The sequence below is a fragment of the Eumetopias jubatus genome, unplaced genomic scaffold (assembly GCF_037043125.1).
Source record: "Eumetopias jubatus isolate StellerSeaLion01/CBP00866 unplaced genomic scaffold, mEumJub1_p1.0 scaffold_17, whole genome shotgun sequence".
In the NCBI taxonomy this organism is placed as follows: Eukaryota; Metazoa; Chordata; class Mammalia; order Carnivora; family Otariidae; genus Eumetopias; species Eumetopias jubatus.
This window is the reverse complement of record NW_028274823.1, coordinates 36905300-37193657: the sequence shown is the minus strand read 5'-3', so window position 1 is coordinate 37193657 and position 288358 is coordinate 36905300. Positions and strand designations below refer to the sequence as shown.

Sequence of the window (288358 nt, the reverse complement as noted above, 5' to 3'; positions counted from 1 at the left end):
GGGGAAAATTAGCTGAGGGAAAAACGTGGTGGCCTACATGTGTCAGTCACCATGAAGCTGCTAGAAAACCTGAATTCTACCCCCAGGGAAGACAAAAAATTGTCTGGAGAACACATCAGAGCCCAATGACAGATACTAAGATATCTGAAGTTATGAAAAGTTGATTTAAAAAATAGTCCCAATTTTACTCCTTATTGTACCCATGCTTCTTGAAAATATAACTTTGCAGTTTGTCCTATCAAAATGATGAGCCTCGGGGTGCCTGGGTGGCTCAGTCGTTAGGCGGCTGCCTTCGGCTCGGGTCATGATCCCGGGGTCCTGGGATCAAGTCCCGCATCCGGCTCCCTGCTCAGTGGGAAGCCTGTTTCTCCCTCCCCTGCTCCCCCTGCTTGTGTTCCCTCTCTCGCCGTGTCTCTCTCTGTCCAACAAATAAAATCTTTAAAAAAATGATGAGCCTCTTGGGGCACCTGGGTGGTACAGTTGGTTGAATGGACTCTTGGTTTTGGCTCAAGTCATGATCTCAGGGTCATGAGATTGAGCCTGGCCTTGGCTCTGCACTCAGCATGGAGTCTGTTTGCGATTCTCTCTCCCTCTCCTTCTGCCCCTCCTGCTCATGTTTTCTCTCTCTCTCAAATAAATAAATAAGTCTTAAAAAAAAAAATGAGCCTCTTTTTTCACCTCCTTGCATCTAGGCCAGTCCTGTGACTTGCTTAGGTTAATAGAATATGGAGAAAATGATGTTGTGCTAGTTCTGAGCCTAAGTCTCAAGAGGTATGTGTGCTTCCCCTTTCTTTCCTAGAATCCTGCCACTCCTGAACAAACCCTAGCTAGTCGCTTGAAGAGAATTCAGTTGTAGTAGCCAAAATCTTCCTAGACCAGCCTATAACCAGCTGATCCTCATACCATAAGAGCTTACTCAAGATCAGCAGAGTTGCTTGTCCAACCCACAGCTGATCATAGACACAGAATGAGCTGAGAGGAGTCCAGAACCGCCTAACTGACAGACTGACAAACCCGATGTATTTGTATTATTGAGGCACTAAAGCTTGGGATGGTTTGCTATGTGAATAGTTAGGCAACAAATAGCTAAAACAGAAATCTGAGGGTATCTATATTACCATCATCAGAGATGTAGATCTTTGGGAAGAGTCTCTGGTCTAATTTTCCTCATTTTATGAATATAAGTAAAGGTAAACATAAAGGACATGAACTAAGAGTCGGAAATACCAGCCTTTTTTTTAACTCTATTATAGCTAATATTACAAAATTTGTTTGAACAGTTTCATTATAATAACCATATTAATAGCTACTGGCATTTAGGCACTTAATATAGACAGAAGTATTCTGAACATTTTACATCAATTTTTTCCCTATAATCTGAGGAAATGGATTGTTCAGAATCACACATGGAACTAGTAGAGGAATGGAAAACCTTCTGACACCACAGCCCCTGTCCTACAGTTTAATAAACTCTATTCTACCGCCTCCCACAATGGTAAGGCATGGAACTACACCTTGCACGGGCCTGAAATTCTAAAGTCAGTACATCAAGCAAATAATAACTACAGTCAAAATTATCCTGGAAAATGTCTTTGTCTATAAATTGTAACACCAGCTGTCAGGAAGTCCACCAGACTCAGTTTTATTCTCCAATATTGTAGAGACAGCTACAGTTTGGGAGGGACAGAAGTCAGTCTACATAGCTGGACTGTATTTCAGAGTCCATGTTGAACAAAAAAGATCCATGCATACATGGCCATGTATTTTATACATGGTTAGATGCTCACACTATGAAAGATGCAGGAGACCTGAAACCCACTGAATGATCATCATACTCACTCATCTCATTTTTCTTTTGGCTCATAATCCAGACTGACAGATGGAATCACTTGAGGTGTTAAAATTTGCTCTTTCTCTATTCCTGTCTCTTCTCACTGCCAAGTGTTCAAACACTTAAATTCACAAAAGTTAAATGTGTATCTGGTGCAACTCCATTATACTGTTTTGGGAAAGGATAACCTGCCATGAGTTCCAGAGGTCAAGGAGGTTGGAGCTATGTGGAGAACTGGAAAGGGTACTACCCCACGGTCAGGAAGCCCTGGTCTTGATCCCTGATCTGGCACTAACTTGCTCTGTGATTTTGTTACATGTCAACATGCAGTCGACATCCCTGAAGCTCAGTTTCCTTGCCTGTAACACGTTTTTTGACTCTGTGAAACAAGCCTGAACGCTTTCATACCAAAGATAAGATCTACCAGGTAAAATCTGACTGCTTCCAGGAAATCAAAAAGGGTAGGGGAGGGGCAGGATCGATGTTAGGCTCCTGGGCCTTAGGGTGCAATTGGCTTCCCTGAAACTCTCCCAGATGCTTCCGGAGATGCAGGCTTCCCACGCCTTCCATCAGCTGCACGCTGCACTCATGAGCTCTATGATATCATGGACCCAGGATCTGACAGTCCTGAGCTCCAACCTTAGCTTTTTCCCTTATTACCAGCATAAACCTTGGCAATGTACCTAAGCTCTTTCTAATTTTAATTTATTCATGCATGCAACGAACTAATAATGCATACCTAACCTATCTATATAATAGATGGTGTTTTTGTAAAATATGTAAGATAACATATCTTAGGCCCAGTTATTTTGTGTCCCTTGATATCATTTAAACATTCCATAAGCAATAAAAACAGAAAACTAACTTAAGAAAAAAAATTACCACAGTGGAATGATACTGAGTGAGCTCAAAAAACTGAAGAGACAAAACCAAACCTGGGAAGGACTAGGCCCTGGGGCAATTTGGGCGTTTCCACAATAGAGTGAGCATTCCTAGCTGGGTCTCTGCCCCACCCACCTTCTGTGTTCAGGATGCGAATTGCTGGGAGAGATAACCCAACTGGCCTAGTTTGGATCCTCTGACTACACTGGATCAAAGGTAAAGAGCCCTGTGGTGGAAAACCCCATTCGAGCCACATGGAGTGAAAAGGGTGAGCTCCGTAGAGGAAGGAAGTACTGTTTCCAGAACAACAGAAGGGAGGCTGGGCAGAGAGAAAACAGGTTCCATGCCCAGTCCTGAGAGTTATCACCAACATCACACAAAGTTTAGATCCCAAAGTCATTGTTGCTGTTTTTTAAATGGCCTATCCAATGATATTTTCCCCTAGCTATGTCCTTGCCATGACCTTTCCTGCTACCCTACCTGCCTTCCAGTTGGCTCTTTCTTGTGGTGGTTCTAGATAGTTTCCTGTTGAGAGCCTTGCCAAGTTTAATTACTTTTAGGGGAAAAACTCTTCATTCTGGTGAACTCAGCCATAAAACACCATTAATCCAATGAGTAGGCCTAGTTTCCCCCTAACACAAGACTTTTGTTTTTGTCTTTGTTTTTTTCACTTACAGAACAATACAAACAAACTCCACATAACTGATGAATCAGTAAATCTTAAAACTTTGATCTTCACCCGGAGACAACACAAAGAAACGTAGTGTGTCCTCCATGAACTCCTCCCTCCACAAACTCACTCATTGCTATTTGAATAGCTGTCACAGGCTTGGTCTGATCTCTTGAGCCCTCCATAACATTGGGTCAGACAGTAACATCAACACTATGTTTAGCCATGAGGGAAATCAAGGTCAAAAACAGACCCATGAATAGTGCAAGCTATTTTTTGGTTTGTAATTTTTCTTAGGAAAACAAGGAGATGCTTGGTCTATATATTTAGGCCTGAGAGCTCCAGATCCTAATGTGAACTTTCTGGGTAATGTCTTGTGATTCATTTCGTCTCTCTGTGACCTTTTCAGACCCAGCACAAAACACATGGATGGAAATTCACACCAGCAATTCACAGGTGGGGAACTGGAATTCAGTCCAATTCAGTTTTTAGTGTAGCAGAACCACTATAAGTCAGGATACCCGGGCTGTGATCGAACTGCCAATTGCTTCCTAACTTGAGGGGAGTTGCTTTCCTTCCATGGGTCTTGGTTTTCTCCTCCCTCATGTGAGGATGCTGAGCAACTTATTTCTAAGTTGCTTTCCTTCCTGTGTTGATGTTCAATGAAGCTAGGGCCAGAGGGACTCATAGGAATAAGTGCTTCCAGTACTCAGAGGACCCAACTTCCTCCGGGGGAGGAAACATGGAAATTAAAGGGCCCCATTTGCTCACCTTGACTTAGCTGGGGGTGAAAAGCTGAAAAAGGCACCTGCTGATGTTATTTAAGAACTCCAGAATATCATTCTTTGTGGGCACTGATTCTATAATATTTGGGATGGCAATAAAAGTTGGAGTCAGCAAACTTTTTCTGTAAAAGGTCAGATAATAAATATTTTAGGCTTCATAGGGCTAGTCTCTGTTGCAATCACTTAACCCCCACCATTGTCATGTGAAAGCAGATGTAGACACAATCCTTAAACACAGGAGCAGGTTGTGTTCTATTACAAAACAGGTGGTGGGGACTTGACCGATGGGCTGTAGTTCGCTGACCCATGATGTAAATGGCAGCCTTTGGAAGATCACTGAAATAGGAGCCACAAAATGTAGGTCGAAGCCAAAGTTCACCATTGAAGTAACTGGCGATTTGTTTAACTTCTGGAAATCTCAGTTCCTTCATTTTCAAATGAGAAACAGAATGAAAGAAAAGGAAATGGTATGCACTGTGCCTCAAAGGAATAAGAATGCTAACAGTTAACACTGGAATATTATAAAATTTAAAATATTCCTTTCACATTTATCATCACATTTAATTCTAAAAAACAAAAACCCTTAGTATCCACCTAAACTGGTAGTTGTTACCTAACTCCTAACATTCTGGCTTGTAGATAGCATTATTCCCATTTTATGGAAAAGACACTGAAGGTCATGTGAGGGGGGGAAATGACGTGAAAACTGTCGGGTGCTACATTCGCACAAGGTGCCATAATTATTCAAGACGAGGAAAATAAGGTCTCCCAAGTCTTCCCTTCACAGGTTCAAGGAGTGGATTTTCATCCTGGTATTTAAAATCCAATTCAACGTACATGTTCTAACATCCACTGTCGTGTGTAATCAGCCTCCACCCTCAAGGAGCTTCTGATCCTCATGAAGAGCCCTAATTTACCCCCAAGGAGAGGCTGGAGAATCCTTCCTATGTCCTTGTCCTCTCTCAGAGCATATCCAGGAAAAGAGCTGTGGCTATTTGCATGGACATGGTAGTTACATGGCAAGAGAGAACCAGGCATGTTTCCTACCTCTGCCAATAAGACACATGGAGGAATGGGGAGGGGGAAATACTCCGAGAAATCTGGAATCTTCCAACTGCCAACAGCCCTGCAGGTGAGAAGGCTTTGAGAATTCTCCTTTGCCTGAGGCTATGCAAAGACAAGGGTGACAGGTACACAGGTAGTGTCTTCCCAGGCTTGAAAGGGGATGATCAGACTAAAAGACACACATGGAGATCACCACTTTCAAGGGTTGAAATCATCCCAGACATCACTTTAAAACATTTTACAATTTTAAAGAGCAAAGATCACAGCTGTTGAATTTCATTTGCACAGTATAATTTGATACATGACTTTTTTGGGTGTTTTTGACATATATTTTTCTACCATTAAAGGGAGCATTGTACTAATATGGAAAACCAGGAAAACACAGGAAAAAAAAAGATTGATGAAATAAGAGTAATCCATAATTCCATAAGGCAAAATAACTATTAATATGGCAGATTGTTTTCAAAGATTGTTTTCAAAGATGGCCACAACCATTCCTTCCTTTGTGCATGCCCTTTGGCTATTGACCTTGCCATCTCATCCAGAAGTGGAGTTTGATTTTCCCTTCCATTGACTCTGGGTGGACACTGCAGCTTGTTTTGCCAATAGAATGTCACAGAGTGATGTTTTATAAATAATGATGCTAGGCTTTAAGAGAACTTAGAGCTTTTGTTTTTGTCTGCTTGGAGCCCTGAGTCTCCATATTTAAAAAAAAAAAAGTTTAGGGGCTCCTGTGTGGCTCAGCGGATTAAGTGTCTGACTCTTGATCTCAGCTCAGGTCTTGATCTCAGGGTCATGAGTTCAAGCCCAGCATGGGGCTCCTTTAAAAAAAAAAAATGTCTTCTAGGGCGCCTGGGTGGCTCAGATAGTTAAGCATCTGCCTTTGGCTCAGGTCATGATCCCAGGGTCCTGGGATTGAGTGCCACATTGGGCTCCCTGCTCCTTGGGAGCCTGCTTCTCCCTCTGCCTCTCTCTCTCTCTCTGTGTGTCTCTCATGAATAAATAAATAAAATCTTTAAAAAAAAATGTCTTCTAAAACGAACTACTTAAATAAGATCCAGAGTCTTGTAACACTGCACAGGCCCAATTTTCAATGGAAAATCAGGCACACCAAGAACACAGAAGATCTCAAATCAAATAAGAAAAGAAAATCAACAGACCCCGACACCAAAATGACACAAATGTTGGAATTATCTGACAAGGATTTTAGAGCAGTCATCATCAAAGCGCTTCAATGAGCCTATGAACATGCTTGAACCAAAGGGAAATATAGGAAGTCAAAGAAGAGAAACAGAGGATATAAAGGAGAACCAAATGGAAATTTTAGAACTAAAACATACCATAAATAAAATAAACAACTCAGCAGCTGGGCTTAACAGCAGAATGGAGAGGACAAAGGGAGAATCGGTAAAGTTGAAAATGAAACAATAGAAATTACCCAATCTGAACAACAGAGAGAAAACAAATAGAAAAAAAAAAGATGAATAGAGCCTTTGGGACATGGAAAACTATAACAAAAGATTAACATTCATGTCACTGAAGTCTAGAAAAAGAGGAGAAAGAGGGCAGGCTGAAAAAAGTATTCTAAGAAATCATGGTTGAACAGTTCCCACATTTGGCAAGACATAAACCTACAGATACAAGAAGCTGAAAGAAACCCACACATTATAAACCCAAAGAAATCTATGTCAAAATATATCATGGTTAAACTTCTGAAAACTAAAGACAAAGAAAGAAAAAAAAAAAAAAACCTTGAAAGTCACCTGAGAGAAATGATGCACACCTATAGGGAAAAAACAATTGGACAGAGTTGGACTTCTCATCAGAATCCATGAAGGCCAGAAGGAATTGGCACCACATTTTTCAAATGCTGAATGACAAGCGTCAATCCAGAATGTTATAATTAGCAAAAACATCCTTCACAAATGGAGGAGAAATGAAGATATTTTCAGATGAAGAGTAACTAGAATTGGCTGCCAGCAGAGCAACTCTATAAGAATGACAAATGGAAGCTCTCTAACCAGAAAGAAGATGATAAGGGAAGGAACCTTTGAAAATCAGGATGGAAGAAAGAACACAGGAAAATAAAAAGCATGGGTAAATGCAGTAATATTTCCTCCTTAAGTTTTCTAAATTATGTTTGATGGTGGAAGCAAAAATTATAACAACATGTGCTGTGGTTCTCAATGTATATGAAGGAAAGATTTAAAACAAGTGTAGTGGGAGAGACAAAAGGGAGGTAAGGTTTCTACGCTTCAGTCCAGCTGGTAAATGTTGACACCCATTGCCTGCGGTAAGCCGTGTGCGTATACACTGTAATACCCAGAGCAATCACTATAAAAACCATATAAGAAGAAAAACACTCAAAAACACTATTGATATATCAAAATTGGATTTAAGTAATTCACAAGAACCCAAGAAAAAAGGAAACAGAAAAATGAAAAAGAAAACAAACAGAAAGCAAAATTCCTCAAAAAAAACACTCACAATTATAGTGGCTTCCAAGCATTCAGGGGCAAAGTGGTTAAAGCCAGTCCTCTGCAGGCAGCCTACGGGGCCAAATTCCTGGCTCTGTCCCACTGGACAAATTTCCTAATCTACCTGTACCTCAGGTACTAAATCTGTAAACTAAAGATAATGATATCCACTTCACAGGATTTTGTTGAGGTTTAAACAAACCAATATTTACTTATAACAATGCCTGACAAATGGTAAATATGATACACCTATTTTCCAATTAAATAAATTAAATTGAGTCCAATAAATTAAGTTGATTTCCTAACACTCAATTATTCCTCTTTTTTACCCTCATAAATTTTTTATAAAGATTCTTTCTTTCTTTATTTATTCACAAGGAAGCAAGCCCGCGAGCAGGGGAGGGGGTGAGGAGCAGAGGGGGAAGGAGAGAGAGAATCTCCCGCAGACCTCCCGCTGAGTGCAGAGCCAGCTGCATGAGATCGTGACCTGAGCCGAAATCAAGAGGCCGGGGCTCAACCAGCTGAGCCACCTAGGCGCCCTGACCCTCATAAATTAACACTGTGAAAAACATCCTTATACTTTAGTCTTATTCCACATTTCTGGCTATTTTTAGGATACAGGAATCCTCTGAAATGTTTTGATGTTCATGTGCAGCCCCACTCCTTTTTCCTGGCGGGATAAACTTTACAGACTTCTAGAAGAACTTGATAACTAAAGCAGCTGCTGTTTTCACCAAATTTGTTTTGCCAGCACACAAACTAGAGAGCAGAGGTCTTTATGGCAGATGATGTAAGGAAAGCCTAATAGCTTATGACTTTACACTAATGATTTCACTAAACCAGCCTAATATCTTGGTTAAGAGCATGGGCTCTGAAGTTTGATTGCCTCGGTTCAAACTCCAGTTCTATCATTTATTAGCCGTGCCACCTTAGGCACATTGCTTAACCTGTCTGTGCTTTTGTGTTGGTTTTTTTTAATCTATAAAAAGGGGGAGGGATGTCTGGGTGGCTCAGTCGTTAGGCGTCTGCCTTCGACTCAGGTCATGATCCCTGGGTCCTGGAATCGAGCCCCACATCGGGCTCCCTGCTCAGCAGGAAGCCTGCTTCTCCCTCTCCCACTCCCCCTGCTCGTGTTCTCTCTCTCACTGTCTTGCTCTCTGTCAAATAAATAAATAAATAAAATCTTTAAAAAAAAGGGGGGAATAATAGTATCACAGGGATGTCATGAGGATGAAAAGAGTTAATACACCTGAAGTGCTCAGAGTAGTGCCTGCCATTAGAAAGAATAGAAAAGTTAAGTGAAGCCTCCTTCCTGATGGCCTAAATCCATCCTGCAAGCAGGCCGATAAGAAACTGATCGTGACCCTCCATGTGCGATGGTGGTTCTCATTATTGAGCAACGTTGGCTGCCAGGAGTGTTGTGGTGGAGCGACTGGTTATATGCCACCACCGCGTTAGCCTACTGAACATCACCTCCGCAAGAAATCATGAGTGAAACAAGTAATTTTCATAAAGCATTTTTTTCATCTGAGCTGACTCTAGCTGCTGGCACATGTGGGACTTAGCACGTTTATTGGATGACAAACAGATTGACCTGGTCCATCCGGGTATCTGAAAGGCTCAACATGTGGTTTGAAATCTTTGCAATTCTTGGTCTACAGGAACTCCGTGACTCAAAGGGAGCATTCTTAGATTTCTTATGGCTATAAATCAAAGTATAAGATCATGCTTTGGGAGATGTTGTTTATTGTGTTTTTAAATGGAGTAAAAAATAAACTACTCTGGGCTTAGAACAGATTCTATTCTGAGGTATTATTACTCAGTATATAAACAGACTCTACAGAGACAAATTGTACAAAATCCCATAATTCCTTTCTACCAAAGAAGAGCAGCTGTTTGCTGGGGAAAAAAAAAATAGCTTCCTATCTTTCCTTTCTCCTTTCCTCATCTTTGATGGCTGACTTTACTCTGGAATCCAGACAAGGGACAGACTACAAAAGCACTAATCCATCCATTGTATTCAACTTTGCAGCAGGATATTCAAGACCCAAAGGAATCACTCTCAGATTTCATGCATCATAGAAAAGAGATGTTTGAGGCTGATATATACGTCCTCAACTCAACCTAATGTTGATCATAGATCCTGATTTCCTATCACAGTTCCAATGTGCAATATTCTGACCTATTCTTAGCATAGATTACCAAATTATCCTGAAATCCCAATAGCTAAGCATTCTTGTTACACCTCCTCTATGACCCTGAGGAGCCATGTGTCCTATTTTAAAGTATGAAAAATATTAGGACCATGAACCCAGGCAGTTCCTCCCATTCGTAACTGCTGAGTATGGTATGCCCATTTCCAGGGTACAATGTTGGGGTCTGGACTCCATAATTTGGAGAACATGATCAGTGTTCCAAAGAAAGCCTCAAAAGGGACACCTCTTAAAATTTCTTAAGAATTTCTGCCCCAGGGCGCCTGGGTGGCTCAGTTGGTTAAGCGACTGCCTTCAGCTCAGGTCATGATCCTGGAGTCCCGGGATCGAGTCCCACATCGGGCTCCCTGCTCAGCAGGGAGTCTGCTTCTCCCTCTGACCCTCTCTCCTCTCATGCTCTCTCTCTCACTCTCTCTCTCTCAAATAAATAAATAAAATATTTAAAAAAAAAAAGAATTTCTGCCCCAGTATGTTTCACAGGTCTCACAGACTTATTATTTTTTTAAAGATTTTATTTATTTATTTGAGAGGGAGAGCACCAGTGGGGAGGGGCAGAGGGAGAGGCAGACTCCCCACTGAGCAGGGAGCCCATCCCAGGACCCTGCAGTCATGACCTGAGTCAAAGGCAGACACTTAACCAACTGAGTCACCCAGGTGCCCCAGGCTTCACAGATTTGAAGGAGAATTTGGTATAAACAAGAAGGCTCTGCTAGAGGATTTCCAGCTGGGGACTATTTGCATATTGAACCCTGTTCTCATAGGAGATAAGCTCAACAGAGCAAGACCAAGGTAATTGGAACAGAAACCAAAGAGGCACTCCAGCCTCTGTTGCTTTTAAGAGTGTGCACTCTGGAATTAGACAGCATGGGTCTGAATCTTGTCTCTACCACTTATTAGCTGTGTGACCTTAGATAAGCTAAACAAATTCTCTTTGGTCATAATAGTGTCATCCTGACAGGATTGTTGTGAGGAGTAAATGAGCTAAAACAGACTAGTGCTTCTAAAACAACATTTCCTGTTTTAAGGTTCTTATCATTGAAGTTATTAGCATTGTTATGTCCATATTGAGAGAGATTTACAATGGTTGCTTAGAAAACCAGAACCAATAAAGTGTATTAAGCACCTACAATTCACTCAATCCTGAGCTAAGCACTCAGTCTTCAAGGATATAAAAACATATGAGTAGGGGCGCCTGGGTGGCTCAGTCCTTAAGCGTCTACCTTCAGCTCAGGTCATGATCCCAGGGTCCTGACTGAGCCCCGCATCGGGCTCCCTGCTCCGCGGGAAGCCTGCTTCTCCCTCTCCCACTCCCCCTGCTTGTGTTCCCTCTCTCGCTGTGTCTCTCTCTGTCAAATAAATAAAATCTTAAAAAACAAAACAACAAACATATGAGTAAATGGGGGAGAAGAGAAAAATCTACTGTGTAGAAGTATTTCAAATAATTTATATACTCAGTAGAACCTATTCCTTGAGTGTGGGCCGCACACAGTGACTCTTTCTAAAGAGCCATAAACGGTATGGGAAGGGGTGGGAGGCCTGCAACTTTACAGTGAAGAAACCTGACAAACACTAACTCAGCCAAACAATCAATCTCATCGTAACAATGATAAATCATGTTAATTATATGTGCCCCAGCACCAGTCAACTCATGGGAAAAACCTGAGACAAATCGCAACTGAGGGTCATTCAATACCTGGCCAGTTCTCCTCAAAACTGCCAAGGTCGGAAACAAGGGACATCTGAGAAGCTGTCACAGCCAGGAGGAGTCTGAGGAGATAGGAACTACTAAACATAGTGTGGTTGGTCCTGGAACCAAAAAGGACATTAGGTAAAAACCAAAGAAATCTAAATAAAGTATGGATCTAGTCAATAATGTATCATAGTGGTTCAACCATTATAACAAATGTAAGATGTTAGTCAAAGGAGAAACTGCTGCGCAGTATGAGAACTCTCCGCACTGTCTTTGCAATTTTTCTAAAAATATAGAACTGTTCTAAAAATTAAAGTTTAGGGCACCTGGGTGGCTTAGTCGGTTAAGCGTCTGCCTTCGGCTCAGATCATGATCTCTGGGTCCTGGGATCAAGTCCTGCATCAGGCTCTCTCTCTCTCTCACACACACACACAAAAATAAATAAAATCTTTTTAAAAAATTAAAATTAAAATTTATTTAAAATAAAAAAGATATGGATTTGGCTCATAAGGATGTCCCGGAGTAATGGGGAGACACGTGATTAAGTCATAAATTACAAGGCAGCGTGATGGGTGTGGCAATGGAAGCACGTTTGTACAGAGCCTACACACAGCTCGGAGAGGTTAATTCCAATGTTGAGGGTGGTGGGTGGTTAAGCATGGTGTGAGGAGGAAGGCATTGTCTGAGCTGCAGTTTTCAGGAACCAATCAGGAGGTGGGGAGGGCAGCCTCCTAAGCAGAGGGAATGCCTGAGTAAAGATTTGGAAACTACTGAGACTTTTGGAGTTGTCAGGGCACTAAGCATAAAGGGCAGGAGTCACAAAACAGGAGACTGACAAGGGAAGAGTCAGATCAGAAAGAACCTGGCAGTTAGACTATGGACTGGACCTCACTTAGCCAGAGGGAGGTCGGCTCACCAAAACCATTCCAAAAGGGGATGACTGGAAGAGCACAGCAGAGGGAAACTGCTGACAGGCACCCCATTCTCTTCAAATTAGAATGTCTATCAAACCCTCCACTGCCAGAAATAACGGCTGGAAAGTACTGGGCTTGATCTGTTTTAATTCCATTTGTCATTGGGTTCAATTTATTGATGGCTAATAGGCTCTTTCCAGAGCAAGATTCATGACTCAAGAAAAAGAACTCACCATTATTAGTCGGAAGGCTTCTCCTGGGATGGACAGAAAAAATATCAAATGAGGCTTGGCCTGGATGACCAGTTTTGGCCATCTGAGCCTGTGTAGGGGTCCATGTGAGCCAGCACCATGTCAGCGAGGGCAGGAAGGTGGCAGACATTGGACGGGGGATAAGAATGGGAGTGGAAATGCCCCTTTATAATGGGCTAGAATTCAAGGAAGTGCCCTGGGGATTGAGCTCCAACCTGAGCACAGACCAGCAGACTAGGAAGGCTATTAAAATAAAAATACAATTCTCCATCACTTTTTGCAGAAGGACAAGCACACTGCCACATTATTAAGAACAGGCAGTGTGGGTTATGGGTTTAATGGTGCCAATTTAATTTCTAACTTATGAAATCCATGAAGAGCAGAATTTGTCCAATCAACCATCCTGGTTGCCCCAATTATGGGAAGGGGCAGAAATTCCAGATGTTCTACAACACCTGGGACAGTCCCACCCAACAAAGAACTGTCCTGCATTCCACATACTTCACACATGTCACTCCAGAGGGCCATGAGGAACAAAACCTATGAATAATTATCAGAGCCAAGAACATAACTCTATCTTACCCATAAATACAAAGTATCTTTTGCAAGATACTAATTTTGCAGAAACCCAACCACCATGTAAATCAAAGAGTTTCTGTTGTTTGAAACTTCCAAGAGTTGTTCACCATTTTGGATGGTACCATGACTTACCTAATAGCAGCACTAATGGTAGTTTTGGATCCAAGACTCTGGGAGCCCATTTTTCACAGTCTCTGCATTCACAGAGTTTCCAAATATAAATGCAAGTATGCAACACCTTCATTGTGGCCCTGTTTGAAAATTTACATATTGAAACATATCTCCTTTTAGTAGAAATTTCTTTCTTTTTATTTCTCCTCTATATTATCGCTAAGATGTTACATTGTTTTAATTGTGTGAATAGGGATTTCATTTTAGGATAGTAAAGAGTACATTATAAGATGTTTGCTATAAGTAGGTGGTGGGTCTGATAGGGTTAAGAATCATAGTATTAGATTCAAGGGGGCTAAGAAATGGGGAGAAAGCCCCTCCCAGCCGCCTGCCCCTTCATTATCTCTAAGATGAAGTTAAATGACTCTGGTGGGCTTTGTTAGTCCACTACAAGGGATTCTGCTTAAGGAAATTCCTGGGGGCAGAAGCCCAAATGAGCTCCAGGAGTGTCTCAGAAGTTTGGGGCTGCTCTGAGACCCAGTTTAACGCAATTAAACTCCAAACAAGCTTCAGAAATGTCAGGGGAAGTCTAGTTTCCTTAGTGCTGAGACCAAGCCATGAATGGGTTCTGCTTTAAAAGGGAGTATCTCATACCAGAGACAGAAGGAAGCCCTATTAAACTGTTTTCTACAAGAGGGCAGGGTGACCATGTACCAGCTTTTCCTACATCGGGCATCAGCACCTTAGCTGAAATCATTAAGCAGATTTCCTTTGTTCCAATAAGGTTTTGTATTATTGTGTTTTGTTTTCACCTGTAGGAGGATTTGGTGAAAAGTACGGTGCCAGTAAAGACAAAGATGCTTTCTATGACGCAAGCTAGCACACGGTGGAAAGAGAGACCCTTAGGGTTCTGATGTCGGTCTCGAGGTCCTCCTCAGCAAGCAGCACGGAGATAGCCTTTAAGCAGTAGAACCAGGGGACCGGTTCTGACCCAGCCAGGCTCCTTTTTTGCACACTGCATAGCATTCTTGATCCACACAGCCTCAGGTCTTTGATTCCTGCATCAGGGTGAGGTGCACAGTGCTCAGGAAAGAAAACCTGGACAGACATCCAAATCAATGGTGTCTACCACAGTGCCCCACCCGAGTTGCAGGAACAAGCTTCCTTGGCATGCAATGCCTGTTTCGGAAGATTCTAGACATTAACACTGGATGGGAATTGGTACCCTAAACAGAACTTCTCAGGGTACTCATGATTTTACTAAATTGTCAGCAACAATATTACCCTTTCCAATCTCCCAGGGCTTTATCTGACTCAAATCCTGTTATTTGTCTCCATTTCCCTTGGTGAAAATATTAAAAGGTCAGTGCTTGAAACTAGCTGAGGAAATCCATGTTGTACCCAAACAGTGGCATACTTAACCCAATCTGAGGGACAACTTTTAATTGAAGTGTTTCCCACCAAACCCACATGGCTTATACGATCAGCACCAAAAGTCACTTGCAGAAAGCTGTAGGTCAGGTGTTGATCTCTTTTTAGGGCAGTTTCCAAGAAATTTTCCTCTGAAGGCATTATAAATAATAGCAAAAATAACAAAACGCTGGCACCAATCAAGTGCTATTTATTGGGTCCTAACTATATTTCAGATATCACACTAAGGGCATGTGGCCTCTGCCATCTCCTTGCTCACAACTACTCCACTGTAGAAGTATTACCATCCCTAATTTCTAGATAGCAAACTGAAGTTCATGTATGCTAATTAGCTTTTCCAAGCAGTGTAGAAATAGATGTGAGCCCAGGACTGAATACAACACTCTCATCCTCATCACGGCAGGAGAGGCAGCATGGACCATGGATAGAATATGAACTCCAGCATGAAATACATCCCCAGTCACTGGCTGTGTGATCTGGAATAAATCTCTCAATCCTGGGCTTCTGTTTCTCCAAAATTCAATGGGCTGTATAAACTGATCAAAGGAGAGAATAGATGGGTGTAGACCATTGCCTGAGGCTGGGCTGGCTTGTTTATTCTCTGAACCGAGTCAACTGAAAGGTTGTGCAGAGGATACTCCCAGGTGCACACTGACGGCGAGGGCAGGATGTCCACTTGAAGAAGAATGACTGCAGCTAATGTATGGATTTACATTTGCAAGGTCAGTGCTCTTAAAGCCGTTCATGGGTCAGTCCCTCTGCACACGGTGAAGAGTAGAGACTGCTGTCCTCAGTTTTCTGCTGTCTTGAGCGTTTGTAGTCATTGCTATCTGAATACCCCTCAGATTTCTTCATCCTTCTGGATTTTGCTGCTATTGGGTGCTGGAAACTGCTGAGAGCTAAATCCAAGGGAAAAAAATATAGACTTAAAATCCATATGGTATATAATATATAGGACTATATATATAACATATATCATACAATTTATAATAAATAATATATATTTGATATATGTGTGTATGTGTATATATATATATATTATATATATATATATATATATATCAGAGCCCAATTACTAGCTGCATGTAGGCAAAAGTACACAAAAGTTAAAACTACTTATATAGGGGGGCGCCTGGGTGGCTCAGTCGGTTAAGCGACTGCTTTCGGCTCAGGTCATGATCCTGGAGTCCCGGGATCGAGTCCCACATCGGGCTCCCTGCTCAGCGAGGGGCCTGCTTCTCCCTCCAACCCTCCCCCCTCTCATGTACTCTCTCCCTCTCTCATTCTCACTCTCTCAAAATAAATAAATAAATCTTTAAAAAAAAAAACTAATATAGGAAATGAAGTGCACTGTACCACATGACGGAACTAATACATGAAATGGACATAAAATTCTCCAAAGCATAAATTTAAAAGGAATATAGATTTTGTTTAATCATGAGGGGAAACATGATAACAAGAGCTTTGTTCTTGTCCAGCTCTGCCATTGGCTAGCTCTGTGAACTCTGTAAGACACAGTGAGGTCTATAACAAGCTTATGGGTCACACAATTTAAAATATGGTGTGGCAGGGCATTGATTTGCACAATACAATACAATTCAGATGTGCAATAGCAACAAAACAAACGAAAGTCCTGTTTGTCCCACAACTAATCACATCGTTGTGAGGCTCTCTTTCCCATGGTGGAAAGACCATAGGGGAAAATGAAATACTTAAATTTGACAAGTCAATATGATTTGATCTCAAGTTTTAAAAAGTCTCCTTCAGCGCAACAATTTTATTTGGACAAATAGTCAATTCAAACTCACACTCAGAGCTAAGTTCTTCCCTCTTTCTTGAATTTCAATATTCTCCCTTTCCTTCCTTCTTCACAGTATAGTATCCGAGTAGAGGGCAAGTCTACTGTATATCTGCTTCTTGGTAGGGCTGAGCCATCTGGTCTACCTGCTTTCCTTCCCTCACTGCTCTCCAGTATACATGTCATTGGTGCAGACAGGCTCCTGGGCACTTTCTACCAGTGTCTCTGGAAGTATAGCTAATCCTAGTGATTTAGGGTGTTATGCTCACCCCTGCTCCTTAGTGTCCTGAATATAGCGGTCAAAACAAATCAAGACGTAAATGTCTCAGAAAGTATGGGAACAACCATCTTATTCCAACTCCACCCACAACATCAATAGCCATCTATAGTAGATGACTCAACATGTTTTATCTCCAGTCCTATTCCTTGAGCAGCTGACATATGTGACTAACTACTACTTCATATCTCCGTCTGGTGCCTGAAAGACACCTCAAATTGAATATATTCAACCAAATTCATCATCTTAATCCCCCCCCAAATCTGGCCTTATTTTAGTTTTCCTTACAACTGTAAGTACATCTACCATCTACCAGCTATTTGAGCTAGGAATTTAGAGTTCATTCTTAAAAGCCTCTCTACCTCATCAGGTGCAATTATTTTAACCTCCTAATTACCTCACAGATCTGACCCCTTCCTCTCTGTCTTCACTGCCCCATGTCTCTCAACTGGGCTTCCTCAACGGCCTCCTGACTGCTTTACCTGTATCCATTCTGGCCTTTTAATCTGCTTTCCACCTCAGCCAGAGGGATATTTGCTAAGTAAACACAGTGCCCGCAGCACACATGTGCACGCACACGCACATGCGCACATGCACACACACACACATACTTCTTAAAACTCTAGTTGGCATTCTCTTATTCTAAGAGAAAGACCAAAATATTTCACACACATCTCAGAATCCTGTGTCATCTGACCCCCACTTGCCTCTGCAGCTCCCCTCACACACTTGCCTTCACTCCCTGAGTTCCCGTGACACTGGCCCAATTTCAACCTCTCAATCTGAAAGGCTCCTTCCTGACACAGAGCCTCTGTCTCTGCTATTCCCTCTGTCTGGAAGGCTCCTCTCTCCACTTAACCCTCCTTTTCCTGGCTAATAGTAACGCTTCCTTTGAACCTCACCTTAGCATCATTTTCTCAGGGAGCCTTTCTAACCTTCCTGATGATGATGAAGTGATCCCCTTGTGAAATGTACTTTCTCTCAGCTCTCAGTTTACATGTATTCATATGATTCTTTGATTAATGGACATCCCCTTTTACTAGATTATAAGCTTCCTGAGAGGAGGAACTGTATCTACTCTACTCACCACTTTATCTTTGGCATTCTGAACCATGCATGGTACATAGTAAGGTAATGTCATACATATTTTTTATTTCCACTCATTGAGTGCATAACTGATTGAATGAAATCCATCCAGAAACTCTTTGATGATTATATTTTTTAAAATATAATAAGTTATTGATATTTGTGGAATTGACTGTCAATGGGAGAAATGTTTTTAGGTTGGAGATTTTGACAGCTGTTTATGCCACCTATTAGCTTGGTATGCTTTGGAAAATCATTTAACTCAGCAGCAGCATTAAAATAATAATACCTGTTTTCTGTTTTCAATCACAAAGCTACAGATAAATAGTCAAGTATTACACAAATGTAAAGCATTATGATTTTATTAGCAAAGTTTAAAAGCTTTCTATGCAAAAGCCACAAAAAAATACATAAGAACACATAATTAATGTTGAAAAAAGCCTATGATTTCCCCCACAGACTTTAATTTTATATTAGTCAATACTATGTTTAATCAAATGTTACGCTAAATATTTATGGAACATTCTTTAGGTAACGAATACCTTGCAAAAAATATCTATTTCCTATCATGTAATCATTATTACAGTTCAGTTCCATGGGTGGTAGCAGCTCCTTCCCCATAGATGAGGAAACTGAGCTTTAAGCAGGTAACTGCCTTGTCCAAGGTCATGAGCTAGTAAGGGATGAGCGAGGGTTCCAACACCTGGTGTCTGTGACTTCAAAACCATCCATGCTTCTGGAAATTTGGGCTAATTTAAAGGAGAAATTTTATCAAACAAAAGTAGCATTTCACTTTTTTTGGTGGTGGGGGAGAAGATCATTATTAAAACCCAAATTAGTAGCCTAGAAAATGGCCGTCAAGAAATATCTCAAAGACCTGAGAAGAAAGTATAGAGATAGAAATCATGAAGGAAAAGTTTAGAGACTTAGAATCTCTATGTCCAGAAGACCTAACAAATGAATAACAGATACTTTAGAAGGACAAAGGGACATAGATAAGAGGAGGTAGCAGTTAGACAAATAAATGGAGAAAATGTTTGTGAGATAATGAAAGACTTAAGTCTACAAGATTGAAAGAGCTCTCTGATTTCAAGCCTGGAATATTCTTAGGCATGCCCCAATAAAATTTCTAATCTCTTAAGTAAGGATAAAGAGAAAAAAATCTTAAACACCCCACCAAGAAAAAAAAAAAAAAAGCTACCTACATGGGAAGAAAAGAAATCAGACTGGCTCTCAGAACATTGGAAGTTAAACAATAGAATGAAATCTATAGATAAGAGCAAAGACTGCAACTGAATTCTATACCGTATGGAAGTAGGATCACCCTTCCATGAAGGATGTGCAAGACTTCAGAGAGTGAATCATGCAAGGAGTCCATCTAAGGAAAATAACTCAAGAACATTCACTTAAATAAAAAGTGAAACCAAAAAGAAACCTCAAGATGAAAAAAAAAAATAAAATAAAAGAGCAGTGAGCAAATAAACCTGATTGACTTGTACATAAATCTTGGTGCAGATACATGTAGAGCTGAAGATATAGGTATAAAAAAATAAGGACAAATGATCTGATATTGCCCAACAGAGGGTTAAAGAGGGATGCTTGAAATAGCAGAGGAGGAGAACACCAATAGATACGAATTCCCAGCAAAATCTAGAAATTGAGAGTGAGGAAAAAAGAAAGGATTCCAAAAGTTCAATGGTAGAAAAAGAGGAAAGAAAAGTGGAAAGAAAAGAATTTTAATAGTCTCATCCTGTAGGGTGGGGGGGAACTGGAGAAATAGAGCACCCCACAGTGAAAGCGCTCTGAGTTAGGGAAATAGTTTATTTATCTGCTGGAAGACGATCATTAAGAAAAGGGAAAAATACACTACCGCTTCCAAATTAACAAGGGGAAAGAAACAGAATGAATATCAACTAAAACCAGCTAGGTTAAGAAAAAGGAAACAAAGTAATGAAATGCAAAGACTGAAGAAATAAAGTCATTATACTGAATGTGAATACATTGAAGTATCCTAGTCAAATACCAAGACTGTCAGCTCAGATTATATTTATATTGCTATTTGCAGAAAACACACTTAAGTTGAGTGATAAAGAATGACGGAAAATGAAAAGATCAGCAAGGAAATACCAGACAAATGCAAACAAAAAGAAAACAGATATGGGAGTATTAATACCAGATAAGGCGAAATTTAAAGTTAAAGCATTGGGCGCCTGGGTGGCTCAGTCATTAAGCGTCTGCCTTCGGCTCAGGTCATGATCCCAGGGTCCTGGGATCGAGCCCCGCATTGGGCTCCTTGCTCAGCAGGAAGCCTGCTTCTCCCTCTCCCACTCCCCCTGCTTGTGTTCCCTCTCTCGCCGTCTCTCTCTCTTTGTCAAATAAATAAATAAATAAAATCTTTGAAAAAAATAAAGTTAAAGCATTATAGAAGATTGAAAGAATCATTAGGTACTGGTAAAAAGCACAGTTTAGGAATTTCTCTAAAATCATTGTAGGGGCACCTGGGTGGCTCAGTTGGTTAAGCGTCTGCCTTTGGTTCAGGTCGTGATCTTGGGGTCCTGGGATCCAGCCTGTGTTGGGCTCCCTGCTCAGCAGGGAGTCTGCTTCTCCCTCTCCCTCTGCCCCTCCCTCCCGGCTTGTGCTCTCTCTCGCTATCTCAAATAAATAAAATCTTTAAAAAATAAATAAATAAAAAGCAAATCATTATAAACTACATGTACTAAAAAAAACAGCAGCTAAATAGGTGGAGCAAAAGCTACTCTCTGTATAAGGAAAACCTGAAGAAAATGCAATTGTAATACAGTTCGCTCAGAACCCAGTCATCAAGGGTACAGAAGGATAAAAGAACGTAATGGTACAGTCAATAAACTTGACTTCATAGACATACGCAGCGGGGCACAGGAGATGGTTTGTACCAGCTTTGGAGAACCCGTTGTGAGTATGGCCACCCCAACTCCATATTGAGTGATGTCATGCTGGTGGCTAGAAACAGGCCGCGGTGGCCATAGATACACCTGGAAACACAAACACTACAGATGCTGCAAAGCATCAACTCCAGAGTGATGGCTGTTCAACTTTCATCAGCTCACCACTGGGTAGCTACATGAAAATTTACATTTAAATAGAGAATATAGTTTTTCTCATATACTCAGGGAACGTTTTGAAAAATTAATCATGTACTTGATTCAAAACCTTAACAGATTCTAAAACTGGAGACTTTTTACAAACCACATTTTTCTGATCGTGCGCCAAGGACACTTGAAATAAGTAATATAAAAATGACAAGAATTATGACAGACAATTTAGAAACATACTCCTAGTAAGTGCTAGAGCAAAAGAGCACAATAAAAGGGAAATCAGAATCATCTAGAAAGCAAGGAAAGGGAGAACCATTCATTCAGAATCTACGCAGACAAATGTAAAGCTCTACTCCAAAGAAATTGTATAGCCTTAAATGCCTTTATTATTGAAGAAGAAAGAGTAAGGACAAATAATGCAAAGAGTCGAAGAACTAATCTTAAGAAACCCGAAAGAAAAAAACCACAACATGAACCAAGAAGCAATAGAAAGAGAATTAATAACAATAACAAATGCAACTAACAAAACAGAAAACACGAACTAGAAAGGATAAAAAAAAAGAAAGAAAGCTGAAAACTGACTCTGAAAGGAAAAAAATAGACAATTTTTTTCATCAGGATCTTGAATTAAAAAAAAACCAAGAGAGCAAACATAGAGCAATATTAAAAATAAGAAAAGAAATATAACCACAGATGTAGGAGCAATTAAGATAATTTATAAGAAAATGAAACTAAGGAGACACATTTGAAAATGCTTTTCCTGCAAAACACAAATTCTTTAAACTGATCTAAGAAGAAAAAGAAAACTCAAATATTCCAATGATGCTAAAATTGGAAAAGAGATTAAAAGTCCACCATTCAAAATAGCACAAGACCATCTGGGTTCATAACTACATTTTAGCCATCTTTTAAAGAACAGACAAATATTTCTTTAATCTATTCCATTCCTAGGAAGAAGATAAAAATGTCTCTAGTTAACTTTTAGAAGATAAAATTATTCTAATATCAAATCTCATAAACAAACCTGATCAAAATTTTTTTAAGAAAGAAGAGAGGAAAAGAAAGATAACTTTCTTCTAGATGTTATTTCCATAAGAATGGGGATGTTTATGCTTAAATACTAGCCTCAGCACCCAGACTAATACATGATGACAGAAAGCAGGTGCTCAATAAACATCTTTTGAATGAATAATAGACCAATTTTCCTCATGGATAAAGATGCCAAAACTAAAAACAAATGTTAGTAAATAGAATCTGACAACACATCAAAATATTTATAGCATATTAACAGATGCTGAAAAGACATTTGATATCCTAATGTCATAAAGTATTTTAATTAAAATCAAACATTACAGATGGAATGATATATAATACCAAAATTCTTTATTATTGTGAAAATTCTAGCCAATTCAGCAAGTAAAAAAAAGTAAAATAATGAATATAAGCATCAAAAGGGAAAAAAGGAGTAATATATTATTGTTGATGCATGCTCCTATACATTGAAAACCCAAATATCTTGGAGAAATTTCCATAGGAAGCATTGAGTGACAAAATCAAAATGCACTAAAGTGGACATAATATCTCATCTCCTAAAACAATAGCAAAAAAATACAAATATCCAAGAGGGAGAGAGATTTGTAAGCATGGCAAGATATATAGAAGGTTATTTTGGATTAACATGTGTCAAAGAACTGAGTGAAGGAAGAATAACAGGAAGGAAAAGCCAGGTAAAATTCAAAATGCACGTTCACATACACACTTATGCAAAATTATGTACCTATATGCATTTATGCAAAATTATATATACTGCACATATAAAACATATAAAGAAATTAAGTTAATTTTTTATTTTTATTAGCAAAATAGTTTTTAAAGGATTCATTTTTTTTTTTATTTTTAAAGGATTGCATTGCTTCGAAGGAAGGTACAGAATGAAATAATTCAGAGGTTATCCTTCCCAACTACAACCCAAGGGGTTGAGAGGAAGATTGAGAACACATAGCATAAACTCCAACACCATCTCCTTCTAGGGCACTGCCCTAGAACCCCTGGCCTGCTTCCTAACATGGTCTTTCTCTGCAACTTTCCATAGGGAATGCCCTCCAACTGCTTGGTGATTTATTAGCCATAAGAAGGAATTAGCCAACAACCACAAGTGTGGGCAGCTCGATGCAATTTCTCCACCAACGGGCCCCATTAGAGGGTCAGTTTCATTCCTTTATGTTCCTGCTCAAATAACTGGATGATTAAAATTTCTAATTGTTTCTTTTCTCTAAGCTTCTTCTAATCCCTCTGCTGCACAATTATAACACCAGGAGTAGGTGAGACTGTCTCGAAGAGCCTTCCTTCTAAAGCAGCAACCCCCCACCCCATTCATTTGACCATGATTTTCTGAAAAGGGTAGCTCATTAAACATTCAGAGGGATGCCCATGAGGTATACTCCATGGTTGAATGGATGGTTCCAATGTGTTCAGTAATGCTAGAAATATTCACTGTATTTTATCTTATAAAGTAACAAAAATATGAGAAAGTCTAAATCATCTTATTCATTAAAATTATGCTTAATCTTACATTTTTGTTATAAAGTTGGGATAAAAATATTTTAATATAAGAAGTGAATTTTTTATTCTTTATTACTTACCCTCTTAGGCATATTTTGTATCCTGGTGTAGTACCAAGATTATTCTTATATTTGTTTTCACTGTGGCATTATTTAAAAATCCCAGCTCACACAAAGTCATGGGAACAAAAGATGCACATACATGTTATGTCTTGAGATATTTGGATATTCTTAAATTGGACTAACCTAAAAAGTATTGATTGTTTCATTATGAACAATCACCTTTTCCTTTTCTTTTCTTCTTTTTTAGAGGGAGAAAGAGAGAGCAAGTGGGGGGTGAGGGGTGACAGAGGGGGAGGGACAGAAGGGGAGGAGAGAGGGACAGAGAGGGAAGGAGAGAGAATATCTTAAGCAAGCTCCACTGCTCTGCTCAGCATGCAGCCTAAGTTAGGGCTCGATCTCACGACCCTGAGATCATGACCTGAGCAGAAATCAATAGTCGGTCACTTAACCGACCGAGCCACCCTGGCACCCCATTATCTTCTTCTTTTTAAAGAAACTACAGGCTGTGATTGTTCATCTTCAATCTTGCAATAGTCCTTTGTGTTTTTTAAATTAATATACAACTTTGATAACTACAAAATTATGCTCTTTTGATTAAAACTCTTTAAGCTATACTTGGTTCATGACAGACTAGTTTGTTTATTTAAAATATTTAATTAACAATTAACATTCAATAGCACAATAACACTCATCACCTTTAACCGCCCTCCCGAAATCAAGAGAGACCTATATGTAGATTACAGAGAAACTGAGGGGATCTGGAGCCCCATTTCTTGGCAGTTAGCTCATTATAGCAAAATAAAACTTACAAGTATAAGGTGGAATGTCTTTCTAGAGACAAATATAGTTTGTCTACATATTTTTTTAAAGATTTTATTTATTTGACAGAGAGAGACACAGCAAAAGAGGGAATACAAGCAGGGGGAGTGGGAGAGGGAGAAGCAGGCTTCCTGCTGAGCAGAGATCCCAGGACCCCGAGATCACAACCTGAGCTGAAGGCAGACGCTCGACGACTGAGCCACCCAGGCACCCTTGTCTATATATTTTTTAAAAGCTTAATTTCTCCTACTAATACGAATCTGGCCCATTTCCTTGCAAAATAATATCCAGGTCATTTCACGGTAAAGATACACTTGTCCTTCCTCATATTAACAAGCAGCAGCTAGTTGCACACTGAAATCATGCTTTTTCTAGTCCTAAAATTTCCCCTTTGTCCCCCAAAGGGGAAACAGACATCTCAGTCTATCCTGACACAACGCATTGTTGTCATTACTTGATGAATACCCAGCTTTTCCCCACTAGAGTGTAAACTCTGTGAAGTCAGAATCCTTGTCTATCTGGATCCCCAATGTCATTGTTTCTTGAGCTTTGTATAGTTCCTGGAACATAGTGGGAACTCAGTATCTGTGGAACCAAGAAGAGGAGGAATGGGGAGAGGAAGGAAGGAAAGAAAGAAGTCAGGAAGCAAACAGGCACATAATAATAAATGATAGCTTCTTGTTCAATAAGTGGTCATGATTATTATTGCTGTCACTACTCACATTTTATGGATGGAGTTCTAAGTCCATTTGCTTGCATTTACAAAGACTTCATTAGTCCTTCAGACATTTTGTTGGGCTTTCGCTACAATATAATCATATTTCCAGGCTAATGTCTCTGAAAGAAATTTACTATGGCTTCTGTTTTATTTCTAAGCAAAGCATAAGGTATCAACATTTCCAAACAAAACAAAACAAAAAAAGTTTTTCTGAAGATATTTGAACCAAGAACAGCAAGTTATGTTTTCACGAGGAAATGGATTTTCTATTAAATGGCAAATTCCTTCAAATGGCTGTTTCATAGAGTTCTCGGCAAAACGGTGTTTTTTAAAATTTACATGCTTAAATATAGATCACTGAAAAGTCCATTTCAAGAACGTTTTCTGAACACAGAAAGAGCATCTTCACTCAGTTGTGAAGAAGGCCAATTTTCTTCTACTGTACACTTTCACTCAGCATTTTGCTCTTCTGAGCTAGAAAAACAGGCAACGACACTCTGTTAGCCTTTAAACTTTCTACTACAGTCCACATCATCATCTCAAGAGCACTCTTATATTTTAGCGCTTTTCAGAAAAGTTATCATACTCAAAAAATATGGTTATTTGTCAACATCCTCATCTGTACCAAGATGAATTCTCCCTTTCCCTGCCTTTCTCACCTGGAATGCTTTCTCAGTGTTTGAAATCATTTTAAACTGAAAAAGTAATTTTTCATCTTTGTTGGTTTTATCCAAAAAAATGGAAATGATGTGTTATTACTGTCCACACCATCCTAACCCTCACCCATGGCAGACATCACTAATTGATTATGGCAAACCCAGTGCCTCGATTTGAACACAGAGTACATATCAACCTGGGCTTCCAGGCAGTCACCCACAATTATTTAGACTCTTTATGGTGAGAGAACACTTGTTTTGCCAGAGCTAGTCTAGAAACTACCTGAAAGTTAGGGCAATTAGCCACCTTGAGATCTATGTCAGTTCTATTATTCATTCCTATCTACAAATTATTTTACCCCCCAAAGTTGGGAGAGACAACTCAAGCAATCTTTCATACTCCAGAATAGTAAAATTTCAACATTTATCATGCTGTTGTCAGCCATCAAGTAAGAGAGTAGCAACTAGGTATAGGTTTAAGTAGTAGTAGTTGTGTGTCCTATGGAAAGATTGCAGTGGTCTCTTTAGATCTTGTATAAATCAAGAAAAAGTAAGTACGTGAGAAGTCAGTAAGATGCATGTTATTGGAAATGTAGAATAAAGTTGGTCTTGGGCAAAGAGGAGTGGAAAAGAGATCCCAAGAAGAAAGGGAGAGAGTACAGAACTAAACCCATTCAGGCTGACAAAACATGGGCCAAGGAAGGAGTGAATTCTGCTGCAGGATGGGAGGCCGAGAGTGTGAAAGAATCAACTAGTCCAAACCTACCACATTTTACCTCAAACAGTGTGGTGTCTGTGGCACTTTTGCATCTGGGTTTGTGTTATGGTCCATCTACTCACACAAGTTTTCATTTAGTGGTACAGCATGTTTTTACAACTGAAGCGAAGGAATAGGGATGCCTCCTGATTATGAAGTAAACTGGAAGAGGGAGTGGGTAATTACTTGGGTTGATAAGCTTCAGAGCCCAAACCCAAGCAATAATCACACATTCCCACCATTTTCCCTATGGAAGTGGCAAGAACGTACCATTGGTTAATAGGTTAATATTTTTAGCAGGCAAAATTTTACTAATCTATATGTTTAAAATGATTCCATGCTCTCTATAAGATAAATACTCTTTATTGAAATATAAGAGAATATTCGGGTAGCAGAAATTAACTTCTAGGTACATCTTTCTTTTTTTCAATCCCCCAAGATCCATAATCAAAGCTGTTCTAAGAGTTGTAATACTAAAGGAAAGTATTGTTTTTCTTGTACAGAGGGATGGTCTTCCCAACCCAGGATCTATGGAAGGCATCATTTTGGTGCTTTCCACAGCAATGGGAATAAGTCTGTTCTGAGCCATCCACATCACCTACCTGGACCCCATTACAAGCTTACCTGTTAGACAGTACAATTTGAGGTCATGGCCTCATTTGTAAAATTTTTTTTGCAAAACTGGGAATTGAATATGTGAACTTGTTCTCATATGAATGTCAACTGTGGGAGCTCAGTGGAGATACATTGTCTTTCCTATTCTTCTGGAAATAATAATCCAGCTTCCAGCTACCTTAATATTATGTAAAGTCCTGGTTAAATAAATAAATAATAAATAAAAAACCTTGCCTTGAGAACCTGAGATCCACTCTGACTCCTCTCACATAGGTCCCTAGCTAATACTAAAAGCATAATACGATTTTTATAAAGATGGGGATGTGCCTCGTCATAAAATAAAATATGGTGTTATCAGAAGGAAGCCAGAGGAGTTTATGAAGGTTCAAAATCTTCCCCATATTTTTCTGTTTTGCTAAATATAGAACCGATGAATCATATGAATGGGTGTGCTCAGCGTTCCTCTCCCCAGCTCCAAGCTCTCTTCCTTTTGGGAGGAGGCAGCTTGAAATGTGGAACACTGTCTCAGCTTGCTTTCAACCTTCTGGTCTCCCAACAAAGCCCTAGAAGTCTAGAAACTGTTACCAATGTTTCCCTGGTCCAACTGGAGACACAATTTCAGGAGAGAATGAAATACTCTATCAGTCAGAATTCCTCAGAGAAGCAGAAAGCAGAATCACATTTATTTATGGATATATACATATAGAGATAGAGATTATTTATATAGAGAGAGAGAAAGAGAGAGATTTTATATATATATATGAAATATAAATAGGATATATGTACACATATATAAACACACATTTATATATATATATGTTACATATATGTGTGTACACACACACACACACACACACACACACACACACACACACACACACATATAGTCTTGAGTCCAAAATCTACAGGGCAAACCAGGAGGCTGGAAGCTCAGGCAGGGTTTCTATGTTACAGTCTTGAGGCAAAAGTCCTTCTTCCTAAAAACTCAGTTTCTGTACTAAATAAATTCAGCTGATTATATAAGTGCCACTTACATTGTCAAGGGCAATCTCTTTCATATAAAATCACTTGTAACTGTAAATGTTAATCACATCTACAAACTACCTTTGCGACATCTAGGCTAGTGTTTGACCAAACAACTGGGCACAACAGTCTAGACAAGTTGACAATTAAAATTAACCATCATGCATCAGTCCTAGCAATGTCTCAAATTGTTGATCTTCTAGGAATTATTTCTTTACATCTCATTCTACCAGATTAATAAATATGTGATTTTTCTTGTTCTAAAATAAATTCAAGAAATGTCAAAATGATGGCTTTATACACAGCACAGAGCCTTTAGAAGTAGAAGGGAAAATTGTGTCGCAAGCCTTAGAGTTATTTAAAGATAAAAGAAAAGCTCTAAGATATTGCAAGGTCCTTAAATATAGACATAAATTATAGGAATAAATGTAAAAATAAATTGGAATTGTAAAGCATTCCAAGGGTAGATGTCTGATACTGTTATCACCTCAGAAGTATACAAGTTCTGGAATTGAAGTAACATAGCTAAAGTCAATACACATGCAAGATGCATTACACTAGAATCTGGAGGGTTTTTTCCTTTTACAGGAAAGAGAAGTACACGCTTTTTTAGGAGTTTACATTCTCTGTGATTGCTTTCATTTCAATAAATAAGATCAAGAAGAAAATGAAGGTGTTTAATTATCGCCCAAAATTCAACAATTAATAGACACAAAGTGGAACTGATTTAGTTTATGACACCATAAATTCAACATCCCATTGTTCTAAAAGTGCCTTTCATTTATTCATTAGTGTTTTTATTCAGCATGATTGCATGCCTGCTCTATCCCAGGCTCTCTTCTGTGGCCTGACAATGCAGTCACTTCTGGTATCATGGCAGTGACCCTCAGAAGGATTTGCTTGTATTTATAAAATACCTGGGAGGCAGAGAGATAACATTTTTTTTTCTGTGCATAAATGCATAAACGTTGCCTGAATGGCTATATCATCACCTGCCAGATAGGTACATCCGCCAAGCTGGGTCAATAATGTTTGTGCATGCTTAGTAACATCCCTCTTTGAAGTATGCCTACCTCCCAAGACACGTGCCACCCCTGCTCCCAAATCCATCATTTTTCTTTCTTTCCTGGCTCCTTTGAGTTTTTCCTCAACATAGCACAGATCATCACTTATTTGTTTATATCTGTTTCTTGTTCATCATTATATCTCCTGTTCTTGGCACAATGCTTAGAAAAGGAAAAGAGATGAGTGGTTATTTGTTGAGTGAATGAACAAATGGCAATTCACAATTATATGAACTTTGAAACCTGCCCTGGGTCCGGGAATGAGGGAAATATAGCTTACTTCCTGACCAGGCATTCCCAACCATGGGCTATCTATGTTACTATCTTTGAAAAAATACATCTTTTTAAGAATAGAAAACCCAGAAATGGACTCACAACTATATGGTCAACTAATCTTCTACAAAGCAGGAAAGAATACCCAATGGAAAAAAGACAGTCTCTTCAAAAAATGGTGTTGAAACCTGGACAAGAACAAGCAGAAGAATGAAACTGGACCACTTTCTTACACCGTACACAAAAATAAATTCAAAATGGATGAAAGACCTAAATGTGAGATAGGAAACCATCAAAATCCTAGAGGCCAACACAGGCAGCAACCTCTTTGACCTCGGCCATAGCAACTTCTTACTAGATATGTCTCCTGAGACAAGGGAAACAAAAGCAAAAATGAACTATTGGGATTTCATCAAGATAAAAAGCTTCTGCACAGCAAAGGAAACAATCAATAAAACTAAAAAGTAACCTTTGGAATGGGAGAAGACATATGCAAATGACATATCTGATAAAGGGTTAGTATCCAAAATCTATAAAGAACTTATCAAACTTAACACCCCAAAACAGATAACCCAGTTAAGAAATGGACAGAACACATGAATAGACATTTTCCCAAAGAAGACATACAGATGACCAACAGACACATGAAAAGATGCTCAACATCACTCATCATCAGTGAAATACCAATCAAAACCACAGTGAGATAACCCCTCATACCTGTCAGAATGGCTACAATTAACAACACAGGAAACATCAGGTGTTGGCGAGGATGTAGAGAAAGGGGAACAAAGGGAGAAGGGGCTGCAAACTGGTGCAGCCACTCTGGGAAACAGTTTCTCAAAAAGTTAAAAATAGAACTACCCTATAATCCAGCAATTGCACTACTAAGTATTTACCCAAAGGATACAGAAATACCAAATCAAAGAGGCACATGCACCCAGATGTTTATAACAGCATTATCAACAATAGCCAAATTATGGGAAGATCGACTGATGAATGGATGAAGAAGATGTGGCGTGGGAGCCTGGGTGGCTCAGTTGTTAAGCGTCTGCCTTCGGCTCAGGTCATGATTCCAGGGTCCTGGGATCGAGTCCCGCATCGGGCTCCCCACTCAGCAGGAAGCCTGCTTCCCCCTCCCCCACTCCCCCTGCTTGTGTTCCCTCTCTTGCTGTCTCTCTCTGTCAAATAAATAAATAAAATTTATTTAAAAAAAGATGTGGTGTATATACACGATGGAACATTATTCAGTCATAAAAAAGAATGAAATCTTGCCATTTGCAATGACATGGATGGAACTAGAGTGTATCATGCTAAGCAAAATAAGTCAAAGATGAATACCATATGATTTCATTCATATGTAGAACTTATGAAACAAAACAGATGAATGTGGGGAAAAAGTGAAAAAAAGAGAGGTAAACCATAAGAGAGACTCTTAACTATAGGGAACAAACTGAGGGTTGCTGGAGGGGTGGTGGGTAGGGGGATGGGCTAAATGGGTGACAGGGATTAAGGAGGGCACTTGTGATGCGCGCTGGGTATTACATGTAAGTGATGAATCACTAAATTCTACTCCTGAAACTGATATTACACTATATGTTAACTAACTAGAATTTAAATAAAAACTCAAAACATTAAAAAAAAGATACATCTTTGAAGTGCAAGAACAATGGGGACTCCCTCTTAACCTGAGAGAATCAAGCTCTATTGCCCTGAAGCATCTACTGTATGTTGGAAATTAACTTCCCTCTTATGCATCTAGAATGTTCTGTGTCATCCTTAGGAAAACTGCAAAAATAGTCACTGAAATCATTTTCTGTGTTCAGATGAAAAAGGCCAAGGGGAGGTATGCCCGTACCTGAGGGGCAACTTTTCCATACTGTATCATTGCAAATACACTGAGTAACTATAACTCTAACTATAACTATATATAAATATATATGTATATATATATAAAATTCTGTGTGTGTGTATATATATATGTATATATATATAAAACTATATATAATTAACTAGATGATTGCTCTTCATTTTTGGCTCAGTCCCTCCATTTCCCCCCTCTTCTGATTGATCCTGACCAGTTTAATTCTATATTGGTGCCAGGAACCTATATTTTGACACTTTTATTTCAACGCATCACTATTAGGTAACACTTCAGGTCCTGTTTGTCAACCTTTGTACTGCGTCACCAGAGGGCCCCTAGGCACGGGGAGTTCCATGCTTCTGGTCCCCTGTGTTCCTCATGCAGCGTCTGATATTTCTCAGCAAGACACAGAACACAATCAGTGCCAAGAATTTTGGGAGATTGGGGCAGGGAACCTAGAACCCCACTATCAAGTCTGTTGCAGAGCATACAGCAATAGAAGCTAATCCAGGGACAGCCAGCACAGCAGGGGGTGGAAGGAGTGAGCAGGACTGAGCGTTCCCCATCCAGTGGATGCCTGCTGGCTGGCTGACTCACCATTTATTTCCCTCGCCTCATTCTCCTGAGAAAAATAGGACTCCTTCTCCCTATGCTTTGCTGCTCTTGGTAGGAGCCCAAACCTCAAAGCACCTGGGACAAGAAGGTGAAAATAAGGGTTTTTGATCACGTTATATGAAGCCTTGATACAAGAAGAGAGCCTACCTCCTTCTGTTTCCATGAAACAAAATATAGCTCAGCAGTTTGCTTAATCAGAATACATCTTGGCTATTTTTTCCGGCTATTTTATCACGTTAAGTCTGCCAACCATTCTTTTAAGATGGACGTGACAGGAACAGTGCAACCTGTATGTCTCTCCAACAACAATAAGTAGAGCATTATTATAGATCTGGGAGAGTCATGCTTTTCATGTATCCTTATTGTGCTACTGAACTTCTAAAGTACAGACCCTCATCTAAAATTTCAAGTAGTATCTATAACAGTCTAGAATGGTTTTCTCATGTCATTTGTGGGGATAAGTGATACTGATAAATAAAATAAGTCATTCAGTTAGGGTTTTTCTTTGCGTATGAAAGATGTTTGCTATCACTTAGTAAGTTTAAAAATAAAAGATCAGCCCTACACAGACTACTCCCTTCCTCAAAGACTTAAGTCGGCTCTGGGTGTGTTGACCAGACCAAGAAGTTCGCCATTCGGCTAAGTCGCTGAGGAAAATGAGATGAAGCATATTTCCATGCTTCTTGATGGTTTTTCCCTTCGGAGAAACTATTGAATAATAACCCAATACTCAGGAAGCATAAATATATAACAGCAATAAAAGCAGATACAGTTGACCTTGGAACAGCATGGGTTTGTATTACGCAGTCCACTTAAACGCGAATTTTTTGGATAAAAATGTTATTTCTCTTCTTTATGATTTCCATAACAACATTTTCTTTTCTCTAGCTTATTTTATTGTAAGAATACAGCATTTAATACATGTAACATATAAAATGTGTGTTCCTTGACTGGTGATGTTATAGGTAAGGCTTCCTGTCCACAATAGGCTATTAGTAGTTAAGTTTTGGGGGGAGTCAAGGTTACAGTGGATTTTTGGCTGCCCAAGGATCAGTGCTTCTAACCCCATGTTGTTCAAAGGTCAACTCTACTAGACCACTTATTGGGAGCAAGCAGGTACTCTTCTAAGCATTTTACATTTATCAGTTCATTTAAGCCTGATAAAAACCCTATGCAAGAGATGCCACTAGAATCTAATTTTACCTATTAGGAAACTCAGGCAACGAGGGAAAAGTAACCTTCAGTCACACAGGAAGTAGGTTGAAACGATACTGAAATAAAAACAGTTGGGGGAGAATGGTACCTCTTGTCACTAAATTTTGTTTCCATCACCACTTAATTAAAACTTGGCTTAGGAAAATTTTCATTTTCTCAAAATAAGAAAAAAAAAAAACCTGCTTGTCTTAGGCCAGGCCTCCCCTCCTAGCTATTAGCAGCTTGCATGTCATAACACATGGTGCATCCTCCTGCTGACAAAGTTAAATGGAGGCCAGTTCTCACCAAATATTCATGCTGTGGGTAAAGAGAACTGCTATCTGTTCCTGTGGATTGTGTTATCTGTGGTGATGTCATCAGAATCTTTCTGCATCAGAATCAGAATTACGGAGACTTCTGAAATCCCCGAGAGTCCCCAGAATGGGCATTCTAGCCATCATCGTCTCCCTGCCGCAAAATGTATTAAAGAACCAAGTCTCTGGTTCATTCAAACAGCCATCTTCCCCTTGCCCACGGAGTTCCTTGTATAGCACTTTGCTGTCTCTGGCTACCCTGGGCTTAGCAAGAATAATTCCTTACTGGGGCCTTACTGAACATTTAAAAAGAGCAGTAGTTTTTAAATACAGTTACCTACAGCTTCCTTAGTAGCTTGGGCAAGTATCTTGTGCACTTCAAGTGAGCCTCTTTACCTAAACCCTACCTATACAGACCTCAGCCTCCAAAATAAAATTTGCCACATTTTAAATCCGAGCCAAATTCAAGGCAACAAATGGCCTCAGGTTCCGCTATGGACAACACGGAAATTTTATAGCTCCTTAGCTTATGTTTTAGTTCCGGACTTTGCTCCCCAAATGATGAAGCTAATTTAATTAAGGGTCTGTGGAAGCAATGACCTGTTTAGTGCTGGAAATAGGAAACAACACACATCATTTCTGTCCTTTCCTGCATCCCCATCCGCCCTCAAACCTAGTGATGTGAGCATCTCGCAGACAATGCCTTGTGGATTTAAGAAACATGGCAGGTCAGAGAATTCTCAGACTAATCTTAAGTACAATGGCTTATTGTAGGGACCCACACGTATAAATCTGAGAGAACACAGTGTAGAGAAAAGTCAGGCTAATCAGAGGCTTCACAACCCAAGGAGCCCCATAGTCAATGACAGTTAACTTTGGTTGAACACTCATCTCTGGCCAGGCACCTTTCTAAATGCTTTACATGTTTTTACTCATTTATCTTCACAGGGAGATGATGAAATAGGTGCTATTCTTATCATCCATGTTTTACACATGAGAACCCTGAAGCACAGAGAAGTTAAGTGACTAGCCAAGGTCACACAGCTAGTTGGAGGCAGAGTCAAACATTTGGATCCAAGCCTTCCAGCTTCAGAATCCCTGAACTGAACTACTCTATTCCAACTGCTTCTCGGAATATAAATTTAATGTTGCTGTCCTCTTCTTCCTGGCCTCAGAGATAAAGAAATGGTCAGTAAATTACCTGAGGGTTCATGGAGAAGGTGGATTTCAGAAAAACCTGTGTTTGGGTTTTTCATTTGTTTTTGGAGGGGGACGTCGTTTTTTGGTACTGGAAAGAGAAAGACTCCTTATAATAATTATTGTAATGTTTGCCTAGCAAAGAACCTTTGGACACATTTATCTGACTTTCCAGGGTGGGAGTAAACAACAGTTAAGGACCCATTTGTACTTACAGTTATGACGATTTAAGAATCCAGTGAATACCAAAAGCACCAACATTGGTCACAAAAGATACAAACAGAGCAGCATACCCAGAGGATTAGGGATTCCTGAGCCCATTTTATCCCACTATATCCAATCGATATGGCTTTGTTGATAGAAACATTCCGCTTTCAACCTTTCCAGTATTCCCGACATTTATTTAGACCCAAGGAACAAAGAGGAAATTTCACTGTAGTCTACAAAAGCAATCAAGTCATTGGACCTTCTCCACTGCAGAGTTTCAAACTAACAAATGCCATTTCTCTTTGGAGAGCAGGGATGATTCTGGAGCTTTCAAAGCCTAGAATCTAAACCAGAATATAAGGAGAGCCTGAGCCTTATTTACCTTGTACACTTATGTGTTGCAGGTGCCTAGAAACATGCCCAGCAGATAGTAGGCACTGAATATACTGAGTGAAAGTTGGTCAGTGAATGACTTGGAACACCAGAGTTCACTGAGTCTGGTTCCATTCCTGGTTTGAGGGAAACGGGTAGCATCCTTACACAAATTTATTCTATAATTCCTTCTGCAGGATTTGCAACCTGAAAACATAACAGACAAGGGAAATCTTGGCTCAAACTTACACTTCTAAGACTATTATAGCAGCCCCAGGACTTGTTGACTATAATACCAGCATGTGATCACTGGTTGAAGGTAAAGAGGTCTATCCACCCAAAGCATGTACCTCAAACTCATTTGCAAAGCCATGCAGTATAATGGTTAAGAATTTGATCCTTGGGTGCACTACTGAGTATTTACCACAAAGATTCAAATGTAGGGATCCGAAGGGGTATGTGCACCCCATTGTTTTTGGAGCAGCAATGTCCACAATAGCCAAACTGTGGAAAGAGCAAAGATGTCCATCGACAGATGAATGGATAAAGAAGATGTGGTCTATATACACAATGGAATATTATGCAGCCATAAAAAGGAATGAGATCTTGCCATTTGCAACAACGTGGATGGAACTGGAGGGTGTTATGCTGAGTGAAATAAGTCAATCAGAGAAAGACATGTATCATATGACCTCACTGATAGGAGGAATTCTTAATCTCAGGAAACAAACTGAGAGTTGCTGGAGTGGTGGGGGTTGGGAGGGATGGGGTGGCTGGGTGATAGACATTGGGGAGGGTATGTGCTATGGTGAGCACTGTGAATTGTGCAAGACTGTTGAATCACAGATCTGTACTTCTGAAACAAATAATGCAACATATGTTAAGAAAAAAGAAAAAGAAGAAGATAGCAGGAGGGGAAGAATGAAGGGGGGTAAGTCGGAGGGGGAGACAAACCATGAGAGACGATGGACTGAAAAACAAACTGAGGGTTCTAGAGGGGAGGGGGTGGGGGGATGGGTTAGCCTGGTGATGGGTATTAGGGAGGGCACATTCTGCACGGAGCACTGGGTGTTATGCACAAACAATGAATCATGGAACACTACATCAAAAACTAATGATGTAATGTATGGTGATTAACATAACAATAAAAAATTTTAAAAAAATTTTTAAAAAAAGAATTTGATCCTTGGGGTCAGATGTAAATTCAAATCTGAGCTCCACCATTAATAAGCTGCATTCTGAGTATCTCTTAACCTCTGTTCCCTTGTGTTTAAAATCAAGGTAATAATGCATTCCAAATCTTTTTGTAAGAATTCTTTGCGGTAACATACAAGAGGGGCTAGCAGAATGCCTGGCTATAAGGAAATGCTGAATAGATGGTTGGAAAGGGTATAATGGAAACATGCTGAATACTCCTTTATTCTGAGGTTCATTCTCATATAATATTTTTATCACTAAAAGCACACGGATTTGATGATCACCAATTTTTCTTTTAAACAGTCTGTGTCCCCCACAGGTCACTGAACCTCTCAGAAAAGAATTCTGATGTCTTCTAGCAATGTGCCCCATGAACCCTGGCAAGAGAAGGGCTCATCACCATGGCATTGGGAAGTCAGCTGTGCTATGCTCATAAAGAGAATACATTTCACTAAATGAAAGAATGTATGTGGTTTCTAGAAATGCTTAGCTTGTTTCTGGGCCAGGGATCCTCATATCTGTTATCCTCAGACTGCCTTTCCAAATAACTTTAATGAAAAGAACCCTTGACTTTTCCATACCTTGAAGATTCCAATCTAGTGTCTTATTCTAACATCCACACATTCAGGAGCCTCTTGGACTCTCTGTCCCACTCAGGAATTTTCTTACCTGTATTAAGGGAATCTGACTTAGTCACAGAAAATATTTGTGCTTATTTGGTGATATAAGTCATAAAATATTAAAAGACGTGTTGCAGATAAAAACATTTAATTAGCTTAAAATGATTATTGCACATACTAGTAATGTCATCCTAAGAGGTAGATTATCGGACACAAGGAGGAAAGGAATGGAAATGAGGCAAATATTTTAAAATTCATACAATATACCAGAAGCTAGGATACTTCACTACCAGCATTTACTGGCCTTAACGTGTGCCAACCTCTATGCTAGCACTTTATGCCCACTCTCTCTCATATAATCATCACAGCTAGTCTTTGATGTTGGTAAAGCAGATCCCTTTTTTCAAAGTGAGGAAGCCTTTGCAGAAAAGGTATAACTTGCCCAAGGTCCCTTATCCAAGAGGTGGTGTGTTCAGAACTTGAACTCCCAAATCTGGATCCGAAATCTCAGATTTCTCATGCTACCATTTCACGTGCCCCACTGTTGACTTAAACGGAGGGTAAAATCTTGACCCTCATAATTAGAAAGAGTAGGTGTGTGGGATACAATTTTTTGACCAGTTTACAGCAACAGATAATGTTATATAGGAGGACAACTTCATTGTCTCTCTATATCACTGAGATAAAGATGCACCCCAACTTCTCAGTCAAATGAAGAATGAGCTAGATCTTGATTTTGCTTGAACCAGAGATCAACAGGTTTTAACAGAACTCTGAAATTCTGGAGTCTCCACTTATATTTCGTTGTGTTTGTATCTTGGGTCCAATTGCAGCTCAACTGGTTACAGAGAGCAAGTTTTCCTTACTCACTCACCATCGTCTCCTAACTCATGGCTTTTCCTCCAAAACCTTCTCTGGGTATTTTCATCAATAGGCTTCATAATCAGAAATATAAAGAGAATCACAGCAACACCAATTCTACCCCCGGGACAGGTTCCTGAAGGCAAGCTTCAGATACTTCACTTGCTTTTCAGACAAGAGTAGAAATACTTGGGCTGCACTAGGTCTATTTTTAGGAAATTATTCTGAAGAACAATCATTAGGTAGGGAAGATTCTACCTTCTCCATCTCCATGGGCTTGCTAAATGAGGACAGCAGTTTGTGAAAAGGTGGTTGTAAGCTTTTAAAACCACCACACTTCATACAGTAGTTGGTTTCTTACATATTTCAATGGGCATGGCCTGGAAGCCCAAACTAAAAAGAAAAATACCCACCGTTAGCTCTAATTTATTAACGATTCTTCTCTACAATGTCCAGGACTAGGTGACGTGCTCAGAAGGAAAAAAAATCCATATAAATTTGCGTCATAAAAGCAAATGTCATGATTATTAAACCATGGGAGAGTCTGTCAGTTGGTGGGATATTTGTTTTTATGCTGGGTCCCCCTGGGGATGGGGGTGGGGAACCTGTGCAGCACCTGGTTTCCCAACTGAGCTCTATCTCCTGAGATTTGCAGTTACCTCAGTGCCTCTCACTTACACAAGTGGTTTAGGACAACTCAAATTGTCCAGGCCAAAGATGCTGGCTCTAAGGCTGGTCCTGCTGGATTTAAATAAATTCCCTCATCTCGAAACTGTGTGGATGGGACTAGGTGATGTCTAAGTTTCTCCAGAAGCCTCAAATTCTGGAGGCTCCTTCTTCTACTCCCTCCACCCTATTCACAGACAGCTTCCTGGCCTCTTCTCCTCCCCAAGGCAAATGCCACTGGAAGCAGGGGCGACCGCGTGAACTGGTCTGGTTGTCAGACTCCACGACACAGAGGGTCCACTTTCACCATGAGGCAGGGTCACCGTAAGGGGAATGCGCACTTGGCAGTGACTTTCCTTTCCCGCTCTCGGGCATGGAGCTGGATGCGAAGTAGACTCCAGGCTTGTTCTCTGCTCCACTCTACCCCCTCTTCTCTGACAACAGCCAAGCATGAGCCCACGCCTCCAGATGCAGCTTCGAGGCCATCTCAGGCAACGGGTTGGAAACAATCACATTTCCCCACAGTCTCTCCTTCTCCCTCTCCCTGTCCTTCCATTCCTGGGCGGCTAGCAAGGGATGGACTAGGAGTAACTAGCTGGGAGGAAATGAAACATTGGGCTCACACAGTCCTGTTGGCTTTCCTGGAGTTCTACGGACTGAGACCTCAAGCCCGAAACCAACTACCAAACATGTGGTTTTGGCCATTTACCTTCCATGCGCTCCACTTGGGTGTGCTTTCCCAGAGAAAATTCCAGGGAGGGTGGGAGATGGGGCTGGATAGGTGGGAGGCAGATGTTCTGAATTCCTTGGCTCTAACACTACTGTCACCAAGAATAGTACAATTACCAAAAAGATAGTTTGGAGAACACACTTTGATTCCAGAAACAAATATAAACAATTTTATCAGTAGTTAGCTTAGACCCTAATTAATAGTGTTTGCTTGAAATATAAGCTCTTACCTGACAAATACATGGCAAAAATTCATTTGTCTGAACTAATTCACAATATAGCCTAGACCTCTCTCTTTCTCAGAGTATCTCTAGTTCTATCACTTTCTTTCCTCATCTTTTCCTCTCTCTCTCGCTCGCTCTTTCACACACACACACTCACACACATGCACGCATGCACACATACACTCTACCGTGTGACCATGCAGGTACATCACAGCATCACACTGAGAGGGACTAAGAGTCTACTCTTTCCCAACAAGTCATCTGTACCAGGAAGCCTCCTGAACCAGAGCCCGAAGAAGAAATAATATACTTGGTCTCGGTTTTTCCTATCCGAAGCCCACACACATGCCCACCTGGTAACACACACGGCATCTGGCTTACACACCCTGGCATTTCCCGACCCACTGGGAGCTCTGCACCTCAAACACATTACTGCAACTATGGAGAGTGAATTCTCAAGGACATAACCTGGGCTGAGAAACTGTGCGGGCAACAGGCAGCTACCTCTGTGTCCAGTGAGCTCAGAGTGCCCTCCTCACCAGCAAAGTCGAACCGAACTCCCATCCAGCTTTTCCTGGAGTGCAGTGACCTATCGATAATGCAACTCTCCAGGTCCTTAGCGTCCCATCTTGTCCTGAGAACCCTGTCATTTCCACACCATTGACTGGAGCCTAAATGCTGCTTTGGGTACAGAAGAAAGGGAAATAAGGCTGAAAGAATATTCAGCAGCCACGTCCTCAGGCAGTTACAAAAACTCAGCTGTAAGGATGTCTGACTTCCCAGAGAAGAAAGGCGGAAGAGGAAAGACAAAAACATTCAAGAGTTGTCAAACTCCAGAGTTCTTCTTTCCACAGTGATAACAAATGCAGGCTATATCAAAGACTTTGCATTTTTCCTAATACGCCCTGAGCAGCTCTCAAGCTGTTGCCATTAAGCGACTCGAATGTTTTCTAATGCACAAGCACATTTATAGTAATTAGACATGGGATACTTCTTTCCGTCCCAGAACCTTAATGCTGGAGCCTGTGGAGGAAGTCTGGCACAGTCTTCTTGGTTACAGTGGCTACTCTCCTGTACCATCTCTTTTTTCAAGAGGGAGGTATGACATGGGGTACAGTGATAGGCTGGTACCAAACCCAGGGTGGTCCCCATAGAGCCCAGAGGGAGAGCTGTGCCAGGGAGCACCCTCCGCACCGCACCACAGCGGGGCAGAGCTGCGGGGAGGGAAAGGGAGAGAGGTGGAAAGATGGGAATAATGTTCCTTGGCGACTTTCGCATTTCGCCGCAGGGCTGACCAAAGGTGCTCTGTGACACTGCATTCCTTAGGATGGCAAGGGGTAAAGAAGACCTTTCTGGAGTGATCACATGTGCTCCTTTCCCCATCTGGCTTCCTCAACCTCCAGGCAAACACAAACACCCATGCCTCCTACATATAATTTGCTGCCCTAGCCAAGATTGTTCCCAAAGATTACATTTGATACTTATTGTAAAAATACTACATAGTCAGAGTAAAATCTTCCATTATGCAGAACGGTGTACTGTGAAAGGTAAAATTCCTCTCCCTGTCACCTAACCACCCACCCCCAACCGTGTGCCCTGGCCACAAGTAACCACACTCCACAGTTTACCTTATATCCTTCAAGAAGTGAGTTATGCATATGCAATTGAATTTGTATAAAATACTTCTAAAAATATTCACAGGGAATCACACAGAGCATACTGTTTCATTACTTGCTTTTTTAACTTAATATACTTTGACATTTTTCCATGTCAGTATACTCAGATCGAATTCATTCTTCATAAGAACCAAATATTGTTTGGGCAGACCATAATTTAATGGGTCCTCTCATTAGTGACCATTAGGTAACTTCCAGTTGTTTGTTATTACAAGCCATGTTGCAGTTAAATTATTCGTACATATATCTTTGTGTACCTGTGCAAGTATATCTTTTTTTTTAAGATTTTTTATTTATTTATCTGACAGAGAGAGACACAGCGAGAGAGGGAACACAGCAGGGGGAGCGGGAGAGGGAGAAGCAGGCTTCCCACTGAGCAAGGAGCCCCATGCGGGGCTCGATCCCAGGACCCTGGGATCATGACCTGAGCCAAAGGCAGGTCGTTAAGCAATGACTGAGCCACCCAGGTGCCCCAGCATATCTTTTTTTTTTTTTAATTCTTTTTTTTTTTTTTGAAGATTTTATTTATTTATTTGAGAGAGAGAGAGAATGAGCAGGGGTGAAAGGGTAGAGGGGGGGAGAAAGAGAGAGAGAGAGAGAGAAGCAGACTCCCTGTCGAGCAGGAAACGTGACGTGGCACTCGATCCCAGGACCCTGGAATCATGACCTGAGCTGAAGGCAGACGCTTAACCGACTCAGCCACCCAGGCGCCCCTGTGCAAGCATATCTTAGAAGTGGAATCCTTGGCTTAAAAAGGATGTACATTATAAATTTAGATAGATGAAATCATATTGCTCTCAACAATAATTGAAAGGAAATGTTGGGTTTTCCACATTCTTGCCAACACACAGTATTCACCAGTAGATGAAAATGATATTTTGGGGCACCTGGGTGGCTCAGTCAGTAAGCGTCTGCCTTCGGCTCAGGTCATGGTCCCAGGGTCCTGGGATGGAGCCCCGCATCGGGCTCCCTGCTCAGCGGGGAGCCTGCTTCTCCCTCTGCCGCTCCCCCTGCTTGTGTTCCCTCTCTTGCTATGTCCCTCTCTGTCCAGTAAATAAATAAAACCTTAAAAAAAAAAGAAAGAAAGAAAATAGCATTTTATTGTTTTACTAAATTTTCACTTCTTTAATTATGAGTAAAATTGGGAATATACCCACTCATTATAAATCCTAAGTGTTCATTTATAAAGCTCTATTTGTACACACACAGATACATACCCAGAAACACATTTCCTTCATGAATTATTTATTCACATCCTTAAGTCGTTTTCTTTTGGGTTGTTCATTTACTTTTCTTGATCTGTAAGAATATATCCATATATATATGAAATTACTGTCTTCATCATATACAGTCACATTTTTCCCTACTTCGTCCTTTGAATTGTTTGTATTTTGTTTACAGTATTATTACAATACTGAAGTTTTCATATTTTTTAAAACAGAACATCTGGGTTTTGTCAGACCCCAAGCGTTTCCCCACTCCAATTTTTTAAAATTACTGGTATTTTCTTCCAGCACTATTATTACTTAATTCTTTGTGTAAATGTTTTAATCATTTAGAATTTATTTTGGTGTAAGACATGAGGTAAAGAACCAACTATATATTGTTCCCAAACTTCCACTTGCCCAAATATAATTTATTACATAATCTAATTTTGGCTTTTTAATTCCAAATACTATCCTACATGTCAAATTCAAAACATATGCAGGTTATTTCTAGACTCTAATCTGTTTCATTGATTTGCTATTTCTACCTTGATTATAAGCTGATTTAATTACTCTAACTTTATTATGCATTTCAATATCTGGTAGGGCCAGTCTTTCTTCATAGCTTTTCCTTAATATGTTTTATTTTCAAGCTGGAAAAGTTGCAAGCAGATTCTCTCTTCAAAGGTGGTGGCTTGGGTTTGCTTTGAGGGGTAAGTGCTTTTGCTCTGTGAAAAGCGACTGGAGTGGGTCCTAGGGTTACACAATACCCACCCATAGCCCTGGGGTGCAACTAGAATGCAAACCCAGATGCACTCCGTTCCATCTGAAGCCAAAGGTTCCATTTAGAAATGTAAGTTGGGCAGATTTTTTTATTTTATTTATTTATTTATTTTTTTAAAGATTTATTTATTTGAGAGACAGCGAGCACACACATGAGAGGGGGGAGGGTCACAGGGAGGAGCAGGCTCCCCGCCGAGCAGGGAGCCCGACGTGGGACTCGATCCCGGGACTCCAGGATCGTGACCTGAGCCGAAGGCAGTCGCCTAACCAACGGAGCCACCCAGGCGCCCATGGGCAGATTTTTTTAAAAAGAGATCTAGGTTTCTACAGTTTATGTAGCCAACAGAGAAATGTTTCTTCCTAAGTGTGGAATTGTAACGTCCTAGTCTACACATGAGCGCACATGGCACAGGAATGTGTGTCTGACAGAGACGCGGCGGAACGAGCCAGCATCCGAGGGAGGCCTGATGTCCCCTCACCCACCAGCAGGCCACAGAGAACGTAAACAAGAACAGGCTGGGACTACTGCAGTCCATCCCGGGCCTGGGGGCTTTATTCCACAACTGGTGTCACGAACAGTGAAACACCCTGATTTAGGAAAGTGTGTATTGTTAAGCTTCAGAGTTCTGATGTATTCTAGAGCCTTCAGAGAAAATTGTAGAGGCCACTTTTAGGCAACAGGCTTGAGCCATGGAAACTTGATCAAGTTCAAAGGGCCCACAGCGACCACGGAGCTAAATGCAAACTGGCTCATGAAGGGACCCACCTCAAAATAGCCATAGGCCCTGACTGACCAAGTACAACCAGGCACAGTTCCTAAGATTACCAAAAAGGGAAAATTCCATACGTTCCCCCATACTCCCCCACTCCGCCCTGTAACTGTGGCCCCTCATCACCCCCCCCTCCCCGAACCGACAGTCTCTCCTTTGCTGTCCTGCCTACCCCTCCCTTGGGGTACATTCAATAAACTTCTTTCTCCTTTGTTCTGTCTTGGGCGAATCCTTTCACTGCCACTGCCAATTGGCTTCCACCCAATTGGGTTGCCCCACATTTGGGGACCCCCATCCCATCAAGAGAGACACCACAAAAACCTTATTCTTGTGGCCTCATCTCTTTAGGGAATGAATATTCCTAGTCATCCTTGAAGGAGGTGGGGAAACATGGATTTGGGGGGTCTTTGGGTTTGGGGGTAAGAGAGATGTGCTTGAGGCCACCGCCCTGGGGTTGGTTAAGCAGCAGGCTGGGGGCTGGACTGGAAGGGGAGTTGGGGAAAGAGATACACCTTGTCGATGACCTCACCAAGGGGCTTTGAAGGCTGCCATAACTAAAATTCTTTTTGTGTTCTCTTTGCTATTACTTTCTTCTGAAACCCCCAAACCTTCATAAAGCTTTGAACCATCTAACAGGCAATTATGGGGGGATTAAAGGGTGTGACTGTGCCCACCTGGGGGAAAATAGTCAAGAGGCATACAGCTACAGGGGGACGAGATCCAGGGAAACAGCGGGATTCAGAGGAGTTGGCAAAAGATGAACTGGCAGAGGACAGAGAGCAGCAGTTAGATGGCCGAAGTGGCAACAACTGTGACCGATTTCTGTACTATGAGCATTTCCCAGGGAATCCCAGAAAATACGTAAGTGTTCTGGAATTTCTACAGGCAGTCAAATTTGGTTACCAAGGGGAAATGTGGGGCTCCTGGGTGGCTCAGTGGATTGAGCATCTGACCCTTGATTTTGGCTCAGGTCATGATCTCAGGGTCATGAGATCGAGCCCACACCACAGGGCTCAGTGGGGAGTCTGCGTGAGATTCTCTCTCTCTCTCTCTCTCTCTCTCTCTGCCCTGCCCCTCCCCCCACTCACGGGCACTCTCCCTCTCCCTCTCTCAAAAAAATATTGAAATAAAAAAACTAAGGGGGAAATGTGGCCTCACATCTATTGACAAAGGATCATTTCTTCAACAAATGTTTGACTTTTTGTAAATTCTAGGTTTGCTGCTTAAGGTGAGGTTTGCTTTTACTCACTAATTAAACTAAGTTTTTCAGATAGGCCAGCTTGTGTCTCAACCTTACCCAGCTGTCACAGTTTTCAAATAGTCCAGTGAATCCTATCAAGGCAGGAAGATTCTTTACCCTAAACAAACGAACAAAAGTTAAAATCCAGCTTATCCAGATAGTTACCCCAATTCTCCTTGTAGCCAACTGAGGACTCTTGGTTGCAGCCTTTGCAGGTGAGCAGGGAGAGGCCCCCGATGATGGACAGCGTTGGCATTTCCTCATGGATCTGGCCCGCGGAGGGCTTTGCTCTTCCCGGTACTACTAAATAAAAATAATTACAGAATTGAGACTCCTCTGAGCGCATTGGACCCTTTCCCTCCAATCTCCTGACCTAGGTAAACAGATCTAACCTCTGAGCCTTCCATGGCGCCCTTAGACTGCCTTTTGGGTCCTTGTTTCAATACAAGCTTCCTCTGACATTCCTTTCAACTCCATTTAAACCAGATATAAATTTGGATTTGGGGAGATACTTGTATCCCCCTCCAGACAACTTTTAATGTGATTGTCACTTAAGGTTATCCAGTCTTTAAGCAGTCATGGAAGACCATCTTTTGACTCAGGTGCCACTAGTCCTTATGAGTTCACTGATCCATATAATACGCATTTATGAGCATGTGTCTATTGTATTCACAACTCTATGCCATGGATAATAGAGATGTGGGTGATAATATTAGCTTTCAATTCAATAATATTATTTTTTTTAATAATTTCCAAATGCATTACCTCATCTAATCCTATGTAGAAGAAATGTCTGTGCCTTAAAAGATATGTAGACTCCTGGGGAATAATATATTCCATGCCAATGCAAAAATATAATGAACTTTATACTTTCTGTCATGTTTTATAAAATAAGAAAATTAACATGAAGTCAGCTTAACCTTAGAAAGATTCTTGGAGGGAACCGACTCAGATCAGTTTGTGTGGGTTTTTGTTTTTTTAAGTCTTGGGATAAGCATGAGTGAATTTTTTTTGAGGGGTGGGGGGTGGAGGGGCACAGGGAGAGGGAGAGAGAATCCGAAGCAGGCTCCATGCCCAGCATGGAGCCCGACACAGGGCTTAATCCCATGACCCTGAGATCATGACCCGAGCCAAAATCAAGAGTCGGACACTCAACTCACTGAGCCACCCGAGGTGCCCTGAACATGAGTGAATTTTTTAAAAATTATTTTTCATATAATCACAGTATAGAAATTTTGGAAAATGAAAACTATAACACCCCTATCCTAAGTGATATTATTAGCATGCATAGGAAAATGAAAATAATGGAATGGAGCATATACTAGAGTGTTTCCTTCCTTAATTTTTTTAATATGCCACATATCTGTATCTATATATAGTTTTTAATGAGCATTAGGGCATAAATACTTATATGCTGCTGCAGAGTGTTTATAACCATCATTTTAATATTTTTATCCTATTACAGTCAGTGAATATATGACAACATATCATATAACCGTTGCTCTATTATTAGACAAAGTTTTCCAACTTTTCAACTATTCTGAGCAAAGTAATCTTCCCATATTATTGTTTCTTTAAGGTAGTTATCCATAAGAACCTTTTTTTAAATAATGTCTTAAGTTTGAGCTTCCTTGCTGAAACTATGGTAAATTCTTATAAAATTAGGGTGATTAAAATCCTAAAGATTTTTGCTGCAACTCTTACTTATTTAAATCTACATTCCTTCTTGAGTGACTAATCCTTCTCTATAATTTTTTTGACTGCTTTGTTCCTCTCAAGGTAAACAACATATTTTTCTGTCAACTTTTTGTTATACAAACGCAGAACCATTAACATCAACAAGACACTCTAAAAGTTGTACTTTAAGAACAAAACAGTAAAAAAAAAAAAAAATGGATCAGGAGCAATACCAAGTGTTTTCTTTGGCTTGAATTAAAGAGTAAAACATTTTGGACCTGTGGAATCACTTTGGCACACTGAAGACAGATTTAGGAACACATTTTCTTGAGTAATACAGTGGATTTGCTTCAGCTTCTATTTATTTTTCTGTCTCTTTTTCCCCCAAGCTTGTTTGCATGAAAACAAGAAATGTTCCTGATTTCCCACCGGCCTCACACCATTCTGCTATTCCTTTAATTAATTAGTCCTCTTAAAATCACCTTTTCCATTCCTCCCACATTGTTCTAATTCTATGCAGAAATCCCACCCTCCAGCTGTTCACAGGGCTTGCCAGCAACCCACTGGTGGTAGATTTTATAAGAGAAAGCAAATCCACATGTCTGTTACATTTAAAGTTTCACATCCAGAAATGTTTACTGTGGGTTCTCTGCAATAACTCCTAGACACTTTTTTCTTGCAGGGAATTTCAGTGCAGATCATTTGAGAAGTGGAAACATGTGCACTTACGGCAGAAATAAAAGCTACAGGACCAAATTCCTCCAGCCAGAGAAAAGAAAAGGTCCACAGGATACATGCATTTCCAAATACCTCAGTGTAAATTTCAGCACGTCAAATATAACTGGTTAGCTATTTAAGCTCTATATACAAAGAATATTGGGAAAATTACAAACAAAAAATGTGAAGGTCTTTTTATATTTAATGTTGTTACAAGAGAAATATGTGTTCCCCGTAAAAATTCAAAATTCACAGAAAAGCACAAAGAAGAAAATAAAATCCACCAGGAATAATTTAAATCTTTTATGTCAAGAGAACCACACTGTTCAAATGATAGTTTTTTAAATAAAGTTGGAATCATGCTCCACATCGTGATCTCCAATCATGCTTTTTTCTTTCTTTTTTTTTTTGAAATTAAAAAAAAATTTTTTTTAAGATTTTATTTATTTATTTGACAGAGAGAGACACAGTGAGAGAGGGAACACAAGCAGGGGGAGTGCGAGAGGGAGAAGCAGGCTTCCCGCAGAGCAGGGAGCCTGATGTGGGACTCGATCCCAGGACCCTGGCATCATGACCTGAGCAGAAGGCAGGTGTTTAACTGAGCTACCCAGATGCCCCTCCAATCATGCTTTTTTCAATTAACAATATCCCAGGAACAATTTTCTATGTTATTGGTGTCCTGAAACATGATTTTTGTCTTATTTTATATATGAATATACCACAGATTAGCTAATTCCTGTTTTTTAGAAGTTGTGGGGGTTTCTTTTCCTTTTATAAGTAACTGTAATTGTGACTTGACATAAATTTTTTGCACATTTCTTATTTCCCTAGGAGAGATTTTTAGAAAAACTTGTTTCGCTAATCAAAAAATACAAACAATTTTAGAGATTTTTAGTAAATGTTGTTGAGTTCTCCATGAAGGACATTCCCTTCCTTTAATCTATGAAAATGTACCACACATACACCTTTCTACTTTTAAATTTTTAATAAAATCAGGTGTGATATTGTTAACCAACTTCTAAAATGATTTAGGTATGCCTATGTATTCATTCTTTAGTCCCTTCACACATTTAATCCTTTTATTTCTGCAAAAATTTTGTAACTAGAAAAATGGCATTTTTGTCCCGCCATGCTAATACCTAGAAGATGACCACAGTTTGTTTCAACGTTAACCCTTAATCCCATCAATCAAAGCTTTCCCAGAAGGGGACTCTAAGATTAAAAGGGAAAATTACTACTTCTGATTGAAAAAACAATCATAAAGACTTTTAGACTCAAAGGTGGCTGCCTAATGTTTTAGCTACCCAGCATCCCTTCCTCTCTTGGTCTATTCAATATTTTTGGTGGGGGGTGGGGGTAACAACAGTGGCCTCATTTCATCTGTTTATAGTTCAGCTGCTAGTTAGCATCCTGCTCCTGTCAGAGTAAGTCGTTCATCCCTTCAATAATTATTGAGCACCTACTTTGTGCCATGAGCTACTCTAGAATCTTGAAATTCAGCAGTGAGCAAAAGTGAAAAAGCTCCTGCTTTCTTGGAGCTTAGATCTGTAACAGGGAGAAACTTAGCATGTCTGACTTCACATTGCCTCTATTTCCCTTGGTGCTGGGACCTACAGCTTAGAAGCTTCTGATATGCCCTCCACGTAGGCATGTTAATAATTGAAGGAATTTTGCTTACAGCTAAGATTTGTAAAAACTGCTTTTTTGCCCCAAACCTACCTCTCTTGGGAAGATAAGGAAGTACATACAGATAGGACTATGTTATGTCTAAGATTAACAGGAACAACAAGGCCAGATCCCTGTACACAAAGATCAATTGACCAAGGACAAAGAAGTTACACGACCTTCCTCGGATGTCGACAGAAGTCAGTCACCTATTGACTCAATCCTCTCCCGCTTCCCCCTTTTGCTGATGTTACAGAAGCTTAAATTTCACGCTGAGGGGAAGTGGTTTTTGGGGACAATAGTCTCCAGTCTCAGTGTGCTGGCTTTCCACATAAACTCACTTTCCTACCCCAACATCTTGCCTCTCGACTTACTGGCCTGTCGTGCGGCGAGCAGAGGAGCTTGAACTGGTTCTAAACCCTAGTTGGAGGAGTTGGTCAAGTTAGAGTAAATGGAGTTACTTTCTAGAATTTTATATGCAGACAGTGAGAAAAATATTCTTTCTTTCCCCTTGATTGAGAGCTGTAAGGTAATATTTATTTATTTATTTATTTATTTATTTATTTATTTATTTATTTATAGCTCTACACCCAACATGGGGCTTGAACTCACCACCCCAAGATCAAGAGTCGCATATTCTACTGATTCAGCCAGTCAGGTGCCCCTAAAGATACTATTTTAGAGCTTCCAGTAGCCGTGTCCTCTGCCATGTGAGGGCACTGGAAGAACAAACGAAGCCAAGAAGTACTGTAGAAGCTGAGAAAAAAAGCTGGAGAGCCACGGATCTGGGGCTGTTTTGCATCCCCAGCCCCAGCCCTGTGTTTCCTGGTTACAAGAGACCGTATAACACCCACCGCCTTTTTGTCCTTAACCTATTTGTCTAACACAGACTCTGGTCCCACGTCTTAGAAGATGGGATCTAGGAGCGCTGAAAAGCCAGGGACAGAAGAGGAGATGCTAAGCTTCTGTCTATGTGTTTCTTTTTCCTTTGCTCCAGCCGTACTTTAAGTATTTCACCTGCCCCCACATTTCATTCATTCAACAAACATTTTTTTTTTCAGCAATGACTGTGCATCAGATAGTCTTCCAGGGGCTACGGACAGAGCAGTAAACAAAACACATGAAAATCCCTATCCTTACAGAGTTCAATTTCTAGTGGAACCAGCTAGACAATAATCAAACTGATGAAGAGAGTGGTGATACCAAAAAAAATGAGCAGGAAAGGAGAATCGGGTGCTGAGGAAGGGGAGGTAAGGGATTGTTATTTCATGTAGAACAGTCTTGGAGGGCTTTGCTTTTTAAGGAGTGGAGGGTGGAGTAAAGGAGACCGGAAGGCAAGGCAGGCACAAACGGTGGGAGAATTAAGGGAGTGCGATTAGGAAATAGAGAGGAATAGCTCGGGAATGCTGTGACCTGCACAGGTAAGTCAGGTCTGAGTGTCCAGCCCCTGGGAAGAGTCTGAACTCTAAGACCAGAATTAATTTGAAATAAAAAGGAAAATGAGGGGAAAAGGGAAAAGGTGTTAAAGGATATAGCATTGCAGACTTAGTTTACCCTGTTCTTTTAATAAAGAGAGAAAATGTTGTAATGAAGGATGGAATGTCAAAATTATCCTTTTGGCATACTTTATAACGGATCCCCATCTAAGTCAGCACTGGTGTCCAATCCACCTATACCCACCATTGTTCTTGCCTGAAGAGTCACTGAGGGGTCAGAGAGAGTCAGGTTCCACTGCATTGAAATCTAGAGTGGGGAATCCTCAGCTGAGATGCCAGGAGACACTAATGCTGTAAAATCAGGCAACATCCACAACTTTAGGACAGACAGACACTGTTAGTACACATATACATGCACCATCTATCTACTATAAACACACATATTTACATATACAAACATCTATTATATGTATCTACATACATGCATACATGCTATCACTGAAACCCAAGATAAATTGAAACGAGGATCCTTTCTCTGTGAAGAAGAGATGATACCCCTATTAGCTAAAACCTCAACCTCCTCTCTCTAAAAGAAGTGAGTCATGAATGTGCCCAGGATTGCTGCCCTTCGAAATCAAGGGTCCCCCCCCCTTCTCTACATCACTTGTTTGTGAAACAAACAGGAGATCAAATTAAGGTGCTCAGAAAGGCAATAGGAGATCACCTGGATTTAAAACCCAAGAATCTCAGAACCAACCCATCCAGTGATATGTCAGTATCTTATGGGCCTGCAGACCCCAGAGAGGCAAGCCTGGGAGGTTGGTTCATCAGAGAATCACAAATGCCTTGAAATGTAACCTGCCCCCTCTCTTCCTGTCCAGAGCTCCCTCTATTCATAGGCACCCAATCCACTCCTACTCTAGCATCTCATGCTTGGCCTTCCTTTCCTCACTTATAAAATATTATAAAGGTTAGATCAGATTTTCATTAAGGTCCCCTCAGCGTAAATTCATCCAGCCTTCAGTGTTAGGAACCAAAGGATCACTCCTACAAGGAAAACTACGCTTCACAAATGCTCAGTAAGGCACTGGCTCGGCGTCGATCCCAAGGGGTCCAGACAAGTAGTACCAAACTTCTGCCCCCAAAAGGCCCCCTCTAGTCTATAAACAATGATTTAAGAAAGTTTTCTACTTAATTTGAACACAATCTAGTCTCCCCCGCCCCCCCCCCAAAAAAAAATCCTTTAGTTAGAAGAAAGAGGAACCATTTTTTAGCAGTATCGGGAAATTCTGCAGCATAAAGCCTGTGCTAAGTGATAAGCTACCACTCCCTTCTTGATGCCCTTTGTGGATAACGTACCAGGAAATCCAGGGCCAAGCCACAAATAGCGCCAACCACAGAGGCTTGGGAAAGGGACCAACATCTGTTCCCCACAGTATGACTAACTGGTGAAAGTCCAAGGGCCATGCACGGGAGCAGTACCCTGTGGGGGAGGGAGAACTGACTGAGCCCTCAGTGGGCCATCCCTCACCCCCCTCAGGCATTGGTCTGATATTCCTCTCAGATCTACTTATGGCGGTTACTGTTTCTTAAGTAGAGGGTACATTTCAAGAGCCTAATTCTGTTCCTTTTAAAGATAACTAACATTTTCTATAAGAAGCACAAGGCAGCAGATTACATCTCCGGCCCCCTCCAACATTCCCCTCTCATACAAGCCTCACTGGCAGACTTAGGTCTCCCCACAGACTCCCAAGTTCCCTGAGAAAGGGAATGGCTGCGTTCTGATGAGCTTAGCCTTTCCTCTCTATCCTGCATCACGATGCCCCAGGGGATGGCAGAACGTGGCGCTTCCCACGTCCGCAGAGACCTGCTGGCCCAGAATGACTGAGGGCAGGGCGCAGGCATCTGCACCTGGGCAAGTGCGCTAGTCACCCCCACAGGGGGGCTGGGAATGACCTAACTGGCAGCAGTCACAGCACAGGAAACACGGAACCGCAGGCCAAGAGCCCTGGGTTCCAGCCGAGCTGTCACCATTAACTGTGTGGCCTGAGGGAAAGCTCCTTTGAAAAGGAACCTCTGGTTCAGTTTTCTTTCCTTTTTTTAAAGATTTTATTTATTTATTTGACAGAGAGAGACACAGTGAGAGAGGGAACACAAGCAGGGGGAGTGGCGGGCAGAGGGAGAAGCTGGCTCCCCACCGAGCAGGGAGCCCAATGCGGGGCTCCATCCCAGGACCCAGGGATCACGACCTGAGCCGAAGGCAGACGCCTAACGACTGAGCCACCCAGGCGCCCCATGGTTCAGTTTTCTAAAGAATGGATTTAAACCTCTTTGTGGCCACTTACTCTCTTGTTGTCTTTGACATTTGAAGATACCTTAATGGGACAAGGACTATCGCGGGGCCATACGATACTCAGGCACGGTTGCATTCACTGACAGCAGAAGGAGGGAGAGGGAACATGCTTGCCCCTCGATCGCATCCCGTGGATGGTCCCTTCGCACAAGCAGGCAGGAGCTGAGGACGTCATCCTGCCACATCATCCCTTGACTGTCTGGAAGCTCTCGAATCAGTTCAACATCTGGGTGGCGGTAGGGATTAAAATAACTGATGAAGGATTAAAGTAAGTTCTCTGGGATACCATGACACTTTCAGACAACTGCAAGTGGTTTAGTTTGGCTACACAAAGGGTACTTGAATGAAAAACGAGGCTATGGAGGAGGTAAGAGCCAACATCTGGAAAGTCTTCTGTGCTAAACTAGTGAAAAGCATACGACAACAGTGAAAGAGTCTACATAAGGAGTGCCGTGATTAGCATGGCATTTTATAACAATATCTCTCAGACAGCACCATGAAGGGCGAGTGGGGGTGGGGACCAAAATGGAGGCAGAAAGACTGGATAGAAAGTTGATGGATTAGTGTATTTGAGAAGTGCTCAAGCTTGAACCAGGCAAGGTAGTGGGATCACAGAGAGAGGAATGGAGATATACTATTGAAAAGGTGGGCCATACAGGGCTTGTGACAGGTTGGATAGAGTAGTTGAAAAAGAAAAGCACCCATTATTTAAAAAAAAAAAAAAAAAGACCCTCCGATACAATAAAATGCAATGAAACTAGAAACATTTGGTCCAAACCTGTCACATCAACAGTCTGACAAACCTCAGGGCACTGTCTTCTCTTGCCATTCTGAATCTCTCTACTGGACAATTCCTCAATTCATGTTTCAGGAAGCCGGTTTCCATATGGACATGGACCTGCATGGCAAAACCTGGAGAGGGCTTAGAAAAGTGGCTTCCAGGAGCATTCAGGTCTTGATACACGTGAAAGAAAAGCTGTCAAATATTCACATCACTTTGCTCAGGTTTCTTCAAGAAATGCTCTTTGGCACTTCACCAAGGCTCCAGGATATTAACCACCTCCATCCAATGCGAATCAAGAGCAGGGCAAAAAAAGGAGGCATGACATGGGAGGAACATTCCAGAGAACTTCATACCACTGAGAATCAAGGAAACAAGATTAACTTGATTAATAACAAAAAAAAAGATAAAAGAATAAACTCCCAAAGTACCACACCCTCTCACCTTTCCAACCCCTCCCTGCATTGCACTCACCAAACACTTCCTGGGAAAAGTGATTTTATGTGTTTGGTTTTATTTCGTTTTACTCCAAAATAATTGATGCTTAGGGTATTGGTTAAGCACACAGAAGTCATAACACGAGAGGCCTCAGGAAATTCATAACATGAGAGTGTCAGGGAATCATGTCCATGCGGCCAAGATCTATCCTCTGTTTTGTTTGGACTCTCCTCCCACAGCCGAATCACCAGGCTGGAATGGCAACAGGACACTCTACGGAGAACAAGACACTGGAAATTCAGTCTCAGCTGTGTCATGTAATCTCTCTAAGCCTTGGTTTCCTCGTTTGTGAAAGGAGGAATTTAAAATCCTGCCCTTGGGGTGCCTGGGTGGCTCAGTCGTTAAGCGTCTGCCTTTGACTTAGGTCATGGTCTCAGGGTCCTGGGATCGAGCTCTGCATCAGGCTCCCTGCTAAGTGGGGAGCCTGCTTCTCCCTCTCCCACTCCCCCTGCTTGTGTTCCCTCTCTCGCTCTGTCTCTCTCTGTCAAATAAATAAAATCTTTAAAAATAATAATAATAAAATAAAATCCTGCCCTTGTCAACTTCAAGGGGCTCATGGGAGAGTGTGAAAAAGGTAAATAAAAACCTCTTTGTAAATTATAAAACACTACAGCAACACCAGCTTGTTTGATTATTATTCCTCTTGTTATTGTCGTCAGAGGTGTTGGGCTACTCAACTGGCAGGTGTGAGTAATTTAGACCAAATCTGTCTTCATTGCTGAAGTCAATCCCCCCCAACCACCCTCTTAAGGTGAATTACTATTGTGTGTCATTTTCATGCAAGAAGGATATCTGTGGACACCAGTGAGAGCTTAGAACAATAACAAACTTGTTCTAGTGTTCCTTGTGCTTTGTCGACCTCGGATGGACATTAATGAACAAGTGTCCATTTTATTCCAGCTTGTAGAACAAGTGAAACAATAAATGCAGTGGGCCCCTCTACTATAAACTTGGCACGTCTCATTATTTAGAAACTGTCTGAAGAAAATTCTAGGAAGAAGCTTGGTTTATTCATAAGAACTAATATGTTTGCTTCTATTTTTCTCCTAGTTTATGGCATTTCTCAATATATTGGTAAATCATCTGATTAATAGTCTGAAATTCCATGTGGATAAAATGGGATTAATAAATTATAACAGAAATCATCATTGGTGAACTCCCTAACAAACCCCAAATTACTCTTTGGTTTCCAAGTTTTTCCTAATGCTCCAAAATAAAAAGTTCAGTAATGTATCAGTGTGACTAGTGATATTAATGACTTCTGCTATGTCATCCCATCCTCAAGAGAATATGCTAAGAGAGGAATTGATTATCATCAGAATTATATGCCACCATAGTTTAGCTGTACTCTTATACTAACCTCTCATTCTAAAATAATGCCTATTTTTAAAATGTGGTTGGTATTTTTAAACAAAAGATAGAGCAGCAGTGAGATGACAAGATGAGCCGAAACCAAAATGGATGAATTATTCTTATATCTCAAACAATAGCAGCAAGTCAGGGCATGCAGACTGTTGATGTGTCCCAACAACACTGCACCTCTTAGTGATGAAGAATCTAATCAATAATCTAAATGTTTGATGTGTACAATGTACTAAACTTCCAGATCACGGCTGAACTTCCCTTCCTTTTTGTCAAACTGTACTGGACTTACGTACACCTAGGCAAATTACATACACCTAGGCAAATGCATTCAGGGAAGTGTTGGTGTGTAACAAATGTGACCATAGCATAATAGTCGTTAATCAAGTCATTTTAGAATCACAAATTATAAAATAACAAGGGGGAGACATGTGTATCAGCAATATAGTTGACTAGACTTTACAGAAACTGCTCCTGGAACAGCCCTAACACCTAAAATTCTGCATGAAATCTTTCTAAACCCTTTTTAATTCATGGCTGAGCCAGTGAGGAAAGAACTCTGTAAGAGCTAAAAGCAGGCATTAGCTTACCATTTACCCTAGGAGGTCCAGAACCTGGGATTTAACAGACCTAAGGGAGACGGGAAACAAATCTGTGAAAACAAGGGAAGAAGTCAGAGACTTCTAATTGAATCTGAAACTCCTCCTCCTACCAAGGATTTTCACCCTTGAGGGAGACAATAGGAATACATGACTCTCTTGACCTTGGCTGTGGAAGGAGTTGGGAAAAAGGCTCCCCTTAGAATTCCAAGATATGGAAGCAGTCTGAGTGTCCATCAGTAGATGAATGAATAAAGATGTGGCATATACATACAATGGAATATTATTCAGCCATAAAAAAGAATGAGATCTTGCCATTTGTGACAACATGGATGGACCTAGAGGGTATTATGCTAAGTGAGATAAGCCAGACAGAAAAGGACAAATACCATATGATTTCACTTACATGTGGAATCTAAAAAATAAAACAAATGAACAAAGTAGAAACAGACCCATAAATACAGAGAACAAACCGGTGGTTGCCAGAGGGGAGATGTGTAGGGGGATGGGCAAAATGGGTGAAGGGGAGGGAGAGGTTCAGCCTTCCAGTGATGGAATGAATAATTCCCAGGGATGAAAGGTGCAGCACAGGGAATATAGTTAGTGGTATAGCATTGTGTGGTGACACATGGTAGCTACACTTCTGGTGGGCATAACATAATGTATAAACTTGTCCAGTCATTATGTTTTACATCTGAAATGAATGTACCATTGTGTCAACTATACTTCAATAAAAAATGGCATGTCAAAACTCGTAAAACACAACTAGAGACAAATGTATAATTTTAAATTATGTCTTAGCAAAGACTAAAATCAGTGAGATAAACATCCACCTCAAGAAAGTCTAAAAACACAGAAAATTAAAATAAAGCAGAAAATGTAAGATAATGAAGAGAAGAAGTTAATGAACTAGAAATAATAGTTACAATAGAAAATATTAACCATGCCAAAACTTGTGTGCTTAAAAAAAAACTAATAAAACTTATCAACTCCTGGAGATATTAGCTGAAGAAAAAAGAAGAGATGAATTAGATCTAAGTTTCTAGAAAAATAAAACTTACAAAAACTGATACAGAAGAAATAATAAATCTGAACAGTCCATAACAACTTGAAAGTCTGAGTCTGTAATTAAAAACCTGTACAAAAAAAAAAAATCATAGTCTCACAGAAAGTTGATTTTACAGGACAACATTACCAAAGAATATACAGAGTGAACACTATCTAATATAATTTATGAAGTCATAATAACTTCGTTATCAAAGCTTGCTAAAAACATTGCAAGAAAAGAAAGATACAAACCAAACCTCACTCATGAACATAAATGCAAGAAATCCTAATATATTGGCAAAACAAACCTGGTAATTTATTTGAGAAGGCAGGGGAGAGTTATGCAAGAAACAAGGTAAAAGACTTTATTTATGAAGATTGAGACTACATTAAATTAGATTGTGCATAATAAGAAAACAAACAACCCAATTAAAAAATGGGACAAAGACCTTAATAGACATCTTGTCAAAGAAGATATACAAATGGCAAATAAGCATACATCATATATCATCAGGGAAATGTAAATTAAAACAAGATACCACTACATACCTATTAGGATGGCCAAAATCCAGAACATTTACAACACCAAATGTTGGCAAGGATGTGGACAACAAGGGCTCTCATTTATTGCTAGTGGGAATGCAAGATGGTACAGCCACTTTGGAAGACAATTTAGCTGTCTCTAATAAAACTAAAAATATCCCTATATATGATTCAGCAATTGCACTCCTCGGTATTTACTGAAAGGAATGGAAAATTTTGTGTGGTTTTGTTCACACAAAAACTTGCACATGGATGTTTATAGCAGCTTTATTCATAATTGCCAACCAAGATGTCCTTCAGTAGACAAATGGATAAACTGTAGTACATTCAGAAAATGGAATATTATTCAGTGCTAAAAATAAATGAGCTATCAAGCCATGAAAAGACATGGAGGAACCTGAAATGCATGTTGCTAAGTGAAAAAAGCCAGTCTCAAAAGGATACATACTGCATGATTCCAACTATACGACATTCTTGAGAAGGTAAAACTATGGAGACAGCAAAATGATCAGTGATTTCCAGGGGTCTGGGGTAAGGAGGGATGAATAGGTGGAACACAGAATTTTTAGAGCAGTGAAACTACTCTGTATGACACTATAATGGTGGCTACATGTCCTTACACATTTGGCAAACCCATAGGATGTGTAACACATAGAGTGAGCCCTCATGTAAACTATGGACTTCGGTTAATAATAATTTATCAGTTTTGGTTCAGCAATTGTAACAAATGTTCACTTTAATGAGAGATGTAGTCATCTGTGGTCACGAGACTAGAAAGATTTGATGAACCTGAAAAAAGTCTTCCAAGTTGATCAAAGTCTGATGCAATGGGACATGGCATCATGCATCCTGGGAACTGGGAGGTTGTGGGGGCTTTAGAATCTGAAAAGCAGCCTTTGACTTGCTCTTCTACCACTTCCTACGTATGTGGCCAGGAATTTATCCAACTACTCATAGCCTCAGCAAAAGAAAAGATTTGATAGAATTACATCTTATGAGTATTTAAATTACAAGACAAGATTCCCTCTGTCGATGGGAATTAGAAGTCTGAGACCAAATGAACCAGTAAAAATACCTTTCATGATTCCTTTTCTGAGATCTGTTTAGCACACCTAATGGCACTTTTGCAGGGAGACTTCTCTAAAAACAACTGAGGTAATGAGCTAGACACAAATTGCCAATTGGTGAAATGCTTCTATAAAGTTGCATTTTCATATTTTTATTCTTATCTTTTTATCTCTTAAACTAAGTAAAGAGTAAACTAAGAGAATAATTAAGACCTATGTCTAAACTGATGGCCTTATAGACACCATGAAGTTATTCATGGTCAGAGTTTCTGCCTGGCAATCTGATACAGTGTCAAGACAATTTCAGTTTCTTAATTTCCTTCATATAGTAATCACTTAAATAATTGAAACACATTTTCTAAGTCATATCCTTCCCTATTTATTCATAATTATCCAATCAATTGAAGTACTTTCCTGTAACTTCAACCATAATATAATAAGTGCTATAATCAGATAAGTTTAAAGTTTAATCAACTCAGACTTCTATGTCCCTGGAAATGTTTTAGTAATCTAAATTAAAATCACCTACGATAATTCACTCACTCTTCTCAATGGTATCTGGTAGTTCAAGGAGGCACACATGTCATGGGGTTAGCATTCAGTGGCTCTGTATTATATTAAGCAAAAGTCATTTTCTTTAAGCACAATGTACATTGCATTTTAATATATCTCTATAGATTTCTATATTGGCAAGAGGAAAACATAGCAAAACTTCTAAATAAATTTGAACAGAATTGCCCAGTGCTCTTAACCATTTCATCTCCATATTTTAAGGATATGAATTTGCTTGCTTAAAAACCATCTGATGAAATTCTAGTGCTTATATTTTGAAGGGGAAGTAAGCTCAATTTCATTAGAGTCCATGGTGACATAGTCAAAGTAAGCATATGCAAATTGTTTATGCTTTGGGAATACTCCACTCTGTTGTACAAATCCAATTAGGTTATATACATAATACATAATAGATTACACACACACACAGAGGTCTATGGCACTGTTGGAGGCAAAAGTCTACTAAATCAGGAGGCCACTTCTGCATCTCTCAGTCCACAGTGATATCAAAAACTGAAAACCAATTGCTGCTTTTTTCCAATTAGACATTCTATTAACATTTGAAAAATGTAGGAAAAAGGGGGGCGGAGCAAGATGGCGGAGGACTAGGAGACTTAGATTTCGTCTACTCTCAGGAATTCAGCTGAATAGGGATCAAACCATTCTGAACACCTACGAACTCAACAGGAGATCGAAGAGAAGAATAGCAACAACTCTCTGAACAGAGAAACGACCACTTACTGGAAGGTAGGACGTGCGGAGAAGTGAATCCAAGGCGATATTCGGGAGGATAGACGGCGGGGGAGGGGCCTCCGCCGGCCGCTCTGGCAAGTGATAGAGCCGCGGAGCACAAAATCGGACCTTTTAGAAGTTGGCGCGGCTGAGGGACGTCGCTGCAGTGGCTAAGCAGGGGGTGGAATCCTCCTGGGACAGTGTAGCCTCAGGACCCTTGGGGTCACAGAAAGACCGGGGGTGCCTGAGTGCGCCAGAGCTCCCAGGTATCAGAGCGGGGAAGCCGGCTGCAGAGACAGAGCCGAGGCGCGGACTCTCAGCTCGGGGTGGCCATAAACTGTGATCCGCGGCCCAGTCGGGCCACTGCTCCTCCAGCAGGGACCCAACAAGCGGCAGAGCCGGGGAGACTCCCCTTCCTTCCCGGGGAGGAGCGGCGCGGGAGCGCACCGCAGGGATCTGCTGGGTTTGGAGACTCCACACGGGGTCGGGTGCCAGAGATAGAAACGCTCGGTCACAGGCCGGGTGAGCATAGAGTGCGGCCGGAGACCAGGGAGATGGGAGTGTCTGCTTTTCTCTGGGGGCGCACTAAGGAGCAGGGCCCCGAGTTCTCAGCTTCTCCAGGTGGAGATTGGGAGGCCACCATTTTTGCCCTGGTCCCCCAAAGCTGTACCGAGAGCTTGCAGGGAACAAAAGCTCCTGAGAGCAAACCAGAGCAGCTTCCTTACCCCGGACCAACAAGGGTGGGGCAATTCAGCCTCCGGCAAAGACATTTGGAAACCACAGCAACAGGCCCCTCCCCCAGAAGATCAGCATGAACAGCCAGCAAGCCAAGACCAAGTTTACCGATCAAGGAGAACAGGAGAACTCCAGCGCTAGGGGAGTACTGCACATAGAATTCATGGATTTTTTTTACCATGATTCATTAGTTCATCAAAGTTAATTTTTGTTGACTGTTTTTTTTATTTTATTTTTCTTTTTCCCTTTTTCAACCAACATCTTATCAATCCCTTTTTTAAAAAAAAAACATTTTTTATTTTTCATTTTTAGAATCATATTTTATCCCTTCATAGTAGTTACCCTTATTTTTGGCATATATATATAAGTTGTTCTCTCTTTAAAATTTCGAGATACAGTTTCTTCTAACAGATCAAAATACACCCTAAATCACTAGTGTATGGCTTTGTTCTAGTCTCCTGCCTGATCACATTCTCTCCCTTTTTCCTTTTTTTTTCTTCTTAAATCTTCTTTCTTTTTTCAAACAACTTATCTTATCAAGTCCTTTTATAAAATCTTTTATAATTTTCATCTTTACAGTCATCTTCCATCCCTTCATTGAATCAACCCTTATTTTCTACATATATGTCTTTCTTCCTTTAAAATTTTAGGAGGCACTTTTTTCTAACAGACCAAAATATGCCCAAAATCTAGTGTGTGGCACTGATCTATGCACTAGCCTGATCATATTTGATCATATTCTGCTTTTTTTGTATTGTTCTGTTTTTGTTATTATCTTTTTTTTCTTTTTTTTTTCCTCTTTCTTTTTTCTTTCTTTCCTTTTCTTTCCCCCTGGTTTCAGGCCTTTTCTGATTTGTATACAGTATATTTGCTGGGGACGTTGTAAACCTGTTAGCATTTTGTTCTCTCATTCATCTATTCTCCTCTGGACAAAATGACAAGACGAAAAAAATCACCTCAGCAAAAAGAACAAGAGGTAGTACCGTCAGCCAGGGACCTACTCAATGCGGACATTAGTACAATGTCAAACCTAGAGTTCAGAATCATGACTTTAAAGATACTAGCTGGGCTTGAAAAAAGCGTGGAAGTTATTAGAGAAACCCTTTCTGGAGAAATAAAAGAACTAAAATCTAACCAAGTTGAAATCAAAAAGGCTATTGATGAGGTGCAATCAAAAATGGGGGCACTAAATGCTAGGATAAATGAGGCAGAAGAGAGAATCAGTGATATAGAAGACCAAATGATGGAAAATAAAGAGGCTGAGAAAAAGAGAGAGAAACAACTACAGGATCACGAGGGCAGAATTCGAGAGATAAGTGATACGATAAGACGAAACAACATTAGAATACTTGGGATCCCAGAAGAAGAAGAAAGAGAGAGAGGGGCAGAAGGTATATTGGAGCAACTAATAGCAGAGAACTTCCCTAATGTGGGGAAAGAAACAGGCATCAAAATCCAGGAGGCACAGAGAACCCCTCTCAAAATCAATAATAATAGGTCAACACCCCGACATCTAATAGTAAAACTTACGAGTCTCAGAGACAAAGAGAAAATCCTGAAAGCAGCTCGGGAGAAGAGATATGTAAACTACAATGGTAGAAACATTAGATTGGCAACAGACCTATCCACAGAGACCTGGCAGTCCAGAAAGGACGGGCATGATATATTCAGAGCACTAAACGAGAAAAATATGCAGCCAAGAATACTATATCCAGCTAGGCTGTCATTGAAAATAGAAGGAGAGATAAAAAGCTTCCAGGACAAACAAAAACTAAAGGAATTTGCAAACACGAAACCGGCCCTCCAAGAAATATTGAAAGGGGTCCTCTAAGCAAAGAGAGAGCCTAAAAGCAGCAAAGATCAGAAAGGAACACAGACAACATACAGTTAACAGTCACCTTACAGGCAATACAATGGCACTAAATTCATACCTTTCAATAGTTACCCTGAATGTAAATGGGCTAAATGCCCCAATCAAAAGACACAGGCTATCAGGTTGGATTAAAAAACAAGACCCATCCATATGCTGTCTGCAAGAGACTAATTTTAGACCCAAAGACACCCCCGGATTGAAAGTGAAGGGGTGGAAAACCATTTACCATGCTAATGGACACCAAAAGAAAGGTGGGGTGGCAATCCTTATATCAGACAAACTAGATTTTAAAACAAAGACTGTAATAAGAGATGAGGAAGGACACTATATCCTACTTAAAGGGTCTATCCAACAAGAAGATCTAACAATTGTAAATATCTATGCCCCGAACATAGGAGCAGCCAATTATATAAGGTAATTAATAACAAAAGCAAAGAAACACATTGACAACAATACAATAATAGTGGGGGACTCTAACACCCCCCTGACTGAAATGGACAGATCATCTAAGCAAAAGATCAACAAGGAAATAAAGACTTTAAATGACACACTGGACCAAATGGACTTCACAGACATATTCAGAACATTCCATCCCAAAGCAACGGAATACACATTCTTCTCTAGTGCCCATGGAACATTCTCCAGAATTGATCACATCCTAGGTCACAAATCAGGTCTCAACCGGTACCAAAAGATTGGGATCATTCCCTGCATATTTTCAGACCACAATGCTTTGAAACTAGAACTCAATCACAAGAGGAAATCGGAAAGAACTCAAATACATGGAGGCTAAAGAGCATCCTACTAAAGAATGAATGGGTCAACCAGGAAATTAAAGAAGACTTTAAAAAATTCATGGAAACCAATGAAAATGAAAACACAACTGTTCAAAATCTTTGGGATACAGCAAAGGCAGTCCTGAGAGGAAAGTATATAGCAATAATAGCCTTTCTCAAGAAACAAGAAAGGTCTCAAATACACAACCTAACCCTACACCTAAAGGAGCTGGAGAAAGAACAGCAAATAAAGCCTAAACCCAGCAGGAGAAGCGAAATAATAAAGATCAGAGAAAATCAATGAAATAGAAACCAAAAGATCAGTAGAACAGATCAACGAAACTAGGAGCTGGTTCTTTGAAAGAATTAACAAGATTGATAAACCCCTGGCCAGACTGATCAAAAAGAAAAGAGAAATGACCCAAATCAACAAAATCATGAATGAAAGGGAGAGATCACAACCAACACCAAAGAAATACAAACAATTATAAGAACATATTATGAGCAACTCTATGCCAGCAAATTAGGCAACCTGGAAGAAATGGGTGCATTCCTAGAGATGTATCAACTACCAAAACTGAACCAGGAAGAAAGAGAAAACCTGAACAGACCTATAACCACTAAGGAAATTGAAGCAGTCATCAAAAATCTCCCAACAAACAAAAGCCCAGGGCCAGATGGCTTCCCAGGGGAATTCTATCAGACATTTAAAGAAGAATTAATACCTATCCTCCTGAAACTGTTCCAAAAAATAGAAATGGAAGGAAAACTTCCAAACTCATTTTATGAGGCCACCATTACTTTGATCCCAAAACGAGACAAAGGCCCCATCAAAAAGGAGAATTACAGACCAATATCCTTGAGGAACATGGATGCCAAAATTCTCACCAAAATACTAGCCAATAGGATCCAACAGCATTAAAAGGATTATTCACCACGACCAAGTGGGATTTATCCCTGGGCTGCAAGGCTGGTTCAACATCCGCAAATCAATCAACGTGATACAATACATTAACAAAAGGAAGAACAAGAATCATAGGATCCTCTCAATAGATGCAGAGAAAGCATTTGACAAAGCACGGCATCCTTTCTGGATCAAAACTCTTCAGAGTATAGGGTTAGAGGGTACATACCTCAATATCATAAAAGCCATCTATGAAAAACCCACAGCGAATATCATTCTCAATGGGGAAAGGCTGAGAGCTTTTCCCCTAAGGTCAGGAACGCGGCAGGGATGTCCACTTTCACCACTGCTATTCAACGTAGTATTAGAAGTCCTAGCCACAGCAATCAGACAACAAAAAGAAATCAAAGGCATCCAAATCAGCAAAGGGGAAGTCCAACTCTCACTCTTTGCAGATGATATGATACTGTATCTGGAAAACCCAAAAGACTCTACCCCAAAACTGCTAGAACTCATACAGGAATTCAGTCAAGTAGCAGGATATAAAATCAATGCACACAAATCAGTGGCATTCCTATACACCAACAACAAGACAGAAGAGAGACAAATCAAGGAGTCGATCCCATTTACAATTGCACCCAAAACCATTAGATATCTAGGAATAAATTTAACCAAAGACGCAAAGGATCTGTACTCAGAAAACTATAAAATACTCATGAAAGAAATTGAAGAAGACACAAAGAAATGGAAAAACGTTCCATGCTCATGGATTGGGAGAACCAACATTGTGAAGATGTCAATGCTACCTAGAGCAATCTACACATTCAATACAATCCCCATCAAAATACCATCCACTTTTTTCAAAGAAATGGAACAAATAATCCTAAAATTTGTATGGAACCAGAAGAGACCCCGAATAGCCAGAGGAATATTGAAAAAGAAAACCAAAGGTGGCAGCATCACAATTCCGGACTTCCAGCTCTATTACAAAGCTGTCATCAAGACAGTATGGTACTGGCACAAAAACAGACACATAGATCAATGGAACAGAATCGAGGGCCCAGAAATGGACCCTCAACTCTATGGTCAACTTATCTTTGACAAAGCAGGAAAGAATGTCCAATGGAAAAAAGACAGTCTCTTCAACAAATGGTGTTGGGACAATTGGACAGCCATGTGCAGAAGAATGAAACTGGACCATTTCCTTACACCACACACAAAAATAGACTCCAAATGGTTGAAAGACCTAAACGTGAGACAGGAGTCCATCAAAATCCTAAAGGAGAACACAGGTAGCAACCTCTTCGACCTCAGCCACAGCAACTTCTTCCTAGAAACATCGCCAAAGGCACGGGAAGCCAGGGCAAAAATGAACTATTGGGATTTCATCAAGATAAAAAGCTTTTGCACAGCAAAAGAAACAGTCCACAAAACCAAAAGACAACCGACAGAATGGGAGAAAATATTTGCAAATGACATATCAGATAAAGGGCTAGTATCCAAAATCTATACAGAACTTATCAAACTCAACACCCAAAGAACAAATAATCCAATCAAGAAATGGGCAGAAGACATGAACAGACATTTTTCCAAAGAAGACATCCAAATGGCCAACAGGCACATGAAAAAGTGCTCAACATCGCTCGGCATCAGGGAAATCCAAATCAAAACCTCAGTGAGATACCACCTCACACCAGTCAGAATGGCTAAAATTAACAAGTCAGGGAACGACAGATGTTGGCGGGGATGTGGAGCAAGGGGAACCCTCCTACACTGTTGGTGGGAATGCAAGCTGGTGCATCCACTCTGGAAAACAGTATGGAGGTTCCTCAAACAGTTGAAATTAGAGCTACCATTTGATCCAGCAATTGCACTAGTGGGTATTTACCACAAAGATACAAATGTAGGGACCCGAAGGGGTACGTGCACCCCAATGTTTATAGCAGCAATGTCCACAATAGCCAAACTGTGGAAAGAGCCAAGATGTCCATCGACAGATGAATGGATAAAGAAGATGTGGTATATATACACAATGGAATATTATGCAGCCATCAAAAGGAATGAGATCTTGCCATTTGCAACGACGTTGATGGAATTGGAGGGTGTTATGCTTAGTGAAATAAGTCAATCAGAGAAATACATATGACCTCACTGATATGAGGAATTCTTAATCTCAGGAAACAAACTGAGTGTTACTGGAGTGGTTGGGGGTGGGAGGGATGGGGTGGCAGGGTGATAGACATTGGGGAGGGTATGTGCTACGGTGAGCGCTGTAAATTGTGCAAGACTGTTGAATCACAGATCTGTACTTCTGAAACAAATAACGCAACATATTTTAAGAAAAAAGAAAAAGAAGAAGATAACAGGAGAGGAAGAATGAAGGGGAGTAAGTCAGAGGGGGAGACGAACCATGAGAGATGATGGACTCTGAAAAACAAACTGAGGGTTCTAGAGGGGAGGAGGGTAGGGGGATGGGTTAGCCTGGTGATGGGTATTGAGGAGGGCACGTTCTGCATGGAGCACTGGGTGTTATGAACAAACAATGAAGCATGGAACACTGCATCAAAAACTAATGATGTAATGTATGGTGATTAACATAACAATAAAAAAATTTAAAAAAAGTGTAGGAAATTATAGGGAAAGATTAATAATAGTTTGTAAACCCACTATTAAAAATTTACTTACCTTTAACATTTGAGAATATAGAAAAGTATATAAAAGGAAATAAGAATCACCTGTAATGTCAATATCCAGAGATAATCACTTTTAACAGTTTGGTATACACACTTACATATCTATGTACAAACACACACATATATAAGGAGTTCCTTATATCATTTTTTTAAATTGGGATTTTATTACTATATATGCAGCTCCTTACCTGGAGTTTTTCTTTTCTTTTTTTTTTTTTTTTAAAGATTTTATTTATTTCTTTGAGAGAGAGAGCGCGAGAGGGAAGAGGGTCAGAGGGAGAAGCAGACTCCCTGCTGAGCAGGGAGCCCGATGTGGGACTCGATCCCGGGACTCCAAGATCATGACCTGAGCCGAAGGCAGTCGCTTAACAAACTGAGCCACCCAGGTGCCCGTTACCTGGAGTTTTTCACCAGATATTATACCATTAGTTTTCTTTTCATATTATTAACTATATTTTCAAAATGTGTTTGTTGTTGATGGTTATAAAATATTTCTATTAGACTATAAGCTCTATGAGCATAGGGACCATATCTTGTTCATACAGCCAGTACCAAGTGTGCCATAATTTATTTAACCATTTTCCAATTGTTTCACATTTAAGTGGTTTCCAAATTTTCTCTGTCATAAACGTTATAATATTCTTTATTGTGGGAAAAATGAATTTTCCCACTATTTCCCCTTTCCTGACAGCTGTTTGGTTTCTCTCTCTCTCCCACCCTCAGGTATTTCGCCTAATGATTCTTTGAGATTTTGTGATGCAGATTTGGAAGGAAAGAAGTGAAGCTGAGGTTGAAGAATAAGAGGTGTGTGTTCTAGGACTGGAAGAGGAATTTTCTGAGAATATGAGGATAAGATGTGGGAGTAGCTATGTGAGAGAAATAGATGGGAGATGAGAGCTCTTGCAGTGGTCTCTCTAACCTCCTCACTGTGCTTTTAAAATGGCAAGTATGAAAACGGAAATGGAATCAGTTTTTTGTTTTGTTTTGTTCTTTTTGCCAGCCCACCATTCATCTTTGACTATTAGGGCACCCTAACTTCTGAAACAAGTTGTATTGATATTTAAATGACTGAGATATATAATTAGTATTAAATTGCTTTTTAAAAATAGAGTTGATCTAGGCATTTGGCTTGGGAAAATGCCTAGATCAACAAAAAACAAATCTGAAGCCCCCAGATTTCATTAAAGTTTATTTCTTGCACATGTCACTCTCTAATGGGTGTTTGGTGGGTGGCCTTCATGGGATGATGTAGGAACTCAGCAACTTCCATGGATTGATCTGACATCCCCCAGGGCCTCTGAGTCTTGCACCAGTCCTTCCGCATCCTGCATGGAGGTGAGCAGAGAGAACACCAATCCTGCAGGAGTTTTAAGGGGCCAGAGCTGGAGATGGCATACATCATTTTTGCCCCATTCATGGCTGAGAATTCAGTCACATCGTCCCCACTCAGCTGCAAGGGAAATCGTGAATGTAGTTTATGGCATCCCAGAGATGTCAGTCTCTGCTATCCTTCCCTATTCTATGGAGTCGTGGTAAAAAAAAAAACAAAAAACTGTTACTCGAGGCATCAGTGTTGTCCTGGTCAAATGGTGGACAAGTAAGGCTATTCAGAATCTTCTTTCCAGGTATTTGAATCTTGAGTAGAGTGACCAAAGGATGGGAAGCATTTGGGACTAGTTCATCCTGATGGTGGTGCCCTATGTGGATCATTCTTTTGTTCCTTTGACCATCTTTTACAAGAACTGGATATTCAACTTTTCCTTCATATCCATGGTTTATCCACATCCTTCCAACAAATTCCCCTGTTGCCTAAGTAAGCCACAGTTACTTTTTGGTGCTTATAATCAAAGGACCCTAATGAATACGGAACCTGAATTATTTTGAAATTGTGTTTGGTTGTTACTGTTACTCATCTGTGTTTCTTTGCTCATATAACAACTTTTGGATGGTGGCTCTATAAAGGTTACAGAAATAATGTTGAGATGAATTGATTTGTACACAAATCTTTACCTTATTTCTGATCATTTTCCCAAGCCAAATGCCTAGATCAACTCTATTTTTAAAAAGCAATTTAATACTAATTATATATCTCAGTCATTTAAATATCAATACAAAATCTTTTCATATCATTAGCATTCCATTTTAGCTTCAGAAAATTGTATTTTCATCATTTCAAGTAATAGCAAGCCCAAGAAACACTTACCACATAGTCTAGTATTAAAGTTAGATTGTTGAATCTTATCATGAGTGAGGAAATCTTATAGAAATTCTAGATCCAGTATGAGCTTTCCTGGAAGTTCCCTGGGTTGCAAGAGGAAGGTGGGGAAAGTGTGGCCAGATCAGTAGTGCAGGTTTCTGCAGCTTATTTGGTCTGGTTTTTCTTATTCTTGTCTCCTTCCCTCTAACCACTGATGTCTCTTAGCATTCATGAAGCACCAGGCCCCTAGAGGTTCTGCACCCAGAAGCCAATCACGTCGCTAAGAATTTGCCCGTGAGATCTCGCTGTTGCATGAAGACAAATTCTTTCAGAGAGGATGGGCTTCTTTTCTTGGCTTAGGAAAGGGAACGAGAATTGTGAAATCAGATATCTATGTATCCCCAAAAGAGAAATATGGGAAAAGCTTTTAGAAAAAATTCCATGAAGAAGAAAAGTTTTTGTGAGCCTTGCATACCTAGGGCAAATCTTATGTAATAATACTCAACTTTGAAATTAGGGTAACTGTCACCAGTTAAAGTTTAACTCAGCTATGGCCAACTCAGCCAAATATTTTGTGTTGTTGTCAGAGTTTTTGTGCTGCTTGAAAAATACTTCTTTATCAAAATATTAGCATAAAATATTTAATTACTATTTAACCCAAAATATGATATAATATCTACTTAAAGAACAAAATTAGCTAAAGATAGACATTTTTAACAGGCAATACAAAAGTGTGACCAAACACTTTCAATAAAATTAAATTGGAAAGTCTTTCTTACCTTGAAACCAAAGTCAGAAGAAAACAAAAAAGCTTTTTTAAAAAACCACCCATCAGAAAGACCCAATATAATCATGTGAGCAAATCCTTTAAAAAAAAATTTTTTTTAAGATTTTATTTATTTATTTGAGAGAGTGAGCAAGAGAGCACGAGCAGGGGGTAGTGGCGGAAGAGGCAGAGGGCCTCCCCACTGAGCAGGGAGCCTGATGCGGGACTCGATCCCAGGACCCTGGGATCATGATCTGAGCCAAAGGCAGACGCTTAATCGACTGAACCACCCAGGCGCCCAATCTTTAATAGCCAAATAGGATAAACTTCTCTACTGAGCCCTGGAACAGTTTAAAGGAAAAGGTTACATTCCAAATATATGTTATAAGCAACATGACATTATTGCCAAATCTTAACAAAAAGAAAGCTACTAACCAACCTCACTTATGAATACTGACCAAAAAAACCCCTAAAATATTAGAAGAGATAATTGAATGGAATACTGAAAGGATAATAGATCATGAATAAGTGTAATTCATTCTAGACTGCAAGGATAATTTGATATTAGTAAATAAATTAACATACCGTACTCTCTTAGCTGCCAAAAACATTTGTTTGATTCCAAATATATTTGAGATTTAAAAAAAAAAAAACTATGATGTAGGATTGAATGGATATTTCCTGAATATTATAAAATAATATATACTGTAACTCTAAAGCTGGCATTATGCTTAGCGGATAAATAATGGAAGTATTTCCTTTAAAGACAGAAATAAGATAAGGATATCTTAGATCAGTACAATTATTTAATATCACTCTGAACATTGAAGAAAATGCAATTAACCAAGAAAATGAAATGAGGTACACATACTTGAAGGGAGAATGCAAAAATTATTAGTATTTCCAGCTAATATAATTTTCTACTTGTGAACTCCAGGAAAACAAACTGCAAAGCTTTTTGTAAGACAGCCAGTTTCAAAATAAAGATACAAAAATGCAATTGCTCTTTTCACACACCAACCTTAACTATGAGAAAACTACCACATTTACAATAGCAACTAACAACAAAAACTCAAATTAAAAAATAAAAAGATATATTCATCCCTATTGTATTCAGCGATAATAGTAATGACAGCCACGGGAACAGCATGCATGGTACTGGCACAGGAAGGGCAGACAGACTGCCAAGGAGCAGAGTCAAAAATCCCAGAAATGCTCAAGTATCATGAGAATTTAGAGAACAAATGTGTCACTTCAAATCACAGGGGAAAGAATTGTTATTCACTAAATAATTTGGGACAACCAGCTAGCCACTTTAGGGAAAAGTCACATTTCATAAATTAAATTCCAATTGGATAAAGATCGTTAATAAATGGAAAAAAATGAAAAAAAAATGTATGAGAAAACAGTCCCAAGAATAATAGAGTGGAACATCTCTTTCTTAACTTGACACCAAAGCCAGAAACCATAGAAATTTATAGAGAAGTTAAATATTTCCTGGCAGCGAAAACAAAAACAAAATACCACAATTACAGAAGTTTAAGAGACTTAGGGAAAACCATTTAGTAAAACACATGTTGGACAAAGACTTACTACCACTTTATATGGAGCTCTTACAAATCAATTATTTTAAAAAAAATGGTCAAAGACTATAGTCAATTTACAAATAAAATAAATTAGAAAGGACCAAAAAATGATACATTCAGTTTATTTTCTAAAATGCAAATAAAACAATTTTTACAGTAAACTTACCCCCGCCCTCCCATTTTTTTTAACTGAGGCATAACTGACATACGGCATTATATTAGTTTCAGGTATACGACTTGGTGATTTGATATTCGTATATATTGTGAAATAATCAACACAACAAGCCTAGTTAACATCCATTACCATACATAGTTATAGAATTTTTTTCTTATGAGAACTTTTAAGATTTACTCTCTTAGCAACTTTCAAATATGCAATACAGCATTATTAATCACAGTTACCATGCTGTACCTTACATCCCCGTGACTTATTTATTTATAACTGGAAGTTTGTACCTTTTGACCACCTTCACCCATTTCACTCACAACCCAACCTCTACCTCTGGAAACCACCAAGCTGTTCTCTACATCTGTGAGCTTGTTTTTTTGTCTGTTTGTTTTTGTATTTAGATTCTACATATAAGTGAGATTATATAGTATTTGTCTTTCTCTCTCTGACTTAATTCACTTAGCACAATGACCTCAAGGTCTAAGCATGTTGCTGCAAATGGCAAGATCTCATTCCTTTTTATAGCAGAATAATATTCCACTGTATATATATTCCACATTTTCTTTACACATTTATCTGTCAATGGACATTTGTTTCTATATCTTGTCTGTTGTAAATAATGTTGCAATAAACATTGGGGTGTATATATCTTTTTGAGTAAGTGTTTTTGTTTCTTGCAGGTAAATACCCAGAAGTGGGTTTGCTGGATCAGATGATAGTTCTATTTTTAATTTCTTAAGGAACTTCCACATTGTGATAACTGTATCAATTTATGTTCTCACCTACAGTACACAAGGGTTCCCCTTTCTCCACATCCTTGCTAATATGTGTTGTTTCTTACCTCTTTGACAATAGCTATTCAAACAGGTGTATTTCCCTGATGATTAATGATCAGCATTTCTTCACATATCTTTGGTCATCTATATGTCCTCTGTGGAAAAAATTCTTCTGATCTTCTGCCCATTTTTCAACCATATTTCTTGCTATTGAGTTGTACGAGTTCTTTATATATTTTGGATATTAACCCCTTACCAGACACATGATTTGCAAATATTTTCTCCCATTCAGTAGTTTGCCTTTTCATTTTGTTGACAGTTACCTTTGTGTGCAAAAGCTTTATAGTTAGATGTAGTCCTACTTGTTTACTTTTGCTTTTGTTGCTTTTACTTTTGGTGTCAAATCCAAAATCATCATCTTCAAGACCTATGTCAAGAAACTTATTGCTTATACTTTCTCCAGGAGTTTTATGGTTTCAGGCCTTACATTCAAGTCTTTACAATTTTGAGTTAATATTTATGTATGGTGTAAGATAGTGGTCCAGTTTCTTTCTTTTTGTGTTTGTGACTGTCCAGTTTTCCCAACACCATTTATTAAAGACACTGTCTTTCCCCCATTGTATATTCTTGACTCCTTTGTCATAAATTAATTGACCATATTGGCATGGTTTATTTCTGGGTACTCTATTCTGTCCCATTGATCTATGTGTTTTTTTATGACAAAACCATACTGTTTTGATTACTATAGCTTTGGAATATAGTTTGAAATTTGGGCGAGCAATGCCTTTCAAGATTGCAATGATTGCAATGATCTTTCTCAAGATTGCTTTTGCTATTTGGGGTCTTTTGTGGTTTCATACAAATTTTAGGATTGTTTGTTCTATCTCTGTGAAAAATACCATTAGCATTTTGATAGGGATTGCATTAAATCTGAAGATTACTTTGGGTAATATGTACATTTAACAATATTAATTCTTCCAATCCATGAGCACAGAGTATCTTTTCATTTATTTGTGTCTTCTTCAGTTTCTTTCAATAATGTCTTATAATTTTCAGTGTATAGGTCTTTCACTTCCTTGGTTAAATTTATTCCAAAGTATTTTGTTCTTTTTGATGCAACTATAAATGGGATCATTTTCTTAATTTCTTTTTCTGATCGTGTTATTAGTGTATAGAAACACAATGGATTTTTGTATCCTGATTTTGTATCCTACCACTTTTCAAAAGAAATCTTTTAAAACCATAATATTAGCATCAGATGAATGACAATAGCCAAATACTGCTGTAGGGGAGGCAAATTTTTACCTCTACCCTCTTAGGGTTTTCGAGCTGGGCCTGAGAATTAAACTGACATAGGAATATTAACAGGAGAAAAGCATACCCATTTATATTAAGTTTTACATGATGTAGGAGCCCTCCTAAAGAATGAGACCCAAAGAACTGGTAAAACCTAGAGGCTTTATAGTAGGTTGAACAAAGAGAGGCAATTGTGGAAAAGTAACTATATGGGGAGCCTACAGAAGATAAGATTCATTTTAACAAGGTCTGCATGAACAGATTTCTTTCAGCCTCAGTTCCCTGTCACTGTTGATAAGAATGTTTTCCTTCCTCCTGGTACAGGGAGGACATCTTTCACATGGGAGTTTTATCTCCTACCTTCAGGAATAAAAAGGAGGGTCAGAGTGCCCATCCTGCATCTGCCATTTTTCAAGTGCCTTTAATTCAAAATAATCAATATACCAAAGCAGCACACTTTAGGATGATATGCTCTGCACTGCTTCTTTGGCAAAGGAGACAGAATATTGGCATTTTCAAAATGCTGTTGATAGGAGTATGAATGGATACAACCTTTCTGGGAGGGATTTTATCAATTGCAATTATAATTGGGCAACCCATTCAATCTAAAAATCTTATAACTAGAAATTCTCCACAAAGAGCTAGTTACACAATAGGAAAAATATATGTGCATAGATATACCTGTTTCCGTCATCGTAAAAGCAAAATCGAAAAGATAAAGCAAAACAAAATGTCCATTATTAAATGATTGGTTAAGTAAATAAGATATTCTGCTGTCATTAAGAAATAAGGTAGTGTTTTATACATTGAGGTAGAAACATGAAATCAACATGTTTTCAAGTGAGAAAAAAATAGGCTGTCGTGTAGGATGAATTTATTTATAAAGCATGCATATGCCCACATTTCTTTATGTGTGTCCATGTACATTTAGAAATCTAGAAATCTATCTCTGGATGGTGAGATTTTGGTGATTTTATTGTCTTAGTAGATTTTTTGCATGTGTTTTTATATTTTGTTATCTTTTGTTAATGAGCATGTATCATCTTAATGACAAAATATTGCTTTTTCAAAAATATTAAGCTTTTTCAAAATAAGTCACTTTACCTACCACTTCCCTCTTTTCACTGTCGTTGTCCTTCCTTTGCACCAATTTTACCACATTTTTTCAATGCTAAGTAGCATATTTTTTTTTTCCACCACCATGCATCTTAAAATAGATGGTATTTCACAATTTCTGTTGGCCAGGGGACCAACATGACATAGTTGTCAGTGCCTGTGTATGACTCGGCCATGGTTATTCATATTGCCATGACTTCAGTTAATTAGACACATTATTGGTTCTACATCTGTTGAGTGTAATTGACATTTAAAATTGCTTTGGTTCATACTCCTGTATCACTAATCCCCTCAAAACCAGGGGGCTTAAAACAACAACAATCACTTTATTATTTCTCACAGTTTCTGTGAGCCAGGAATTCAGGAAGGGCTTGGCTGGGTGGTTTTGGTTAAGAAATATCTCATGAGGTTGCTGGAACCCACACAGCAGAGGTGGGGGAAGTTGGAGCCGCTGGAGACTGGCAAGCATCTTTCTCCCTTCCTGTAGGGGGCTTGTCCACGTGGTCCCCCAGGAGTTGAGTGAGTTTGGGCTCCCTCACAGCATGGCAGCCACAGACCACTGAGACCATTAACACGGAGGCCCTGGGATCCAGAGCAAATATTCCAGCAAGCCAAGTGGCATCTGTATCATCTTTTCAGACCTAGCTTCAGAAATCATGCCAAAGACGATGCTTCCTATTGGTGGCAAGCAAGTCACAAACTAGCTCAGATACAAGCAGGAAGAAATAGGCTTTCCCTCTTCATGTGGCAGTAGTAAGGTTCTAGAAGCACATATGGGACAAGAACTATTATTGTGGCTGCTGGAAAAAAAAATATCTGGCACGAAATGTTTTCAAAATGATTCCACTATTATTATATGGCACTGACGTGTAACGTTATTTTCAATTCAGAAAGGTACTAAGTGATAAAAATAAATCCCTTTCTCTATATGTCTAACAGCGTTCTTTACTTCACTAAGTGTAAACCAAAAATTCTAGGTGATAAGGGAGCAGCATCTCGTAGTTGAACTGGCAAAATCCCTTCTTTTGTAGTGGCTTCTTAAAGGTCTCCTATTTGTCCCTCCAGGTCCGCCTTCGACATTTCTCGTGATCTTGACTCTATGCAGACATACTCCTGTGCCCTCTGCTTCAGCTCAGGAACTGGACCCACCGGGAGGCCTGGCGGGGGATGGGAAGGAGGGAGGAGAGGAAGGGAGGAGCACGCAGTGCCCTGTTCTCTCCCTGGCAGCCAACCTGACTCAGGCAGCCTGCTCTACCATTCTCTCTCCTTACGGGTTTCTGTAACAGCTCCCACTTCTCATTCTTTTATTGGGGTGGTGACAGCTTCTCCGATGTTAGCCCCAGGCGTCTGAACTTTCCTTTGTGGTTCCCCCACACCTTTGTAATTAGCACCTGTGGAAATAAATCCCTGACTTGGGTGAGAGGCACACAGAACAATGCCACATCTTACAACCATGGCGTATTAGAATAGATGAGGCAGTAAGTACAGCTTTAGAATGGACTGGTTTTCCTTCACGTTACATGCTTGCAGGATGAACAGAGCCCGGCCTGTCCAAGGCCTCCACACTGCGGGGAGGAGCTGTTGGAGCTGGGAGCTCAGGTGAGGCCTCGGGAAAATTCCCTGTTGTAGACAGGCGTGGCCAGTAGACTGTGGGGGCAGTGATCCGCTGCCATATTTTCTACGTTGTAATTCCCTTGTGCTCCAGACACACATGCAGTGTTTGCTCAGTGTGACAGCCCGAGCTCAGCTCTGACATAAGCAAGGCCCGAACCTACCTTTGCTGGGTAGCAGACATAGAAGAGCAGCAAGAAGGAGAAGATAGCCACCAAGTGTCCAGAAGTGACCTAAGAAGGGTGGACAGTTGGCTCAGGTGATAAGGAATGATCGACACGAGGTAAGGAGGGACAGGCATGGTTTCTCACTTTGGGCACTCTGTAGGGCTGTTGGCCATCTACGGGTTTTTTGCACATGTAGTCCATTAAGTCATTTTGAAAAACTATGCGGCCGCTTGCAAATTTCTCAGATACCTGGGGAGGGAAGGATAATGAAGACAAGACTCCCTGCTGCCCCATGTGACTCAGGGTGTCCAAGGAGAGGACAGATCCGTGGAGACCGGGGACACCTGGGTTTCATACAGTTTAACCCTTAATTTAGGCGAACCTATTTCTTGAACACTTTTGTGCGTGAGGCCAATCTTTTTCATCTCTGCGTGTCAGTGGTGGGAATCTCAGTACATTCCTGCATGTCAGTGGTGGGAATCTCAGCACATCCCTGCGTGTCAGTGGTGGGAAGCAAGCCACAACTTCCTAAATCATCTTGGAATCTTCTTAGTAATTTTCACAATTTCAGTTCTTCCAGATACAGCAGACATACATTGCATTGAAAACCAGGCATATTCTTTTCCAGTAGGAAAGGGTGGTTTTTGCTTTCATCCGATCAATTACAGATTGTTCTGAAAGTTACCAAAAAAGGAGTGTGCTGACTATAATTGGTTGTGGAAAAATTGCTTTATAAAAATTCAGTTAAACGTTTTTGAACAAAAATATTATTTCAAAGATGTCTGCCAAGTGAATTTCAACAAAAATGAATCCTATTTTTCCCAATAATGGGAAAAATATTGAAATTTGTCAAGAAGGAAAAAAAAGTAGATTATATTACCAAAAATAAAAGTGATTAAAAAGGATCACGAAGAGAGTCAGAGCTTTGAACCCCGTGTACTGTTTATACTGGAAAATCTCTTGCAACTCCCTCCTCTCTCTACCTCCCTCCACTTCCCAGATTATAAAAATTGTTCTACATGCAAAGATACCTGTTTCTGGGACTACAGTAGTTATTATATAACTTTCTCTCACCTGAGTATCTGTAGTGTCTCCCAAAGATTAGCTGTGAAGGTGCATTTTGCCAAAGGTGTCTACCTCCCTCGAACAAGCACTTTACCAGCATAATCCTTTAATATTTCAGAGTTAAAAACAAAATGCATTTAAAATGAGAATTATCTGAAAAATAACCCCATTCTGAGGGTTTTCTACTTCATTTGTTAATGGATTAATAAACATTGTTATGGAAAGTAAGAAAATAGATTCATCTTTATGTTATTTCCTCCCCCGCCCCCACCACCACCACCTAAAATCATTCAAATCTAGAAAACCTCACCTACCTGCAACAGCAACCCTGGACAAATATTCCCAGGAATTCCAGTTGTCCACCTATGCAATGCTTCATGCACACATTTTATGTCATACTTAGGAGGTACAGAAGTATAAAGGTGTTTGCCCCAAAATAAGCTGCAAAAATCAACATGTTGTAAAAGCGAGTTCCCCACCTTACAAATACGTACATTAACAATTGGAAAACAGGGAGAGGTATGCGGAAGGCAACCACAGAAGAGGAAATAACAGCTGGCCAAACCACACATGATAAAGAAGTTCAACCCCACCAGTCATCAGAAAAGCGCAAACCTAAAACCACAAAGTGATAGCGTTTTACACCCTTCAGACTGGCAAAACCTTAAAATCTGAGTGTTTGAGAATGCTAAGTGTTTGAGAAAATGTGAAACTACAAGAACTCTCATATACTGTTAGTGGGAGTGTAAAATGGGGCAAGGACTCAGACCTTGGCAGAATCTAGTTAAGGATATACACTGCCTCCTATGCAGCAATCAGGCACACTGTAGAGCCGTTGGTCTCCTGCGGTTTTTGCACATGTACTCCGTAAGGTAATTTCGAAAAGCTATGCAACCACTTGCAAATTTTAGACGTGTAAAATTTTAAATCATAAATGTGAACAGTTGCAGAAGATGCAATTTTGCAATTGTTAGAAATACTGACATTTAGAAAATAAAACAGTGATGTCATTCCTTTAAATCTATTCAAAAGTGGTATTAGGTAACAAATACTATCTATTTTTAAAATTACACACACTGCTCTCATTAACATTTAGAAATTTTATCTTTTTTTTAAACTTGTATTTCCATTCCACATCCCACTGAAGTTTATCTTAAAGTAATGCATTTTTATGTTTGAACATCTTTTTTTGATCAACTTATCACCTGTTACAGATATGTATACTTAATGATAAATTGCAAAAAATAAAAAAAGAAATGTGTCTTTAAGACTGACGGTTAAAAAATTTTTTCTTGAAAAAAGTTTTTTTCTTGATTTAAAAAATTATCACTAAATAACTATTTTAAGTAGTAATTTACATTACTAATTCTTGTTGAGTCTAATTACTATTACATGAATTACTACTAAATTACTATCGGCCAAAACCAAAATGTATTGCACATATTGCTAAGTATTAAATGTAAAAATGTAAATTTTGATTGGAAATGCTTTTGATGGAAGGAACGGAGATTTTTTTTCATTTACTTCATGTATCCAGATATGAATATTGCTTATTGCTAAAATGAAACAGGGCTCATGAAGTTAACAATAAAATAAAAGGAATGAGGCCACTAGCAGTATGAAGCTTACCAATAGTATATTAATGATTAAGTACATTCTTATAATAAATTCCACTAAATATACATAAGTTATATAAATCTAATAAGTACCTGATAAAAATGAACAAATGAGCTAAGAATTGGTTAATAGGTGACAATGAGCAAGAAATTTAAGTACAAATGAAGAGCATATATGGATTTATAATGTCCAATAATTTTTTTGCAAAGGTAATGGAAATATTTCTTCTACAAATCTGATTAAATGTTCGAGAAAATATAAAACACTAACTTATTTGCAACATGAATTTCTTCTACTCTCTCTCACTCTGTCTCTCTCCCTCTCTCTCTCTCACACACACACACACACAGATGCCCAATTAAATTTGAATTTCAGCAAGCAACAATTTTTTAATATAAATGTTTTCATGGCACATACCGAGATATACTATTTCAGGATATACTTATACTAAAATAATACAAAACTACCTATTGTTTATCTGAAATTCAAATTTAACTAGACAGCCTTTTTTTTTTTTTACTTTTTTTTATTAACATATAATGTATTATTTGTTTCAGGGGTACAGGTCTGTGATTCATCAATCTTACACAATTCACAGCGCTCACCATAGCACATACCCTCCCCAGTGTCCATCACCCAGCCACCCCATCCCTCCACCACCTTCCACTCCAGCAACCCTCAGTTTGTTTCCTGAGATTAAGAGTCTCTTATGGTTTATCTCCCTTTCTGGTTTTGTCTTGTTTCATTTTTCCCTCTATTCCCCTATGATCCTCTGTCTTGTTTCTCAAATTCCTCATATAAGTGAAATCATATGATACTTGTTTCTCTCTGATTGACTTACTTCGCTTAGCATAATACCCTCTAGTTCCATCCACGTCGTTGCAAATAGCAAGATTTCATTTTTTTGATGGCTGCATAATATTCCATTATATATATATATATAATGTGTATATATACACACACACACCAAATCTTCTTTATCCATTCATCTGTTGTTGGACATCTAGGCTCTTTCCATAGTTTGGCTACTGTGGACATTGCTGCTATAAACATTGGGGTGCACATGCCCCTTTGGATCACTACATTTGTATCCTTGGGGTAAATTCCTAGTATTGCAATTGCTGGGTCACAGGGTAGCTCTATTTTCAACTTTCTGAGGAACCTCCATACTGTTTTCCAGCGTGCCTACACCAGTTTACATTTCCACCAACAGTGTAGGAGAGTTCCCCTTTCTCCACATCCTCGCTAGACATCCTGTCTTTTATCTGAATTTTAAATTCCACCCAAGTTTTTGCCTTTAACAGAAATATGTGCAAGGAAAGACATGAGGCTCTATTGCAGACTCCTAGGACCTCAATTAAAGCAGACTATGTGGATCCTGAAATATTTTGAATTGTCCCTTTGGGGCACAATACTGTATTAAGATCCTGGGTGGGTAAGAGACCTTTCTTTTGGACAATGGGAGGAAGAGATAGTGAATGAGGAGATAGACACTGCATGTAGCCCTCCGGCAGGTCAAGTATAGAATGTGGAAATCGATTGCGTTAGCAACCATCCATACTGGGAAAGTTCCAGTATGTGTGTGCATTTGCCTATGTGTGTATGAAGCAGGGTAGGGGTGGGTATTGGCATAGTGCATATACCTTAATTTGAAGGCCAGTATTCTGGGCAGAGTCCCCCAACAGGTCTGCCCTAAATGGTAAGTGGGTTATGGGTGTGCCACAAGAAACTGACCTCTTCAGCTCTTAGGGTAGCCTTACTTTAGAGGCACAGTGATAACTGGCAGAGGAACCCAAGTGAAAAGGGCTGGGAAGCCCCATATAGCAGAAACATTCCCTAATATACATAGGTGGCACTCCATAAATGCTCACAGCAGCATTTTTTATAGTTACAAAATTCTAGACATAAACTAAATGCCCATCAGAGCAAAAATGGAGGAATGAGTCACTGAATATTCAGCTAACCAAGTATTATAGTGCAATTAAAATGGATAAACCTGATCTATAACTTCCAAGATGAAGAGTCCCAAAAAGCTAGCACTGAGAAAAAAGCAGGTTGCAAAAGGATGACAGACACAGTATGGCAAACGTGTAAAATGTACACAGGGAAATTTTAAAAAACACAACCATCGTGTATTAAAAGCAGACAAGCACTGATTAGAAGGATATAGAGTAACTTGATAAAAGCAGCAATGTCCTCAATAGCCAAACTGTGGAAAGAGCCGAGATGCCCTTCGACAGACGAATGGATAAAGATGTGGTCCATATATACAATGGACTATTACTCAGCCATCAGATGAATACCCAACTTTTGCATCAACATGGATGGGACTGGAGGAGATTATGCTAAGTGAAATAAGTCAAGCAGAGAAAGTCAATTATCAGATGGTTTCACTTATTTGTGGAACATAAGTAATAGCATGGAGGACATTAGGAGAAGGAAGGGAAAAATGAAGGGGGCGGAAATCGGAGGGGGAGACGAACCATGAGAGACTATGGACTCCGAGAAACAGACTGAGGGTTTTAGGTGGGAGGGGGCTGGGGATGGGTTAGCCCGGTGGTGGGTATTAAAGAGGGCACGTACTGCATGGAGCACTGGGTGTTACATGAAAACAATGAAGCATGGAACACTACATCAAAAACCAATGATGTATTGTATGGTGACTAACATAACATAATAAAATAAAATTTTTAAAAAAAGTGCCTGTGTGCCTCCTTCATTGTCTAGGATGACAATGAATGGAATGGAGGAGGAGGAGTAAGAGCAAAGGCCGAGGAGGGCATTCATGCAGGGGTGAGTCAGGCTCCGTTCTCCGTTCTTTACACTGTCACTCATTCACGCCTTTCAACAACCACAGAAGGTATTGGATAGTATGATCCCCATTTTACGGAGGAAGTGACTGATGCACAGAAACACAGAGATTAGACAACCTGCCCAGGATCAGACAGCTCTAATAAAGGGTACAAAAGGGGTCCTTAATTATTAGTTTTTTTTATTAACAAGGACTTGAAAATGTGACAAAATGACATTATAGATGAATGGGTGTTACCTCATTTTCTACTTTTTTGAAATATCAAATTTCAAAGCTCTGCTTTATTTTTTCAGAAGCTCAGACTTGTCTAATAAGATCATTCTAAAACTCTGCTTATGAATTCTTTTCATGAAAACGTAAGTCTTTTTCTCATCTGTCCTCACCAATGGTAAACTATATAAATGAGTGTCCTTTTTATTTTTGTGTGGTGAGATGGAAGTGAAGACATTCTATCTCAGTCTAAATTACATAGTTGGCCATAAACTTGCATGCCCCACTACAATTTATGTTTTAATATTTAATATTTAAGGGATGGTTTCCATCCAAAAAATCTGTGCTTTGCATGATCCAAATGGATGAATGGGAATTAGGCCCAATTTTCCCTTGATTAAATTAACTAAATCTTTTATTTTACTTATTTATCTTTTTTGCAGCTAAGTTAAAAGCCAGTATTTAAAAGCTTGCTGCAATTAAATTTCTAAGAGCCAGGAGAATAAGCAGTATAAAGAGTAATCTTTGATTCATGCACCCAGAATAGTTTCAGGCGGTAGTTTTATCTCCACTTCCAAAATATATCTAACATTTCGTACAGAGCCATCAATGAGGAAATTGATGGAAAAATGGGGACGAGAGTAAACATTCTTCCCTGGAATTGCTCTCTTCCACCCAAAGCTCTCTCACAGGAGCCCGTCTCCACAGAGACCAGGATGGGGGCAACTGGCCAAACCTCCCTGACACATCTCAGCTGTTACTTAATCACCCTCATTCGTTTTCACTTTCAAAAGCTAGTAGCTGTTGGGGCGCCTAGCTGGCTGGTTCAGTGGGTGGAGCGCGCAGCTCTTAATCTCGGGGTTGTAAGTTCTAGCCCCAGGTTGGGTGTAGAGATTGCTTTAAAAAAATAATAATAACATCTTAAAAAATTAATTAATTAAATTAAAAGCGAGTTGTTGGCTCCATTGTGAGCAGGAGGAAAGACCTGGCCCAAATCACATAGATGGATCTGGATAACAGCATGCTTTCAGCTGCAGGGGCCCCAGCAGGGGCGGGGGCGTCTGTAAGTAACTAAACAGCTGTAGGACTGTGAATCCTAGACAATGAAGAAGGCACACAGGTACGATTGAGCTGCTATTACCCCCCACCAACTTGTCACACTGTCTGAAATTCCTATCCACACTCTCTCAGGTTCAGACATTGTTCCAAGGAATTGCTTGTCTCAATGTAACTATGTACCTTGTACGTACAAAGGGGACACTGCCCCTGAATATGGATTAGTGTGTTTGATTAATTGGCTGACAGTTTAGAGACAGCAAAAGATAAGAGAGTGGGGCACAGAAGAGAGAAGTTTCAATGAGGAGAATATAGAAAGGCACACACTATAGGAGCAATAGCAATTAGGGCAGCATATTAGGGTTCCTCAGAGAAACAGAACCAGCAGCTTATTTTATATATATCACACATAGGTTATTGATATATATATATCCCATGTATATCTTTATATAAATGTAAACCAATATTCTATTGATATAGTTATACATACATGCATATAATCTACATAGGGAGTTTTATATATATAGGGAGACATCTATTATAAAGAATTGCTCACATGATTATGGAGGCTGAGAAGTCCCACGACGTGCTGTCTGCAAGCTGGAGACCCAGAAAACCTGGTGGTGTAGTTCGGTCCAAGTCCAAAGGCCTGAGAATCAGAAGGCTGGAGTTCGCAGTCCAAGGGCAGGAGAAAACCAATGTTCGGGCTCAGCTAGTCAGGCAGAGAGTTAATTCTCCCACTCTCCAATTTTTTTGTTCTATTCAGACCCTCAAGGCATTGGACGTAGCCCACCCACACTGGGGAGGGTGATCTGCTTTACTGAGTCTATGGATTCAAATGCTAATTTCATCCAGAAACACCCTCACATCCACACCCAGAAATCATGTTTAGCCAAATCTCTGGGCACACCGATCCAGTCAAATGAACACACAAAATTAACCATCACAGGCAGGCTGCAACAGAATTGCAAACCGGGGGAAAACACTGGGATGCCAGGTACCAGGACGCGGAGGAGTCCAATAGGATTAGGAAGCAGGAGTCACAACCTCCACCTTCGTCACATCACGCAGGCTTTAACCCTGAACAACTACTGTGAGGGATTCAGGGACCCAGGGGTCTCTGGGAGTTCAGAGGCGTACTTCCAGACCCACAAAACCCGTTGGCATCACTGAGATGCATTTTATGGAATGGAAGGCAGGATGTAAGGAAAAGCACACATCAGCCGGAGGGCTGTTCTGCTACTTACAGATTAAGGTCCTTGAATTCCATACACACCAGGTTCCTCATAAAATGGAGATAACAACCCCTTCTTAGGGCTGCTGTGAGGATTATCAGAATGACTGACGAGTAAGAAACACTCAACCTATGTGAGCTGTATTAATAACTGCCATCACACATACACACAATAGTAAAAGCGTGGACCTTGGCCAAGGTCATCATCATTCTCAGTGGCTAATACCCAACACATATTTTCAAAGATCTAGTGTTTGCTTTGTTGACAAACATTTGGTCAGCTGCTTGGCATGGGGGCAGAAAGGTGAGGCATTGATTCTCAGCTGACCTTGTGCTAGTACCAATATTAGTTAGTCAAAGCCAGGAGTTACTCAATAATGTAGGAATTAGCCAGGTCTGCACTTAAAACCAAAATCCATATGTCCTTACATATAATTGAAAATAATCTAAGGTGATCTGGGCGTTATTTCCTTCCACAAAATTGCTGGATTTTTGGTGCAGGAACTGAGTACTAAAGACTATGTGAGAGAATTTGTGAGCATCTTGTGATTTCCCTGACAAGATGCTAGAACTGTATACAAATGATTTCTATATTATTATTTCATATTCATTGTGCTTTTCCACTCTAACTGCACACAGAATCAGCTACATGATTCAGTCTGCCAGCATGTTTGGGAATAGCAATTCTCAACACTTGGAACCCAACTCAGCTGTACCAGAATCACCTGGTAGGCTGGCTAACAGCCCTCTTCACCCGCCACTGCACCCCACGACATAATGAATCAGAATTTCTGAAAATGGGGCCCAGGAGTTTTCATGTTTAACAAGCTCCCTAGGTGCGCCTGGCCGGCTCAGTCAGGCAACTGAGCGACTCTTAATTTTGGGGTTGTGCGTTCAAGCCCCACGTTAGATATTGAGCTTCTTTTAAAAAAAATCCTTAAAAAAAACAAGCTCCCTAGATCAGAGTGAAGTTTAGAACACGCTGGGTTTAAGACAGAAGGCAGAGTGGTCACTTGATATTAACCTTCACCTTTCCTATATCACAAATGTTCGCCTTCAAACTACTGTTGACACTGTCAAACTTTAGTCTCTTTCTTTGCCCTATGTAAGCACAATTTGGTTAATATAATCATTCTAAAAATTAAATACCTTTCCGTGCCTTCAGGTCAGCATTCTGGATTCAATTTAACGGTGGATAATTGAAGAGGAGAAACACAGGGGGAAAGTTGCGTAGCTTGCAGGCTGATTGGTGACTGCCAGCCACTCCTCTGCATCGCTCCTAACCCAGGTGTCGTCTTCCTCTGGCCCCCTCGGTGGAGCTTCCCTGCGTCTCGCACACCACAGCACACAGTGTCACGCTCGTGCTAGCCATTTCTCAGTCCAGGAACTGCTTGGTTTTCCCTAACTGTACACTTGCAGGGCACAATGGTCAGTGTTCGCGATTTTTTTCTTTTTCTCCGTGTTAGGTTTGCTCTGACCATATTTACTGAACTGTAGTTTTATGTCTACTGAACCTAATAAGAAAAAACTGAACTTTTATTTTGAATTTTTACCTCACTTTTCTTCCAGTTCATTTTATTTTACTGTATTTTGCAAATGCACAGCTATGCGACAGGTTTTCTTAAAACTTCCTCACCAAAGATAGCATGGCTTTCCACCACTCTCCTTTAAAAAAAGTCAGACAAAACACAGCTCTACTTTAGCTTGTTCTCACCTAAATAGGAGGGGGTTATTCTAGATCATCCATGAGATTCTACAATTCTCTGTGGATACGGTTATATCTTTTTCCTACAGGTGACAAACTTTTATGTTCACAGCAGACTTTCTGCTGTCTTGTCATTGCCCTGCACCATCTCTCCCACTACGAGACTGTGGATTTAAAGAATAAAGAGCGTTTTAATAAGAGCCCAATCAAAATGTAATTAAGAAAGGTAATTTGGCACCGTTAAAAATATTACAAAATATACACCAAGATAAAGTCTAGATAGTTCTTACCATATGCTACTTTGGACGATCAGTCCTCTCTGCCACTGAGATTTAAATGTTCACATTAATATTTTAAAGTGTGCACTTCTTTCTGAACCTCTTTGTATTTGCCTTATCATAACACATATCACACTGGATTAGAATCATTTGTGTAATATTCAGCTTCCTTGCTAGATTTTTAGCTTCACAAGAATAGAGATCACTTCTGTCTTACTCACCACTAGGTTCTAGTGCTCAGACTCTGACATATTAATAAATATGTACTGGAATAAATGAGTGGAAGAATGAATGAATTTCTTAGAGGAAGAACCATGTATTAGACTTTCCTTTCTTTACAGCCTCTTGAATATTTCTTGTCCATTACTTTCCTTTTGTTCTATAATCTCTGAGCATAAATTTTATAGTTTAAATAGAATCTAAGATTTCATGTGTGTTCAGAGAGCCATACTTACAATATGTCTTAATTCCCTCCACTCAGCATTTTTTAATGCCAAATACCTAACATAATTGTTATCTGCAAGTCTACTTCCAATGGCTGTCAACCTCTCATTTTCTGCTCCTGATCAGCATAGTAAATTTTGTTTTTACATTTTTTATTGATGATCACATTACATCTCTGTTGCTTAGATTGCATAAGAAATTTTTTTTTAATTATTTAGCCAGCAGGAGCTTAAAAAGCAAAGTTTTTTTAAGTTAAGAAATTACTTTTCTTCTCCAGAGAAGACGTAGACAAAACACATTTAAAGAGAGATCTAGTTCGGGGCACCTGGGTGGCTCAGTCGTTAAGCATATGCCTTCGGCTCAGGTCATGATCCCAGGGTCCTGGGATCAAGCCCGGCATCAGGCTCCCTGCTCAGCAGGAAGCCTGCTTTTCTCTCTCTCCCATTCCCCCTGCTTGTGTTCCTGCTCTCTCTCTCTCTGTCTGTCAAATAAATAAATAAGTCTTAAAGAGAGATCTAGTTAAATAAACTTTTGTCTCTGGGAATTGGATCCCCCGAGTTGGTTCTCAAGGTCTGCCTGCTTCACACCAAATGTCTGACCAGGTTTTCCTTTTTGTGATCTACACTGCTTGGACTAAGGAAGGAATGACATCACAACATGCGTTTCTCCCAGTGCTTCCTAAATGCACTGACCTCTTGAAAGTTTCAGAATGGCTTCTTTGTGGGCTGGGAGGGACCATCTGGCTAGCTGTAGATAAACAAGTTTCAACATATGGGCCATAACACATACACGGCTCTGCTCTACTAGTGCAGAAAATTAAGAAAAGGTTGCTCTCTTGATATGAGAAGCTCATGCAAAAGCAGGAGCACCCTGTCATGGAGGGCCTGCCCTACACCGCACACAGGAGAGCTTAATTCCAGCCCCTTCTATCTCACCCACTGAACACGTCACTTGAACACAGCAAGTCTCCTCGATTGTCTCATCTGAAAATTAACAAGGATGCCAAGTAAACTCTGGCCTTCCTCTTTCCCTCTCCCTCCTTCCTTCTCTCCCTCTTTTTTTTTCTTCGTTCCTTCTCATTAAGAAATATTTTTTTACATGCCTCCTATATATGTTGCAAGCACAGTGCTAAGTGCTGGGCATACTGATGAGGGAAACAGACCCAGCCCCTGCCCCTGAAGAATTACTAAACTATGATGGACACATGCATTAAATAAATCATTGAAAACGTGAAGAGTATTCCAGACAGAGGGTGGAAAGCATGTGTGAAGGTCCGGAGATGGGAAGCATAGACTGTTGACAAAATGCAGGATTTTGTAAATATTTCTATCCCTTAAATAGAGGACTCAGTTGAAAGTCAAAATGCTGCAAGGAAAATGCCTGCCACCTCCAGATGGCAATTCAAGCAATCATTATATTTGCATAAACTATCTGGATAATTGTCTGCATCTTCTATTCATATCATTGATATTATGCCTACAATCAATGAATCTAATAAAACTGCATGAAAATATGATCATCGAAAACATATACAAGCAACTGAGGCACATGACACTGTGGCAAAGGCTTTAAGAATGATGAAACAGTTTCCAGAAAACCCAGGAACTCTGAGTGCCCCTGCTTAATAGTAACATAATAAAACCAAACACTAGGGTAATTGTCATTAAGTGACAGCTTGCAAGTACTCTTTCCTAAGCACCATTTCCTGATACCCAGCCTTGCAGGCTGACAGCTGACACCCCTGAGTGAGAAGAGAGATGAGTCATCGCAGCCATTGCCGAACACTCGTAAAATATGTGTGAAGTGTTTCTTTCAGTGATTTCCCCAATTCTGGCTTAAAACAAAAGCTGTACCTTTGGCACAAATTATGTCATGTGTGAAGTAGGATAAACCGTTTGAGATTTCGCTCATTCCCTCTCAGTTTGTACTCTCTCCTTTCATTTGGCGGCTCTGCTGGTAACGCACAGCGCACACCATCCCGCCCCTGTAACCAGAAGAAGGCAGAGAGTTCAGTAACCAGGCATTCGAGTCAGGCATGATAAAGAGCCAATGTGAATAACTAAGGTCATGTTAAAAAAATTAAACAAACCATTTAAAAACCTGAAGCAATCCAATTAACCACAACACCTTGCCTTCTACTATGGGAAAGACACAGGACATTCCCTACACGCTGCCGCAGCCTTCACTGTATGATATGGCGAGCATTTCTGAGAAATGTCTGCCTTCTCTCTGATGGCACACTTCTTCAAAGTAAGGACTTGCTTTACCCATCTTTGTTCCCTCGATGTCCACAGTGCTGAATGTGGCAGAAGCCCAATAAATGCCCACTAATCAAGTCAAGGAATGCACAATCATTCTTAAAAAAAAAAAAAAAAGTTATGAGCTGGATAAATCCTCACAGTGAAATGCAGTGAATTATAGATGGTCTTAACTACCTGTTAGGATTTTAGCAAAACATACAAAACGTGGCCTTCTGCTATTCTATGTAGAGCAATATTCATGACAGCAGACCTTCAATTAAAAATCATTACTTAAGTTGCTTTATTACAGCTACAAATAAACTTTATTTGATGTAATGTAATAAAACATTTTTCAAATGTAACAACATTTATCTGACCAGAATTAATCATTTAAATTATGAATATAAGTATATACAGTCACTTCAGCAAATCCATGGTTCAGGAATTTGTACAAGCTTTGTCTCAGAGGACAGCGCCCACCTCCCCTCCAGACCGTTCCTGTGTCTGGTGAGATGCAAGGTCAGTGAAAGCAGAAGAAATCCATAACCCACGTTGGAATTCCACATTCTCCTGGAAGAGAACAGCTACATTTCTTTTAGGAAAATAATTTTCTCTGTCAGTTCTCTTTTATCAAACAAAGCTTTGCGTTCACTTTCTCCCCTTGGAGGTACTCTTCCAATCCACCATCTTCCTGTCTCATTACATATTCCTTGTACCTTAAAAATGAAAAATACTATCTGCAAAGGGGCCTCTTCTGGTTCCTTACCTGCCCTATCGTCTACTACTTTGGGGAAGGAGAGGGAAGAAGAACGGAATCGGTCAGGCACACATTTGATTTAGGTTACAGAGAACACAAAAACAAATCCTCCTGAAGGAAGAGAACAGTGTTCTGAGTGTTTCCCAGTAGCAGCCCAGGTGACCCCCGAGTCACACAATTCCCTTCAATACAACACTGCCCAAGAATTAACATGTTGATGCTCTGTCTCTGAAAGCATCACAACCTTCCATGGAAACCCCCTTATTTCCACCCTTCCTCCCCAAAGACACACGGTTATCACCCAGCCCAGGAGCCCACTGCATCTGTGTGAACATGATCATCATGCCAAAAGTTCTGTGCCCACAACCATGCTGGTATACAGCCCAGTTCGGTGGCGCTCGCTCTTCATCCAGGTACAAAGCCTCACCGAAGGAACACCCCTCATCTCTCAGGACCCTTCAGAAGAAGTGTGAGTGCAAGAAAAAGCTTTATTCAGGTTTTATGTTTCTCTCCATCCTGAGATCTGTTCCTGAGTTATACCATAACAATACATGAGTTCACAAAGATAAGTACATTGGTGGGGAAGTCACAGGGACCCTGCAAAGAAGCGAAACTATTTGACAGAAGCTTTAACCAGACATTGCTCTGGGACATCATTTGTATTAGCTGATGACGGGATTCTGTTTTCTAACACGGACATGCAACATATTCAACACTACGCTTAACCACAGTTTGCTTGGAAAAACACCCTTCTGTCCTGCCACAAAATACATTCCGTCTTGTGAATGATTCCTGAATATTCACCACAACGCCTAGACTTGGAAGCATGGGAAGTGTGCATTGGAACTTTCTTCCATTTGTAGGGGCTTGGACGTACACAAAGCACCAGAAACGGTTTCCTTTCTGGGACTCAGTTCTGTCTGTGTGCGCACTGCTGAGCTGATCTGGCTGTCTTAAATGGAAAACTATTTTCCCTGGCACACAACAGCACTGATCCACAGAAAAAGATGAGAGGTCACCATCTCCCTCACAATATGATTTGTACAACAGATAACCCTGCTTGTCACGTCTCAGCCACCCCAGGAAAGGACAAGCCGCACTCCATTCTGTGGCCTCAGCAAATGGTTGAGTTCTGTTGCCACCTCTGTCTTGCCTTGTTGATTTCGTTTCCATTATTCCACTTTTGATCATGAATCATGACTTTTTTTTCTACAGTAGTCAGAGTTCTGTCTATAAAGAGAGAGAGAGAGAGAAAGAAAGGGAGAGAGAGAGAAGACAAGAAAATGATTTGGCAGGACCGTAAATGTGAGTTTTCATTTCGTGGTGGGTGGATTTAATTTTTACAGAATTCAGTCACTTGAATCATTTGTGGCTTCTAAGGGGTTATGTGAGCTCTCTAAAAGGAAAGAAAGAGTGCTATGGCTCTTTTCATAAATTTTATCATGTCTCTAAGTTGCCTGGGCCTCAATATATTTGCAAATCAGCCCCAGCTGACCCATTTAGAAATTCACTTTTATAATACAGCTGTAGCCAAAAATGGCTCCACGCTCAAAAATCCTTGCAAAATACTGCTGCACTTGCCCCACACGAAAAGAATACTGATGACTACTCATGAGAAGTGTTCTTCCCTTCAAGCCTAGGAGGGTGCATCATAGAAAGACATGTGTACAAAGACCAGAAAACCCCATCTCCCTCCCTTCCTTCCCTCCCACACTCAGAAGCGACATGAGTCATGGAGAACTCTTGGCCAACAGTTGAGGGAAAGTCTCTTTCTCCTTGGTGTAGAGCCACATTCCCTCCAGATCCAGTCCCCTAACTGCACCTTCACAGGACTCCACTTACCAAACACTATCCACGAGCTTGAGACCTAGGTCTGTTGAGGTTCCAGGGCCTGGCACCCGCACCCCCAGGCTCTGCTTCCCCATCCCAACAACAGTCCTACTCTCACTTGGCTCTCAAGACTGGATAGAGGGGTTTTCCCGGTACCAGGATCAGTTTTTCCATAAGACACCATCTCTTGCTTTGTCTGTCACCTCACAGGATGGTGCCTAAAGCGAAGCACCACACTGCGGCTCAAACCCACAGCTCCAGGCTCCTGTGTCTGTGGGAGTGGGCACCGGAAACAGCTGTGTCTCTGATGATGCTCCCCACCTATTCTTAGCCTGGGGTCTCCAACTGTCTCAGCACAGAGGAGACACTGCTCTTCTCTGCAGCTCAGCACTGCTCTGTTCACATTGGTTCATGGAATGGACTGAAGCCCTCCCTGGCCCCCCTGCCTTCACCACCCACCTGCGAGTACACTACCAAATGTTCAGACATCGTTGGCTCTTTCCTGCCCTCAATGCCACCCTCCTCATGTGGGCCCTCACGGCAGGAGACCTCATCTTCCTATTGGTCTCTTAACCCATCTCCTTTCTCTCATTGTGAACCTGTCTACACCACTGCCCTGGTCTCACTCCTACTCAAAACGCTTCATCTCTCCCCCAACCCCCAACCCACACCGCCCACCTGGCCCTCTGCACTGACTCTACTCAACCCAGCTTCCAGGCACTGCTGAAGACCTGCCCCAGCTTCCTTATCTGCCTCCAACCGCATCTGCGCCCCTCTGTCCATGCTGTCCCATCTGCTCTGAGGAGGCCCAACTCCACTTCCGCCCCTGCCATCCCTCCTTATTAAATTCAAGGCCCACTCCAAATATCACCTTCTTTCTGATTTGCACCATGGATAGTTTTTTTCCTAAGACATTCCCCCAAGCCTTATTTTTCTCATATACCTATCTGCACTGCTTGATTTTTATTTTAAAAGATTTTATTTATTTATTTGAGATAGAGAGAGTGCATGAGCACCAGCAGGGGGAGGGGCAGAGGGAGAGGGAGAGAGAGAGAGAGAATCTCCAGCAGACTCAAACCTGAGCAGGGAGCCGGACACAGGGCTCCATCCCAGGACCCTGAGATCATGACCTGAGCCGAAGGCAGACGCTTAATTGACTGAGCCACCCAGGCGGCCCTGTTAATGCTTGATTTTATTTGGTGTTATGTGTATCTGCTCAGAAAAAAAAAAAAAAATATGTTCGAAAAAACAAGAGAGGTCAATTGCCTGCCTATTTTAAAGAGATATTACAAAGTTAGAATGCAGGCAATGGCAAAGCAAACAAGCTGTAATTATTACTAATTGATGATTTAATAAAAACAAAGAGTTGAATTACATCTAGTTAATGATGAGGAAAATATTATTGGGGAGGGGGGCGGGGAGTGGAATCCATGAAATACCAAACATGTTATTTGTTTCTGCCTTTAAGGCAACATCCCAGCACAGAGACCCAGAGCTTTCAGGGCCTTGGTGCTTCCTCCCAGTTTCCACTAAGACCCATTTCCTTTTAATTTTTGTTTTGTTTTGTTTTGTTTTTAACCACTGGTTTCCATAAAGAAAAGGTAGAATCACCCTGAGCTCCAAAGCTTCAGCCCAAAGCCTGGAGCAGCAGATTGACAGAACTCATAAAAGGAACCCAAGGTCACTCTGCTACCACTCACCACTGCAATCAGCCGGGATTATGAGAGGCTTTGTGAAGAGAAAGGCAATATGATCACCAAGGAGAAGAAGGGAGAGGTGAAGGGAGAGCTACTTCAAAACAATTTCATGAAATTCTTTTATATGGAAGTATTTTAAAAACGGCTTCTCTTTTTTTCTTTTATACAAGATTTTATTTATTTATTTGAGAGAGAGAGAGAACGAGCGGGGAGAGGGGCAGTGGCAGAGGGAGAAGCAGACTTCCCACTGAGCAGGGAGCCGACGCGAGGTTCGATCCCAGGACCCCAGGATCATGACCTGAGCCGAAGGCAGATGCCTAACCGACTGAGCCACCCAGGCGCCCCCAAAACTGCTTTTCTATATTGCTCACAATAACAGTGTCAAAGAACAAAAATCACAATGTGACACTTAAAAACAATTCATGACAATCAAAAGCAACTCGATAAATGAGGTTGTCAAATTAAAAAGAAAAGCACAAGAATCCCTGCTTGTATCACGTTATCACACTTGGTTTTGTATTACCAGATGTGGATACTTGTGAAAAGGTGAAAGAGGTTATAAATTAGAACTGAATTAAAATTACCAGGTGGGCATACATAGCCTTTTCTCTCCATCTACTGCCTACCCAAGTGCCTGTTGGACTCCTGAGTCTCTCACTATGCTGATCAAGAAAATGGGAAGAAATGGGTGGATATTTGGAAGTAGCAATACACGGTCTAGTAGAGCATTTACATGGAAAAGAAAGAAAACTATCATGTAGGAGGGAAAAATAGAGCCAAGAAGGCAGAGTTAGGGGCGTAAGTGAACGAGATTAGAACCCAAGCAGCCAGAGAGGGAGGAAAGGGCTGGAGAGACTGGAGGGAGGAACCTCGCGTCTGTAGGCTGGCCAAGAAGTGTAGGCGCTGGAGAGACAGGTCGGGGGGAAAAAGGATGCTGAGAAGTTTGCTGTGAGCTCTGGATTAGACACCAGTCATTCTTCCAGAGCCTCCAGTAGAGTGAGTTGTTCGGGTCATCCAGCTGGTATGTACTGGAATGCAAGTACAGGATATTCGGATTACTAGTCTTTCACTAACCACGACCGCCACATCTTTTCCCACCCCAGCCCACTGGGACTGTGAGCTTCCAGAAGCAAGGACAGTCACCTATTCATCTTTCTACCCCTCAACATGCCTGGTGTCATGCCTTGTACATAGCAGGCCTCAAACGTTTCTGGAGAAAACCAGCCACTGAAGAGACTTTACCTCCAGCATCTGCCTTCTGATTCATCTCACCTGGTGCCCCTGGATCCGTCTCTGTCACTTTGATGATTCCCATTCTCCTACTTGCAGAGATCCAGTCAATGGCTCTCTTCTGTCCACATTAGGGTTTTAGGGTTTTGCAACTTCAGCATTATAGAATTTGGGGTGGGGTAATTCTTTGTTGTGGGGGGAGGCTGCCCCTGCATTATGGGACGTTGAACAGCGTCCACTGGATGCCAGTAGGTCCTCCCCTCCCCCAGCTGTGACAACCAAACATGTCTCTAGACACTGTCAAATGTCCCCTGGGGGAAAAAACCAACTCTGGTTGAGAACCACTTGTCTACACTAAAATCCCAAATTCCTGGGGCTGGAATGGGGGAGGCTTTACAATTTGATCTCGTTCTACCTTTGCACTGTGATCTCCATAGCTTGCCCCACACCAGAGCTTAGCGCCAGCCTGACTGTCCTTTGCAGAAGGCCCCACACTGGTGCCTTTACACGGATGCCGTTTCTACTCTCCTTTAGCTACGAATGCTTGACTACTTTCAGAGATGTACTAGAGCCCGTAACCTCCAAGGTCGTCCCTGATCAGGCTTAGGGTAAGCTCTGAGTTGTTTTCCTCTGCTTTGAATCCGATTTTTCCTTTTCCTTTTTCCACCTTTCCTTTGATCTCATTATGAAAAGGGTGACTGTGCATATGTGTGTGTCTACCTTCAGACTGTCCAACAGAAATACATGTGGGACAGGAAAGACATCATGTATTTTCTGCATCCTTCTCAATGCGTGGCACACTTACAAGCAAGAATTTCAAAAGAAGTCTTCCCACATTGAAAGTGACTAGAAAGCTGCCTGGTATCGAGTTTTTAAAACAGCAGTTATTCCAATTCTCTCACTGGAAATTTCCTGAAGTTAATGGAGATTTAGGCCAATCATTCCAAATGATTTTGTATGCTAATTATAAATAAAATCAATAATTATAAATGAAACAGCGTGAGATATAATGAGAGGACAGTCATTTTCTTAGACCAAGGGTCAGCAAACTATGACCTGTGGGCCAAATTCAACTGGCAGCTTGTTTTTGTAAATAAAGTCTTACTGGTGCATGACCATGCTCATTTGCTTACTTGTGTCGATGATTGCTTTCTTACTGCAAAGGCAGAGATGAGTAGTTTCAAGAGACCTATGGCTAGCAAAGCCTACTTAGCAAAACACACTTACTGTCTGGCCCTTCAGAGTAAAAGTTTGCTGACTCCTATCTTAAACTAACAGGAAGACAATACCCTAAGCCTCCATACTAGCTAAAGACCCAGAGGCAAATATCCTTGGATGCTATGTTGGTGAAGTTAGAGAATACGCTGAGTTCCTAGAGGTTTTCGGAGTCATCTGGTGGGTATCCTAGGTTTGGAGCCTCTGGAGTCTATTGTGATCCGTGAGGACACTTTGGTGTCTGCCTGGAGCAGGGCTGTTCTTCTGGGACAACTGGAAGCAGGAAGGTGTCCTTTGACACCGTTGTTACCCATAAAGGAATCTAATATATAAAGAATTTATAGAAGTAAAATTCAGGTGAGGTGGGAGCTAGATCTAGGGGTGCACTAGCTCACTGGGGGCCGCCTTAGTCCCCAGGTCTGTTACCTCTTCTCTCAAATGAAGGGCCCGGACAAGTTGGCTGACAGGCAGCCCACGGTTCTCTGGCTGCTCCCTCCCACCGGGTCCAGTGAAGAGGAGTGCCTCCCCCTCTCCCACCAGCACCTTCCATCTTCTCCTTCCAGTTTCTCTGCCCTCAAACAGCTTTCAAACAGGAAGATGTTGCCTCTGCCTCAGATTTAAAGCAAAATCGGGGTGCGACATGCTGACAACCCTAATTACTCTATCATCCCCATCTTTACCATGCCAAACTCACTAGCAAGTGGGTTGCATGTGAAACCCACGTTCCTTACCACCACTGGCCCTCAGATTCCAGCACCTACTGCAACTGCTTCCGGGAAATGCAGAGGCCTCCCAGACAGACTCAGCAACTAGGGGTTCTCTCCTCCGAAGGTGGGCAGCGCTTCCTCAAAGCTCTGCAGCTTTCAACACCTGCTTCATCCTGGCACGTCCCCATGCTAGCCACTCTCCTTTGTCTCAGGCTGCTTGCTTTAAGCCCGTGTGAATCTGCTCCCCTCCTCAAACGACTTTATCAGCAAAGGATGAGGGCATCAAAAAAGCTTCACTGGATATAAGAGTTAATAGCAACGAAAATAACAATGTTACAAGAATGGGACAAGTTAGGGGACATGACTTGGATGCTGTTTATGGGAAACGGATGGGAACCACCACCTTCCTTATGCATCACACCAACTGCAATTCCTCAACACATCAGTCCTGTCTTCCAGGCCCGGTAGGTGCCTGACTTTGGCTTTGGGAACTCTGTTGGCTGGACGACTGGAGTCTAGAGTATCCTGAACTCGAATCTGTTCCACTTAGTAGAAAATAAGCTGGCTACGGATTTAGGAAGCCCTCTGGGATACGCTCGGAGAGGTTCCATAGCAAGGGCGGGGTGGGGGTTGGGGATAAAAGGAAAATAGTGATAGGTGACCTTACAGCACAAACTCGGGTCTCTCGGGCCTCTCGGCGAGCTTCAGGGCCTCGTGCATGCCTGCAGCCGACAGCTTGCGGTTGATGTTCCGGTACTGGCACTGGAGCAGGCTGCGGTAGGTTGTCCTCAGGTCCCGGTTGAAGAAGGCATATATAAAAGGGTTAATGAGAGAGTTTGCATAGCCCAGCCACAGAAATGTCCTCTCCACCCACAGCGGGATGCAGCTGCAGGCCGTGCCGCAGATGAAGGGTCTGGCCGTGGAGAGGAGGAAAAAGGGCAGCCAGCACACGGTGAAGGCCCCGACTATGATCCCCAAGGTGGTGGCTGCTTTCTGCTCCCGCTTAAAGATGGAGATGTTTTTCCTTTCGTGTTTGAGGAATCTCGAAAGGTTGGCACACTCCTCCACCTCCTTCTGGAGCTTCACCATGCCGTTCAGGGAGATGATGCTGTCCGGCTCCTCGGGCCGGGGGAAGCCGGGGAACTTGTGCTTGGCGGCGCTCCTCCTGGCGGCCTTGTAGATCTGGTAGTACATGAACAGCATGACGGACATGGGGATATAAAACGCCACCGCCGTGGAGTAGATGGTGTAGCCGAAATCCTGGCTGATCAAGCACACCTTGTCGTCGTTCACATTCTGAGCCCACCCGAAGAGCGGGGGTAAGGTGATGGAGGCCGAAAGCAGCCAGACGGAGAGAATCATTTTTGCCATGCACTTCCCGTTCTGCCTCACAGGGTACGTGAGCGGCCTTGTGATCCCAAGGTACCTAGGGGTCAAATGGAAAGCAGGCATGTGACTCTGTGATCACTCCTGAGCAGCCAGCTTTCCACCCAGCAGCTCCATTCCTCAGGACAGCCCTTCTAGGGAGGCCTCATAGTGCCCATTTTACAGAGAGGTAAACTAAGGCTCTGGGATGTTACCTACTTCTGTCCAGGTCATACACTTAGCTAGAGGGACTGCCGGTGTTTGGCCTCGGAGCCCTCTGTCTGTAATGCCAGGCCATGCTCTTCTTGAACCTCGCAGCCTCTCCGATTCCATGCAGTGAACCAAAGGTTAAACATCCGCCCTCCCCCTCCCCCCCACGACCACTGCCACGGAAATCAGCCAGGAACAAAATGTCAAGCCTGACGCGGGATGTGGTGACACATCCTCACAAATTAACCAAGGTCTACCACGCTCTGATATTATACACCCACTGATCTCCCAGGCTGTCTTAATTCAGACAGGCTTTCAATTCATTTTAACTTCCCCTTTGCACGGTAGCAAGAGCATTTCTTTAAGATCACAGACATTTGTGAGATATTAAGGAAATCCTAGGGCTCTGGAATGGAAAGTAGCAAGTAATCTTTTTTTGTTGTTGTTATGCCCAGAAAATTCTCACACAAGAGTAATGTCGGAAGAATCTATAAAATAAAAACAGCCTACCTCGTCTCTCCTCTCCTGAGAAGGATCACAAAAAAGGGGCACAATTCTGAAAAATAGGAGGTAAAGCCAATGTTTTTTCTGTGCTTAGTTCTACATAGAGAATAAATATTTCTCCGCCTCTCTTATCAAGGATTTCCAATGCAGAAGAGACTCAGCAAACAGAAAACATGCACAGCAAGATGTTTTTGCTAAATGTTTAATGGTTTTCAGCTTTCCAAATCTGTTTTTTTCTCTGTGTATTTAATGGTCTTAGCTTCTATTTTGGGGAGAATGCAAAGAGCCCGTAAGAAGCCAAGACAGGTAAAAGCTGGTCATTTTGTTGCTTTTTTCATTTCATGGATGTATATAAAAGATACAGTCTTAACACAGGAAAAGGAAAGGTAGAGAGCCCCCAAATTACCAACAGGTTATTTTCTGGAAGTGTCTCAGCTGGTGGGTTGGAACTTTAAAAATAATTATTTGGTGCTAGAAATAGCCTCAGATGTTTTGCTTAAATTATCCCGCAAAAGTCAAAAAATCATACTTTCACCATGAAAATTAGCATCACTGCAGCACTTACAACAAGGCAAAATTGAAATATTAGCAAAAAGGAATCAGCCACATTTGCTTATTCACTGAGAAGATTTATTCATTCCTTCAACAAATATTAATTGAGCTCCTTCCGTATGCCGGGTGCTGTTTTAAAAGTTGCAGATGTGGCAATGAATAAGAGACACAAATCCTGAAGCCAGGTGCTGGGGGTAATCATGTTGGGTGGAGCGGGAGGACTACGGCTTGTGCTAGCCTGGAAGGGGCTCCCGCTTCTTTCCCAGGATTCAGGTGTCGGTGGCGCGGGCTCATTTCACAACCTCTAGATCCCCTTCCTCGATCAAGCTGACTCACAAGCACTCTCCCTAGGTTTATCAGCTATAACTAGGATGAAGGTTGGGCTCCCAAACAGAATGAAGGATGAGAAAGAGGGCGGTTCTCCTGAGAACACAAGAATTAGAGCTGAAGAGGAAGGGGAAAGAGCAAAGGAGGGAGGAAAGAGGGAGCAAGGAAGGGAAATGCAGAGTAGACTTTGCTGTTTGGGAATTATCTAAAATTATCTGAGTTTTGTGTTGTGGGAAAATTTTTAAGAAAATTAAAACACACACACACGCACAAACCGGTACATGAGGAAATCCCTAAAGCAAGGTGTTGGAACTGACTGGAAGTATACGGTTAATTTGATCCCTGCCCTGAGATAGTCCTTTTTTTTTTTTTTTTTTTTTTTTTGCTTTGGTTCAGGCTTTTCCTGCTGGAACTGCTTTGCAGACCTCTCTTTTCAGATCTCGTATTTGCTCTCTATCAATTCCTGTGGATGGACATAGCCTTTTGGCTCCTTCTTTGTTTCCCAGCTCCCCCCAGCAAGCCTTTGCCAGGACTTGGATTTTGATTATCTTCTCTCTGCCTGTAGCCACAGGCACAAGCTGTTTGTTCCCAAGCCTGGATCTAGCTCCCTGGATATCAACCAAGGCAGGAGGTCTAACAGAGACCAGTTCCTACAGTTCCCCAGGTGGCCACCAGATGGCATTGTGAGACCATCTTACACCTACTTACGGCGGGGGGGGGGGGGGGGGCGGGGATCGGGATGTGGGTCCTTAGGGCAATTGGTGTTTACTGGAAGGAGGAAGGAGAATCACTGTGGATGAGAAAAGTTATATTTTAATTGTGGGGTTATACAAAAAAATTAGCAAGCCTGGAATTCACAACCTCGTAAACTATTCTTGAGGAAATCCGTTCAGTTTTCCCTTCCATCCTTCACATACTCTTTACTCAAACAGGGAATTCCATCTTCAGGCTTAATTAAATCCAGCCTCTCTTCTGCTCCCATAAATAATATGGAATTCACAAAGATTAACCCTGAGAGATTAATTGAGTACCCAAGGACATCTCACAATATTAAATAATCTCATGAGCGCAGCATGCTTTTTCATATTCTAATATACTTAGACTGACTTATATTGCATTTCAGTGATGTGGGTCGGCCCGTATTTGATCCTTCCTGAATGTATAAATTATATTCCATAAACTCCTATTTTAGACTCCATTATCTAGTTGCATCAAGTCACGTCCTACAGTAAGGCAAGTAGAGTTACTTTTGTAGTTTCCTGGGTACCACCTGGTGAGACTTTGAAGGCTAAAATCAATCGAAAGATGATTTTTAAAAATGCATGAGCGTTCATCAAAGTGTCTGGAAATAAAAAAATAAACAAAAGTCAACAGATTTTTAAAAATCAATTAACAATTAGAAATATTATGAAAGGAAGTAACTCTATTCACAGCAACAATCAAGGAATTAAAATATCTAGATAAATGTTTTAAATGTCAGGGCCTACATGAAGAACATGTTTTAAATGCCAGGGCCTACTGAAAGAACTAAAAGAATGCTTGAATCCATAGGGAATTTTTAAAAAATACAACCCAGTGTTATAAAAGTGCCAATTTCCCCTCAATTAATCTAAAACTAATACACAACTCTACTGGAAAATTCCAGCAGGACTTTTCTTCATTTGATCAAATGATTTTTAGTTCATCAAGTAAATACGGAAAAAGCAGAAAATCTGAAAAAGAAGAAAATTGAAGAGATACTTATTCTATTTAAAAAAATAGTATAAAGCCACAGAAACAAAAACTCAGTAATAATGACTCAGAAATAGGTCAATTGAATAGAACACAGCGCAGAAACAGATTCAAATATATAAGGGAATAATATAAGAAAATGAGTCACTTTAAATCAGTAGTAAAATGGTATATGTATTCTTGAAGTCTGACAACTGGCTAGCAATTGGGGTAAGTAAAAATAAAACTGGCTTATGTTTCTCCTTATTCAAAAATAAATCCCAGATGGATCAAAGATTATCGTGTAAAAAAAGTTAAAATCTAAGGCTACTATGAGGAAATACGGGAAAGTATTTCTTCAATCTTGGAAGGACAATGCTCATTCTTAACTGTGATACAAAAGCTTAAAACTACAAAATGACATAGTGATTAAATTTTGACAAAAATTTTATACACAAAAACAAGTGACATTTAGTTTAAATTAAAAATCACTGTGTGCAGGGGGCGGAGCAAGATGGTGGAGGAGTAGGAGACCTGGATTTCGTCTGGTCGCAGGAATTCAGCTGAATAGGGATCAAACCATTCTGAACACCTACGAACTCAACAGGAGACTGAAGAAAAGAACAGCAGCAACTCTCTGAACAGAAAAGCGACCACTTTCTGGAAGGTAGGACGTGCGGAGAAGTGAATCCGAGGTGATATTCGGGAGGATAGACGGCGGGGGAGGGGGCCTCCGTCAGCCGCTTCTGGCGAGTGATAGAGCCGCGGAGCACAAAATCGGACCTTTTAGAAGTTGGCTCCGCTGAGGGACGTCGCTGCAGTGGCTAAGCGGGGGGTGGAACCCTCGCAGGACAGTGTGGTCTCAGGACCCTCGGGGTCACAGAAAGACCGGGGGTGCCTGAGTGCGGCAGAGCTCCCAGGTATCGGAGCGGGGAAGCCGGCTGCAGAGACAGAGCCGAGGCGCGGGCTCTCAGCTCGGGGTTGCCATAAACTGTGATCGGTGACAGTCGGGCCACTGCTCCTCCAGCAGGGACACAATAAGCGGCAGAGCCGGGGAGATTCCCCTTCCTCCCCTGGGAGGAGCGGCGTGGGAGCGCACCGCAAGGATCTGCTGGGTTTGGAGACTCCACACGGGGTCGGGAGCCAGAGAGAAACGCTCGGTCACAGGCCGGGTGAGCACGGAGCGCGGCCGGAGACCGGAGAGACGGGAGTGACTGCTTTTCTCTGGGGGCGCACTGAGGAGCGGGGCCCCAAGTTCTCAGCTCCTCCGGGCGGAGATTGGGAGGCCACCATTTTCACTGTCATCCTCCAAAGCTGTACCGAGAGCTTGCAGGGAACAAAAGCTCCTGAGAGCAAACCGGAGCAGCTTGCTTAGCCCAGACGACAAGGGCCGGGCAATTCCGCCTCCGGCAAAGACATTTGGGAACCACGGCAACAGGCCCCTCCCCCAGAAGATCAGCACCAACAGCCAGCCAAGACCAAGTTTACCGATCAAGGAGAACGGGAGAATTCCAGCGCTAGGGGAATACTGCACATAGAATTCATGGCTTTTTTACCATGATTCATTAGTTTTTCAAAGTTAATTTTTTTTACCTGTTTTTTTTGAATTTTTCTTTTTCCCTTTTTCAAACAACATCTTATCAATCCCTTTTTTTAAAAAAATATTTTTTATTTTTCATTTTTAGAGTCATATTTTTATCCCTTCATAGTAGTTACCCTTATTTTTGGCATATATATATAAGTTGTTCTCTCTTTAAAATTTTCAGATACAATTTCTTCTAACAGATCAAAATATACCCTAAATCACTAGTGTATGGCTTTGTTCTATTCTCCTGCCTGATCACATTCTCTCCCTTTTCTTTTCTTTTTTTTCTTTTTTCTTTTTCTTTTTAAATCTTCTTCTTTCTTTTTAAAAACAACTTATCTTATCAATTCCTTTTATAAAATCTTTTATAATTTTCACCATTACAGTCATCTGCCATCCCTTCATTGTATCAACCCTTATTTTGTACATATATAAGTCTTTCTTCCTTTAAAATTTTAGCAGGCACTTTCTTCTAACAGACCAAATTATGCCCATAAGCTAGTGTGTGACACTGATCTATGCACTAGTCTGATCATATTTGATCGTGTTCTGTTTTTTTTTTTGTTTTGTTCTGTTTTTGTTTGTTTTTATCTTTTTCTTTTTCCTTTTTTTTTCTCTCTTCTTTCTTTCCCTTTCTTGTCCCCTGGTTTCAGGTCTTTTCTGATTTGTATACAGTATATTTGATGGAGACATTCTTAACCTGTTAGCATTCTGTTCCCTCATTCATCTGTTCTCCTCTGGACAAAATGACAAGACGAAAAAAATCACCTCAGCTAAAAGAACAAGAGGTAGTACCATCTGCCAGGGACCTACTTAATACTGACATTAGTACGATGTCGGACCTAGAGTTCAGAATCATGACTTTAAAGATACTAGCTGGGCTTGAAAAAAGTGTGGAAGTTTTTAGAGAGACCCTTTCTGGAGAAATAAAAGAACTAAAATCTAACAAAGTCGAAATCAAAAAGGCTATTAATGAGGTGCAATTAAATGGGGGCACTAACTGCTAGGATAAATGAGGCAGAAGAAAGAATCAGCGATATAGAAGACCAAATGATGGAAAACAAAGAGGCTGAGGAAAAGAGAGATAAACAACTACAGGATCACGAGGGCAGAATTCGAGAGATAAGTGATATGATAAGACAAAACAACATTAGAATAATTGGGATCCCAGAAGAAGAAGAAAGACAGAGAGGGGCAGAAGCGATATTGGAGCAAATTATAGCAGAGAACTTCCCTAATGTGGGGAAGGAAACAGGCATCAAAATCCAGGAGGTACAGAGAACCCCTCTCAAAATCAATAAAAATAGGTCAATACCCCAACAGCTAATAGTAAAACTTACGAGTCTCAGAGACAAAGAGAAAATCCTGAAAGCAGCTCGGGAGAAGAGATATGTAACCTACAATGGTAGAAACATTAGATTGGCAACAGACCTATCCACAGAGACCTAGCAGGCCAGAAAGGACTGGCATGATATCTTCAGAGCACTAAACGAGAAAAATATGCAGCCAAGAATACTATATCCAGCTAGGCTATCATTGAAAATAGAAGGAGAGATAAAAAGCTTCCAGGACAAACAAAAACTAAAGGAATTTGCAAACACGAAACCGGCCCTCCAAGAAATATTGAAAGGGGTCCTCTAAGCAAAAAGAGAGCCTAAAAGCAGCATAGACCAGAAAGGAACACAGACAATATACAGTAACAGTCACCTTACAAGCAATACAATGGCACTAAATTCATACCTTTCAATAGTTACCCTGAATGTAAATGGGCTAAATGCCCCAATCAAAAGACACAGGCTATCAGACTGGATTAAAAAACAAGACCCATCCATATGCTGTCTGCAAGAGACTCATTTTAGACCCAAAGACACCCCCGGATTGAAAGTGAGGGGTTGGAAAACCATTTACCATGCTAATAGACACCAAAAGAAAGCTGGGGTGGCAATCCTGATATCAGACAAATTAGATTTTAAAACAAAGACTGTAATAAGAGATGAAGAAGGACACTATATCCTACTTAAAGGGTCTATCCAACAAGAAGATCTAACAATTGTAAATATCTATGCCCCTAACGTGGGAGCAGCCAATTATATAAGGCAATTAATAACAAAAGCAAAGAAACACATTGACAACAATACAATAATAGTGGGGGACTTTAACACCGCCCCGACTGAAATGGACAGATCATCTAAGCAAAAGATCAACAAGGAAATAAAGACTTTAAATGAAACACTGGAACAAATGGACTTCACACACATATTCAGAACATTCCATCCCAAAGCAACGGAATACAGATTCTTCTGTAGTGCCCATGGAACATTCTCCAGAACTGATAACATCCTAGGTCACAAATCAGGTCTCAACCGGTACCAAAAGACTGAGATTATTCCCTGCATATTTTCAGACCACAATGCTTTGAAACTAGAACTCAATCACAAGACGAAAGTTGGAAAGAACTCAAATACATGGAGGCTAAAGAGCATCCTACTAAAGAATGAATGGGTCAACCAGGAAATTAAAGAAGAATTAAAAAAATTCATGGAAACCAATGAAAATGAAAACACAACTGTTCAAAATCTTTGGGATACAGCAAAGGCAGTCCTGAGAGGAAAGTATATAGCAATACAAGCCTTTCTCAAGAAACAAGAAAGGTCTCAAATACACAACCTAACCCTACACCTAAAGGAGCTGGAGAAAGAACAGCAAAGAAAGCCTAAACCTAGCAGGAGAAGAGAAATAATAAAGATCAGAGCAGAAATCAATGAACTAGAAACCAAAAGAACAGTAGAACAGATCAACGAAACTAGGAGCTGGTTCTTTGAAAGAATTAACAAGATTGATAAACCCCTGGCCAGACTGATCAAAAAGAAAAGAGAAATGACCCAAATCAACAAAATCATGAATGAAAGAGGAGAGATCACAACCAACACCAAAGAAATACAAACAATTATAAGAACATATTATGAGCAACTCTATGCCAGCAAATTAGATAACCTGGAAGAAATGGATGCATTGCTAGAGATGTATCAACTACCAAAATTGAACCAGGAAGAAATAGAAAACCTGAACAGACCTATAACCACTAAGGAAATTGAAGCAGTCATCAAAAATCTCCCAACAAACAAAAGCCCAGGGCCAGATGGCTTCCCAGGGGAATTCTATCAGACATTAAAGAAGAATTAATACCTATCCTCCTGAAACTGTTCCAAAAAATAGAAATGGAAGGAAAACTTCCAAACTCATTTTATGAGGCCACCATTACTTTGATCCCAAAACGAGAAAAGACCCCATCAAAAAGGAGAATTACAGACCAATATCCTTGAGGAACATGGATGCCAAAATTCTCACCAAAATACTAGCCAATAGGATCCAACAGTACATTAAAAGAATTATTCACCATGACCAAGTGGGATTTATCCCTGGGCTGCAAGTCTGGTTCAACATCCGCAAATCAATCAACGTGATACAATACATTAACAAAAGAAAGAACAAGAAATCATAGGATCCTCTCAATAGATGCAGAAAAAGCATTTGACAAAGTACAGCATCCTTTCTTGATCAAAACTCTTCAGAGTATAGGCATAGAGGGTACATACCTCAATATCATAAAAGCCATCTATGAAAAACCTACAGCGAATATCATTCTCAATGGGGGAAAGCTGAGAGCTTTTCCCCTAAGGTCAGGAATGTGGCAGGGATGTCCACTCTCTCCACTGCTATTCAACATAGTATTAGAAGTCCTAGCCACAGCAATCAGACAACAAAAAGAAATCAAAGGCATCCAAATCGGCAAAGAGGAAGTCAAACTCTCCCTCTTTGCAGATGATATGATACTGTATGTGGAAAACCCAAAAGACTCCACCCCAAAACTGCTAGAACTCATACAATTCAGTCAAGTAGCAGGATATAAAATCAATGCACAGAAATCAGTGGCATTCCTATACACCAACAACAAGACAGAAGAGAGACAAATCAAGGAGTCGATCCCATTTACAATTGCACCCAAAACCATAAAATACCTAGGAATAAATTTAACCAAAGAGGCAAAGGATCTGCACTCAGAAAACTATAAAATACTCATGAAAGAAATTGAAGAAGATACAAAGAAATGCAAAAACGTTCCCTGCTCATGGAATGGAAGAACAAACATTGTGAAGATGTCAGTGCTACCTAGAGCAATCTACACATTCAATGCAAACCCCATCAAAATACCATCCACCTTTTTCAAAGAAATGGAACAAATAATCCTAAAATTTGTATGGAACCAGAAGAGACCCCGAATAGCCAGAGGAATATTGAAAAAGAAAACCAAAGCTGGCGGCATCACAATTCCGGACTTCCAGCTCTATTACAAAGCTGTCATCATCAAGACAGTATGGTACTGGCACAAAAACAGACCCACAGATCAATGGAACAGAATCGAGAGCCCAGAAATGGACCCTCAACTCTATGGTCAACTCATCTTTGACAAAGCAGGAGAGAATGTCCAATGGAAAAAAGACAGTCTCTTCAACAAATGGTGTTGGGAAAATTGGACAGCCACGTGCAGAAGAATGAAACTGGACCATTTCCTTACACCACACACAAAAATAGACTCCAAATGGTTGAAAGACCTAAACGTGAGACAGGAGTCCATCAAAATCCTAAAGGAGAACACAGGCAGCAACCTCTTCGACCTCAGCCACAGCACCTTCTTCCTAGAAACATCGCCAAAGGCAAGGGACGCCAGGGCAAAAATGAACTATTGGAATTTCATCAAGATAAAAAGCTTTTGCACAGCAAAAGAAACAGTCCACAAAACCAAAAGACAACCGACAGAATGGGAGAAAATATTTGCAAATGACATATCAGATAAAGGGCTAGTATCCAAAATCTATAAAGAACTTATCAAACTCAACACCCAAAGAACAAATAATCCAATCAAGAAATGGGCAGAAGACATGAACAGACATTTTTCCAAAGAAGACATCCAAATGGCCAACAGACACATGAAAAAGTGCTCAACATCGTTCAGCATCAGGGAAATCCAAATCAAAACCTCCATGAGATACCACCTCACACCCGTCAGAATGGCTAAAATTAACAAGTCAGGAAACGACAGATGTTGGTGGGGATGTGGAGAAAGAGGAACCCTCCTACACTGTTGGTGGGAATGCAAGCTGGTGCAACCCACTCTGGAAAACAGTATGGAGGTTCCTCAAACAGTTGACAATAGAGCTACCATATGATCCAGCAATTGCACTACTGCGTATTTACCCCAAAGATACAAATGTAGGGATCCGAAGGGGTACGTGCACCCCAATGTTTATAGCAGCAATGTCCACAATAGCCAAACTGTGGAAAGAGCCAAGATGTCCGTCGACAGATGAATGGATAAAGAAGAGGTGGTATATATACACAATGGAATATTATGCAGCCATCAAAAGGAATGAGATCTTGCCATTTGCAACGACGTGGATGGAACTGGAGGGTGTTATGCTGAGTGAAATAAGTCAATCAGAGAAAGACATGTATCATATGACCTCACTGATACGAGGAATTCTTAATCTCAGGAAACAAACTGAGGGTTGCTTGAGTGGTGGGGGGTGGGAGGGAGGGGGTGGCTAGGTGACAGACATTGGGGAGGGTATGTGCTATGGTGAGCACTGTGAATTGTACAAGACTGATGAATCACGGATCTGTACTTCTGAAACAAATAATGCAATATATGTTAAGGAAAAAAAAAGAAGAAGATAGCAGGAAGGGAAGAATGAAGGGGAGTGAGTCGGAGGGGGAGACGAACCATGAGAGACGATGGACTCTGAAAAACAAACTGAGGGTTCTAGAGGGGAGGGGGTGGGGGGATGGGCTAGCCTGGTGATGGGTATTAAAGAGGGCACATTCTGCGTGGAGCACTGGGTGTTATGCACAAACAATGAACATGGAACACTACATCAAAAACTAATGACGTAATGTATGGTGATTAACATAACAATAAAAAATTATTAAATAAAAAATCACTTTGTGCAGAGTTAAAAGTCAAATGACAAACTCCAAGTCCAAATAATAATATCTCAATATTCACAGATCCCTTACAGGTCAATGAGAAAAAGACAACCATCCCAATAAAAATACTGAAGCAATTAAACAAAGAAGAAATAAGAACATCCAATAAGCGCTTGGAAATATGTGCGATTTCACTAATAATCAGAGAGATGCAAATTTTTAAATGATTTTTGGGCATTTGTCAATTTTTAAGAAAGACAAAAGCCAATATTGAGAAAGTATGAAAAAACAAGCACTCTATTATTTTGCTAGTGGGTGTTGCAACTGGATCAAAGTTCTGGAGGGCAGTTTGGTAAGGAATATACACCAAAATTTACCTTTTGTCTCAGCAATCAGATTTCTAGGAATTTAAGAATATAACTGTACAAAAGCAAAATGATTAATGTGCAAGGATATTAACACATAATAGAGGGGGAAAGCTGCAGTGTAAATATCAATAGGAGGTTAAAGTTGAGTACATATGCATGTATACATAGATACAGATATGGATGTAGATGTATAATGTAACCATTAAAAATTATGACACACGTATTTATTTACTGACATGAAAACACAAAAAAGTGGAGCGAAAACAATGTCTAGTCCTAAAAGACAAGTAACAGAGCGTCATATATTGTATTAATCTTTTTATGTAAAACTAGGTGTTTATATGAGTGTGTGTGTGTGTGTGTGTGTGTGTGTACTGAGATGTCTAGAAGAATACCTACCAAATATGAATGGCACTTTTATCTCAGTTGGAGAGATTTGAGTAGTTTTGGGGTTTTTTTTAAAGATTTTATTTATTTATTTTGAGAGAGAGAGCACATGAGAACGGGGAGGGTCAGAGGGAGAAGCAGACTCCCTGCTGATCAGGGAGCCCGATGTGGGACTCGATCCAGGGACTCCAGGATCATGACCTGAGTACTTGGATGGGAGATTTGAGTAGTTTTAAATTCTTGGGGGGGACTTGGGACTTTTCTATGCTTAATTTTTTTTTGTTTTTTGTTTTTTTAAGGTTTTATTTTATTCATTAGAGAGAGAGATAGCGAGAGAGTGAATGAATACAAGCAGGGGGAGTGGGAGAGGGAGAAGCAGGCTTCCTGCTGAGCGGGGAGCCCGACATGGGCTCGATCCCAGTACCCTGGGATCATGACCTGAGCCGAAGGCAGATGCTTAACAACTGAGCCACCCAGGCGCCCCTCTAATTTTTGTTAACTGTGTGTAAAAAAGAATAGAACATCATTTTAATTTCATTTTAATTCTGAGAATAAAATAAAAGATTAGGGAGAATTCTGGGATTTCTAAGCCACCTAAGTGATTTTGGCAATACAGATGACCTGGTTCATAAAATCTTTAAAAGCCGATAATTAAATCTCAGATTGTTTTATTTGATAAACTTTCCAAAAGTGTATTATTACATTCATAAATTCACACAAAGGAAACAGAACTTACTGGCATTTAAAATCCCGTAATTAGTATATAAAGTAATATTAGTATTCAGGGAAGTGTTTGTTCAAATTATACATTCATTCTCTCAAATAGTATAAATTTATTCTCTCGTACAGTATAAATCTTACCTTTGGCGGGGGGGGAGGTAATCTAGATTGATTCTGAAAATTCCCTAATATGCATGGTTAATATTTGTCACAGTACATTTTATGATCATTTGTGCTCAGTATTAATTAGAAAGCAGGGTGCTTATAAAGCCTTCAGAATTTAACTTCAAAATGGATACAAATGTTAAAATACAGTAAATCTCAGAGACAAAGGCACCAAAGTATTATATAATTGAGAAATGTATGCAACTCACAACAGGGGCTCTATTAAAGAAGGGGTTTGTAGAAAAAGAGGGTTAGGCAATTATAATCTACATAAAGAAGGATTAGAAAGCAAATGAATTCTGCTGCCTGTCTTCCATTCTAACTCTACAGAAATTATAGGTAATGGTTCTTCAGCAAAATGGCTTCTCCTGAGTTTTGCTGCTATAGAATAATAAGTTAGGAGGTAAAAGAAACAGGAGAGAATTACTCTTTGGCAAGTGTTAGGCTTGAAAAAGGTCTGCACACTTAGCACACCATTTCCGTGAGAAATCCTCCCTCACAGGTGAAATCCACTGGAATCTCCAGCCCAAAGTTGTCAGAATATCAGAACCACTGAGAAGTTTGGAAACCTACAGACTCCCAGACTGCTTCCACAGATGCTCTTTCAAGAAGGTCTGGAGGCCCAGGGCTTTGTACTTAGGACTGTTCTGTTCCTTATCCCATGTACTGCTGTCAGGTTGCCTTCCTTTGTTCAATTACAGAGATTTTACTCTTGTATGAAGGACTTCACTTTTACTTTATATATTTCATCTTCATGGTTTGCTTCCAGTTGGGGCCAGCAAAAGCATCACGAACCATGTCTCCGTTACGCCAGCTATTAGTTTTGTCTCCCAGTGTACTAATTGCAAGTGAGATAAGCATGGTTTTTATGTCTTAATCAAGCTGTACATTTTTTTTAAACGTACAGAATACAACAAGGTTTTGTAAACATTTTTGACAATAAGAAATAAGAACAAATATGTCTTATAATAAATATATTGTCCACAGTCATTCAGTACACATATATTTATGTATTTAAATAAGAAACTGAGGCACATATATATATATACATATATGTATGTGGGTATATAGACATAGGCATGCATATGTTTATGTATTATGAATTTAAATAGAAGTTTCACAATACCAACTTACCATTATAATTTGCAATTCACTCTCTTCTATTCTACTTCAGATTTTTAAAGCGTTGGTCTTAAGAGGCAACCCACGGAATGGGAGAAGATATTTGCAAATGACATTACAGATAAAGGGCTCGTATCCAAGATCTATAAAGAACTTCTCAAACTCAACACCCAAAAGACAAATAATCCAATCAAGAAATGGGCAGAAGACACGAACAGACACTTCTGCAAAGAAGACATACAAATGGCCAACAGACACATGAAAAAATGTTCAACATCACTAGCCATCAGGGAAATACAAATCAAAACCACAATGAGATACCACCTTACACCAGTTAGAATGGCAAAAATTAACAAGACAGGAAACAAGTGGGGGTTGTATGCAACTGATGAATCACTGAATTCTACCTTTGAAACTAATAATATAGTATACGTTAATTAAATTGAATTTAAATAAAATTTTAAAAAATATAAATATAAATGATAATGATGAGGGGGAGCCTGAGTGGCTCAGGTGGTTGAGCATCTGACTCTTGATCTCACCTCAGGTCTTGATCTTAGGATTGTGAGTTCAAGCCCTGCCTTGGGCATGGAGACTACTTAAAAAAATCTTCTAAAAAATGTAAAAATGGGGGCGCCTGGGTGGCTCAGTCATTGGGCATCTGCCTTCAGCTCAGGTCATGAACCCCGGGTCCTGGGATCAAGCCCCACATGGGGCTCCCTGCTCGGCGGGAAGCCTGCTTCTCCCTCCCCCACTCCCCCCGCTTGTGTTCCTTCTCTCGCTGTGTCTCTCTCTGTCAAATAAATAAATAAAATCTTTAAAAAATATATAAAAATGATGATGATGATGATGGTAAAAACTACAATGCTAAGTGTCTGGTGAAGACAGGAAGCAATTGTCATTCTCATATACTGCTGGTGAAAGTATAAATCGATGCAGTAACTTTGGGAAACTATTTTTTAATATATATATATAAATTCTTTTTTTTACATTTTTTTAAAGATTAATTTATTTACTTGAGAGAGAGAGAGTGGGGGTGGGGGGGAAGGGCAGAAGTAGAGGGGGAGAGAATCCCAAGCAGGCTCCATGCTGGGTGCGGAGCTGGATGCAGGGCTCGATCCTAGGACCCTGAGATCATGACCTGAGCCGAAACCAAGTCAGACGCTTAACCAACTATGTCACCCAGGTGCCCCTATATTCTTCTACATATACAATAAACATTCATCAAAATATCAAAATACATGTATAAGAATGTTCATAGCAGCATTAATGGTAATAGCCCTGAATGAAACCAGCTTATTCCACAAGAATAAAATAAGTACAATTCCACAATAGAAGAATGGACACATACACTGTGGCATATTCATGCAGTAAATTCTATAAAACAAGAGTGAACCAACTACTGCTCAATGCACCAACATGGATGATTCTCACAAACATAATATTGAACTAAAGCAGCCCAAAAGAAAAAAGGAACACAGTTCACAAACAGGCAAAACTAACCGATGGTGACAGACCCCAGAATAGCGGTTACCTTGAGGGGACAGGGGATGTCAATGAGTAAAAGGGAGTCTCAGGAAAAGTGAGAGTTCTGGAAATGTTCTATTTCTTTATCTGGGTGTGTTACACAAATACATTCTCTTTGTCAAAATTAAGTTAGCTGTGCAGTCATGTTTTGGCAGTGTTTGGAAATGTAAATAAATAAGGTTAATTTTAAAAATTAAAAGTAAATTTTTAAGAACACATCAAACTTACCATTTGTCATTAACCTACACATGGACCTGTTCTCTAAAACCACTGTTATAATGGGGTTCCACTATACTTTTAAACCATTTTCATCAGTGTTTCCAGGCTGTAATTACAGTGAGGACCAGTGAAAATCGAGATTCCCCGTTCTGACCCCAGTACTGAGGAAGAAAAGTGGGCAGAGGAGAGGGGGAGAAAAGACAGCAACAAAACTCAACAAAAATTTGGAAACAGAATAACAAAAGCTTCCTCTTTGAAAAACTAAATTGTAAAATAAGAAATGATAGTTTCCCTTTAGGGAGAAAATCAGGCTTAATTAAAATAAAGCAAATCACTTAAAAATTAAATAAATTAAAAATTCATATACTGTATCAGTTTACTGTTGTTATATAATTAATTACCACAATTTAGTGGCTTAAAATAACACCAAATCTGTAGGTGTTCTCACAGTTCTGTAGGGCAAAAGTCTGGGCACAGCTCCACAGGGTTCTCTACTCAGGGTCTCACCAGGCTGAACTCAAGGTGTTGGCTGGGGCTCAGGTATCATAGGCAGAGAATTCTGGCAAGTGTACAAGGCTGTCAGCAGAATTCATTTCCTTGTAGCTGCAGAACCCATAAAGGTTGCCTCTTCAAGGCCAGCAGGGTAACACCAGCTACATGTCTCAATCTCTCTGATCTTTAAATCCTCTTTGAAAAGGGCTCACCTGATTTGATCAGGCCTGCTGACAGTGAAGGGGGAGGAATCATACAGGCCACACACACAGGGAAAAGCAAATCTTGGGGCTATCTTAGAATTCTGCCTACCACTGATACTCGGTGATACAAGAAGATAAGGATACAGAAAATTTCCCCCCAAAAGAGCTCAACAGAGACCTAGTTACTACCGACTCAAGCTGAGACAAACCTTCCAGTGAGGCTAATCTTCTCTGTGCTCTATCATAAGGCAATTGTTTTCTGCTGAATTTTTCCATCATTCATTAGTGTCAACTCAATTTTTAGCTACGTAATATGTAAAACTCTGTATCTATCAAAAACTAGCAAAGGACTTTTTAGATAATTATAGAAAGTCATGAAAATAAATAATGTAAGAGAAGAGTGATCCCTGAATTATACTTGGTGTTTACTCATTTCAGTTGTATCTGAACTTACAATAAAGTCTGAATTTTCCCACCAAAGGATTTTATTCCTCAGAGAAAGAAGTGGAAAGCCAAAGCGTGAGCCAAAATTTTACCAACAACAATAAAACAAAGGAATGGCATAAAACTTCAGTTAAAATTTCAAAAGATCACAGGCAAGGAAAAAAAAATATATATATATATTCTGTTTTGTGATAGTACTAAGTGGCTTCTAATCCCACACCACCCCACAGAAGCAGCTGAAGAAAGACGGTAAGTGAATAAAATCCTTAAATTTCTGACTAGTATTATTTGAAGTAAATTTGAGGTGATGAGGAGCCAGTGTAAGGAAAAGCCATGAAAACCATCAAGAAGAAAATCCCCAAAATATCATTTTAGCCAAAGTAAGAAGGAGCACCAAAATCTATTATCTTTTTAAGACACAGGGCTAAAATGGGAGATACACCAAGGTCCAGAAGGTGGGTAATCCTTAGCCCAGTGGAATGTGCTCTGATACAGGACATTTAATGAGAATTCAGAATAAAGAACAGTTCCCCACTAAGGGCTTTTCACCCAGCGGCAGCAGTCCACTCCCTTTCCCTCCCCCAACGCTACACCTTCAGGCTATAGAAAAGTAGATACAATAAATAGTAGCTTAAAGGGAGAAAATAACTGATATCAAATAAGGCAGAATGTCAAAGAGAATTCAACCACACGATGTCAGAACAAGCACTAAGATTCAAATAACTCATGTTAAGAATGAGCCAAATGGAAAAAAAAAAAAGATGTTACAGCAACTCTACAAACATACTACAATAATAATAGTGAAAGAAGAAAGCAACAGAACATGCATAAAACTGTTTAAAAAAAAAACAAATCAAAAAGAAAGCACACCCTTAGATTAGAAGTGGTTTTCTTACAAATACTTTTCACTGTAAAGGACCTCAATAAGGACATCTGACCCTTGAACAAGGCAGGAATTAGGGGCGCTGACCCTCTATGCAGTCAAAAATCCATATTAACTTTTGACTCCCCCCAAAATGTAATTACTCATAGCCTACTGTTGCCCAGAAGCCTTACTGATAACATAAACAGTTGATTAGCGCATATTTTGTATGTAATATGAATTATATATTCTTACAATCAAGCAAGCTAAAGAAAATAAAATGTTATGAGAAAATCATAAGCAAAAACACATTTACAGTACTATACTAATTTTTAAAAATCCACATGGAAGTGGACCCATGCAGCTCAAACCAGTGTTGTTCGAGGGTCAAATATATACATAATCACTAAGGCAGGGATTCAAAGATGAGATGCTGAAACAGCAGAATGAGATAGAAAAAGACTGTAGAGTTAAGGAAATAAATTAAGGTCAAAACACCACCAGTTCAGATCTAATAGATAAATTAGAAGCTATGAATAGAATAAACACAAGTGAAAAGCAACTCAATGGCATGAAGAGAAGGCTGGAGGTAAAATAAACAATGCAGAGAGGAAAATTTATTCACATCATTAGAGAGACGATAGACAAGGAGGACACACAAGGATAATACAACATAAGGATAACTGGTGCTCCGGAAGAAACAAAAGAACCCAACAAACAAAGTAATAACAACACAACATCAATTAGAGATGCAAAATGTTAAAAGTATACAGAGATATAATACAGGATATTTTCCTTAATTCCATGAAAGAGGTGAATACAACACAGCTGGGAAAAGTGACCTAGAATGATCATCAACAAGACCTACCCACATAAAGTTACTGAACTTCAAAACATGGAAAAACGTATACAGGCATCTGGAATGAAAAAAAGAAATCAAGAAATGTCCAGGGGGAAAACAATCAGACTGATTCTCAATAGTATCACTCCATGATGGAACATAACACAAAAATGTCTAGAAAGGTGTGAGTGTGCAAGAACATGATACCTGTTACTTAAGATTATAAGGTCAGCAAGTGGACATTCTCAAACATGAAAGAAGTTGGGGAATATAGCACCCATAAACTCATTTAGAGGGCAGGGGGACAAAATTCATCCAACCAAAAGATGAATCAAAAGGAGGAATTTAGAAATAAAGAAACCATGATTATCTCCAAACCTGTTTAAATGCAGAACTAACACCTGTGGGAATTATATTAGAAAAAACAATACAAATTTTACAAAGTAAAAATAGCATAAGCCACAAGAATCAGGAGCTCAGGAAAGTGGTGTAGGATACAGTGTTAGAAGACTAATCACTTCAACTTTTGTAGTAGGGAAGTACTGATACTGTCTATAAAATTTTATAACATATAGTTTCTATAAATCCAACTTCTTGATGGTTGCATATTTTCCCCATAATCTTCATGCAATCTTTTAGGAACTAATAGCATTAAAATTAACAGCCCTTACTTTAAGTTTGTACTTCTTTCATTTTAATTTTATTTTGCTTTTAAATCAAACTTTAAATAACCTGTATAATGGGATCTCCTTCCTCTAATTTTTCATCTATCAACTTTCTGTCTGTCTGTTGAGTTAGCCAACCAGAGGGCCAGCTGTTCTTCTAAGTGGACAGAAGCATAAAGAAACATCTAAAATGGTACTCACCAAATATTAACACTGTCATTTTTTCTTTCTGCACAGGGAGAGTTTAGACAAGTTGTTGCTTTCTTATTTGTGTTTTTTATAATTGCTTAAAATTTTTATGATGAGCACACATGATTTTTAAAAAATTATTTCTCTAACATAATGAAAGTTCTTTAAAAAAAATAATGGTTTCAGGGGCACCTGGGTGGCTCAATCGGTTATTTAAGTATCCCTACTGTTGATTTCAGCTCAGGTCTTGATCTCAACATCATGAGTTCAGGCCCTGAGTGGGGCTCCATGCTGGGTGTGGAGCCTACTTTAAAAAAAAAAAACCGGTTTCAGCCAGTAATTTCATTCACCTGCCAGTTGGTTCTTCTTTACAGATCTCTCTATGAACTTGGCAAGTTTGGGATTAACTGCTGATTTTACCATACTCAATTTCTCAGAAAATTTTGCAGATCATCTTTGCACTCTAAATTCTCTTTAACTTCTTGAATTGTGAAGTACATCTTGGGAGGAAGCCGGTTCTAAGCATCCTAACGGTCTAATCTCCTAACGAGCTGCGGTGGACTACAGGTGGTTATATATTCTTTGCTGCCCTTTCAGAGGTAAACTCTTCCCCTTTCCTTTAGTCTGGGCTAGTCTTGTGACTTGCTTTACCCACAGAGAGTGGGGTAAGCGATGTGTGACTTCTGAGGCCAAGCCTCCAGGGAGCTGTAGCTTCCTCCTTCACAGCTGGGAAAACTGCCTCTTGGAAGCTCACCATGCTGACAAGAAGCCCATGCTAAGCATGTTTAAAAAAAAAAAAAAAAGAGCACCTTGTGAGGAGCACTGAGGAGTCAGATATGTGAGTAAAGATTTCTTGGATTTTCAGTCTGGCCCAGACACCAGCTGAATGAATGCAGCCAAATATGACCCTTATGATGTCATTTGATGTCAATGAACCACCCATGTGAACTCTGCCCAAATTCCTGACCACAGAATTTGGAACAATAATAAAGGTACATGGTGGTTTCTTATGCAACATCAGACAACTCAGACAGTGTACCGATGCCCTATTCTCCTAATTAACACATGATCTTAGAAGCTGCATTTGCTGACAAGCACTTCACCTCACTTTTAGGAATGAATTACCACCAGCGCCACTGCTTCATCTTGGCCTCTGCAGCTCCTAAAAGTGAGCCACCAACACTCACTAGTGTTTGAAGCAACTCCAAATTTTGTTCTTTGCCTTCTTTCACTTTGACTTCACCTTAACTGCTTCATCTATTCATTCAAAGACTATATCCTGAGTACCTACAATAGGGTAGGTACTGTTTAAGGACTGGGGCTACAGCAGTGAACAAAACAGATGAAAATCCATGATCCTTGAGTTGAAAAAAACAAAACAAATGAACAAACAAAACCAGAAACAGAATGATAAATACAGAGAACAAACTGGTGGTTGCCCCTGGGGGGGGGAGGAGGTTGATGGGTGATACAGGTAAAGGCGATTTAGAGGTACAAACTTTGTAAGTTTTCAGTTACAAAATAAATAAATCGTGGGGATAAAAAGCGCAACATGAGGAACAGAGTCAATAACATCCCACTAGTGTTTCACAGCGACACATGGTAAGTATACTTACTGGGGTGAACACAGCCTAATATACAGAATTGTGGAATCACTATGTTTTACACCTGAAAATAATATAACTTTGTATGCCAACTATACTTCAATAAAAGTAAATAAATATGTTTTTTAAAAAATCTATGGAGCTTACAGAGATAATAAATAAATAAGTAAAAATGGACAGGTCAGATCATTGTAAGTGCAATGGCAAAAAACAAAGCAGGGGAGGGGAACAGAGAGTGGAGGATGGGCTGCGGGCAAGCTGCAGCACAGGGGTGCACTGTGGTCCCTGAAAGGTGGTGGCAGGCTGCCCAGTATGTCTTAAAAGGCTCTCCGCTCTCAACTTCTGTGGCCCTGCCTTCACTGGCTTCTTTACCTTAGGCTGCACAGAGAAGCACCATCTTCATGTAGCGGCTAGACAATAGTCAACATCTGGCTAAAAGGAAAACTGCGGAAACCCTGCATCAGGCAAATCTGGCTTGCATTCTGGCTCTGTCCTTTTCACTAGCTGGAGCACTCTGAAACGGATACTCAGCCCTCCAGAGTGTCTACTGCCTTCCAGGGAAGAAAGGGGGGAAGAACGGAGCCACTGTGATGGGGAAATGAGAACGCGTATGTCAGGTTTGCACACTACCCAGTACCTAACAGACACTCAAACACCAGAGCTGACTTCCTGCCCCAGAACCCCATTTTAAAGAACAGAACTGGCAAATAAGGCTGCAGATAAGTCAATCCAATGGGAGAGAGAGTGAGAGGACATACAATGCATCTGGGAAAGGAAGAAGAGAGGGGCATCTTGCCCCACACATGAGAAACTGGCAGTGCAGAGCACGTGTTTGTGGAATTTGTTGGTACGAGAGCTAGCTGGCCTTGAACTGGTAAAGTGGCTGTATGAATAAAGACAAGACAGAAGTAGAAGACATTGTTGGAACAGAGTAGATAAAACTCAGAAACGATTTAGCAAGGACTGGGGGTAAAACTGGACAGAGAGAAAGGAGGAGCTGAAGAAGCTGAGTCTTCAAGCCAGGCTGACTGGGAAGATGGTGGGGCTATTATCTGAAAGAAGCGGTCCTCAATCTACTGTGATCCACCTTCACGCCCAAGAGGTCTCTGAGGCAGATCCCGCAGACCTCTCCAGATCCCGTGGACAATACTCCATCCTCATCATAACTGCTGGCTCTGCAGCCCTCAGCATGCACTCACTGCCTCCTTCTTGAAACTTCCCTTGGCTCAGTATTGACAGGCTCCCCGAGCCCTCCCATGCCTCTGGCTCACTCTTGCCCAATCTTCTTGGCCTCCTTGTTCTCCACTATGGGGCCTTTATGCTTGGGAACTCCTCCAGGCTGGGTCCCAACCCCACTGTCCTTCTGACTCTGTATTCTCTAGCTGTTCCCCTCCATTACCAGTGCTTTCAAACCTTCTATTGACTGATGATCCGCAAATTTGAGTCCCCAGCCCAAACTTCCCCATGGAGCTCCAGACTCACAAATCCAACTGCCTCCTTCCCATCTCTACTTTGATATTTCTAAAGCATCTTATTCATTCCTTCATCCAACAGACTTTTGTGAAACACCTTATATGGGTCTGGCACCATCTCAATGTGTCTAAACATATCCCTACAAACTGAGTCTCCTTCTATTTCCCCAACTTAGTGAATCCATCTAAGGGTGCAGTTCAGGAACCTGGGAGTCATTCTGGACTCCTCCTTCTCATTCATCATTTCTCCCCAGGCATTAACCTAGTCCTGCCTGTTTTACCTCCTCAGTAGCTCTAAAACCTACCCACTACTCTCTGCCTCCACTGCCACCATTCTAGAATCACTATCTCGCCATGGATTACTGCAGTGGCCTTTAAATTGGCCTCTCAAATCTATTCTTCTCCTTCCTAACCCATGCTCCTCAAGCATCCAACATGACCTTTTCTTTTTTAAATTTTTAATGTTAATTTATTTAATTGAATATGTAACATCTTCTCAGACTTAAAAAATTAAAATATAATAAAAGTGGATATTGAGAAGTCTCGCTTCAAATCTTGCCCCATTCTCCTAACCCCTTACATCCTATATGTTTCATTTTTATTACAATCTTGTGTACCCTTCCAGCTTTTCTTTGTACAAATGCAAGCAAATAAGAACATATGTCTTCTCTCCCAACTTCCTTGTATACAAAACAGCATACTGGATATACTGTGCTGGTCATTGCTTCTTTCACTTAAAAATATATCCTTGAGATACTTCTACACTGGTGCATCAAGAGTTCCCTTGTGCTTTTTTTAGAGGGGCCTAGCATTCTGTGGGGCTTTGTCATCATTTATTTATCCAGTTATAAATAAATAATTGTATAAATAAATGCTAATGGTATCCACAACATCATACTCTCCCGTCCACCAATCAAAGCCGAAAAGAAATCCACACTTCAGATGCAAACACTCAGGCAGAAAAATAATGAAATAACTCTAATGTCTTCCTTGTGATGTGAACTCTAAAACTTAGTGGCCACCTGCCTTCAGTTGGCCTTTGAAGGAAAGGAAGGATGTTGTTGGCCAAGGCTGGTGTTCAGCTACTGAAGATTCCACTGACACAGAACACAGAATGGATGATTCTTTCTACTAGCCACCAATAATCCCGTTAACTGGAGCCCAGAGCCTAGTTTGTAGAAATCCTACAATAGCTCAGGATGTGTGTCTTTGAGCCATCCTTGCAGAAAGGGCAAGAAGACAGGTTTCCTCCATAACAAGTGCCTCAAGTTGCTGCACTCTTTGAATGTAAACATTTTCCTCCTACTTCGAGAAATTCAAACAGAGTAGTCTAAACCTACCAATACTTGAGTTTTTAAAAAGCATATAAAAATATGGCACCTATAGCTTTGGGTAAGATGTTTGTCTCTGTATTTAATACTTTGATAACACCATTTTCCTTTCTTAAGTGAATTGTATGGAAAGTTATGAATTAAATTTACTCTATATTCTCTTTTCTATTTATTACTGTTATCTGATAATTAATTTGCCCATTTCCATTAATCTTTCCCCAAAGCAATCAACTAGCAAATATATTTAATTTTGAAATGCTTATTATGCATGCATAATTTCAATGTTTTCTTTCTGAACTAAATGCTTATCTGATCTAGACCTGTCACAAATGTTCATAAATTTCCACTGAAATAGAGTGGAATATAAATCAGCATATACTTATCAAAATGTATTTTCTGGTTTAAGTTTTAACATAATAAGCTTTGGACCTTATAAGCAACTATAACCAAATATATACTTTAAAATAATTATGAGAACAAATGAACAAAAGAATTTTTAGAATTAGAAAACCAATTATATAATATATTCCAATCTGGAACCATAATTTAAAAGATTAGATTCTAAAAAACCAAAAAAAACGAAACAACAGAAATAGCTGGCAAAATAACCAACACCAAGAGTTAGTTTGCTGAACAAAATGAATAAAATTGAAAAGACCCTTTATAGACTGCTAAATAAGAAAGAGATTAAAAGAGGAAAGAAATGAAAAAGAAAATAGCATTTAAAAAGATCAATAGCTTTCACAGTAAACTAAAACATAAAACAAACACTTTTTTAAAAAGCCTTTTGGTAAGAACTATAAATCATTACATGTATAAAAAACAGTATTTAGGAAGACATCTCAATTGAAAACTTATGACAAAATTACCATAAAATAATTCAATAACCTCCTAAATTCAGACAGTATTAAAACAAATTTCTAAAAACAAAACCCCACATCATAGTAGTATAATTTTTGCTCTGATCTACTTAATAATCTTACTATCTACTTACCTACTTTATTATTTTTTTAAAGATTTTATTTATTTATTTATTTGACAGAGAGAGATAGCAAGAGCAGGAACACAAGCAGGGGGAGTGGGAGAGGGAGAAGCAGGCTTCCCGCGGAGCAGGGAGCCTGATGCAGGGGCCTGATCCCAGGACCCTGGGATCATGACCTGAGCTGAAGGCAGACACTTAACGACTGAGCCACCCAGGCGCCCCCTACTTACCTACTTTACAAAAGCAAACAGGCATCAGGTATTTGGGTGATTATTTATTCTCTTCTCTAATTCTAATCCTTTATTCTCATATCCTTTTAGTATTTTTCCTTAAAATGATATTCTGCTAGTTTGAAATGGTATTCAGCACTAGTAGTAGATATTAGCCATATAGTCTACCATTTAGCTGTCTTCCGCTTCTTCTCAGAAACACGAAATGTATCAATGAGACTTAGAGACTTTCCTCCTCCTCTTCCTTCCCCCTTTAAACCATTAAAAAAACACCACAACTTTAGTCCAGAGGCTCTTCTTCCCCTTAGCCCTTTTCCACATGACGTATCTTTACACAGGGGAAAAACCTTTCCAGAATAAACAATCACAGCTGATAAACTTATTTTATGGGGAAAAATTTACGTTTCTTTTATGCATGTGTCTACCCAGAAACCCAACCTGCTTTGTGTGAGCTTAATGAAATATGGCATGTATTTTTCCTTTTATCCCCAAAATGATTATGCTAAAAGAGTAAGAGCAAAAAATAATTCTGCCTCATGTCGTCCTACCATTTGAATACTACTAGCTAACATTTACTGAGCATGCAAAATGCCAAGCTCTGTGATAAATGTGTAGACAAGGCATTGGATTCAGTCCTTGCAACCTTACGTGGTAGATATTAGCCACATTTCACAAATGAGGAAAATAAGGCTCAGAGAGGTTAACTTACTCTCCCAATGTTGCCCAGGTAACAAAGCTCATAACTGAATTCCAAACAAGTTTCTTCTGACTCCAGAGCCTCCTCCTAACCAATACACAATTTCTACTTCCTCATTTACAAGTCACATCCATATACATTCTCTCATATACTCCCCCTTTTCTGTTTATGTTGGAGAATCACTGCAAGTCTAGCTGGAAAGAGCTAGGAAACCCTAACTCAATAAAGAAATTCCAATCTAGAACATCCCAAGCTTTTGGTTAAACTCATACATTGTCAGAGAAGTCTGAGCTGCCTAAAGCAAACAGCTACGCTGTTGGATAGTGACAAATGTTTACAAGTTCTACATTAGGTCTAGGACAAATGTGCCTTTTAATGGTTCCCCTCCCTGGGTGCCATTCTTTTAGGGCAACTGAAAATAATTCTCAATCTTTTCCATATGACAACTATTCAAATAGCTTCAGACATTTATGATCCTTTCACTCTTCTGTTCAGTTAGGTCCTTTTCATTGGAGATGATAGAACCCTGACCTCAAACAAGCATAAGCAAGAAGGCAAATGTCATGACTTGTGAATAAAAAAAGTTGAGGTTATGGGTTTCATGTATGTCTTGATCCAGGGGCTCAAATGATGTCACTAGAATCCCGGTTCCCTGCAATTCTCATCTCTATACTCATCAACACGGCTCCATGCTCAAGCTCAGTATATGGCTGTACTGCTTCCAGCACCCACAGAGTTATATTTTGCAAGGTTCAGTCTGATTCAAGACTGCGCTCTCTCCCAGCAAACCCAGAGTCTTTTCTCTTTCATTTTATTGGCTTTGATTGGTTCACACATCCATCCCTGAGCCAATCAGACGGGTCAAGAAAACAATACCCTTCCCACTCAATGCCCCAGATGCGAGTAGCAACCACTCCCCCTAAAACTCGCAGAGTAAGCACAGGGTAGGGATAGTTTCCCAGACTAAAATAATAGTTGTTCCAGGCATCGTCCTTGTTTTTAGTAGAATTTGTCAGCGATCTTACAACATGACTAAGGAAGGGAACTGAGGACTCCAAATGTGCCTGCATCTGCAGAGATGACATGAAAAGGGGAGTCTTTTTTTTTTTCACACTTTTGTGTTGTATTTATAATTTAAGTTTATATAATATTGATAACTCAAGGTATTCTTTTTTGGAGTTGCTCTTCCCTTAAGTACTACGCACTCTTGTGCCATGTCCCTAGCTGATTCCTTAGGGAGATGCTATTGTACAACAGTATCTCATTATGACTTCTGCTCTTTTGTCTGACAGGTTTATACTTGGGAGGCTGCTTCACTTGAATTTTGTTATAATATAGCATTAGTTAGATATGTTTGGCTGGGAAAACTGTTTTCAGAAAACCCAGCTCCAAATGACCTAAACAATGAGAATAATTTATCATCGCCCCAAACAAGAAGTCACAAAGTAGGACAGCTCTGAGATAGTTAATTTGTCAGCCCAACAACATCATCAGGGACTGGGCTTCCTCCAAACTGTTTAATCTGCCATTCTCAGTGTTCGGACTCAGCAGCTCCATGAACCTAATATGGCTGCTGCCATTTTGGAATGGCATCACACACAAACCAAGACCAGTAGAAGTGTGATAGACCGGTCCTTCATTGAAGTGACAGCTTTCCCAGATGGCCTCCTTCTCAGAAGCCCTCTGTTCACAGCTCACCAACAAGAAGTATATCACCTCCCTATTCCCAAACCAACCATAGAAATATGAGACCACCATGAGTAGTTCAGTGAAGCAAGCCCATGGGTAGAAGAGGAGTGCCTGGAACAAGTAAGGTTCTTTTAAAAATGTGCTTGGGTAGGTGGCAGAAAAAAAGGAAAATCATCCATTGCTTGGAAATAGACCTTATTTACATTTTGGTGTTTTTTCCTTCCAAACTGTTTTTCCCCCCTTTTTGGTTGCTTCATTTAAAACTGTTTTAGTCATTTGTCTGACAAATATTTATTGAGGCCCTACTATGTTCCACTACTGTCAAGGCAATGGAGATTTGGTGGTGATAGAGGCAAGGAAACAAATAATTTACATGTTCTTTCAGGCAGTGTAGGTGCAATGTGGATGGATTTTAAAGGGTGAAGGAAGTGCAGTGGGGTGAAATGACATAGTGAGCTGAAAGGAGGCCTGTCTGAGTAGAGGTGAGGGAGTGAGCCACCTGAGCATCCAGAGAAAGCACATGTTACGTGCAAAGGCCCTGAGAGCAGCATGTGACCATGCTCACAGACCAGCAAAAGGGCCAGAGTGGCACGGAACGCTAGCAAGAAGGGGAGCGGTAAGGGATTGATTTGCAAAGTGGTCAGCAACCAAACTTCACGGGGCCTGCCCGGCCGCTATGGGACTTGGGATTTAGTCCAAGTGAGATGAGAAGTCTCCAGAGAGCTGAGCAGGGGAGATGGGGCCTGAGTTACATTTTTAATGCTCACTGGGACTGCTGTGTGAAGAGACTATGTAGAGACAAGACTCTAGGAAGCAGAGCTCTCAAGATTCTCTAACAGCTTTTTAAGTTCATTTTTTCCTCATTTACAAGAATAACGCTTTTTATTCCCTAGCTTTCTCCTGTATCTCTGGGAGTCTGTTTCGATTACTTGATTTAGACCAGCACCGTCCAAGAGAATATAATGTGAGACACATATGTAATTTAAAGTTTCTAGTAAAAAAAATTTTTTAAAGAAATAGGTGAACTTAAATTTGATACCATACTGCATGTAACCCATGTATCCCAAATATTATCATTTGCACACATGATATAAAAATTTTAATGAGTGATTTTACAGTCTTTTCCTTATATAAAGTCTTTGAAACCTAATGTCTATCTCACACATACAGCAAATCACCATTCTTACCTAATTGCATGTCGAGCCCTCAGAAGCCACATATGGCTTCTGCTACCAGATCGGACGTGGAAGTTTGGGACAACAGTTTCCACCTGTTCTTTATTCTTTCAAATGCGTCCCTTATGCTATTTCATGCCTTTAATATTTGAGGAGTTAATTTCATAAATATTTTAATTATAAAAGTTCTGACCAACGTTAATATCCAATATCACTCAGATCTGTTGGGATGGACATTGCCTCATTCTATTCTCTTTAGACTTTTTATTTTCAAATGCTTTAATTCAAATACACACATACACACACACACACATATGTATGCTAGCCAACTTCAGTTCAGAATATTTGTCTGTAAAAACAAAATGTTGGGAATCTTTATATGCCTTTAACTAGATAAATTCTACTAACCTTAGAAAAGATGTGAAACTTAACTATTTTTTCTTTCTCTTACATTTATGACCCAAATTTGATTTAATCATATAAGTGATTTCATAAACTCCAAACCTCACACCTCACATAGGTTGAAAGGACATCTTTTTAAACATTTTTAAATCGACATTTAAGCAGAGTAAAATTAAATTATCAGGTATAAAAATGCTGATTAGCTAGAGTACTTAGGGAATAAGATGGTTTTGTTAATTGAATTCTAAAGTTAATGTTTGCTCCTTATTGTGAAAAATCTTTCTAAAATATATTAAGCAGATTTCCATTAATTAAGTTTAGTCTACTGACTATAATAGATTTTCCTTTGATGATTCCAGAAGTTATGCAGGCTCAGTGTTATTATTCTGAATAATAACCATCCATGTACAGAGGTACAAAGGAAAGAAAATCCAATTATTTAAGGTCTTCGTTTAGCTGAGGTCTAGCCAGAATTCCCTATAGCATGGCAAATGAGAACAATTACTATTTTATAGAGGAAGTGAGGGTATACTAGCTAGGAATGCTTTTGGCCCTATAGAATAACCTCTCCAAAGTGGGATGTGTTTTCCCCTGGAGGAGTTCTGAACAGTTATGGTGCCTCTACAATGCCATCAGGAGCCTAGCCTTCTAAATTCCCAGTTGTAACTTAATCTTATGGCCTTAAGATGGTGTCTACCAAAAAACGGCATGCCATCCATGTTCTAGGCTAGAAGACAGGAGAAAGGCCAAAAGGCAAAAAAGAAAGTCAGCCAAGTCTGTCCATTTTTGAAGACTTCTCCAGAAGTCACTCCCAAGAACTTTTGTCTCAAGTCTCATTGGCCAGGACTGCGTAATCTGACCACCATGGCACCAAGAGAGGCTGGGGGGTATTTCAACTGGAAGTGTTGCCATCCTAAACAGAAACAGAGCTTTGTTAATAAAGAAAAGTAAAAGAAGGGGTTTGGAAATGGTAAGCAGCAGTTGCACACAAGGGAACTGGGGCATAATTATGGGGGGAAAGGGAATTGGCTCCCAAATTCCCTCTGTTGCATGGCAGTGGGATGGGAAGTGAGCAGATAGGATCCGTACAAGAGAACGCAATTTGTGTCAACAAATAACCATGCCACTTCCTCACCCTCCATCCCAAACCACACATGCCTCTTCAACTCTTCCTCCTCAGGCAGTGTTGGACTCCATGGACACTTCCAGGTATAAAATCTCCTACTGTTGTTTCCTCTTCCATTTCCCTAAAGTAGATTCTAACTAGGTGAACCTGGACAGCCATTGTTCGTTGTCCGTGTGGTCCTCTTCTACCTGCCTCTCCTGACTCAATTCCAAACTCGATTGTTCAGCTTCAACTCCAACTATTGTCCCACTTACCAGAAAGGAGATCAGGCACCCTCACTTTCCACCCAGTGTGCTGACTGCAGGAGCCAATCACCCCAAGGAAGTCGCTGCCCTGATTCTGGCCACGATGCTGGTGAAGGGTCAATAGGAGGGAGGATACTAGACCTGTCCTTTGATGGTGGTGCTGGCCTGCAGAGCCCCTGAGAGCAGTCCCTGAGGAAATGTGTATGACTCTTGGAGATGTTTAAAAAGAATCTCAGCAAAGGTACGCTCTCTTCCTCCTTCCCCCTCTTTGGAGCAGAGAATGCTAGAACAGAGAAATTAGGACAGACCAGAAGAAGAAGGACCAATACCATTAGGAATGACAAGATGAAACTCTCCACATTGCTAAATCTGCTGAGAAATAGATCTGACATGATTGGAGGAAGTGGTGTTTTATCCCAGGAAGAAGAGAGCAAGAGACAAACAAGGTCCTCCACACTCTGACCCCTGCCTTTGGCTCCAACCTCACCGCAGGCTACTCCCTTCTTATACCTGCTTTCTGTTTCTCACATACTGTGTCGGCTCAAAGAAGCTAGCTTCTGCTCTGATGAAAAACAACTCTGAAATCCCAACAAGTGTCCATTTTTCACTCGTGTCACATCTTCTGTGAGTCCAAGCAATTCCTCAGCCCAGCTCTCCTCCTTAGTGATAGCTAAGCAGTACGTCTCTGTCAAGCCACGCTTCCACAATCCCATGGCAGGGAAAGAGTGCTCTGGAGAACCCCCCGCCCCCGCACCCACAGCTGAATCCCACCCAAAGAATATCTGCCATTTCCACTCACATCCCATTGGCTAAAGCTTCTTACAAAGCGATGATTAACCCCAGCGGGGCAGGGAAGTGAATCCGCTACGAGTGCAGAAGAACAACTGGAAATACTGCTGAGCAATACAAATCAGCTGCCACACCTTCCATGTTCTCTTTCACCACCACACTTTAGCTCCTCCGAGGGGCTGCTCTCCATAGGCTGCTCCACCCCCAACCCTTTCCTTGGTTAACGTCTATTCCTATCAGTTATTCCTTACCCTCCCAGACTGTACCCAGGCTGTTAGAACTCTGTACTATCATTACGCTTGTCACATTATTTGCTTATCTTACTCACAAAATGACACACTTCTAATGGCCTATCACTTGTCTTTTGAAAATTCAAGTATGGAGCTCAGTGTGTGGCACATGGTAAGGGATTCCAAAATGTGTGAGAAATTATTAAAGGAATAAGCATGGGGCAGCCCAGGAAGAGCCGAGAACAGCACGAGGCATGGTGCCACAGGGAAGTAGAACAGACAAACCCACATCCGGCAAGAAGGTCAGCCAACATCAAGAAGGACAAAATCAAACTCTCCACCTACGTGAACTTGTAAGAAGTAAAATTCAGTGGAATGATGGGAAGTGATCTGTTTTTTTCTGTTTGGGGTTGGAGGAGGGGTGTTGTTTTGTGTTGTTTTGTTTTATCCCAACAAGAGACAGACATAGCCCAGTGCCTGGAACACCGCAGAATTCCCTCTCTCTCAGCTTTCTATCCTTCCTAAGAATGCCGTTGGTTTGAGGAAAAAAACACAGAACAAAAAACTCCTTTGCAAGGAATAAATGTTCTATGATGGATGTGGCTTGAAATCACTTCCATGGTGATTAGGAGTTTGTATCATCATCTAGCATGCATCCTGGAGCCTTTCCTCTCCTTCCTGCAAATCTGTCTGACCATCTTTGAGCATATTTGTTCCTCGTTCACCCTTTTTCTTCCATTTTTTTAAGCACAATAAACATGGGCATCTTATGTTCAAATTTAATAATGGCATCTAAAGTCTGCAGATCCAATGACTAAGTTCACACCCAACGTTAACTTCATTAGCTTGAGTGAGCCATTTCCTTAAGACTCCATTACCTCATTTGTGATAGAGGGTTAATAATAGCATTTATATAATAAGATTAAATAAAGTATAATCTTATTTTATAAGGTTAAATAATCCATGTCATGTGCTCATCACAATGCACGAAACACAGGATGTACTTAAATAAATATTCACGGAGATGACAGTCATGATGGCAATGGTGAAGACATTGACCTCTCCAAAAAGTATTTGGAAGTCCTGATTTCCTTGAGCCACTGACCCCCAGAATCATGTCCCATCACCTTTCCTATACCTTTAGTAATGAGATGGCCCAGATCCTTCCAGAGGAAAGGTGCTCTGAAAAAGCTAAGACAGCGCCTTAAATGGCCAACTAGCCTCAGCCAGAATCCTCAGAAACAAGGTAAACCCTTGCCCAGGCCATGTTCCTGGGGCTCCTCAAGAGTGCTTTGGAGGCTTGTATAATCATCTAGCACCTATCCTGGAGCCTTTCCTCTCCTTCCCACAAATCTGTCTGACCATCTGTGAGCTTATTTGTTCCTCGTTCACACTTTTTATTCCATTTTTTTAAGCACAATAAACATGGGCATCTTATGTTCAATATTTAATAATGACATCTAAAGTCTATAGATCCAATTGTGCTGCGTGTAGTTTTTGCTGGTAGTGACTGATTTCCTGAGAAGTTTTATAACTTGGTGATTAGGAGCTCCTTCTTACTGAAACTTGAACTGTGGGAATTCTCCGAGGCCTGTGTCGAAGGTATATTTCCCTAGAGACCATCTGCATCCATTTCTGCCAGGCTGGGCAACAATGCCAATCCAAGGCCCCGTTAAGCCCAATTCTAGGTTGGAGATTTTGCTTCTTTTTCCAGGACCTCAGGAGTAGTATGAACTCTACCCCAAGCCCTGTGAGTGCCTGCTTCTGGTTACAGATTCTCAAGTGAGACTTTTCACTCCCCAGTGCCAGGGTTAAGAAAGGCAAATTTCCCCTGCTAACTTCCATGCAAATTTGCCTCTTAGGTCAGCCTTTCAAGAGTCACTCTCTCAAAAATTCGGGGGCAGCTTTGATCTGACTCCCCACTTTGTAAAACTCCTGGGCTTACTTCTTGCCTCTGGAATGCAGCCTTTATATTTAAGACTCCAGGTCACCAGAAATCTGCAGCTCTCCCCATGGGAGGTCACCAGCTTGCACGCTGGTTTACCTCTCTGGCTGCTTGCTTCCTTTCCATTTTTGGCCTGAGGATTCTTCTTACTTTCTTGCCAGCTCAGCCACACAATTAAAATGACATGTATTTTTGAAGTTTTATTCAGAATTTTTAGTGTTTTACATTAGAAGGGTTTTATAGAATATCTAGTCCATCCATAACACTACCAGAAATAGCCTGGATTTTCATGTGATGTTAAAATTTACTCAGTATTTTCTTCACCCTATTATTTGAATGGTTTATGTTTGCCTCTCCTTGTCATCTGCTTCAATAATCATCATGCTCCTGCTCGACTTTGGAGCCCCCACTAACTCACCTCTGAGTTTTCTCTTATTTCTCCTCTTGTTTTCCATTAAGTTAATGGCATTTTATCACAAATTTTTCCAACTAGGTCTACCCACAGGACAAAGGTTACTATATAATTATTATTTTTAAACTGTGACTTCAAGCAAGATTTCTAGAAAATTTAGTTCCTGACAGGTACAATACAATTACATAAAGAAAGATGGAGATTAATTACATTCTTGCTAAGACAGATCCTGTTAAATAGACGATGTGGAATAGTATAGCATTTTATACATTATCTGTCACAAAACACACCACATACAAAACTGTCTAATTGTGTTACCAATCACCTCAGGAAATATTAATCATCTACCCACTAGAATCCTTCCATTATTTTAAAAATTAATCAGAAAAGACTTTGGAAAGATCTGTTAATAACCCCTGCATTGCATACTAAATACCTCCATCTGGTTCTTTCCCTGAAGCTCAAACCCTGGGGTTCCATGCCCAGCCTCTGAGACAGCCTGAGTTTGAATCCCTGCTCTAATCCTTACCAAGTTAGAGGGTAAGAGCAGGTCACTTCATCTCTCAGAGCCTCTGGTCCTCATCTGCACAGTGGGAATAATTGTTCCTTCCTCACACGGCTGTATCAGGGTTTAAATATGAAGTTTTGTAAAACCTTGGTACAGGGCCCGACACAGACTGTCTTCAATCATTGGCAGCTGTAAGAATAAATTCTATTAATATCTAATTTAAAAATTTATTCACCCAGCATCATCCCAACTGGAATAGCGACCACAGCTGAGCCAGTATCAAAGTTTAGGAAGCCAAGAGGTTTGTTCAAGGAATGGTGATTAATGTGTGCTGACCTAACCATCTTTTCTCCTTGGTCCTCTGTGGGTAGAGTCAACCCAGTCTCCAAGATGGTCAGTCAGGATAAAGTCAGTGGTGCCTGCCTTAATTCAGAAAGTGTAATCACTGACCGTGTGACTCAGCAGCATTAGGACCAGTACATATAGTTCTGTATTACTGCCCAGTTCACTCATCAGCCGTGACCACTCCAGGAAAGACTCAAGCTCCTGGCCATGTACAGGCTGTTCCTCTGCCTAGAACACTCCATAGTCTTCCTCAGGCTAAGTCCTACTCACTCATTAGAGGTTAGCTTGGGTACCATTTCCTCCAGAAAGGCTCTCCAGTCTCATTGAATGCCCTGCTCAGAGTTCCTGGGGCTTCTCCTCATCACATCAACTACCCTGGACTATAGTTATCCACTTAGTTGTTTGGATCCTCAGTAACGTAAGGTGCATTAGGGCAGGAACCATGTTTTCCCTAGAACAATGGCTAGTACAAATCCTAGTACAATGGCTGATATGACAGGCATTAAATAAATATTGATTGTATGAATGAATGAAACATGCAGAGAACTGTAATCAAAGACGTATTTGTCTTACAGACATCACTTAGAGGCATTCAAACAGACCTAAATATCTAATTGAGATGACTGAATTGAAGAAGTAGCAGAACATACACTTTGAACATTCTCTTCTCTGTGAAAGCCAAGTAGAATCGAGGGGATTTTTAAGTCCTAGATGCAAATTCCTTTGTTACCTGTGTAATGTCCCCCATCCATCTGTCTCTTCCTCCCCCACACACACACAAAACACACACACACTTGTCCATACAGTACATGACTTAGTACCTGGTACATAAGCAATAAATAAATGTCACCCGAATAACTGAATGGCATCTCTGCCATTTTTCCCCCATCAATCCTAACACTTTGCCTGTGGCAACAGACACTTCAGCCAAGAACAGGCACTGAACTCTGCAATCCACTTGGAGCCTCCGTTTTGTGGTATATTTTAAATAACACTATGGTTCATCTTGTTCTTTACTCAGACCTTAAAATTGTGTTTATTTTTCCTCCAACATTTTTTACTGTTCCTCAGACAGCACCACAACATCTGCTGACAAGGACTGAGCCCAAAATGCAGCGATGCACAAGGTCGCGCAGGCCCGCAGAGCCACTGCTCAGGAGAGCCCAGAAAACTCACCGAGGTGCCTGCGAGCAGCCCGGCATCAGAATGTGTCTGCCCCTGGAGTGTGCTTTCTCACCCAAATTCACGTGACCACGGGGATGTGGCCTTTCTGCAAGGTGCTTCCACACCCACCCCCGGCCTCCATCTTCAATACTGCTCATTCCAGGCATTTCTACTGAGGGCACTTCCACAGCGCACTGTGCCCGGGTTTATGTCTGACCTGCACCACCCTTGTGTTTTCATTAAAAACACAAAACTTACAAGAGCTTGCAGGTTAACACCTGATCTTTGCTCAGCATTGGCCCACTCACCCATCCAATAAGCAGGCTACTCACCATGGAGGCATTAGCAACTCTGTAGATGCCAGGCGGCCGAGGGCAGGCCTCGGCTAAAGAGGATTCATCTGCTTCATCAGCAGGAAAATGCCTGTCATACTTGCCTGCCTCTAGGTATCCGGTTCATGTTTCTTTATGCAGGTCAGTGATTTTTATTTATTTGTTTATTCATATATTTACCACACATGTTCTCCTGGGAAACTTGGAAGCTAATGAGGTGGCCAGAGGTGGTGCCTGGGTGATTTTTATTTGTTTGCTTATTTGTTTGCCACACATGTTCTCCTGGGAACTTTGGAGCTGATGAGGTGACCAGACATGGCGCCTGGGTTAACATTTCCAGGTGTGCTTGTTCCTGATATTGGGGTACAGGCTAAGAAATGCTTAAACAGACAGAAAAGTTGATGAGACAAGCAAAGAGAGAAAAAAACCTGACAGAGTTTAACTTTCCTTATTCTCGGTTATTACCTGAACTTTTATTTTTAAACTACAAAGCCTTGAAATGCATGAATAATACAGGAAATCTGTAAAATGCCACTTTTCTGGAATAAGCAGGACATTAAAATGCAAATTGCTGTTCCACACACACAGCTGTACTCGATGTGACAAATTAAGCTCTTCTTATTCCTAGTCTTGACATTTGCCTTCAAGATAATGTGTTCAATGTAAAGAGAAAGAGCAAGGGAGAAGCGGACAAGAGAAGCGGCTACCACAACGCCCAGGAAGTTAGGGGGCGAACGGCCACCCTGGGAGCTCCCCTCCTCTAGCAGAAAACAAGGGGGAAACCATCCTCTGCCTTACTGCATTTTTCTCAGGAAGGCCTCCCTGTAAAAATAGCATTCTTTAATAATGCACATACCTCTTTAGAACAAGCAGGACAGAAATCTAGAACAAACTGAGTAAACTAGAAAGTTCGAGTCCCTTTTTGACCTCCAGTTCCACATTTCACTCACTCGGCTAGACCCACAAAGCTCATCTGCAAACCTTCCCTTATAATACAACATATTTATTCTGGAGAAGAGCGTACTCTGCCCGGTACAGTTAGGAGCCACCTGTAAATAATGCAGACAAAGCTCACTCTCTGCCTTCCCTGGGCTTACCTGTCACAGCGGCGGGCAGGAGGGAATGATTGGCCAACAATTTGATCAGCTGTAGTGCTAACTACATATTTCGCTTGCATAATGCCCACAGCAGCCCTGTTGAGGGGGTACTATTATTATTCACATTTTACAAATGAGGACACCCAGAGGTTAAGTAATTTAGACAGCACACTAGTAAGTGGGTGAACTGGGATGTGAGCCCAGGCACTCTGGCTCCAGAATCTGTATGCTTAATTCCTTCATTAAATTGCCTCTCTCTTAGCGGCCTCTCTCACTTTGCTACCCTGCTATCTGTGTACCCACCCAAGGGGAGGGTCTGCACCCTAGGTATCTTTGGAACCCACCCCTCACAACCCCTGCTGAGTTTGGTTCATGGGTAATCAATTCTATTTCGTGAATAAATGATGCAGCCGTTATTACTAAATGACCCTGGGCTGGAGCTGCAACAGCAAATATTAGCACCACCTAGTGGACAGAAGCCTGGCACAGGAAAGACGACCATCACTGAGTGGTCAACCGCCGGAGATTAAAGCAATTATCTGGATAATTCGCGTAAATGTCCTCATGCAGGTCCCTTGCCATCATTCCACAGTCCTCTCACACTCAATCTGATAACCAAAAGCTAGTCACCTAGTATATAAAGGTGACAATATTCCAAACAGATCAAGCCTTGGTATTCTTCAGGGATCAACAAAACAGAACTTTTTTAAACAGAACTCTTCCGGAAAAGTCATGATCGTGGTCACAAGATGATAGGGAAGATCTCAAACTCTTACAGGAAAGACCTACATATATGTATCTACAAATAACTGCACTAATCTTGTTAAAGCAGATAAAACCAAACATTTGGAGACCAAGAATTAGATTGGGTCCAGACATAAGGCCTAAAAGACAATGATTGTTCCTGATCTCTGCTTCTACAGTAACTCAAGTCTTTACCCATTCTTTTACTAAATATTAGCAAATTGTAAAAAAAAAAAAAATAGTAATTATAATATCAACGTATTAGTATACGAATAAAAGCTCTATCTATACTTTGTTTAAAGTAAAACAAAACAAATAGAATTTATTTTTTTCGAGACCTCTTATCAAAACAGGAAAAATAAAAAAAGTATTTTCTTTCAGTTATTTTCAGTTGCTTTCCCCCTTTGACTTAACATGAAGAAAAAGAGAAGAGAAAAAAGGTATACGAAAAATGCAGGGAGTCAGAGTTATAGGCCAAAGTGGGAAAGTCAGGAAGACTTCCAACCCCGACTTTGTAACTTGGCAGAATCCCATTCATCCCTCAAGACCTTACTCAATTGTCACCTCCACTGTGTAGTTTCTCCTAGCTGTGCCCCTCCTCCACTGCATACCCTCATTATTGAGATCCCATAGCACTTGATAATACACTATGATATAATATAATATCACATTATAATTATGCACTGACCTGTCCTTATCCCTAAATACTATGAGGCTTTTCTTATGAAGTTTCTCAGAACATCTGCCAGAGAAATGACTACTGAAACCAGAAGTAAATAATGATCATTGGAAACAAATATCACTTCCTTCTTCCTAAGCTATATTTTGTATTGTTACACAACAAAAGGCTCTTGAAAGTAGCTTAAAGACCCAGCAGTTCTCAAGGCCTTTGACTCTTTTGTGATTTGTGTGTGTGTGCGCGCGCGCGCACGTGTGTGTGTGTGGTCTTCAAAACTAGTCCTCCCAAGCTACAAAATCAAAAATCATTGAAATATAAAGTAGAAAAAATAACCAAGGGCTTTGGTTTCCAATGCTATTTTTGTCTGTTCTGCCTACGATAAAACTGTGTCAGGAGGGACACCCCACACACATCAATGCATCTGCCTGAACTGAAAAGAATGTGGAAAGGCTCACTGGGAACATCAAACCCACTTTATAAATCCAAGTGCCTGGACATGATCTGTTTATTTAAATGCTATTGGCCAATGGACTGCTGAAGGTTAACAGACAATTAAGAATCACTGTAGTTCCATGAAAATGATAAGTAAGACAGAAGGATCAGCCTTACATTGTTTTATAAAATCAGCTACAATTACACAAAAATAAATCACCAGGAAAAGCACTCACCGTACTTGCTAAATGCATCTTGTTGGTATAGTGTAATGGTTAAAAATGTTTGGATTGGGGGATATCACAGAGCCCAAATTCAAATCCATGTTTGGCCGTATATAAAGTGACCTAAAACATGTTACTCAATCTTTTTATGCCTCGATTTTCTTATCTGTAAAATGGGAGTGATAATAGCACAATCCTGGGTTTGTTATGAGCACTTAGCAGAGCATCTGGCATATAGTAAACACTCAACGGATACTGTTATTCTTTCTCTTTCTCATTTATGTACTCAGTGCTTCAAGAAAATAAACACTGAGTGTACACACTAGATATTATGCTGGAGATTTCCATACATATCACCGCAGCTCCTATCTGGAAAAACAAAAGGGCCAGACACAATGAAATTTTCCCAGGCCAACATCTTTTATCCTAGTCATGCAAAGAGTCAAACAGTGCTCCCAGGGTTCTGCAAACATTTGATTCAAATTTCACTGTTAAAGTATATTAATCATTTTACAACTGTAATGCAAAACATCAACCATACTTATTTTTGTTCGCTATCAAAATTTCACACAAAGGAGACCCCGAAGAACTTAATGTGTGCTGCCTGGTTTACTCTGCTTTATTCCAGAGTCCACATAATAAAGCTTTTCTGTGGATATATTTGGACTTCCTGGGAATGTGACACTGATTAAGAAGACTGAAGGTCTTTTTGTTTTGCTCTGTTTTGTTTTGTTAAAATTCAGACCTGCACATGCCTACTCACATAAAATCATACAAGCAAATACAATCCTACAACATATGTGTGCTCCACTCAATTAAATGACAAGATACATTCATATGGTATTTTCTGACACATACTGACAAATTAAAATGGCTGAGGAACCCATTAATTGATTCTTTAAGCTGAATACTTAATTAATAACCTCATGCACTTGTTACTTGTGATTTTAATTTGAGACAAGTATTTGTTACTCTTTTGAGTTACTGCATCCATTAAATTGAAAAGAAAGCTATTTTTAAAAATACTGTCATTCACAACTACTCCTCAGTATGAGTCCACGTTTTCTTGATACCATGCAGAGAGAGAGAGTATATGTATGTGTGAGAGAGAGAGAGAAAGAGAAAGACACAGAGTGAAAGAGAAAATTAAATTGGATGCTTAGATTGATGTGGCTGGAACTGTCTTCATAAACTGAAATTTCATTAGAAGTTTATTAAATGAGCCTCATTGCTCTTTTGGATGACTTTCTAATAACCAAATGTCACAAATTTGAAGTCACAAATTTATACTTTTAAAATGTCCCCTTCATCTCTTCCACATATTTGAATCCTACATGATATTTAAAAGGGAGGTTCAGAAAACTTTGTTCCAAATTATTCTCTTTAGTGAGCAATTATCATAGGCTAGTAACTCTTATGGTCCCTAGGTGGGACACAAAGAAAAACATCACCATGTACCTGTCCACAAGAAGGTTTAAGTCTAGAGAAGACAGACATACCCAAATTTAGAATAAAGCAGCAGGAGTGAAGCTGTAGATTGGGGGATGATTCATTTCAATGAGGAAGTTAGAGGAAAGTTTCATAAATAGTCAGTATTTAAGTAGCACATTGAACACGGAATAGAATTTAATAGGAGAATTAAAGAGAACATACCAAGGTAAGATAAAGAAGTAAAAGATTCAGGAAATGCTCAAGAAAGGTAAGTGGTCCAAGCATATGTGTATACATTTTTGTTCATTTTCACTGAAGGAAGAGGTGGGGGAGAGAGTACAACATGAGATAATAAGGCTAGCCTAAACTGAAATAAGCCATAGCTCCTGAAATTGTACCAAGATAAAGATGTACATTTTGCATTTATCCTAGGCCTACAAAGCCAAAGAGAATAATGTTTAAAGTGAGCTCTGCTGATATTCCCTTCCAGTTTTTTCTGTCATTCAAGATACCCTTATCATTTCCAGTGAACTGAAGCTTGATAATCCTCTTGTTTCTTGATCTTTCCTAACAATTTCTCACAAACATGAAAATACTACAATATTTGATAGCAGTTTTGGTTCTTTAAATTTGAAATATCTGGCCATATCTGCTCCCTAGAGTTCTTTGTTATTTACCTGGGAAATCTCCAAATCTGTTTTTAGTAGAGTTTATAAAAAGACAGAATGAAATTAAAGAATTTTGAAGAGGAAAGAAACCATAAAATTGTGTAACTCAAACTCCTCATTTTCACGGCATCTATCACCCATACAGTTCAGAAGATTCTGAGGAAAGGATGAAATAAAACAGAACATGAAACCATTTTTGAACTCAAACACACTTAAAAATGCTTTGTTTAAGTGTCACACAAGTTCATCCTTCAAGCTCTCAGTGCTGGGAACATAATAACCATGATATTGTGATCCAAATTTTCAAGTTTCTTGACTTCCAACTCAAGCTTATCTTCATGCAGGGTACAGCAGGGGATCAAAAATAAGACACAAAGTCCCTGGTTCTAAGATTTCAATGTCTAATTGGGGAGATAAAAGATAAAGTCTGTAAATAATAGTTTTTGGTTTGTTTGTTTTTTTGTGGGATTTTTTTTTTTTACTACAGCCATACTAGATGGAAATTAATCATAACTCTTGGTTTACAACGTATTGTCAACATTGCTCCAGCCACGACCCTCGTCTTGTTTATTTTATCTTTAAAAATAATATAATGAGCACCATGAATGTACCATCTGTCCCAAGACTCAGAATGCAGACAACCATACCTACCTACCCATGGGCCCTTCCTGCTGGGTTAAGGAAAGACTCAATGGAGCTGGTCAGATTTTGGTCAAGGATGATCAGTAGCATTTGGGCAGAAGGAAAAGAAAATCCAAACATGAATAAAAGCTTGAACAAAGTTCAAACATAAAAAACTCTAAGGCAACTTTGGGGAGGGACTAGGGAGAACACAAAGATCTATTCAGCTGGAATAACAACTTGTGTAAGGGCTTAATGAGAGCCAAGAGTAGATACACCTATGGGTAGAGAACTCTAAGTGCCACCTAAAGTATCTTAAGTGTATTCTGAAAACAATAGGGAGACTTTCAACGGAGAAATGAATGATCAAAGGAGTGTTTTAAGAAAATCAGCAGGATGGAAATAGACAAAATAGACTGAAGGGAAGGAAACCAAAATCAGAAAGTTCAGTCCAGAGTTGTACAACAAAATACCACTGAAAATGACGTCTTGCCAACATGCCACTAGCAGCAACTCCCTGTTTCCCATAAAAAATATGGACTCCTCATGAAAATCAAAGACATAAAGCTTATAAAAACCACTTAAGTGAATAACCTATTAACAAGTACCCTCGGATGATCTTTAGAAATATTCAACATGATAAAGCTTAAAATACACACATCTTTAAAATCACAGAGAGTTGAAGAATGAACAGATTCATTGGGCAAATAATTTTTAAAAAGCACAGATGGTAATAATAATTTCAGGTAAAGTAGGGCATATAATTCAGCTGACTTGAAACATATATGGGAAAATATAAATTTCCAAAGCTGACCCCAAAAGAAATGGACAATGTAAATAGACGAATAATAACGAAGGAAACTGGAAAATTAAAGAAAAAAAAGGCTCCAGAACCAGATGTTCTACTATAGACGAAAGATGCAAATCCATTCATTTTATAAATCTAATATAATTCTAATATCTGAAAAAAACTAGCACCGAGTAAGAGCAAACTACTGAAATTAACAACAGACCAGTCCCATGTCTTTAATTTTAGTAGGGATTATACAGAGCCTGTTACCTACCCTGCAATATGCTAAAATACAAGAAAAAATATGGTCTCTGTCTTCCTGGTACTTATGGGTTAGCCATTAAGCAAGTAATTATAAGTGTGATGGGGTAGATATGTAATATGTGAAAATCACAACAAAATACTGACAACAGAATTTTAAAATAAACTAAAAGAATCATTCATAATAACCATGGAGGAAGCAATCCCAGAAATGCAAGCATAATTTAATGTTAGGAAATTTATTTATATACTACAGTAGTATATCAACACACGTATATGCTGACCATTTTGAATATATATATGTATATATATATATATATATTCACTAATATAGAGGTAATGAAAAATTATATTTAAAAAGAATTTTTAAAAAACTCTTAAAAATAAAAAAAATAAGATCAGCTGAGAATTACGAAGCAGCATATACTGCAGCCTCAACCCTTACTCACCAGTTCCTTAATGTATAAAGAGAGTTTTTTAAAAATCCATAATAGTATTGGAAGGAAAGAAAGGGAGCCTTCGGTGAACCAAACATCATAAGGAACCCCTTAAAGATAAAAGGTAGACTGGATTGGATTAAAAAAGGAACTGCAGTCCAAAATGCTCAGAGACAATGACGGTTAAAAAACATGGGTGAGCCTCCACAGGTGCTAGGAAGTGGGACGGATACAGGAGGAAGCTCCAGGATTAACCAACAGTGTGGTCTGAGTGGGGATGGTTAGCACAGCAGGGACAGATAGACAAGCCTGTCACTCTCCACTCAAAACCCTCACTAGCAGAACACACTACCTGGAAAGGCAAGATGAGCCCGTAACAGAGAACCACAAAACATCTGGGGACAACCAAAATGAAGCCCCAAACTCAATCACAAGAACTAACACCAGGGGAAGAAGAATTATTACAGCAAATACAGAAAGACTTTAAAATAAGTGTAAGTTTTGAAAGTTCAATTCATATTCCCGGAAGGATGAGACGAGATATTGAACCCATTAAAAAGTAAAAGTTGATATAGAAAATCATATCTTCGATCTTAGGGTATTCATTTTCTTAGAATGAGTCAAGTGATTCTAAAGCTCATCCAGAAGAATATTTAGATGATATTAGCCAAGAAATTTTGAAAAGGAAATAGTCCTAATTGTTAGATAATAAAGAATTAAAACAGCAAAATATTGGTATAAAAATTGATAATTAACAGAGTAATAGCCCAGTAACAGACCTTAGTACAAGTATTTAGAGCAAAGTACAACAAACCTTACTACAACAATGAAAATAACCCAAGAACAAAATGTAAAAAAAAAAAAAATCCATGAATTATCTAAAATAAATCACAAATATTTCAACTGTCAAAAGATAAACAAAGATATCTTAAGCAAAAAGGCAATCTAAGAAATACAAGATAGCTTTGACTATTAAAAAGTACAAAATTAAAGAGCGAATGATAACCCAGAAAAATATATCTACAACATATAGGACAAAAGAGGATTATCTTCAAATATAAAGAGCTCCAAAAAGTTAATCCTTAATTAATACAGATACTGAGATGCAAACAAAAAAAGGTTATTTGAATATTCACCATTTTACTTTATTTTTCACCATTTTAAAGGTATTTATCACTAAGTGGTTAAAGTAAGAATTTCATTTCCTTTATATTTTTTTTGTACACCCCAAATTTTCTACAATGAACCCAGTATTTTCACAACCAGAACTAAAAGTTATCTCTAAATCAGTAAAATGAAGATAAACACACTGGCAAAGACAATTCATAAAAACGGAAATATAAGACTGGTCAATATATGATAAAACCTGGACACCTCTAATTAAAAATACAAACCAAAATGGATGCCATGTTTGTTTCTTAACTTGCCAAAGTTAAAAAAATTTTTTTTAATGCTACTACCCAGGGTTGGCAAGAATGTAACGAAACAGACACTCTTATATACTCTTCTCAGGGTAGAACTTAATTGGTACAATCTTTCTGAAAAATGTAACAATATATGCCATAAATATTAAAAATATACAAACTCTTAAAATTTGCACTTATAAGAAATTATCCTGAGAAAATAATCAGAGCAGCAAAGAAGTATTTTCATCTTATTCTTAATAATAGCTCAAAACTAGACACAACCTGAATATCAAAATATAGGAAAATTACCAAATAAATCATGGTAGATAATTATGCAGTCACCAAAGGTCGTAATTTTGAAAAATGACTTAAGGATGTGATGATTGCTCCCAACATAATTTTAAGTGAAAAACAGCAAGATATAAAATTCTATCTACAGTGGGAATGTAAAATGACGCAGCTGTTGCAGAAAACAGTATGGTGGTTCCTCAAAAAATTAAAAATAGAATTAGCCTATGACCCAACACTTCCACTTCTGGGTATATACCCAAAAGAGTTAGAAAGCAGGGTCTTGAAGAGATTTATACATGCATGATCATATACCAATGTTCACATGCCCATGCTCATGCCGCAGGATTCAAAACAACTAAAAGATGAAAGGAACCCAAGTGTCCATGGACACATGAATGGATAAACAAGATGCCATCTATCCATACAATGTAATATTATTCCACCTTTAAAAGGAAGGAAACTGGCACACGTTGCAACATGGATGAACCTTGAGTACAATATACCAAGTGAAAAAAGACAGAAGTGTAGTATGATTCCACTTCTATGAGGTACCTAGAGTAGTCAATTTCACACAGATAGAGGATAGAATGGTGGTTGCCAGGAGCTGAGAGGAGGGGAGAAGGGGAGTTGTTTAATGTCTATAATCTCAGTTTTTCAGGATGAAAAGAATTCTGGAGATTGGTTGCACAAATACATGAATGTATGTAACAGTACTGGACCATACTTGAAAATGGTTCATGTTGTAAATTTTACGTTATGTGTATTTTACCACAATTTTAAATGGGAAAAAAAAACAGGTATGAACCCGTTTTTTAATTTTTTTATTATGTATGAACCCATTTTTGAAAGACATTTATAAAAATTGATCACGTCCTTCTACCCTCTCCACCATCACTATCTTCTAAGGAGAACCTAGATATGAGCACAAAGGTTTAAAGGCTCTCCGAATAGCAAACAACAGAGCCACAAGATATTAGAAGTCTAGGAAATAACTAAGAAAAAGAAGGCGGGAGCTGTCAAGATGGCGGTCCACAAAAGGAAGAAAGAAAGTAAAAGAGAAAGCCAAAATTCCATTGTCAAAGAACATTTACAATACACTATAAATTGCTTACAAATACTTTTATGCGAGTGGATTCTTCCAGGGAAACTCAGAGAGGAGGCTGGTGGCAGCTGACAATTGGGTTACATAAGAAATGTCTAAGCAAAAAGACTGGAAAGATATACCCTAAAGTGTCAGTGATGGTTATTTCTAGACAGTGAGATTCCAGGCATCTTTTTTTCCTTTTCCTGTGTATTCCTTTATGTGTTTTCTAAATTTTCAACAACAAGTATGCAGACATTTATTTTTTAGTGGTTGTCTCAGGTAGTGGTGATGGGAATGAGAGGAAGGTAAGCAACAGGCCCAGCCTCATGAAAGGTCAATCTACAGGATTTAGCAACAGGACTACTGAGGAACTGCATTCTTCTGCAGCTCATTCACTCACTGATTCACTGACCTGACTGACACATATTTACTGAGACTCAGAAGATACCAAAATGAAGAAGACCCTGTTCTTGCCCTTGAGGAGCCATCGGTCTAACAGACTCATTATCAGCCAACCAGAGAGCTATGTGAGAAGCCCAAGAGGGCTTCGTACTAAGGATACACTATAAGAAGAACTACCAATCTAGTCAGAGTACTAACTGGAATCCAGGATGATTGAAAAATGCTTTGAATTAGTGTAAAATGACAAAAGCCAGATATTGTCCCAATTATCTGAATTATTCTATCAAGGAACAAAAACTCCATAAAACAATGAAGGATATATCAAGGAAGATGTTCCACTAAGTAAAATTTCCAAAGACTGCATCTTTAAGGAGCATTTTGATAAGCATTATTGGATGAAATCTTTGGAAAATAATTTGTGTGCTTTTTTTGCATTATGAAACAGCATCTACAGAATATTTGATGTTTTCCTGATGACTCAGTGCCATCAACAAAAGCATCAAGCCCGGTGCTGTCTATGATACAGTTATGCCCTCAGGAGCTACTAAGTTCTCTAGGACTATTTCCCCTACTCTGGTCCAGATTTCCAGGTTTTTTCCATTCTTGTGTGTTTTTCTATAGCTTTTTATAGCTTTCATCTTAAACACATTGAGTTTTAGAGCTGGAAGTGACCTTAGAGATTAACTAATATGACCTACTCATCTTGCAGAGGAGCAAACTTTTCCTCCTCCACTCTAAGGCTCTGTCTCCAACATCTAGCTGTGTCAGTGTGCCTACCGTGAGCAACGCCTCTCCAGTTTCCAATGTTCTGCTTCTAATCTGACAACTGGGAAACCAGATAAGCAACCTTATTAGAATTAGACCAAAAATAACCATGATCTAAATGAAAAACTATTCTTAGAACACAAAGTAAGAGTTTTAATGTTGTTCTCTTGGGTCATACATTTTTTTGTGTGGGAATTTGGAGGCCTCTTTTCCATCCCTCAGGTTTGGGGAATGTGTTTACAACACAACACTACAGGCTTCTAGGACTGTATATAGAGAATGCTAATTCCCTGAGAAGAAGGAATCCTTCCTCTCCTGAGCCGTGTGATCTCAAGTCAACTGTAATCATTCTGAGGCTCAGTGTGCTCACATGGATAATGGAAAGGAAGTCTACCTGGGACAACAATGAATGGATTAAGTGAGGTCCTGTGCTTTAAAGAGTGCTCAAAAATGGGAGTTGATATTGCTGTTCCTCTCCACATTCCCTCAAGAACCACAAGAAGGCATGTTTGCAAAAATTAACATAGTACCTTCATTTATTTATCTCCTTCAGGACTGGGTACAATCTCACTCAAAGCAAGAGTGGGAACCCCACTCGCAGATACTTTGATTTAACTGGCCTGAGTTGGCACCTAGGTACAGAGATCTTCAGAAGATTCCCAAAGGAGCCCAGGTTGTGAATTAGTGCTCCAGACAAATACCTTGAACCCTGCTGAACCTCTATACCTGCCTGCATCAGATCAGGACCCCTAAAAGCCCTACCGTCCACTGGTGAGACTCTAGGTCGGTTTACTCTTGGTACTTCCACACTGATCCCCGGGGACCCTGCCCTGACTCAACTCCTACTTCCCTCAAATTGCTTGACTATATCTAGTGTGAGTCTCATCACGTATCAGGTACATATATTGGTATGACTGTAAGTTGTTAAAATACTATGATACTTCCATACTAGTTGGCATATAGCTGTTGCCCCAAACTCCCTGAGAGGCCCCACCTCTCCATCATCCAGCCCCATGACCTACATCTACTGTGACTGGTTAGTAGCAATAATCAAATATTTTTAATATCATTCTTGATTTTCAGGACCTAGGTCTTTGCACCAGGGCACTGAAATTTAGAGTGTGAAAACACTGTAACTAATGATTTTTTTTAAGTTTATGGGTGAAATAATGAAACAGCAGAAAGAGAAACCAAGGAATCGGTCCCATTTACAATTGCATCAAAAACCGTAAGATACCTAGGAATAAACCTATTTATGATAGCCAAAAAGTGGAACATCCTAGATGTCCTTCAACTGATGAGTAGATAAACAAATGTGGTATATCCATACAATAGAGTGCTGTTCTGCAAGATATACATATATATATTTGGGGGGGTGGCAATCGGAAATATTCCAGAACTGGATTGTGGTGATAAATATGCAACTCTACACATTCACTCAAAATCACTGATCTGTGTACTTATGGTGGTGAGTTTTAGGGTATGTAAATCATATCTCACTAAAGCTGTTAAACAACACCAAAAAAAAAAAAAAGATGAAATAAAAACCACTGTGGAAATCTAAGTGTTCATTGGCAGCCCTTCCCAGAAAATCTTTCCTACTCCCTTTTCACTAATACTGCCTCTACCCTAAATACCATCCCCTACCCTGGGCTAAGAACCTCCTTTTGACTGGCATCAGCTAGCTTCCCCCTAGTTCTGGGGTGGGATAGAGTTCAGGCAGTACCTCATAGGCTGAAGGGTATATCCCAGGGATTCCTATCCTTCTTCAAAAATGAGGACCCCTTTTGAATGTCAAAATATTTTTCAACCCACACTTAGTAGTAATTGCACTTCTAGTATCAGTTGACTAAAGAAGTACAGAATGACAAAACGCTATGCTAGCTTAAATGCTCTTAAGTAAATTTGCATTTTATTAATCATAATCACATCTACATTTAACGGGAAGGAAAATCTGCTATTTTTTAAAAGGAAGAAATACTTAGCTCCAGCTGCTTCTGCATCCTGAGAAAGTGCAGAATTCACGTCAGGGGGAAAAAAGATCATTTTTTTTTTCCTAAGGATGATGCAGCCCCGAGTTGTGAAAGGGAAGCCAGCCTCTAGACTAATCTGAAGAGAGAGATAGAGGCTGATGGGAAATAACTTGTTTTGCATAATAAAATAATAAAGATCTTTCAAGTAGTTCTCAGGCAGCTTATGAGAGTGGTGGTGGCTTTTAGTTATTGTTTTTGTTACGGGAGGGCGGCAAAGGAGAGGAAGAACCCCAACATATTGAAAGAGGCGTTGAGGGGAAAGTTTCAATGGGAAGAAGAGCTTAACACAAATCCAGACCATTACTGCTTGGAGCAAGGACCTGGATGCTGTCAGAATGCCCCTGCCCACAACATGGGAAATCCACTATAGGAAATGGAGTTTCTGATCATTTCTTGAGTCATCTCTAGAATCATCAGAATCATAAGTGAGCTTCACAGATACTGGGAGAAGATCCCATCTGAACTGGTAAAGCACACAGATCAGAATGCCAACATAGGACCCACACACAGTCCCACCAAGTCTGTCATTTCACAGATAGTTATAACACCCTAATACGACAGGAAAAGCAATACTCTCCACTTACAAAAAAGCACGCGTGTACATACATTCTTACTTTTACCACCAAAACATCCTATGAGAAAAGTATAATCAACCCAACTTTACAATATGGGAAACTGAGGCTCAAGGAGAGTGAAATGATGTCTTATAGCTAGTAAGGAAGTCACAGAATGAGACCCAAAAGCGAGGCCTTTGGATTCCAAATGCAGCGTGTTTTCTACAACATCATCGGTATGGAGAATGAACAGAAAAAAATAAAAAGAAGTCAGGGCATCTGAATTCTAATTAGTATCAGGCTTCAACAGCCAACAGAGAATGCCTCAGAGGTCAAAGAATTAATAAGCGGTGCTCTAGACAGTTTAGGTGCTATTGCTAACTTTACCATTTCCCACTCATCAACATTATGAATATTCATTCATTAAATCATTCAACAAATATTGACTGTTTATCTTGAGCCAGCACATTGGCAAAAGCCAAGTTTCAGTAATTGCAACTTGAATACCATTCAATAATGATATCAATAAACAGTGTGACAATATCCTTCCCTTGATGGTAAGAACCTGATTTGCTGCCATTGTGGTTTGTGGGCTCATGAAAACTCTGTATTTCCCAAAAAACAAAAACCATTTACCCCAAAAGATGCTAATTATACTTACACACAAACCATCTGCCTACACTGCTTTTAAATAACACAGAAGCCCATTCACGGCATTTTTTATTCTGGAGCACCCAAGATAAGACAAAAGGCAGAGCTGACAAGTTGTTCAAGAGCAGTTGAGCAATAACCTGGGCCAAAGTCATTACAGGAAGATGTGACTCAGTAACTAAGTTGTCCTACAAGAAAAGGAAATAAAATAAACAACTGTCTCAACTACTAGAGTACCACTCACTGGTCTGTCCTCACTGCGGTGTATGTGAGAATCACTGGATCCGAAGTCAGTCCAGTGTGCCTTCCAAGTTCTGGTCCTGCCACTTAGCAGTCAGTGGCTTCAAGCAGGCACTTACTTTCTCTGTGCTTTGGTTTCCTCTTTATAAACTGCGAAGGTTAGACTATATACGCTCCAGAAGTTTATATCAATCCAAATCTCAGCAAGAAATAAATTGCACCCTCTAATTAGGATAGTCAAGGAAACTATTTACAGAGGGATGAGCGGGAGGTAAGGGAACGACAAAGGACAGTGGGGCAACAGAACAATCACCACTCCACGTGCAAAGGGAAGAGGGCAGAAGGCAGTTAGAGAACCCAGTGGGAAGGAGTCAGGCAGCAAGGGCCATCTGGAGAGGAATAGTGACTTCCGGTCAAGGGGCACAGTCCGTGCAAGGTGACCCTAAGGAAGAGTAGGATCTCCCTTTGATATCCTTTCCTGAACTTGCCATTGGCTGAACCCAACCAGAAACCAGAAAGCATATCAGTTTCCCAGGAAAGAGAATAGAGTGGTGAAAAGTAGAGAGTAGACCTGAAGATGTCAACTAGCAGAGGTCCCTTCCAGTTTTCACATTCTCTGATTCTGTTTGTCTGGTAATATGTGGGGGATAACTTGACCTCACTTGACCTCTGGCATGCCAAACTGGGAACTCTGGGACAATCAGGGATAAGTAGAGACCAGCATACACACCAAGGTCAACACCTACCCTATCACTGTACAGAATATTTCAAGGTGCCAATATCATGCCCCCTAGGTGAATCTCCAAGGTCTAGATATATTAGTTGATTTTCATCTTTAAAAGAAGACCCATGATCTACCAGGAATAGACCATACTTTCCATTCCCTTCTCTGAGAAGCACTAAGACATCAGCCCTGGAATCAGATATACCCAAGTTTGATTCCAGATTCTGACCCTGAGTAACCCGATTAAATTCTCTAAGCCTTTCCACATATAATAGAACCTATTGCACAGGGCTATTGGAAAGAGTCAATGAAATGGTCAGCATGTAGCACAGAGTCCTGCAGATACCGGGTAACATTTAATCCTTCACTGGGCATTTATTTAACAAAAATTTCTTAGGAGTTGTTAATGATTTTTACCTAAGTTACCTTTCTCTTCCTTTATTCCAACTCTGAAGGACTCCTTCACACAACTTTCTATGGTTCCCAAAATGCCAACAATTGGTCAGGGATTTTTATTGAAGCTACACATGAAATGAATTTGTTTGAAGAGTCATCACCTCAGACAAGATGAAATTAATAGCTTTCTGTGGAAAACTGTTCATTTTGAAAATATGAATCCTACACACTGAAAATCAAATCAAATGTAAATAAATAAAAATCAATCATCACAATGCCATTTGAAAAATATAATTTAGAAAAAGGAAACTTGGATTATCAAAAAGCTTTATTTTGGCCAGTGTCTTCTGTAACTACCTAATCCTATTTTTTAAAAACTTGGGGGGGGGGGGACTTTGCTATTACCTAAAGATACACTAAGAAATTATAAGGATGGGTAAGAGACCACCATAACTATAAAAGAGAATGTGGAAATACAAAATGTCAAGAGTAGAGTGAACATTAAGTGTTGGATAACTAGCTGGGGAGTGGGGAAGAAATAAGTAAAAAGGCTGCTGGTGACACAGAAGCCAAGATTCAAAGACACTGCAATTGAGCTGCACACATTCATCTAGCCTACCCACGTTTCCAAAGTGCATTCTTAGTCCCTGGCACTGGGACAGGTCTTAAGTCGGCAAATCTTACAAGTCCACCAGACATTGCTTCTGCTCTTGGAGGATCCAAGGTCTACTGGGGAGGTAGACTCATAAACAACCATCCAGAGAACATGATGGACATTGTACTATAACATGAATGAATCAATATGGGAACATATATTCAGGGAAGAGGAGGATCAAATCACAAACAGCTTGCTATCAGCTAGCCTCTGCTGTGTAACAAATTCCTCTAAAACCTTGAGATTTAAACACCAGCCATATATTCAGCTTGCTATTCTGTGGGTCAGCTGTACTGTCCTGGTCTAGGTTGGTTCAGTTCTTCTCGGGTGGGTTTTCTTATGTCTGTGGTCAGGTGATAGATCTGCTGGTGCCTGAGTAGTTCATGAAAACCTCATTTGTCTGACCGGGGACTGGGAGGACTAAGCCATGAGTCTCTCAACACCCAGCCTAGGCTTCTTCACATGGACGTAGTCCCAGGGTCCCCCCAAAGCAGCAAAGGCAGGCAAATGTCAATGCATAGGCTCTTCTCAAGTCTCTGCCTGCATCACGTTTGCTAAAGTCCCATTAGCCAAAGCAAGGTAGGAGGCCAAGCCTAGAGTCAACATGGCAAGGGCTGTGAAGTCACACGTGAAAGGCATGTGCATATAGGAATGGGAAGAATTTGGGGCCATTTTTATAATCTATCACAAGGCTACATACAAGTGACATTTGAGGGGAATCTAACAGTCTCCTAGGAATTTAGCAGGATAGAAGCTATTCTTTGGAAGAAGAATCAAGACAGGAACCAACGTGTAAGTGTAAACATGCCTCTGACTCACCCAAGATGGAGCAATGAGAGGTTCTGGAGGCAAGATTACATTTCATCATGTGATTTCCCATTTTGTGCAGGGATATTTGAAATATCTGTGGCTCCTGGATCCCATTATATGATTTCCAACATCTCATCTTGCCTCTGGGGCTCAGAAGCTCACTCGACAAGGCTGCTGGGGATGTTCATGTAATGCACCGTAACAGGTAAAAACCCTGTTACACTGACCACCCTTACAAAGAGACCTTAATGACAGAACATCTTGACAATGAAATCCACAGGGACTCTATAAACCATGGGAGGCAGAACTGTGCCTTCAGAGTTAGAAAAAATGCCCCTGGCAGCTATGATGATGTCCCCACTCAGGGAGAAAGGAAATAAGGCTCATCAAAGCAGAACTGGATCATAAAGGGTGTGGCTTCTATGTCCTTCATTTTCCCTGCCTACTTGTTCCAAACCCAAGACCCAATTAAATAGTCAAGTTTTGCTTGCTTGCTTCATTCATTCACTTATTCTTTTACTTATCCATCAAATATTTATTGGGCACCTTCCACATGCCAAGAGAAGCTGGGAGCAAACAGAGATGGATAAGATGTCCCTGTCCCCAAGGACTCTCAGCATTCGCTGTGTGGGGTGGGGGAAGAAATAGAAACAAGTACATTTTGCATGATGATAATAGAGAAGGAATCTCAGGGTGCTAAGGAAGAGCCTGGGAGGAGAACCCAACCCAGACCAAGGGGTCAGGGACAGCTTCCTGGAGACCACGATATGTTAGCTAGATCTTAAAGAATGTTTAGGAAATAGGCAGGAAAGGGAAGGGCATTCCAGGCAGAGGAAACAACAGGTATTAGAACACGGGAGCAAGGGAGGAAGGGTACAGTATATTTGGGAAAAACGGAAACAGCCCCTATGCTTTCTGTGACACATAGGAAGTCCACAGAGAAAGGGCACAAGCAGGAGACAGCTAGGATGTCATCTGATAAGGGATGATGCCCCACAAGCCCTCCTCTCCCCATTATCTAGAACATTATATAAGGTACCAGTTAGTCCCCCTTCCTGACTGACCCACTGAGCACACCCCAACATGAAGGAACTCAAGTCCCTGACTTGCCTCAAGCAGCATCTGTACTTAATCATGGAATACACTTTGGCCCCTATTTCTGGCATCAGTGGACAGGTAAGGTGGTTTGGGGGCAGGCTAGCATTACCTGGAGCCTCATCAAGACCCCCTACAGGCTTTCCCTGCAGGCAAACTTGATTTACTTCTTCTCTTCAGGATGAAAGAAGAAAGGAGAGTCAAGAAGGGCACCAGTGAGCCCTCCCCTGCAAACAGCTCTAATTCCAGAATACTGCCCTAACTGGCTGGCAGCACTCGAGGCCCCAGCGCAGCTCAGAGTTGAACAATATTAAGAACAGTAATAATAACAGCGCTCTCAATTCATGGGTATTTTATAAGAGGCAAGCCCTTGGCTAAATTCCTCTTGGATATAATCTCATTTATTCCTCATATTAACTCTGTGGAGATACTTCTATCATTTTGAGCAGTGAAATTTAGCGATAAGGCAGAGTGACTTATGTAAGGTCACAACAGGCATCACAGAGACAGAATTTGTATCCTATCCCACCTCTGCCCTTTCCTAACCCAGACTCCCCTATTTGACTCCCAAGTTTACCAGATACATTTATTCATTCAGGGATATTTTTGCATCCCACCTGGTGTATGTGAGCCTGCAGAGGATGAATCAGACATGGTCTCAGAGCCTCAAGTATTTCTGCCCTGGTATGATACTCATTAATGCATCCATCCATTCATTCAGTTAATATGATAAAGCACCTACTGTGTGCCAGGAACTCTGTAAATGCTAGGAAGTAGAAATGAAAAATGAGGTCAAATTTCTTGCCCATTATAATGGAATTTACGACACGTACTTAAGTAACCATCATTGGGGTACCATGCCCCAATGGTACTTCAGATACGAGGCTGGAAGCTCCGTTTCCTGACTCCCAGCTAAGTAGCTATCAGCAAAACTTCTCGAAAGAGCTGTTTCTAGTCACCGTCTCCACTTCTTTCCTCTTGTCCTCTCTTCACCTCACTCCAGCTGGGCTTCTGTTCCACGGCTCTACTGAAGCTGCTCTTCTCAAGATGACTAGACCTCAAGGTCACCAAGCTGACTGGTTACTTTTCTAGCCTTCTACAACACCATCTGACAGAGTTGATATTCTGTCTTTGTCAAAATACATTTCCCTTGATTTCCTAGATAGCACATTCTCCAGGTGTTCCTCATGTTTCACTGACCATCCCTTTTTAGACTTTGCTAGTTTGTCCTCTCCGCTTGGCCACTAAATACTTTATCTCCCAAAGGCTTGGTACCCAGGCCCCTTTTCCTATCTATCCTCTCCCACCCTGTGACTTTAAATATCATTTACAATGACATCCACATGTGTATCTCTAGACACTTACATCCAAATGTCCACGGACACCAAACCTACCAGTCAAAAGAGAATTCGTGATTTTTACCACCCGTCCTACTACTTTCCCGTTCAGTAAACAGCATCATCCTCTGCTGGGTGGCTTAAGCCAAAAGCACGTCATCCTTAATTCTTCTCTGTCCCTCACTCCCCACATCCAACCCTCAGTTAGTCCTGTCGATGCACCTCCAAGACATATCTTGCATCCCTCCACTTTTCTCCATCTTCACTATTCCCAATTATCTCTTCCCTTGATGACTGTGGAAGCCTTCCGATTGGTCTCCCAGCTCTGCCATGTTCTTTATATCTCAGTGTATATATCATCACCTCAGAAAGGTCTTCTACGATTACCCATTCTAATTAATATATCGCTCTGTTTTAACTCTCCAAATGGCACCTATTACCAATGAATCAGTGTGTTTTTTAAAAGTGTATCTGTTTTCAGCCCATTTATTCTTACTAGAATATAAGATTCGAGAAAGCAAAGACCTTATTCTTGCCTTGTTTAGGATACAGAGGAGTAACTAATGAAGACTGAGTACCCAGTAAAGGTTGAAGAAATGAAAAGATGAATCCTCTATGACTCCCATAATAAGAAAAGACAATTTTGATATGTTAAGAAGTTGCTAATAAAGGCCTCTCACCTTTGTGTTCCGGGAAGGAAGCCTGAGTGGCAGGGGCCTGCAGGAGCCCCAGAACTATCAGGGATGAAACCACAAGGCAATCTATTTGTCAAAACGGAAGAACTTCCAAAGACTTTTATTGAGAATACCAGAGACTTTTTCAAACCAAGCACACAGAACATGTATTTCCCAAAATACAATTCTGAAATATTCAGGCAGCTGGACCAGATTGATTATAGCTGGACTGGAGCGCATCACTGAAGTCTCTCAGGTTGAAGCATTAAGACTGATAGCCCCCTGTGGGTGGATGGTTCTGGCAGATGTTCCGGATGAAAGAACCATTTGGAAGAAAGAAAGCCATCCAGCTGCCATTCTTTGAAAGAGTAGAAAATTTTATCAGAATGCCCAGAAATATCAAATGCTCAGGAATTTGAATCAGAACAGAGCCCATAATGAAAGTGAGAAGGCAAACTGGGTAAATGAGCAAAACTAAAGCTCCCCACACAGATGCACTGTGAGTCCTCCCCCGGGGGCCCACCGTTGTGCAGTCCCCAGAGGCCGGCATCCTGCGCCCTCACTACAACACCGGAAGAGTGAGCACGCAGGTCTGACCCAGACGCCGTCACTGTGCAGCAGTCCTTAGCAAGGATTCTTCAGGCACAGAAAGGCTGTCCAAAAACAGACCACATAGTACCTGAGTTTTTTTACTGATGGAAGCACTCAGACAACCCAACTGTTTGCAACTAGAAGCTAAATGACTCATAATCTCCTCCAGAAAGCTCAGAGCACACAGGGATTGACTGCGGAGCAATATGGATAAGCTAAGCTTTTAAAGGTCCAAATTTTCTGATATGTGAATAAATCATCTTAATTTATGCTCAACTAGATAACCTCTTGAAGACGGGGCTGTATCTTTATCCACCTTTGTATGGCCACAGTACTTCAAAATCTAGGAGACAAGTAACAAGGGTTTGGTTATTAAAGAAATCTCAGCTCCACCATCTCCTCTAACTTGCTCAGGCATCCTCTCTCTCTCTCTCTTCATTCTCTCTCTCTCTCTCTCACACACACACACACACCTGGCCTGTTAGGGCCTGCTGCTCAAGAGTCTTTCTCAAACCAGTGAAGAAGTGGATCTTAAGATTCCATAATGACTTACCCTAAACCTAACCCAAAAGCTAACAGATGGACCGGAGTGGAGGTGCCCTGGATCAACAATGGAGGAGAAAGTGCCAAAACACAACTGGCTCCTAGGATATTAGGTAAGAGCCTATGGACTTATGCTAACACAATTACTATTATATTCACATCACCTTTGTCTCTCTGAAAGGCAGAAGAAAACATCTAGTGCTTGATGCAGTTCACAAATGATGTTCACAAAGTCAACACCCCTCTGGGTCTCAAAAGACCTGAAGTCAGACATCTCCCCAGCCAAATATGATTCCACTACTTTCTTCCTGTGTGCCCTTGGGCAAGTTATTCAAGCTCTAACAGCCTCCCTTTGCTCATCACACATGTGGCCAGGATAAGAGTGCCCACAGAGTGGTCATGGGAATGAAGTGAGATGAATTACACAAAGCCCTTGGCAGTAGGCCTGGCATAAAGTATGCACTCAACAAATGGCATTGTAAATGCCAGTTACTGTTCTCCCCTGCTTGGCCATCGCCTTCCTGCCTGACACCTGGGGCTCTCCTTCTGGGATGTGTGAGCTTGGTCAAAAATATGTTTCTTCACTGAAAGAAAAAGGCTCTGGGATTTTAATTCAGTTTCATCTGCATTTTCCTCCTGCTCCATGGCACAACAATGATGATAATAAAGAGCCAACCCCTGGCTCTAAGCAGCTGAGTGTTCAGTATCCCTGGGGCTTTGTTAAAGTCAGTGTTCTGCCTATGCAGACCACCGTCACTCAGCAGCCTACTGCAATTTGATGGGACAATCCCTTGGGGCTGTCCCATTGCCTCCATGCTGCTTCTGTCCCATCAATCCCCTAATCCTAATTTGGTTTCCCAAGGAAACTTCTATGTTGTCACCAGGAAGAACGTTTCCCAGAAACCTGGAAAATAAGAAGTCAAGGCCAGACCTTTGGGAATCTGAGGTACCCACCTTCCTTCCTCAAATCAACCCACAGTGATTAACTAAACACCTACCATGTGCCAAGTACTATGCTGGGGATGGAGATACAGTCTCCCACAAGACAGACTCCTGCCATGCAGAATATATGGAACGATTCCATGCAGAATATACAGGTCCTGCTATGCAGAACGTATGGATGATTGAGCTCACAAATCATGCATTTATTACAGTTAATTTCACAAACCATTAATTACACACTGAGGGGAGTGTTATTAAGAAAAAATGCAGGGAGTTATAAGACTGTTTAAGATGGTCTGGAGATTCTAGGATTGCTTGCATCAGACAGTAACATCTAACCAGGGACCTGTCTGAAGAGTGATAAAAATTAGCCAGCCAAAGAGGTAGAAAAGGGGGGGGTGGGCAATAGAAAGACTTGTGAAGGCCCTGAACATCACAATGTCAAGGAACTAAAAAAAGAACAAGGTTGTCAGAATATTGGGGGCTTGGGGGAGATGGGGAGATAGATAGATAGATAGATAGATAGACAGACTGACCAACCGAGAATTGAATTGAATTGAATTGAATTGAATCGAATCGAATCGAATCAAATCAAATCGAATCTTGGGCAAAAGCTGGCAAACTCCTGCAGGGTCAAATCTGGACTGCCTAATTTTGTATAGGACCCCTAGCTAGGAATGGTTTTTACATTTTAAAATAGTTGAACCAATAAAAAAGAATATTTAATGAGATATAAAAATAACATGAAATTCAAATTGCACTATCAATAAATAAAGTTTTATAATGGAACACGGCCACTCCCATGTATCTACATAACGCCTATGGCTGCTTTCAAACTACAGTGGCAAAGTAGTTAAAACAGAGACCACATGACACACAAGCCTAAAATATTTACTAAAATATTTATCTAGCCCTTTACAGAAAAAATGTTTGCTAACTCCCAATCTAGTGAGGTAGGCAGAGGTCAGATTATATAATCTTTTAGGTCACAATGAACATTTAGGATCTTATCCCAAGAAAAGGGGAATTCATTAACCCATTAAAGAAGAACAGCATAATCCAGTAGTGTCCAAACCTGTCTGCACAATGGACTAACCTGGGAGCTTCCAAAATATGGATGCACGAGTCCTATCCCCAGAGGCTGTGCATTAGTTGGGCTTGTGTATGGCCTGGGTGTGGGCTCTGGAATTTTTTGAAGATTCCTAGGTGATTCGAATATGCAGGTAAGTTCAGGAACTATCAATAAAATTGCATTTGTCTTTTTAAAAGAACATCCTAACTCAGGGATTCTCCATCGTGCTACACATTAGAATCACCTGCAGGGCGGGGGGGTTATTTTCAAACATACTGATGCCCAGGCCCACCCAGACCAATTAAATCAGGATCTCTCTAGAGCTGGGCTCCAAGAATTGCTTTTTTTTTTTTTTAATTTCCCAGGTGATTTTATTCTTCAGCTAGGGTTACACATGCTGCATTAACATGGGGCAGTAGATACAGGGAGCCTCCTGGGAGGCTACTTTGGGTGGTCCAAATGAAAGATGATGGGGGCTTCAGCTGAGCTGCTGGACATGGCTGTGGGGAGAAGGAGAGGGGAGGAATAATCAGCAGGATTTGGTGATTGGCTAGTAGAGAGTGGGGGGCTGAATGGGAAGTTTCAAAGATGGTACCCAAATGTCTAGCAAAGTAAATGGGTGCAGATTGATTGGGATGGGAATGTCAGAAGAGGAACAAGTTTGGGGTAAGAGCGTTAGCTTTGTTCCGACATTGAAAGGGAGGGTCTTATGATGGAGTTAGTCTCACTGAGGCAATAAGAGAAGCTGGAGTTAAATTATAAAGGGCCTTGAATGCTATTCCAGCAATGTTCTACTCATGCAGCAGGCTATCATTAACAGTGATAGAGAGGAACACATGGGCTTTTGATCCAAATGCTGTTCCTGCCACATAGAATGTGCATGTTCCCTCAGCTTCCTCATCTACAGAACAGGATTAAAAATGTTCACACTTTCTCTTGTTCACCTTTGGCCAGCCGAGACACTCAATGACAGACACTCAGTAAACACCCTTGCTATGAAAAGTAAATGGGATATTGTGTCGAGTCTCTAGGAATTTATGTAGCACCAAAGGCTCTCAAAAATGGTAGTTTTTAATCCTAAAGGATTTCCAAAAGAGAATGACACAGCGACACCCTCACAATGTTTTATGATATATACATGTGGACATCCATGGGAAGGAGCAGGGAGCGGAGTAAGAAACTGACACTTATGTTCAGCAGGTGTGACAGACAACAGAATGGTATCTGTTCACCCATTACGAAGAAGTCAGGGTTCCAAGAACCCTGTGGAATCCACAGTCCTCCAGGATCCAGGCTATCCTTCCTGCATACCACTCCTCCCTCCCAAGTGTGGCCCTCTCTTGACCAAGATGACAGCCAGACCTCTAGGCACCATACTTAAATGCCAGGTGGCAAGGTGGAGCCAAGGACAAAAAAAAAAGGAAGAACACACACACCGAAATGTCTCAAAGGAAGTTTCCAAGAAGCTGAAACACAATACTTCTACTGACATCTCTTCGGTCGAAATTTGATAACACAGCCACACCTAGCTGCAGGGGAGAGTCATCTCTCACCATCATCCCCCAGAGAAAATATCATCTTTGCGGCGCCTGGGTGGCTCAGTCGGTTAAGCATCTGCCTTCAGCTCAGGTCATGATCCCCAGGGTCCTGGGATGAAGCCCCAACTGGGGCTTCCTGCTCAATGGGGAGCCTGTTTCTCCCGCTCCTTCTACCCCTCCCCCTGCTCATGCTCTCTTGCTTGCTCGTGCTCACTCTCTCTCTCAAAAAATAAAATAAAATAAATTTTAAAAAAAGAAGAAGAAGGAAAGAAAGAAAATGTCTTTATTCTGGGCAGCCATATTCCCAGGTGAAAACAGGAATTCCTGTAAGTAAGGAGGAATAGGGTGACGGGGGTCAAAAAAGGCAATGAGCAGCATCTGCCACAAGGGGCAAGGTCTGGCAGACTTGGGCTTTCCCTGTGCTATTCCCTCACCTGGGATGCCTTCTGGCTCCTTCTCTGTACGTTTGCTCACAGACTGATTCACGGCCTCCAGCCTCTTGGCATCTCTGTTGCTCTTGCCTGGAAACTCTCCTGCCTTTCCATCACCAGTCTAATTCAACATTTCTTCTGAGACCTCGATCAGGCTTTAACTCTATCATGGCTGTATCTAAATTTCTATTTTCCTTAAATATATACACATTATAAAATGGCACTTGAAGAGGCTTTGAACACAAGTTTCACCCATGCAAACTGTGTCTTTGGACAAGTCACTTTCTCCCTCCGGTTCCTCCCACACTGAGTGCAGATAATAATGCCCACCTCACAACGTTGTTGGAAAGATCAAAGGAGATTTCTGCACGTGGAAAGTGGTCTGTGAACAATAAAGCACTGAACACCTATTAGCGGCTAGCACTTCTACCCTGCCAGCTAACTCATAAGAAGAAACAAAAGTAGTTTGTGGGAAGCGTCACTCACAAAGGAAGATCCATTTATTCTCTTCCCTCTCACCTTCCCAGAGCAAAGCTAGAAGAGGATTCTATCAACCCTTAAAGTGTACCTACAAGCTGAAAATTAATTTAGAGATGAGCAAGGATGACTTCTTCAAAGAGAAAGGCAATCCAGAGAAGCCAGAAGGCTCCCTGCACTGCTGATCACAGCGGAATGAAAGCCAAGAGTACAACTCAGATCATCGAAGCGAATGAGTCACAGTACCTGGCGAGGAGGCAAGGCTTCAGCCAGACACCAGTCAGAGCTAAGGAGCACGGCTCTTGCAAATAAGTCAGATGAGTTCCTGTAACTGTTAACAACCCCAAGATGACCCTTGCCCTCACGCATGAAGCTAAAAAATGAACAGTGGCTGATAGCCCTGAAGCAGTAAGTGCACCTGCTAAGACTGACCATCCATCTGATGTGAATCCTCACAAGATGTCATCAAATAAAGACTTCTGTCCTTTTGATTATAAAACAAAATGTGGAAGCAGGAAAGCACCTAGAATATACATGGATGCTTTAGCGGTAATTTAAAAAGCGAACACTCATGTAATTATCACTACAGTCAAGAAATAAAACATGACAACACTTCAGAAGCATGCCCAGAGGTAATCACTCTCCTTGGTCTCATGATCTATATCTCTTCCCTTTTCTTTCTAAAATTTTCACTTACCTGGGTCTCTGAACAAGGTTGTCTGTTTCAAATTTTTATACTAATGGAATCACATTGTACGTGTTCTTTGGGACTCTGCTTCTTCTGCTCAGCATTACATTTGTGACCCCAAAGTATTTATGGGTGAAATGACATGACATCTGAAATTTGATTTAAAATACTGTGAAGATGGAGGAGTCACAATGTTGAATAAATTGGCCATAAATTCATCACTGTTGAAGCTAGGCAATGGATACATTAGGTTCTTCATACTGTACTCCTGACTTTTAAATATGCTTCAAATTTTTTATGACAAAAAATTGTTTAAATTACTTTGTAAGATTCATTTTAACCACAGTTTGTTCATTTTCATTGCTGTATAGCAGTAGTTCTCTAACTAAGGTCCCAAAACCAGGAGCATCAGAATCATCTGGGAATCTGAAATGCAAATTATTTGGCTCTACCCCAGACTTACTGAATCAGAAACCCTTGGGGTGGGACCCAGCAATCTGTGTTTTAATAAGCCCTCCAGATAGTCCTGATACATGCTCAAGTTGGATAACCACTATCGAATAGTATTCTATTATGCAAATGTACCACCATTTATTTATTTATCCATTCTACTATTGTTGCATATATGTATTATTTCAAGTTTTAGGATTCCAAGTTTGTGGATATTATAAGTAATCTTACACAAGACTTTTGGTGACAAGAGTCTCTTTGATACATACCTAATGGTAAAATACCAAAATCATAGGCCGTATGTATCTTCAACAGTACACAATAATGCCAAACTATTTTCTAAGTGATTCACCAATTCACAATCCTATTGGTAATGTATGAAAGTACCTCTACATCCTTGTCAATATTTGACATTTTACAGATATTTTAATTGTTGCCATTCTGGAGCATTAAACACCTTCAGGCTTTCCAACTTGGGATCAAAAAATATATATTAGAGAATAGATATATTAGGGAATAGAACTCCAGGCATGAAATCATAGTTTTGCAAACCTGTTAGTTGGTGGGTTTGCATGGAATGGACCTGATTTCGGAAAGAATCTGGCATTATGGAGAAACCACAAATGTCAGGGGGACTATACTTTGGAAAGCAAGAGGGAATGTGGTACAAAATGTTATTGCGAAGGAAGGCAGGGACAAATCAAGGACCTTAAAGATGTGCTAAGCACTTTCAATGTTATTCCAAGTGAAATGAAAAGCCAATGAAAGGTTTTCAGAAGAGCAATTTACATAATTATACTTCTGTATTTGTATATATTTAAAATATTTCAGGCACACATCCACTTGTAGCTATGATGAGGTTGCATGATGCTTCACACCAGTGCTTCTGCTGAAACAACTAAAAAAGCTGGATAAAACACAGAGACACATACACACACACACACACACACACACACACACACACACACACACCTGCTTGTAGTCATCAGAGTTTCTGAGATAACCGGGAGTTGAAGGGACAAAATAATCCTGGAGAGGAGAGAACCACAGAGAGGTGAGCCAAAATTCTGCCGCCACTCTTTCCCTTGGGACATTTGCCAAAAGTAGGTGAGGGGAAGGGGCTGAGGATCCAGGCAAAGAGCCTCAGGCAGAGCTAGTTATGAAGAGGCAACAATACCAGAAAAAATTTTGGTAGTCTCTTGAAGATAGACAAAAATTAAAGACCTGAGAGTCCAAGAGCCCCAAAAGAAGGAAGGAGCAGAAAACTAAGCCCAACACTGGGCTGGTATTCCCCCTCAAGATGTTGGTTGAGTTCTGAAGTTGTGCAGGGCAGGAGGCTGAGAAGCCAAGGAGAAAGCTCCCAAAAGGTTTTCAGTAGGAGTTTTAACCATCTCACAGTGCTGAGGAGTGAACAATTACAGTTCTGAACAAGCCAGGGGGAGAAGACACTGAGAACACCCCATGCTTTTAGCTGAAATCCCAAGAAGGCTACACCCCAGAAAGAGGCATCAGCCAGTAGCAGACAGAGCTCTAGCAAAACTAAAACATTAGGGGCGCCCAGGTGGCTCAGTCATTAAGCGTCTGCCTTCAGCTCAGGTCATGATCCCGGGGTCCTGGAATCGAGCCCTGCATCCAGCTCCCTGCTCCACGGGAGGCCTGCTTCTCCCTCTCCCACTCCCCCTGCTTGTGCTCCCTCTCTCACTGTCTCTCTCTGTCAAGTAAATAAATAAAATATTTAAAAAAACACAAAAAAAAACCTAAAACATTACCTATAGTTAGCACAACCCCTAACTGGATTACAATAATAAGTCCACCAATATGCCTGCCTAGCAGCTATTTTCTCTCAAGGAAAACAACATCATCTACAACATCTATAATTTTTCATACAAAATACTGAGTATATAATCAAATGTACTAGGCATGCCAGGACATAGACGCAAAACCCAGAAGGGAACAAAAAAAAAGATCACAGACAAAGAAACCACAAGTGATTCAGATATTGGAATTAGTATAAAAAGAGACTAGGTATACTCAAGAGTATAATAACAAGAAAGAGAAATTACATAAGGCAGAGAATTAGAATCAAGAAAAAGGATCAAATCAGAAAAAAAGGATCAAATGGACCTTTTAGGAGTGTGAAATTAATAACTCAATAGATAAGGCTGAACAACAGATTAGACAAGCAGAAGAGATGATTAATAAATTGGAAGGCAGGTCAAAAATTTTTTTAAAACTGAAGCACAGAGGAAAATGGAAAATGGAAAATAAAGAAAGAGTGTAAGAGACATGTGTGATAGAGTAAAAGTTCTAAATTATGTAAATTTGAGACACAGAAGAGAGAAAGAATGGGACAGTAAAATTACTTAAAGAGATAAGAGCAAACTGATTAGAGACTTTAATGCACAAATACAAAAATTACTAAGAACCCCAGCAGGGTTGACCACAAACAGCAAAAAATGATCAATAATGCCACACCTGGGGACATCACAGAAAAACTGATAAAAACTAAAGACTAAAACTAAAGAGAAAATCGTAAAAGTAAGCAGAAGAAAAAAAGACACATTATCTTCAAAGGCATAATAATAATGTTGGTTAATGGCTGATTTTTCAACAGAACTGATGGAAACCTGAAGACAATGGAAGAATGTTTTAAAGTGCTGAAAACCCCTCAAATATAGAATTACATACTCAGAGAAAATGTCATTCAAAAATGATGGCAAAATTAAGACAGTTTCAGATAAATAAAAACTGACAGTATTTTTACTAACAAACCTTCACTTTTAAAAACGCTAATGAGGGTGCCTGGGTGGCTCAGTCGGTTAAGCAACTGCCTTCGGCTCAGGTCATGATCCTGGAGTCCCGGGATCGAGTCCCGCATCGGGCTCCCTGCTCAGCGAGGAGCCTGCTTCTCCCTCTGACCCTCTTCCCTCTCGTGCTCTCTATCTCTCATTCTCTCTCTCTCAAATAAATAAATAAAATCTTAAAAAAAAAAAAAGATTTTAAAAACACTAATGAAAGTTTAACTGGTATTATACAAAAACAATGAATCATAGGTCACTACATCAAAAACTAATGACGTATTGTATGGTGACTAATATAACATAATAAAATTAAATTTAAAAAAAAAAAGAAAGTTTAACTGGGCAGAAGAAAATAATCCCAGATGAAAGCATGTTAATGTAGGAAAAAAATATAGAGCAATGCAAAGGTAAATGTGTGGGGAAATAAGAATGAATACTGACTGTCTAAAGTAACAAAAATAATATCTAAAAGATCTTTTAAATATGTAGATTAAAATGCATGACAACAATAACACAAAGGATGTAAGGGGGTAAATAGAATTAAAATACAATAAAGAACCTTACTATACAGTATTGTATTTACCCAAAACAAATGGAAACAAGTCCACAAAATGACTTGTATACAAATAAATGTTTATAGCAGCACTATTAGTAATATCCAGAAACTGGAAACAATTCAAATGTCCATCTACAGGTGAATTGATAAACAAATTAAATGGAATATTACTCACCAAAAAAATTGAAATAAAATAAAACAAAATAAAGTACCAAAAGACTATAAACTATGGATGAATCACACAGATATATTGAGCAAAAGAAGTCAGAATTAAGAGTACATACTATATTGTTCCATTTATATGAGTTCTAACCAAGTGAAACTAATTCATGATGCTAAAAGTCAGGATAACAGTTATCCTTGGAGTATCAGAAACTGGAAAGGGGCAGAAGGGGACCTCTGGGAGGTTGGTAATGTTCAATTTCTTGATCTAGTGGCAGATTACATCAAAGTGTTCGCGTTATGGAAATTCATCAAGCTCTATACTTAGGATTGTTCATTTTCTATATGTATTTCCAAAAGACATTAAAAATATATTTCAGACATACAGAAAGTTATATAAAGAATAACAAGACTGTATCAACTATCAAAATTAGAAACAAAACATTACCGGTACAGTTGGTAAGCGTGTCACTCCCTCATACCTCCTCACCCCCACCCCCACCCAGAGATAACCACTCCCATGAGTGAGGTGTTCACCATTCCTCTGCACTCTTTTTTCCTTTACTCTTTATATAAACTCACCTAAACAATGTATAGCGCTCTTTTGTATGTCTTAAACTGCATGTAAAATATAATTTGATTTCTATTTTTATTTTTTTCAAAGATTTATTTACTTATTTGAGAGAGCAAGTGGGGATAGGAGAAGAGGGAAAGAATCTCAAGCAGACTCCCCACTGAGTGCAGCGCCCCACCCGGGGTTTGAAGATCTCAGGACCCTGAGATCATGACCTGAGCCAAAATCAAGAGTCAGACACTTAACCGACTGAGGCACCCAGGCGCCCCTGATTTCTAGTTTTAAAAGATCATTCTGAAAGGGGCACAAGGCAACTTTCTAAAATTATAAAAATATGCTATATCCCCATTGGAGTGTTGGTTACATGGGTATAGACATTTGTCAGAACACATCAAGCTATGCATTTAATATCTGTGCATTTCACTATAGGTAAATGTTATTTCACTTAAAACAAATTTTTTTAGAAGAGATCATTCTAGCTACTTCATGGCCAATGGATGAGAGATGGATAGAAATGAAACCAGGAAGGCCCATTAAAATACTTCAGTAGACCTGAGAGTGCCAAACATCTACCTGAGGAGGAAGGAAATAAAGACAGCTTGTGGGCACAGTTCTTTGAGTAGCTTAACTGTGAACTGGAGAAGTAACTACAGAAAGAAATAAGGCCAAAGGAAAATAGAAGATCAAGCTTGACCCATTTGAGAGGAAACACTGAAGACAAAGAAGAGAAGAGGGATCAAGGAAGGAACAAGATCCTTGAGATGAGAGGGGGTGGGATGGGGAGCGCAGGTGGTTTGGTCTTTGCCGGGGAACAATGTCTTCTCACCTTTTAACTGGGCAGAAATAAAAAGGGAACAGATGTAAGAAAGACTGTTTGGTAGTGGAGAGATCATGAAGCTCCCATCCATTGACTGCTACTTCTTCAATGATCATGAATCATCATCTGAGAAGGGTGGGGAAGGGAATGTTGAAGACTCTGCAGAAGAACAGCATGGAATTGCATTTGAAAAGGCTAGAAAAGCATCCCTGTAAGGTGGGGTGTGGTTAAGAAAAATCAAAGGTTCCATTTTGGACACGTTAAGTGCTCAAAAGATATCCAAACTCTCACAATACAGTAAGAGCTCAAAGGCAGGAATACTATTATTCATCTTTGATTATGCTGCACAAAGTACACTGTAACCTAACCTTGTACTCAAGAGGGAATGAACAAATGAAGACGAAAATTTTTCATATTTTCTTAGCACATTTGTATATCATTGGTCATAGTCTACAATAAAACTGAAGAAAACAGTCTCCAGAAGTAATTCACCTTAGATATCAAATGCATTTTCCTTTTTCTCATTTTTATTTTTGTGTGTTCTTGGAAGAAAAGCAATCTGTGTCTTCCAGTGTTATCAATTCTTCATTTTATCTAAAATAAAAAAAAACCTATGTTCATCCTCCAAAATAATTTTTTAAGCAGAATTCACCAATGGAGCAATTCTCATAGGAAATAAAGAGACTCTATATCCCTATATTACCACAATTTGTGAGAATCGTACGGATATACTGGATGAAGAAACTGGAAACTCTTGCCAAGAAGGATTAACCTCTGTCATCGAGATATTCCTGCTGCTTGCTGGTAAGTCACATGTGCACACTGAGTGAAGAAAGCCTTTAGCTCACATACAGGAATCTCAGGGTGGTCCCAAGCCAAACCTGAATGTGCCCAGCAGGACAGAAGCACTGGCTGTGCTAGGAGATGAGTTAGGATACTGTGCTGTTTACGTATCATTTATCAATTATGAAAGGGAAAAAATTATAAATGCATTTCTTGCAGCATAAATTTATATGTGTTGTACTACACTAAGTTCCATTTAAAAGGACTCCATTCATGCAAGAAGCGCCGATTTGGTTGGCTTAGCAGTCCAATTTTTATGCTTACAATTCATTTATATACTTACTATGTATATTGCATGCACTCTCCTATTTCCTGTTGCCACAGCCAGACTGTGAGTGCATATGTTTTTGTCATTCTTAACTACAGTAATTCAGAACTTCTTCAGCTGTCAAGTTTGGAGCTAATATTCTCATATATGCCATTCGTGCACTACTCTTAAAATTAATTCCTTGTTTGCTCTCAGAAGCTCCTACCTAACATGATATACAAAATGGCAGGGTCAATTCTTTAAAAATAACCTAGATCTTTAAACGTAGCTACAATATATTTTTTCCTTGAAAATATCCCCTTTCCTATCATTCTCTTTATTCAGTAATTATAAACCCTGGTCAAGCAGTAAAACAGGACATGTTAAATACCAACAAACCACAAATAGCAGTATTTACAGGGAGGAAAAGGAAGAAAATCTCAGTTTCCTGCTAAACCATCCTTTGAGGCACTGTCATTTTAAGTGTGGAGGCATCAATCATTTCTTCTATGCTGAAGGGTTTATACATTTAAAGGTTCTGTAGGTCCACAAAGAAAATAAGCAATTGTTTCTCTGTATCATTAAACACAAGAGGATACCAGTCCTGTGCGGGTTTTAAAACACCAGCAGAATTATGTGGATGAACACTAAGGTTTACTATTTCGGTTTCAAGAGAAACAGAGTTATTAGGTGGCCAAAGAACATTGGAACCATCCTTCGAGTTGTCAGTTGCACAGTGTTTCAGGTACCAAAGACTAGCTCCATTGCAGCATCCTGTAATCCTCGGGGGTCTCCTAGCCCAATCTGACACCCAAGAATTTTACCGGAATTTTTTCCCCCAGTATCTCTGACAGATGGTCAGCCTCTGTTGCAATTACTCCACTGGGGAGTTCTCAAGAGAAGATTCTCAAGGGATATGATGAAAGGCTAGAACCAACCATTCAGACAGGGAGTAAGGCTCCAGTCAGCAAGCCTGCAGGACCCAGACAGCGTTTCCAAACACTAAAATCAGACGTCCAGGAGAATGAGATTCAGAACCATCAATCATAGGGGTGCAACGTTTAGACATGTAGAACCCCCAATTCTGGAACCCTCCTCAGTCCCCTGCCTGGGGGCAGCTCCCACAATCTGGAAGCAAGGAGGCTTTTCACGACTGATTTCTTAAAGTAAGAAATGACACTTTCAGACTCACAGCAAGGGTTTGTCAAGCTCAGAAAGGATCAAATCCCTTCCTTCTAAAAACCAAGCCAAGGGACCCCGTGCTGGAATTGCCAATACTTAAAATAACTTTGGTCTTAAAACCCTCACTACAGTAAACTAGAACATTTCGGGCTCTTTTTTTAAAGGTGTATATAGACTATGCTATAACTGTAGTTGCTCGGTTGGTGTAGGGTTGATGTGTGGGGGTTGATGTTTTAGGCGCAGCCCTTCATCCCGCCGAGGAGTCTGGCTTATCCTCCCAAGAAAGGCGAGCGCTCGCGGTGGAGCTGCCAGCACATCCGCAGCCGGACCCCGGGACGGGGCGGCCCGGCCCTTACCTGTCGATGCTGATCACGCATAGGGTCATGATTGAGGCCGTGCAGCACATGACGTCCATGGCAATGAAGACGTTGCAGAAGAAGTGGCCAAAAATCCACTTGCCCCCGATGAGGTCGGTGACGCTGACGAAGGGCATGACCGCCACGGCCACCGAGAGGTCGGCCAGCGCCAGGGACACGATCAGGTAGTTGGAGGGCTGGCGGAGCTTCTTGACGAAGCACACCGAGATCACCACCAGGCAGTTGCCGGCGATCGTCAGCAGCGTGATAAGCGTCAGGATGGAGCCGATCACAACTTTCTCGGCTCTGCCGTAGTTGATCTGCTCCCCGCAGCCGGAGACATTGTCCGGCGGTGCGTCCCAGGTGGGCACCGGGCTGGCCGTTACCTCTGGGACCCCGCGCAGCAGGTGCGGCGCCCAGGAGCCCGAGACCGGGCCGGCGCCGTCGGGGCTCAGGTCCGGCAGCCCGCGCCCCACCTCCGGCAGGAGCAAAGACCGGAGGTGCCCGTAGAGATCCGGGCGGCCGCTGCTGTTAACGTCCATCATCTTGCCGCTGTGCGCTGCTGCCCATGGAGCCGGCACCCCCGCCACGCGCTCCGGCCGCCGGCCCGGGGGGGCTTCACCTCGCCGGTTCCGCTCCGCCCGGCCCAGCCATGGAGCGCGCGCCGGCCACTGGGGGGCGCCTCGGCTCGGCCTCGCGGCCCCGCACGTCCCGGGGCCCCAGCCGCTGCGGACCACGCGGGAGCGCGGCCGCGCCGAGACTCCCTGCGGGAGGCTCCTCCGGCACCGACGGACGTCCGGGACGCGCAGCTCGCGGGCCCGCGGGCACGGCTCGGCTGGCCGCCCTGCAGCCCGCAGCGCGCAACAACCGCGCGCTTCGGCCGAGCGCGCCCGGGAGGCAGCGGCAGAAGTTGCGGAGTGCGCCCCGCCCCTCGCGCCCGCCGCTGCCGCCGCCGCTGCCGCCGCCGCCGCTTCCCTGCGGCAGCCACGCCGCGTCCCCGCCGCCGCCGCCGCCGCCGCCGCCGCCACTGCCAGTGCTGCTGCCGCTGCCCGCGCCCTTCGGGCTCCCGGGACGGGCTTCCCCGGCTGGGCCGGGCCGCCGCCTCTCCCGCACCTCCCCGCCGGGCGGGGGGCGGTGCTTCCCGCGCCTCCCCGGATCCCGAGCCCGTTCGCTCACAGATCCCTCTGTGCGGCTGGAGGCGCAGACCCCCTCCGACAGACTCGAGCGTCCTCACAGAATGAGCGACACTTGGATGGGGGAGGACTCGGGGGCCGGCGGACGCTCGGACACATTGCAAAATGAACAACCTGGAGAGGATTTTTTTTTCTTAATTAAAAAACCTTTTCGAGCACTACACCAAGCAACAAATAGATACTTCCGTTTCCTATTTTGCCCACTTATGGGAGAAAGCGAAGATAGAAAAGGAGAAGCAGCCGAATGGGGTGGGGGTGGGAACTCAGAAGAAAGCAGGGAGAGGGTGGGATGCCTTCAGGCTTTGGCACCCAGGGGGAGCTGGGGGCTCTGGGGAAGGGACCAACACGGGGCTTAAACCCATTGTGACTAACCCTCTAGCGTCTAGAAACAGGCCTCTCGCGGTCTGAAAATAGACCTGGGATTATTCCAAAATCCTGACAGAACTATCTGGAATTCTTTGTTTCCCTCTAACCTTGACTAACAAATAATCCTCTCCTCATAAAAACGCTAAAAATCTCATATTTATATTCTGACTTCAAAGCTTAATATACTGAAATGAGGGTTAATTTTCCCATGGTATTCTGGAAATCTTGCCCATAAGCGAAGAAATGACCGGTTATAATGTTCTGCAGAAGAATTCTGGAGGTGTATGTTGACTTAGTGCCTATTGCCTAAAATTCCCTTGGTATTCAAACCCTGTAAGAGTGGCTGATTTTTATTATTTGTGAGACTTACTTCACTCCATCTTGTATAAAGGTTTTATTGGAAGCTAGCAGTGATTTCTTTAAAGACTCTAAAAATAATCAAATCTGTTTTCTTTTCTAGTTAGGCCCTAGCAGATTATAAATGGGAAGAAAGGGAACAAATCTCAAAATGTATTGATCTGAGAGCTGAATAATACTCTTTCTTCAAGGTGGGTATTAGCCCTATTTTTCCAGATAAGGAAACACAGTTGCTACTGCATTCAGCTGGTAAGTAATAGCTAGGTTTCCAACCGAGGTTTATCTGATTAGTATGCCCATATTCTTCCCTCTACACATTCAAAAACAGAATTTTTTAAGTAAAAAAAAAAAAATCCCTACATGGTGGGCTAATGGTCACTATTTGAACATGTCAGGGTCTCTCCTCTGAGATAAGCAGATCAATACATTGAGTCAGAGGAAGGGTGGAAGATAGTTACGTAGGCTGCAAAGCAATACCATTTAGTAGTTAAGAAAATGTATGAGGAAATGTCTTCAATCTTATGTTAGTATTAAACATAACTTCAGACAAAAGAAAACTAGTTTGCAGTTGGAAGGCATCTAAGAAACCATTTGTTTACCCTTCAAGACAGAGAGGGAAATAGAGGTTGAGAGAAGTTTACAAGATCATATATGACTACACTGAAATGGTTCAATTTTCTTCGAGTCTAGAATTGTCTCAAGGACTCTTAAAAATTCTTTAAGGGGGTAATTTCACAAGCTACTTTTGACTTATTTGAACTCTTCAATCATTTTAACTTATTTTGACTTTCCTCTTCTTTTTCCCCCCTGAGTAATCAGGCCAACTTACATTCTGTCTTGGCTCTTGTAAGTAATATGCCACATTAATGAATTATACAAAGAATTTAAAAGCAATAGTTTTATTATTTGAATCTACAGTTAATATAATTTGCCACCTACACTCCTACCAGCTCTTACCCGGGCTACTTATTTCATAGCAGCTTCTGATGTTTTTTGCCTTCATTTTTTTCATTGTAGGACACCAAATAATCAGTAAAATACTACTTTCAAATTGACTTCCTCTTCCACTTTCCATATAGCATCAGATCCAAACTCCCCTTTTTATAGAACAGTTACCTCTATTACATTATCCTTGGTGATGGCTGGGTGTATTTCCTTAGAGTTGCTAGGTTTTTAATTTATAAGCTGTCACAATGCATAAACATAGTTATTGAAAATCTCAGCTTCTGCAGCATTACCTTGCTTATGCTGAGTTTAGATTTCATCTATCATTATTCCAAAATCCTGACAAAACTATCTGGAATTCTTTGTTTCCCTCTAACCTTGACTAACAAATAATCCTCTCTTCATAAAAACACTAAAAATCTCAGGTATACGTTTCCATATTTTTCTTGTAATGAAAAGCTAAAGGTAGAGCCTCGTGAAATGTCCATAAAATACCTAAACACTCACCTAAATGTGTTATTTGTTTTGTCCTTGGTTTCCTAGTGTTGAAAATCCATACCAAGGTGTTGCTTCCTTCACCCTCCCCCTGCCTGCCCACTCTTTAGCAGTTACACTGGAGAGAATAAGAGAAGTGTTGGCATTTAAATCAGATTGTGTTGTTCGTTTTCATCCCTTTTATTTCTTTTACTTAAAAAATAACTCTGCTGCTTTAAGAACTATAAAACCTGTCTAAACTCTCACTTCCTATAACAGCAGTCTCATAAAATTGTCAATGAGGGCACTTGAGACTATAGCTTTCTGATGTTTCCAACTGGTAATCTCCCTCTCTCAAAACTGCTCCGGGGTAGTAGAGAAGAGGAGCCGAGTCCTACAACACTAATTACCTTCTTTTTATAAGCTCTTCCTCCCTCTAGGTACTCATCTAGCTCATCCACAAGCATATGCTTAATCCTATCTATGCAGACACACACATACCCATCCATAGGACATAAGCTTAGGAGAGTCTTTTCCCCTAAAACCAGCATATTCTGACAATCTAGATTTACTTTAAGAAACACAAGTAAAATAAAGCTTTCTATGCCATAGGATCTACTGGCAACTCACTAGTCAGTTAAGCATACTAATACCATGCTGACTGGGGTTCCAGTAATTTTCAATGCCCAAAGCAGCTGACTTGCTACAGAGTTACTCTCTTACTTCTCCAAAGTTTTTCAGCTTCTCACTTTTACACCCCATTGCCTCACTCAACTAATTTGCTGGGGTGTCCCTTGATCCCAGAACTGGATGAGGAAAGACTAGGAAAACCAGAACGCTTGGGCAAATGTCGTGCTAAGATGTTGACATATAAATATCCAAATACTACCCTATGGCTACCAGTCGGGCTGTGGAGCATAGCACAGAGACGGAAGTCAGAACACCCATCCTCATGACAATGACTGAAATCTGTCAACAGACAGTGGGGAGGCTCAGCTGGGATAAGAGCAGCTAGCTAGGCTGGAACCAGGAACGCCCCTTTCTCTGTGACGACCCCCTTTACCATAGCTAGTTTTATCCTTTCTAGATTCCTGAAGCATTTTTTTCATCTCTTTATTCTAGCATCTACCAGTGCAATATGCTTTACCTTTCCCCAACTCTCTTCCCACTAGACTTTGAACTTCCCAAAGACAAGGATATTTTCTTATTTCTGCCATGTGCTAGGGGTTCAATAAACATTGGTCAAATAAACTGAGTGCAGAATAATGCCTACAACCAAGTGTCATTCATGATGTAAAAGAATTCCTCAGCGTAAAAGTAAATTGCAAGTTTTGTTTTATTTTAGATATATGCATCCTTTAATTATGCTACCTTTCCATTGTCCGTTAAGGCTGACGACAAAAATGTACTTTTTTTTCTTTTGTTCCTTCCATTTAGAAAATTTTCATTCTCTTTACAAAATAAACGTAACCTTTAAAAATCGTCATAAGAAAAGATAAAAAGAAAATCAAAGAACAGATCCAAGAACACTTATTTTTAAATTACTCCATTTTTTCATGCTAGGACCCTTTTTGAAATATAAGTGGTACATGCGCACCCCCTAGTGGGAAATCTATTCCTGGATACAAATTCCACAAAGAGAAAAACTCCCATGCAGAACTTTTGTCGGGGAACAAATTCAACAATGTCGGCTTTCATGCTCTGAACCTGAAGGACTAATTAAAAGTAAAATGAGGTTCTTCGCAGCATTCACTCATTGATTGAGTCAACATTTACTGAGTGTCTAATACTACAAGTTGTAGTACAATATGCAAAGCCTCAGAGTATAGGAATGAACTAAAGATGCGCCCACAGAAAGAGGCGTTGGACCTGACTGGGGAAACCAAAGAATTCACAGAGCTAACATCTCAGTTCAACTAGAAATTTCATCGGTAGACTGGAGGAAAGGGGACAGGGTTCCATAAATATGGGGGACACTTTTTAAATAAGTATGTTTAGATTCTAATATGTTTAAATTTAGATTTATTTTTCTAAAGATTTTATTTATTTATTTGAGAGAGAGAGAGAGAGAGCACGAGCAGGGGGAGGGGCAGAAGAAGAAGCAGACTCCCCACAGAGCAGAGAACCCAATGTGGGGCTTGATCCCAGAACCCTGGGATCATGACCTGAGCTGCAGGCAGATGCTTAACTGACTGAGCCACCCAGGCGCCCTGAATTTAGATTTAAAATAACTAACTGAATATTGTCAGTACTTCTAACTTACATGCAATATTTGTAAGTAAAGCCTAAATATATATATTTACTTATTTAACATGTATTAGATTGTGTATATAAGATGATGATATATGCATATGTATGTCTATAAGGGCAATATGTATATATGTGAGTCACCATAAATGTGAGTGCTACAAATGCAGAGTGATGCAGGGGGCCCCGCACTGTCAACCCGAATAACAGCAGCAGTATTACTGCAATGACATGATTTTTTGAAATGAGGAACAACTCTTCTAGTTTTCTTGCAGTTCTAACCAACTCATAATTCCAAGCAAAGTAAAGTATAGTCTGTTTACTCAATAGTTATATTCCTGGAAACTTCTGTGTATATAAAAAAATTGTGAAAAAAAATTGCTGTGCATTTATATAGAAAACCTGTTTAGGTTCTAGATTCAAAAATACAACAAACAAGCTTTGCCCATGCCAGACAAGGAGCAAGTGTTCATCTGACAAGACTTTCTCATACATTGCAGGAGAGTTAGCATCCCTGGGCCCTTCCTGCTAGAGCTAGTAGCAGCCATCCCACTTCTCAATTATTGTGACAACACTAAGTCTAAAAAAATACCCACATAGTCTTAAAGAGGGCACGTTCTTCGTGGAGCACTGGGTGTTATGCACAAACAATGAATCACGGAACACTACATCAAAAACTAATGATGTGATGTATGGTGATTAACATAACAATAAAAAATTTAAAGAAAAAAAACAAAAAAAATACCACATAATTTTTCAACACACACACACACAGTTGGCTGGGAGGTAGAAGAGAGGGCATCAACACTGTTGCGGAACATTGATTTAAAGAATGGTTCATCAAACGTTTTCTGTAAAGGATAATATATATATTTTACGATTTCCAGGCCAAGATGCAAGGTTGAGGCTATTATATAGGTCCTTAAATAGCAAAACTTCCTTGTGTAATTTTCATTCATAGTAATGATATGAATTGAAAAGGACAAGTTAAGCAGTATTATCATAAAGTTTAAATGCTTAAATCAGAATACTTTTTTTGGATCATAGTCTTGATGCGACAGTATGAGGTTAGACCATAATTTTCATAGCTGGAAACCAGTTTCTGTGCAGAAAATGACTTAGATTATTCCTAGCCAGATGAATTTCCCAAAGACACAATTTTGCTATCTATGAACAAATCAGTGTGTGTGATTTTTTTTTAAAAGGGAGATGGGGGAGATCAGAATATCTAGAGGAGATATATCATCAACCAAAAGGAGACTAAATCTGACCCAGTCTTCCCTGATGAGCCAAGCTGAAGATATTTTCCTTGATAACATTAACAAGGAAATCTCTTTCTGCGATTCAAAATTTTTTCAGTATCCACTACATCCATTTACAGATATTTGGAGCATGAACTGTGTAGTTAACTACCATGGCTATTATTTTTGTATAGTATTTAAGTTTAGAGCTCAAAATGGTTTCTAGTCAATGGCACAATAAATTGGCTAAAATTCTGTGTCTCGACAAAATCTTGTCACATTGTGCTTATGTTTTCATAAGTCTGATGTTAAAAATGACCCCTGCAGGAATCCCATCTGTAGTCATGGTTACCAATTCTGACAAATCTGCTTTAAAATTCTCAAAATTCTTCTCCATACACACACAAAAAAGCCACTTCCTAATGATGTGCCTTTTTTGGGGCACCATTTCCAGATGATATTTAGTCATATCCAAATTTTCAACAACACAAATAGCTTTTATATATCTACTTGATTATCAACTGCCATAGAAAATGCCCAAAATAACTTGATTTTTAAATGTCATTTATCCTGCAAGTTCCAAGCTGTATTTCCAACATACTGAGCCATAGAATTTATAGTTATTATGTTCACAGGGGCTAATTTCTGTTTAGGACCTGTTCTTTCTTTTGCTTTCAATAAACATTCCTTGTAAACTTGCCTTTGGTTAAGAAGTTGTAGTTGCCTGAGTAATTTTTGGTTTCACTTACTATGCCACGATTTCAAGGCAGCATCACTGTGATGGGTAATTTTATCTATCAACTCGACTGGGCCACAGGGTACCCAGATATTTGGTCAAACATTATTCTGGGTGGGTATGAGGGGTTTTTTCCTGAATGAGATTAGCATTTGAATCAGTTGGCTGAGCAAAGCAGAATTAACCTCCCTAATATGGGGGTGGGGGGGGGCTTCATCCATCAGTTGGAGGCCTGAATAGAATAAGAGGTCCAATCCTTCTTCAAGTAAGGGAGGATTCCTCCTGCCTGACTGCCTTCTAGCTGGGACAATGTTTTTTGGTTTTGTTTTGTGTTTTTTCTGTCATTGGACTGAAGCTGAAATATCAGCTCTTTCTGGGTCTTGAGCCTGCCAGCCTTCAGACTGAAGTTACATCAGCAGCTCTCCTGGGTCTCCAGCTGACCACCTGCAGATTTGGGGCTTGTCAGCCTCCATAATCCCCTGAGCCTATCACTAATATGATACACACACACTTTTTTGGTTCTGTTTCTCTGGAGAACCCTGACGAATAAGGACCATTTATTTTACTTGTATTAAAAAAAAACAATTCTGATTGAAATTTCAGTCCTCCTCTTTCCATTCATTAAGTTTATCAGCACACATCTTTCCAAATACCGGTTCTTTCTTCAATTTCTTTCCTAATGTCTTTTTTTTTTTTAAGATTTCATCCATTTACTTGACAGAGAAAGAGACAGTGAGAGAGGGAACACAAGCAGGGGGAGTGGGAGAGGGAGAAGCAGGCTTCCCACGGAGCAGGGAACGGGGCTCGATCCCAGGACCCTGGGATCATGACCTGAGCCGAAGGCAGATGCTTAACGGCTGAGCCACCCAGGCGCCCCTTTCCTAATGTCTTCTTCAGTTGTATTCTTTTGTCACAGGCATACTTTGCATCTTAAAGAGGTAAGAATATTCTTTATTTTCACATGGCTAATTTTTATAATATACAAGCCTTCTCCATCTGTTTTTCATTTTCAAACTTTCAATAGAAATATAGATATTTTAAAAATTTCACTTTCATTTTAATTGCATGTTAAAAAAACAACAACAACAACTAACATTGCAAACAGGGATAGACTACCCTGGCTCAGAAGATGGATAAATTTGGAAGATATCGGGTCAGTAACGGGAGTTTGTAGGGGAAGACGAGAAGATGAGAGGAATTATCAAGAGAGGCTTCCTGGATTGGTGAGGTCTTATGGAGTCCCATTAGAATTCTAGGTTTAGCAATTAACTACTCTAGTATGTTTTATCAGGAGCTCTGGGAAGAGCTGGGCAGATTGTTCACTACACAGACTTACCAGCCATGTGGTGAATGGGAGCAAATACAAACACAAGAGGAAGGGCACCATTTTTTGATCTGCACAGAAGCTCCTGTAAGTGCTCCATCATTGGGAATAAGAGAGGGGGTTCCGTTGGGGTCGCTGGTATATCATGCCAGCACACCATATGCACAGTTCAGTGAATTTCTGGCCATGTGTTTAGATAATTGAATACATCCAACAGCTACAGTTGTGATGATGTGGGTATGAAGGTGAACAAGAGCTCATGGGTTTTTGACTGAGCACTGTCTACTTTGTGCCAGTTCTGGATATCCAAACCCCAAACCTCTGCATCTTGTTACTTTTCAATTCCATGCATCACAATCTAAATCCAGCATTCCCTCCTCCAGGAAGACATCGTTTATCTCCTCCAATTCTCCCAAACTCCCCCTCAATCTGGGAGAGAAGACCCTTTCGGATGCTGCTGACACACCTGTGCAAATCGGGTTATAATACTGCTTTCTTGCCTTGTCCCCCACCTCAATCATAAGCTGCCAGAGGACAGGGGCCCAGTGAAGTGCTCATTTATGAAAGGGGAACCGAGTGAAGGGAGGATAAGGACAAAGATTAGCTGAACACACACTGACTTTTGGGGATCAGCTCAAGAAAGACAGGCCTTTGGGGAGACCAAGAAGGGCTCAAAGGTTGCTTTGGATACCAAAAGCCACCCTTTCTTTCTAAACTCCCCAAGGAAAAGGAAATGACTCAAGAGCCAGCCATCTTCTCTGACCTCAGATATAACAGGAATAACAATATCTCCCTTATTGGCTGGTTGTGATGATTAATCAGATAATGGATACAAAGTGGATACAAAATGGATAAATCAGATAATGGACACAAAGTACATAGAGTAATTATGCAGTACTGTTATTTTCCAGGCAGAAATTTTCAGGGTCTCCTTCAAACTCCAGATCCTTGCTGCCTCAGCTTCCCCTGCAGGCTAACTTCTGACCCTTCTTCCTTGTTCTTCTCCCCTATCACCATCCCATCTTATCTCTCCCTCCTCCCTTCCCAACCTCCAACTCTCCCCACGGCTTGCCTTGCCCAGCAGACAGTACGGGAAGGGAAAACTGAGCCAAACTGCCCGGATCTACATGTAGTTCTATCCCTATTACCTGAGCCATAGATCTCTCAGATGTAAAATGCAGATGTTGCTAAACAAAAACAAAAGCAAAAAACTAGTACTTAACTCACAGTTGCTTTGAAAATTAAATAAGATATCTAAGTAAATACTTACCAAATTGGCTGGCCAAATTAGCTGGCCCTCAGTAAAGAGTTCAGTGACTCTTATCTACTCATTTTCTTTCTCCCCCTTTCTTTTCCTCTTCACCTAGGCCTCGGGTGAAAATGAGAAAAGAAGTTTAAATGGTACAGTTCACAACAAGAGCACCATGACTCTCAAAGAAAGAAGCCCTCTTTAGTCTAATGGTGACATCAAAGAATCAGTTATCTTATTCACCTTCACCACACATTGGTCACATTTCTGACCAATCTAGATTTAGTGGTCATAGGTGAAGATGCCTGTATGATCCTGCAAAATTAACACTAGATTGTCTGATGAAAAGCAGAGTTTGCTTTGCATGACGTCATTCTATTTACAGAAGTAAAAAATTCTTCTGTTCTTATTTAGGAAATACCAAGTATTGGGAAAAAGCAAAATATTTCTTCTTTATTAAATTTAACCAAAAGGAGAATTGCGTGCTACCACATGGAACAGAGCCCTCTTAAAATTCCCTTCTGAAATCAGGAAAGAAAGCATGTAAAGAAGGACTAATCAAGGTGTGGTCCATAGCCCAGAGACTATGTACTTACTGTTTAAGTACAGAAATTGGAAACTGTTCAGAAACGTTTATAGCACTTCGGTATTGTCTGGATATCTAAGCCTCCAATCAGTGGACTCTTCTTATTCAGCTGAGTATAGGGCAATTTAGTTGTTGTCAAATCAGTTTTATGAGGCCAGAGCTGCTTACCGGTAATGCACAAGGGACCACGTACGGGTCTGCGAAGAATTGGAGACGGGGTAGGGTATCGTAGGATGGGGTGGAGGCGAGACTGGCCCTTCGTCACAGTCTGAGAAGCACCGATGTAAACTTGTAGTTCCACAATTTTACGTTATCGGATAATTTGTCAATCTTCGAGCGTTCTTTTAAATGAAGTCCAAAAATGTGGAAACATCAAATGTGTGGGATATATGCCACTTTGTACCCTTTTCAGATGGAAAAGTTGACACATTTCAGTTTTGCATCTCCCTTGTCGAACCTCTTTGGCCAAACCGGTACTGGGGCTCACCGCTCGTCCTAGAGAGAGCCCTGCCATCTCGTGGCTGGAGGCGGTGACCGCAAGACAAAGCCGCGTGCTGGGGACCGCCTGTCCTGATTGGACATAAAGACCCTTTCTCCGAGGTCTTCTGTAGTTCTCCCTCTTCCCGATAAGACCATTTTAAAGAACAGGATGGACTTTGGGAGGCGGAGGGAAAAGGGTTTCTTAAGACTGTTTCAAAAGCGCTTCCAGCTCTTGGCAAGAGCGTCCGGTTCGCGAAAGAATCACTTTCTACAGTATTTTCTAGGAGGAATGGTGGGAGATGTGAACGCCTCCGAGGGAAACCAAACATTCTCATTCAGAAGAAGGCAAAGAAGGATTGAAGTAAGGATGTGGATTTCCACACACTAACTTTTGCTGGTACTTCTGGGCGAGGCAAGCGCCTTTGAACCTTAAAGTGAATACCTATTTAAGTGGAGGGAGGGGCGGACTCCCCAGGTAAACTACAATTCCCAGCAGGCCAGAGGGGGAGGACCGTGCGGCTGCGCAGACGGGCGCGCGACGGTCATGTGATTTCAGCATGGCTGTATTCGCGGATTTAGACCTGCGAGCGGGTTCCGACCTGAAGGCGCTTCGCTCGTTGGTAGAGAACGCCGCTCACCGTGAGTCTCCCCTGCTTTGCGGGCCGCTGTACCTGCCCAGCTTCGCTGCCCCCCAGACCATCGGGCCACGTTCAGAAGGGACTCGAGGGCCTGCCCTCGTCCAGGTTTCCTGGGATCTCAGGGATGTCCCTGGTAGTTGATGCTGCCACGGTGTTGCTCTGATCCTGGGAGCGGGAAACTCGAAGGCACTTGGGAGCTCTTACCCGCTCCAGCTCCTTCTCCCATGCAAATTGAAAAAAACTGAGGCTCTGAGAGGATGGGGGATTTGCATGGAGCCCCACAGCTGATGGATGGCAGAAGGCAGGGCTTCCAAGTGTATAAGTCTCCCACGCCAGTGCTTTTAGTATCACCCCTTTCTGCCTTACGGCAGTATCAGAGCATTTCGGGGAATTGAACACAGACGGGGAATGATGTCGGAATTCAAAGAAGCGGGGGAAGGACGTGAGGGTGACATTGTGGGAATAATATTATTAAGAAGAAGGGGAGGTAGAGGGAAGACGTACTAGGCGGGTGGGAGGGAAGCAGCATGGCCAGAGTGCTAGAATGTTACCCATATTTGAATCCAAGGGAATCAAAAGCCTTGAGAGATAAGACCCTTTTTAATTATTGGATTTAATCATGACTGTTGTCTTCTTTCCACTGTAAAGTGTGGGGATAGAGAAATTTAAAAATAAGGAGGTTTCTATGGAGCCTGTCAAGTAATGGATGCTCATTAACTATTTGGGGGGCGGGGAGGAAAGAAGGAAATCAAACAGATGAGAGAACCATTCTTTTGGCATTAATATGCATTATCTGTTAATACTAGTATCCTGCCGTCCGCATTGGTATTTAAGTAACTTAAAGATAGGAGTCATAATTTTCGGTAGTCCAAATGTCCAGAACAATGCTGTATTGAGTCTGATAAAGCAAGGCCCTGGCCTCAGAGAGTTCCAATCTACTGATGGTGGGGCAGCTGGAAAGAAGTGAGCAGTGGTTTGAGGGAGTGATTATTCCATTTCTTCCTAGGAAAGGGGCCTCTTAAGGAAGTAGAAACGGTAAAAAGCAAAAGAAATGAGCGAGGAAAAAAGGTATCATACTAATAATACATCACAGAGGTCAAACAGAGCCCTGCCTCTGTGCCAGGCGCTGCTCTATATCATCCTATGCTTATTATCTTATTTATTTCTCTTGACAGTTGTGTGAGCTAAGTTCTGTTAACACCATTTGACAGTGGAAAAACTTGAAGCTTGACATTAAGTAACTTGTAAGTGGTAATACTTAGATTTGAAAGCAGGCGGTCTGACATCAGAGCCCATACCCACAATCACTGTTCCTCCTGACCCCTAATCTTGACATGAATTGAGCTGAGCCTATGTGTACAGGAAAGAGGTTAACGTTTAACAAGAATGTTCAATTTTTCTTTTCAGTTGGCTATTCAGTTGTTGCCATCAATCATGTTGTTGAATTTAAGGAAAAGAAACAGGTAAAAAACAATTTCTGAAGTTAATAATAACCAGCATTTACAATTGTCTTTGTTTATATTGGTAATGTGGAAGCTACAGATGAGCATATTTCTTAAATGCACACTCTTGTGTGCTATCTTATTTTACATGTTAACGATTGAGTCAGTGCAAAGTTTTTTGTGAAGTACTAGGGCATGGTAGAAGGATTCTTAAAGTTGAACTGATGTTAATTAAATAACTTTAAATAATTTCTAGAAGTACATTGTTATTGACTGAATTGTAATCACAGTATTTAGTCCTTTTTATTTTATTGATGTGGACTCATTACTAATTGATTCCCCTCTTAAACATGCTCATAAATGTGTATATTTTTCTTCAGACCAACAACTGTACCTTTTAGATTATTTCAATCTAAACACTATTTTTCATCCCTCTTATCCATTGATGTTCCCAACTGCTTCTTTGATCTCCATCTTTCTTCCTTTTTAAAAAAACTTATTTAGTGTTGGGGCGCCTGGGTGGCTTAGTCGTTAAGTGTCTTCCTTCGGCTCAGGTCATGATCCCAGGCTCCTGGGATCAAGCCCCACAGGGGGCTTCCTGCTCAGCGGAAAGCCTACTTCTCCCTCTCCCACTCTCCCTGCTTCTGTTCCCTCTCTTGCTGTCTCTCTCTCTCTCTCTCTCTCTGTCAAATAAATAAAAAATAAAATCTAAAAAAACAAAACAAAACTTATTTAGTGTTTCTGTATACCAGAAATTAACTTTTCTGAAAACCTCTTGTTTTAAGTTTTCCATTACGCTTCATTCCTTTAACATGTACAATCTAGGGTGACTGTTTATTGTTTTTTGTAGGAAATTGAAAAACCAGTAGCTATTTCTGAACTCTTTACAACTTTGCCAGTTGTACAGGTGAGTATTTTGTTGTTTAAGAACCATAATACCTATTCAAATATGCCCAACTTTATGTAGGGTTCTCTAACCTGCACTGTTCCTTCCTCTACCGGTCTTACTTTTCCACAAGACTCAGCTCTTCCATGAAGCATTCTCTTACCATCAATTCAGTACTTCTTTGATGATCTTTTTTCCTGAAATCCTGTAACCTTTAAATAATCTTGTTATGTAGTTTAACACGTGTACATCTTTATTTTGCTAATTATATTATAAATTCCTTGAGAATGAAAACTGGCTTTTACTGATCGTCACTATCCTTTATTGCTGGCACCTTTTAATGACTACTTTCCACTAGTAAAGAGGAAAATCAATCATTGGCATTTTGAACTTTTCTGATAGAATGTTTTCATTTATAGGGAAAATCAAGACCGATCAAAGTTTTAACTAGACTGACGATTATCGTTTCGGATCCATCTCACTGCAACGTTTTGGTAAGTTATTTTTCCTTCTTTTTGGCCTTATAAGTTGTTGTACTGATTAATATTGAACCTTACTCCTACTTTTTTTTTTTTTTTAAGATTTTATTTATTTACTTGACAGCACAAGCAGGGGGAGTGGCAGGCAGAGGGAGAGGGAGAAGCAGGCTCCCTGCTGAGCAGGGAGCCCGATGTGGGGCTTGATCGCAGGACCCCGGGATCATGACCTGAGCCGAAGGCAGATGCTTGACCAACTGAGCCACCCAGGCACCCTGAATCTCACCCCCTTCTTAAATCCCCTGCCCCCAGATATGATACCTGCCTACTCTCCCTGTCCTCAGAATTCATATAGCATAACAGTCTCTTCTACTCTTGGCACGTATATAGGGATACCACAGTTAAAGAATCCTTTGACAACTGTTACTCATTGAACTTACATGAACCAGACATAAGGTGGGTGCTAGGGATATTGCTGTGAATAATACAGACAGAATTTTTGAACTTAGGAAAGTTATAGTTTAATTGACAAGATGAGCACTAAACAGATAATTAAGAATGTGAGGAATATTTGAAAAGTTGGAGGTAGTAAATAAAGGATGCTCTGAGAGTGTGTATCAGGGGGGGCCAACCTAAGGAACATCAACTTCCTTGTTGATGTTCCACCTGGGGCCAGAAGAATCAGTAAGTGTTATATAGGTGTTGAGCAGAAGAGAGTGTTCCCACAGACAGGATGGACTGGACAGAGGTCCTGGGTCCCAGAAAAACATGGTGTTTTCTGGGAAATGAAACACCAATAGGGCTGAACCTCATGAGCTGGCTAACCTGGGATGAGGTTAGAGAGATAGGTCTGGGTGAGCAGTTGGAAGCCCTTGAACATTTTAACTGATGGAGTGAAATTATGATGTTTGCATTATAGAGACTGGATCAGAGGGGCTGAGGGGATTTGAGAGGCTTGGTGGAAGGCAGAGGATTGACAGGATTTGATGGTTGATTGGATGTAGTTTGACCACTCCCTGGTATGGCCTGATCAGCCTGCTAGGTAGGTGGTGGCACTTTTTCCTGAGGCAGGACATACAAAGAGGAGCGGGTTTGAGGGCACCGTGTTTGGGTTATAAGGTTATTGTGAGGATTCCAGTGGAGTTGTCAAATGGGTAGTTGGAAAAAGGGGTGTGGCCCCCAGAATAGTGGTCTGATTAAAGATACTGATTTGGAAGCCATCTCTCTGTAGAGAATAAATGAAGTCATGGCAATGGATGAGAATCCCTGGTTCATGGGCGGCATGTGAAGAGAAGTTCTAGGACAGAGTTCTGAGGAACTTCAGCATTTAATGGTGGAGTAGAGAAGGGGGAGCTAGAATTGGAGACTGAGGCGGGACAGTGAGAAATAGGAAAACAATGAGGAAAGGGAGAAGGGAAACGTGAGGAAGGGTCAGCAGCATCAGTGAGCCCGAGTAGTCCAGCAGGAGAGGGGCTCAAACATGTCTTCGAATATTGACAAGGGAGTCATTGGTTGCCTTAACAAAAACCATCTCCATGGAAATGGTAGGGTTGTGAGGAAATGCAGACAGTGTGTGATTGCTTGAGAAGTTGACTCCATAGGGGAGCAGAAGGCACAGGGAGGTTGGTGGATGAGAACCTGCTGTCTGGGTTTTGGTAGGTGGGAGAGAGGAGTATGCCTGCCAATGGGAAAGATCTGGTGAAGGAGGGAGAAAGCAAGATCCCTGAGAATGTGAGCAGTTTTATCTTGAGCTGGAGTGGACTCCTCTGCCATAGAACAGGAATCATCAAGAAAGGCTGGCCTCCTTTACAACAATTAGCATTGCTTAAAAAAAACGGAAAGCCCAATTCTGGTATTTTATACAACTGCAAGGCAGGGTTCTGGTTCTCTGGGCCCAGGTAGAGCTGACTTTTGATGGGTCACAAAGATGTTCATTTTCTCTTTTTATCATGAGGATCCTGGTGGACCCTTTTTGACCCTTTCCAATTGGGAGTGGGCAAGCAGAGGGCACAGAATGCTAGGTCCTAACTTTTTTCTAAGACCTGAAGCCTGCCCTGTGTCAGCGTGTCTGCCCAGCAGCCCTTCCTGCCTGCTTCCTCCTCTGATTTTTAGAATGCCTTTTCTTTTTACAAAGTAAGAGGTAAAAACTTTAAAGGTGCAAATAGGCAAAGATGAAATATCACATATTATCCCATCATTCAGAGACCCCTGACCCCTACCCCATGTAGTTAAATATTCATGTATAACTTTTGACTCCGCAAAAACTTCACTACTAACAGCTTCACTGTTGACCAGAAGCCTCACTGATAATAAAAACAGTTGATTAACACACATTTTGTATGTTCTGTGTATTACATACTATATTCTTAAAGTAAGCTTGAGGAAAGAAAATGTTATTAAGAAAATCACAAGAGGGGCGCCTGGGTGGCTCAGTCATTAAGCTTCTGCCTTCAGCTCAGGTCCTGATCGAGCCCCAACATCAGGCTCCCTGCTCGGCGGGAGGCCTGCTTCCCCCTCTCCCACTCCCCCTCCTTGTGTCCCCTCTCTAGCTGTATCTATCTCTGTCAAATGAATAAATAAAATCTTTAAAAGAAAATCACAAGAAAGAGAATATATTTATAGTACTGTACTAGATTTATAAAAAAAAAAAAAAATCCATGTATGGGTGGACCTGTGCAGTGCGAACCCATATTCAGCGCTCAGATTCATAGTTTCCCAGCCTTTTCATACACATACACATATGGTATTAAGTTCGAGATTTTCATTTTTAAGCAATAACTCTTTAACGGATATATCCCTTTCCTGCTGTCAGAGGACTGTCAGGTATTTTCTTGCACATCTAGTATTTTAATTTCTATTTAACAGTATTGTTATTGTGAACCTAATCATATCATGTTTAGTATGTGTATTTCTTGTCTCACAAAAAAAAATGGTGAGTTCCATTGAAAGCCCAGACACATGCCTTAAAAGAGTTCATATCCCCAGTGCCCAGCACACAGGAGGTGCTCAGTAAATATCTGGCAACCTCCTCCACTCACTTGTAAGAGCACGAGCTATCCAATTTGATTTTTACATCTCAACACAGTTTGGTACAGAGTTAAAGGGTAACAATGTGGGAAGGAGGGTGATGGGTGGGATCTGAAACCTCATGTGCTTAGGTGGGCTTTTCTGTCCACATACAAAGCAAAGCAGAAATGGCATATAAAAAATGTTACATGATTAAAATAAGTGCAGCTAGACCACAAGTTAGAATTCCACGTGTACACTCTTTGTTACTGTACAATAACATTCTTTTTGTATTGCCAGAGAGCAACGTCTTCAAGGGTCCGGCTGTATGATATCATTGCAGTTTTTCCAAAGACAGAAAAACTTTTTCATGTAAGTAACAGGGAAAGAAAATAGTATTTATTATTTTATATAAGAAGTCTGATGTTCTGCTTTTGCAGGTGACCTGTTTTCACTCCATCTGGAAACTCTTAAGATTTTTCATGTATACTTGGGATTCTGGAATTTCACAAGGGGATGCTTAGATGGCATGTGTTGTTTTGTTTTATTCATCTTGCTGGATATTTCATGGGCTCAGATTGAAAGAGTCTCTCAGGTTTTTTTCCTGTTTCTTTATCTCTGCGTCATTCACTCATTCATTCATTCATTTGAAATGTCTCTTAAATAAATGTTGGTCTGTCTCCTTCAAAGCTCTGAGATCACTTTAGTTTCTGCCCTTCGTACTAGTCACTGCTGCCTGTGAGGGAAGAAAGGTGCAAAGTTCTGCTGTGGCATGAAAGATGTCTCTGGTTTGGCTTTCTCCTTTGCATGCTCTGAGGTGTAGTCCATATGCCAGCGTGATCACGTCGGCCTTTAGTCTTCCAGAAGTTCTTCAGAATCAGCTGTCTGCTCATACTATGGCCCTTTGTGTTCCTTGAGCTTTTATGAATTTAATTCCTTTTGTATTTTTAAAAATTGCCATTTCCATGACTTTTCAGGAGGGAAAGTTGTTGAACACGTATATTTGTTTTGTCAAGTTGAGACAGAACACACTGGGTATTTTATTTTATTTTTTTCACTCTGCGCATATTAAATGATTACAGGAAAGAAAAAAAAGTCAATGGTAATACAGTTTTTCAGGAATGTTTTACTGTGTAGAATAGGCATGGCTACTTTTAGAAAGTTCTGAATGTTGTTTTTATCTTGATTCAAGAAAATAGCCATCTACCAAAACTCTATCCACCAAATGGATACTGCAGAAAAAAACAATGTACTGGTCTTTGATGTTTTAATTTTATAGCCGAGTTCATTTTTAAGCAAAATCGGTTCTAAAATTATAGGATGATTTTCCTTAAGTTTACCCAGTAGATGGAGCTGTTGACTAAGGAGGCTGGTGTATGATTAAATTTAGTTTTTAGAGCAACTATCAGTTCTTGTTTATATTACTTCAAGGAAATAGCACAAATTATGAATTTTTTTTAATTTGGTGACGCCTTTCATAAAATGCTCAATTATACTAATTCTCAAGAATTTTGTTTCAGATAAAGGTGAGTAGGATCAAGTGGTTCTCAGTTATCAGAAGCTCCTATGGAACTTTCAAAAAATCAGGCACGTTCAGGTCTCTACCACTGGAGATTCGGATCCATTAGGTTTGGGGTTGTTAGAGTAACTTTTTTTTTTTTCCAAGTCCCACAGGACATTCTCATTCAGTGTTGAAACCCTAAGGAGGAATATGAGCATATCCAAGTTCGTTAAATAGCAAAAGATTTTAGTTTTCTTATACCAAAACTTTAGTATACTTAGTTTTCTCACTAAGTAATAGCAACTCAATTATAATGTAGACTGAAGGTTGGCATGTACCTAATTTTTTGTTGCCCATTTATTTTTTTAATTGATTCTGAAGTGCACACAATTTACTTTTCCATAGTCGTATAACATGGTGGGGAGGCACACATTTATATATCCTTGCAAAGACTTCTACCTATTTATTATCTTTAACACAACAATCCTGGGAATAAACAGGACAATTACACCTTATTACCCTCATTTTTTAGAAGAGAAAGTTGAAACTTAGGCTAAATGATTTGCTTTAAATCTCAGGTAGTATGTAGTAGAGCCAGGACTTTTGGGTTTTAGAATACATTAAAATTTCACTTAGCGATTTTATCTTATTACAGTTGACCCTGAAACAACATGGGCTTGAACTGCACAGGTCCACTTTTATGCAGGTTTTTTTCAGTAAATATAGTCCAGTACTATAAATGTATTGTTGTCTAGCTTACTTTGTTGTAAGAATATGGTATATAATACATATTACATACAAACGTGTTCATTAGCTGTTTATGTTATCGGTAAGGCTTCTGGTCAACAGAAATTAAGTTTTTGGGGAATCAGAAGTTATATGTGGATTTTCAACTGAGTGGGGGGTTGGCACCCCTCACCCCTATGTTGTTCATGGGTCAGCTGTATTTGTTTTTCTCAGATTATTCAAAAGTGTGAATTTGAAAGCATGAACACATGCTTTATATGGTGGGTAGAACTGTCAGAAACACTCCGGAAGATGGAATAAAGCTGTAAATAACACACAAGGTATTTGTTTGGAATTGACTATGCAGATATACTCAAAAAGTTACATGAAAACAGTTTTTAAAACTGGAACATCTTCCTCTTATGTGTCCAGATCTTTCCCATTCATGAAGATGCAGTTAAAGTTAGCACTCTCCCAGAGTTCTATAGAAAATCAATTTTAAAAGACATTTTTTTTTTTAATCATAAAGGTTTTACAAGTATATCATGGTTTGGAACAGGGTCAAATGCAAGCATTGTGTTGCTTAGCAGGTTGTATTCTATAAGTGATTTTATTTGTTTGGTTTTTAAGTAGATTATCTAGAATTTAAGCAAGCATCCCTGTAGATGTGATATTCTAAAACTAAGGTCTCTAAAATGAGTCATAAAAACATACACACACACACACACATACGTTAACCGTTAGTAGTTTAAAATCTAACCACCTTAAATAGCATTGTTTCCATGGGAAATAACATATGATTTCCCATTTGGAGTATATGGAAGATGTCTCAGGATAAACCCTCCCTCCCCAAAGTTACCCCAGGGGATAAGGCAGAGATGAAAGACTGTAAGGGGAGTCCTTTAGCCAGGACTTCTTGGGATGAGAGATGGCGTGGAATTTGGCAGACGCATTACCTAGAAGCTTCGGGAACTTCTTGGTTACTCCCATTTAGGGATTTAAAGCGACTTTAGTTAGTTACTCCCATTTAGGGACTTAAAGCGACTTCAAAGTACTTGATTTTGTACTCTATCAATTTTAAAAAATATTGAGCTTTTATCCCCAGGACATTGTTTATTTTCTTATAAATTATGGGTATGTTCCAGTATATCAATGTGATTTTTGAAATAATATACACACACAAAACAAATTTTAAGAGAATGAATTAAAAAATAAATGGAAATAGAAGGTCTGTTTTTTTCCTTCCAAACCCCATGCCTTAGCCTTTGAAGAGCATTGTTGTAGAATATGATCGCAACACCTGAGGCTCTTGAGGAGGGGGAGTACCTTTCAAGGCAGTGCTCCTCAAGCTGTGGTCTGGCTTCACCAGACAGGGCTGTTTCTCCAAATGCAGGTTATTAGGCCCTACTTATCCCTGAATTTATCACTGGGAGTAAGGCTGATAATTTCCATTTTAAATAAATTCTTCAGAGAAGTTTATATACACACACTTCAGATTGAGAGGCACTGTTTATGGCCATCTCTCTTTTCTCTGGGGAAGTCTGGCTCTCCTTTGCATATTACTTGTCATAAAGTACGAACATGTATTAACCTTACACCCATGAAGGGGACTTAGGAGAGACTGAACCCCTACCCTCCTGTTCCCCCAGTTCCGTAGAATGAAAAGTAAATGTATTTGTGGGTATATGCAGTTTGGGGAATATGCCTTCCTTAAATCCTCATAGGAGTCCTTGGCCAGAAAAAAGTGACAAACAGTTGATAGGAATTCATACGCAACTTGGCAAAGCCACTATATTCAGGTTCTTAACTGCAAATATTATTTGAACATAATTTATTCTGTTTTAGTGATTTAGAGAGTATATCATTATAATGTAAAATTTGCTGTTATTTTATAGTTCTCTAAATGTATCAATTAAACATTTGGATTAATAGAAAGTTGAATAACAAAAGAATTCAGTTGAGACATTTTAAGTTTGAGGTGTCAGAGGGAGCCAAGGGGAGCTGTCCTTTGTAACTGAACGTTTATTATAATATGTGTACTTAAGGGATAGTTTTTAATTAGCTGCTGTTATATAAGAGGGAGAAAATGAGCAATACATTAGTTAAAAAGTAACCTAATTTAGCCTTATTCTGGGGAAAAATGCTTAACGGACTTTTAAAAAATGAATCTGCTTTTTTTTAAATGAAAAACAATAATAAGTTTAAACAGTACAGAGTGGTGTGCATTGAAAAGTATACTTCCTTCCCACCTGAAGCCCTCCCTTTTCTCCAGAGGCAATCATTACTAACAGTTTTTGTGTATCTTCTCAGCAGTAATTATTTACGTACTCCTTCCTTCCTCCATTCCCCTCTTCCTCCCTCCATCCTTCCTTCTAACACCGTGCTTTTTTTTTTCACCTAACAGTATATATAGTTCCATAATACCAATTAGAGATGTATGTCATTCCCTTGAAGGAGTCCTCATATTCCATTGTATAAAGGGACTATAATTTATTGAAGCAAAATAAAGGGATATTTAGTTGTATCTAATCTTTTGTGATTGGTATTGCAGTGACTGTCCTCGCACTAATATTCTTGAGCATTTGTTGGGTATAAGGCTATAGAATGTGTTTCTAGAGGTTCTCTACAGGATACGTTCCTACAGGCGAAATTGCTGATGTGTGCATTTAAAATTTTGATGCCTGTTGCCAAAATGCTTTTCAGGACCCTGTACTGATTTAAAGACCCTGTGAGTGCCTGTTTGTTCATTCTCTTGTTAGCAGTGGATTACTGGACTTTTGGATCTTTGCTATTCTGATAGCTTAAAAATGGTGACCAGAAGCTGAACTTGTTATATCTTCTATTCGGAGCTTTCCATCCATTCTTACCAAATTTTCAATGAGTCTTTTATGAGGTGGACAGCAGTAGTAGTTGGGATGGGGCAGATTCTTTATGAGCCAAGTGTTTCTGCCAAAACAGCGTTCTTTCCAGGCTTACTAAGTTACTATGACTGTCTAAAGCCAGGCAGCCTCTGATCACTGCTTGCTTCCTGAAGCCCTGAGAGGGGGTAGGAATGACCAAAGTGGGAATTCTGAAGAAGAGAGGCAAGATGGGACATTCCTGTCACCTCTAAAAGTCCAAGTTGGTCATATGGGGCATATTATGACCTGCTCTTTACCCCCCTTCCTTACTCTGCCCTCCCCCCCTGGCCATAGCACTGATGTTGCTTTGCCCGCAGAGCCAACCCGGCATTTTGAATTTGCTATCAAGCCTGTATACACCAGCATTGTCAGTAAGGCTTATTTTTAATACAGTACAAAACAGCCAATTCTTTCTGTCACTGTAAATCAAGTAAAGGCCAAATCAGAGCCAGACATGGTATCTAGCAGTGGTTTTGGCCTATACTCTTATGCTCGTAATCTTTCCCCAGCTTTATTTTGCTTCTCTGATTTTCCATTTATCCTGTTTTCCTTATCTATTTATTTTCTTTTGTATGTTTTTTTTTTTGTTTTATTTTTGTAAGCCACTTCAAACCTCTTTTGGAAGTAAATGCAAAGTATTGATCAATAAGCAAGAACAAAAATTAGAACAAAGGCAAGGGAACTTAAAAGTTGAAAAATGCATTCACTATCCTTTGATTTGTAACAGCTCTGCTTTGGCCACTTGCGTAGACTGTTTCTCTTGTAGTTGGAACAAAATTGCCGTCAGTAGGGCCATGTCAGTATTTTTCTAGCCCCTCAGTAGTCTGGTAGGAGCCACAGGGCTGGGACAATTCCTGGCACAAAAATAATCTGTGGAATAAATGGACCGTGCATATATTCCTTTGGCTTGTTTTTCTTCGTGGATTTCAGAACAGTTAGTTGCCTCTTTTCTGGAACAATCTGATTTGGCCTTCCGGAAACTGGGCCTCTCTTAGCATGCCATCCTTATGTAGCAGACCATGAGTTAGAGGGTCTCCAGCCTCTGTCTGGTGAGATGATCCATGGACACATCACTGTGCTCCAGCTAGGTTATAGTTAAACCATTCAAACCAGATGTGAAGGAATGGCTAATCATTGACAGATATATTTCAGCACCATTATGATGCCTTTGGACTGAACCATACCTATACTTCTTTAAATCAGGTTTGACTGTATCTCCCATTCTTTTTTTTTTTTTCCTCTCATTCTTAATGTGTGCCGTATTTTCTTTTGGCTTTACCTGGTTTTCTTGCTTCTTGACAGGTTGCTTGTACACATTTAGATGTGGATTTAGTCTGCATAACTGTAACAGAGAAACTACCATTTTACTTCAAAAGACCCCCTATTAATGTGGTAAGTGTTGTACTTTCCCTTCTATATGTGAATCTCTGCAAACCCACACTAACAAACTGGAAAACGGACAAAAAGACCTAGTGTTCTTTAGAATGAAAAACCGAAGGCTAGGTGATAAATAGGCAGTTTAAAGAAAAGAGGATTCCATTTTTGAAAGCTGACTAAAGGTAGAAAAGGATCTTAACACAAAAACTATCCAGTAAATTATTAAGATGTTTTTAAAAGGCCTTAGAAGCCAGAGTTTATGAAGGATATTTCTTAAAAGGATAACCATAACAACAGACACTTAGAGCCTGAGCATTGAACAGTAAGGGGATAGGGCAGTCGAGAAAGAAGAGGTAGAGGAAAAAATACAGAGAGGGTTCCTGAGACACCAGCGAGCTTGGGCGGGCGGGAAGATGAAGGAGCCGGGCGCAGAAAGCCCAGTGAACGAGGTCCAAGCAGGATGAAAATCTGCCCTGAAGCCCGATGGTTCGCACAAAAGCACAAAAGCCCAGAATGACTTTTATAATAACCTCAGAAGGTGGCCATGTGTTCAGGGAAGTTTTTCTTCCTGCTCCTGCCACAGAAGTCTTCTCATTACCTTTCTCCATAGTTTCTCTGGTTCTTCCCTACCCCTTGTCTTCCATCTTTCACGCCTTCTTGCCGGTCTTCTTCCATCTGAAAGGTGGGAGGGCTGCACCTCAGCCGGCTCAGTGTGGCTGTCAGGCGGCCAGGTCCTGGGCAAGGGTTAGGATATGCCGTTTGAGAAGAGTGGCTTCCGAACCTGTCTCCCCTTCTCAAGAATTCCTCTCGAAGGAGACAGAGGGTCTCACAGACAGTCCAGATTCCAAACCCAATCCTGTCAGAATTGGAAAATTAAAGACTTACGTACTTTTTCCAGATTGATCACTGCCCTCTTCCATCTCGTGGAATCACAACTTCCTCGAGCTTTCTTTTGCTGTCGCTGCTGCTGAAGAATTGGCTCAATGCCAAGAATAGGGGGGCACAGAGGAGAACATTGATCTGTGTGGTGTGCAAAAATCGAATCGTGTGGAAAAATTTAAGTTGGCTTATGTTCCACCCCTAAAAATATGCTATTAAAGAACTTGAAAAGCACTCAAAATTTTAAAGTCACGTATATAAAGGGAAAACTAAACCAGCTCTTTCCTGATAAATACAGAGAGTGCTACTGAACATAAAGCAATATTTATTAAGCTCAAATCATTGCCCATGTTCTTGCTGGTACTTATAAATGAGTAAATAAACCCTAAAAAAAAACCCTGAATTATTATATTTTCGAGTTGGAGATCTGTGTTGTTTTTAGCAGCTCACCTCTGCAATGTGGTAAAACGCAGGCTGGCAAGGAGAAGCCATTCAGCTTGTCAGTCACAGGGTGGGGACAGTTCTGGTTGGTACCCTGTCAAAAGAGATCTCTGAGATGCTCCAGCTACCTGCGATAAAAGGCACAAACTAATACAGTACCCAAGGTGATGGTAGTCTCGTTGGCCTCACATATTGGTCCTCTCCAGAGGTAGCAATCTCTGTCTCTAGAAGCTTGCCAAGGCTTTTTACCAACCTCCAACTACCAGTCTGGTTTCTGGAGTTAGGTGGTACAGCCACTCTGTAAATTGCTATTCAACTTGCAACTTTTTTACCTTTCTCTTTGTCTTAATGAATAAGGAAGGCCATTTTCTAGACTTCTTTGCCTGACTAAACCCACATACGGTACTCTGTCCTTGTTTGGGACAAGAGAGTAGCCCATGATGCTAAGGCCAAGTCCATGAAATGGACGGACAGCAGTGTACAGCACATAATTCCTCACGTCCTACAGCAATGGTAGGCTTCTCAGTGGCTGTTTTGGCAAGGGCTTTCATTCGGTTCCATATGAATGTGCCCTACTGTTCAACCCAGATTGTGAGCTTCTAGAGTGCACCAACTAAGGGTTGGGCCTTTTTATTTATTTATTTATTTTAAGATTTTTTATTTATTTGACAGAGAGAGACGCAGCGAGAGAGGGAACACAAGCAGGGGGAGTGGGAGAGGGAGAAGCAGGCCTTCCGCTGAGCAAGGAGCCGGATGCAGGGCTTGATCCCAGGACCCTGGGATCATGACCTGAGCCGAAGGCAGACGCTTAACGACTGAGCCACCCAGGCGCCCGGGTTGGGCCTTTTTAATTACCTAAAATCTTGCCTGCAATGGATGCTCCTTAGAATTTGTCAGTCAAATGAATATATGTCTAATTTAGCATATCAAGGTGCAGCTTGGGGAACATGGCCAAATCCTGCTTGTCATCAGTCTTTAGCTGGCTGTCAGGGTCTGGTGACAAGCGTGGTCAGGGAGGGAAGTGGGGCACTGGGGCAGGGTGAGGAGGATGGCATGGGAACAGTGGCAGTAGGACCGCCCACCCTCGAGTTCCATCTGTAGGTTCAGGAAAACTGCCGTTTGATGGATATTTTTGGCTTAATTCCCATATATTTCAATTTAAGAATTCTGAAAAGTAAAAATTTGACAAGTGAGAGGGATAGGCAGTATTTAACACAGTGTCTGCTTTTTTCAAAATCTGGTGTGAACATTTTACATATGTTGTTTAATAAAAACTAGATGATGGAGTGGAAGGAAAGGCTGTGCAAGATTATTTTTAGTCTTCATCTAGTGTGGAAGTAGGCTGTGGTGTGAATTGGTCAGGAAGCACAAAAGTCTATTTATTCACCACCCATTTGAAAGAAAAAGCTGAAAACATGTAATAAGAGGTAGCTAGCTTATTGTTGAGGGCAAGTAAGAGTTGTATGATATGTATGTATCTGTATCTAATATCTATTCTAGATAATGGAGCTGTATGATTTTACATTTAATTTCTATTTAAAAACGGAAATATACTCACCATGAAAGTATAGAACATGTGGTAAATGTGGGTAACAGTTAAGTCTTAAGTCCCTGTCCTTGCATGCTTCTTTGGATTTGAGAGTAAACTTGTCTTTGGCTATGAAAAGTTGATAGGTTGACTTCATAGGGATCACTTTATTGGGCACAGATCTTGATTTGAATAGGATTTGTATCCTTTTCTTTTGTGGTGGTGAAAAGCAAGATCATTAAGATACTTAATTCATTAGTCTTCTACCTAGAGGCCTTAAGCCATGTAACTGTCATCACCTCCAAAGGTTGGGATGATAGGTTGGAGGGGACAAATTTCCAGTTATAAGAAGAAAAACTTCTGAGGATCTGATGTACTCTCATGACTGTAGTTAATAGTACGGTGTTGTGTACTTGAAAGTTGTTGAGAATAGATCCTAAGCATTCTCACCAAAAAAAAAAAGAAAAGAAAAAAAATTTTTGACTACATTAACTACGTCAGGTAACGTATGTGCAAATTATGTGGGTCTTAGTAATCATTCCACGATGTATATGTGTATCAAGTCATTGTATTGTATACTTTAAATACGTACAATTATATTTGTCAGTTATTCTTCGATAAAGTTAGAAGAAGATGACGGTTGGGGTTATGAAGGAGGGCCCAGGAGCTCGAGCAGCACACCAGAGCACTCCATTTGTACAACTTAGAGCTCGCATCCCCTGGGTTTTCTTCACCACGTGCTTAGGGCACCATAATATCAGTTATGTGATTCCCTTTAAAATCTACAGACCTCTTCTGGCATCTAAGTAACTTGTAGGAAATCACAACATATCTTTGCCTTCCCTTTGATTTTTTTTTTCGGTGTTATTGCCATTCAACAATGACTTCAAGTTAATGGAGTTATTTCAGTGCTTCCGTGTGTTTTGCTCCCTGATGTTTTCCTCTCAGCACTTCCTTTAACTGTAATCCATTTCTGTCTTCATGGTCCAATTAGTCCCCACCAAGAAATGTCCAGTAAATAGTGTCTGAAGCAGTGAAGTTGTTCCAGGAATCATGCCATATATACTTGAGTTGGGTGCGAGTGCTTTATCAACTTTATTTTTCATCGCACATATTGTGACCCTAAATGTATTGAGTGCTTTATCGATCCAGTGCTTAGACCAGTGCTAGCACACTTGCTGGTATCAACAATTTTTGTGTGGCAAAAAAAACAGAAAGTTAAAAGAGTGGTGAAAATATTTTCACATATATCGAAGGTAAAAGGCTAATCTCCCTAATGTATAAAGAGCTCCTAGAAAATGAGAAGCTAAAAAACACAAATGAACAGTCCCCCAAAAATGGATTAAGAATGTGAAAAGACATTTCACTGGAAAGGAAATACAAATGGCCCTCAAAAATGAAAGATACTTAAATTCATCATAATAGGAAAAATTCACATTAAAAGCACCTGATTGGCACAAACCCAGGAGTTTGATGATATGCTCTGCCATAAGGTTGCGGGGAAGCAGGCATTCTCCTACATTGCTGTAACAGTGTACATTGGAGCGATCCCTACGGGGAAGTGGGTAATTTGGTAGCAACCATCAAAATTACAACTGCCTTCCCTTCTGACCTTGTGTATGAGTTTCCCGGGGCTGCCATAACAAAGCACCACAAACTGGGTGGCTTAAAACAACAGCAATTTATTGTCTCACACTTCCGGAGGCTAGAAGTCTGAAATCAGGGTATCATCAGGATCATGCTCCCTCAGAAACCCAGAGGAGAAACCTCGGCCTCTTCTTGGCTTCTGGTTTGCCGGCAATCTTTGGGGGTTCTTGGCATGCAGCTGTGTGACTCCACAGTCTCTGGCTTTGCCTTGCGCCGTGTTCTCCCTGTGTGTCTCTGGGTCTTCACGTGGTTGTCATGTTGTAAGGACACCAGTCTTGGGATCAGGGGCCCACCTTACTCCAGTGACCTCCTCTTAACTAATTACATCTGCAACAGCCTTGTTTCCAAATAAGGTCACATTCTGAGGTACTGAGGGTTAGGACTTCAGCATACCTTTCAGGAGGGTGGGAAGGGGGGACACAATTCAACCCATAATACCCAGCAGTCCCACTTGAGTGTTTATTCTACAGATATATTGAAACAACCCAAAGTCTACCAGTAGAGGCATGGTTAATTCCATGCCATAGCTCTAGAGTGAAATACTCTGCCGCTATAAAACGCCCTCGAGTCAGAGCAAGAATATGGTGGGCTACCTTTTGGGTAAGAAAGAGGAAAAATAACATATACTCATATTTACTTGTGTTTATATGAAGACACTCTGGAAGAAGACACAGAAATTAATAGAAATAATTATGGGAGGTGGGGATGGGGCAGATGGGAGCAGAGATACAAGACTTTTTATTGATTTCTTATGTTACTTTCGTTTGTGAATTATATGAACAAATTACCTGTCTTAGATAATGATACACCAAAAGGGTGTTGAATCCTTTTGAACTCAGTAAAGTATTTTTATGAAATTAACAGAGAATCTGTATATTGTCCTGGTAATCAACTCTCTATTTTCTTCCTGTCATCTTAAGCTTTGCTTAGTTCTTGCAATTTTACCACCAGTTTTTCTTGATTCAAATATCACACACCTGCCCTTGGTTTATAGCATCATTATGACTTATTTCTCATTAGTATAGAAATCTGATCATCTCCCTATTCCAGAACCTTGGTCAGAGATGTGAACAAAAACCAATCAGGCAGACACTGTCATTCTTTATGAAGAGGCTGTTAGGAACAATCATTTGAGGAGCTTAAGGCAATTTACATTAGAATGGTCTTAGAAGCAGGCCCAGGTAATGAGTCTGTATTTTATCCATCTAAAAATTTAAAGTGTAGTATTATGAAAGAAATAGTCACAAACGTCAATAGCACATTATGTATAATTTCTCTGTCTCAGACTTTTCTTAACTATTTAAAAGTGAACCTGATTAATGTACTAAGAGCAAAATCAGAACTTTTTTCTTAAAGACTAATTAAGCTGATGATTGTCTTCCCTCCTCCCCCCCCCCCAAAAGAGAGGAGTTTTTATTTTGGTCTCATCCCCAGAGGGGACTAAAATTATAGATACAGTTAGGAAGACTTTCTGACCTGGTCCCCCAGTTCTGTGTATCATCCACATCTTTTATTTTCCATCCACATCTTTTATTTCCCCTCTTCTCCATCCTACTGCCTTGTGTTTTAGTTCAGCAAATAGAAGGATGAAGAAAAAATGTCAGCTTCTTTGACTAATTAGTAGTTTTGGTAAGAGAAGTAGCCAAGGGAATAGTTGAGAATATGGCTGAAGGAAGTGTTTTGGTTTATCTGTTGAATAATTAGCCAAGTTCACCCTGGTTCCTTTTACATGAATAATCCGCATTATTACATAACCTTTTTTCTATAAGCTACCATTTAGCTTACAGAAAGCATTATTACATAACCTCTTTTCTATAAGCTTCCATTTATCTACTCAGAATATAAATATATTAAACACTTTTTGCATAAAAGGCAGTTGTGTGTTACAAAGAAATACCATGACACCAGCTCTCAAGCAGTGCATAAGACAGGCAGGGAGACTGAGGTGCACATTTAACTATGGCACAAAAAGTATCATCACAGACACCATTCCCAGAAAGAATCAACACAAGCCCAAGGATTAGAGGTGGGAAAAAGTCGTCAGGGAAGATGGCAGTATGGAAAATCGCATGTAAATTTTAACTAAGCTAGTATCAGATATGTAAGGAAATCTGTAATAAAATCTCAGAGCCTTAAGGCAAGAGGAAAAGTTAATGAAGAGAAGATTAGGGATGGGAGAAAGGAAGTCTCTATTCAGGGAGGGAAAGTAGGGGGGCCTTACACGTACACCTGAATTAAATCAAGGTGGGCTGCCAGTTCTAGAAGAAGACCGGTTTTTCCGTTCCCTGTGCACCTTCAGAAGTAGACCTCCAGCAGCCACAGCTGACCACTCCCAGCTCATCCTCTGGGTAATAGAAACTCATTTGCCAGGCGCTGCCCGGTTTGTGCCTGCTGTCCTTCCTTTGTTCATTCAGAAGACCACTGCAACCAAGGGACTTGGCCCTGCCATGCTAGCATCCTTCAGATGCTTCTCACTGCTGAGTCTGCCTGCAGTCCTAAAGACCTGCACAGTCGCTGTTCCCACCGTCCTTAGCCTCCACTCCCACCACAGGGCGCCCCCTCACTCTATCTTCCCCAGCCCATGACCTTCTCTCCATGCTCCCACACTCCCTCCAACCCCAGAGCCTCTCCCTGTACTCCTCCCTCAGAAAATGCTCCTTTCTCTACGATTCACTCAGTTCCTTTGTCATCCACTCCTAAACTTCTCCTTGATAGCATTACCACAGTTGAAGTGTTAGGTTTTTGTGTAAGTATTTGATAGTCCCCCTAGAGTAAACTATAAGCTCTGAGAAGGGAGGATCCATGTCAGCTTTTGCTCACCGTTCCCAAACATAGTTGCCTGAACACATATCTTGTGAATGGATGAAGATCCGGAGTTGCTCATCAGAAAAGATGGACAGTGTAGTGGTGGCTTTCAGTTCTGTCTCCACCCCTGCCAGACTGTTTTCTTACCTGTGGATGCCTACCTATTAAGAATGTCTTAAGTAGGAAAGAAGTTTCTTTTTCTCATGTAAAAGACCAAGCTTGTCTGGTGAGCTGGGCGAAATAGTTAAGAGCTCAGGCTTCTTTGATCCCTGAGCCCAGCCAAAGCTCAGGGCCTCTAGAAGTAAAGAAAAAGGGGAGAACAGATATTGGGGGCAGCTAGCAGTCTCTGCCACAATGCCTTATAAAGGTATCATAAGGGTTAAATATAAAGGTAAGACTCTTAGCACCTGACACATGGTACTTCCTTCATTCAACATATGTAATAATTGACTCACCTGCGGGGCTTTCCCACCCCTATTCTTTGAGCTTTTTTCAGCTCTTCATTTCTTTGTCTCTTACATTCTTGGGTCAAATTTTTTGTTTGTTTACTGTGTTTGCAAACAGTTTACCCTAGGTGTAGGGAGCGCATCTCCATTTTCCTTTTAATAGTTGATAGAGGAATAGCCCATCTGGCACCCCACTGGGACTTTGCTCTGCCTCAGGATTCCTGTTTATATAAAGTCAGCTTCCCCACAGCTAAGATAAACTCTTGATCAAACAGAGCCAAGCATCTGCCTTCTCCTGTGGATGGTGCCATTCGGGCATAAATCTGCCTTTGTTTAAGGCTGTACCTCGACATGCAGGAGGTCTGTGGTGGGGTTGAGGAGGGAGATGAGGGAGAGTCTTAGTGAAAAGAAAGCAGGACAGTGTGTGTTGATCCTTGACAGTTTATTTTCTTTATCTCCTGTGAAGGCAATCGACCGAGGCGTGGGCTTTGAACTCATCTACAGCCCTGCTATCAAAGATTCCACAATGAGAAGGTACACAATTTCCAATGCCCTCAATTTGATGCAGGTCTGCAAAGGAAAGGTATGGTTCCCTAATTTCAGGATGTTTTTCAAATCTAGCAGTTTATTCTTATTATTAATATACTGGAATTGTTTAACCGATTCCTTTTCCCTAAAGCAGAACGTTCTCAAGGCCCGGAAACAAATTCTCCCATGTCAATGAGCCCTGCAGGTTTTAAGGGAAAGAAAAATATCAAAGGAAGAATAATGCAAGGGTGGGGGAGGAAGATCTGTTGAAACCCTTTATCTTCCAATAAAGACTTTGTAGTTTACCTCCTGTACAAAGAATGGTCTAGATAACAATTTTTTGTCATCAGTGAGTTGAATTAAGATTATATGACCTTTTCAACTAGTTTTTTAAACCAATTCACCTTCTGTAAGATCTGGTGGGAAGGCTTACTCTGTTTCTTGTCCTGTAGGGTGCTGTTGGTCCTAAGGTCTTTCTTTGACTTTGATTCTTTACCTTATCTTTAAAAGAAGTTGGTATTTGTAGAGCCTTAAATGTTAAAAAGTGATTACTGGTTATTTGTATTAGAAGACTTTTCAATTTTTTTTTTGTTTACATTTACCTGAGATTAATGTTGATCACTTTCTATTTTGCAGAATGTGATTCTATCTAGTGCTGCAGAGAGGGTAAGTCTGGCATGAGTACTTTGTTTACACTCTTCAAGTTATAAGACTTTGAAACATTTCTAGAGGATAAATTAATAGTAATGTAATGAATGCTTATTGCATATTTTCATTTTGAACTGCCTGTGCCCATTGCAAGTGCTGAAGAGTGAAATGTGTCCCCATTTCTTTTGGGCTGCAGGTTTTGTTTATGTGAAGTTTTTTCTTTATGCTATCACAAAATGCTTTCCGAGTTCTTTTAGAAACTTTTGGAAACTTAAGGAAACCATCAAAATTATAAGGACTTAAATTGATGCGATTGACTCCTTTATTTTGGGATACTTAAGCATCCTATTAAGTTACTGCAAATGAAATCATTGAAATGTTATGAGTAACTTCTCTCCTGTCTATTTTTTGTTCACTTTATTTTAGCCTTTAGAAATAAGAGGCCCATACGATGTGGCAAACTTGTATCCTTTTCTGAGTTAGAAGTTGTTGAATTGTTCTTTTAGGAAACTTGGAATTTGATGTGATATTATAGTTTAAGATTTTTTTTAACCTTTTACTGTGAGTTTACCAACTAAAAATTTCAAAGACAAATTATATAGGTTGTGGAGAGCTCCATCCTTTTGTTTCCTGGGTTAAGGGTGAAATAGAAAAAGGGGAAGGAGGGACTCTCTATCATAAAAGCTTAGAGCGGGTCTCTTCACAGATGCCTGTTGCATTCAGGCTAGAACTGCTGGAGAGTGAGTCTCTCTTGGTGTGGCCAGGGGAGCTGGCGTTGGCAGTAGGGTTTCTGTTAGTCCCCTGTCCGTGGCTGACGCTGGCTTGAAAGCCTTAATGGCCCCTCCAGAGGACTGCTGTTTGGGCTGTCCGAAAGTGACGCCAAGGCCGCCGTGTCCACCAACTGCCGAGCAGTGCTTCTACATGGAGGTGAGCAAGTTCTTCCAACAAAAACACCAAATGCTCATGTTAGGAGCCAGGCTTTTTTAATCAGACAATGGAGCCTGGTTTACTTTTACCATCCTGCTCTGCAGAGCTCCTTCAGGCTCGTCTTTGCTCAGCCTGTTTTAACTCTGCCCTTCACTTCAGGCTTTACTTTGTGTACTCTGTGGACTGAACATGGTCTGCGTCACTGAGTGCTGAACGTGTCTTCCAAGCTCTGCATGTGTGTCCCTGTCTACCATTTTCCTCCCTCCTCTCCGGACAGGCACGCTTCCCCTGCGGAAATCATTGTTTGCAAGAACTGAAATGTGAAAAATTGATGCTAAGCCATTTATTCGGAACACAAAAACAACAAATACATTTTAAAAACCCAGCTAACAAACTCAAATAGTATCTTTTCACATTTATTACAACTCGTGATCCTTTTTCTCATTTGTTTTTGTTTACGTGCTCAACTGTGTGCACACTATATATTTTTTACTCACATTTCATTTACATATATCTACCTCTTCACCTTAATTCCACTACTTGAAGCCACTGAACTTCTTATTCATCAGATAAAAATTAAACTAGAAGTATTTGATATGCCAAGACTTCTGAGAATGAAAATGAGGTTTTATTAAAAGAAAAAAATTTAGAGGCACCTGAGTGGCTCAGTCGGTTAAAGTGTCCGTCCAACTCTTGATTTTGGCTCAGGTCTTGATCTCAGGGTCGTGGGATCGAGCCCCACGTCAGGCTTTGTGCTCAGCACGGAGTCAGTTTGTCCCTCTCCCTCTGCTTCTCCTGCACACACTTGCGCTCTCAAACAAATAAATAAAATTTCAAAACATACTGTCTCGGTTCCTTCCCTTTTTAAAAAAAAGAAAAGAAAAAATTTACACTTTGGATCTGCTGTTTTATCTTTGTTCTCTCTGTGATTTTTAGCACTAGCAGTAGTGGTCACGAAGCAGTTTACTTGATATCACCTAGATGAATTTAAACTTCAGAATAGGGCTACATGTAGACTAGGTTATTTGGCATATGAATAGGTGAGTTATTGAGGCCTTGTGTGTTGTGTCTAGATTTTAATGATCTGTTCTCCACTTGGGAGAACTGATTCCTGTATTGACTTACCATAAATTAGATGATTTTGCTTCTGTTTTCAACATTTTTAGTTTGAGATAATTGTATTAGGTAGCCTAGACCCCATCACGTAAGCTCTGGGAATATTCAAATTAATTAGGACTTTATCCAGATTGTCTTGAAATTAGGAAATAGTTGGTTCATGCTTTGGTTGTTCTGCCATTATTTTTGTCTGTTTTAAATGAACATAAGGAGTCATCAAGATTTTGGATAACAATTGGTGTTCCAAAATAGACTAAAACAAGAAAGGGAAACTAATAAGAAAATATAATGGGAAAAAGATGAAGTTCTACATTGACTTCAAAAAACTCAGCTAGTCAACAGAGGATATGTATAAAGCTAGGCTTTTATGGAAGCTGAACTAAAGGAAGCCTGTGGACTTTAGGTGGCATTACCTTCCCCCTAGTGTGACAGTCCTGGTTTATGGCTGCTGTCCCTGCAGAATTAACAGTACATCTGGAGGATGCATTACAGTTACCCTGCTTTTAGCTGACATTTGGCATCGATGTTAGACTGCGGTGTGGTGGGTTCCTAAGATTGTGAATTCAGCCACAGGTTACACTAGAAGAAATAAAAGAATCTAAAGCAAGGGGATTCAGAGTCTCACCATTACCCTCTGCGTTGATGAAGTCCCAGCTGGCGTGTGTATCATCCTGAGTGCCCCGTTCCAGAAGGACAGCAGTGCACGGGAGTACTACCAGTCTGGAAGCCTTATCGTGGAGTGGTTGAAAGCAGTGCTGGAATGGATACCTGGAAACGGAAGACTTAGGACACATAGTAGCTGCCATTCAACATGGAAAGGCTCGCTATAGGGAATCAGAATTAGGTGGGCCATTCAGGGTTCCAGAAACCAGTGACTAGCAGCAATCTTGAGGTTGTAGAGAAGGGACAGAGGAAGTTGGCATTTTAATGACCTTAAGAGAAGTTTGTCCCTTTGATAAGTTAAAACGCTTTAAATAACTGGCAAAGATTTAGTAGACTTGGTAAATTAATCCTGATAAATGAGAAGGCCATGCTTATGTAACTCTTCAGAATTGATTTTGCTTTTATTTGAAACAAATCCTAACTGAATTTATATTTATCAAAGTTCTTTTGATTCTCTCTCTCTCTCTCCTCCCCAGTCCTTATTTCATAAGGACTAAATTTGGATCTTTTCATGGCATTATGGCCCTTAAGCTACCCCTCCGGCCCCGTTTCCCCCTAAATTTTTCACACTTCTCCTTCACACCAGCTTAATGTCCCCTAAACATACCAGGTTCTTCTTACTTCTCTCTCCGTGCCCTGCAAAGGAATCCTCTCCTCTCTTTTCCTTTTCCTGTATTCCTAGTGTTAACTTTTGTTACGATACCTTCCTGATTCATCCAGGCGGAGTGTCTTCTTATGGGTGCCTCCATTCCCATTACATTTGCCCCTAACGTGCTTTTATTTCTGTGGTAGGCGTCTCGGTGCCCTCTGTAGATGACACAATGCCTGGCCCAGTAGTACATTTTTAGCTGAAATTGGATAGATTTAAGTTGAACTGTGCTGCCAGCCTGACCTAACACCTAATAATTCCCATTCTTTATCCATCGTCACCAGTATATGAGAGATCGATAAATGTGTGAGTTTGATTTTCTTCGTTCACTCAGCAAGTATTTATTGAACACCTGTTAGATAACCAGGCATTGCTGGGTGTTGATAATACAATATGATTGATTCTTCAGAGGTACATAGATGACCTAGCGAGGGACCCAGATATGGTACATGCTGTAAAATGAAGTAAACATACGTCATCACCGTGGAAGCAACACAGTTGACTATTGACCGGGCTGTCTTGATTCATCTGCCTTTCTACCATACATAAGACATCTGCTGCACCAAAGTCTGTGACTTGGGCCCTGGCTACATAAGATACATGGACAGACCATTCAAGAGAACCTGCCCTGCAGTTTTACCCTTGAGTAATCCCTTTAGAATGAATTAGATGTAAATGATACACTGATTACATGTATACGTTGGGGAGGAAAAGCTACTAACAATGAATGACATCAGTATCCATAGCAGTTCATTCTGGTTTTATCATGTACTAGTGTTGTAAGTCAAAGTAACATGGTGATACTTGTTAAACCACGTCTTTTTAAATCATGTCTTAATTTAAGGCCTATGGTTTCCCTGTTTGTTTTATAGAAACTAGAAAAACTGCTTTTGGAATTATTTCCACAGTGAAGAAACCTCGGCCATCAGAAGCAGATGATGATTCTCTTCCAGCTTGCAAGAAAGCCAAGTGTGAGGGCTGAAAAGAATCCCCAGTGTCTGCCTTCTTCCTTTTGATAGTCCGTCAGCCACAATAGAAGTCAAACCTTTATGATTTACTGTTTTCATTCGGAGCTAGAAATCATTAGTCTATAAAAACATTTTATATTCAAGCCTTTAAAGTAACAAAACCTAGTGAAGCAGTAAAAAAGAAGACGGCCCACTTAATGAATTTAGATATACTTTAAGAGAAAATCAGAGATGAGTTTATTTTTTGTGTTAAGTGATAAAATAGCCGGTATAATTGAATAAGATGTTTCCATATTTCAGGAGACTCTTTAAAAATGTTTCTTCTTCATTTAAAAATACATGCTTTTCGGGCACCTGGGTGGCTCATATGGTTAAGCGTCTGCCTTTGGCTCAGGTCATGATCCCAGGGTCCTGGGATCGAGCCCCGCATCGGGCTCCCTGCTCCTTGGGAGCCTGCTTCTCCCTCTGCTTCTCTCTCTCTCTTTCTCTCTCCCCCTCTCTCTCTCCCTCTGTCTCTCATGAATAAATAAATAAAATCTTTAAAAAAATAAAAATACATGCTTTTCTGCTTTACTTGATATACATGGCTTATTATTTTTTAATCTTTTCAAAAAGGGGTTCTTTTGAGGCCTATGAAGACATACTAAGGGGTTGGCTTTTAGTTGATTTGTTTTTGTTGTAAACCTCTCTCATTGTATTCATCAAGTCAGAGTTCTTTCTGAAAGGAACTGCTATAAAATTTGTGGAAGGAGAGAGAAAGTACGTGTAAAATTACACATGGCCTCTTTGTTTGCTGGTTCTTGCCTCCGTGATGTTCTTGAAATAGAATTCCCTCCTTTGAGGCGGAAGTCCCTGAAAACCTAATATTGATTTTCCTAATAGCAGTATTAAAAATATCAAACCATTGTACTCAACCAACTTTGGAAATAATTTTTTTTTAAGTAGCAGAATCATTAAAATAAATGGAAGTAGCCTTTTTTGCGAATATCTGTATTCATGTTATGTTGATATAAAGAAAATAATTTCAGTGAGAAAAAGGACACCATTCTGAGAGAGAATCATATTTCTTAATTGTCATACTTACTAATCAAATGAGAAAAATGAGCATCATTTTAATGGATGTAAGACATTGGATAAAACTTAAAATCCACTCCTGGTTTTAAAAATGATAAAAACCCATAGCAAAACGCAAGTAGAATATCACACACACACATATGTATGTCCATATATATATTTATATATTGTATGTATTGAGCATGATGGTTCTAAAAGCATTTTTGTCTGACTTGCACTTGAGCAATTTGATGGATTAGCCGCCTCCGTGCCTTCCGTAAAATGATGCCGCGGCCATCGAGCCCACACAGGAGTCCTCCACTTGCTTGAGCACCAGCTTGCTTCTGCCCTCACCCCACTTGGATTCACCAACAGTTAATGTGCGTTGATTCACCAGTCTGTTTATGCCATTGTAGTTAGTATTGTAAAGTTATATACGTTAACTAAATGTTATGAAAACTGTTGCACTATGAAGGACAAAAAAGGAATTCCCGGGAAATCCAAGTTCATGCTTTTGAAAGGCTTGAAAAAGATGAGCCATTAAAAACCTGTCACAGTAGGTGTGAACAGGACAACTAAGATTTGTGGGGGAGCCAGTAAAAATTCCACACTTGGCTTGCTTTACTCAAGTCTTAAGTTCTCTTTCTTCTTTAAAGAGACTGGAACTCAAAGACAGCTGTAGATGTCCCATCAGAGGGTCCATACTCCCAAGAACAGATGCTGATCTTTATAGATCAGCACAGGAGTGTGCATTTATACATTTTAAACTCAAAATATTTAAGGGGACGTAAATTAAACTTTTTTTGATGTCCGACCTTAGTCTGCTGTTTCAATCAACTGGTTATATTATGTGTATATTTGCCTCACTTGCACCGGATATAATATTGAGGACTTACGTTATATTAGGAAGTAAAGTTATTACAGATGTGTCTGTCCTCTTCAAAAAAGCAACTGGGAAAAGATTAGAAATACAGGCCCTCCTCCATATATGCACGTTTGCTACATATTTGCTGTTGTGCTTGCTTTCTGTTTATGAACAGGTGCTTATCCTGTTGTTCAGAATAAGTGGGTATGATGGCTGGTCCTCAATGAAGAGTGGCAGGTGGGTTTCCTTCTAATGTTTATCTTTGTTAGAACATGACGCATTACTCACTGCAACAAAATGACAGCACCTTAAAGAAAGTTCAGCAAGGTGGTCAGTTATAAACTAAAGACATAAAAGGTAATAGTTTGGTTAATAATTTGCTATAAAATGTCATTTTAAAAAAGTACTATTCACAAAGATATAAATTAAATACGTAGGTCCTCTATGAAGAAAACTCTTAAAGGGAAATTAAAGAAGATTGGAAGACACTCTGTTTTTTGGATGAGACATTGTTCATCAAATTCTCCCCCAAATAACTTAAAATCGAAAACCATCTGCATATATTTGTTTGTAGATATGTTTGGATTTGAATAGCTAGGAAATTTCATAGAAAAACAATGGAAGGGGCGCACCTGAGTGGCTCAGTCGGTTAAACGTCTGCCTTCGGCACAGATTGTGATCTCAGGGTCCTGGGCTCGAGCCTTCGTCAGGGCTCCCTGTTCAGCAGGGAGTCTGCTTCTCCTCCCCTTCCCTGCTGCTCATGCCCTCTCTCTCTGCTCTCTCAAATAAATAAATACAATTCTTTAAAAAAAAACCAATGGGAGCGACTTATACACCCGATATTCTAGAGTACAACAGGACTCTAGTAACTAAAACTAACTGTAACCAAGTAAGTGTGAAGACTAAAGACTGCATGTAAAAATCTGAACTTGCTGGTACTCAGTACTGTGACCTTGCACAAATCAGATAATCTCTCTTTGCCTCACTTTCTTCATCTCTTCTCCCTACCGATGGCAGTATTGCAAGGGTTAAGTGGATTCGTATTTGTAGAATGTTCAAAGGAGGGCAAGTCCTACAGAAGGTACCTACTAAGTATCAGCTACTGTTCTATCATTTAGGAAAAAAAATAAGTCTAATCCTTATCTTCTACCCAATATACAGCACGCTAAATTCAAGTGGATTAAAGAATTAATTTTTTAAAAAAGTTTGTGAAATACTAGAGTAAGGGTAGGTAAATTTTTTGTCTAAAATAACACTGGGTTGGAACAAACCTAAGTGTGGTCATCAAAGCCAGAATAAATGAAAACTTGATTAATTTGCCTCTTTAAAAATAATGTTCTGTTAGAAAAGTACAACTAGGAAAGTACATTTGTAACGCATCAATAGAGCAGAGGAGTTTAGCATCCTTAGTAAAAGCTTAAAAAGAAATTGTTTTTTAAAAACATGCAATTTGAGGGGCGTTTGGGTGCTCAGTCAGTTGGGCGTTCCACTCGATTTCGGCTCAGGTCATGATCTCAAGGTGGTGTGCTCGAGCCCTGCGTCAGGCTCCGCACTCAGGCGTGGACCCTGCTTGAGGTTCTTTCTCTCCTCACTTTGCCCTCCCCTTCTAAATAACAAAACGAAACATGCGATTTGATAAATGCTGTTAGTGTCCACCAGATCCCTTTGACCAGCCTGGTGTACCCTTCCTCCAGCTGCTTCAGATTTGGGTACTAATGGTTTCACTCTCCCCAGAGCATTGCCCAGGCTGATGGGAGTCACCTTACCCAAAGATGCCTAGGAAGTTTTACACACACACACAAACACACGCGCGGGCACCGCCTTGAGTTCGCCCCGTGGCCAGTGCCTGATGCAGGGTATTATCACCTGGGAAGTTTTACACACACGCACACACGCATGCACCGCCTTGAGTTCGGCCCGTGGCCAGTGCCTGATGCAGGGTATTATCACCTGGCCATCTGGCCTCCACGGCATGATTTATGCTCCTGAGCTGGGAAAAGGCTGAGGAGAGGCTTCTCCTGAAAGCACATCTTCGTCTGTTTCTTCTCCTGCCCTGTCCTGTTTCCCTCATTGCCTTATAGAGCATGCTCAATAAATCACTAACACAAGAATCCTCATTTCAGGTGCCGCTTCCAAGGAACCTGACATAATGGAAAATTGGGCAACGACGATTGATCCAGAAAAATGCTCAGTAAACATGAAGATGCTGAACTTTTTTTAGTAATTGGGGAAAAAACACCAAAAGTGGATCTTTTGCTGATCAGGTTGGAAGATAAAAGATTTTAAAAATGAGAATTCTCATGATTTGGGGGAAAGGCAATAACATAATAGAAGGGGTATAATTTGATAACCTTACAGAGTCTTCTGTGATGTGTTTCTTCAGAAATAGCTGGTTGGGTATAAAGGGTAGTGGGTAAGGATATTCATTGCAACAATGTCTAAAATAATTGGAAAATGGAAAGCCAAATGCCCAATAATGGGACTAAGTGTTCCATTATAAATTGAAACATAAGTGCCATTTATGAAGATGTCTAGAATAACTTGTTCAATTGAAAACAAAGTTAACAAAACTAAATGTATAGTGCCTATATGCAATGTGCACAGAAATAATCAGTACCATGAAATGATTATTGGGGACGTTGCTTCCTTCCTTATTCATTCCTGTGATTGGCTTAATACTTGGTGAGCAGGTATTACTTGCTCAAGGGGAGAGAGGGATTTTTTTCCCCTTGGTGGGTAAAGGCAGTATTGTAGATGTATGACACCACTGGACTAAAAGTACAACCGGAACACACTTCGGGGGGTGGGGGTGGGGGGACTAAATATAAGTAAGGGTTAAGGATGGCTTCATGGAAGAAAGGCAGCTAACCCAAAGGGGTGGAAAGAGAAATTGTGCAGGGCTTTGGAGTGGGAGGAAGAGCTTTCCAGGGAGCTGACACAGTGCAGGAAAACAGAAAACTGAGTGCCTGGATTTTTTAAGGAACTGAAAAGTCCACAGAGTTGAAATTCAGAGTTTAGTGAGGAAAGTGATGAGAAATTGATGAGAATAGAGAGTTAAAGGCAGTCAGATTTCAAGGATTTTTGAAAAATGTTAAGGAGTTTTCATTCTGAGGGAAATGGGAAGCCACTGAAGAATTTTAAAGAGGTGAAGGACTTGACCAGATTTGCATTTTAAAAAAAATCACTCTGGCTGCAACTTAACGGACTGGTGGGAAGAGAGCCAGAGGCTGGAAGCCCAGCAAGGGCCATTTCAGTAATCGGGGGGGGGGGGGGGGGGGGGGACGCCATGGCCATCTGAGCTAGGGCGGTGGCCCCTGGGGTGGGAGAAGTGGACAGACTGCAGAGCTACTTAGGGAGGGTACTTGGTAAGAAGACTTGGAGGTCGATTAGAAGAAAGGAGGGAGGAAAAGAGAAGCAAGAACAACTACCAGGCGTCTGTTGGTCAATGGGACATTCTCTTCACTGAGGAAGAGACAAGACGAGAGACAGATTGTGGGCAAAGAGCTGGCTTAGGTGGCAAGACAACGAGCTTAAAAGTTGACCACCTGTGAGACAGGCGAAAGCATGGCCTGAAGTGTTTATTTTCTCCATTAGCAGAGGCGACCGAGTTGGCCTTGTTCGGATGGGACTTACCCCGTGTTGTCTCTCATGCCCTCCACCTCTGTGCTAGTGGAAATCTCCTTTGGTGGTGACTCGAAAGTGGTTTAATCCCTTACTCTCCTCTCTGCCCTCCCAGCTGTTGCGGGGAGGGGGATTTGAGGAAGGCATCATAGAGAACTTGGTCACATAATAACCTACCACGTTATGCTGTGGGACACACCAGTACCAGCAAGAGAAATGTGACTTGTGTCCTGGGTGCTTTAAGAGGAAGAGATGGGAGGACCTTGAGCCCTAAGGACGTGATGGGTTAGAGCCAGGACCCTAGCGGGAGGGAGACAATGGAGGGACTGAAGCTCCTGATGCCCTTGGGAGGTTAGGAGACTAGATACAAAAGGCCCAAAAATATTTCAAACCATCCTGACAACTTACGTGTCCGTGAGCAGCTGACCGGAACACCTGCTCATGGACCAGGCCTGCACATGCTCTCAGTGTTGGAGACACAGCAAAGGGGCCGTGTGTGTTCTTCGATCTGGGGTGAGTGTTCGGGATGGGGGACCCCAGTGCCAGTGTTTCACATTGGCCTTCATACATTTCCTAAAGTGCCAGACTTTTCCCATGACCTTGCCCTTTCCGATGGCCTCTCTGCCGTCCGGAACTGTGTGCTGTGCTTGAATAGCTCCAGCTCACCCTTCAGACTGCCCCCCCCCCCGAAAAATTCACCACCCCAGTGAAGTCTTTGTGGAATTTCCCCACCCCGCCCCTCCCCATCAAATGGTGTGCCTTTGCATCTGAGACTCTCACAGCACTCTGCTTTTTTACTTCTTTGGACTTACCACAGATCGTTACTATATATTTATTTCTGGGATTATTTCTTTAATATTCATCTGTTCCAGGAAGGCAGGGCAGGGACAATCTGGTTTTCTCATCACAGGTCTTAGCACCTGGTCCAGCACCTGGCAACAAAATGGCTCCCCTTGGAGGTCAGAAATCATTGACCAGGTGTGTTTTCTCGTGGGCAGCCTTTGACACCGACAGCCGGTGTCCACAGTAATCGTTAAACCTCAGATTAGCCCTGATGGGAATGTCCCAAAGAGCACTTGTTTAACTTGCAGTAATCATTCTGTCCACCAGGGGTCTCTTTCTCCCCACCACTGGGGCCCGAGGAACTTGAACTCCTCTATCCTGATGATGGTTTGCCCAGCCTTGCTGCTCAATGTGTGCTTGTGGTGTACCAACCACCACCTCTGCATCACCTGGGAGCTTGTCAGAAATGCAGAGTCCCAGCCCGCCCCCCACCCCCGCAACGGGAGGGATCAGAATCTGCATTTTAGCAAGATCCTCAGGTGGTCTGCATCCACGGTCAATACTGAGAGGTACTATTTTACAGGACATTTCTAATCCCAAAAACTTGGAAGACAAAAAACCCCATCCAAATGGCCTTATTCACATGGTTCTTTCCCACCATACTTATAGAAGCACTTAGAAAGAGGTTTAGAATTTTGCTTTTATTATGAATATAAAATAGACATACAACATAATATACATTTACACATTTACACTTTGCAGTCACTTTCATCTTTTTTTTTTCAGCAAATTCACTTCTGCATGGCCCAGCGGCCCGCACCTGCCACGACACGCCGCTTACACTCATGACATTCTCTTCACCTTAGTACAACATGTGACTTGGTAAGAAATACCAGGCCCAGGCATCCAACGGCTTGGCTTCACTGTCCTTCTCACAGAAGCCTTCATTCTACAGTTTCCTCTCCCGTCGCTACACGCCTCCCACTGCCCCAAAGGTCAGCATTAAAAATTCAGGAGAAAAGGGGGCTGTAATCATCACCCTTGTGTCCTTTAAAAACACCTTGAAATATCTTCCACCAATGAGGTGCACATGAGGAGGCACCAAGAGCATTGCTCGTTAACGTGGTCTGAGGACAAATCTACAGGAAGGCTCTGAAGTGTTATATACAAATTAAGCTTTGCTCACCAAATGGGTCACCATGAAGGATCTGAATACCAGTGGCATCGAAGTAAATAAATAAATAAATAAACAGGAATAAATAAAAATAAATAGAGTGAGTTTCACTAAGGGAGATTCCTATACCTATATCCCTGTGCTTTCTCAAAACTTCATTAGGTGCAGCTTTACAACAGGTGGATAGGAGCTGGATGTTAGGACTGGTTGCTCTTCTCTGGGGCCGTGCCTTCAAAATGCCAGTGAAGAACAACGGGATGCGAGTGGTACCATTTCCCTTAGAAGGAGGCTATGCGAGAGGTTTTGTAGGAGTTCTCCTTGAGGCTGTCGAATATTGCCTTGGTTCCATTCTGCCAGTGCAGCACCAGATCCATTGGGGTCTTCCCAGCCTAATCAAAATACATGAGGAAATTTGACTTCCAGATGGGAGGCATCTATAAATTCTACACATCTTGTGGTGTGCGTGCGTGTGTGTGTGTGTGTGTGTGTGTGTTTAATGAGGTAATGGATAGGTGTATGTTATTGAACTGTTTTATGCTTTCCACTATGAGTGATTTGCAGTTTATATTCAAATCAGCCCCTGTTTCTCATAGGAATGCTTTTGGCATTTCAGATTAGCAATGTTTTTGTTCGTTCCCCACCCTGTGGGACTGTCCCAGGTATTGGTAAAAAAAAAAAAAAATCCCTAGTCCCTAGACAGTAAGTGGCAAGAGCATTCCAAGTCATTTTGAAATTCAAAAAATGCCTCTCTACATCTCTGGTATCCTGCAGAAGAGGCATGGGGAGAGAGTGGTCAAGAATCAGCTCCTATCAGTTTGGAAAATGATTCCTGATTGATAAAACCTGTTGGTAAATGAGCGGCATGGACATCTTGGCTGAAGTCCTCAGGTGCTGTGCAGAACTATTACTGCTCCAAGGGGTGGAGTTTTCACACTGGGATCTCCTGGGAAATTTCATTTTTCTTGGAGGGGACATCATGATGTGTAAATAATTTTTGAGACCAAAACGCTTTTCCCCTTATGCATAGGTCTCAAGACATTTACAAAAATGAATACCATGTCACCTCTCAATTCTTGTCTTTAAATATGGAAAGTCTTACATTTTTCCACCCCTATTCATGTGGAAGTCTTTAACTCAGAGACTGCAACCTGGCGGCTTTGAGATGCAAATCAGCCTAGAGACCTGTTTGGTTTGGGCCCAAACAGAGCTTAGATTTTTTTAAAAATTGGAGTTAATTGGCAACAGTTGGAAATTAGGAGATTTCCCAAGTGAATTTGTGAACGCTCTGAAAAAATCAGAAGAGTTGGCCGGCATGACACCTGTGGCTTTACAGAGCAACAATGGATTAGCCACCACCTTTAGAAGCTACGTGCACAGAGCCCTGCAGCCACCATTTACATAATTTAGGTGATCTGCCTGGCCCCTGTGCTTATTTGAATTAGTGGCCCTGTAACCATTTTGGAACTTCCTACCTCTGTAGCATGTTCCTTGAGAAACACCCATTGGTACACATGATGACAGAGCTTGAGACAACAATAGAATAATGTACTATGCATTGTTTACAGTCCTCTTCAAGATGGTGTCCAATGGCTTAGTGGTCTTCTGGGGAATATCCAGCCATTGGATCAATGACATTAATAGTCCCAGGACCCTTATGCTGGGATCTAACTGATAATTCAAAACCATGAGCCCCATTGGTATATTTTGGGCTATTCTTCCATGAATTCCTTCAGCTCCTGTTAGAATTTATCTCCTGATTTTCTGGCTACTTACACAGTCTCCCCAAATCTATATGCTATTTCTCTCTGCTGGTAGTGTCTCACTGCCTGAAAGCAATTGTCATATTTTCTGCAGTTTTGGAGATTTCATTAAATCTACTCTTTTTCTGCTAATTAAATTATTAGACAAGACCAATCCCAATATGAAGGATGAGGGGATCCGACTATTAACACTTTCCCATTCAAGCAGCCTCTATTTATTTCTTCTATCCTTTGTTCCTATCACCAAGACAGTTTTGTGGGGGTTTTTTATGATAAAATATTCCTCTCAGTCTCATAGTAACACAATAAAGGGAAGAAATTATTTACAATAGAAGATGACTGGGGTTTTCTTTTCCTTCTTTGTAAAGTGATTCTCTACCAAATCTTTCAAATTATTTCTTTGGGAATTTATATCCATTCCTCCCAGTGATATTTTTAAAGCTTATATTAGATGATGTTTGTCTGGGAATTGGGACCATGAGGAAAAGTTGGCTCTCTTCCCTGGCTTGCAGATGAAGCTAAATTAACACGTACTTGTAGAAGGGACTTATATGAGCATTTTCAGGGCCTAAATATAGGAAATTATTTTGAGGATATGCAGATAAACCAAAGTGGAGAGTGGATAGAAATTATCTCAAAAAATATAGGCAAAATCATGGCTAACCCTGGAAGAAAGCGGTAGCACATCCTGCTGTTGTAAGGAGGGGAGGACTACTCAGAATTACTCGGATTTGATATTGATTAATTTCAGTTCATTGGCTCTCAGCCCCATTGACCACTGTGGAATTTTATCCCTTCAGGAATGGTGCCTGTCTTTATTCCTGACAACCCCAGGCCTTGACTCAGCCAGGGGTGGCCGGGGAAGACTGTGCTTGGGTTTGCGAAGGTGAGCAATTTGACCATCTCGTATTTTCAAACCCAAATCTTAAAAGAATCACCGGACACGGTGATTGTGTCATGATGCCTCCACCCATCTCTGACCAGGTGACCCGAGTCCTTGCCAAGGACTAGCAATGTCATTAGGGGAATGGACAGGGACATTTAAAGCATCACAAGACTGCCCCCAACCCTGAAATCCTACCACTATGGGAGCATTTTCAAGTATAGGAGATATGCTTTTGTGCATCAGAAAGCCAGCAAGCGGGGGCTGCTTGTTTTGGGTACTTACACAATTCTTGATGTTGAGGTCAGCCCCATACATAATCAGGAGTCTGATCATCTTGTAACGGTTCAGCCTCACGGCGTCATGCAGAGGGGTATCTCCTTCCTAGAGAAGCAGAGACCACAGGCTAAAGCGCGACCTGAGATCAGGACGTGAGTCCCACAAGCGTACCGGGCTTGGGGAGTGATTCCAGATAAATGAGGGCTGGAGCTGCGGGAGGTGGGACTTTGCCCAGGGACTCACTCGGTCTTTGGCGTTGAGGTCGGCCTCACAGGCAATGAGATGCTCCGCACACTCGTAGTGCCCGGTCCTCACAGCCACGTGCAGCGCTGTGCTGAGCAACTGGGAAATTGAAGAATGCAACTGATTTGCAGGGCTCGGCGACAGAGGCTGTCCCAGACCCCAAGGCATGTGTGAGGGGACAAGTGGCCACTATGGTGCCCCACACAGCATGAGATTCCAGCTGACCCAAATGGTGAGGTGGCTTTGGGAGAGGAGGGGGGAGGGGAGGAAGAAGCGGGGGAGGGGGGAGAAAAAGTGGGGAAGGGGGAGAGAAGGGGAGAAGGGAGAAGAGAAATAAATACCTTGTCCCGAGCACTGATTTTTGCTCCTTTATTCAGTAGCAATTTTAGGACATCCAGGTTTCCTCCACGGCTTGCCCAGTGGAGGGCTGTGGATTCAAGCTATGCCAGAAGGTAAAAGGACATGATTTAATGTAAAGATCTGGTCAGAGGAGTTGGTACTTGGTTTCTGAGACCCGGGAACACCAGACTTGCTAGGGCGTCCACGGTAGCAGTGGGCTGTCCCGCTCTGGACGACAACTACAGTGACTGAGAACTACAATTCATTGAGAATTTCTGCATGCCGACAAGGTGCTACGCACTTCCGATGGATTGGTCCTCCTAGCAACATTATGAGGTAGGTGTGACCGTACTCTTTTGGCAGATGAGAAAAACATGTCTCCAAAATAGTCAAGTTACTTGCCCAGGGAAGCACAGCTAGTAAGTATCAGAATAGATATTCAAACCCACATCTGCCTGGAACTTTTAGCCACTTTTGCCAAATATACTCAGAAGTTCTAGACAAATGCATTTTAAAATTCTGGCAGAACAAAAGTAGTCCCTTCCAAGAGATTTTAATCTGGATCTGTCACCTCTTCCTGTGTCCCTGTGGTTTTTTTCCTCATCTCTTGCTGGTTATCTGCCATCATTTGGGCTGGCACAGCCTCTGTCCCTCAAGTGTCCCCACTCATGGTCACCACACACTGCCCTCTTAGGAGGTGCCCTCTTCCCCACTCTGGTATATTCCTGGCCTTTTGAATCACACATTCATGAATGTTAGTGTCTTTTCATGCAAACTTTGGGGTTTTTTTAATTGCTTTCTTGTGTGTTTATCTTCGGGGTTCAATTTTGTTCAAATTCTTTGGACTTTTTAAATATCCCTCTTCCACTTTGCTATAAAGTCAAATTGAGCTGCATTTAAATAAATAAAGCATTTTCCCAGCTCAATCTTCGGTCCATAAAATATGCTCTATGCCGGTATTTGTAGAAGTCACAGTAGCTGAATTATTGAGGTCTGAATAGCAGCTACTTTCCATGGATGCAGTTCATCCTGCATGCAGTTTAGCCCCTGATCTCACTGATGGCATCTATCACATCAGGGGCACAGCTAGAGAATTCTGACACATCGCTGGCAGCCAAGGGGCCATGAGCAGACTGCCATGGATAATGGAAGGACAGGGATGCTGAGAGGCAAGGGCTGACTGTATGACTTCTCAGTGATGCTACTGACTTGATACTGACCCAACTCTCTGATGAGGATATTGAATTGCGTGCAGTGGCTTTCACTTCCTTCTTTTCCCTGGAACACTCCTCTCCTCTTCAGTATGTATGGAAAATACTTTCCACATGACCTAGCCGCATCTCCTAACTTCCCTCTGTATGGAGAAATGAGCTTTCCCCTAGTTCTCTCAGATCAATTTTCAATCCAATCAGCCCCATATTTCATCATAGGCTTTCTCAAGCTTCATATAGTCTACTTATTTTGGCTCATTTCCAAACAAAGAAATATATTTACCATATCACGGAATTCGATCTGGGCTCCAGCTTCCATTAACTTCTCCACAATTGCCAAATGTCCTTCTAAGCATGCTCTGTGAAGAGCTGTCCGTTTATACTGTCAGAAGAGAGATTTAAAAAGAGAGAGAGATAGCGATGCATATAAAAATGAGCATAAATCCTTTCTAACAGGTATGAAGCTGAGGACTCCGATGACCTCACTGATAGAAACTCGAGTGCTTCTTTTTGAATTAGAAATGTCAAATTTACTAAAATTGCCGCACTAGAACAGTGATCCTGCAACCGAGGTTTGAGTTTCCTGCAGGTACATTTCTAAGTGCTCAGAGGTCTATATGGAGGGATGTGAACTTCAAGTTCACAACTACCTCAACGCTGACATTTCCCTTTCTTGAATGTTGTGCCTTCGTTGTTTGTGTAGAATTTGCCATGCAGATCAGACGGTTTTCTCCCACCTGGGACATATTGCTAGGTTGAATATCAAAAAGTATTCAATTCTTTTTTAGAGAATGGGGGATTCATTTTTAGTTCACCTTCAGAAACGATTCTCCATTCAGTTCAGGGGGGAACGGATACAAAAAGATTAGTGTTTCTGGTAAGAAGGCTTCCTGTGAATGGATTAATAGACTATTTGGCCTAGAACAGCTGTTGGCATTATTCACTCCAGTGCCCTCTATATACAGACAAGGAAACAGAGGTCTAGAAAATGCAAATTAGCTGCTAAAATCAAATAGCCAAGTAGTGATAGAGCCATCACTTGAACTCAAGTCCACAGAGACCCTGTGTAGTGCTGATGTGTTTAGGCCAATCAAGGATGATGCTCTTGGGGCGCCTGGGTGGCACAGTCGGTTAAGTGTCTCCCTTCAGCTCAGGTCATGATCCCGGGGTCCTGGGATCGATCGAGCCCCACGTCGGGCTCCCTGCTCAGCCCCTCCCCCTGCTTGTGCTTACTCTCGCTCTGTCTCAAATAAATAAAATCTTTTTTTTTTAAAGGGATGATGCTATTATGTATCTTCCTAAAAGGGACTTGTTAGTCCTGCCTTATTAAAAGTCTATCCCAAGAATATAAAAAGTTAAAGACAAACTGAAAAATCAGCCAGAAGGATATGAGAATGCAGAAAATGATGCAATCCACAGCACGAACCCAGCCTCTTTTTTCTGGACCACTGCACTATCCTAATATGCTAGCAGCATCTGGGACAACAGCTGGAGAGACTGTTTCAGGTGGATTGCTTTTGGCACCATGTTAGCAAGGCTGAAGTTAAACATAAGAAACAAAATTAATGAGCTGGATTTTGCAGTGCTTTGTAGAAGCCTTACCTCATCACAGACATCTGGATTGTTCTTGTCTGACAAGAATTTTTCTACTACTGGCAGTTTATTCTCCAGGGCAGCCTTCAGGAACCTAGGCACATCCACAGGTTCTGTCTAAAGCCAAAAGAACAGCGTGAGAGTTACCGTGAGCTTTCCAACATCCATCCGATCAAACCCTCCACAGATATTTATTCCCCGGCAATATAATGCCAGACATGTAATACTACCAAAGCAAACAGTCCTTACAATGATTTCAGGTTCAGGTTCCTTTACAGCTGGAACTTTAGTCTTCCTGTATTTTTTCCTTTTCTTCAGTTGAATGATGACTTCAAGGTCTTCTAAATTTTCAAGCTTTGATCTTTGTTCTAGTTTTTTCTTCTTGAGCTAAAAAAAAATTCTGTATTTCAAAATATGGTGACAGGCACTCTGGTTGTGTCTAAACAAAATCTGCAAGGTCTGAGATAGGTATGTGAACAGGTGGAGCAAAAAAGTGAAAAAAAAAAACCCTTTCAAACTCATCTTTGACTTTGACTTAGTGACTTATTCAAGTATTTGGGGGTCTACTTTTTCAGCTAATTACCTTCATCTTCACTTCTCCTGCTTGTAGCATCAGCTTTTGACTCATCGGAGTTAGGATGTAGTCTGTAAGTGATGATCATGTAATCATTTCCATAAACAAACCCTGGATTTCTGTCGAATTTTTTATTTAACTCAAAAGAATCCAACAATAAGCGTTAAGCTCTGAAATATCAATGCCAATCTCTTTCAGGCAGCCGACAAAGCAGGGCTTATGAAGCAGACTTTCCTGAGACTACTACTAACTAATGCATGTTTTATCTGCGATTAGTAAGGAATGAAAATTCACACAGCACCACGGAATTTGTCAACACAGATAGTGAACACAGCCAAAGCCATGTTATTGAGTAAAAGAGGTCTCTCTTGCTTTGGACTAACTAGATGGTGTATGACATCAGAAATTCACTGGTCATGTTTCTCTTTCCAAGTCTTCAAATCACAACATAGTCATAGAACATTCAATCATTGATTCAGAATCCAGAGGTCATAGTCTTGCTAAAGAATTAGTTCCTACAACCTGTCCTATAGAAGTTGCCTCTTTATGGGTTTGAATTTGGCAAAGAAACACCTTTGGAATGGTTACATTTCTTTTGTTTCTCTCTTTTCTCCTTCCTGCCTGGCACCCCTGTCTCCTACCCCATCCCTGACTCCCCACTAGTGAATTCCATGGAAGGTCCTTACCTCTGCCTCTCGCTCTTTCTCAATTTTCCACTGTTGCTCCCCCAGGCTCAGGGAGTGGGCTGGAAGTGTCTTCAGGTCCTCTTGCTTCTCTAAAGTAACAGCAGCTTCATACTGCCCATCTCTGAAATCCTCAGGGAGGAACTCCCCAGTCTCCCCACTGCCATTCTTCTTCCCTGTGACCTGGGAGGAAAGAAAATTGTAGGGTTGGTAGTAGCTGGGCCTGTCCTGGGATCATTCTCCAGAGAGGATGCTGCAGCAGGGCCCTGGTCCTCCCTGCTTGGTGACAGCCACCTCCGCGCACTGTGCTCTCAGATCCCAGGCTGGGATGGGCTGCTGCAGTATTCCAGGATTACCATCAGACCACGGTCCTCCTCTCTTGGTAAAGCAAGGCTGAGGTTTGGTTGATATGTTTAAATGAACTTTAATCCACCTCATCACATTTTGCCTAGGAAAACTGCAACCCCTCCATGATTATTTAAAATTCTTCCATTTCAGGTACTTTTGATGACTCTCTTGGCCTTGAATCGTAAAAATTTCCAGACATCTATTCTTGCCATAGAACTTCTTCCCTAAGGCATCCTCATAACTACATGGGAATCCACGCTTTAGTAAGAAAACCCAAGGAGAAGATAATAAATAGGAAATACAGAGAAAATTCATCATGGCCAGCTTCATTTTTCCAATTTCACTTATTTCATCACTTAGGCCAACCATGTTCCATATACGACAGCAGAGTACCTGCGCATTATGCCTGAAGAAGGACATTTCAGTGTTCAAATAAAAATCAAGACTAAACCGGTTTTCCCGGCAAAACAATAACGGGCCTTACGTACCAACTCTTCTACCTTCATCACCATCATGTTGGCCTGAGGTTGGTTGTCTGTGTGTTTTCTCCGGTGGAATGAGTGTCTCGAGTCAGCCCTGCGGAGCCCCTCCACACTGGTCGGCTTATATAGCTAGGGCCGGGTGAGGTAATCTCCCAACCTGGGAACCCAAGTAACACCCCTGCCCCCACCAAGCAGCCAACTCAGAGGCAGGTGAATTTTCAGTCCAGACTCAGTGTCTGGGAAGCAGCCGAGGGAGGGGCTGACAAGCAACCCCAGTGAATATGTGAATCAGGAAGAAATGTGAGATGGCCATTCCTTTGGCGGTGACTACACCGCTCAGCAATGCAAGTCATCCTATTTATCGAGAAGCCAGGGGACAGCTGTGTGTTGAGATTGCACCACAGCGCCGCTCCTTTTCCTTCTCTGTCAGCTTTCACATGACTAGCCCTATCAGGAAAATGTAAATGCCCTGCATATCACACTGCCAGTAATATCTTGCTGATAACCAGACTTATCAACACTTCACTTGGGGGAAGTGTTGCTTCAGGACATTGTATTCCCGTCGGTAAACAGTCTGAGAGGAAAGGATCCGGGTCCTAATGGCCCTTGTCTATATCTGTTTGGAATTCTCTGGAGTGATGTCTAGGGCTAAAAAGGCCCCATGACATGCCACCTTACCATCATTATAAGAAATTGAAAGCATTCAGTAATGCACTTTTATTTTATGGTGTCACTGGCCATAATTAGCACATGACGTGCTTACTGTCATCTAAAACAGCATACTTACTAGGACCTTTTTGGTGCAAATGGTCCCCAGCAAGATTAGAGGAGATCAGTTATTAGCAGTGGCATGATGCTGATTGGGTCATAGAGCCAAAGGTCTCATGCTATCGGTAAAACGCTCAGCTGTGGGAGCTTGTCAAAAATGCAGATCCCCTGGCTCCATTCCAGGGCATTCTGAATCCATTTATGGTGGGTCCTAGGAATCTGTATTTTCCAAAGCACCCACATAATTCTGATGCATCGAGGTTTAAGACACATTGTTAGAGAGGCAGAGAGCTTTGCTCTGGGTAGGGGTGAAGAATACCCCTGTTTCTTATTCTGAGGTGTTAAATTATGTAAAAATATTTAGGTCTTTGTACAGTTCAAGAAGAGACTGGGATTGTACCTTCAAAGCCACTTAAAACCTTAGGTTTTTTTGGTAAGAGAGACAAGGGGAGAATGAGAGAAAGGAAGTATTTATGGATAGGAGTGCTCGTGTATTATGTTGAATTTCTGTATCTGCAACCCCTCAGACTTACCTGCCCACCAACATGGCTGCCATCCTCTTCTCCCCTTGGACGGATCAACCCATGGATGTCTTCTGGAACCGTCAGAATGAGACACTGACTGCCAAAGAGAAAACACTGGTAGAGAAGCACCCTCCTAATAACTCCTGTATCTGTCCTGGTCTCCTACTGTTCTTTCCTAAAAGGGGTTTTACTTAAAGGAAATCTCCCGGTGTTTTGTTTGTTTGTTTGTTTGTTTGTTTGTTTTGAGGCAGACACAGCTATTATGTCTTCCTCGGTTTCTCCGTCTGAGTAAGAAATGGCCATTGTAGCTTTTCCTACCGTTTCGCAGAGTTTTAGTGCCAGACTTGACCCAAACTGAGGATAGCATTAAGAGATATCTTGGGGAAGGGTCACGGGCTAAGAGTCTTGAATATGGAATCTCACAGCTGTCAGTGCCCTCCAAGTTCAAGCAAGACCAATGCTTTCATTTTACAGAGGGTGGTGAGGCACAGAAACATTAAGTAACTTGCTGCAGATACACAGCTGGTTGGTGGATACTAGGTTGAAGGGTTTTGATTCCATCCAACAGAAGCAGAGGATCACTGAGCCCAGAGCAGATTTTCAAGGGCAGCTCATACCTAGACGTACTCAGGACCCAACCAAAACTGATAAAAGGCTCTTCAGTGTTCAGATCACCTCAAAAAATGCAAGCAGAAGTATGTGGAATAGCGGTGCATCAAGCCCTCGTCTTCCTCTAGTTTTCCTCTCAAACCTGGCTGATTCTGTATGGGAGGCTCCACGAAGTCTTTTTTTTTTTTTTTTTTTTTGAGAGGGAGAAAGAGACAGCGTGAGTGGCAGGGAGGGGCAGAGGGAAAGGGAGAGAGAGAATCTCAAGATCTCAAGCAGACTCTACATCCAGTGCAGAGCCCGATGTGGGGCTCGAGCTCACGACCCCGAAATCAAGACCTGAGGGGAAATCAAGAGTTGGACACCTGACTGACTGAGCCACCCAGGTGCCCCTCCAGTAAGTCTTGAAGGGAACTTTACAGAGGATGACAGTTGAGGACAGTTCATGGAATGGGCTGAACTGAGAGAAAGGAGCGAGCTGGGCAGGTCATCCATTAATCTCAGGTCAGCAAAATCCCTGCCAGGCCTCTCTGCTCCACTGTCCCCATGTGGGGCCAGTCGGCGTGGTAACACAGGACAGGATTTGCTCTTCAAAAAGCGATTCTAGATGCATTTAGCTCCCTAACAACACATAAGACAAAACTGTATTTTCAAATCATTCTTATCAAAATTGAGAACAGAACTTCTCAACTAGAGGCAAGTTCTTTGTCTCTTGTTTTTTTAAAAAAACTTCCTTCGTATAAAAGTTCACCTTGTGGGGGAAGTTCTGAAATGTGTATATTTGTCTTGATCATACTCTCAAACTAGGCACCACCCTGCCTTACCAAGAGGAATTGAGAGACAAAAGCTCCCAGCTGGTTCTACCATTATTTAGCAACCCAGCGTCAGCCACCGATGGACAGAATGAGCGGGAAATGATTCCCGGGCTTTGTCCTAGTTACCTCATGGGACTTTCACCCGGTTTCCACAGGATTTATGCATTTCAGTGGGACCAGAATCAGAAGCCTGTTTCCAGCCAGAGAGAGTGAGAGGCGAAGGAGCAGAGCCCATGGTGCTTACTACTGTCCCCCGAGTTCCAAAGATGGGCCCAGACACCACCCCAGTAATTGTGCCGCAGCTCCACTCCAAGGACGATCTCGTCTTTCCAAATCTGGGGACATTCTACTTCTATTGTACTTCTTTGTGCTTCTACTAAGATATTTCTTTCTTACTATATTTTCTTAGCTACGTAAGTAATCAATGTGTGTCATTGTTGAAAAGTAAAATGACACAGAATGTTGCTTATTTGCAATCTTACCAAGTGTTGATTCGATACTTGATTTTTTTCACCTGATAACGTGTCTTAGCGCTCATCTTCTACCAGCACAAACCAATCTCTTTCATTATTTTAATCAACTGCGTAGATTTCCATGTGTGGACAGACTGTTACTTATTTAGCCACTCTCCCATCTAGGGATATTTAGGCTGTTTTTCAAAACAGGCACTTTTATTTGCTACAATCAAAGACATTTTGTAGCACATAAAATTTTATTGTTATTAACACTCCTTGTCCTTAGAACACCCACCTCAATACTAAAAGGAATGACTCCAAGGACTGTAGCCAGATTCTGACTCAGAAGATACCTTGTTCCACTGTTGCACTTATAATTGCTCATTTTGCCATCCCTCTTAATAGCCTTCCCAGAGCCAGCAGCTACTCACCTCCCTTGGCTCAGAGAAGTGGCTGACTTTGCCTGACTGGGAATCCAAGTATCCTTACAGCCAAGCCATGGCTCAGTTACACACTTGAAAATGCCAAAGGCAGGTCATAAAATGAAGCAAACAAGGGTCAAGGTTGTTTCTCCACCCCCACCAACCAGGAATGGAATCATCTGGATTTGCAAAGCTGAACACACTGGGGACACATTTGAGCAGGGTGGTATCTGCCTTCATCTCCTCTCAAAGGACAAAGGTAAGACTAAAGTCCTCTTCTACCCAGGGCTCTGGGTACAAAGTGCATGCACCCTACTTATAAGCAACAGGGCGCAAGCTTCCTTTTTGCGGGTATCGGCGGCCCCCAGAGGGAGAGGTGGGTGAGGGCTGTAGGTCTCACCTCCACACCTTATAGCAGGTGCCTTGTTATAGTAAATTACATGTCTCAACCCAAATTCTGCCACACATATGAACCCATGTCAGCCAACAGGCACACACGGCCACGTGGACTGTTCTATAAACTCGAGGAAACCGGCCCCATTTTAGGCCCTCATACAACAAACAGCAATAAAAGCTTCAGTTGAGGCAAATGACACCACATCCTAGCAGCAAATGTCAGCTAATTTTCTGGTCTAATCAGATGACAGAACATTCCGCGTATGGCCCAACACAAGATCTGACAAAGTCCTTGTACTCACTACAGGCCTAGGACTCCAAAGGTCATAACAAAATGTCTGACACATAGTAGGGCTAAATATCTAGCTAACACCTGGCAGTATTGTTAGATGCTTTTCTCGCCACACCACATATCTTGAATCCTCCTTTCAAGGACAAATAATTTGTAATATTGCTAATTAACAAAGAATTCTTTAGTACTAATAAGAGATAAAGATGGTTAAAGGACTTGTGGTACCCTCTTCCGGAACATGCATGGCTGATAGGCTCTTATAAATCCTAACTCACCCCAACAAGTGCCCTGTGCCAGTTAGGGCAACTCAGATGTGAATTAACATATCCCAGGGCCATTAGGAAGGCAGGGCTGGGTGCATCTTAGAATTGGCTATGAAGCTTTTAAAAGATGCTAATACTCCAGCCTTACCTTAGGTAAATGAAATCTGAATCTTTGCTCTAAGTTCCAGGTATTGGCATTCAAAAAAATTCTCCAGTTGATTCTAATTTCCATCCAGCTTTGAGAATACCGGCACAGGATATAGATTTAAGTGAATATGTATGTAAATAAATGTACGTGTATTCTTGAAGGTAGAGGAGGCAGTCAAGCTATCCTTAGCCCAGTTTCTGAATTTTGGTTGTTAAAGATTCTGCCTTTACTAAGATTATGGAAAATATACACACACACACACACTTTATTCAATATTTATTTGGCCTTATTATGTGTCAGGCATTTTTATAGAGCTGAGATACACCAAAGCTCACAGCAGACAAATTCTCCTGCCCTCATGGGGTTTTTAGTTTTACTGAAGTATTTAAAGGAAACTGCAGACAACAGATTATGCTGCTTCTGCCACAAAGCCAAGGAGTGTCAGGCAAGTGTGTAAGTACGAAGCGTGTGGGATGAGGAAACAGGGAGCCTGGCTTTTAATCCTGGCCCTGCCCTGAGTCTAGTTGAGCAAGTCCTCTCACCTCTTAGGATCTCAAATCCTCCCGTTACCAAAGGAGAGTTTTGAATGAAATGATCTCTGGGGCCCTAAAACTTTATTGAGGTCTTCAAACCACTGAATCAAAAGGTAGAAATAAACATTCATGACTGCTGCATTATATGCAGATGGCAGAGTCCATTCCCCAAACCCTCTAAAAGAGGAAATGGTCCATAAAGCCTTCACCAGCCCAGTCATTTTAAAGACACACCCCCATTTGATAAACATGAAAATCTCACACCTGTTAACAGGAATAGAAATGTCAAGAGGAACTTGGGGCCAAAACTAAATCAAAGCAATAGTCATTTTGAAAATGCTTTTCCAAACTCCCCCAGACCTTAGAGATCTCTGCCTAAATTCTTGCCTTTGCTGGAATCCATGTAGAAAAAGGACTGATAAATGGACAGGAAGGGCTGTCAGAGACTTTATATGAAAAGTCTTATTTCTCCAGGGCGCCTGGGTGGCTCAGTCGGTTAAGCGTCTGCCTTCGGCTCAGGTCATGATCCCAGGGTCCTGGGATCCAGCCTAAATCGGGCTCCCTGCTCCGCGGGAAGGAAGCCTGCTTCTCCCTCTCCCACTCCCCCTGCTTGTGTTCCCTCTCTCACTGTGTCTCGCTCTGTCAAATACATAGAAAGAAGAAAAAAAGAAAGAAAGAAAGAAAGAAAGAAAGAAAGAAAGAAAGAAAGAAAGAAAGAAAGAAAGAAAGAAAGAAAGAAAAAAGGAAGGAAGGAAGGAAGGAAGGAAGGAAGAAAGAAAGAAAGAAAGAAAGAAAGAAAGAAAGAAAGAAAGAGAAAGAAAGAGAAAGAAAGAAAGAAAGAAAGAAAGAAAGAAAAGAAAGAAAGAAAAGAAAGAAAGAAAGAAAGAAAGAAAGAAAGAAAGAAAGAAAGAAAGAAAGAGAAAGAAAGAAAGAAAGAAAGAAAGAAAGAAAGAAAGAAAGAAAGAAAGAAAGAAGAAAGAAAGAAAGAAAGAAAGAAAGAAAGAAAGTCTTATTTCTCCAAACAGTGGGTTCCTTTTTAGGCCCCTGCATTAATTTCCATAGTCTTAGTAAGGCAGAGCCTTTAACAATCAACATTCTGAGCTGATGATAAGGATGAGGGGACTGTCTCTTACTACGGGAAGAATGGGTGTGCAGGAGAATCAGCTAATGTGAATGCATAACGATTCCCCTTCCTGCCTCTAAATTTTCTGAAAAGCTAAACTTATTTCATAAGATGAAATTTCACTGAATGGACAGCAGGAGGGTGAAGAGTTTGCATTGAAGCGGTTTTGAAAAAAAAAAAGGTCCGATTGTCATAGTAACGCTCTGAGAAGATTTTGATGCAACTTTGGAATTACTTCACGTCCAATTATATAGGACATCCACTTGGGGTAAGAGATAAGTGCTTCTATGACTGCAAACATAGAAGGGAAATCCATTTAACCTTTTTAGCCAATTTATTAAAGCAGGGAAAAATTATTTTTTAAATGCAATTTCTGACTTCAGGTAAAGAGTATTGGAAAAAATGTCTTGGTATAGTTTGGAGTTTCCTAATAAAAAAGAAAGTGCTGCAAGGCATCTTAAGTATGGGTTCTTTGGGAAGCAGAGAAATTTAGTAAAAATCAGTAAAATCACTGAGCCGTCACTGAGTTATTGGCCATTAGGAAGGGCCAGGCTAAGGCAGGCAGGACCCTTCCACTTGAAAGCCTAAAACCTCCCTTTGTACACATCCCAATACTTAAAATCTCACTGCAACATCATTTCTTATGGTTCACCTAAATCTTAGTTTAGTCTGTTTATCGCATTCTAGCTTCAGAAAAGACCATCATCAACAAAAACATCCATTAAGCACATTTTACGATGAGTCTTACTAAATCAAGGGAGACAGAGCTGAGAGATGAAGTTCCTGCCACTAAAATCCTCCTGGAACTACCCCTCTTCCCCTGGTTCAAAACCCTTTCTATAATGAGGTATTTTTGAGTTCTTTTGAATATTGAATTTTGGCATGTAGAAAAGTCTTCAAGATTGTCTACTCCAGGCCCCTATTTAAACACCTTGGAGCAAGTGACACCTGCAGAGGTCAGGTGGCTCGTCCCAAACCGCATGCAGGGGTGGGGTACAAATCCAGGTCTCCCCACCTCAGGGCCCCTCCCCCACCCCCAATGAAAAGTATTTTTCTGCACAGAGATATGATAGCTGATATGTAGTGCTCCATGCCCTTCAAAGTAGATGCCCACATACGCACTCTTTCCTGTTTTCTATCTCCGCTTATACAGAGAGTTATAGATCTATCACTTTATATATATAGGCTCTCATTCCTTGGAGAAATTGCTGATTCCAGGTTTGGGACAAGGAAGGTACAAGATGAGCTTAGAATATTCTGTGCCAGAAAGCAAGCAGGTACTCATGACTGATGTAGGATTTGCCAAAGGAGCAGCTGTAAGGGGCTCCTGCTATCCAAATTTGGGATATATTGAGTGTCAAAAAGAATAATGATGGTAACTTAGGAATGAAACAATCTATTGGGTCCTTAGTGATACTCAATAAATAAATAATAAAAATATGGGGCGCCTGGGTGGCTTAGTTGGTTGAGCCTCCAGCTCTTGGTTTCTGCTCAGGTCATGCATGATGCCATGGTTGGTGAGATCTGGCTCCATGCTCAGTGGGGAGTCTGCTGGAAGATTCTCTCCCTCTGCCCCCCCATACTTATTTGCGTGCCCTCTCCTTCTCTCTCTCTCACTCTCTCTCTAAAATAAATAAATCTTAAAAAAAAGTTATAAAGTTTATAAGAAAATAAATAGTATAAATATATAAACAAGTAAATAGAGAAAGGAAGGGAAAGGGAAACTCTTCTTTATAGAAGAATGCCAGCTAATTAATGTAGAGAGAAGGCTAAAATTAGAAAGTTCATCCCAGTAAAATAATTGGCCCAAGCAAAACTCATCAATGAATGCTGAAACTATTTTATGAAAGGTCTCTGGGCATCAGGATATTCTCATAGTACTAAAGGATCACACAGAGATTATTTATTAAATAATAAGGGAAAAAAGCACCTTTAAAATGGAGAGACCCAGTACCACCACTTTCATGAGTGACCAAACTTATTGTCAAAAGAAGCGCTAGGGCTCAGGGCTCTATTCCAGTGGATTCTATTTTCCATCTAGAGTTGAGAATACCATCCTAGGGTTGAGATTTACGTGAATATGTATGTAAATATACATGTATATGTATTTTTGAGGTTGTAGTGAACATTAAGCCATCCTTGTCAGAGTCTCAGAATTGTGACTGTAAGACTTTGGGAAAACATACATCTTATATGCAAATTATTCATTCAATGTTTATTTAGCCTCTTCCTGCGGGACAACCTGACATTATGTATTTCCTAAAGTGTTGCAATAAGAAGTGCACACCAGCACTTATGCAATGTTCTTACCAAAAATCATTAGCCTCAATCCAATCATGAGGCAACATTCAGAGAAATCCAGAATGTCGGACCTTCAACAAAACAACCAGTTGGGCTCTTCAAATAGGTCAATGACTGGAAAAGCCAAACAAAAAAAGAATCAGCTTTTCTAGATTAAAAGAAACTTAAAGGGACATAACAATCAAGCAAAATGCATGAACTTTGGTTGGGTCCCGTAATTTAAAAAACAAAAACCATAAAATACATTTTGGGAACAATTAAAGAAATTTGAATACAGCTTGTATTTTAAACACTATTATTGATAGTTTTCTCATGTGCAGTAATGGTTTCAAGGAAATGGAGGAGGATGTCCTTATTATTCTGAATTATTTAGGGGTGAGATGTCACGATACCTGCTTTCCAATGGTTCAACAAAAAAAAACTATGTGTGTGTATATGTACCTAGAGAGAAAAGGCTGAGGGAAAAAAAGGGCACAACTATAAAATATTAACAACTGACTCTGGGTGAAGAGTATAGGGGTTCTCACCGACTGCTGTACTTTTCATTTTTCTGTACCTTTTCAAATTTGAAGATAAAGACAACTTCTTAGTCAAATAGGAACCCTAGAACATAAGGTCCATAAAGCAAGGGATGTTTGCCTGTTTGTCTCACTGATCTAAGCCAGGCACTTAGAACCCGTCCCGGGAACACAGTAGGCCCTCAGTAAACCTGTGTCCAGTGCAAAGCAAACACGAAGAAGGCGGTGGGCTTGGCGTCCGAGGGAGGAGACGGAAGCGGGGAGCAGGCTGCCCGCGGGCGTGGCGCCCTGCCCGCGGCTGTTTGCAGACCTGGGCCCCCGCGGCCCGAGCCCTCCGCCTGCATCCGCCTCTGAGCCGCCAGCTGGGCGGCAGGTTGGGGCAAGCGTCACTCAGCCAGAATGGCTTACCCGTGACCCGCTTTCCCGCCACCCGCCGCGTCAGCTGGAAATGGCAAGGAGCTGTTTCTGGTGAGCGGATACAGATGCGGCAGCCGTCAGCGCACACCTGCTCAGGCACACCCCACGGATTCAGGGGGAAACCTGAACCCTTGTCGAACCTCTGTGAGGTCCCAGAGCCCCCCACGCAAACGGTGAAATTGAAAGTCTTCCGGGAAGGCGCAGCTGACTTCTTTCTCCATTTACTCTCCTTTCCTGCCACCAAAACAGTGTATAGCTTTCAAAAGATGAGATTTCTACATTCGACCGGCGGATGACTTCTAGCTTCATTTCCAAATTCTGGGGTTGAATGTGTCCTAATGGCTAAAATATGAATAAAACAAAAATGGCCCCGGAGGTTAGTGGAGCAGGAGAGTCCCTGTGGGTGGTGAGGGACTCAGGTGGGCGGCAGACATTGCGAGTGGCTCAGCCCAAGGCCAGCTGCCTAAAGGTTTCTTTCTTTCCTTCCTTCATCCCTCCTTTCTCTTCCTTCCTTCCTTCCTTCCTTCCTTCCTTCCTTCCTTCCTTCCTTCCTTCCTTCCTTCCTTCCTCTTTTCTCTGGCCGCTAGCCACCTCAAAAACCACAGGGACTGAAACTAAAGGCAGGTGAAGGTCGGAGGACCCCAGCCTTCATCCTCCCTGCCACCTGGTAAGTGGAACCATGCCCTTCCTAATAAGTGACTCTTTCAGAAAGAGGTCCAGACACTTTAAACTAGAAACACCTCCCCTGCAACCCCAGGCATGTCATCCCTTTCCTGTGTCAACCTGCAAGGGAGGTGACCTTACCTCTCTCCCCCTTAGAAGGAGCCTGGCAGGGTTTTCTGAACTGAACTCACATAAGAAAGGGAAGAGCCTGTTTGGAAAAACAGACTCTTCTGCTGCCAACACAAGCAGACCTTTTAGGGAGGAGGGAAACTGTAACCCCTCCAAGATCTTTGCTCTCCTTCGGAGCCCAGGCTCTCAGGTTTCACAAAGGAATTTATAGAGCAGACTGACGCCTCTGGGGTTGGAATCAGCTCAGGACTAAGAGCAGAGCCCTGAAGAGGGCTAGGCACACTTCTCTGCTTTGTGCGGGCTGGGGGTTGTTTACCAGGGGATGAAAATGTCATCTCACTGAAAAGGAATGTTTGGCAAGGAAATGACCTCTGGAGGCACAACCCAATTGCTCTCTGGGGACTCAGTTTTGGTTAGTAACAGATCAGAATGACCAACCTGGACAAAGCCCTACTGGGTAGGGCAGGGGAGGGGGCTGAGGCTTAGGGGAGCTTTGTGATGCTTAAAGCAACTCCTGCCTTCAAAAGACAGCTGTCTTCTTTTCTAGGTAAGTTATGTACCGCAAATGAAGGAAAAGGGGGAAAAAATGAGAGGTTAGAAATCACTTAGGGAGAAATAAAAGGAATGTTTGACCTGTTGGTGTACGGGTTCCCTACTTAGCTCAGAGCTTGACCTAGGTCTTCTCAAACCCGCGATTAGGGGGCACCAGATGGTGTGAGGTGAGTAGCTCTGGTGGCTGACATCTACACTTGAATGAAGCAGAGAGAGATGATGTCCTTCCTTATTTGGTGGCTCTAGAAATCACATTCCTTCCTCATCTCTCTTTCCACGGGGACTGCACCCTGGTCAGCAGAAGCCCTAGCCATTCAGCAACCCCCACCCTGGCACCGTCTTATCACAGAGTCTTCGCTGTGGAATTCTGGGGCCCCCCCCAATGCTCCGGATGGGCTTCAACCCATGGCCTGTCACTTGGCTTCTCTTGTGATGACAAGCAGATAACATAGCTCACGTGCCTTCTCCTTTTCCTGCACACCAACCGGAGCCCAGCTCTGAAAAGGAAATGCACCACAAACGAAGAGAGATGGAATTTTATTTTTATAGAGACATTGTTAAGACATTGCAGTAAGCCTAGAATTATGGAAAGTGCTTCTCCATGTTGCTCCAGTGTAACTCCTCAATCACTATAAGATTTTTACAGTTGGGGAAATTAGTGGGGGCAGAGGTTAATTAAATAGCCAGAGTCACATAGCAAGCATGTATGTGTGTGTGTGTTGGAGGGTGGGGAGCAGGCAAGTTCAAAGCCCAGGCTGACTCCATGTCCAGAGCACCTTTATTGTAGTTAAATCCCATCAGAACTAAGCAGGTCCTGATGGCAGTAACTGTCAAGAAGATTTGCCAAGTTTGGGTATCATTAACTTCAAGACAAATATTCCTTCTTCAAGGCATGGTATCGAAAGGTACATTTCAATATGCATCAACATCACTGTAGTTACAACCACAAGTCAAATGCAATGGACAAAGTCTCTATATCTGAGAAACAACAAGAAAGCAGAGAAAATATTTGCTAAACACATCAGTAAATGAATGGATATAAACATGAAACAAAGCGGCAGGATATATGTCCAAATCGATAAATATGAATGAGTTAAATACCTCTTTTAAAAGACAAAACTCTTATATGGAGGGAAACAATACAAAGCAAGCTATCAGCTATTTATAAGAGACACACTTACTCCAGAATGAGATTGAGAGGATGAAAATAAAGGAGTGGACAAAGGGATCCCATGTAAATGCTACAAAAGTATGCAGAAGGGGCAATATTCGTACCAGACCCAAGAAATTTGAAGCAAAAAGCACCAAACGGGAGAGAGATGAACATCCAAGAAGTTCTACCAATAATTAATGCTCATGCAGTCAACAACATAGCACTGGAAACATCAAAAGACCAAATCTGTGTACTCAGGCATGCTAAAAACAGGTACATATAATAAAAAGTACTGTTTGGACCCGATAGAAACTTGCTGTCTCTTCCAATGGATAAATTGTCTGCAGTGTATTTAAGGCAGGGAGCTTAAGCTCAGACTTCCAGATTGGAAAGATTCAAAGTATTTCAGGGAGAACTTATTTATGCTGTATGAGTATTTTACGTCAGGGAAGCATTATGACAAATAGACCATGAAAATCACACCACATCCTAAGGAAAAACAAAAAGCCACAGAAGATTCTTGGAGTGTCTCTTCAGGAAATCCTCAAGCACTCAAGGCCCTTGCCAGTTAGGATAATGTGTTCATAAATTTCCCCTAACAAACTCATTCCAGCATCAGAAAATGACAAATCAATCAAACTTTAGAGGATTGATAGCTAAACTCTTCCAAGGCTGTGGGCATGAATCCAGGAAAGGAAATTATGCCAGAATATTGAACCCCTTCCTGCCAAAAATGGAAAGAAAGACGGAAAGAAAACCAGTTACTTCAATTCACATCTACCACGTTTTGGGCAAGAGAGTGAGGATTCGCTTAGAGCTTCTCACAGGTGAGATGAAATTCCTAGCAAAAGTGTGGAACGGAAGCAGTCAATTCTTAAACAAATCTCATCTTCTCCAGCAGGGTGTGGGGGCGCCAAGAAGCTAATGAGGAGAAAGGTTGTCTGGGGACAACCTTGGGCATCTAGGATTCTAAATGATTTCTTGGGAAGGGATGAAAATTGAGTTGATATTGAAGGAAAACCTAAGAAGTAGTACATGCTAATCTAGAGTTTATTTATTCTGGTAAGTGCAAATTAGACAACAAATTGGTTAGAGATGCTGATAGTTTCCCAAGAGAAGAGGATTTTTTCTTCCAGATCCTGTGTCAGGTACGTAGGTGAGATCCTCACACCTGAAGGGGATTTGATGTACTTGAGGTCACTAGTATCTTACATTCTACATCCAAACTCTGTGGGAACATGGACTGGAGACCCTACTAGGTCATTGACCAGCAAGGTTGGCTGGTGTGTGAAAGGGTTAGCCACACACACACACACACACACACACACACACACACATACATATAAGTAACACATGTATTAACTGCAGAGAGAGAAAAAAAGAGAGAGTGTAACTTGGGTCTCTTTCTGCCTCTTCTTCATTCCTTGTATTCTCTTTTCTCTTTCTCCTCTCCAGTCCAACACTCTGCTTCATTCCCTGCGTGTCTGCCAGTAGGTAGGTCTTGTCTCTGTGTGTCTCTCCGTGGGGCTCAGTGTATTTCTCTCATTCACTGGCTGCCTGCCCTTCTCCCTTTCTTACTCCTGCCTTTTGCTCTGGCTGTAGCTGCTGCCCCTGCTGTTATGATGCATTTTCTGCTGATAGACTGAGCCGTAAGGATGCCCAAATACGGTAATGGTTTTAGTCAGGGTTGAGATCATGGTAGCCAGGCAAAGCTCACACCCTGCACAGTGCTCAGGAAACTCAGGACTGTCACAGACCCTGGCGTACCTTGTATCCTGCCTCCTGAGGTCAGAGGAAACAGAGGGATGAGCCAGACCCTGGTTTATGAAAGGCAGCCGAGGCTTTCTGTTGGTAGCTGCCACTCATTACAATTCAGTCAACTTTCCATTCCAGAGCAATTCACATTCATGTCTCTGTTATGATCATTTTGCTGTGCCCTTAGTGGAGGGGAAACCATCTTCCCCAGAATCATTTAGATCATTAGAGTAAACCCACCAGATAAGGAATGCTCAGATACGACAATGCAACTATTGAAAGATTTTTTTTTTAATTCACCCTCCTTTTAAAAGAATGTTCAAAGAAATTGCCACATCAGAGTTCTGAAATGTCAAGAATTCCTCTCATTTCTTGCCGTGGTTAATGCCAGGAACATTCTAGAACACTGCACTTGCTGCTTCCTTAGACTGAAGGACAGAAGATGATTTTGTTTGCCTGAGATTCAACCCACCTGAGAAGTATTTGTCCAAGGTGCTCCTTGAGCTAAAGGCTGGCTGAAAATCTTTCACACCAATCTATGGGAAAATATCTTTTTTATTAAAGAGCTTTGCTTAATCAAGCATTCCTCCATGGCATTTTAGGGATTTTATTTTTACTGAATCCTTCTAGAACCTGCAGGAAATCTTCAAAATGGACGGCACCAATTTCAGCTGCAGAAAATAGCTGCAGTGAAGGTCAGGGGAGACAGGCAATTGTGCGGACTGTCAAGGGTATAGCTCTGTTTTTCCATGTTCCCTTTTGTGATTTTTTTTTAAAGGGGGGTCCAAGTCAGAAAGGCTGGGCAGCCTATCCCTTAAATTCATGGTTCATGAAACTGATTAGAAAAGGCTTTTAAAGTCTTGTGGAAGGGCTCTATAGGGTGTGAAATTTTCCACCTAGGACAAATTCCGAATTATAATGGGACTCTCCCTCAACCTAACCTATTTATTACCGTTTACTGAGCACTCACCCTATGCCACCCCCTGGGATAAAGGTTTAATTAGTTCATATAAATCTCATAGTCATTTTTAAATACAGATATGATTATTTCCCCTCTTTTACAGAGGGAGAAATGGAGCCTGATGGGTTAAAGCAATTTGTTTACACAGCTAAGAAGGAAGAGATCTGAGATTCAAACCCACAATTGCTGACCTTACAGTCTATGTTTTCAAATACTTGTCTCATGGCCAGACTCGCCACCTAGAAGTCCAGATACAGAGAGAAAATTGGCTCTGAGCACCAGTGGCAACAAATGTCCCAGATGGGGAGTCTGCTAACCCTCCCCTGGGCCTAGTCAGTAAATCTCAGAATGTTATGGAGATCATCATAGGAAGAGCTACTCAGGTTCATCAAGCCCTATGCCATTTGCAAAGCCTGGTATCTATTATCTCAGATGATCTTTTCTAGAACTCTGTGCCTTAGGGGTTGCCATTCCCATTTTAACAGAAAAAGAGACTAAGACTCAATGAGGTTAAGTACTTGCTCAAGGTCACATATCCGGTAACTTCAGAGCTGAGGCTTGGGCCAAGTCCACCTGACTCTTTGTCCGGTGACTTTTGAGCTGCTTCTCCTGGGCCAACTCCAATCCATTGATCATGACTACTCTGAAGTGTTTTGAAAAATAGTCTCAGGATGGATCAAGACTTGGTGAGAAAAAGGGTCATGATTGATTAGCCATGTCTGCATGGACACTAGAGTGAGGAGTGGCAGCACACTTGCCACAGTTTTGTCATCTCTGACCTATTTTGTGCAATCTCAAATCTTCCAGAAGAAGGAATGAAGGCTGATCTCAGAAATTTGGAGAATACTCAGAATTTGAATTGAGTCGATTCCAACTGAGCTGAAACAGAATTGAATGAATTGAAGTGAAAAACTGTTTAATATAAATAAAAGGGAGGTAATTTGTAATTAAAGTAATATCTGCTGTAGTAGTTATTTCCTGGGGCACAACGACACTAGAAGTCATAATGAAGTAGTCAATTGCTTGGCCTGCTTATAATGAACAAGTTTGGACCTTAAAAAAAAGGAAGCCAATATAAAGTTGAATATTGTTAACACCTTGTCTTTATATTAACATATTGAAATAAGACCTAAATAAGTAAATTTCTTTTTACATATAGATTTATTATCAATGGAACAGATAAAATGTGGGTCGATAGATTGGCAGCTTAAGCAGTATAATTGGCCTTGTCATCAGTGGTGTGATTGTCCAAAATTGTCAAGAGTTCTTGGCAAAGTTCCAAAAAAAATAAGCACTGTACAATCTTCCCTTGATTCATATGGTAGTTCTGTTTCTGGAAAATCCAAGGTCTATTAAAGCTATATAAAAATACCTTGTATTTTTTATATGCAATGGAATTAGGTGCTAGGCTCAGATAATTATAAAATGTCTTGCAGGACACAGGAAGGACATGCTGGATATGAGACCATTCTTGGTGTGGAATAATCCCATGCATTCCTGGCAGTCTGGAATCACTGGACTTGCCCATTAAGTGTCAGTGCAGTCTCCCATTCACTGTGTCAACCAGTAATAGCTTCACGTATTTCCAAAGTGCCGCTAGGAGATGGTGTTACCCTTGTTGCAGACATTGTCCTCTACAGAGAAGACCAAGAAAGGAGTGAAAGTCTAAGAGAGTGTCGTCAGGCATGGCTATGATTTCGTTTCCCTGGATGAGGTTGAGGGAGCAGCTTCCCACCCAAGCCAAGTAAGGGGAGGTAGGGGCGTCCTTAAGAGAAATGGGTGTAGAGATTGGGGCTTCCACCACGAAAAGGAGACTGGTGTCTCCTTCCCCTGGTTGGATATTCACAGCAGATCAGCTCTTTCTCATCTGTGTCAAGGAGAATTGGAGAGATGTGGAGAGTACAGTGAGATTGTCCACCAGTTGGAGTAGCTGCATGCTCTCATGCCACTGGGCCACGGAGCTTGAGTTTCCCATGGGAAAACTGGACACAGTGGATTTCAGGGATTTGGGCTTGAGCCATCTTGCTGTTGTCCCCCTGAAGAGAATTGTCTATTGCACAGATACCCAACAACAAGTGGATATTACATAAGCCACCCTTGGAGGGAACTGGAGTGAAAAGAGAGCCCGGGAGTAGAAGTGGGGCTGGAGCCACATCTTCCAGTCAGGGATTTATAAAGTAGGAGGAGGGACAGGGAGCCTTCAGGAGCTTCAAAGAACCTCTGCATGAACATCTGTCACACTGGAGGTGTGGTCATTGACTGGCATGAGCTGGATAATTAGCAGTACAGCATGGGAAGACCTCAACCAGTTAAGTAAAAACAAGTTTGCTCTTTCTCCTTCCCTCTTACCCACTTGTTATGGTTAATTTTATATGTCAACTGTAATGGACAATGTGCCCAGATATTTGATAAAACGTTATTCTGGGTCTATCTGTGAGGGTGTTTCTGGATGAGGTTAACATTTGAGTCAGTGGACTTGAGTAAAGCAGATTGCCTTCCCCGTTGTGGGTGGGCCTCATTCAGTTGGTTTGTTGATGGTCTGAATAGAATAAAAGGCTGAGTAAGAGAGAAATTGAACTCTGCCTGACTGTCTCTGAGATGGAGCATTTGTCTCTTGCTTTCATTCTCAGACTCGGACTGGAACTAACACCATTGGCTCTCCTGGTTGTCAGGCCTTTGAACTTGGACTGGAACTTGAACTGAGAACATCAGCTGTCTTGGGTTTCCAGCTTCCAACTGCAGATCTTGGAACTTCCCAGGGTCTGTAATCACATGAGCCAAATCCTTATAATAAATCTCTATCTATTTATCTGTCTCTATAACTATAACTACATATTGAATATAATATCCTATTTGTTCTGTTTCTCTGGAGAGCCCTCACTAATATACCACCCCAGCCCAATGCAGGAGCTAGGACCATGATGAGTGGAGAGGAAAGGTATAGAGCTTTGAACTGCATAGGAGGTTGGAGTTTAAATGGTACCAGACTAAATTTTAACAACTGAAAGTGAAGAGAGGGCTATGAACTATATCTAAGAGGCTGTGAAAGCATATAGAATGATTTGATAGAAATTAACTGGGGCTTGGGAGCAACTATTGAAAGAAATCAAAATGTCTCATGTTTATACTCCAACAGGTTGCAAGTCCTATAACCTAGTGACATAACTGACTTTGTCCCACAAAAGACTTAAAATAATTTAAAAGAAACCATTCAAATACAATGGAAAATGAAAACTAAGATAAGAAAAAAATATAAACCGAATAGAATGCTGGTCAAGAAAAGGAAACATCAGGTCAAAGATTCATAGGGCTTCCAGTTCTGCAGTCATTAAGGTTGAACCATCAATTTGGTTCTGATCTTCCAATAGGTAAAGCAGAAGGGGGAATATGATCCATCAAATGAGAACAGGGATAACATACGCTCACAATTTCCAGAATAAAAATACATTGAGCACAGTCTGATCAAGGAGAGAATACCAGTGGCTATCACTGTCCAGTGTTCTGTCCTCTGTTGCCTTGATGGCTTAGATATGCCTTCCAATTAATGGGATGCTTTAGATTAATACTACTGATGACTAAAATTGAGAACCACTATGTATTACTGCACTGCTAGCACTTCTAGTCATCATCCCCATTTTATAGATGGGGACCCTGAGGTATATAGAGATTGAGTAACTGAACAACATTGACCCAGCTAGCAAGGGGCAGAACCAGAACCTGAAGTCAAGTCTGCTGGTTTCTAGGCCCACACTCTTCACTAAACCCAACTCATAGTGCTGTTATCAGAAATGAGAGAATGCTGACAGTGCTGTCTTAGCCCAAGTGCCCAAGGATGCGAGCGCTCTGCTTAACTGAGGCGTGAACACACTGGTGGCATCCCATAGTTTTGGAAAGGCAACAATGGTTAACAGTGTTTGAGAAGCCCACCTGGCAGGGGTTATGCTCAACACTGGTTGGTCTTTCATAACACAAAATGAAAACTCACACCATTGTCACCATATTTAGGGCAGGAATTTGAAAAATGTATATGTATTTTTTTGAAGAAAGCACAATATTGGTTTCAAAAAACAGTGACTCATAGAAACTATTTTAATGAAGCTTTAGTTTCACCACTTAAGACAAGGTCTGATTTCCTCAATTATGTAAACCAATTGGCTTTGAGTTCTGATGCCTTTGTTTAGTATTAGGGAGGCAGCTGAAGTGTCGTGGAAAGTGGATTGGATTTGGAATCGGAATCTGAAGATAGGATTCAGGTTCTGTCTACCTAACTTAGTTATCATGAGTGATCTTGAGCTCCCACTCTGTCATCTATGAAATTGATACAACAAATTCTGCCATTTAGGACAAAGATGAGCAAAAATATATATGCAAAAAAATACTTTAAAAACCCTAAATTGAAATTATATAGTATGATATTTTTGTGTTGAATTTAAAAGAAGGAGGGAGGGAGCAGGCTGGCTGAAAGAGCATTTGGTTACGAATAAAGAGATCACAGTATTTACACAGTGGGTCTGAGTAAGTGACCTAGCACCCTAACTTCCTGAATTTAGATAAATCATATGTATTTTTTAAAAAAACTTATTTTTTCTCAAAAAAGCCCCTTAATTTCTCTCAATTATTAACTGAAATTAGTTAAATGCTCCCTTTTTATCCCTAAATATTTTGATTTTTGATTGTTGGTTTGCTTCAATTTATGTTTCCATATTTGTGTAGGAATATAAATTAGGATCAGGAATATTATTGCCTGGATTTCTATTTTGAAAAAGTGTGAAATGTGAAGACTTCCAAACCTTGGTATTTGTAACTAACACATGTAAAATCACTCACAGTGACTTTTGGAATATTTTTATCTGTCAGCTGATTTGGATAGAGGCGTCTGAGTGCTGAACTTCAGATCTTCAATGTGTTATAACCTCTCATTGATTTCCAGTTGCAGTTTTAGCTCTTGGAAAACTGCCTTTTACTTATGGTTCCTGTACTTGTTTTCTAGGGCTGCCATAGCAAATGTCCACAGACAGGGTGGTGTAAGCAACAGAGTTAGCTCCTTCTGAGGGATCTGAGGAAGAATCTGTTTCATGCCTCTTTCCTAACTTCTGGTCATTTTTTGGCTGTTATGGTTGAATTATGTTCCCAAAAAATTTGTATGTTGAGGTCCTAACACTCAGTTCTCCTACTGTGACCTTATTTAGAGATAGGGTCTTTAATCAAAATAAAGGAGGTCGTTAGGGGGCATCCTAATCCAATATGGCTGGCATTCTTTTTTTAAAGATCTTATTTATTCATTTGAGAGAGAAGGAATGAGAGAGAGAGCACGAGAAGGGGGAGGGTCAGAGGGAGAAGCAGACTCCCTGCTGAGCAGGGAGCCCGATGCGGGACTCGATCCTGGACTCCAGGATCATGACCTGAGCCGAAGGCAGTCGCTTAACCGACTGAGCCACCCAGGATCCCTATGGATGGCATTTTTATAAGAAGGGAGGGTTTTTGACACAGACTCATATGGACAGAAGGTAATGTGAAGACATAGGGGGAAGACGTCTGTCTGCAAGCCAAGGAGAAAGGCCTGAACAGAACTTTCCCTCATAACCCTGAGAGAGAACCAAACTTGCCAACACGTTGATCTAGGACTTCCATCCTCCAGAACTGTGAGACAATACACTTCTTTTGTTTAAGCCACCCAGTGTGTGATATTGTGTTATGGTAGCCCTAGGAAACTAATAAACTCACAGTTTTGCCCTTCTTTGGCTTGTAGATGCAACACCCTGATCTCTGCCTTCATGTTCACATGGCATACTTCGTGTGTGTGTGTGTGTGTGTGTGTGTGTGTGTGTGTGTGTCTGTCTGTCTGTCTGTCTCCAAATTTCCCCTTTTGATAAAGGACAGCAGTTATATTGAATTAGGGCCCATCCCCTGCTCCATCGTGACCTCATCTTAACTAATTACATCTGCTACAATGCTATCTCCAAGGAAGGTCACATTCTAAGGTACTGGGTTTAAGATTTCAACCTGTCAATTTGGGGGATTCAACCAGGAACAGTTACTTATTGTGGTAGATTGAAAAACATGACCACAATATTTTACAGCTCCTCCCACCAAGAGGTGAAGTTTATTCTCTCATTCCCTAAGTCTAGATAGCACTTGTGACTTACTCTAAGAGAATATAACAGTAATGACTGTGTAAAGTGTGGCACTTAGGCCTCGAGAGTCCTCCCAGCCTCTACCTTCTGCCCCGTGGACTGCTCCCTGGAGACGGCCATGACCAGCCTCCAAAAGGATCAGAGGTCTCGTGGAGGCAACCAAGGTGCCCCTGACAGCAGCCAGCAACAACTGCCAGACCTTGAGTGAGACCATCCCAGATCTTTTAAATAGGAGTTGGCAAACTGTAGCCCGTGGGCTAAATCCAGTCCTGCTATATTTATATAGCCTATGAACTAAGAATGGTTTTAGCCATTTTAATGGTTGGAAAACATCAAAAGAAGAGTACTATTTTACGGCACATGGAAATTATGTGAAATCCAAATTTTAGAGCCCACAAATAAAGCTTTGTTGAGACACAGCCACGCTCACTTGTCCATGTATTTCCTGTGGTTGCCTTTGTGCCCTAACAGCAGACTCAAGTATTTGTGACAGAGGCCATAACCATGGAAGTCTAAAATATTTAATATCTGGCTCTTGATAGGAAAAGTTTTCTGAGCCCTGTCTTAAATTTGGCTGAGTTTCCTTCCAGCCAAATACAGCTGCGTGAGTGAGCCCAACGAAGCAAGCAGAAGATCTGTCCAGACACCCAAAGGGATCAAGAGAACAAATCCTTGTTTTAAACCACAAAGTTTGAGGGTGGCTAGTTATGCAGCAATCGATAACCAACATACTTATGTATCAGACTTCCAGTTAAGTGGAAAACAATTTTAATACAAAGCCCAAGCAAAACATGTCTGTCTTTGCAAAAACAACAACAAAAAACAATCTCTGGATACATTGGGAACCTGAACCAAACCTCCCAAACCTTTTTTTTCTTTCACATGCATGGTTGTAATTTTTCAGGTAATTATTTTTTTAACCAACAGTGCAGGGAGCAAATAATTAGTCGAAACAAAACTCTTCACAAAACTAATATTAAATGCCCTCAATTTACATTCGATTTCACCTGAACCAATTTTCCAAGTTTCCTGCTCTCCGACTAGTAGTCTATGATTCTGACAAAAGTACCTGAAAACAGCAGACAAAAGCTCACCCCCGCCTTTGTGTACTCATCACTGCTAATGGAATTGAACTACTGCTAGCCGAACCCGGAAGGAACCCGGAAGGAACGCACTGTATCGGTTGACCCTCCGAGTTCTTCCATGGTTAGCTGACTTGCTGTACAGGAGACACAGCCATAGCCTAACCGCAGAAGCTTACAGTTTCTGGCCTCTAACCATGAAAGCTGGGACCCGTGAGATCTGGGAAAACCTGGGTCTGAAACTACCCACTTAACCTAGAGCTCCTGCCTTGACCACAGCAGTTCCCACATGGTTATCAGAGACATCACTGAATTAGAAGAGGTAAGTTTTCATGTTGTGCCATCTTAGGCATCTTCTCCTCTACAAATGAGGAGCATAATATTATCTAACATGCCACCTGGCAATAATAAGTAGTACCTAGTATTACCTGACAAAGACCTAACATTCATATATTGAATGATAACAATGTGCCAGGTATTGTGCTAGGGACAGAGCAGCAAACAAAATTAACTCATTGGCCTTATGAAGATCCTCATGAAGGAGATAAAATTCTACAGTGAGCGGAGATAAACAATAAACATATCAACAAGCAAATATACAGACTACATGGCAATAGGTGCCATGAAAGAAAATAAGACAAGTTTAGGAGTTGTTATATTATACCCGTGAGCAGGGAAGGCTTCACTGCTAAGGTAACAGCTACCCAGAAGTCTGGAGGAAGATGGAACCACAGGGAAATCTGCAGGATGTGTTGTTTTCCAGGCAGAGGGAACAGCATGTGAAAAGTCCCTGAGGCAGAAGTATGCTCAGCCTGTTGAAGGAGTAGCTAAGAGGCAGTGTGGCTGACAGAAAGGAGACAGAAAGGCAGAGAGGTAGTAAGGGCCAGGGCTACACAAAGCATTGTGTAGCTCACAGGCAGCACTTTGGAATGTTCTGAATGAGATGAGAAACCACTGGTGAATTTGAGCAGAGAAGTGACAATTTTTCACATAAGTTTTAAACTTTGGTTTTTCTTTTTGTTGTTGTTGTTGTTTTAGAGCCAATGAGAGAGCATGAGCAGGGAGGGGCAGAGGAAGAAGAGCAGAGAATTTCAAGCAAGCTCCATGCCCAGTGCAGAGCCCGATGGGGGATCAATCCCACAACCCTGCAATCAAAACCTGAGCCGAAAACAAGAGTCAGATGCTTACCCAGGCACCCTGATGTAAGTTTTAAAGGGATCTTCTGGCCACTATGGCAAGGGTAGATTGTAAGGGGACAAGGGTAGAAGCAGGAAGACTAGTTAGAAGGCTATTGCAATTAATCAGGTGAGAACTGACTGCAGCTTGGCAGAAGTAGAGGTGATAAAAGGTGATCAGAGAACGGATATGTTTGAAGGTAGAACCGACCAGGATTTTCTGGTAAAGTGGTTGAGTGTGAGAAAAAGAGAAGAGGCAAGGATGACATTAAGGTTTTTCTCTGAGTAACTGGGAGGATGTTACGGAGGTAACAGGAACGTCTTTGTTACCTGTTTATGTAAACTTACCTGTACCTTTGGGGTCTGCTTGGATCCAAGACTGAATGTACTTTTCCGTCAAATGATGGATTGCCTGGCTTTGGGACTTGGTGAATCTGACGATACATGCTTCATCATTAAAAATTTTATGTCCCATGCTCAGGTGCTCGATCTCTATGAGGGCTCAGTCCTATACAAGATGCTGCTTTGCAAATAGTAATGAGTTTTTTTTGCCATAGGTGATGTGGCTTTGCACTAGAACCCTGGGCTGTGACTCTCCTGTTGGAACTTGGCAGAAACTCCACACCACATCAATATCTACCATCTCTATCTCTAGTACTACTGAGTTTAATGAGTCATATAGCCCAAATGACAGGATACTTCTATTGCAGCCTGAATCTCCTGAAACTCTCTTGCTCTGGGTCCCACTCAAAATGGCAGCCTTCTGAGTCATTCAATAAATGTGTTGGGGAAGTATTCCCAATTGGAGTATATGTTACATCCAGGGTCCAAAAAAACCCACTTAGTGCCATGCCTGTCATTAGTGGAAAGGAATGCAAAGTACAACAATTTGCCCTTTATCTTGGAGGGAATGTTCCAGCATAATCTGGACTGTTGGACCCCACAACTTGACTGATATGGAGAGGAGCTAAGTCTTCATAGGGTGTAGCTCCCTCTCTCTGGCACATAGATATTTTACAACAGCCTCCAAACTACTGCCACTTCCTACTCATCAAATTCAGTCAATAACAGTAGGCCAGGGTGATGTTCTGTGGAATGTCAAGGTGATCAAGACTCTTTAAACTATACTGTAACAGAGAATAGGAGAGATTCCTGGGGCATAAACCTAGAATAAGACAGTGGATGCATACTGCTCTCCAGCACAAATAAATGCAAACTATTTTTTATCCTCTTTATTGATGTTAATTGAGGAAATATTTTTTTTTTTTTTGCCAGATGAATAGCAGGAGTTAGTAGAAGCCTTATTTTGATTTTATAGATGAAACTGAAGCTCTACAGGGTTAAGAAACTTTAGGAAGGGTGGTTTGGAAGTCATCTCCCCCAACCTTTTACCTGACACATGAAGTCCCTCTTCAATAGTCTTCAATATAAGGTTATGGATTTAGGAGAGTGGGAAGAAAAAAAACAGGTTTGCAGTTAGAACTGCAACATGGTATTGCTGTATAATAAGCCACCCAAACCTTACTAACTTAACAACATCCCAGTTTCTCTAACTACAAAGTAGTCTTAGCAGTAGCATCTATCTCAAAGGCTGTTATAAAGATCACATAAGAAGATCTATGTAAGGCGCCCAGTACCGTGTTTGGAACCTGAGGGACTTTATTTATTTATTTTTTTTAAGATTTTATTTATTTGACACAGAGAGACACAGCGAGAGAGGGAACACCAGCAGGGGGAGTGGGAGAGGGAGAAGCAGACCTCCTGTGGAGCAGGGAGCCTGATGCGGGGCTTGATCCCAGGACCCTGGGATCATGACCTGAGCTGAAGGCAGACGCTTAACAACTGAGCCACCCAGGCGCCCCGAGGAACCTGAGGGACTTTAAAAAGTTCGTGGCACTGGTTATGAAGAAAGGTATCTGGGTTGATAGGTCTTTTGCTACCTATAGCTCAAGATGCTCTGAGGATGATCCCAAGGTAACCCAAAGCTAAAGTCTCTCCCTGACCACTTGGTCTAGTGTGTTGCCTTTTGAGGACCCACACTGGCCACATCTAGTGGTCTCACAGGACTTTGGGGACTGTAGCTTACCACATCCCTCAGATGCCCTGACTCCACTCTGATCCAGTCACCAGATGGAGAAGATGGAATGGGGGGAAGCTCTGCGTCACCTTCTGAAGGCAGTATGAGTATTTGCCAATAATCAGACCAGTGTTCAAAATTTGACGTGGTCACTTACTAGCCATATGACTTTGGGCAACTTATGTAATGTCTTGAGCCTCAGCTTTGCCCAACTTCACAAGTCTGTGGTCGACACTACCAAGATGATAGCTGGTTGGGATAATGAGCTTCTTTGGATGATACACATGTCAGGGAATGAAGGGCAGGAGGAAGAGGTAATGATCAGGGACACTTGGGCATTAAGTCTGTACAGTATGTGGGGTTTTCACCACCACCAGGCCGTTAACTCAATTCTGACACTGTCCACCTGGAGAGAGCATCACATCCCACAGGTTAAGGGCTCAGTCCTACAAGACACACCCCTTCTACCCCTGCCACTTCCAACACTTCAGGCCGGGTTGTTATCTGTGCTTCTGAACACTGGCTATAAACTAGAGGTTTCAATGACCCCTTACTGGGGTTTGATTAATTTGCTAGAGTGACTCACAGAACTCAGAAAAACGTTTACTAGATTACTGGTTTATTATAAAAGAATGTAAGTCAAGAATAGCCAGATGGAAGAGATACATGGTTATGGGGAAAGGACACAGAGCTTCCATAGCCCATTCTGAGCATACCACCCTCCCGGCACCTCTGTGTGTTCACCAACCCAGTCACTTGGAGCCCCACCCATATAAGTTTTTATGGAGGTTTGATTATATAGGCATGATTGATTAAACCATTGTTCGCTGGTGATTTATTCAACCTCCAGCCTGTGTCCCCTCCCTGGAGGTCAGGGGGGTGGGACGGAAGTTCTAACCCTCCAACCACGTGGTGGGTTACCCTGGCAACCAGCTCTCAGTCTTGGGTTCTTTCTAAACATTAACATTAACTCAGGTGTTGTTGAAATGGGGTTTTTGGTAAATCAAGACACTTTTATCACTCTTATCACTTAGGAAATTGCAAGGATTTTAGGAGCTCTGTGCCAAGAATGGGATGAAGACCAAATATATATTTCTTATTATAAATCATGATATCACACTCTTGGGTTTTTCCCATGTGGCCTAGCTGCCAGCAAGTTTAGTCCAAGAATCAGAAGAACCCAATGTTTGTAAACATTTCCTTAAATATAAACATATAGATGTAAGTACTAGTTTTTCCTGAATAGTAATACAATCCCAGGTTCAGAAGGACAATGGCAGAGCAAGCAGTGAACTTCTCAGATCTGTTAAGACTTTGCTTTGCATAGATACTGTCACCAGAAGTTCAAATCCCTTGCTGGGGCGGGGAGGGGGGGGGCGCGGGGAAGCAAGTCTAACTGTATAAACTGCATCTGCTCCTCCCCTGTGGAGCTACCTGCTCCTCAAGGTTTATGGATCCTTGACTCAATAAATCAGGCACATAATAGAAGCAGTTAGTGGGTTTGAACCTATTTTTTCTTTGCCCACCAATCCATAACCCATGATAACTGCTGCAGCCCACAAAATACTTAGCATTGTGCAAAGCTCATGAAGAGCCCTCGGAAAATGGCAGCTCCTTCTATCCCTCCTTTCCAGCCAGGTAAGAGTATCACAGTTTGATTCTATGCCTTTCCATCACTTCCCGTTATTCAAACAACCTCATTAGGCTGGTCCTTGAAACTTGGGCCTATTAATTTTAAAACATCCATCCATTTTCAATTTCTCTTCCTCCCAAACCTATTGCTCAGCACAGGCTACTCTGGGAGCTCTGGTTGCCTGGAATGGGGCAGGGGGTACAGTGAGAGGGTGATCTGTCTTCTTAACTTCTCTACACTTGCTTCTCTGGTTTTGGGATGTGGCACAGGGAGATGAAAGACCCTTCAATTGTTGCTGCTCTGGCAACATCTTCCCTGGATCTGGGCTCTTTCTCCATGAGCTAGAGGAGTGGTGGGCGCTAGGACCCCCCACAATGGGCAGTTTTTTGGTCCCAAGGAGCCACCCCAGGCATGAGTAGCCCCTTGCAAAAATCCATTTCCTCCACCAGCTAGAGAACTCAGGCCCCATTTCTCTGGGGCAAGTACCTCTGTGCCCTTGAGTGTGGTGGTCCCCGGCAATGAGCACAGCCCTGCTCTTCACCTCTGCCTAATCTTATCTATCCTTTGGAGACTTTGGGAACAAAAACTCATTTTATGTGCCTTTAGGAAAATGAGAACATGAAGGTGATGCCATTATCCTTCTTTGCCTCCCCACCTGCCTCTGTTCTCTCCCCAGGACCCAGATACCCCTGGAGTGGACCTGAACAGTTATTCAACTAGGGATCAAAATGTCAGCCTACCCACCAGAATTTACAAGACAGTTCTCTTGGGCCTCGCTACCATAGATCTAGGGAGGGACTAGTTGGTGGCCTTCTCCTTGAGAGAAGGGTAGCCTCTCTTTGAAAATGATGGATTTCCTCAAAGACCATCTCCCTCCAGATTCCTGTCCCCTCTTATATCTCTTCTCTCCAAGGCCCCTGGGTTGCCTCTCTTGCATAGGTGGTGGGTGGTGGCAGGTGAGAGGGGTGGTCCTATAGCTAGAGTGGGGCTTTCTTTGAATTCCAGCAGCTCTGAGAACTTATTAATGTGTCAGTAGTGTATTATATCTGTGCCATAAAGCAAAGGAGCAGGGAAAAGGCCTCCATCAATTCTTCACAACATCCCATTACATACAGGATGAGTTGTTGCAATAGAGTCCACTGTCTGTCCCTAAGAGCTTGCATCACAGATGAGGGCACTGCCCAAGGCAACTAGGGAAATTCCTACCAACAGAAGAGATATGGAAATATCTGTTTTGCACTGATGTCAAGGCCAGGGATGGAAATTCTGGCCTAAAATAAACTTTTCTGAGCCAACCATCTTAATGGGACATTTATCTTCTCTAAGACTCAGTTTCCTGACCTGTAACATTAAAGTTCAACTAGCCCGCATGGTTTTCCTAGCTCAGATTTTTAAGAGTTAAGATGATGGAATGTGCTGGTGTTGTATAAATAAAAGAGACAAGTATTTTTTTATTTTTATTTTTTTAGCTATTTGGAAATCCCCTGTGCAATTTGTGACTAGAGATAGAATTCAGATTTATAACCTAAAATAATCTTTTCCTATCTCAAATATCCCCAATTTACTCTCTGGCTTACTGTTATATTCCATTGTGAGTTAAGCCAGATATATTTTGTCCTGATTAAATAAAAGCAAAATCAAGGAACTACTTTAAGCCAGTCAGTAAACTCATAAAATTAGGAAGGCATGGCAAAGAGGTCAACTAACATTCACAGCATATGTTAAAGGAGTCTAGTGACAAATGGATAAGGAACAAGTGAGGGTGTCTTTGTCCAGGACAATGAAAATGATCTGAAGACTAGGAGGTGGGTTTGTTGGAAGGACACATGGGGATCTCCTGGAACCCAAGGGCAGGCAGGGCAGCAGGCTCCATAGGGATGGGCCCCTCCTCACCAGCTCTCCAGGCACATGGTCTCTTATCTTGGCTTTTCTCTGCATATCTACTTCCCTCTTACTGAGGAGGAGGTCTGGGCAGGGTTGACAAATGGATGAAAAAGCCTGCTTCAAAGTGTGAATATCTCAGTGAGACATTTTTCTAATAAAACTGAGTCTTCAGTTTTAGTTACTTGTGCATTTAGTTTTAATGGTCTTTGTTCCTGGGGTGCCCAAGAAGCTTAAAGTTGGGATGCTTTAGGATCACTAGTAAGGAAAAAAAAAGTGATAACACACTGGATAACAAGAGAGGAAGAGTTGATTGAAAACCATCAACTCCCTGAAAGATCTAAACAAAGCATGAAGACTCCCATGTCCCTAGTTCATGATTCTGGAGACAGTTGACCTGTTGACTTATAGATATCATTAAAAAGCTCCAGCTAGAAAGAGTGACAGTGTCAGAACCTGTTCTCCATGTTAAGATCTGACAAAGAGTTACTTTGAATAAGAAAAAGTGAACATTTGCTTATTATTCAGATATCAGACATCTTTGGTCTTTTTTGGGGGTGGGGTGTTAATTTCCAGACCTCACAATAATTTGAGCCAAAAGTTAGAGTCCCAGATCCTAATCCAAGCTTTGACACTAATTTTTCAGAAACTGTTTTCCTGGAGCCTGGAGTTTGATGAATGGCACTGAATTCCTTCCCTACTGCCTTCAGTGGCTAAACACTTTGACATCTTAGAAAGGGCTAGAATGCTGGTTCCATCACTTAGCAGCTATGTGCCCTTGGAATGCATTTAACCTAAGTTTTGCTCATAATGACTTGAATTGTTAGCTTTCTTGTGATTTGTCATTTTCATTCTATTTTTCTCTCTTCCAAAGGCAGCGTCTCTCCCCTATAATACTTTGTGCTATCCCCTGTGCCCCTGCTGGCAGGGTGCTGACCTGAGTGCCCATGCTCAATAAATGTTTATCATTTTCTTGATTTTGGGCAAAATATTAATAATCATTTATCAAATAAATGGGCAAAACATTGAGTCTGGTTACGTTGATCAGGGAGCTGCAAATTTACCTGGCGGGTCTCTCTTCTCTCCCACAGCATGGGACTCTAGGGAGCTGTTTGGGAGTGGAAACTGTTGGGGGCACAGCTGTTGCCTTGATGGACAGCCCTGGCTTTTTGGTGGCTACAGAGACACAGACAGGGAGCTGCTGCTCAGTAGATGCCCCTCTTTTCTAAAACAAATACATAGCGGACATCGAAGAAGGAATACAATTCTTTTCTAGAAGGTTCCATTAATTGCCTCGGGGAAGGTTCCATTAATTGATGTCAGGACCTCTCCTGTGGGTTCCCCCTCCTCCTCAGCTGTTTCTCCTCTGCCAGTCCTCTCTGATCTTCCTGGATGGGAGGTGGAGCTGGGAGGAGCGTGAGTTTTGTTCGCACGGCTGAAGAGAAGGGGATGCAGCAGAACAGGAAAAGGTGGAAGTGGAGAAAAAGAAAGGTGGGCTTTCTTTAGGTTGCCATAAATTTCCTCCTCAATAATCTAAAATCACTATTTGCGGCCAAAGGACTAGCTTTCTTCTGATATATCCAGACTAATGCAGCCTGTGTGAGGAGTTCCTATTTCTCCTCTGAACAGAACTTTGGTCCTGTTTCTGGCGAAATAACAATTCTGGCCTTACCAAGCTGAGGGAGTGCTTGTCCCTTCCATATTCGGGGTAACTGCAAAACTTCCTCGCATTAATTGGCAATGATGAATGCCTGCTATCCCTGATTTCCCCCCTTCCTGGGTGGGAGAATAAGAGGTTCAGCCAACCTCACAACAATGAAATACAAGCACCAGTGTCAATTCAAGCAGAACCTTCTGAAGGAGTCCAAGGTAGTGCTGGTCCCCTGAAAAGTTGCACTGCCTTCTCCATGATTTCTAGAGAAGCTGCTGGAGGTACACTTTCCTGTTTACTTAGAGTACTGCACACAACCCAGTGTAATTTTTTTTATTCATTTCTACCACTCTCCACAGTAGGCTGTGAGCCACCTGACAGCAAAGCCCGCCCCCACCCCACCAACAGCCAAGGGCATGCCCCCTGCATCCTCCTCTACCACCCCTTGCACACAATGTTTTATGAAAAGAGGGAATCTTTTGCCTCCCATGTAAATATCTAGTAGATTCTGCATTCCTCCAAGCTCTGAGTTATGTTTATAAAGTCAGCTCACAATTCATGAGATGAAAAATATATAGACAGGCAGAAGGCGGATTGGCCTCCAGGCCTAAAGCAGGAAGGCCCGGAATTCCGGATCCATTGACTTGTCTAAAGCTGCATGGAGGGCACGGTATTACCATAACCCAGAAGGTTCAGGATGGTTGGACAACGGTAGCTCTAGAAAAGGTGACAAGGAAGAAAGCACCTGTAATGTGTCTCCGGACAGTGATCTGTCTGTTCCTGGTTGTGCAGATGATTCGGCTCTCAGAGGCTGGAGCCATAAAATATTTGTATCATACATGTGATTCCCCTTGTTCCGATGTCATGCTCACTAAGCAACTGACAAATTACAATTTGATTGCCCATAAATTTATTAATACCCCACTTTGTTCTGAAAAGGACATAAGGGGGCTTACAAAGATGCACATGCTTTGATTTAAAAGAAAAAATTTGATATAAATGGATACAGTGGGTTTTTGGTTGGGCCTGTTTCATATCCATTTTACCTGCATTATTTCCCATTTTCTTTGGAGGAACGACCTGCCTCTCGGGGGCAACTGGCACCATCTTATCACAGGTTCGAGACAGTGCATGGCCCACCCTTAGCCAATCTGAGAATTCCATCCACCTGGTCTCAGGGGCTTGGTCAAGTCATCCATTGAAATCCAATTCTGGGAACTTTGGCAGAATTATGGGGAAAGAGCAGCTTTTCTTCCACTGGTATTACTTTCTGTAGGGTGCTATAAGCCTGGTGCTGCCACGAGCTGCCAGGTGGGGAGGCAAGGACCTGAGAATGGAGGCCACAGACAAGAGAGCAAAGCCGAGGGATGGCCCGATACTGAGCATGGAAGGAGCTTTTTGAATTCCTAGATGCAGCTGTGGCTGAAGCTAGACCTCTGGACTGTGTTTTAATAGTCATAATATATTCTTTTTTTCTTAATTGTGTTTCTGGTCAATCTCAACAGAGGGTCCTAATTAAAATTCAGTATATAAGAAAAGTGGAGAGAGAAAAATAAGCATAGAGAAGAAAAAAAATGAGACTAGTAGTAAGGTGAGCACCACCACTGCCCATCCAAACCCCCCTCCTCCCCAAATGCTCGCATTGAATTCAGTGCACTTGCTAGCACTGGGCCACAAACTCAACCCAAACCTCACAGCAGTCAACTCAGAACCTGCTCAGTTAATTAATTAGAGGACCCAGAAGATTCAAACTAAGCAAGATGCTCAGGAAAAATATTGCTATTCCTGATTATAAAAATCGAAAGGGATTTCTACCTTGAGTTCCTTATAAGAAAAATGCTGCATAAAACAGTGAATCACACCCTCAATAATATCCTTACAAGAAGTACAATAATGAATTCATGAATCTCGTAGGACCGTTTCCTGTAACATCCGGCAAAGTGATCTGTGACCTAACACCAAAGCACGATTCCATGAGAGCGGCTTTAAAGTGGGGGAAATGGTGTGAATCCCATATGCAGTTCTCTGTTGGAATGTCTTAGTTACAACCCCACCAGAATGAACAAGCTGCAAACTGTACCCCTAAGTCAATGATTTGGGGCTATAAACCAGTTAAAACCCCTTTGCTTTGGGAAGCTAACCTAAGCCTTTTATTCTATGCTTATAAGACAGACGAATGATTGCCTATTAAAGCCATTTTTACTGATTTCACGAAACCATGTCATATGCAAAGAAGAGAACATTCATCTTTCTCCTCTTTATGAGGAGGTGGACCATGAGAGTGGAGAGTCCAACCTAGTTTTCCTAGAAGGAATCCCTTTCTGCATTAAAGGAGACTTCCTGCCTGCAATCTGACAAAGGCATGAGGTTGGGTTTTTTGGGTTTTTTTGGTTTGTTTTTTAATCTAATGAATTTCAGCACTGAAGGAAGCATGGTGGACTTATAAGGCATTCAGACAGTCCCTGCTTGCTCACAGAAGGTGGTTCTAAACACATGTGAGTTGAATATGTGATAATTGCACCCTGGAAGTATGTTTGGTAGAGGTTCTCTGTTCCTATTGAGATGGATAAGTCTATAAATTCCTTAATAACACTTTCTCTCTGGGTTTCTAGCCTTTCATATGTCGAACCAACTCGTTTTATTTATATGGCCATTATCCATTTTAAAAATGTATGAAGGGCGCCTGGGTGGCTCAGATGGTTAAGCGTCTGCCTTCGGCTCAGGTCATGATCCCAGGGTCCTGGGATCGAGTCCCGCATCAGGCTCCCTGCTCCTTGGGAGCCTGCTTCTCCCTCTGCCTCTCTCTCTCTCTCTCTCTCTCTGTCTCTCATGAATAAATAAATAAAATCTTTAAAAAAAAAAATGTATGAACAAGTTCATCTCTAAAAGTCACAAATTTTAATTCACTCCTTTCCTCCATTGACTTGTATTTCTATTCCATTTCTTCCATAGAATTTCATTCTAATGTAACATGTTTTTATATTTGAAATTTCTTTATGGATATTTATCTTGAGCAAATATACTTTTGTAAATTGAAATTAATTCTTTTTATTCTTGTGACTATAAAGTTCTTATTGCTAAAAATTTCATCTGGATTCAGAAGTTGCCTCTCTGCTGATATCCTGCCCATAGTATTATTGAAGATCAGTTATAGCCTCAAAAGTAGCATTATTAGACTATTGTATTATGATGTCGTTACCAGGTAGTACCCACTGTCAATCACACTGGGAAGAAGTAGATCCTAGGACAGGAAATAAGGATTGAGAAGGTAGACCTCAGACTAGCGAGGAGGAGATACTCCTTTCTTTCTTTCTGTGGTCCTCAGGTGATGAGCCTGGCTCTAGGGGTGAGCGTGAGTGATTTCCTTGTAGGCAGGTCAATATTTCAGCAACTGTAAAGTGATATGCTAGCCTATAGACTCAGAGAAACCATATCTTGTATGAGCTCTAAGTTCTCTGCCTGTGCTTCCCTGAGCCTTGAGTCAAGTTCAACCCAGGCAAGGTTGTGGGGAAAGAATGGTCCTGGGACAGGTTTGGGTCCTGGTGGGAAAGGACAGAGCAGAGCGCCTTCCTGAGGTAAGAGTGGTGAAAGAATTACACAAACGGCGAAAGTGCCCAGTGTAGCAATCCCTTCAGACCGTGGGCCGCAGTGACAGACGCATGAGGACTTTACCAGGAAATACTGTTATTAGACACAAGACATTAGTCCTCTTAGGAGATTCTCTGAAACAACTGGAAGAAATTCTATAAGAGCAGGTGATCGCCAAAATCATAGTTTGGCAATTTAATGAAAAATTGGGGGGTTTAAGCGGGTCATGATAAATCAGTCCCTTATCCGCCCCCCCTCTGAATTTGGAACTGAAAGAGATTTAGACACAGGAGTCTAAAGATGAAAATATCAGTTTTATTACCAGTAGCTTTGGCTTGGACATTGCCATCAAACGTAGCAAATGACGAGACAGCAGACACATTGGCTCTGCTGGGGCAAAGACAGGAACAGTAACAGGTGTGTGGGTATCCACTCCCCACCTTTCTGGGGCAGAACAAATTGCTCAGTGTGGCCAGACATCAGAGTCTAGGAAATGGACCCTGACCCTTGGGCTGTGAAGTCTTAAAGCTACGTTATTAAAGAATCGCTGAGCCTTCTTCTGTAGTAATTATGGTCGAAGCACAATACAAATTGTGACATGGCATTACCTCGACTCGGGCCCTATCCCACCTGCTCTTGGTTTGTGGCTGGGGGGATCGCTGGCCCCTCCCCCTTGTGTAAGCAGGAGGCAGGTCCAAGCCTGGCCTTCACAGCTGCATACGCAGCACCATCCCCCTCTCCCATACCCCCTTTCATAACTGGGGAAGTACTGACTTTCTCCTGGCTTGTTTCAGAGGCTGGGTCAAGCCTAGGGATTAACCTGGATTGGCTGCCTTCAACCCTGAGCTGTAATTCACTTCCTTAGGCCTCTGCAGCCAACGACTTTTCTAGAAGGCTGATGAGTAAGAGTCAGTCTCGGACAAATTAAGGCATACCTTTCTGAGCCTCACCCAAAAGGGCTTCCTACTCCTTCTTTCCAAGTTGACCTCACTTTCCTAGAGCTATAGACCTTCCTATGCAGGGACAGGGTCTGCCTGAGTTTATCAGTTGAAGAGCAGAAAATGTGTGTGCCCTGAGGCAGGATGCTATGAAAGAGAAAACCCAGAAAAAACTCAACTTCAGACCTCCTCCCAAATCACCAATCAGCTTGGTTATTCACCTACACTTGGGGAGGAGGAGGGAGGGTTGAGGAACCTTCAAAAAACCCTCCACTGATAATTTTCCCTCCTAGGGAGGGAAACACAAGTTTCTTGTCCTTTATGGAAATGCGTGGCAGCTCCGGATCATGAAAGAACTGCATCTACGTTCCTGGGGAGAGATGGTGATAGTTCTACAACCATATGAACGTATTTGATGCTACTGAACCATACACTTAAAAATGGTCAAAATGATAAATTTTCTATTAGACATATTTTACTACAACTAAAAACAAACAGACTGGATCTAATCCTGTCTTGGGTTTTATTTTCCTTGGTTTTGAAGAGCTAATATACGCACATGATTTTAAATTTTACAAACACAATGGCCTCCCCTCAGTCTATCCCTTAGCCAATCCACATTCTTTTCTAAAGGCAAACAATAACACCAACGTTTTGGCAGATGTTTCATACATACACAAGCAAATACATTTAAAAAAATTTTGACACAAACAGTACCAAATTTTAACCACTTTTCTGCGATTTGCTTTTTTAGCTTATGAAATTTCTTGGGGGAATGTTCCATATCAGTATGTCAGAGTTCTAGCATTCCTATCTACCTATTTTGCTAGTACATGGATGGTCCACAGTTGACTTAACCAATTCCCTTTGTGGTGCAAATCTAGATGTTTCTAATCTTTTGCTCCTCCAAACAGCAAATAGCTTTGAGTATGTGTCATTTCTCTTATCTACCTACTCAAAGGATAAATTCCCAAACATGAAATTCTCTAACCATAGTTCCAATAGTTTTCCACACAGGCATAGTTAACCCTAATACTGTTGAGTAGACATTGGAAATGAGCAAGATCTCTAATCTGACAAGCTAGCCAGAAAAGTGGTAATGTGTCCCACTCATAAACCATCATGTCACACTTTGGTATGTGTACTAAAGGAGGAAAACCATTGAATGAACCCCAAGAAAATAACCTCCATTTTCAAAGAGCGACCCTTTCTGGCAGAGGTCTGGTCAGTCCATAATGCATAACTACCTGGCTAAAAGTGAATTTTCTTTACATAATTCCTTACATTTTCCCCAATGTAATTTTCCCATGTTTCTACATATAATATCTTTTTTTATAATGTGAAACTAAAGACCCCCAGCAGGTTAGCCAGCAAAAATGATATTACCTGCATATGACAGGTGAGAAAACAAGAACAAAGGCCATGAGAAGTTGCAGCTTATTTGACCAGTGAGTTAGTGGAAGAGTCTGGATTAAGATCCAGATCAATAACTTAATCTTGTGCTTTTCCTACTAATCTATATTGTCCTTTCTCTCCAGTTCTCAAAAATAAATGAACTGTTCCTAAATCTACTGGGCCCAGGAGAGGTCTCAGTTTGTGGACAACCAATGACTGCCTCATGCCTTGGAATTTGTCCTGATGCTCCACAGATGTTAAGGATAAACAGAAGGGATTTCTCAGGCATTAAAAATATCTTCAAACAAGGGAGATCCAGGCAGGCTGACGACTCCCAGGCTTGCCTACAGCCTTGTGTGGCTCACATGTCAAGATAGGAAGAGGTGAGTCTGAGCTTTAAGACTGATACGGCTCCCCAGGAAGAACCAGAGGGGAATGGATTTTGTACAATGGGGAACACTTCTTTATATTGTGGGCACCAAAATGTTGTAAACTCTTTAAAACCCCTCCCATGAGATGCCACTCAGTCTGGCATAGAACAGGACAGAGCTCTCTCCAGCATTGCACACAGCAGCCATTCTGGGAAGGCCAGGCAACAGGCATGCTGTTGATGAGGGCGACCCTGGTTATATGTACAGTCAACAAGAAATTTACTCAAAACCTGGACCGGGAGCCATAGCAGACAAAGAAACCAAGAATTCTTGAAAGCTAATACTTCCAACCTTGATCACTGGGAGAGTCAGTCCTGAGTGCTGTAACAAACTACCCTCAAATATCACTGGAGGAATACAACGAAAATCTGTTTCTCACCTGTGTCACAATCAGGAGGTGGGGGTATGGAGAAGGGGCGAGGGGTGCTGTGTTCCATGTGGTCATGGAAATGACATCTGTCACCTCTGCCCAAAGTCCACTGGCCAGGACTCAGAGGATTCCTATTGCTTGGGAGGTGGGAAGTGAGTCTTCCTCCATGCTCAGGAGAAAAAGAAGGGTCTGGGTGAACGTACTGGAGTCTCTCTGTTCCAGCAACATAAACAGGCTCAGAACCTGAATGGTAGAGACACAGAAGAGAGCAGCAAATATATGATAACAGGGACAATGAAAGCAGAAAAATCTGAATAGAGCAGATAGAGACACTTGCCTCTAGACAAGTCTTCGGTACAAAAGGATGTGGGCCCAGATTCTAGAACTATGCTGTCTATTACTTACGGCTTGTGGGGCATAGAAATGTGTTAAGGTTAACTGTGTAACAAACTGTACATAATTTTCATTTCATAGCTGGAATCAATCATTCCCAGTTGGCTTTTTTTTTTGCCATCTCTATAAAGCCATGGGTTAACCCTACAGAGTATTTCTAACATGAGATGTCTGGGCAGGACGAGTCTTACTGATAGCTGAGGTCAAGATTCTTGGTCTAGGGGCACAGGGAATGAGGGGGTTCACCTTAAGAATGGCCACCCTAGACAGACTTATTGCTGACTGGTGTGCTACACATCTCTCTTACAGCCTGGAAAAATGAGTGAAGGGGCCAGTGTGACCTCAGGGTCCCTGGCAGGGCTTTTTGGAAACCACACACCATGACAAATTTCAAGGAAGTTAAAAAAACAAACAATCATAACCAAGGCAGCCTCTCTATTTTTAAAAGAGCTGGGGCTTCATTACTTCAAACCAAAATTCCTGTGAGCTTGGCAACCACCCTACTCTAAAACGAACATCCCTTTGCCAGGCATAATGTTTAAAAACATAGCTAAGCTCTCTTAGCTGAAGGCTAAGCCTTTTCAACCTCACAAATGTGAATGTCTACCCCGGGGGGCCCAGGAGGGTGGGTTAAGAGGATGCGTCTGTGTTAGAGGGTGTCTACGTTGTTGTAGGTATCTGTGTTACCCGGTGTGAGTGCATGTGCTCATGTGTGTTTGTGTGTGTGTGAAATTCAGGGCAAAACAGAGGAAGGCCACTCAGGTAAATCCACGTTTTACCTTCCGGTATGTGAAACTGCAGTTAATTGGCCGAGGAGAAACAGGAACCCACAAGTAACTGACATTAGGACTGTTACGATGCTCCCAGAAGACCTAACTCTAGCTGGCTGTGTAATCACAAGCACCTGCAAAGCTCTCTCTCGCTGAGGAGAGAGCAAGGTGCACCTGCCAGCCAACATCTGCCTGGAGTAAGGAAAGACAGGGCTCCAACCCCGAGCAGAAGAGCGCCGGCCCCTCTCCTATGCTCAGCTGTCACGCTCAGTTGCACTGTGCGCGGGTCTGCCTCTCAGCCTGCGCTGAATCCTACGGCACCATTCCAGGTCTCACTATCCGCACTGTGTTCCAAATGACTTGTTGCCCCTACCTGTGTGCACCCAGGAAGGCTCCGGTTTCTATAACAACAGACCCCATCCCCTGGAGTCTCCTTGCTGTGTCCCAAGGCCACATGCTGACTTAGCCCAGCCTTCAGCCCGGCCCCTCTGGACCTGCCATGCCTGATCCCACCCAGACACCAGCACTGAGCATCAGTTCTCCCCAAAAGTGGACAGAGGAAATGGAAGACTTCATAAAGAAGTAAATGAAAGCAGAGCTTTCGTCAGCCATTCTGATCAGGACACAGTTTGAATTCTCCTTCCTTGTGCTTCATCCAGGTTCTTTTAAGCCTGTAGCAAGAATAGGAAATTAGCTAGCAACTGGCTTACTAGGATGTTTTCTCAATAATCTTTTGGAAGAGCAGTGGAATTCAAGTTTTAAATCTAGAAGCCGAAGCATGCTGCATTTATGGCAATGATCCTCTTTGGGTGGCAGGTGGGGAGGGTGGGGAGGTTAGTCTTTCATTTGTAGAGTTTTGTTTTTTTTTTTTTTTCTAGAGACCAAATAGTGGGGAGAGGATTGGTGAGGTGTTGCTCTGTGAGCTGCTGCAATCTGAAGAATAAGGTTTGCACTGTAGAAACGAGAGAGTCTCAAGGATTGTGATTTTGCATTGTGACTGGATTCACATTTGCAGGTGTCCTTGTAATGAGAAGGATCACATGACTAGTGTGTGCTCTGAAGGAGCTAACAGAACTGTCTGTTCTAATGCAGAAACAGGGGTTCAGTGCTCTGCGGGCTGAACGAGCAATTGCCCCTTGCCTGTTGTGGGGCCCCGTGTGAGCATCAATCCTCTAGGTGGATTCTGGGCTAGTTCCTTCTTGACCAATCGTGATTGCTAAGAGCCAGTGACCTCACAAACTGTTTTAGCAACTTTTACTGTGGCGAATCATTCTCTTGGGAGCCTCAGAAGCTGGCAAAATAAATCTTTGTATTCACTCTGTTTATATTCTGATAGCATGAAAAACCTCCTGCTTTGAAAAGGAAAGCTCTTCCCAAGCAAATGCAACTGAGGGAATAGATTCCCCGTGTATGGCTTTGAAGGTGCTAATGTAATAATAATAATTGCTTTCATTTTGATAAGCTTTACAGATTCCAGAGTTCTCTCAAGAGTTCCATTTCATTTGATATTTGCAGTTACCACGTGAAGTAGGCAGGGCTGACCTTGACCAGTATCCCTATCAGATGCTCAGTGGCATTAAATGGCTCATCAATGTCACAAGGTGAGTAGTTGGCACAAATTGCAATGCAGACGTTCTGACAAATAAGTCAGTAGGCTTTCTATTCTACCGTTCCACTAAACTACTAAAATAATCCTATGGATTTAAAAAATATATAATCGCCACTCATATGCAAGCCCCGGAAAATTCCCAGGCTGATGAAAGGGGTCTATTTTGGTGATGCAAGTGAATATCGAGCTGCTGATTTTGAGCAAAAGCAGCCAATGCAAATAAGCATGATATATTCATATATTCATCCATTTGAAAGAAATCTGATGGCAAGAATTTGCTCCAACAAAGCAGATTCTAGGATGTGCCAGCATCTGTACAAATGAGTGTCATTCTCTGCAACCTCCATGCACAGGGCAGGACCACAGATTCCTTGAGCATGAAGATGGCATGGCGTCTTAGAGGTAATTGTATCAACCCCATTTTCCAGGGGCGGAAGGCAGGTTCAGAGAGCCTTGCCCAACATCACACTGTTAAAGGTGTCAGACCCCAGACCTTCAGACACCACAGTCAGTTCAGAGTGATGCTTCTGAGCCTCTGGATGGCTCCAAGTCACGAAAGCACCACTAAATTATGCTCCGTGCAGTATTTAAGCAGATGAGCACAGTAAGGCCTCTTAGCAGGATTTAGAGCAACAAAACGCTGACATCAAAGGCTTGCGGCCTGTTGAAGGTTGTTCTTCTGACAGTGGTCTCTCCAGAGTGCAGGCTCCCTTGGAAGTCAACTTCAACTCTGCTTCGCCCTTGAGCCTCAGCCTTGGAGTGTGAAGCCAGGATTGCCGGCTGCCTGGTGTGGTGTGATGGCGGGGACAGGGTTTGGCTCCGGGCTCCCCTGTGCTTTCCACATGGCTTCAGTGATGGGCCAGGGCACAGTGTGAGGCCCAGAAAACCATGCCCAAACAATCCTGACCAATGGTGCAAAGGGCTATTGTATTTATTCAGGGGCTTTCTCAGAAGGCTTTCCAAATACTCCATCGGGAGGTGTATTCTCAAACCTCGGTCCAAGACCAAACCACTTTCAGTTATGTCAGCTTCTTTGTCCAAGGTGTCCGTGAGCTGCTTTCAGCGGGCTCTAAGTCCCGGAGACTCGGGACTTAGACCGTGCCTCTGCAGGAGTGGCCTGACACCAGGGTCAATCAGAAACTTTCCCTTATGTCTCTGAGTGAGGGACTTAATCAGACATAACTCTGGGAGGGGCCGCTGCCCTGGCGTGTCAGATGTTGCGCGCACTGCTCTGAGCCCGCTCCGGCCCAAGGCCCACAGCCTCCCGCCGCCTGCAGTCCTACTGGCTGCTGGCCCCTAACTGACTCCCTCCCCTGAGACTGCCTTTTGATACAGGTTGTTGCCTCCCTTGAGACTAGAACTACCTTCCCCAGAAAAAGCCTGCGTCTGATGACGGGTCAATGTGGGGATGCAAAGGATTGGCCCCTTGCTTCATTCGGGACATCTTAGCAGGGGCCACCCCAACTCCATAGCTCTCTGTGCAATTAGCTGGGGCCCCTGTGCTGCTCCCCAGTACCATGGTGCTCCCCTGAGCATCCCCAGCAGAGCGCTACGTTCCTTACCGGTGATGAACCTGCACCGACCCAACGTCATCCAAAGTCCACAGGGCGCAGCAGGGCTCACTCTGGGTGTTGTGCACTCTGTGGGTTTGGAACAATGTACAATAACATGTGATGACATGCGTCCCTCGGTACAGTATCGTATGGACTAATTTCACTGCCCTAAAAATCCTGTGCTTTGCCTATTTGTGCTACCTCCCACCCCCCACTCCCTACTAGCTGGCTGCCGCTGATCTTTCCATTGTCTCCACAGTCAGCTCTTTTCTCATCTTTTTATCCCAATAAACCAACGATCGAAGGTCATCCTGGGCGAACACGGCCGGTACAGAAGGACCCTGCTACCTGCGGTCTGCGAGGTGGCCTAGAGTTCCAGCAGCCCTGCCTTATGCCACGCGCACAAAGACAGGCGCCACCACCCGATGACATTTTGGCAGGCAAAGGGAACTTGTGACTGCCATCAGTAGGCATGACAGCCAAGCATGTGGTCCCCGGGGAAAGCCCTTCACATGGGTCTTTCCTGGTTGCATTTATATTTAGCTCAAATGCAAAACTGTAGTTGTTTTTCTCAGTGACAGGCACCAAACAATAACCAAAAAGAACGAGGAATCATTGTGACCTTTCTTCCCTGTGGGACGTGTAGTCAGTCCTCAAATTTGGGACCTCATCCCCGACAGCCAGCTTTTCCATGCCTGGCCCATGAGATGTACACCCAGGTTTACTGTATCACAGAAGATTCAGAAGGAAAGGACTGGAATTCTGGTTCTATAGCTTTTAAACAATGTTTCTATGTTTTCATTTTCTTAAAATAAGAAATATTTCAAACCTGTAGAAAGGTGCAGAAGGTAAAATACACAACCAATCTGCCTACCATCCACATTAAATAGCTGTTAACATTTTCTCATTTTTACCTGCGCTCCCTCGTAACAAAAGAAAAAAAAACTACCGCTAGCCCCCCACCTCTACTCTTACTCTCTTCTTCCTCCCCCTGTAGAGGCATCTCTGCCTGAAGTTGCTAGGCGCAATTCCCATGCACGCTTCTGTACTCTCCCTAAACATTGGTGTGTCCAAAACATTTGCTATCATTTGATGTGCCTTCAGAATTTACTGAAATGGCATCATATTGTATATATGATTTTGAGATTGGCTTTTCGTCCTGTACCATCTATTTTAGGAACTCATTGATGTTGTGTGAACACAACGTAGGCCTCGTTCATTCATTAACTGCAGCCCAGGACACCACCGTGTGTTCGTGTCCACGTGCCGTTGCCGCGGTGAGCACGCTCGTGCCCGTGTCTTGTGCACGTGTACGCAGTTTCTTGAGCGTAGGCACCTGCAAGTGGCATTGCTAAGTGGCAGGGAAGGGACTTCGTCACGCTCCCCAGTATTGACAAATTGCTCTCCCAAGTGGTTGTACCAGTTCACCTTCCTACCAGATCAGAAACTCCTGTCTTCCTGCATCCTCACCATCACCTGTGAGGCTCCCCAAAGTTTCCAATATGGTAGGTGCGAAAGGCGTTTTGTCGTCTTATTTTACGTTTCCTTGATTACTCATAAGCTTAAGCCGTTGTTTGTGTTTACAGGCCAGTTTTATGTGTCCGTGTGTATGTGTGTGAGGGACAGAGAGGGGAGGGGAAGAGTGGTGGGGGGAGCCCCGTGGGGCAGAGGGGAGGAGGAAGGGAAGGGGAAAGGAAGGAGACCAATTCTAATCCTTTGCTCCTCTGAAAAAACTGGTTTACCCTTCGCTTATACATTTGTAACTATTCTGCGCTTATTCGGAAGTATTTAAACTAGCTGCATCTAGCTTTTAAAATTTTATGTTACCCTCTGTTATAAACCACTTTATAAATTTGATGTAGTCAAATTCATAAATCTCCTTAAGATTTGTGAGTATTTGTTCCTTAATAAATCTGCTCATAACTCTACATTCGAGATAGTCTCCCATATTGTTTTCTAAAAATTCTAACTTTCTGCTCTTCACATTTAAATTTTTGTCCATCTGGAATTTACTTTTGCTTATGTGGTGAAGTAGAAATCTAATTTTATCTTTTCCAAATAGAAAGCTAAATGTTTCAGCACCTCATAAGGATAGTCCAGCTTTTCCCAGTGTTTGAAATGTCATTTCTGTTAAATACAAATTTCCATGTACACGTGGATCACTCTGTTGACTCTCCAAACCATTCTGCTGGCCCATTTGTCTGTCCCTGCACCATACTGTAATTTGAACATTATTACAGCTAATGGCACTATTTAGCAGTTGGTGCAGTGAGTCACCTCATTCTTTGTCCTCACATTTGTTTATTTATTTTCTGGTTTTAATGAGAAACAGTTGACAGATAACACTATATGCACATACTGTGAACGATTACCACAATAATAGTTAACACATCCATCACCTCACAGTTACCATTTGTGTGTGTGTGTGTGTGTGTGTGTGTGTGTTGAAGACATTTAAGATTTCCTCTTAGCAAATGCCAAGTATGCAATAAAGTATTGTTGTCCATAGATACAAATTTATTCTGACTTTATTTAGGCTTAGCTAATTGATTTCCTGTGAAAAACGCTATCAGATTGATAAAGGAAATGTGTCTAATGGAATAATTTGGTAAATGTTTGCCATTTGTACAATATTGAGTCTTCCTGACAGGAAATGTGATACATCTTTCTGTCTAGGCCTTCTTGATAAATTACACATTTATATTATTTAATATAGATTTATACTTTTCCCTCTAAGATTTTACACGTTTTTATTAGCTATCTGAGGAGGTTTTCATAACGCTTGCTACAACTGTAAATAGTGTCTTTTTAAAAAATTATATTTTCTAATAATTTGTTGCAGGTGTTCAGGAACCGTTTTTAAAAATCAGTTTTAAATGAGGCAACTTGTGTATTTCCTTATTTCTTCTAATAGTTGCTGATTACTTCTCTTCTCTTGGGTTTTTAAAAATAGATAATCACAGCATCCATAAATAATGGTACTTTTATTCTTTATTTTGAATATTCATTTTATTTCTTTTTCTTGTCATTACTTCATTGGCTAAGACTTACAAAGCAATGTTGAGTAAGGGCTTTTGATATTAGTCATCCTTGCCTTGTTCCTGAACTTCAGTGAAATTATTTAAGAGATGCACCAAGTATGACTTTCACTGTAGACTGATAGACAAACTCTATTGGGTTGTTCTTTTTATTTCTGGTATGCTAAGAGATTTTGGTTATGAATGGGTATCACATTTTATCAAATGCATTTTCTGCATCTTTTGAGTGATCACATGTTTTTTCTTCTTTATCGTGTGTGTGGCAAATTACATTAATATGGTTTCCTATTGTTAAGCTCTCATTTCTTCAGTAACCCAACTTGGTTATAATGTATTATTTGCAACACTACTAGATTCAGTTTGCCAATGTTTATTTCAAGATGTTATGTATTTCTTCATAAATGAAATTCATCCATATTTTCCTTTTTTGTAATGTCTTTTCCAGCTTTTGTTGTCAAGGTTATATTAATATCATATAATAAGTTGTAAAGTTTTCTCCCTTTTTCTTGTTTCTGGAACAGATTGCATAAGATAGGAATTGAATTTCTCTTGAAAGTTGAGAAAAACCTACCTGTAAATCTCTCTGAACTATGCATTCTTTTTGTGAATGGATTTTAAGTTACTGATTAAATATCTTATTTTTTAATTTTTTTAAAGATTTTTATTTTTATTTACTTATTTGACAGAGAGAGGGAGAAGGAGAGAGCACAAACAGGTGGAGCAGCAGGCAGAGGGAGAAGCAGGCTTCCCACAGAGCAGGGAGCCCAATGTGGGGCTCGATCCCAGGATCCTGGGATCATGACCTGAGCCCAAGGCAGAGGCTTAACCAACTGAGCCACCCAGGTGTCCCTGATTAAATATTTTAAAGGCCATAAGTCTATTCAGCTTTTCTATTTCTTTTTGGGCTATATCTTCTTGGAGTGTTTCCATTTTATCTAAAATTTCAATGTTATTGCAACAAAGTCATACATAGTCATCATCGCATGACTTTGTGAATTTATACTGTATCTATAATTACATTTTTCTTTCCCAGTGTGGTTCATTTGTACCATCTTTCTTTTTCTGCTCTTTTGCCTTTGTCTTTTTTGTTTCTTTTTTTTGAGATTTATTTATTTATTTGAGAGAGAGAGAGAGAGCAAATGGAGGGAGGAGCAGAGGGGGAGGTAGAGAGAATTCTCAAGCAGACTCCCTGCTAAGAACGGAGCCCCTCAAGAGGCTCAATCCCAGGACTCTGAGGTCATGACCTGAGCCAAAAGCAAGAGTCAGCAGCTTAACCAACTGAGCCACCCAGGTGCCCCTCTTGCCTTTGTTAATCATTTCAGTTGTTTGTCTTCTCTTTCATTCATTTTGCTGTTCTTTGTATCCGTTTTTCCTTTGTCTTTTCTTGAGTTCACACTGGTATTTTTTTTCTAGCTTCTTTAATTAGATGTGTTCATTCATCCTCAAAATTTCTTCTTTTTGGGTGTATGCTTATGTGTGTGTGCCTACCTGTAATCTCCTCTCCAAAGCACTGCATTAGCCACGTCTCACAGTTGTGATCTGCACTTTTTCTCTCATCATTCAGCTCTAGATATTTTTAAATTTCCATTATGATTTCTATTTTGACTCATTAATAATTCAGAAATGTTTTTATATTTCCAAACATATGGTTTCTTTTCTGTAGTTACATTTTGTAATTTGCTTCCAATTTAATAGCCTTTTGGAAGGGGCTGTGGTCTGTATGATATTGATTCATTTGTTACTTTCAGATACTTGCTTTGTTGCCAAGTATGTGGTCATTCAAAAATAAGGGCAATGTGTACTCGCTAATTATTAGATACAGGAAATGCTATATTCAAGTTATTAAATGTGTTGCTTCAATCATTTATATGTTTACTAATTATTTGGTTTGCTTAACCTCAATATGGAGCGTTGTGTTAAACTAGCTCCCTCTGGTTGTGAATTTCTCGATTTTTTTGTGATTCTGGTCATTTGTCTTTAATATATTTTAAGACTATATTCTTAAAAGTTGACGATTTCAGAATTTTTAAGTCTTTTTGATGGATAGTTTCTGGCCTATCTGTATGATGATTCCTCCCATGGTCTACTTCTTCCTCTTAGAACTAAAATAGAGACAGGCCTTTTGCCATCATTACCCATACCACATCCCCACGGCTCTTGCATTAAGATTTATACCCTCCCTTTGAGACGAAGATTTTCCTAACTTTTTCTGAGATTTGCAGCCCCCACAAGATCCTCTCTAAGCTTCCACCCCTGTACCTCCTTTCCTGATGTCAACTGCTTTGGGGGAGCCTTTCCCCTTATTTTATGATTCAACTTTTAGCTGTCTCCTGGTGTTGCTAAAATTGAAGACTGAATTTTATTTTCCATTCCTCTTGTTGCTTTTGGATGCTTTCCAGGCAGTCCCAATTTTTATGGCCATCTTCATGCTGAAATTTTTACATAATGAAGCCTAAGGTTAATCAACATCTTTACTTGTCTCCTGAACATTACCTTATCCATATCCATTTGATCACTCTTTCTTGTACCACGTGCTCTCCTTGTCTACTATTTTAGTTACGCCTTGGCTTTCTAAACCCAAATGAATCATTATATCGTTTTGTGATCAATGCTCATTTAGATTTGCCCATGTCTTTCTTTGTCTCTCCACTCGCCTTTGCTTCTTGCTTCCCATGGCTTCTCCCAGAGCGGGAGGGCTTCTGGAATTCTTTCAGCGGGGGGTTGTGAATAGTAGATTATTCCAATCTTTGCGTGTCTATTGATGTCTCTAGCTTGCTTTCACTTTTGAATTTTACTTTAGCTGAGAATAGAATTCTAAAGTGTCCATTATTTTTCTGAAATTATTGTTCCATTACCAATGTCTATTATGCTATTAAGAAATTAGCTAGCAGTTTAAGTAATAATAGCAAAAACAAAAAAAAATCTGGATACTTCACAAAGACACAAGGATATAAATGAGAATGACTGGAGGAACACTAAGTCATGATCCTCATTTTTCAACCCCACTTTTCAATTACACATGTGTTTAAATTCAACTATTATATTTTTATTTCCCCTGATGTCAATCAATTATTCCTACAAACTATTCGGAATCTGTTGCAATTTAACATATTTAACACATATATACAACCTGCTAAAACTCTTCATTTGGGAGAGCTGTAAAAAGGTCCAAAATTTCTGTCTCCAAATTTTGTTTTTGTTCTTTTTTTGTAAATGTGCAGCTATGAGATGTTTTTCTCTTCAGAAGTGACACCCTTACACTGTTTTGGTGACAAAAAAAAAAATCACCTAATTATGGGAAATGTCTTGACATCCCTAATAGCTGGAACCACTTCTGCTAGCTGTCCGTGTCACTTCAGGCAAAACCCTTCCATTCTCCGTGCCCCCCTTTTGTCTTCCCAGCCCCTCGGGTGCTCTGACACATTCCTAATCCACCCTGGATGGGGCCAGCAGAAAACCCAGGCCTTTGGGTAGATGCAGTTCCATGAGTCAAAGTGCTAATCTCCGTGGATTTCCAACATAGCATTTAAAAAAAACAAGGGGGAGAAGCACGTGTAAAATGTGATCCCTTTTGTATAATTTCTTTTTAAAGATAGATAGTTGGTAGTATAATATAAACAATTTTGAGGCAAGGAGAATCCGTGGTTACCTGTTCACAGTGGTAAATAGTTACGGAAAGAGAAACTAGGGAGTGGAAGACCTCTCTTTCTTTCTTTTGCACTTTTTTGAAGTATTTAAATCGTGTAACTCAGCAGATACTACATTATAGACCTAGCTGTATTTTGTATATTTATGGGTATATGATAATGCCAGTATATATACATAATACATACACCATATAAACTATATTGAGATTGTATATATTGAGATCATATACATAATATATATTGTACATTATATATTATATATAACAGAAAATAATATATGATTATATATTACATACAATAGGGGTTCAGAAAGTTACATATATAATATATAATATAATTTTATGTATATAATATATAATGAAGATACATATATTTGTGTGTGTATACATGCATATGTATATATTAATAGTAGGAATATTCTGAGCAGGAAGACTGTATACTACCATTCTTTCTGGCTTATTTTCTTCTTTATACTTGTCTGTTGACAAAACTTAAAGGAAAAAAGTGTAGAAAACAAAAGGCCTCATGTTATACCCACACTAGCTTGCTAGGGCCGCCCTCACAAAGTACCACAAATTGGGTGGCTCAAATGACAGAAGTCGAGGGTCTTACACTGCTAGAAGTGCGACCCGGAGGTTGGCTCTGCAGGAAGGGTCTGCCCCGGGCCCCTCTCCTTGGCCTGTGGACGACTGTCTTCATCTTGTGCCTCTTCACATCATCTTCTTCTGTGTGTGTCTCTGTACCCAAATTTCCCCTTTTATTAAGTTCATGAGTCACATTGGATATTAGGGCCCACCTTAAAATACCTCACTTAACTTGATTACCTCTGTAGAGACTCTATCTCCAAATGAGGTCATGTTCTGAGGTACTGGAAGTTAGGATTCCAACACATCTTTTCTTGGAGGGAGGCACAATTGAACCCATAACAGTACTTAAGATGATAGGAATTCACAGAAGTGGAGAAAATAAATAAAGTAAATTGAGACACTTTCTGCAGGAGGTGACATTGGACCGCATTCTTGAAGGATAAATCATCCTCCATCCTTTGATAGGGAGAAGGAGTGGATTTCACACTCTCTCCTGCTCTTTCGCCGGAACAAGATGAGAAAATGAATGTTGGGAATGAGGATGACAAATGAGCAGGACATTCATGAGGTCCATATGCCTAGAAATAAATGTTTCATTCCATGCAGTGAATGTAAACCGGGATTGAACTGATGAGGCCAGAGTAAGGGAGTAGAGCTAAGTGGAACTCAAGGAAGAACTTGCAAATACCCAGAGGTATCCTGTAGTGGAAATGGCCCACCCCACAGGGGTGGGCATGCCTGGGGGAAATTGAGGCAGAAGCCACGGAAGGGTTTTACTGGGTAGGCAGTTGGATTAAACCAATTCTCGTCTTCCTGTGAAGTCCAGCCCAGCGCAGGGGTGCAGGGAGAAACCTGTGAGTGGGGTGGGAAGGGGCAGGAGTTATAAACGATAGCACTCCTACTGGGGGAGAAATGAGACCCCAAACACAAGAAGGGAAGCTCCTTTCTAAAGCCTGAACCAGAGACGACAGGGGGACAGTGGGAGCAAGGGGGAGAAGACACTCCAGTGGAGAAGGTCAGATTCTCCAGAGCAGCACTTTGCAGCCATATTTTCTCAGAGCCACAAAGTCCAGGCCCGAAACATGGGGTCAAGGGTATGAGAATTTTGGCCCAAGATGAATAAACCTGGCCTCAGCAGCTGCCACCACTTTGGAAATTTGTATGTTGAAAGAATGTGAGCCCTTGAGACTATTTCGAGTCCCAGCTGCTCCACGGTATTAATAAAGGTCTAATTGCTAAACCCATGTGCAGTGGACATGGTGTTCATTTTCCTGACACATGGAGAATGTGGTTTGGAGGCCGAGCTGTCAGACCCAAATCACCTCCAGACCCTGCCTATTACAAGCACATTTCATCACCGGGCAGGACTTGGGAAGCTTGGTCCGTGGCCTCGTTATAGCCATTTGTATCCAAACAGGGGAGCCGACGTGACAGGTTAGAATTTCCTGTCAAAGCAGGGTGGCACCAAGCTTCCGTCCAGCCCCATTTCCCAGGTAACGGGGCGTGGAGAAAGACGCCCACATTATCATGCCTGCAGATGAAGGAGCCATTTGTCTAGCATTCAGATCAGCTTTATAAGGTATCCCCCAGCTCTCATCGGGTAGTTTGATAGAGAAACACCACCTCATAACTCGGAGACTCTCTGTAAGAGACAGGCTTCCTGTGCACAAGGAGGTGGGTGAGGGCAGTGGGGGCTGCAGCCCTGTCTCTGCCTCTCCATGGGGAGAGGCACGAGGAGGCTCCGTGGGGGTAGGGGGTAGCTCCACTCTCCCCTACCCCACCCACAAATACTGGGTGCTGTCTCTCCTCCAAATCTAAATGTAGTTGACTCACTTTTTGCTTCATGGTAGCACAATCCATATTCACAAAAGCTACTCGTAAGTTGTCCCATACATCAGAGATCAGAGTCCATGCATTTATACTTTAATACTAGTTCCAATTTTTTAAGGGAATCCCCCTCCTGAAGTTCACTCCTTTTTCATTCATCTTTCTGGCTTGTGAAGAGAATTCCCAGCTCAGGCTTCATTCCTTATGGGGCTTTTCATGCACAATATTGGAGTACATTAAATAACCCTTGTGAGAAGTTCCAGGAAAATATGCCTTGCTGATTTATGGGCCTGGCCTTCCGGAAACCTGGGTTTTAAGAAACCCTCGATGTTGACAAAGCAGTCTGACAGAGTGACTGAGAGCCTGAACTCCACAGTCAGACTCCCTGGGCTTCAACACTGGTTCCACCATCTACACCTCAGGTGACCTTGGGCAAGTGTCCTTGGTTTTCTCATATGTAAATTAGGAAAAATGACAGTACTTCTGCAGAGGATAGTTGTGACAATTAAGTAAGTTATCATGTGTAAGGTGCTTTACAATAAATGCCGGCCATTATTACTGCCTCCACAGAAAGAAGGTTGTTAGATCAAGGAAGAGTGGGTCCCAGGAGACTCAACGAACAAAATTTGCACAGACACTCCTCACAGGGTCACACTGTGTGCCATGAAACCAGTATCGAGTGGGCACAATATGGTTCCCCAGGAAAACCAAGTATGGCCTGCACTATTGGAGGAGTGGATGTTTGCTAATGCTGAACAGCAAGTCCAGCCTGAAAGAGGTGATTTACCCTGAAGAGTCCGGGCCCACTTAGCTAGAGGCAGTTCAAGGAGACACAGTGAGCCCAGCAAAGACCCAGTGCAGATGGAGAGAGGCTGTCCCTTGGTGAAGTGGGCAGTAGGAGTTTTGCAGAATGTTCTTTGGGGCTTTGGCAGGACTGAAACCTGTGCAGTAGCCAGAAGGGACAGCTAGAGCAGTTAGGGATGAAGAATGTTCTTTATGAGAGAGCTTAGTGGAATGGGGGGCAGACAATTGGTGTGGTTCCCCCGTCAAGCCATGATTGGTTTACAGCCAGGATGATGAAAGATGGTCTGCGCAGAGACATCTGCTTGGAAGAGGCTCTCATGCTCACCAGAGGGGTGCGGCGCTAAGCCCCCCAGCCCCTGTCAGGGGTGTGAGCACGACTTATCCCCAGCTGCCAACACACAGCCCTCAGCCGGCGGTCCTCTCTGGAATCACACCTCACTCAGGGTCACACCCCTTCCCAGGACAGCCTGCTCCAGTGACCACTCAGTGCAGAGATACAAAGGTCCAGCCCTTTTGCCCCAGCTCAGGACAGCCCCGAAGTTATCTTGTCTTTAGAACCACCCTCCACACACACAAAGTCAGCGAAGGCTCCTGAGGAGACGGCGCGGAGGCTTAGCCTGTCACTCTGTCCAATCCTGCTTTCTGCCATAGATGTGGACCCCAAGAGCACCCCCTCAGAGGTGCCTCCCATGGTAACCGCCACCTCAGAATCTCCTTCCCGGCAGAGCCCTGATTCTCCCCTAATGAGCCACGGGCTCCTCTCCATTTCCCAGCCTGTCGGTCGGGGCCGTGTGACAGGGTCCTGGATGGGAAGTAGGAGTGAAGGGGCCCGGGGTCTCCCAGTGCCCTCAGAGGCCATACGTGTGAGGTGCCTACAGACACCACTTGGAGGAAACTTGCAGGTGTGGCAAATAAGTGTTGCGTTAAAGCTCTGCGATTGGGGATTTGTTTTTGTACGTGTATTTGTTTTCCTAACAAACCCTCTCTTATCCTGTCTTAGCTAATGTATCAACCATACTCTTTAAAAACTTTTTTAATTCCGGAGAGAAGGAACCACAAATTAATATCTGAATACACTATGAAATATTTGTTGCTTGTTTTATGTCTGCTTAAGTTAACTGTTAGAGAAGCATAACATAATTAGTCCCATGTTGTAGATTTAGCAATTCTCAATAATAATAGTGCTAATGAATCCTTTTGTTGTGTTTATGAATTTTGGTTATTCTCAGTGGCAGTATTTCCGGTGAATCCTTTTGTGTGTGTGTATTTACAAGGTCCCAAGTTAAATAAACCATTTAGGCATTTTGACAAATAAATCTGATCAGAGTGCCTCCAACTGAGAATTACAGTCAATATCCGATACCCTAAATAGAAAAATCAAGTAAATGTAAATGTAAATAAATATATGCACACAAACTGATTGACTCTTTTAACCAGCATTAACTAAGCACCTACAATGTGTATCATGGGCTTGGAGGTTTGCTACATAGTAAAGGCTTCCTAGTCTCAAGGAACTTACCGCACGGTCAGTGGGAGAGGCAGACCTGTGCCCAACTGCCTTCAGGATTCAGTGCAGTAAGGATGTGTCAGGGTGCACTGGTGGCCAGAGGGAGGGAGGGGGTCCTCAGCTCTGCCCCTGTGGAGGGCCAGGGAAGACAGCAAACACACAGCTGACTCTTAAGCTACAACGTGATTGAAGAATTGGGGTTCACCAGGCACATGAAGTGAGGCAGGGGGAGGAATTCCAGGCAGAGAAAATAGAAACAGTGAGATGCATCTGGAACACGTGACCGAGCTAGAGAGTTGGCCTGGCGGGTGCGACAGGGGCATGGCAGGCAGGAGATAATCGATTGGAGAGAAAGCACAGGCCAGATTCTGGGAGGTCGATATGTGATGCTGTGGGATTTGGACTTTTCCATTTATTCTTTCATTTATTGCCAAGTTTGTTTGACCTGCTTAATTGTTGCTCTTCTGGGCTCTAATGCAGACACAATTTTATTCTGAGGGGTAGAGTTTGTGGAATCATAATCTTCAGGCATCATTAAAACTGATTTCCCATGGTTCATACCCGTAAAAATAAGATCCCAGTGGTACATCCAGACAGTGGAATATTATTCAGGGCTAAAAAGAAATGAGCTATCAAAGCAGGAAAAGACATGGTGGAAACTTAAATGCATATTACTAAGTGAAAGAAGCCAGTCTGAAAAGACTACATACCATATGATTCCGACTACATGACATTCTGGAAAAGGCAAAACTATGGAGACAGCAAAAAGATGAGTGGTTGCCAAGGGCTGGGGGTGGGGAGGGATGACTAGGGTTTTTAGGGCAGTGAAACTACTCCATATGATACTATAGTGATGGCTACATTGGTCCAACCCACAGAATGTACACCACCCAAAGTGGTTCCTAATGTAAACTATGGACTTTGGCTGATTATGGCATGTCAATGTAGATTCATCAGTTGTAATGAATGTTCTGTCTGGTTAGGAGGGTTAATAATGGGGGAGGCTGTGCATGTGTGGCATCAGGAGGTATACGGGCAATCTCTGTATCTTCCTCTCAATTTTGCTGCGTACCTAAAACTGCTCTAAGAAATAAACTATATTAATAAAAGAAAAGACCCCAGTGACTCTGAGCCTCTGGCAGCCACAACGCAGGTACTCAGCCTGGGCTCCAGGTGTTCCCAGGCAAATTCTAAGGTTCCTGACAAGATGCTTTCTTACCTGTATCCTTAGATGATTAGCTCATCCCAGTTTCCCCAGAACTTCCTTGGTTTTAGCACTGAAGGTCCTGCAGCCCAGGAAAGCCCTCAGTCCAGGGTGAACCAGGGTGGCAGTCCTAAAGAGCGTTTTGGAATGTGTCCGACCTGCTCACGTTTGTCTGCTCAGGTCCCTCCTCAGGCTGCCAAGCCATAAGCTGGTATCTCAGCCAGACACCTCGGGGGGCTGTGATGTCCTCTGGCAGCTCTGGGCAGCCAACCTTTGTTGCCAGATACCACCATTCCAGCTTTGGGAAAGGAGAAATAGGCCTCCTCCTACTGGTCGGTTCCAGGCATGAATACCTCCCCACCCCACCCCTGAATTTCTCACAGCCCAACAGAGGAGTGATAAAACTTCACAGAAGGTGTGGAGATAACGGAAGTCAAGTTCAGCTGCAAGAGTAATCTCAACTGTTGGCAGAGGCAGCTCCCTGAAGCACACCTCACAGAGCTATTCTCACCTGGGACCTGACCTTGGCTCTATGCGGCAGAGTCCAGCTCACACCAGCACTGGAAGGTTCAGGCCCAGCTGCCAAGCGGCTTTGAGTGGGAAAGCAGCTCTCTGCCCTCCAGGTTCAGGCCTGCTTCCCAGACAGCGTCACACTCCTGCTGCCCCCAGGAGCCACTCTCCTGCCTCCGTAGTAATAGCACCCCCATTCATTTAGGGTGGCAAAGTGCCCAGGCAAGAGACTTTCTCAGCCCCTCAGTGAGCTGTGGAACTGTTTGGGGCACTTCAGAAAGACCAAAAGAGAATCGGCTGGGAGCCCTTTCCCTAAAACACATACACTGACCACACACAGTTTTTTCTTCCTTTTTCATTTTTCTTCTTTCTAGCTCTGTTGTGAATATGATGGCTAGAGCTCCGGCAGCCATCCTGTGACCCGCGAGAACAGAAGCTGTTCATTAAGGTAAATTAAACAGAAAAATAGAAGGAAGCCTTGGGGACCAAGGAGCTACCCTAACAGCTCTGACTGCCAACTTCCAGACTTTATTTCAGAAAGAGAAACAACTACTTATGTGTTTAACCCACCTTCATTTGGGGTTTAACCTAATCTTGATATAATTGATTTTTCTTGGGATGATTGACATGAGAATTTCTCCTTCCTTAAGGAGCAATCCCAACCCCTACCACTAGGGGGTGGCCTTGCCCTATATGCCTCAACCTAACAATTGCAGATAAGAGTCCAACATCAGTACCGTTCTGTATAATTCAGTTTTAACAGTGTGCATGTGACAGCTTTGACCCAATTTGGGCTGAGCTGTGCCGAACTCTGTCCAATGCCTCTAGCATGAGATTTGGATCTCATGTTTTTCCTTTGTTTTCTCTGCCCAGACCCTCGGCTTCTATAAGCAATCCCTAGAACCAAAACAAGTATACAGAGAAGCAGGTCTGACTCAGGCAAACATAACAATTTCTACTTCTAAACGGAACAAGGAACTTCTAGTCTAAACAACATTCATGTTAGTGATAACTTTATACTTTTCAACACGAAGCAATGGGTAGATGCTTGCTTTATATTTGTGTAAATAAAGGTGATTTATTAACCACCAGCTGGTAGTTCTAATAAAGGAAGATTCTAGCCTAAAGGATTATTGAATCTCCACTTCCTACGAGGTGGAAAATCGCCTGCAGCACTTAAGTGACTTTTTTTTTCAGTTTACACTCATGGAAGTTTCAAAAATCTCCAGGCAGAGCGTTTTAGTCATTAATAATCTGATGTGAGGAGAGTAATTTATCTAATTCTCACTCTGGCTAAGGGCAAGTTGCTTTCTCATAATGAAAGTACAGTCCTAGTGCTATAAAAAACCTGCTCACAACTAACCAACAAGGGACTCTGTGGTGTGAGGGGTGGTTGCAAAACAAACCTCTTCTGACAGTTTCAGATCACATCAGCTTGCTTTCTCTGCACTGTCCTGGTCTACCTCCAGCTTCATCCCAATACTGTAGAGTGAAGATGTGGGGGGTTTCACTGGAAAACTAGTAACACTGCATTTCTCTTCTCAATTTCCTTACTGGGCTGCTGTGTTTGGTACAAACAAACAAAAAATGTGTCTGTAGTGTTGAGAAATATTCACTTCGTTCTCTCCCATCTTCTAGACGATGTAGAAAGTCTTCACATGTAATAAAATCAGTGATCGTTGAGCAATCTCAAAGTAGGAAAGAGGACTGAAACCCACTGCTTGCTCACAGGCACAGTGTCTGCTCCTTTAGGGAGTCCCCCAGGGGTTGGTTTGTGCAAATAAACATACAGGATGCCCTGTGAAATTAGAACTCTTGGTGCAATATTTTGGGACACACTCATACTATAACATTATTCGGTGTTTATCTGAAATTCAAAGTTAATTGAGTGCTCTGGATTTTATCTGGCAATCCTACTTGGGGGTAAAGAATCTGCCCCTGGTTGGGAGGCCAGGGGAGAGCAGTAAAAAATGAGCAGATTCTAGAATCTATCAAGGGGACTGCCCCAGGAATGTCACTGATTAAAAACAAAACATCTGCAAACCACTGGGCCCGTGGGCAGGTTTCCCAGAGTAGCTTGTGATGTACCTTTACAGAGTTTCGGATGCCCTCCTGCTCTGGGTATATTGAGAGCTGAGTTAGGGATGCTGAACAAGTGTCTAGCCAATGACCACTGAGGAGGAGGCATGAGGTAGGGACTTAAGCTCCTCGTCTCCAAGATGGTGTGTTCTGTACTTTCAGACATAGATCTGTGTTGGTCCAGGATACCGTGAGTTGTCTTCTTAGAGACAAGGCGGTTGGTTGTTACCAGGATGTCCAGCTCCCCTTACTGTCTCAGAAGGCAGCTTGTCCAAACCGTGAGGTAAGGAAAAAACTTGGTGCCCTTTCCTTGAGCTTGCCCACTCTGCAGTGCTCCTTCTACCAGCTCTGTCTGGCATCTGTTGTCCCAGCATCTGGCTTACTCAGAACACCCAATCAGAATCCACCTGATAAACAAATGTAAAGATATGCACCTTCTCCCCCGGGGCCAATGAGGATGTAGGTGGGCAGTGCTCCATTTTCTGCCTTTTTGGTCTCCGCACCACACTTCGCAGACATAAACACATGAACATACAGAACAGTGAGTCAGTCTCAGAAGGGTATTACAGGTAAGGATCTTCTCCATTCTAATGCCCTTCTGGCATTGAGCCCTGCATCCAGTAAGGTCAAAGGTCTCACCAGCTCTAAGTTTCCTGAGTTTCACAAGGAGGTACCTGAAGACTTAGGCCTCTCTCTAGGATGAGACCCTCTGCCTGCTTCTCCCACTGCTGCTTAGCTCACCCTCAGGTTGTAGGCCCTCCCAAGTACTTTCTTCCTTAGCTTTTGTCTGAGTCTTTACCCATCTCCCCTACAAAACCCCATCCTTACCTACAGTAAGAGGCCTCCTTCCCTAGGTTCTTCTTTCCTTCCCATGCAAGATCCCAAGTCCCTTTTTCAGTCTAAAGAAGGAGTGCTGGATGTTCAGAGATGTCTACGGCCACCCAAATCTGGAAGGAAGGAACAAACGAATGAAGGAAGAGAAGAAAAGGAGGGAAGGAAGGGAGGAAAAGAAAAAAATAAGTCCCATCATCATCCTGAGGAGATGTGGATCCCTCTGGTCACATTCCATTTTATTTCCCAGTATGAGCTACAGGCATCCCAACCCTTTTAATCATGGCCATGTTAAACTGGGCACATACACTATTTCAGGGATAATGTGATCTGAATCCTCATTGAGAGAGACCTGTTTTCTCACTGGCAAGACAACCGAGCCCCATTATTGTGCAGAACAGACTTCCCACCAGGAGCTAAACAGCATGGAGAAAGGAACAAGGCCACTCCTTAACAGATGCCCCTTGAAAGGCCAGGAAGAGCTCCAGACTACTGGATTAAATTATTTAGGTTCAACCTGTCTCCTCTGGGGGAAAGGGAATGGAGTGAGTTTGGCAGTTTTTCCCATTACACAGACAACAAATGTTCACCGGGACTTAACTTGGGTCCTCATTTTCTTTAGCGTAGCTTCACTGATTTCAGTCTGCTTTCAATGATGAAGTTGCTCGTACAGCCGAGTTACTGTAAAATCAGCGTGAGATTAGTCACTCAAAATTAATCTTATTATTTCTACTTCATTTTGTTTTTTATCAGAATTCACAGGGTCCAGTTCTCCCACCTTCTGACTTGTCTTTGTTCCTTCTGCGATTCCTCATCTCTAACCACTTGGTTTCCCTTATCTACTGGTTCTTGTCACAGAACAAGACAAGAACTTGGCTTCCTTGGACTTCCAGATCTTGACACTGCCTTTTTGGCCTGGAATAATCCTGTCCCACCTCTTCTGCTCCTGACTGACTCATGCTCGCCCTTCCCATCTCAGAGTAAAGGATACTTCCTTATCGAGGCCACGCAGACCCCGTGGGCAGGGCTTCTCAAACTTTGGTCTGCGTAAGAATCACCTGGAGAGCTTTTTTAAAAAGAGAGATTCCTTCTACCCTCCTGCCCCCTCCGCCAAATTCTAACTCAGGAGGTCTGGGATGGGGGTGATGTAAACAAGTCCCCAGTTAATTCTGATTCTGCAGACCACACTTTGGGAACAGCTACACCCAGACTAAATTAAATCTCCCAGCTCTGTGGTTCTGGAGCTTTCTCTATATACTTTATCAAAAGGCATTATTGTTAATACCCCCTTAATGTCTCTCCTCCCAGATAGGCTGACAACATGAGAAGGCAGATTGTGTCCATATTATTTGCTGCTGCATCCTCATCAATTGGCACCTGTGTCCCGAGGGTGGTGGCTAGTTTACCTCAGCCCCGGGGTCAGTAGCTTCTTCCCACAATCGTTAATAACTAGGTTGTCTCAACTTCCCATTTCACACTTCCAGACTTGCCTCCAACATTGTGAAAAAATCCCCTGTATTAAATTTCCTCTGGTTGCAACACATAGCATGGTTTCTATTTTCCTGATTATGCTGTTACAAATATTTGTTCAAGAAAGCATCTCTTCAAATACAAATGTGAGTTAAGCATTCATAGAGTCATGTGAGTTCTCGCCATCACATTATTTTCCCTTTCTCATTAATTTTTCTGTTCATCAGACACTGATTGAGCTTCTAGCTTGTACCGTAGTCCATGCTTCCACCACTGGTAAAAAGACAAAAGAGACAGTTCTTGGTCCAGAGGGGCTGAGCGTGGGGATGTGGGGGTGGGGCCGGGATACTTGAAGTGACTGAGATGGCAGAATGCTAAGTGCTGTGGGAACCCCAGGGCAGGGGAGGGGGTGCTAACCCCATCCAAGGCTGGGGAAGCTGAGGAAGCCTTCCCCAGGTTGTCCTGCATGCCACAGTATTGTAGAAATACAGAAGAGGTAGAGACCAAGTAGGAGAAAATGGAAGGCCTCACAGAAGAAATGACGTTGCTTTGGATCTTGAAGGATGAATAGGAGCATATGATGTAAAAGGTCAGAATCCAGTGTTTCGATGAAAGGGAGCGCCATGTGTCTCAGCATGGGGACACAGCATTCCTGGTGTGTGCTCAGGGATAAGCCCCGAAGCTGATGCACCTAGGCTACCAGGGAAATGGATTGGTTGGAAAGGAGGTCCTTTGGGCCAATTATAAAGGACCTCAGGAGCCTTGTTGACAAGGACACATTTAGGCAACAGGGACTGACTGAAGGGTTTGAAGTTGGGTAGGAGTTGGTAAAATAGATTCACACTTTAGGAAATTGTGGCTGGAGAACAGAATTGAAGAGTAGAGATGGGCAGCAGCAGGGAGAGCAGTGACAAAGCTGAGGCAGAGAATGTGAAAGCTGATGAGAATGTGACCCATGGGAAGCAGGTAGGGGTGGAGAGGAGCGAGCCAGTCCTGGGTCACTGTGCTGCATCCTCAAAAACATTTTCTGGTGAAAGCCTCCGTTCGTTCCCAAAGGAAGCCTCAGAAATCTGCTTTTATTCATCTTTCTCAAAACTTTGTTGAAGTCCATTTAACCATGTTTTAAAATTCATGCCCTAGCTGAGCAGTTTTGTAGCTTTCCAAATTCTTTTGGAAGGCATCCTGGGGCAGAGGGAAAGGCTCCAAGGGGAAACGTGAGGACTCCCGCAAAGTACAAGTAGACACTCTGTGGATGTAGCGACACCACATTCCAAAGAAGGAAAGGAAGGAAGGCTGGGGTGGAGAAGAGGAAGAGACCTGAGTCTGAGACAAGATGCTGGGGAGATTTTTTTCTTCTTCTGACTGATGAGAGAGAGAGAGAGAGAGAGGAAAACTCTGGGAAGAAATGGTCAGGTGTTAAAAAGGCAAACACCTCTAGGAACTTGGCAGGTGATATGAATGAGGCAGACTTGGTTGAAGAACATAGAGGCCTGTGGTCCATGCAAAGGGCAGAAACCCACAAGCTCCAGCCAATTATTGTCATGTGGAAATGCAGTGTTGCCAGATCTTGTGATTTGTCAGCAGAAGCCAGGAGTCTAGATATTCCTGTAAAATTACCCACTGTCTTTAATGTGGGCAACTAATTCACATTTTTTCTAAGCACCATTCTGGCCAAGTAAAGCACACCATGGCTGCATTTGGCCCTTGGGTGGCCAATTTGTAACCTCTGATCTAGAGGGAATGGCAGGGTTGTTCTTTGAATAAATCCCACCAGCCACGGCAGATATGCAGCCTACTTCTGCTAGAACATAAACAAGTCATGAGCCTACAGTGCTTCCAAAAAAAAAAAAAAAAAAATCTATTAAATCTGCTGGCTAATTTTGGAAAGCTGATAAGCTGATACAGAATGTGCTGGTATTTAACTGTGGTCTTGTTTTGGTAGGAAGAATTTTATGACGCTGAAGTAGAAGTAAGGAAATCAGTAATTTCTGAAGTAGTCTCTAACACACCTTTAAAAAATCAGAATTTAAGAGAATGACACTTTGGAAGAGATCATGGTCTAACGTCTCTTTCAGGAGTTTAATACTAATGATTAAAGCTATTTCAGTATATATCACAGACAGTATATAAAGAATTCTCATGAATCAATAATAAGACAAAATATCCCAACAGAACATGGATAAAGAATAAACACAATTCACAGAAAAAGTATTGTAGGTTTTTCATCTGGAAAAATGCTTTGCTTTACCTCACTTATCATGTAAGAAATCCAAATTATGACAATGTCTTTGACCTATAATATTGGAAAAAGTTAAAAGGAAAGTTGGATAACAAGTTGTATAGATAAGGGTGTTGGGAAATGACACTATCATACATTGGTGGTGGAATTGTAAATTCTACCACGGCTGCTACGGAGAGCAAATTAGTGGGATCCATTAAAGTTTAAAGATATGTATACCTCTTGACCCCAAAATTTCTAAATATAAGAATATTAATTAATTACATGGTTTTATTCACACATTTGTGAAAAGATAGATATATGAATATTTGTTATAGCATCATTTATAATAGCGAAAAGTTGAAAATAAACAAAATGTTCATCAATATGGAAATAATGGACCATGAATGGGACACTGAAACCCTACATGTACTGCAAAGGACACATCTGCATATTAGGGGAAAGAAGCAAGGTTAAGTAGTGTAAATTGTATAATAACATTTGGGATTGCATAAATATGTACTGATATATGTACAGAATGTTTGGAAGTTTCAAAAAGTATCTTTTAAAAAGGGTTGCCTCTGGGGAGAGCCAGTTGAGTGGGAAGCAGAAATGGGAGAGAATTAGCTTTTGCTATATATTGTTTTGTATATGTTGAATTTTTGTCATATATACACATAAATCTATATTTAATGTATTATATATTGTATAATGTAATAATATGAATATTATACTGTATAAGGTATATTACTTATTAAAAGCAATTTTTTTAAAAAGTCCTACTGGGGCACCTGGGTGGCTCAGTTGGTTAAGCGACTGCCTTCGGCTCAGGTCATGATCCTGGAGTCCCAGGATTGAGTCCCACATCAGGCTCCCAGCTCAGCAGGGAGTCTGCTTCTCCCTCTGACCCTCCCCCCTCTCGTGCTCTCTCTCTCATTCTCTATCTCAAATAAATAAATAAATCTTAAAAAAAGTCCTACTAACTAAAAAATCAATCAATCAATCAATCAATCAATCACTAACACTGTCAATCCTCTCAAGAGATTTCTTAATGCTTTTGAATCCCAAGATCAAACTTTGGCTTCAAAGTGCTAGCAACCCTACCACAGCTTTGGCTCTCGAAATAATTGTAGTTATTTTTCTTCTGCTATCTCAGATTCAGATCCAAATCATTAGCTTTTCTGTCCAGCATGCTGGTGAAAGTACATCCAAACCCACAAATGTGAAAAAATGAGACGTGGAAGTCTGACTCGTCTAGTAGAAGTTCGGCGTAGTTCCTTCGCGGGAGTCCAGACGGCTCCCGAGCTTTCCTCTGAACCGTTTCTCTGAGGGAAATGAAATGATAAGGCAGCCATTTAAATGACAAGCTGAGCCTGGGTCTAGTGCACTAGAAGAGGAAAATTCAGTGGACTCTTTATGTTCCTACTGTGTAGGAGCACAGACTATCTTTCTCAGGCAGACATGGGAGCGTATAGAGGACTTAGAAATCCCATTAAGTTTCAGAGTCTACTGCCAATAAATTTAATAAGAAATGGAAGCAAGCTTATTTGTTTTACAGCATTCTCAAGACTGCACAAAAAGAAACTCTTAGAAGACTTCAGATCAGTGAGTAAAACATTAATGATTCTTCACCAAATCCCCGAATACATCCTAAGCACCTACTAAGTGCTAGGTCAGTAGGCTAGGCACTGTGGTAGGGTTACAATGATGGGGAAGGCGTCCATAATCTAATTCAGTACTTCCCAAAGTCTCCTCTGAGAGGAATTCTAGGGAATATTAATAGTGTTTCAAGAAAAGAAAGATTTTCTCAACAGTTAAGCATCAGAAAATAAAGAAATGAATCAAAGATATAATCCAAGTTTCAGCAGTACAGGACTTTTTAGATCTTTCAATATTGTTGATATGCAATGTGAATCTTCTAGAGAGGGACACAGTATGCAGCTTTTCCCCCAAATTATTTGAATACGATGAGCTTTTTGGTTTGAGCAGCTGGAGGAACTAATGTTTTTGCAACATATGTAGGAAAGCAATAGCCCAAATGGAGAGAGAAACATAAATACATATGTGGAAAGTTAAACAGCAAAATAAAACTTTCATAACACAAGCTGGGGTTAACTGCCCAAATGTTTGGCATGGATGCAATAAACAGCCTGAGATCCAAAAAGGAAAAGGTAATGATAACTCAGAGTCAGAAAGACTGTGGGGAACAAAGGGGCTGAGGCTAAGACTGCCAAAAGGGAGGTATCAGTCGAGGAGGAGGAGAAGATGGAAGGGATAGAGCTGTTTGGAGGGATAGGAGACCAGCTTGGCTGGAGCAGAGGGTTCATTACAGAGGAGGAGAGAGAGTGAAGTCCAGGTAGGACTGGACTGGAAAGGGCCTTGACTACCTGGCAAAGTTATCTGTACCTTGCCTTAACAATAGGCAGCCTGGAAAAGCCTCTAAGCGGGACACTGGAATGTTCCAGGTGATCTTCTAAGAAAATTACCCCGGTGCTCATTTGCAGAGAGAATTGGGGGTGGGGAGAATGGTGTAGGAAGGGAAGAAAATGGCGGCCAGAAGCTGACTGTAAAATAAAGATGTGGAGCAGGGCTAAGTGCACAGACTATGAAAGGCATTTTAAATGAGGAAGTGACAGAACGTGAAAATTATATGCAAGGGTATCTGTGAGCAGTGTGGGGTTTGGAGTCTGGATGGTAAGGAGAATGGTACCGTGCACGTGGGTAGGATGATTTGGGGGATGTCAATTTGCATTATGCACGCTGAGTTTTTCCTAACCCACCTTCAACCCCCACTAATTGCACAAAAGTAAGTAGGCTTTTGATACTTCTTTGCCTGAAAGATTGCCTGAAATACTGTCACCCCTCCTTTTCTTTTATAAAGCCAAACCTCACAAAAGTTTGGATATCCTAGAATGGTGGGCAATAATAACAGACAGAGGAGTTTCTTCAAGGTCAGGGAGAGAGAGGGCAGCTGAGGTGGATCCCAAGAGATGATGTTCTGACAAATGTATACACCCTTGAACCATAACTGTAATAAAGAGACTGAACATAGCTCATCCCCCAAACTGTCCTCATGCCCCTTTGCTATCCCTTTTTACCTCCCTCCCTCCTCCACCCCCATTCTGAGGCAACTAACCGATCTGCTTTCAGTCCCTGCTAATTCATTTCCACTTTATAGCAGTGTATGTACATAAATAGAAGCATGCAGTAAAAATTCTTTGTTGATTGGCGTTTTTTTCATTCAGCATAATTATATTGATATCCATCTATGTAGTTGTATCCATAATTCATCCTTTTTTACTGCTAAGTAGTGTTTCATTATACGGATATACCACCATTTGTTTATGCATTTATGCGTCAGTGAACTTCTGGATTAAGATCTGAAAATTCTTTATAAATTCTGGATAGAGGTCATTTATCAGATACGTGATTTATAAATGTTTTCTCCCAGTCTGTGGCTTTTTTCATTTGCCTTAACAATGTCCTTCAAAGAACAGTTCTTCATTTTGATGAAGTCCAATGTATCAATGTATTCTTTTGTGTATTGTGCTTTTGGTATTGTAACTAAGAAATCTCAGTCTAAACTGAGGTCATGGAGATTTTATCCTATGTTTTTTCCTAAAATTTCTGCAGTTTTAGTTTTTATATTTAGGTCTATAATCCATTTTTTAAAAGATTTTATTTATTTAAGAGAGAGAGAGAAATGGAGGGGGGAGGGGCAGATGGAGAGGGACAAGCAGACCCCCCCCACTAAGCACTGAGCATGGAAGCCTGACACGGGGGCTCGATCCCAGGACCCTGAGATCATGACCTGAGCCAAAGTCAGACACTTAACCAACTGAGCCACCCAGGCACCCCTAAATCCATTTTTTAAGTTAATTTTTATATATGGTACAAGCTATAGACTGAAGAGGTTTGTTTTTGTTGTCTTATTTAGTTCTTTTTTTAATTTTTTTTTGTATACAAATATCCAACTGTTCTAGCACCATGTGTTGCACCTTTGTCCAACGTCAATTACTACATTACGTGCAGGTCTATTTTTGGATTTCCTATTCTGCTTATTATTTGCCTATTTTTATGCTGATACAACATATCTTGATTCCTATTACTTTAGAATAAGTTTTGAGGTCAGGTGGTGTAAGTCTTCCAACTTAATTCTTTTTTTTTTTAAGGTGGTTTGGCAATTCTAAGCTTTTGGCATTTCCCTATGGATTTTTTTTTAAGTTTTTTTTTTTATTTATTCATTTGAGATACAGAGATACAGAGAGAGAGAGAGAGCATGAGCAGGGGGAGAGGCAGAGGGAGAGGGAGAAGCAGGCTCCCTGCTGAGCCAGGAGCCTGATGCGGGGATTGATCCTAGGACCCTGGGATCATGACCTGAGCCAAAGGCAGACGCTTAACCCTCTGAGCCACCCAGGCGCCCCATCCCTATGAATTTTAGAATCAGCCTGTCAATTTCTACAAAAATAAAAGCCAACTGTAATTTCAATTGGACTGCCTTGAATCTATAGGTAAATCCGGGGAGAATTAACAATATTGATTCATCTGCTCCACATCCAATCCAGGATCCTATTACTTAGGCCCTCTTTAGTTGTTTTCAGCAATGTTTTGTAGTTTTCAGTGTATATACTTTGAACATCTTTGATCAGATCTGTCATTAAGTATCCCATCTTTTTGATGCTGTTGTAAACGGTTTAATTTTGGAATTTCAATGTCTAATTGTTCATGTAACCTTCTTAAACTCACTTATTAATTCCAGTAGCCTTTTTTACAGAAATTT

At 41.2% G+C, this 288358-nt stretch overlaps 3 protein-coding genes and 2 long non-coding RNA genes across 11 annotated transcripts; 2 read left to right on the top strand and 3 right to left on the bottom strand.

Moving 5' to 3' along the window:
- Positions 1-15088: 15088 nt before the first annotated feature.
- Positions 15089-55573, bottom strand: LOC114205349 (uncharacterized). 3 transcript variants are annotated; one of them, XR_015767068.1, is made up of 6 exons: positions 54518-55573; positions 53255-54401; positions 51154-51260; positions 45580-45717; positions 42634-42715; positions 15089-15798 (listed from the first exon to the last, which is right to left on the bottom strand). It is a non-coding gene; the product is annotated as an uncharacterized LOC114205349 (long non-coding RNA). The 3 variants fall into 3 exon arrangements; XR_015767067.1 differs by lacking the exon at positions 54518-55573 and having other exon boundaries at positions 53255-54431; XR_015767069.1 differs by lacking the exon at positions 54518-55573 and having other exon boundaries at positions 45580-45714; positions 53255-54431.
- A 34499-nt stretch (positions 55574-90072) lies between these two features.
- HTR7 (5-hydroxytryptamine receptor 7) lies at positions 90073-169947 on the bottom strand. Of its 4 annotated transcripts, none has more exons than XM_028098885.2 (3): positions 169097-169947; positions 97868-98631; positions 90073-91756 (listed from the first exon to the last, which is right to left on the bottom strand). In XM_028098885.2, exons 1-2 carry the CDS (start codon positions 169639-169641, stop codon positions 97869-97871), a joined length of 1308 nt encoding a protein of 435 aa, XP_027954686.1. In that variant the 5' UTR covers positions 169642-169947; the 3' UTR covers positions 90073-91756; position 97868. The 4 variants fall into 4 exon arrangements, with proteins under 4 accessions (XP_027954686.1, XP_027954684.1, XP_027954683.1 ...); XM_028098883.2 differs by having other exon boundaries at positions 90074-91756; positions 97873-98631; XM_028098882.2 differs by lacking the exon at positions 90073-91756 and adding an exon at positions 93666-95081 and having other exon boundaries at positions 97873-98631.
- Positions 169948-180829: 10882 nt separating this feature from the next.
- RPP30 (ribonuclease P/MRP subunit p30) lies at positions 180830-207436 on the top strand. 2 transcript variants are annotated; one of them, XM_028098917.2, is made up of 11 exons: positions 180830-180933; positions 182340-182395; positions 183225-183281; positions 183680-183754; positions 187043-187114; positions 193172-193261; positions 201459-201575; positions 202157-202186; positions 202595-202632; positions 203016-203095; positions 206396-207433. In XM_028098917.2, the coding sequence occupies exons 1-11, from the start codon at positions 180852-180854 to the stop codon at positions 206503-206505; spliced, it is 807 nt and encodes a 268-aa protein (XP_027954718.1). In that variant the 5' UTR covers positions 180830-180851; the 3' UTR covers positions 206506-207433. The 2 variants fall into 2 exon arrangements, with proteins under 2 accessions (XP_027954718.1, XP_027954719.1); XM_028098918.2 differs by lacking the exon at positions 193172-193261 and having other exon boundaries at positions 206396-207436.
- A 247-nt stretch (positions 207437-207683) lies between these two features.
- On the top strand, positions 207684-210664 carry LOC114205427 (uncharacterized). The gene is made up of 3 exons (XR_003608394.1): positions 207684-207924; positions 208585-208646; positions 210533-210664. It is a non-coding gene; the product is annotated as an uncharacterized LOC114205427 (long non-coding RNA).
- Positions 210665-214265: 3601 nt separating this feature from the next.
- On the bottom strand, positions 214266-222598 carry ANKRD1 (ankyrin repeat domain 1). The gene is made up of 9 exons (XM_028098916.2): positions 222389-222598; positions 221556-221735; positions 220545-220682; positions 220305-220412; positions 218986-219084; positions 217494-217592; positions 217153-217251; positions 216916-217014; positions 214266-214376 (listed from the first exon to the last, which is right to left on the bottom strand). Exons 1-9 carry the CDS (start codon positions 222413-222415, stop codon positions 214266-214268), a joined length of 960 nt encoding a protein of 319 aa, XP_027954717.2. The 5' UTR covers positions 222416-222598.
- Between the last annotated feature and the right edge of the window lie 65760 nt (positions 222599-288358).

What these genes read in the sequence shown, in the direction of transcription:
- HTR7 (XM_028098882.2), bottom strand. Translation starts at nt 169,641, where the DNA reads ATGATGGACGTTAACAGCAGCGGCCGCCCGGATCTCTACGGGCACCTC. An exon ending in TGCGTGATCAGCATCGACAG is followed by an intron (nt 98,632 to 169,096) that starts GTAAGGGCCGGG and finishes TTTGACCCCTAG; the next exon opens with GTACCTTGGGATCACAAGGC. An exon ending in GAGAGACCCGAGTTTGTGCT is followed by an intron (nt 95,082 to 97,872) that starts GTAAGGTCACCT and finishes CTTGCATTCCAG; the next exon opens with TACATACCAGCTGGATGACC.
- RPP30 (XM_028098917.2), top strand. Translation starts at nt 180,852, where the DNA reads ATGGCTGTATTCGCGGATTTAGACCTGCGAGCGGGTTCCGACCTGAAG. An exon ending in CATCTCACTGCAACGTTTTG is followed by an intron (nt 183,755 to 187,042) that starts GTAAGTTATTTT and finishes TTGTATTGCCAG; the next exon opens with AGAGCAACGTCTTCAAGGGT. An exon ending in AAAGACCCCCTATTAATGTG is followed by an intron (nt 193,262 to 201,458) that starts GTAAGTGTTGTA and finishes TCTCCTGTGAAG; the next exon opens with GCAATCGACCGAGGCGTGGG.
- ANKRD1 (XM_028098916.2), bottom strand. Translation starts at nt 222,415, where the DNA reads ATGATGGTGATGAAGGTAGAAGAGTTG. An exon ending in AAATCAGTGCTCGGGACAAG is followed by an intron (nt 217,252 to 217,493) that starts GTATTTATTTCT and finishes TCAATTTCCCAG; the next exon opens with TTGCTCAGCACAGCGCTGCA. An exon ending in ACCTCAACGCCAAAGACCGA is followed by an intron (nt 217,015 to 217,152) that starts GTGAGTCCCTGG and finishes CTGCTTCTCTAG; the next exon opens with GAAGGAGATACCCCTCTGCA.